This window comes from Vigna angularis, chromosome 2 (assembly GCF_016808095.1).
Source record: "Vigna angularis cultivar LongXiaoDou No.4 chromosome 2, ASM1680809v1, whole genome shotgun sequence".
NCBI classification, from domain to species: domain Eukaryota; kingdom Viridiplantae; phylum Streptophyta; class Magnoliopsida; order Fabales; family Fabaceae; genus Vigna; species Vigna angularis.
Genome location: NC_068971.1, coordinates 51,135,119 through 51,416,344, shown reverse-complemented (window position 1 = coordinate 51,416,344; position 281,226 = coordinate 51,135,119). Strand labels below are relative to the sequence as shown.

The 281,226-nt window shown below is 31.2% G+C and overlaps 31 protein-coding genes, 1 long non-coding RNA gene and 1 pseudogene across 56 annotated transcripts; 15 read left to right on the top strand and 18 right to left on the bottom strand.

Moving 5' to 3' along the window:
* Positions 1–7,863: 7,863 nt before the first annotated feature.
* Positions 7,864–9,270, bottom strand: LOC108328115 (ethylene-responsive transcription factor ERF060). The gene has a single exon (XM_017561920.2). The coding sequence runs from the start codon at positions 9,063–9,065 to the stop codon at positions 8,226–8,228; it is 840 nt and encodes a 279-aa protein (XP_017417409.1). The 5' UTR covers positions 9,066–9,270; the 3' UTR covers positions 7,864–8,225.
* Positions 9,271–28,175: 18,905 nt separating this feature from the next.
* LOC108328022 (protein ALTERED PHOSPHATE STARVATION RESPONSE 1) lies at positions 28,176–31,714 on the bottom strand. 3 transcript variants are annotated; one of them, XM_017561793.2, is made up of 6 exons: positions 31,554–31,710; positions 30,406–31,363; positions 30,202–30,282; positions 29,819–30,024; positions 29,234–29,457; positions 28,176–29,126 (listed from the first exon to the last, which is right to left on the bottom strand). In XM_017561793.2, the coding sequence occupies exons 2-6, from the start codon at positions 31,208–31,210 to the stop codon at positions 28,454–28,456; spliced, it is 1,989 nt and encodes a 662-aa protein (XP_017417282.1). In that variant the 5' UTR covers positions 31,211–31,363; positions 31,554–31,710; the 3' UTR covers positions 28,176–28,453. The 3 variants fall into 3 exon arrangements, with proteins under 3 accessions (XP_017417282.1, XP_017417285.1, XP_017417281.1); XM_017561796.2 differs by having other exon boundaries at positions 30,202–30,277; positions 30,428–31,714; XM_017561792.2 differs by having other exon boundaries at positions 30,406–31,711.
* A 2,467-nt stretch (positions 31,715–34,181) lies between these two features.
* Positions 34,182–34,794, bottom strand: LOC108327658 (protein DOWNSTREAM OF FLC). The gene is made up of 2 exons (XM_017561343.1): positions 34,680–34,794; positions 34,182–34,513 (listed from the first exon to the last, which is right to left on the bottom strand). Exons 1-2 carry the CDS (start codon positions 34,792–34,794, stop codon positions 34,182–34,184), a joined length of 447 nt encoding a protein of 148 aa, XP_017416832.1.
* A 12,798-nt stretch (positions 34,795–47,592) lies between these two features.
* LOC108329030 (inositol-3-phosphate synthase) lies at positions 47,593–50,560 on the top strand. Its single transcript, XM_017563008.2, has 10 exons — positions 47,593–47,913; positions 48,035–48,103; positions 48,203–48,338; positions 48,510–48,757; positions 48,837–49,063; positions 49,140–49,255; positions 49,418–49,594; positions 49,679–49,867; positions 49,970–50,032; positions 50,232–50,560. Exons 1-10 carry the CDS (start codon positions 47,726–47,728, stop codon positions 50,349–50,351), a joined length of 1,533 nt encoding a protein of 510 aa, XP_017418497.1. The 5' UTR covers positions 47,593–47,725; the 3' UTR covers positions 50,352–50,560.
* Positions 50,561–51,930: 1,370 nt separating this feature from the next.
* On the top strand, positions 51,931–54,610 carry LOC108329031 (uncharacterized). 2 transcript variants are annotated; one of them, XR_008246804.1, is made up of 2 exons: positions 51,931–52,463; positions 53,298–54,610. It is a non-coding gene; the product is annotated as an uncharacterized LOC108329031 (long non-coding RNA). The 2 variants fall into 2 exon arrangements; XR_001832184.2 differs by having other exon boundaries at positions 52,714–54,610.
* Positions 54,611–61,079: 6,469 nt separating this feature from the next.
* LOC108327946 (FCS-Like Zinc finger 6) lies at positions 61,080–62,358 on the bottom strand. Its single transcript, XM_017561684.2, has 2 exons — positions 61,734–62,358; positions 61,080–61,542 (listed from the first exon to the last, which is right to left on the bottom strand). The coding sequence occupies exons 1-2, from the start codon at positions 62,138–62,140 to the stop codon at positions 61,386–61,388; spliced, it is 564 nt and encodes a 187-aa protein (XP_017417173.1). The 5' UTR covers positions 62,141–62,358; the 3' UTR covers positions 61,080–61,385.
* A 5,902-nt stretch (positions 62,359–68,260) lies between these two features.
* On the top strand, positions 68,261–75,037 carry LOC108327657 (early nodulin-70). The gene is made up of 12 exons (XM_017561342.2): positions 68,261–68,713; positions 68,879–68,927; positions 69,041–69,248; positions 70,931–71,105; positions 71,174–71,245; positions 71,349–71,600; positions 71,683–71,809; positions 71,886–72,172; positions 74,144–74,337; positions 74,411–74,499; positions 74,565–74,641; positions 74,765–75,037. Exons 1-12 carry the CDS (start codon positions 68,369–68,371, stop codon positions 74,903–74,905), a joined length of 2,016 nt encoding a protein of 671 aa, XP_017416831.2. The 5' UTR covers positions 68,261–68,368; the 3' UTR covers positions 74,906–75,037.
* A 5,576-nt stretch (positions 75,038–80,613) lies between these two features.
* On the top strand, positions 80,614–85,831 carry LOC108328029 (sulfate transporter 2.1). Its single transcript, XM_017561804.2, has 12 exons — positions 80,614–81,054; positions 81,130–81,178; positions 81,266–81,473; positions 81,585–81,759; positions 82,299–82,364; positions 82,463–82,693; positions 82,793–82,919; positions 83,014–83,300; positions 84,430–84,623; positions 84,695–84,783; positions 85,148–85,224; positions 85,369–85,831. Exons 1-12 carry the CDS (start codon positions 80,722–80,724, stop codon positions 85,492–85,494), a joined length of 1,962 nt encoding a protein of 653 aa, XP_017417293.1. The 5' UTR covers positions 80,614–80,721; the 3' UTR covers positions 85,495–85,831.
* A 3,944-nt stretch (positions 85,832–89,775) lies between these two features.
* On the bottom strand, positions 89,776–93,585 carry LOC108326905 (bifunctional aspartate aminotransferase and glutamate/aspartate-prephenate aminotransferase). The gene is made up of 10 exons (XM_017560508.2): positions 92,922–93,585; positions 92,597–92,840; positions 92,365–92,458; positions 92,161–92,264; positions 91,591–91,839; positions 91,387–91,500; positions 91,095–91,178; positions 90,703–90,873; positions 90,506–90,619; positions 89,776–90,029 (listed from the first exon to the last, which is right to left on the bottom strand). The coding sequence occupies exons 1-10, from the start codon at positions 93,023–93,025 to the stop codon at positions 89,889–89,891; spliced, it is 1,419 nt and encodes a 472-aa protein (XP_017415997.1). The 5' UTR covers positions 93,026–93,585; the 3' UTR covers positions 89,776–89,888.
* A 143-nt stretch (positions 93,586–93,728) lies between these two features.
* On the bottom strand, positions 93,729–98,486 carry LOC108326906 (bifunctional aspartate aminotransferase and glutamate/aspartate-prephenate aminotransferase). The gene is made up of 11 exons (XM_017560509.2): positions 98,362–98,486; positions 96,765–97,067; positions 96,451–96,694; positions 96,231–96,324; positions 96,026–96,129; positions 95,312–95,560; positions 95,117–95,230; positions 94,821–94,904; positions 94,346–94,516; positions 94,149–94,262; positions 93,729–94,031 (listed from the first exon to the last, which is right to left on the bottom strand). Exons 2-11 carry the CDS (start codon positions 96,824–96,826, stop codon positions 93,903–93,905), a joined length of 1,365 nt encoding a protein of 454 aa, XP_017415998.1. The 5' UTR covers positions 96,827–97,067; positions 98,362–98,486; the 3' UTR covers positions 93,729–93,902.
* Positions 97,998–101,786, bottom strand: LOC108329764 (uncharacterized). Its single transcript, XM_017564128.2, has 2 exons — positions 100,534–101,786; positions 97,998–98,524 (listed from the first exon to the last, which is right to left on the bottom strand). Exon 1 carries the CDS (start codon positions 101,618–101,620, stop codon positions 100,535–100,537), a length of 1,086 nt encoding a protein of 361 aa, XP_017419617.2. The 5' UTR covers positions 101,621–101,786; the 3' UTR covers positions 97,998–98,524; position 100,534.
* Positions 101,787–105,353: 3,567 nt separating this feature from the next.
* On the bottom strand, positions 105,354–106,470 carry LOC108328586 (heavy metal-associated isoprenylated plant protein 23). 2 transcript variants are annotated; one of them, XM_017562464.2, is made up of 3 exons: positions 106,337–106,470; positions 105,970–106,189; positions 105,354–105,881 (listed from the first exon to the last, which is right to left on the bottom strand). In XM_017562464.2, exons 2-3 carry the CDS (start codon positions 106,130–106,132, stop codon positions 105,583–105,585), a joined length of 462 nt encoding a protein of 153 aa, XP_017417953.1. In that variant the 5' UTR covers positions 106,133–106,189; positions 106,337–106,470; the 3' UTR covers positions 105,354–105,582. The 2 variants fall into 2 exon arrangements, with proteins under 2 accessions (XP_017417953.1, XP_052728208.1); XM_052872248.1 differs by lacking the exon at positions 106,337–106,470 and having other exon boundaries at positions 105,970–106,288.
* Positions 106,471–111,131: 4,661 nt separating this feature from the next.
* On the bottom strand, positions 111,132–115,639 carry LOC108329763 (aspartic proteinase-like protein 1). The gene is made up of 10 exons (XM_017564127.2): positions 115,099–115,639; positions 114,860–114,998; positions 113,964–114,202; positions 113,610–113,837; positions 113,373–113,511; positions 113,230–113,300; positions 112,990–113,089; positions 111,990–112,050; positions 111,798–111,869; positions 111,132–111,620 (listed from the first exon to the last, which is right to left on the bottom strand). Exons 1-10 carry the CDS (start codon positions 115,380–115,382, stop codon positions 111,388–111,390), a joined length of 1,566 nt encoding a protein of 521 aa, XP_017419616.1. The 5' UTR covers positions 115,383–115,639; the 3' UTR covers positions 111,132–111,387.
* Positions 115,640–117,869: 2,230 nt separating this feature from the next.
* Positions 117,870–128,293, bottom strand: LOC108328922 (protein CELLULOSE SYNTHASE INTERACTIVE 1). The gene is made up of 8 exons (XM_017562828.2): positions 127,980–128,293; positions 127,502–127,661; positions 126,335–126,408; positions 122,917–125,983; positions 120,165–122,709; positions 119,068–119,522; positions 118,359–118,475; positions 117,870–118,253 (listed from the first exon to the last, which is right to left on the bottom strand). Exons 2-8 carry the CDS (start codon positions 127,502–127,504, stop codon positions 118,113–118,115), a joined length of 6,402 nt encoding a protein of 2,133 aa, XP_017418317.2. The 5' UTR covers positions 127,505–127,661; positions 127,980–128,293; the 3' UTR covers positions 117,870–118,112.
* A 4,574-nt stretch (positions 128,294–132,867) lies between these two features.
* On the top strand, positions 132,868–136,703 carry LOC108329179 (uncharacterized). The gene is made up of 5 exons (XM_017563265.2): positions 132,868–133,275; positions 133,555–134,917; positions 135,072–135,266; positions 135,682–135,833; positions 135,953–136,703. The coding sequence occupies exons 2-5, from the start codon at positions 133,585–133,587 to the stop codon at positions 136,409–136,411; spliced, it is 2,139 nt and encodes a 712-aa protein (XP_017418754.2). The 5' UTR covers positions 132,868–133,275; positions 133,555–133,584; the 3' UTR covers positions 136,412–136,703.
* A 4,461-nt stretch (positions 136,704–141,164) lies between these two features.
* LOC108328128 (short-chain dehydrogenase RED1) lies at positions 141,165–143,121 on the bottom strand. Its single transcript, XM_017561937.2, has 3 exons — positions 142,692–143,121; positions 142,019–142,178; positions 141,165–141,737 (listed from the first exon to the last, which is right to left on the bottom strand). Exons 1-3 carry the CDS (start codon positions 143,032–143,034, stop codon positions 141,401–141,403), a joined length of 840 nt encoding a protein of 279 aa, XP_017417426.1. The 5' UTR covers positions 143,035–143,121; the 3' UTR covers positions 141,165–141,400.
* Positions 143,122–153,080: 9,959 nt separating this feature from the next.
* Positions 153,081–153,723, top strand: LOC108328301 (uncharacterized; annotated as a pseudogene).
* Positions 153,724–158,650: 4,927 nt separating this feature from the next.
* Positions 158,651–159,242, top strand: LOC108328814 (E3 ubiquitin-protein ligase RHA2B). The gene has a single exon (XM_017562702.2). The coding sequence runs from the start codon at positions 158,658–158,660 to the stop codon at positions 159,147–159,149; it is 492 nt and encodes a 163-aa protein (XP_017418191.1). The 5' UTR covers positions 158,651–158,657; the 3' UTR covers positions 159,150–159,242.
* A 7,436-nt stretch (positions 159,243–166,678) lies between these two features.
* On the bottom strand, positions 166,679–167,122 carry LOC128195609 (uncharacterized). Its single transcript, XM_052873761.1, has one exon. It carries the CDS (start codon positions 167,043–167,045, stop codon positions 166,818–166,820), a length of 228 nt encoding a protein of 75 aa, XP_052729721.1. The 5' UTR covers positions 167,046–167,122; the 3' UTR covers positions 166,679–166,817.
* A 2,049-nt stretch (positions 167,123–169,171) lies between these two features.
* Positions 169,172–175,454, bottom strand: LOC108329610 (uncharacterized). 6 transcript variants are annotated; one of them, XR_008247289.1, is made up of 9 exons: positions 175,132–175,452; positions 174,532–174,617; positions 173,517–173,663; positions 173,304–173,412; positions 173,021–173,144; positions 172,407–172,680; positions 170,257–170,439; positions 170,056–170,113; positions 169,172–169,387 (listed from the first exon to the last, which is right to left on the bottom strand). XR_008247289.1 is itself a non-coding variant. In XM_052873760.1 (7 exons), exons 1-7 carry the CDS (start codon positions 175,253–175,255, stop codon positions 170,332–170,334), a joined length of 945 nt encoding a protein of 314 aa, XP_052729720.1. In that variant the 5' UTR covers positions 175,256–175,454; the 3' UTR covers positions 169,891–170,331. The 6 variants fall into 6 exon arrangements, 2 of the variants coding, with proteins under 2 accessions (XP_052729720.1, XP_017419400.1); XR_008247290.1 differs by lacking the exon at positions 170,056–170,113; XR_008247291.1 differs by lacking the exon at positions 169,172–169,387 and having other exon boundaries at positions 169,891–170,113; positions 173,048–173,144; positions 175,132–175,454.
* Positions 175,455–186,029: 10,575 nt separating this feature from the next.
* Positions 186,030–190,650, top strand: LOC108326814 (transcription factor TGA4). Of its 7 annotated transcripts, none has more exons than XR_008247287.1 (10): positions 186,030–186,292; positions 187,098–187,273; positions 187,372–187,446; positions 187,830–187,889; positions 187,981–188,058; positions 188,174–188,237; positions 188,748–189,019; positions 189,212–189,439; positions 189,550–189,808; positions 190,208–190,650. XR_008247287.1 is itself a non-coding variant. In XM_052873758.1 (9 exons), exons 1-9 carry the CDS (start codon positions 186,256–186,258, stop codon positions 189,700–189,702), a joined length of 1,143 nt encoding a protein of 380 aa, XP_052729718.1. In that variant the 5' UTR covers positions 186,031–186,255; the 3' UTR covers positions 189,703–190,065. The 7 variants fall into 7 exon arrangements, 5 of the variants coding, with proteins under 5 accessions (XP_052729718.1, XP_017415875.1, XP_052729719.1 ...); XR_008247286.1 differs by having other exon boundaries at positions 186,031–186,292; positions 189,550–189,820; XM_052873758.1 differs by lacking the exon at positions 190,208–190,650 and having other exon boundaries at positions 186,031–186,292; positions 189,550–190,065.
* A 1,242-nt stretch (positions 190,651–191,892) lies between these two features.
* On the bottom strand, positions 191,893–195,996 carry LOC108327078 (glutathione hydrolase 1). The gene is made up of 6 exons (XM_017560785.2): positions 195,460–195,996; positions 194,602–195,114; positions 194,243–194,478; positions 192,907–193,171; positions 192,587–192,724; positions 191,893–192,295 (listed from the first exon to the last, which is right to left on the bottom strand). The coding sequence occupies exons 1-6, from the start codon at positions 195,805–195,807 to the stop codon at positions 192,047–192,049; spliced, it is 1,749 nt and encodes a 582-aa protein (XP_017416274.1). The 5' UTR covers positions 195,808–195,996; the 3' UTR covers positions 191,893–192,046.
* A 13,368-nt stretch (positions 195,997–209,364) lies between these two features.
* On the bottom strand, positions 209,365–210,457 carry LOC108328616 (uncharacterized). Its single transcript, XM_017562498.2, has one exon. The coding sequence runs from the start codon at positions 210,080–210,082 to the stop codon at positions 209,579–209,581; it is 504 nt and encodes a 167-aa protein (XP_017417987.1). The 5' UTR covers positions 210,083–210,457; the 3' UTR covers positions 209,365–209,578.
* Positions 210,458–219,258: 8,801 nt separating this feature from the next.
* On the top strand, positions 219,259–222,703 carry LOC108329740 (WEB family protein At2g40480). Of its 2 annotated transcripts, none has more exons than XM_017564094.2 (2): positions 219,259–219,906; positions 220,852–222,703. In XM_017564094.2, the coding sequence occupies exons 1-2, from the start codon at positions 219,688–219,690 to the stop codon at positions 222,328–222,330; spliced, it is 1,698 nt and encodes a 565-aa protein (XP_017419583.1). In that variant the 5' UTR covers positions 219,259–219,687; the 3' UTR covers positions 222,331–222,703. The 2 variants fall into 2 exon arrangements, with proteins under 2 accessions (XP_017419583.1, XP_017419584.1); XM_017564095.2 differs by having other exon boundaries at positions 219,260–219,906; positions 220,855–222,703.
* Positions 222,704–226,762: 4,059 nt separating this feature from the next.
* LOC108329099 (5-amino-6-(5-phospho-D-ribitylamino)uracil phosphatase, chloroplastic) lies at positions 226,763–233,272 on the top strand. Its single transcript, XM_017563127.2, has 11 exons — positions 226,763–227,034; positions 227,224–227,343; positions 228,165–228,233; positions 228,364–228,468; positions 228,788–228,842; positions 230,627–230,700; positions 230,849–230,932; positions 231,019–231,159; positions 231,785–231,850; positions 232,557–232,666; positions 232,998–233,272. The coding sequence occupies exons 1-11, from the start codon at positions 226,933–226,935 to the stop codon at positions 233,164–233,166; spliced, it is 1,095 nt and encodes a 364-aa protein (XP_017418616.1). The 5' UTR covers positions 226,763–226,932; the 3' UTR covers positions 233,167–233,272.
* Positions 233,273–234,768: 1,496 nt separating this feature from the next.
* LOC108329098 (uroporphyrinogen decarboxylase) lies at positions 234,769–238,004 on the top strand. The gene is made up of 6 exons (XM_017563126.2): positions 234,769–235,014; positions 235,354–235,475; positions 236,042–236,152; positions 236,260–236,448; positions 236,932–237,057; positions 237,447–238,004. Exons 1-6 carry the CDS (start codon positions 234,915–234,917, stop codon positions 237,960–237,962), a joined length of 1,164 nt encoding a protein of 387 aa, XP_017418615.1. The 5' UTR covers positions 234,769–234,914; the 3' UTR covers positions 237,963–238,004.
* Positions 238,005–240,733: 2,729 nt separating this feature from the next.
* LOC108329680 (CBL-interacting protein kinase 2-like) lies at positions 240,734–244,022 on the top strand. Of its 2 annotated transcripts, none has more exons than XM_017564015.2 (2): positions 240,734–240,984; positions 242,119–244,022. In XM_017564015.2, the coding sequence occupies exon 2, from the start codon at positions 242,347–242,349 to the stop codon at positions 243,694–243,696; it is 1,350 nt and encodes a 449-aa protein (XP_017419504.2). In that variant the 5' UTR covers positions 240,734–240,984; positions 242,119–242,346; the 3' UTR covers positions 243,697–244,022. The 2 variants fall into 2 exon arrangements, with proteins under 2 accessions (XP_017419504.2, XP_017419503.2); XM_017564014.2 differs by lacking the exon at positions 240,734–240,984 and adding an exon at positions 241,616–241,730.
* An 887-nt stretch (positions 244,023–244,909) lies between these two features.
* On the bottom strand, positions 244,910–249,690 carry LOC108329679 (protein NRT1/ PTR FAMILY 5.1). Its single transcript, XM_017564012.2, has 4 exons — positions 249,469–249,690; positions 249,027–249,244; positions 247,369–247,925; positions 244,910–246,057 (listed from the first exon to the last, which is right to left on the bottom strand). Exons 1-4 carry the CDS (start codon positions 249,572–249,574, stop codon positions 245,175–245,177), a joined length of 1,764 nt encoding a protein of 587 aa, XP_017419501.1. The 5' UTR covers positions 249,575–249,690; the 3' UTR covers positions 244,910–245,174.
* Positions 249,691–260,312: 10,622 nt separating this feature from the next.
* Positions 260,313–265,737, bottom strand: LOC108329525 (putative pentatricopeptide repeat-containing protein At1g53330). Of its 6 annotated transcripts, XM_052873243.1 has the most exons (8): positions 264,237–265,737; positions 263,527–263,637; positions 263,232–263,418; positions 262,622–262,747; positions 261,334–261,385; positions 261,101–261,184; positions 260,874–261,014; positions 260,313–260,778 (listed from the first exon to the last, which is right to left on the bottom strand). In XM_052873243.1, exon 1 carries the CDS (start codon positions 265,716–265,718, stop codon positions 264,345–264,347), a length of 1,374 nt encoding a protein of 457 aa, XP_052729203.1. In that variant the 5' UTR covers positions 265,719–265,737; the 3' UTR covers positions 260,313–260,778; positions 260,874–261,014; positions 261,101–261,184; positions 261,334–261,385; positions 262,622–262,747; positions 263,232–263,418; positions 263,527–263,637; positions 264,237–264,344. The 6 variants fall into 6 exon arrangements, with proteins under 6 accessions (XP_052729203.1, XP_052729204.1, XP_052729202.1 ...); XM_052873244.1 differs by having other exon boundaries at positions 260,313–261,014; positions 264,233–265,737; XM_052873242.1 differs by having other exon boundaries at positions 260,313–261,014.
* A 633-nt stretch (positions 265,738–266,370) lies between these two features.
* On the top strand, positions 266,371–267,998 carry LOC108328088 (peroxidase P7). Its single transcript, XM_017561881.2, has 4 exons — positions 266,371–266,674; positions 266,752–266,943; positions 267,042–267,207; positions 267,481–267,998. The coding sequence occupies exons 1-4, from the start codon at positions 266,462–266,464 to the stop codon at positions 267,864–267,866; spliced, it is 957 nt and encodes a 318-aa protein (XP_017417370.1). The 5' UTR covers positions 266,371–266,461; the 3' UTR covers positions 267,867–267,998.
* A 357-nt stretch (positions 267,999–268,355) lies between these two features.
* Positions 268,356–269,609, bottom strand: LOC108328826 (uncharacterized). Its single transcript, XM_017562714.2, has 4 exons — positions 269,416–269,609; positions 269,057–269,180; positions 268,841–268,913; positions 268,356–268,666 (listed from the first exon to the last, which is right to left on the bottom strand). Exons 1-4 carry the CDS (start codon positions 269,522–269,524, stop codon positions 268,520–268,522), a joined length of 453 nt encoding a protein of 150 aa, XP_017418203.1. The 5' UTR covers positions 269,525–269,609; the 3' UTR covers positions 268,356–268,519.
* Positions 269,610–273,267: 3,658 nt separating this feature from the next.
* On the top strand, positions 273,268–274,069 carry LOC108328673 (uncharacterized). Of its 2 annotated transcripts, none has more exons than XM_017562566.2 (3): positions 273,268–273,426; positions 273,533–273,626; positions 273,733–274,069. In XM_017562566.2, the coding sequence occupies exons 1-3, from the start codon at positions 273,378–273,380 to the stop codon at positions 273,887–273,889; spliced, it is 300 nt and encodes a 99-aa protein (XP_017418055.1). In that variant the 5' UTR covers positions 273,268–273,377; the 3' UTR covers positions 273,890–274,069. The 2 variants fall into 2 exon arrangements, with proteins under 2 accessions (XP_017418055.1, XP_052728366.1); XM_052872406.1 differs by having other exon boundaries at positions 273,288–273,426; positions 273,518–273,626.
* A 3,788-nt stretch (positions 274,070–277,857) lies between these two features.
* On the top strand, positions 277,858–279,228 carry LOC108328406 (BTB/POZ domain-containing protein At3g56230). Of its 2 annotated transcripts, none has more exons than XM_017562272.2 (3): positions 277,858–278,181; positions 278,274–278,450; positions 278,595–279,228. In XM_017562272.2, exons 1-3 carry the CDS (start codon positions 277,933–277,935, stop codon positions 279,036–279,038), a joined length of 870 nt encoding a protein of 289 aa, XP_017417761.1. In that variant the 5' UTR covers positions 277,858–277,932; the 3' UTR covers positions 279,039–279,228. The 2 variants fall into 2 exon arrangements, with proteins under 2 accessions (XP_017417761.1, XP_017417760.1); XM_017562271.2 differs by having other exon boundaries at positions 277,860–278,176; positions 278,254–278,450.
* Positions 279,229–281,226: the final 1,998 nt, after the last annotated feature.

Below are 281,226 nucleotides of genomic sequence, written 5' to 3'. Positions count from 1 at the left end.
TGCACCCAATGAATGACATATTCTTTTACAGAAAATGCATGCAAAATATTGAAATTGTGAAAAGTAACTGGGATATTTGCAGCCCACTTAAAGAAGTACCAAATGAATGACCTTAATATAATTACAATTAATGTAATAATTGGATTGATTATAATGTGACCAACCATATGATTAAGTAGGCAATCATTAATTGTTAATGACATTATTTAATGCTTTATTAATTGGATTTTTGTTGGGCCTTATAGGGCTTTCAAAATTACGCAGCCCTGTGTAGTTAAGAAATTGCCACAAAAACGAACAGTAGAATGAAGAAAAGCAGCAGCTGCATGTCGATGTTAAACCATAATCGTACTCAGATTTTAAGTTATCTGTATCTAAGAGTTATGTCGATGTTAAACTATAATCGTACTCAAATCGATCCACCACCTCTAAGATATAAATAATTCATTCAGAAGACTTGATAAATATGTTTCCAACACAAAACCTTGAATTATTAAAATACTTTTAATTAATTAATCTAGTAATTTAAAAATCTTGTACTCATTTTTTTTTTATTATTCGCGTAACTTATTTGAAAGGTAATAATTCATTATTTAATCCATTTAACCTCATTGTCATTCTTAATAGTATTTTTTAATGTTTTTAATTAAATAGAAAAACATATTATTTCTTGACAAAATAATGTTTTAATAACTTTTTATAAAGTTGGTTAACTTAATCATTGTGAAAACTTATTTTAATATTCATATTTTTTTTACATTAATTTATCTTGAGATTTTGTCACTAATATTTCTTTTAGTAATATCTATGTATTTAAATTACATTTAAAAAGTAATAACTTTTATATACGTTTATACTATAATTCACTTAAAAAGCAAGGCTCTCACTCATTTTACTATTTTACTATTTTACTTAGATATATTCTTAGTATATGTTTTGAGCAGGCGTATTTCACACCTACCTATGACAAGCAAAAATATTCAATTATTTGAAGGCACACGTTTTCTTTTCTTTTTCTTTTTGTTTTTCAGTGTATCTTTTCAGAATTTAATTTAAATTCTTTTTTTAAAATAGTATCTTTAATGATTAAAAAACTGTGTATTAAAATTTTATTTTTTTATTAAAGTGTAAAATGAAAATTATTTATCACTTTTTTAGTATGAATTTTAATTATAATATAAAATTCATATATAAATATTTATTTAACGGTAAATTTTATTGTGCACAAATATATATTCTACATATAGTGTAAAAATATGAAAGAATAACTTTGATATTCATATAATAATTCATTCAATAATTTATATACATTATCTGATGTGTCTGTATCTCTCAATCAAATTATTATTTATTATATTTCAAACTTTTCTAGTTTACAATTTATTTTACACTCTTAATTTTACAACTTATTTTTCAAATAACATTCTTCATAAAAGAATACGAGGAATCGCTCAATAAATCGAAGCATTAATCACTTTAAGTTTTGTGAAAATAGTTATTTTTCTATCATTAATGCTGAAACCGCACTAATTTTAGAAAAAAAAAATTGTTAATTAATTTTTATTTTTACAGTATTCTTTATCTGTTGATAAAAAATGGCAAAGGTTGGTTTATGGTACAAAGAGGAACAATGTGAAGATAGGTATATGTGTCAGTCGTTCATTGTCTGAATAAAACAATTTGTTACAGTTTATCAGTTACTACATGCATGCATGTCACAACCACCAACTTGTGTCTGTTTTCTTCGTGCTTGAGAACAAAAAAAAACTGGACATGATATCCTCCACTAACAATTTCTTGCTTTCCAAAAACAATTAAAATGGCATTTTTATTATTTATTACTGTCATAAAATGAGGTAATATATAAAGTTTCTTCCCTCATTTATCATATTTATCATTTTTCGTTATATCTCTCTCTGCTTTTCCCAATCCGAGAAAAACATTCCTCCAATCTCTTTATCTTTTTAATGTAACATCTAGTCATCATTTGATGCCTAATCTCCTTTTTGTCTCCATATCTTCCGTTAATTTTTATGGTTTATCCTTCTTAACTCTTTTTCAAGTGCTTTAATAATTTGAAATATGGAGGAAGAGAACCCTGCCATGAATAAAAACAAGTACAGAGCTCTGATACGCTAGCATAGACAAAAGTGGGAAAAGGTGATCACAATTTTCTTATAAGGACACTTTTCAACCTTACTATGCATCTATATACGTATCTGATTATGATATGATCATGATTACGACTAGCAGCAAACTTGTGGATTGAGTTGTTTTAGCGGTTGGTTGTCGATGGCTGAAACAGTTAGTTTGCTTTACATTTGCAGAGGTTCAAAACAACGTTTGACCCAAATGAGAAATAAACATGCATGTAATAAACTAATTAGTTAATAATTGTCATTAATGCATGTTATATAAAGTTTACCATTAATAGTACTGTGTACTTTTTAGGGTAACTTAAATTGAATTCATGCATACGTAGTAATTAACATCTTACGTAAGGATAAGAGAACGTAGCTATAGTTGGACATAATTAAGGGAGAAAAACGACTTGTAATAATAAGGCACAAAAAAGGCAAAGAAAAAGATGACAAAAACGGACACAAATTAGAAATGAAGGAGATTATCCTAACAATGACTCGAAATCGCATGAATGTGTTTTGAAATTGAATCGGAAGATATTACTTGCTAGAAAAAAAGTGGTTGCAACATGGAATATCTTTAATAACTCGATTCTAAAATAATGGTAACATGAAAAGTTCAAAACACTATAATGGATCAATTCAGACAATAGTTTGCACTTTTTCAAGCGATATCCAAAGACGTCATTAATTTAAAATAATGTATTATTAATCATTTAAAGCTGAATTCTTATCCCTCCATGCATTCCATTTCCATGGATATGAGTTGAACATTTTTTTTTTCAGTAATGGCGGAATTAATAATAAGTAGATTTTGATGAGAAGCAGTGAAGTGATATCATGAATGAGCTGCTTTATCTGAAAAAGAGCATTAGAGAAAAAAGAGGTTCCATTTTTGTCTACACTATAAGATAGCCATAATTTACTCGTTCTTAGGGTTGATGGAACGTAACTTCATTTTGTACGTACGTTTGGCACATCCATGAGAGTAATTGGTTTCTTGGTTATGTTTTACTTCTTTTGACATAAGCTACACCGGGTGACGAGGCTTTTCCCATTTTTTATTGCAAAAAGCTTGCATATGGATCATGTTGGATAAGAAATTAAAAAACATCCCTTACTTTATCTTTCCTTTTATTTATCACTCAATATATATCTCAAATTATTTTTAAACCATTTTTGAAACATTTTCCAACTCGACAGTTGCCGATGTGACGGAAAAGAGACACTTCTTACTAAGCTCCAGGTCGGCATGATGGACTCATACAGGGCTAACATTACTATCGCCATTAAAATAGAAAAATATTGCTTGATATATACCCACAATCAACGATACATAGCAAAAGAAAAGGGAGAATTTAAAGATATGTTTCATTACGTAATATAACAAAAAGGAGAGATAAAAAATATATAAGTTGAAAGAAAATAAAATATTATATAACTATACCAACATCCTAACCTTTTTAAACGTAGATTCAATTAAAATGTAACGTTGATTTTTTTTAGAGCGTTATATATCTAGTCATATATGTATGTATTATATTATGTATGTGAGATTCTTGACTTTTGTAATTTATATGTATGATATGTTTTTAAATTAAGTAAGTAACTAGTTATTAGAAATAAATATATCAATCGAGAGGTTGTTGATGATCTTCTTTTTCTCTGATACCATTCTTCTTTACATTAAAGTAATTTAAAACTACTTTTTTTGTTTCTCCTATAACATGACTCTGCAACTAGGATGCTTACCTATATAAGAGGAAAGATACAAAAAAACAATCTCAACTTTTAGGAATTTGAAAGAAAATATTATATTTCTGGGGACTAAAATCGCTATATTTTTATAAACTAAGGTTAAAAAGTTTAAAAATTTAATCAACACTTACGATTTTAAAGATTAATTCGGGACTTTATTTTATTGTACACTGAAAACTCACGTGTTTATCTTTGATTTAATTTATATGTCAATAACATAATGATAGTGCTCATCTCATCTTCTTCTACATCATTACTTCCATGAAACTCATTATTCTATGAATTTTATACATGTTTCTTATATAAGCACGAATAAAAAATGTGATCATTTACGTTTGTGTAAGATTTTTCAGACATGTATACTCCAATTGAATAATGAATTTTCGAAATCATACATATATATATATATATATATATATATATATATATATATATATATATATATATATATATATATATATATATATATATATATATATATATATAAATTCTCTTTTTTCAGTACACTAGTGGTCCATTATTCAATGAATTCTTAGTCTCTTTTTTTCAGAAGTGGTTGGAATATGAGTGATAAGCCAAAAAAGAATTCCGAAACCACAAAAAATATCCTTATGGGCAGCCATGTTGGTTCCGATTGACGTATTGAAGTGCAACGAAATCCAACCATTTTGAAAAAAGTCTGAGTCTATATTTAGCATGGTTTTGAGTTGGTAAAATGGAGGTTGAAGTAAAAAGAATGGTGAAAAATGAGTTGGGAATGAGAATAAGAGAAGTTGGATTTGTCCTAATCAAGAACTTGCATCAATGCCAATTTCAGGTGTAGGTGATAACATCACTGTCTCCCTTTCTTGTTCAATCGTTTTACAGTGGGAATAAAATAGTACAAAACACAGTGCTCTGAAAACCATGTATGAATGCTTTGATTGGTGTTGTTTTCCTTCACCAACGTCATAAATATATCTGTAATTGTATTGAAAATATATGTGTAAGCAGCATTCATGCATGGAATCTATGTAAAGAGAGAACTATATAAGCCTGTATATATGCTCAGAATAACTGCAGTCATGGCGAATCATGCCAAACACATCAAGAATAATGGTATCCCCTATGCCACGCCAAAATAATTCACGGAAAACGGGAATCAACACCAAATATATAATATAAAACAAAATAATACAAGTGAAAACAAAGAGACAAATAATACAAATTGTATGAGAGTCTTTAAATTAAGATTATAAATTCCTAAAGAAAAATAAAACTTTCCAAATATCTTTCAATCAATATTCAAAAGTATATTTAAATTAAATTAAATTAAATTTGTTTATGTTGTGTAATTTTTTTTATAAAAAAATAATTTGGTTCATTTATTTTAATTTGGATCGATTTTATGATAAATTTTGAATAATTTTTCTAGCGATTCAATAAGTGAAACTTACTCTGTTGGGTTCATATACAAGAAAAGCTATAAAACACCATTGATGCTAAAAAGAATCATAAAGATGGTGAACAGGTGAAAGTTGAGTCCTGGGAAGAAAACTGAAAAAATGAATATCAAATTCTTTTTGGTGTTTTCTGGAACTCAATTTTCACATGAATCACATTTATGATCCTTTTCTGTTCGATCATCGGGAGTTAGGTTCCATAGCTTTAATGTATGAAACTCCATAAAACAAGTTTCATGCTTTGAATCAATATAAAAATGTTTCAAAATCCTTTCTTAAAATAAAATATATAGCAATAAATATTTTAAAAGTACAAAATTGACACAATATAAACAAAATGATGAAAATTAAATTTAAAAAACAAAAGATTAATTTGAATTTTATGAATAAATAGAGGATAAAAAATATGATGACCCTAATTTTAGAAAAAATAGTCCATTGAAGAGGTAAATGGTAATATTTTTAATAAAAAATCTTAAATTTTAAATTTTAAAATATAAATTATTTGTTTTCCCCTCTTTTATGAGAGCATTCAGACTCAGGACAGTATATTTACGTTTTTGTTTTTTTTTTCTGGAAGCCCATCGATGTTTATGGGCCGTATCTTTTTTTTTAACTTTTCAATCTCTCTTCAAGAAAACCCAAGTTTTCAGTCTCTGAAATGTACCGTTATTAGCGTCAATTTAGATTTGTGTTCAAACAATTTCAGGCTATGTATTGGGTCAGAATGTAAAATCAAACTGGATTACCCATTATTCTGAATTCGATGACTTGCTCTAACTTGTGATTTATCAAGTTCAATAAACTTTAATTACAAATAAAACCAAAAGAATTGAAATATATAATATGATTTTTTTAATATATATAACATTAAACAGGAGTGGTGAAAACCGAATTAAATGAGTAATTACATAATGTAATTACATATTTAAGCTCTGGATATTTAAGCTCATACAAAATGTAATTACATATTACGAAAATTTATCGTTACATGATGCAAATCTTTCTTTATGACATTATTAAAATAAAAAACATTTAAAAAATTACAAAAATAAGTAAATTATATCTAAAAACACAACTTAAATGAAATTATATTTACAAAATACTACTTCAAAATAAAATCATGTTTTCTAAGTCTGACTTGTTCAATTTTTTTTTTATTTTCTTACAATTTATTCTTTGGAGTATAATTTCTCAATTTTCCTAATTGTTCTTCAAGACACTAGCTTCATTATCAGATTTACGGAGATTTGTCAACGTGTTAAACCAATCAAAAATCATCCCCACCATTGTTGTAAATGGTCGTACCTTCAAATTAAATATTGTATATAATATTTTAGACGTACAAAATAAATACATTTTATGTAAATAAAACTTCTAATAATTAACCATTTGAAATGTAATTATATTTTACATTTTATATTTTTTAAAAAAATCGCAATATAAAGATATTTTTAATTGTTGGTGTCTTCTTTGAAAAAAAAATGCTGGAATTTAAGTAAAGCATAAAGATAAATTATTAGTTGAGCAATTACAAAGAAAAGTATATCAATAAAGATAAAAAGAGTGTTGATATGTTTGAGGGGTAACCCTTTTTTACAAATATCGGGATGACATGTTAAATATAAATTCAAAGTAGAAAAAAAATATAAAAAATGTTCAATTAAAAAATGGGAAGAGTGGGACTTGTGTTTATCTTAATCATAGATACATGGTCAGAGTTATTTTAAATTATAGCGATAAATATTCTAAATTTAATTAAATCTATCATTATTACCATAAATACATTAATATTATCATGTTCAAATTTAAATTAACATTATCAAATTCTATTATCTTTAAAAATTGCTGTATTATCTTCAATTAGATGATATTTTGTGTTGAAGTACTTTTAATTTAGATAACGGTATATAAAGAAACATTTATCCGGCAAATTTATAGGGATTAAAACATAGTTATAAAAATTTCCGGGTTATTATTATTATTATTTTATTTAAATTGATGATTATTTACATTTTGTTTTATGTTGCCGCAAAGCCGCATAATTAAAGGGTGTAAAGTACTAAATGAGGAACGCGGAGGATTAGCTTTATCCCTTCCTCACGAAATCAATCGCTATTATCTTTCAGTTGCAACTTCAGATCTCGTTCACATTCTTTTTCTACCATAATCAAAATGTTTATACAAACAATTACACCTAAAGTGAACAACAACAATCTCAAAAGCCAAAATCAGAGATCACAAAGACAGAAAAGTTATGCGCATCTTCTTCATTTATCCAGAGATTCTTATTAACTATCATTACTGTTAACTCCACAAACCCAAGGTTATATCTTTTCTTGGGGTCTTCTTCACACTTTCTTCCAATTCAACCACATTAACTTTCTCCACGTTGAAACACTACCACAAGAGACATACAAGGTTTTTGAAGATACTTTTAACTGTATATCGTAAGTGAAATTAGCGGCATTCAGCTATAATTTCTGACAGTATATTGAAAATGCAGATAAACTACACTCTGATTTAGTGAATAGAGGGAAAAAAAACTAAGTTATTTAAATCGTTACTTTACAATAACTTCCAAAGCTTGTATTACTACTTAAATTACATTGAAAGAACAAACAAGTACACAATACAAGTAGAAGCTCCCCTGGTCACGCAAGGAATAAAAAAACACCAGCAGACCAAGAAAACCATAACCACTGTGACTCACCTATCTGCACTAAAGTCTGCAACCTGACTCGGTAAAGCAACTGCAACAGTTAAAAGTTTGATTGCAGTGGCTGCCCAAGACGCGCAAAAAAAAAAACAAACCTAAATACAAAAGCACGGAAAGCCTAATCCAATATTCAACAGAGAGAACGGTGGTAACTGATTAATTTGTTCATGATGACTCAGATAAAGCTGCCCAATCAATCTCCACAGAAGGGTACTTCTCAAGGTCCAACCCAAGATTGTCCATTGCTTCATAAGAATCCGAGAAATCCAAGAAAGTGATATCGGATTCGGGTGAAGAGGAGCCAGCAGAAGAAGAGGAGGAAGAATATTCATCCGACAAGGGCGAGGATGTTGTTTGAATCCCCACCTTAACATCCTCAAACTCCGATGTTGTTGCTGTTTCTTCCTTGGGTGTAGTCATGGCCAAGCTTTTACAAATGGCTTCGAGCTTGGCGTCCACTGCAGAGGGGAGAGGCTTGTAGGTCCCGAGCTCACCATAGACGCTTGGTCCATGGTGACGTAGATGAGGGAAGTTGACCCTGGCGTTTTCTCCTCTGAGCTTAAACGCTGCGTTGTCGTATGCCAAAGCAGCTTCTTCAGCGGTTTCGAATGTACCAAGCCAGAGACGAGTGCGATTCTTGGGGAGTCTGATCTCAGCCACCCACTTGCCCCAGTGCCTCTGCCTCACCCCACGGTAAAGCTTTGTGGGCTTGGAAAGAACACGACCACCCACTTGCTTCATGGGAACGGGCTTTGGGCTAAGAAACTGGGCCCGTGTAACCTGGATTTGGGCTTGAATCTGGAACGTTTGAGATGGGGTGAGTTGGTTGAGTTTGATGGAAGGCTTTTGGTCATAGTTTGAGGAGAAGTTTGGAGAAGATAAGGAAGGGTAAGTTATGGAAGAATCAGTTTTCATAAAAGGTTCAAGTGCTTTCATAAGCTCTTGATCATTGCAGGGGTCTAAGAAATCTGACAGCACGATGCTACTGTTATTGTATATATCCATAACTGTTGTCGTGCTCTGTAATAGACAAGATAATATGAAACAAGTGAAAAATGCAAACGAAGAGAAAAACCTGTCTCAATTCCGAAACAAGAGAACAGGAGATGATGCTTTGCTTTCTTAAAGAAAATGAAAATAAAGAAGCTTTGGATCAGTCGGATTTTGGGGTGATCTCACTGGTAGTTCCACTCTTGCGCTTTGATGACTCTTTTGTGGGTTTATATATAGTATCGTTGGCGCCCACAGCTAATATAATCTAATCACGTTCTTTTCTTGTTTAATTAAGGGTTAATTACTTGCATCGTCAACTTCAATGATTCCTTTCTGCGATGATCGTCATCCTATGGAACACTGCCACGTGTCCACGGCATCACATGACCATGGACACATATCACCTCCACCGAATAGCGCTGCTTTACACGTGGCAGTGTATAATTGGGCTCAGGTTAGATGAAACATGTGGTATGTAGCACCCTCGAAATGTCAACTTTTAGTATTTATTTATTAGGGTTTTTGTCCTTTCTACTCTCTAATGGGATTGGCCCTATCCAAAAGGTTTACATTTTCTATCTCTACTCTACTTTTTCTTTTAAATACAAATGAAAATTAAAATTATTATAACATTTTTATCCTTATTATCTTTTTTTTTTACCACCATCATCCTTAAAACCATGATCTTATTATAATAACTAAAACTCCTTAGAACATCATCATACTAGGATTGCTATATCAATCACGACTACTCCTATTATACTTATTTAAAATTTTGTCTTCATTTCACCACATTATCACTTTATTAATATTATCATTTTTGTCATTATCGATTCTAAAATTTTTTACTGTCACAATATTATTACTCTTATTATTACTATTTGTCATCAATCACGATTTTATTCAAAGTATAAGACGTTACACCTTGCTCTCCATCTATGTGAAGAAAAAAAAATCAACAACTACGTGAAATATAATTTATTTAAAATGATATATCGAAATTTAAATTGTATTTTAAAAATACTTATTTTTATTGTTTTATTTTAAAACAGTAGCCAGTTTTAATTTATAATAAAAATCACAATTTCTCTATAAATAATGGATTTCAATACTAGAATACAGTAGTGGTGAAAAGATGGGATAATACGTTGCACTGTATTTATTTATTTATTTATTATGATTGAAGTATTGAAGCTTGATTATGATGTGGCCCATACCACAGGGTGGTGCTGCTGAATAGACAGTGGAGATAAAGGGACAAGGAACCGTCATATGCGGCGCCACACTGAAGACAACCCAACTTTTTTTTTATTATTATTAAATCAATCCGTTCTCACAAACACGGCCAAAGCTATAATTTTTTTTTTTTGGAATTTTGAGACAATGCAAGATTTTAAAAAATTACAAAAATTGACAAGAGTTTGGTATAATTTTAACGTGAAGAAGTGCCGTCAATTTGATATGATTTTTGTACATTATAATATTTTTTTAAAATTTTATTTAAAATCGTGTTAATTTAATATAATTTTAGTATAAATTATGACGGTTTAGTACAATTCTAATATGTTATATTTATTTTTAAATTTTAAATAAAGTTATGTTAACTTAATTCAACTTAATATATTGTAATATAAATTAAAATCAAATCAGTTTTTTATAACTCAAATTGTGTCAAGACACGATTTTTTCATAATGAATTCTTAATTAAATTGATAGGACTTATTTATTTTTATAATTATTTTAAAACTAAACTAAATTACATCATTTTTAGTGTTTTTGTCGAAAAACATCCACTCCAAATTTTAATCATACAAATACATTCATGGTTTATTTCTCTGAATTAAATTATGCACACCCTAAGCTTTATAATTATATGCATCTTATCCTTCATTTTAATTTAATTATTATTATCTGTGAGGAAACATGAAAAGTTCCATTTGAACTGGAAATACGTAGTTCGTAGTGATATATTATGGTGGACCACTATGTCGCCACAACGAAAGTATTCTTACCATTACAAAAAAATATCATTATACTGTCATTGTATTTGATTGAGTGTGATACGACCGTCGCGGTCATACAAATTTGATGTGCAAAAATTAATGCAGTATAACTAGGAAGTGACTCCTAGGTCGTTTCTCGAAGACCAAATTGGGTTCGGTTCAATCTCAGATCTAACATGAAGTGGGGGGGGGGGGGGGGGGGGGGGGGGGGGGGTTTGTAGATGTTTTGTGCGGTAAAATAAATTAAAATTAAAAACAACAGTGCAGAAAACGTAAATGACAGGAATGAAGAAAATACAGAAAAACGGTAAATTTTGACAGAATTAAAATGCAAAGCTAAAATTCAACAGAAAATGAAAGTAATTGCATCCAAAATATAAAATTAAAAACAGAATTGTAAATGAACTGTAATAGGTAGATGAAAATAGAATTCAACAACATCAATTGAGAAATGCAGAATGAAAATTATGATTAACATTCAACTTGAAACTGGAAATTAAAGAAACACAACCTCCCCAAAGGGGAGGAGAAAACCAAAGCCAGAATGTAAATTGCTTCCTAATTCCTACTCCTAAAATCTAATGAATTCCTTCTCTGCTGCCATTGCTCTTTTATAGCCAAAATCTGAACTTCAACTTCCTCCCGTGACTTCTCTTATTTTCATGCATGTTGTCCCTTGCAAATTCCTTGGGTCCGTGTGCTTTTAACAAGTGTGGCCCTCTTCTTTTCCATTGCTCTCCATTCCACATTTCTCTTCTTTCACACGTCCATCTCTTGTCTTCTTTTGTGCACATGCCATGGCCGTGAGCTACTTCTGGATTGGAGGACGCTGCTGGAACGTGGAAGTGGCTGGAGCGTGATGTTCTCCAAGCTTTTCTGCTGTCATCAGTCATTTCCGTCACAGCCTGGATGCTTGCTGAACGTGAAGGCTTCCTCTTGGTGGCTGCTGGACGGGTGATCATAAGGGTGAACGTGTGCTGCCTTGGTTGTGACCGTGAAGAACTCTCCAGGCCGTGAGTGAAGCTCTCCAAATGTACTAGATGTTGGAGCTGGACAATGTTGGACGTTTCTCTCCCACGCTGCACGTAGGACTTTCTTCAAAACTGCTGGTTGCGTCAGCTACTCACGGCCATATGGAAGAGTTGCTGGAATGGAGTTGTTGCTGCTGTGGTTGTGATGGACGTGTATTCCACTGGTGGAGGATGCTGCAGCTGCTGGTGGACCGTGGAGCATCTTCCTGGACGTGCTGGACTGCTCCTTCCAGATTCAACGTCCATCCGCTTGTTGTGTGCTTCTCTTTGCTGCTGTGAGGTGCTGCCAAAATACCATGAATGTTGTTGGACGGTGCGACTGTGTGTTGGACGCTCCCATGGGGCATCTCCGTGTGTACCTCCTCTTCCAAGCTGTGCTTCTCCTTCCAGCCCTGACACACCCAGCTTTGTCCTTCTCATTCATCATCAAGTCATCAACGTGTTGGCATCACTGGACCGTGGACGGGTGCTGGAACTGGAGTTGCTGCTGTCCATCCAACCAACAAAACCGTGCACATGCTGCACCAATTCTCAAATTGAAAAGCTATTTTTCTGGGGCAGCTTTCTTATGTATTCACGGCTGCTTCTCTGCACTTCTTCAATGTGCCATGTGCCATCCTTGCTTACAGAAAAAAAAAGAATGAGAATGTGCTGAAGGGAAAACCGTGAGTTTCAATGTGGTGGCTCCCAGTTGATAATTGCCAAGATGAATTGTTCATGTGGGGGCCGTATGTAACTTTTGTTGTTTTTGTTTTTTTCAAAACAATGGCCAATCCAATTAGAAATCACGTTCCAAAGCTAAAAGTGTGGTGGCTCCCACCAATTTTAATTCAAAAGCATGTTATTTGTTGGATTGCCAAGCATATGGCCGTAACACCACCTCCTTTTAATAATATTAAATCAATATAATTCACATTTTGCATTTTGGAGCTTCTCGTGAACTTTGAACCAAGTGGTGAACTTTTGTCCCATGTATCCTATGCTTCTTAAAAAGAGAAGATTCCAAGCCAATTTTTGCAATGGTCGTGTGGCTTGTTCCAATTTCACTTCTAAAATATGTAAAAAGTGAGATGTTTCCAAGACCGTTCACTTCATTCTATTTTTTTAGTTAATCCATAAATATTCCAAGTTTCCACGGATCATAAGAGAATAAATCAATATAGTGCAGCTTCTTCGTGAATAATTTTTCAAATGTCCCAATTTGTATTTCCAAATTTTTCCTGCAATTATTAATGTAAATAATTAGCTCAGATAATTCAAATTAATCAAAATAAGAATTTCCAATCAAATTACGCACAATTAACAAAAATGGAAAAATACTCGCCAATTAAGCACAATTCCTGGATTAATTCTAGCACAATAAACTAAGTGAAGTGAAGAAAATAATGATTCATCAAAATAGACCACACTTAGTCTTTTGCACTCCTGGGCAAAATTAAGACTCAAATCAGGGAATGGTTTAAAGGACTTTGGGAATAATGACACAAACTCAGCAGACAGAAAAATAAAAACTCGCAAGAAAGCAAACAGAATTTTACACAGTTCTCAAGAATTCTAGACAAATAAAAGAAGTAGAGATTATCCAACACAAATCAAATAAAGCAGATACTTACAGAAATAATCCAAGCAATTCAATACACAGCAAAATGATTAATCAGCTCAAGAGGTGATTCAAAAATAACAAAACCTCACAGATGCACTCACAGTGTTTCTCTCAAGTGTCTAGGGTAAATCAATGTCACTCAATGCACTCAAGAAAGCAAACACAAGCAGACTTGGCAAACTTCTAATATCAACACTTAAAACATATGCATGTTCAGATCTAAAGGTCTTTACTGGGTTGTAATGGGGCCAAGGACAGGGGAGGATAAATTTGGATAAGTAGCTATAGCTCAGAAGAAATAGAGGTGCACTAGGGAAAAAAATGTAAACACAGTGAAATCTCACCCAAACCTCTAATTCAATCCTCTTCTCGACTCCATTATTCACAAAATTATTTTTCAATTTTTCTCTTTTTCTCATCATTTTTTTTTATCCTGTCTTTTTTTTTTCTTTTTTTTTATCACACAACAGGATATAAATTTTCATTTCAAAACATGATGAGGAACCAACTAGCCAATTCATCATAATTCCCAAGGAGACCACACTTATTCACAAAATACTTCTATAGCTCCAGACCTTCCTAAGGTTAAGGTAATCATTTGTTTTTCACTTAGGATCAGTGTATGAGCTTCAACACAAAGAAATATATACAGTATAGGCTCAAAGGGGTTATCAAAGGATAATAACAAGGTAGGCTTATTTGGCTAAAGAGGCTCAAGAACAAAAATGCCTTTATCACGTCTGAACATGCATATCAATCAACTATATCAAAAAGAATCAAGCCAAGGCATATGTGCAAGCATTCAAGATACATATCACACACAAGAAAGAAAATTAAGTGGCTCAAATCTCACACAGGGTATTCGTCACAATCAAATCAACCTCTCAAACGTATAATCATCTTTCCAAGCAAAGAAAAGCAAGGATTACAATCTATAAGTAGTAAGTAAGTGAAGGAAAAATCTACAACTTAGATAATCCAGAAATCAAGAGAAAAATGTAAAATTTATTGCACTCAAGACACACTAAAACAACTTAAAACAGAAAAAATTTAGCACACAAAAACAAAAAATTTAACACACAAAATACATACTAACAGAAACTAACAGAAATAACAGAATAATTAGAATTTCTTCCCAGTAGACCACACTTAAATCACACAATGTCCTCAGTGTGTAACAATCATCAGATTATCAATTTCAGAGCAGTCAAATAATATAGACAAGTGCAATAAAAAGTAGGAAAAAGGGAAGAAATTTTTCAATAACATCCATCAGTAGATGTTGTCAATGACATCCATCAGCAGATGTCTAAATCACCTAGCATCCATCAGTAGATGCTAAATTTTTTTTTTTTTTTTTTTTTAATTTTTAATTTTTTTTTATTTTTTTCTGAAAAAGGAGTTGACCGGCACTGTGACAACAGTTTCGGTGGCAATGACCGGAACTGTTGCTACAGTGGAAACAATCTGGCTATAAATAGGCCATTATCGGCGTCTGAGCAGCATTTCCTGACCTAGCCTCACTCTCTCTCTACTCCTCTCTTATCTCTCTACTCCTCTCTTCTCTCTCCGCTCTCCTCACTCTCTCAACCTGAGCGTCTGGATCTCTGCAGGGAGCCTCTCCCCCCGCGTCCGCTGAAGATCTGAGATCAGCGTAGAGCCCCTGCCACTTCGCCTGCTGAATCTGCAAGCCCTACTACTCCAGGTAAGTCCTCTGCACCTGGATCTCTGTTTCTTTCTGCTTGCTTCTTTCCTGCTCTCCCTCTCCCTTTTCCTGCTTTCCTGCTTTACTGCTTTCCAGTCTTTCATTTCATTTCATTTTTTTTTCATTTCTGCAATACTGGTCCTCTCCCCCTGCCCGATCTATCTTCTTTCTTCTTCTTCAATTTTTTTTTCATTTTTCTGAAACTGAAAACACTTAAACACATAAAACACAACTGTCTTAAAACTTAAGGGGTATATCGGCTGGAAACCAGACGTTAATCTCCCTTCGTTTGAAGGTATGGCAGAGACAATCGGGTAGAACAACGCCACGTACCCCACTTAAAACTAAATAAACACAGAAACATAATATACAAGAACAATATGGACAAGGACAACTGGACAACTGGACGTAGATCCGTTTAGGACCCTTTTGCAAGGACCGTGAAACAGATCTGAGACCAGACACTAAAACTTCAAATACAGACTGGACAAATTAAATCTAAAAGGAAACAAGAACAAATAAAGAAAACACAGAACTAATCTAATTTTTTTTATGCTTCTTGTTTTTCCTTTTATTTTTTATTTATTTATTTTTTTTTATGTTTTGTTTATTTCTTTTTTTTTTTTTAATGTTTTTTTTTATATATTTTTTTATTTAGAAAATATGATGAGTGAGATGGAAATCGAGAGATACACGAGTCAGCGGTGGCGCCCAACAGATGATCAGGTCAAGATGATGACCAACATCTTCAACTATGGGGTCACCCATCCAAGCCGAGCGCAAGTCGTCGAGATCACGTCTCGACTAAGGACCTACGGGGATGCCAGCGAATACAACGTGCACTGCTGGTTCAACAATCACGGCAATCGGGTCAGGCGCTGGCAAGCGGAGATAGACCCCACTGGCACTCAGTTTTCACAACTGCCGCTGTACATGTACGGTAAGAGCTCTCATCAGATCTCACTTTTTATTGAATATTTTTTTTTTATTATTAACAATTTTTTTTTTTTGAAAGAAAATGGCTGGGTCGTAATGAGGGCACCGAGGCTGTTGGACCTCTTCCCCATTCCTATCATAATCGACCCAGAAACAGAGATTCCTCCGCCTCCGCTCGTGACTTTTCGTACCAGAGCTCCCTCAACAGAGCTCTCCCTTAGACCACCACAACCAGTTCGAGAATACTTCCATTTTTAATGCTTTATTTATTTATTTTTTTTTTATGTTTTTATGGTCTGTAATATTAACGATCAGCATTGATCGAACCCCGAACACTTTATTATGCTTATGTTTGTTTGTTTTTTTTTTTTTTTTTTGTTGGACTGTAATCCTAAACGATCACTAATGATCGACTATTGCCCTTACTATTTTATTTAGTTTTTTTTTTATTTTATTTTATATTTAACAGTTTAAGACAGATGTTTCCGGTGTATTTGTTTATCAAAAAATGTGCTCAGATTAGAATCTCAGTTCAAACTACACCTCTCAGCCTTATACTTGTTAATTATGCTCATGTGAAGATTTTTTTTTTTTTTTTTTTAACAAAAACTAAATAAATAAATAAAAACAGAACACATAATAACGAAACAAAAGACCTAATACAGAATTAAAATATAAAAGCGGATAAAACACATATGACAAAAACAGCAAACAAAGAATATATTTACAAAACATACATTAACAAAATAACAAACTTGAAACAAAACACAAAAACTCTTCTTTTTTTTTTTTTTTTTTTAAAGATAATAATTCGTAAACTAAGAAATAAATACACATATCAGAATAAAGATTTGATACGCTTAAAACAAAATATTTTATCACAAAGCTTCTTTTTTTTTTTAAATTTAATTCATGAACACAATTTAAAAAAAAAATTAAAATGAAATAAATGCAACCATGAAAACACACTAGAAAAGCTAAATAATATGTACATAATTAGGAGAAAGAATGCTCCCTGGTCATGGTGGCAGTTGCCAATTCTGGGCCATCAGTGATATATCTTCCACCTCAGGATTCGGCGAAGATGTCTTCAGGAGCAGCTCGCCCAGTACTGCCCTCTTACTCAAATCAAGAGTTTTCTTGCTTCTTCTCCGAGCAAGTTGTTGTATCAATAAAATGAGGAGCCTTCTGTCCACCAGCAGTTGTTGAGTCTGAGACACCGGAGTAATACCTGTATTCTCATTTACTTTTGTAACCTGGTCATCAAACTCATAATCAATAACATCTGTTATGAATTCAGAATCTGTTTGTAACACATAATCAATTTCAATACAAATCGGGCAAGAACCAGATTCACAATCACATTCACAATTCTCAGAAAACTGAGTCAGATCGAAATTTTGTTCTAACTCTATCATGTTATGCGATTGCAAAATTCCTGTCTCAAAATCAATATTGACATATGCATTATCAACAAAATCCATATTCTGTTCAAAGCTATTATCAATGGAAATTTCATCACTGTAATCATGTTCATTCAACACAACATTTATATCAATGGTTTCAGAAACTAATACCGAATCAAAAACTTCAGAATTGTCAATCAAATCTATATCAGTTTCAGAATAAACATGTTTTTGCTCAGTAGAAATTTTCTCATGAATTTCCAATTCATCAACTGCACATTCAAGTTGAGGTACATTTACCTCCACGGTGGAAGATAAAAATGGTCTACCTGGCTCCATAGTACTGCTTATTCTTGCCTGGTCCTCAAAAACTTCAGCATTCTCCTCAGGTGCAAGAGTGACCATCTGCCTGATCTGATTACTCAGATTCTGCATGGCAGCTTGAGTTTCCTGCTGGATCTTCATGCTCTCTTGCTTGAACTTGAGATTCTGCATGGTCATCTGCTCTAATAACTCCTTCAATGTAGGTTCAGAAGTTGAAGGTTGAGGAGTTATTTGAAAGGGAGCATCATAAAATTGCATCTGCTGTTGTTGTTGTTTTTGTAGCCTGTTGTAGATGTTCGTAGAATAAGCTTGAGGCGCATCAGAGGCAACAGGGTGCTGCAAAGAAGGACATGCATCTGTATAGTGGTTATTGGAAAGACAAATAGCACATAGTCGTGCAACAGACGCAGATGGAGATGTAGATCTCCTGTTGGTAGTCAATTGTGTCACCAACTTCTCAAGAGAGTCAATCTTATCGTCCAACTTTCTTTCAAAATCTGATATAGACTGGGCAACATCATCATGTACGCCCCTCACCAGAGGATGCGCAATATTGTTCTCATTACAAAAATCAGCAGAATAATTAAAGTACCATGCAGAAGGAGATTCATAATTAGAGGTATCGGCAGAATAAACATTGTTCACAAAATTAAAATAGGTAGACATCTAAAAAGAAAAATTCAAAATAAAACACAGGAAAGAAAAAAAAAATTTAATTAACAGATAAAATACATGACATGCATACAGAAAATAGAACATCACATCACAACACAAAATAAAATAAAATACAATTAAACATGCTTCACACACAAACAAAACAGAACAAAATTAAAAACTTTTTTTTTTATTTTTTTAATTTTTTTTAATTGACAAACATAATACAAAACACAACACAATAAAAATATAAAAGACAAAACATATATTACAACCACGTAATAAAACAAAAACAATAAAAATCTAAAACAAGAACCTGGACTGAAGTGACAACGCCGTCAAAATTTGCTGAAGGTGTCGTTGTCGCCTACAAAAATATACAAGGCAAAACACACAAAACAAACATATTAACAGAACAAAAATTTACACAACAAAAATCTAAAACCAAACCTTCATTGGTCCCCGGCAACGGCGCCAAAATTTGATACGACTGTCGCGGTCATACAAATTTGATGTGCAAAAATTAATGCAGTATAACTAGGAAGTGACTCCTAGGTCGTCTCTCGAAGACCAAATTGGGTTCGGTTCAATCTCAGATCTAACATGAAGTGGGGGGGGGGGGGGTTTGTAGATGTTTTGTGCGGTAAAATAAATTAAAATTAAAAACAACAGTGCAGAAAACGTAAATGACAGGAATGAAGAAAATACAGAAAAACGGTAAATTTGGGAAAACGGTAAAAATGGAATTTAACTTTATAAATTGGAAATGAAATTTTGACAGAATTAAAATGCAAAGCTAAAATTCAACAGAAAATGAAAGTAATTGCATCCAAAATATAAAATTAAAAACAGAATTGTAAATGAACTGTAATAGGTAGATGAAAATAGAATTCAACAACATCAATTGAGAAATGCAGAATGAAAATTATGATTAACATTCAACTTGAAACTGGAAATTAAAGAAACACAACCTCCCCAAAGGGGAGGAGAAAACCAAAGCCAGAATGTAAATTGCTTCCTAATTCCTACTCCTAAAATCTAATGAATTCCTTCTCTGCTGCCATTGCTCTTTTATAGCCAAAATCTGAACTTCAACTTCCTCCCGTGACTTCTCTTATTTTCATGCATGTTGTCCCTTGCAAATTCCTTGGGTCCGTGTGCTTTTAACAAGTGTGGCCCTCTTCTTTTCCATTGCTCTCCATTCCACATTTCTCTTCTTTCACACGTCCATCTCTTGTCTTCTTTTGTGCACATGCCATGGCCGTGAGCTACTTCTGGATTGGAGGACGCTGCTGGAACGTGGAAGTGGCTGGAGCGTGATGTTCTCCAAGCTTTTCTGCTGTCATCAGTCATTTCCGTCACAGCCTGGATGCTTGCTGAACGTGAAGGCTTCCTCTTGGTGGCTGCTGGACGGGTGATCATAAGGGTGAACGTGTGCTGCCTTGGTTGTGACCGTGAAGAACTCTCCAGGCCGTGAGTGAAGCTCTCCAAATGTACTAGATGTTGGAGCTGGACAATGTTGGACGTTTCTCTCCCACGCTGCACGTAGGACTTTCTTCAAAACTGCTGGTTGCGTCAGCTACTCACGGCCATATGGAAGAGTTGCTGGAATGGAGTTGTTGCTGCTGTGGTTGTGATGGACGTGTATTCCACTGGTGGAGGATGCTGCAGCTGCTGGTGGACCGTGGAGCATCTTCCTGGACGTGCTGGACTGCTCCTTCCAGATTCAACGTCCATCCGCTTGTTGTGTGCTTCTCTTTGCTGCTGTGAGGTGCTGCCAAAATACCATGAATGTTGTTGGACGGTGCGACTGTGTGTTGGACGCTCCCATGGGGCATCTCCGTGTGTACCTCCTCTTCCAAGCTGTGCTTCTCCTTCCAGCCCTGACACACCCAGCTTTGTCCTTCTCATTCATCATCAAGTCATCAACGTGTTGGCATCACTGGACCGTGGACGGGTGCTGGAACTGGAGTTGCTGCTGTCCATCCAACCAACAAAACCGTGCACATGCTGCACCAATTCTCAAATTGAAAAGCTATTTTTCTGGGGCAGCTTTCTTATGTATTCACGGCTGCTTCTCTGCACTTCTTCAATGTGCCATGTGCCATCCTTGCTTACAGAAAAAAAAAGAATGAGAATGTGCTGAAGGGAAAACCGTGAGTTTCAATGTGGTGGCTCCCAGTTGATAATTGCCAAGATGAATTGTTCATGTGGGGGCCGTATGTAACTTTTGTTGTTTTTGTTTTTTTCAAAACAATGGCCAATCCAATTAGAAATCACGTTCCAAAGCTAAAAGTGTGGTGGCTCCCACCAATTTTAATTCAAAAGCATGTTATTTGTTGGATTGCCAAGCATATGGCCGTAACACCACCTCCTTTTAATAATATTAAATCAATATAATTCACATTTTGCATTTTGGAGCTTCTCGTGAACTTTGAACCAAGTGGTGAACTTTTGTCCCATGTATCCTATGCTTCTTAAAAAGAGAAGATTCCAAGCCAATTTTTGCAATGGTCGTGTGGCTTGTTCCAATTTCACTTCTAAAATATGTAAAAAGTGAGATGTTTCCAAGACCGTTCACTTCATTCTATTTTTTTAGTTAATCCATAAATATTCCAAGTTTCCACGGATCATAAGAGAATAAATCAATATAGTGCAGCTTCTTCGTGAATAATTTTTCAAATGTCCCAATTTGTATTTCCAAATTTTTCCTGCAATTATTAATGTAAATAATTAGCTCAGATAATTCAAATTAATCAAAATAAGAATTTCCAATCAAATTACGCACAATTAACAAAAATGGAAAAATACTCGCCAATTAAGCACAATTCCTGGATTAATTCTAGCACAATAAACTAAGTGAAATGAAGAAAATAATGATTCATATTGAGTGTTTCATTGCATCTCCAACAAACATTAAATATTAAATAAATCACATAAATTGAAGTCTACTGGTGAACTTAATCTTAACCACTATTTCTGTTAAGACCTATAATGAGAGTGACTATGTTAGGAAAATTAAAGAACTTACAGGGAAGTTTAGAAAATGAAAACATTTTTGTTCTTAAATATGCGAAGAAAAATGATAAGATAGATATTTCTGTATTTTAATTATTAAGTCTACGTTTTTTTGAACAAACAGAAGTAGTTTTTAAGAATGTGCATTATTAAAAAATATATTTTAAATTAAATTAAATTTCATAAAATCGATTTATAAGATGAAATTTGTACCATACTAATGTCAAATAAGTATTAGATCGATTCTGAAACACTTATTAAATCAATATACACCAGTGTAATATGTCGAATATATATTAGATAGATTTTTTGAACAATTAATCTAATATCAAAAAAGTATTTTCGAAATAACAATTATTATGAATGTTAGTTTATAGATCTTCATTATTCTCGTCTTCCATCTTGGATTCCAAATACAATTTAGTCAAAAGAACGAATGTGCAAAAAATAATAATGGCGTCGTTGGAAATAAGACTCTATAGATTAGACAGGAGAGAAAAACGAAAACAAAAAAAACTCAAATCGAAAGCAAAAGAGATCGAAGGATTTTTGGTTGTAGTTGTGCATAAAGAGTGAAGCTAGATCTATTTATCAATGCAACTTAGTAACCAGTGAATGGAGGAACTTGAACAATGAAAAAAGAAGAAATGAAAACAATGATAGGACGTCCTCCCGATGGTGGTTAAAAACTTAGTTAATATATATTATATATCATGACTTTGATATAATGTTAACAAATTGAATTTTAAGTTTAATTCAATTTACACAACTGGTCTACAAAATAAGATTTTAATTTATTTTGTATATTTTAAATTGATTTTATTTTATCAATAAGATATTATATTTTATAATCATAGTATAAGATGTTTGTTTTTTATTACACGTAATATATTACAGTTTTTTAAGTGAGTGCTTCTCCTTGCACCTCACCGGTCTCGTCCTGCACCTTCCAATTTTTGTATTATTCTAATTGCGCCCCTATCACCCTATCAAAACACATAGAATATTTTGACTGCTTTTATTTGGATGAGGGTTGCACGGTTGTCCGGCTGCAATTTGAAATGGTCTAAGCGCAATTGAAGGTGTAGTAAATCATGCGCGCACGAAATGCGGTTCTCGCACTTGGAAGTGCTGTGAAGTTTTTCATTCTACATTTATTACATTTAATTGTTTTTTAATTTTATTTGCTTTGAACTTGAAAGCTTTTTCATTCTACATTTATTATATTTAATTGTTTTTGAATTTTATTGTCTTTTTATATTTTTTATTAGTTTATTTAAATATTAAACATTTTGTGGTTAATATTTTGTAATTTGTATTTTATTTTTGTATTTCATATTTATTTAAATTTTATTTTTAATATAATTATTTCTTTTGAATTTTGAAAATTTAATTTATTTTTTAAAGTTTTTGAATCTATAATTATTTATTAATATTTTATTTTTTAATATGAACTACTATTTAATTATTTGTTTATAAATTTTTTTATTCATTTATTAATTTAAATTTAATTTTTTGTATTTTGTGGTTTTTTAAACTTTTTATATTGAATTGTTAACATTTTTTTAATTTTTATTATATTTGATATTTATTTAATATTGTTTATAATATAATTACTTTGAAATTTATATTTGTTTGTTAATGTGTAATGTTTTTGAAATTATCTATTTATTTAAAAGATATTTATTATGCGTAAATTTTAATTTTTAAACTAATAAAAAATAAAAAACAAATCAAATTCAAAAAATAGTAAATCAAAACAAAAAGAAAGAGAATAAAACATTCATTCGTCGCATTTCTAGTTACGGCCTAATGAGCCGCACTTCCAAGTGCGGTTACCGCAATTCCAACTACGGTGTTGTATGAACCGTGCTTCCAATTTCAACGTGATGTGAACCACACTTCCAATTGCAGTTACGGTGGACGCTCAATCCAATTTCCAAGTGCGACAACCTCTGCAACTGCTCTTTCGTTGGTGTGCTCTCAACCACTACGTCTCAACTCGATCTTCGTCGCATCCAACCCAGAAATGCATCCAATCCAGACCTTTGTCCCATCCAACCCATAAATGCATCAAACTCAGCATCGGCGTCCTCTCAACCACTACGGTTAAGGTCTCGACCTTCATCCCATCTAACCTAAAAATACATCCAACCCAAAACTGCATCCCATCACATATAAACAACACATACAAATACTACATACAAACAACAGTCAAAAGTTTTTCTGTGATTATGTGGTTCTGACAGGAATACAATTGGAATAATAAAAAAATTGAGAGGTACAAGATGAAACTGATAAGATACAGGAAGAAACACTCTTTTGAAGTATAATTTTACATTCAAAATAACGTAGAAATAAATCTTAGTTGCAGTGATGTCAGTTCGATATGAAGATAAAATAATATTTACCCAATTAATAAGTTGCTTATTATTTAACTATAAAGTGAAGTGGTTATGAGTTAGAAGAGCGTTGAAATTGATGATAAGATGAATATATTTTTGTTTTTGTGATGGATGAGATGAGAGACGAAGAAGAAAATAATGGGCATAGTTTAAATTAATGAAGTCTAATCTTAAGTTGAACAGATCAACGTTGAAACCAGTGTGCGTGTGCCAGAAGTTGCGTACGATGCAAGTCACAGAATCATGCTGAGTGCTTCTCATTTTCTAACTAAACGTGCTACAGAAATGTCTTACATTGGTTACACGATAAAAAACCTAATTGACAACATATGAATTAGGAAACAGTAGCTATTATAGAGAAGACAAATCAAATTATTCTAAAAATAGCTTTAAACTGTCTTTTTTTTTCTTATTTCATTCTTCATTGTCAAAGTTCCATATTATAGATTGTTATTGTCTATTAAAAATATGTTTTATAAATGTGCACTAACTATAGACTTTACGAAGTCTACCAAATTTGGTAGATTTTATAATAAAGGTCAACGATGGAGCAAAACACTAAGATGTATGGAGAATGGTTGAAGGTAGATTATAGAATTTATTTAATTAAAAAGCATTGTTGACGCCAATGATAAGCTTTGCATTTGCTGAAAGCTGATGTTGGACGCAATCACATTGGCCACCATTTAGAGGAGTGTTTCAATGTCAAACCATTTCTTTTCTTTTATATCTATCAACATTACATATTATATATAGAGAGAGAGACAGAGAATGCTATTTATTGAATTCCACACACTTAAATGTGTATTATTAAAAGTATGTTTGGTTTTCATCCACAAAAAAACATTTCAAAATAACCAAATTAAATTCAAATATATCTGAACATAAATATTCATGTAATATATAAAAAAAATTACTATTCTATTATTAAATGCATCCCAAATTAAATAGTATTATTAAAATAATGCGTTGTTAATAATAAGTATATCTCTTTTACAATAATATGGGAGAAAAAGTAATGATTATATATATTAAATCGATAAAGTCAAGATCAATAACGAATTCTTAAAATAATTGAATGATTAAAAAAATGGTGCGGAAACTCAAATGAAATTCACAAAACTACTACTAATATTACTATCTCTCTTTTCTGCATGCTTGGTTTTGGATCAACGAAAAATAAAAAGGCTTCGCCTATTGCAGTCATGTGACGAAACAAATATACGTAGAAATGTGCATAAAAAATTAATTTATCATGTTTTGTTAATTATATAGTATATTATCATAATTTAAAGCGGAAAAAATGTTTTTTTTTATTATTGTGCAACATTAGAAGTACCTAAATAAGATTAAAAACTATAACTGTCAAAACGGGTAACCGGTGAAAAAATTCAAACCCGGTCTGACCCACCACAGGTGGGTGGGTTAAACGGATTAACTTACTAACTCACTTAATTATGTTTTTTTTAAATAAAAAAATTATAATTTTTTTAATTTAAATCTAAATAAATTTCACTCTAAGATGATGTTAAACTCCAAAGACAATTCAAAATAAAAAAATATATCATACATAGTAATCTAAAAACAAGCACAAAAGACAAACAAATAAGTTTTTAATATTGATAATTTTTGTATCACTTGTCCATTACAATATAATAAAAAAATGCTATCTAATAATATTAAAATACAAAATAATAAATAATTAAATTAAATTATGTGGGTTGATGAGTCAACCTAGCTCACCACGTGTTCAACCCGAATGAGCCGGATTCTAAGTGAGCCGGGTTGAAAACTAACTCGTATTCATTTTTTTTAAACTCAACCTGACTCAAACCCGTAGTAGGCCGGATTGACTCGCAGGTTACAATCCATTTTGACAGCACTGAAAACATAGTTTACATTCGTAAATCACATTTATTGAATATAATATTTTATATGCACTTTTCAAAATATCCCATTTAAAAAGGTTTCAATTAATATTATCAATTAAAAATAGTATGATCGTATAACTATAAGTTCATAAGTTTCATACAATAAAATATAAGTTGTCTAACAATCTATATCTTAATTTTATTGATTTATGTTCATATTATATATTTTATTTTTAATATATAGCTAACCAAATTAAACGAGCATTTCCATGAAGTAATAGTGTATGAAGAGAGAGAAACCGGGTCTTGGTAATCATGGCAGAACAACCATACCAGAGCTAATCAAAGATGAGACACCTACACGTAAAATTTTTTAACTCTTATAATTTATATATATATATATATATATATATATATATATATATATTGCTTTTTTCTTTTTCTTTTATTTATTAATTTATTTTTTAAGCATAAATACGTTCACATGTCTATACATTCATTTGATATAGCTAACATGTTTATTTTAATATTAGTTTTACAATATTGAAAGGAAGAAAAATATGTTATTTTTGTAGATAAGGATGGTCGATTTAGAACAATCGGTCAAATGTAGTTGGTTCAGATAGATCGATCTGTAGTGATTGGTTATATTTTTGAATTGCAAAATATGTGAAAATTTTTCTAAATGAAATATTTGATTAGACTGAGATTTATGTTTGAAATATGATGTCTTAATGTTGTGTTCGTTTGGTTTGGTTGAAAATACTATTCACAATGACTTTTCCATGGCTTGCAACTGATTCCTGACACGGTGGAACTAATTCCAGTTGCACTTCACTAACTTCTTGTTTGTTGGTGTTGCTGGAGATTAGTGGTAGAAGGGTGAGCTGGGGCTGTGGATCTTTGGTGGAACGGCTAAGTTGGAGTTGTAGATCCATGGAGAAGGACCAAGCTGAAGGTAGAAATTTATGCTAGAATTGGAGATCAGCGGTGAAAAGACCGAGTTGAAACTACATATCTATGGTGAAAGAGTCAAGCTGGAATTGGAGATTCATGGTGAAAGAGTCGAGTTGATAGTCATGCATGTTATGAAACTTTGTTCGTGTAGTGGTGCTGACCGATCTTGCACACTCACATCTCATTACAATTTTCTTTTTGTAACATTCCTGTATTATCCTTATTATTATTCTCTTACCTTACTATTTGATTGGGATTACACATGCCATATGACGTGTCTTTTGAATGTAAATCCACCTGTAAAAGTAACATTTCTTATTTTTTATTCTTTCTATTTTTTTCCCATTCAATTTTTCTTTTTTATCTTTTCATATCTCTTGCTTTCTTGTGTTACTCATCTCATTCCAAAATATAGTGGAGTCTACATTTGTCCTACATTTGTTCCTTTGAATTATTTTTGTCATTGTGCTGCATCATGCTTGATTTGACAATGGGCTTAATTCGTTTAAGAGTTGCGTGAGGTGTTCAAAATACGAGTACAAGCGGCGTGTACGATTTAAATAATATTCATCAACATCAAGTCACAGTTTTTATCACGTTGTTTTTAATTAATGAACTTTAGCTTCTGTTATGAAGAAATTAGCTTGTGAATCATAATAGTTTTTATTCTCCGAACATACGTAATAATAGTTCAGTACTTCAGTTTTACCTTGATTGTTTTTTATATATGGATGAAGAAATATAGGATCATCGTAAAAATCGAAAATTGATGGACTGAGTCGGACATAATCTCTTGTTAAATTCAATGGATTTGAGGAAGAGTAATTGAATGAATTTGAGAGAATTTAAAGATAATTTTTTTTTTGTTTATTTGGGTGGATTTGGAGGTAAGTGAGAGTGAATTTGGAAGTAAAGTTTGTAAAAATTAGTATAGGATTTGATTGATGTAATAAATTAAAAAAATTTATTTTCAAATTCACTCTCACTTACCTCCAAATCCACTCAAATAAACAACAAAACATTTATCTTCAAATCCTCTCAAATCTATTCAATTACTCTACTCCAAATCTATTCAAATGAAGAAAGTCTTGCACCAAGTCCATGCACTGCAGTCACAGTGTTAGTAACTTCTCATTGCAAATAGAGTCGAGCTAACTTTTTCAAAAAAAGGTTCTTTGATGATTTTCTCTACAGTTGTTATCTATGGACTTTTAGGAAAACCATCTCTAATAAAAGAAATTGAAGTAGGGAGGGTAGGATCTTCATAAACCCATAAGAGTTATAGATATGTTTCCTTTTGGGGAAAGAAATTTAGATAAAAACCCGAAGATATGGTGAAGCTAATACTAGCTGCATGTGAAAGAAGAAAAAATAAATGGCCAAAGAAGAACTGATATAAATACCAAGACCAACACAACAAATAAGTTCCTCATTCTGTCTTTCATATTTCTGTTAATCTTAAGCAAGATGGAAGAGTGGTTTCTATTTTAGGATTGAATTTTGCCAGTCCTGATGGACTTGCAACTGTGATACGCAGTTTGAGCTGCTTCAACTTTCTGTCTGATATCCTCGTACACCTTCAATGATGCCTCAGAAAATTTAGTGAGTTGATGAACAAGCTTGGTTAAACTTTCATGTATGTAACACAAACGTGAAGAGTCATCTTCACCCTCATCATTACTTTTGCTCTTGGTTTCTCCACTAGTGCTTGCAACAACTGAATTATATTTTTCATGGAGCTCTTTATCTTGCTGGTCTATCGTGCGATGAAGATTAGATACAAAGTACTTTACTGCATGACTTAGTTCCTGATAGGGAAAAGCCTTAATCCCAGCACACCAATCTCGAGAGAGAACAAATATTGGTGGGGCCAAAGCACGACGAGGGGAGAATGGCTTTCTGTTCTTGGAACGTTCCCTTGGTTCTAGTATACAGTTTTGTAGCCATCCATTGAGAGATTCAATGTATGAAGTGTGGCTATTGATCCAGTTAGACAAGCTTAAACCAAAGCACTCAAGCTCTTTTAGTAGCTCACCCGTTATCTCTCTTCGTGTATCTCCTTCCAAGCTCCTCATTGAGCTCCTTGAATGATAAGCCAATGACATAGTAATGTATTGTGCATGATGGCATTCAAGCATAGCCTTCCACATCCTCATCAACCTGCACTGCCAACATTTCCATCAGTACACATTAACACTCAATTATCAAGGCTGGTAAAGATTCAGGTTCATCGGCACATACTTAGAAATCAAAAAATTGTGACTTACCCTTGAGTAAGTTCCAAAAGTTGTGGGAACAATTCTTCATCTCTTATCATCTCAATTCGTTTAGATATTAAATCAGCAGAATAGATAGCTACTGTTATCCGAGAATACAGATCCTTCACTATGGATCGTGTTTTGTCAATCACTCTACTGCTTTCATCTTTTGCAAATTGATGCCTTAGCTGATCACATTTTCGATCAAACTTCTTCCTTATGAATTCACCTGCCTACAAACAACGCCATTGCCACTTTAGTCAAAAGTATAAGATAAGGAACATAAACAAAAAAAATTGGATGTGCAATACATTTAACCATATAATGAGCGACTTGACAAAATGTTAATGTTACATCTAGACCTAGCTGCTTATTCTAGGAACAGAACAAGATAAGATTTTCCAGAACATTCTAGAATCATTAACTGTGCTTGCAAATACACTCCTTTCTTTCCACCACTTAATTGTTAATAACGGTTATATCTAATGCTTCTCGAAAACCTTTTCAATAAAAGGGAAACATAGAAGATTGTAGTGTAAAATAACACTTAGGATATCATGTGATGTCAAACGGATTTTGCTGATTGTGTAATACCTTTACTTCATCATAAAGTTTTCTCTCCCAAGCATACAATCTTTCAAGGGTGCAGGAATGGCTTCCAGCAATCATGCAGGGTTCTTCAAAAAAGTCACTTCCACTATCATCCATATATGTCTTTGATGTTTTAACTAAAGGGTTTCTGATTGAGCCTGATTGAGAAGATTCTGTCCGCTTCCAACTAATAATCTTTTGTGCAGGTTCTACACAGAGAGACACATATCAGTCCATCCAACAAATTCTCTTTTTCAAAATGTTATTTCGTACTCAGATTGAAATTTATAGACTGATTTTAAAAATTAAGCAACCGAATGCAGAATAACAAACTCTCAACCCCAATTAAAAGAATCGTGCTGGAACATAATTGAATTTGAACATACCTTGGGAAATAGCAGGTATGGCATTTTCACTGAAGCAAGCCAAGATAAAAGCCGCAAGAAAAATCGTGGTAGATGACTTCCCTAACATAAAAAGGACAGTATTTAGAGTCTAGCAAGCAATATCGTAGACATTAAAAACATGATTCATACTAGTAAGTAAGTTTAGTAGCTATAATGAAGCTTAATGCAAGAAGTAACAAGCACCTTTTTGCTCAGAAAATCCAACCTTTAATTTGTTTGCCTCCAATAGCCTCGAGACCTCCCTACCAGATTCAGAAGCTCGAACAAACCGATGCCCTATAACCTTCACGCTAGAAAGAAAATCTTTAGCCCTGTGACTGATGAACTCAGAAGGATCTTCCATCTCAGTGTTCACAGCTACATTCTTATTGTTCTTTGAGCTCAACCGTCCAACAATACCCACATCAGTTGATGACTCTGATTGCCTCATTTCTCCACAACCCTTTTGTTTACAACATTCCACAGACAAACTGCAATAGTCATTTCCTCTCGACGCATCCAAGAACGAATCAGTTTCTTCTTCATCCTTGTAGTGACTAGCATGCCCCGTAAACTCAGAACTCTTAGCACTATCGGCAGCATCAAAGAAATCCCAAGAGGCATCACTCTCAAAGGCTTCATCGACCAAAAGGTTTTCAGCGTGGGGATTGATCATGACAGTTACAGCTTCACAGCCACCTGTGTTCATGTAACTCACGTGATGGTGACTCTCATTGTTCGATGGCGACTCCGATGGAGAAGGAGAAGGGTAAGTAGATTGAGATGGTGTGTGGTCTGAAACCGAAAGGGAGGACTCTAACAGCATCTCTGCCTCAGCGTATCGTCGAAGAGCAACGCCAATGTTTCGAAGAGATCGAATGTAAGATAAGTGTGCAGCAGCAAGAGCGTGTCTGGAATCAATAGCCACCTTGATCAACCTCTTTCGTTCCTTGCAAAGACGCAAGGCTTCATTTTTATCAGTTTTGGAGTTCACACAACCCATTTTCATTTCAAAGACTCATTTTCCATCGTATAATCAATCAATGGGGGATATCTAGCACGATTCAAGCACTTGAGAAATCCCTTCACCATACACTGTTTTACTTGTGAGTTCTGACCAACAACTTCCCTTGTTTGTAGATCACAGAATGGTAAAATGTCACTGCAGCGAAAACAAAGGCAAATGTTGATGATGTACGTATTATTATAAAATAAAATTTTAGGTTGATTTTTTAGTGGGATGAGACAAAAGCAGAGGAGTAACGTTTTAACTTTGTTTAGAAGTGAAGGAGAAAGAAGGAGTGAGTGGGTTAAGAGATCAAATGCTCCAAAAGTCAAAATTATTTACACACCCAAAAAGAAAAAGCTGAAGGCTACAAAGATTTTGGAGAGACTAAGTGGAGAAAAGTGCAGGTATGATAATGGCGGCGAAGTAACTAACACAAACAAAGAATTAATAGTATTGTGTGAAAGGAATCTATCTAGTTATTAGTGCAATATCTATTGAATAATGATAAAGGCATAATGTCTCGTGTTGTGTGTCATTGTTTACATTACATCTTGGCTAATTCATTCCAGTTCATCTTGATTAAGATAGAAAAAGCATGGGAAGAATCTGGAGAAGTCGAATGCTGTGGCTTTCAATTTACAGAGAGAACGCACAGAGCCATAAAAGTCCAATTAGAGAGAGCGGTGATGTCAGAAGAAAAAACGTCTTATTCTTTAAATCTACATCACAATTGAAGTTTTTCACCCTTTAACTTAAACGGGTTATTTGATTTTCTCCCTCTGTTTTCAGTTTTAACTTATATTGTTAGATAATGCAGAGACATGCATTCTCAATTACAAGAAGTTATTGATCATATTTTAATTCTGTATGTTATCTTTTAAGACAAACAAATCAAAAATAGTAGAATTTAAGATTGTCGGCTCGGCATGAGTGTTTGCCACCTTTCGCAATTTGGAGTTGGCAAAGCAAATTCCAACGAATAAAATAAAATATTTGTTTCGATCAATAACAATAAATATGTCACTTGTCTTTTTCTGGCCAGATTTGGCAAAAATACTACATAAATTAAGTATGCGCCAAACTTTAAGTTTATTTTTAATATAATTTTTTATAATACTTAATAAATAAAAATAATATATTTTTAAAAATAAAATTATTTTTGAATGATTATCAATAATCAGGTTTAAACTTTTGTGTTTCTTATTTCGATACAGCTTAAAAGGATACAAATAGAGAGTGCAATAATAAAAGAAAAAGTATTGATTAATAATATATTAAAGGGTTAATGAAGGATATCAATGTTGTAGATTTATAAGCAAATGAAGTTAAAAAAGTATTTAATAATTTAGACTTTTGTGTAGACCTGAGATTATTTCAATGAGGCCATAGCATCCAATCCAACCCAGAAGTGTTCAATTAGGTCTGACAATTGTTCCCTGCATCCTATCATTTTTTTTCCTACACCCTATCACTTCTGGAATTCATTTTCCGGGACATAATAAATAATTTTGGATATTTTTTTTATCTTTGGAAATCAATCATCCCCTTCTTTTATGGAATACATTTTTAGGAAGTTTTTATGAGGTAGGAGGAGATATTTGATGGGGTGAATGAAGCAATTGCCATCAGGTTTTTGAATCCACAAAAGAATAACGTGGTTGTAATAGAGTGAAATGGGTTAAATAAGTTTTCCTTTATTAATTACGATAATCAAATAATAGATAAAAATATTTTGAAATTTATGTAAAAAATTTCATAAAATTATAAATAAAAAAGTGAAAAATAAATTAAAGTTTAAACTATAAATATGGAGGATAAAGTCTCGTCGTAGGTTTGGAATAAACATGGTAGGGAACCTCTATAAGGAGAGTGATGATAACAGTATTGAAAATATCATTGAGGTGAAATACTTTAATGTTAATAACCATGTTTATACATAATGTCAATAATCTATATTATGCAAAACTCAATCACCCCAAAAAATACATGTAAAAGAACATGGCCCACCCTTTGGAGAGAGGCTTATCTCCCCCTTGGTGGCCCACTGAAGAGGAAGTTTGGTGGGGTGAGCAGGGCCTTCTGGCCCAAGAACATGGCCCACCTCCTTATAGGAAGCCCATGACCTGAAAAGGTCTGGAAAGTAAATGTGTGGCCATATGTCTTTTTTCTTTTCATTTTGTAACAGTATCTTACGAATTTATATACTAAATTAAGTATTTTTCTAGTTTATTAATTTGGCATCAAATTAAATGGGTCTTTTACTTTCTTTCATTATTGAATCAGTACTTAAATTTCTTCAATCAACATAATAAGTAAAATTAGATATTTACAAGTCATTATCAAAATAAAATCTCATTAACTAAACTAGTTCTTAATATTTTAAAATAAAAAATTAAACATTTTTAGCCATTAATTTATTTTTATTCCCAGTAAAACAAACATTACATATTTTTATATTTAACATATATTCATTAACTTTTCCAATTGATAATAATAAACTCACTTATTATAAACAGAAAAAAAAAGGGTGTAAAAATTTGTAATCGCATTAACACATGATAATTATTAGTGATCTCATCATAAGTATTATTCTTATCAATAAGACGAGAGATGCATTACTTGGCATGTGTGTTTTTTCTTTTTAGTGAAAGAACTTTTCAGTGTAAGTTTTCAGCAATCTGAACACACGTGTGAGGAGGTTTAGGGAAGATCCATCTTACCAAAACTAAAAACCCTTGTTGATGCCTTTTAGATATCCAAATTCTTGCACTAAGACACATTAATTGTAATCCTTAAAAACTCAATAAACTTTTACAGATGTGACAAGAAAAAGTGTTAGGAAGTATGCAAGACTAAGCAGCAAGCGCTCGATCGACGTCAACAAATACTAATTAACAACATAAATAGATTTTCTTAATTAATTAACGCACGAAACAAAGAACAAGTTGTTTTTGTAAATGATATATTTTGATCAAAAATCGGAGTCTGCCAAATAGTATTTAAGCAGTTTGTGGCATTGAGGCAAGGACTGGTCACTGAGGTAACCCATGCAATTAGCATAGTGAAGATGGTTGACTATGCCATTTTTGTGGTGGGTTAGTACTATGCTGGATCTGTCACGCCCAGAATCTGGGGTACTACACCATTGAATAGGGCTTTTAACAAGCATGCATTGGCAAATATGGTTGCCATCGTCATTTTCAACATCAATGTGGTATGTTCCCATCGAATCCGTCACACCCTCCGTGTAGAAAACTTCCTTCAAGGTCTTCCTTTCTTTGCACTGAATTCCAACCCTTGCACCTGATTAACAACATGCAATTTTGGAAGTCCCACATCGCCTAAAGATAAGGTCAATTCATAGTTTATAAATAGGTGCAAACCTTACCCTACAAGCTGATTTTGTGGGGTTGAGTTAGGCTTAAAGTCCACTTCTAACATGTGAACGTTCTATCTAAAACAATTGTACCTTCAATGTAAAAGGTGACATTGGTTTCGAATATTGCCAAGACTTGAACTTGTGAGTTTCTTATACTGCCAAGACTTGAACTTTTTCTGAATAGGATTTTCAGGACAGGCGTCATGTGCGCGATTAAGTTTTGCTTAAGTACTATAGTGCAAGTTGAAGTTTTTGCCTTGTATAAAACATTAACCAGCACATGCATTCCCCAAAACAATGAAGGGAAGTTGAGATTTTTTCAACTTTGTCGTGGCATTTTGATCTCTCACTACTTTACTATAACGTTTGGTATTGAATCATGTTATTGTATAAATATAAGGATTAAATATGTTTTTTTTTTTACTAAAATTAAAATTAGTTTTTTTTTTAAATTTTGGTTTAATTTAGTTTTTTAATTTTAGAAATGTGTAAATTTTATACTTTAAACTAAATTTGTTTGGTTTGTTAGACATTTATGATTATAAAATTAAGAATTAAATTTGTGTCAAATTTTGGAAAGAAATTAATTTTTATTTTTATTTAAAATTAAATGATAAAAAACATAAAAAAAAACTTAAGAAGAATTAAGCGTAGTTGTGTCTGTCAAGTTAGCCGTGTGGCATCTAATTTATTACACTAATTACTTTTCTTCCCACTTTTCCTCTCTATGCACATTCTCTCAACTTTCTCTCATGGTACTGTTTTTTTCATAGCTACTATCACAAAACTAAATTCAGTTACACTGATTAAAAAATATTTGTAGAAAAAAGTAATCAATATTACATTAAAAAGTGTAAATAATACTTGTATATTTATACACTTATATAGGTTTAATGTACTCCTTCCATCTCATATAAGTTCCATCGTAATTTTTTTACACACATAAAAAAAAATAGATGTAGATAGCAAGAAATTTATAAAGCTAAACTTGTCATCAATAATCCATTTGTAGTTTATATTATTCATCATTCTAATTCTTAGAAGTACAAATGAAAAAGATAAATGATATTTATATTAACAAATTTGAATGAAATTTATTTCTTGCACCCTACTTATATTATATGAAACAGAGGGTATAGTTTATTTTTGTTTTACGCAAATTATAAAGAAGATAACGATTATTCTTTATTTTTCTAGTCCCTACAATTATTCTCTTAAAAATAATTAAATCCAATTGTGAAACTTATTGCGTGGTTCATAGTTTAGTCAATTACTATCTGCAGTCCAATATTTTCTTCCTACACTCTTTTTATTATTTGGATTGACAAATCTGAAATCTAAACTTCTATTCCAAAAATGGTTGTTTATTCCTGCACCCCATCAAATTTTCCCTCTGCACCCCATCAAATTTCTCTCTGCACCCCATAAGGCATTTAGTCCTTCGTTTTTTATTTTCAAAAAACACAAAGAAATAAGTAATTAAGCTTCTTCGTGTTTAAACTCAAGTCAATCTTATCCGTCTGATTAAGTTATCGATAATTTGTACTAAAATCTTCCCTGATTCTATCTTTATTTCATAGTATAAGTACTCTACTAAAATATTAACTAATTTGAGTATCTAATAATTACGTGTATCTATCTCTTTGATTAAACCACAAAGACATTTCAGCCGAAATGAGTGACTATGAATAAGCCAACAATCACTGCATCAACCAACAACAAATTTTGATGAGTCAGCAATTCAATCCAAATTCATCCTCTCATCAACCTTCAACGTATTAAAGAACTGTAATTAAGCTAAGAAAAATATATTGTAAATAACATCACTACTTTATAACATCATAGTATATAATTATAAGTTCTTAAAAATTGAAGCATGTACCGTTGCTTTATGCGCAATACACAAAGTTTTACTTATAGTCTGAACACTGTGCATATATATACAACTGATCACACTTTCTGGATTCCCAAGCTCAGCCACAAAATGTCAAATAATTGAAGCAGTGGATTCAGAACTTTATGAGTCACGTGTATGAAACCACTAGCATCCATTGTTTATAATTAAGAACCATCTGTATAATATTATTGTCTCTCTGACATAGAAAACATCATCAGTATAATTAAGCAACAAAAGCTTTGCATTATGCTTTGTCAACAAACAAATCTTTCTGATTATAAGTAAGTTTTGTTTCACTGTTTCCTTTGACGAGTAGCCAGTACTCATTTCCACTTCAGTGAATTTATAGGAAAATCAACTTATTACAGTGATTATAGGTGCTTGGGATCCGTTCATAATCATCTTAATCCTCATGTTTCCACTTCTGAGAAAACCAGACTCAGCATCTTCTGGGTAGTTCATACAGCTACTTTATTCGTATTTTTCTTTTAAAAAAAGTACTGATGCAGTCACATGCATAAGAGATAATTTATTGTTCAGTTTTTAGAAGCATTGTATTGGTTAACTTGGTGAGATGTCATTTCTAGTGCTTTAAACAGTCTGTTTCCTTGTTTATTGTCCATGTTTAAAAATATTTGGATCACTGTTGGTACTAAATGTTAAATGTTGGGTTTCTCGTCTTGTCATAATATATATGTTTGTTTGTTTGTTTTATTTGGCAGTGGTTCAGTTACCTACGCAAATCATCCTTTGTTCCCTCAGCTTTTGTGTAAGCTTTCTTCATCATTATCATCTCTCATGAAATTTGAAGAGCTGAAAGCATCCAAATCAATGTTGCCAATTTTGGCCAATGATCGCATTCAGTGCCCACAATCTATGATGTGATTGCTAGTTGTTATCTAAATTAAGTAATTAATTTAAGCTTCTTGTAGTATACACGGCTTCACTTGCAACTCATTGTAAACACTATACCTTTGCCATCTAAATTCAATTTAGTTTTGGAACTTGGAAGCAATTTTCGTCATGAAAATTTATCTGTGATGCAGTATATATGACCTTATTTTCACATTGAATAAGAATTGTTTTTTTCCTGAATACATATCAGGATATTTGATTAAGATGACATTGCTTTAAATATATTATTCAAAATTAGTTACGATAATTTGAGATTAGTAGATATTTAAGTTGTGTGATCTAAACACGTCTAGATAAAAATCTATGAACGAAGTATATTAATTACACTCATTAATAATCATATTTATTATTTGTTATCGTACTTCACTGATTTGAATGTCAGAATTTCTTTTACCTATTCAATTTCTATACACTTAGAATGACAAAAACCTGAATAAAGATGATACGTTTTAGAATCAAAGTACTTTTTGAGTTTTTATAAAATATATTTGTGAAAAGAAATGAGAAAAGTTGTGGTAGGAGAATGATGCTTGCTTTCCATGTCATAAATAAAAAGAATATAGAAATAAAAAAAAAGAAAAAAAAGAGAGTAGTGGATTCTATTTGTGCCCAGAAAACACATTCGTTGTTTATTCCAATTATTTCCACACTCTCTTTTTTTGGTGAAGGAGACAGACTTTTGTCTTTGCGGTTGAGAAGGCACCAACTTTGTTTGTATAAAAAATGGAAAAAAGAAGAACAAAGCATCAAAGGCATGGATCGCAAACCAAATTCGTGGTGCATATCGCACAAACCTTCCCTTTTACTTTTAATAAATATAAACTTTTGCTCTCATTCTAATAAATTCTAGGTTTAATGTTTCAATAGGTCCCTGTTTTCGTCCAGAATTTCAAATAGGACCATTTCTTTCTTGGCGTTTCAATTGGATCCTTATTTTTGTAAAATTGAATTAAATAGGACCTTTCCGTTAAATTGACGAGACGGCGTTAAGTGTTCTATCATCTGGTATGCTGATTGTGTTATTTTTAACACACGTGTCATTAGCAACGTGGTGGAACTGTGGTACCATCAAAACCATATCAGGATGTTGTTCTATCTTCTGACGGACAGTTTGCGCTTTCCGGCTCCTGGGACGGCGAGCTCCGCCTCTGGGACCTTGCAGCCGGCACCTCCGCGCGCCGTTTTGTTGGACACACCAAGGACGTCCTCTTTATGGCGTCCTCACGAACTGCAAGCTGAGAAATACCCTTGCTGGACACAGTGGGTATGTGAACACTGTTGCTGTTTCTCCCGATGGTTCTCTGTGTGCCAGTGGTGGAAAAGATGGAGTTATTTTGCTGTGGCATTTGGTTGAGGGTAAGCATCTCTACTCTCTCGATGCTATGGGATTTCGCTGCCGTTTCTGCTGGGGCTACTTTGGGGAGCGGCGGGAGGCGGAGAAAGGGGGGTGGGATGGTATTGGGGGAAGAATTTGAAAGGTTGAGAGGGTTCGATTTTAGGGACAAGGATTTTTGGAGGCTATGCGGTTTGCGGAATTAGGGTTGGGTCGTCAGTCCGCGAAAAAGGAAGGGTTGAGAGGGGAGTGGCTGTAAACTGGTGCCGGAAAACATGGGGTCCAAGGAAGAGACGTCGCCGGAATTGCAGAGAGAACGGGGTTCTGTAATTGAATTGCCAACTTTGCCCTAATTGAATTTCCCCTATTTTAATTTAATTTTTAATTCAAAATTTAAAATAATAGAATTTATCCATGTAATGACACGTGTGTTAAAAATAACACTGTCAGCATACCGGGTCATACAACACTTAACGTCGTTTCATCAATTTAACGGAAAGGTTCTATTTAATTCAATTTTACAAAATTAAGGACCCAATTGAAACGTCAAAAAAAAAAGGGTCCTATTTAAGATTCCGGACGAAAATAGAGACCTATATAAACATTAAACCTTATAACAAGTGAACATGTTGAGATTAAAGTTTACATCTCTTCTTTAATTGTACTTCTACTAATTTATGTATATTAATGCAAATATATATCTAAGTGTTACTGAAAGTGTTTGACTCGTTGTAAATCAATTCAATCTAATAACTTCAAATTTCTTCGATCATTAATGAATGAATTATTGTTTTAAGTACACGATTTGATTTATCTAAAATATTTAAATCTATTTATAGCATTCAAACATTAGATGATTTAAAAAATTCTAATTCTAATTATATAAATGATAACTTTAATTATTTATTATTTTAGTCATTCATTTAAGACCTATTCATCTTTTTAAACCTCTTTTTTATTTTCTTTCTACATTTTATCTAGTTTCTTAAAGTTATTTTTTATCCTTATTTTGAAATACGTACTCTGTTAGTTGGTTGCTTTAGCTAAATTCAATTATCAAAATTGGAATAAGTTTCTCCTTTATTTAATTTATTTATTGTATTTTTTTAAAATAAATTTAAAAACCTTTTTGTTCAAATTTTAGCTGTTAAAATAAAACCCAGTCATCAGAAAGCTATTCACATAATTTCATTTTTTAATTCCTAAAGTTCAAAGTTTTAGGAACAAAAAGTAATAACTTCAATAAATTATAATTGATTCAAAAATCTCATCTTAAAACTTTTAATTTTGAAGTGTACATTTGTTGAAAACAAGAAGAATGCACCGTTGTACTAGTGTACCATACTTTGTTTTAGAGTTTAATATAACCGATCTTAAGTTATTAATTACGATCGAGATTCTTGTTTAAAGTAATATTTTTATAGGTAATTTATCCACGTGCTATTCCAAACAAATATTAAGTATTATTTATTTCACTTTTTATATATAGAGAGAGAAACACCTGTGTGATTATAGTTTGCATTATTGTACCAGTAAAATTCAAGTTGTGTAGAAGTGTTAATTTTGATTTATCGATATTTTAAATTAAGAGAACTTTCAGGAAACATACCTTATCTTTTATAATTTTGTTAAGAGAGTCAAATAATGAAAAATAAAAAGGACTATATAGCAATTTGCAAAAGGTCCAACTAAAGGGGGACTTTATTATCGAGTAACGTGCATGATTTGCATTTTACATTAAGCAAATGCCAATTTTAATTTGACTTCTATATAAATAAAATTTAGAATTCTTTATGCTAAAAAATAAAGTTATAATATATAATTAAATAAATATTATTTCATGAAGTTAAGCTAGAGTTTTTTATTTTTTTAATGATATGAATCCATAGGTTTTGATCAGAAGGTTGATAATTGGGGTAGAGAAACGCATAAGCATGATGCGGTGACATCATGGGAAAGTCTCGTGACTTTGATGAATCAGATGGATCTGACACTTTTGGGTCCCACACCATGCACACCTAAGCTTGATTCATTATCCTTATTACTACACATCCATGCATCAATATGTGTATTCTTTATTTTTCTTTTGGATTGGGATGGGTACGAGAACACGTCAGATTAAAAACTCTAATGAGACATGTGTCAAAATTTTGTGATACTAAATTATTTTCATAATTAATAATATATGTGTCAGCCTAGAGGGTCACAATACTCATAATTTATTGCAGAGAGCATATAGCAGTCAAATTGCAGACTTAAAAAATATATATTTTAATATACATATTTTTTATATTTATTTAATTTTTTATTTTTTATTTTTTTAATTATAAATTTTTTTATAACTATTTTACTTTTTATAATATATGTCAAAATTATTCTAATATATTTATCAGTATTAGTTAAAAACTATTCACTCTTGACAAACAAAGAAGACCAAAAAGAAAGAAAGATAAGAATCACTTGTGAGAAATAAAATAAGCTCTCCTTTTCTTTCTCCTTTTGTCTCTATTTTTCTTTTTCACTTTTACTAATTTGTCTACCTACCAAACTAAGGATTATATAAATCGGAGTTACAAGTTAAATAAGTTTAACATATTAATTTATTATTTTTAACGGTGTCATGTACTTAAATTTAATTTTAATTAAAATCTAACAGTTTACAAACACTTGTCAAATAGAACATTATATCTCCCCTCATACTAGTGTGCATGGTTAATCCTTTATCAGAGTCAAATATTTTACACGTGTCATTTTGAATTAAAAATTGTTAACTTTTTTTAGTTGTCCTAAGTTTAGTAAATTGGTTATAAGCTCAAGAACAATAAATGTGTGATATTGTCTTATTAACATAATTTGAATATTTCTTTTCACTATTACAACAATTATCATTGTTAAGCTTCATAGTTTTGCACAATCTTTTCAAAATTATTCTTTGTTTTTTATCATATAATTATTATAGTCGAAGTTTATGATTGCATGTTATAATGTGATTTATTGTACGTCATTAATAAGACTTTTTCTTCTTTCTTCTCAAGTTTCGCATAATTAGTCTTTTCTAAATCAGGATATTCATATTGAAAGTTACCTATCTTGTGTCACTTAAAACATTTAGTGAGTTATTTGTTTAGAGTGTGTTCGGGGGAGAAGAATTGGGGGAGAGTGAGTGGATGGATTTGAGGGGATTTGAGGGTGAATTAATCGTTGTTTGTTTGAGTGGATTTGGAGGTAAATGAGAGTGAATTTGAGAGTAAAGTTGATGAGAATTAGTGTAGGATTTGATTGATATGACGATAAAAAAATTGTTTAATTGATAAAAATTAAAGATTAACAAAATACCTCTAGTTATTAAAGTAATATAAAATAATAATAATAATAATAATAATAATAATATATTATTATTTTATTTTTATTTTTATTTTTATTTATTATTAATATTATTATTTTATTTATATTTATTATTATTACTATTATTTATTTATATTTATTATTATTATTATTATTTATTTATATTTATTAATATTTTATTTATATTTATATTTATTATTATTATTATTTATTTATATTTATTATTATTATTATTATTATTATTTATATTTATTATTATTATTATTTTATTTATATTTATATTTATTATTATTATTATTATAAAAAAAGATTAAAATTAATTATGAAGAGATGGAACCTCCTTCTCCAGTTTTGTTTCAAACCATGCAAACATGATAAATAGGAAATTGAAATCTAATAATGGAGATCATGAACTGTGGCAAGGGTATATAGGAGAATAACTCATCAATCCCTGCAAATCATGCCTCTTATGGGATGATTGAAAAAAGTTTAAATCCCGCATTCACTCGCTCTCTTTTCTTCGATAATCAATTCAAATGAACATGAAAACATCGACAATCCGTCTGCGCTATTCCCTTTAAACAGTAAATTATGCACAAGCAAACACAACATTAGGGATCATCTTCCTCTCCCTCTACTATGAATATCACGTCATTTAACTCATCTTTCCCTGATTGGTCTATTATGCATTTTTTTATTATAAACAAGGAGGTTGTCGTGTAGTTCATCAATAGTACCCAAATCATTTGATTCCTCTATTGAACACAAAACATAGTTGAATTTAGGGATCAAAGATCTAAGTATCTTACTAATCACCGTACTTTGCTCCATTGTTTCACCATTTGACTTCATCTTATTTACCATATTAAGGATCCTCCCAAAGTAGTTATCGACCTTCTCACCTTCTTTAATGGTCAAAAGTTCAAACACTTTTATCAATGCTTGAAGTTGTGCTCTTTTCACCTTTGTGGAGCCTCGATAATTTTTCTATATAGAACACCATATTGCCTTTGAAGTTCCCTTATTAAGAATTGTTTCTATAATCTCTCCATCAATGGCATGGAACAAGAAGTTCCTCACCTTCAAATCTTTAAGTTTGGTCTCTTTCGCACTCTTCTTTAGCACTTCAATTGGTGTTGTTCCAAGGTTTGATATTTATTTTTCTATGAGATTCCATATTTTTTTACTTCGTAGAAAGTTCTTCATCGTCATTGATCAGTGTCATAATGGTCATCGACCTTTGAAATAGTCAGCTGTACAAACTTATCAAACTGATTACATATTGATTACTTAGTGTTACTTCTTTCACTCATGTCACACACACTTGGTGTTTATCTCCTCACATATCTCTCGATGTTTCTCTCTACACACTCACTGTATCAACCTCCTTGTCGAGCTTTGACACTAATTGTTGCAACTATAAAGAATTGATTCAAGAAAAGATTGAGAGTGAATGTATTATTCATCATTAAACATAGGCTTATATAAGCCTTTACATAATAGAAAAAAAAAATTAAAGTCAGGTACTACATGATAACAAAAATAAGAATAAAGAAACTACTACTAGAAATAGAATTTTCCTTTGCAAATAAGACTTATTAAATAAGTTAAATAACAAACTTTGATTAACATTGTGAATAATATATACCCATGATACTAAACTTGAGTGATTTCATGTCATATTTGTAATACTATAATTAAATGAACTAACAAGAGAACAAATTAAACAAGTAATTGAAAGTATAGTTGTTTTTTAACTTTATCGTATTGTTTGGAAATATATCTGATACATTGATCTGGTGTAAGTTTTCTATGAAATAATAAAGAGAGAAGAATTTGAGGTCTGAAAAAAAAAACTAGACTCAATTCAAAGAAATCTAAAGTAGATTTAAATATTCGGTAGATTTGATAATAGAGTAATATTAGATAAATAAAATTAAGTAAAATGGATATTTATAATTGGATTCAGATAACATATTAGAATTTTATAGATATAATTAATCCAAATTTATACACGCCAAACAACGCAAAAACAAAGATAAGCTAGAATCCAAATTTATAATTAATGATATATATATATATATATATATATATATATATATATATATATATATATATATATATAAATATTTAAACATATGATACACATATCACACTAACCAACCAAAGACTTTATGCATGACACTAATATGAATGGACTGTCCAGACTTATAATGAATGTCGAACTATGACGAGTTGTGTACTTGTGGTGACTTGTACTACTTTGCAAGGCTATTGCCAATGAGTTTCACTCTATCACACTCACAAGGTTAGTCTGCTCTACGCCTTGAATCATACTGAAAGCACTAAAGACTAAGATCTTCTGCTACTCTTACCACATGTATCAATCTTCTTTACTATGTGAATGTGAAAGTGATCTCAATGGTTTCAAAGATATAAAAGAGAGTTCCAAAGAGGAACTTCTCAGTGATAATTTCAAATATCATTAAGATTAGTATGAATGCAAGAAGCTCAGTTTTAGAGTTATCATTATACTGTAATAATCTTTCATTCTTTATAAATTTGTAAACATGTTTTAAATTTTGTTTTAATAAGATACCATTTTGTTAAAATTTAGTAGCAAGTTAATTATAATGGTGATTATTAAAATTATATATGTTACTTTTTAAGTTGAAAATTTACTATATTTATATAATTTATTTAAAATAAAAACATTTTTTTATTAAAAAGTAAATTTAATATAAATCTGCCATCCAATCAAATTAATCCGAAATCCAAATAATCTGAATTTCACTATAAATTGAATTTTTTTAAAAATTTTAAATTCAAATTATACTGGTTAAGTTGAATTAAATATGATCTAACTCAACCAAGACTCAGAGTAAAGGAAAAAAAAAATTTACACATAAATTCAATTAGTACAATATTTTTATAATTTTTAATTTAAAACTTTAAAATTTAATATTTATGAAATTTTTTCTATATTATTTAATTTTACTATTTATATTTAACATATTAGATTTTTAATTATATTTTTTAAGAATGAAAAATTTATTATTATTTTTATCATATCCTATCTATCTATTTTAACACAATTTTTGTTTAATTTTTATTATAACTAAACATACTTTGTTTTATTTATTTCTGAACAGTGACATATTTTTACAATATATTTTTGGATATCAATTTTTTTTTTTATAAATATAGATAAGTTTTAGATGTCAAATACATAAAATCTCCTAAATTAAAAATATATATATTTATTACAGGTATTCAAAAACAATTTGATGATGCAAGACTCTCCTCAAACTTATCCAAAATCTATGGGTTTGGGTGTTTCTAAAGACGAAGAGAGAGAAAAAAAAATACAAAACAAAGAGAATATTCAAAAAGTAAAAAAATAAAAATAAAAATCAAGATATAAAACTTTCCAGAAAAAGATGTAAAGTAAAATTTTTATATTTTTAATTAAAACAAAATTATATAATTATTTATATTTTTAATTAAAAAAATTATATAAGAGCATCTTTAATAAGAAAAAAGCACAGTAGCTTTTATAAATAGAAATATTATTATTATGGACTCCACAGACACGATCCTTAAAATTAAAAAAGGTCACAGAATAATTTACAATTAAATTTATTTATATAGATTTTTTAATCAATAAATATGACATTTTAATATAAGTGTTTTAAAATTGAAAACTTATTTACATGAAGAGTTATCTTTAATTATAAGAAATCTAATTTTATATAGACTCATATTTAAATATTGTTTTTTAATAAACAATTTATATAAGTGTTTTTTATTAGAGGTTCTAATTGGCTCTTCAATTTTACTAAATTTATATTGATAGGAATTTAGTGGTAGTTCATTATGTATTTCAGGTCATTGTATAACACAATGATATTATATAGTAATCACATCTTAGATAATTTATCTCACATACTTCCTCATATGTGAAATTTTATTTTTTTAATTGTTAGGACCACAATGTTATAAATGTCAGACCTAAGTAACCAATTTGTTCTCTATTGAAACTCTATGCACAGAGAGATTTTTATTAAAATAATCTTAATTATTATTTTAGTTTGATCTTCTAAATTTTACCAAAATTTTGACTTGTCAGGTAATTATATGAAAAAGGTTAACTTTAGTTGATGTTACATAAGATTGAAAAAGTTACCAAATCAACCAAAAGAAATGCTTGATCTTGAGAAACCCATAGAAGAATCAAGAGCAAACATTTATAAATAAAAATAAAAATATTATACATATAATATAATTATGTGTTTCAAACAGAGTTTCTAGGTTGTGTTTGAAATTGTCCCAGTCAGCTTGAATAACTTATTATAACATCGCCACCTGTCAGTATTGAATAATTGTGCAATATAGAAACGCGCCTTGAGTTGGAGCGTGAAAATAGTGGTTAAGTTTCCGGAAGTGTCCGAAAATTTCGAGAATCCAGTTTAGGAACACAACGCGAGGGAGTGGTCCCAACCAATGTTCTCTTCTTTTTTTTTAAACACAAATCAGTTCACTTCCTTCATGTTTCACTAATTTTTTAATAATTTTAATTAATAATATAAAAAAATTATTTTACTGAAACAACCCACTAATTTTTTAATAATTTTAATTAATAATATAAAAAAATTATTTTACTGAAACAACCCATAGTTTCATTTTTTATCTCATAGATTGATCAATGTACAATAATAATTATCCTAAAATTGTCTTTTAATTCATTATCCAATATTAATAATCAATTAAATGGCTGCAAATAGACAAGGGTATAAATAGACTTTCATACCTTGCTGAAGGGGTATGAGTTTTTCATTTTTTTTTTTAGTTTTTACTTTGTTATTTTTAAAACTGAGTAAAAAGGTGTAAAATGACGAAGTTGTCTTTTTTTATTATTGTGACATTTTGGTTTTGTATTGGTTTGATTGTCTTTTTCTTTCTCGGAAACTAGGAAGTGTTCATATTGGCCTTCACATTAGCTGGGTCTTCCTTTTTTTTTTGTATTTTGAAAATGGTTCAAAAGAAACATAAATGAGAAAATAGTTCAAAAGAAACACAACCTATTGTACTTTTATCGTTGTCGAATTTTAAGAATTTAAAATAATTAGCCCACCTTACATTCTTGTGAGTTTACGTACTAGTTCACATGAATAGTACATATTATTATTCTTAATTATATTTATTATTAAAATACATATAAAGAAGTAGAAAAAAATATAATATAACGATATAAAGTTTTTTTTTCTCATAGTAAGATCGAGAACAGGCTATTTGTTGATGATATAATTCAAATTACGATTGAAATTGTATATTAAAAAGTGGAGTAGCAAAATTAAGAGGTGGAAGAAAAAATAATAGAATGAAAAAAATGAAAAAGGATAATAGTGGAAAAGTAACAGTGAAGGAAAAAGGGAGTGTTTGGTCTGAGAGCTACTAAAGACTGTGTCAAGTCTAAGCGAAGTTCATGCTTTTTCTATAAATAGGAATAGCTTCCTTTATATTCATGCCACCCTCTAACCTTTCATACAAATCCTTCTACCTTCTCGGTGTACTGCAATAGGGCTATCTTTTTGTTTAATTATTCTTCATCTTTTCTTCCTTTTCCATTCTTAATCTCTGATAAAAATGTTCATTGAAAATTTTAAGGTTGAGAGTCCTAATGTGAGGTACACCGAGACCGAGATTCAGTCCGTTTATAATTACGAAACCACCGAGCTTGTTCACGAGAACAGGAATGGCACATATCAGTGGATTGTCAAACCCAAATCTGTTAAATATGAATTTAAAACCGACACCCATGTCCCTAAATTGGGGTTAGCTTTCAAATCAATCTCCTTTTCTTATTATTGCTAGATCCAGACCCTCTCTCAGTTTTTATTTATTTATTTTTTATTTTTCATTTTCTGATTCATTTGCATGTTGATCAATTACCAGGGTAATGCTTGTGGGGTGGGGTGGAAACAACGGTTCAACCCTCACCGGTGGTGTTATTGCCAACCGAGAGTTAGTTTCTTTTCTTAGCCTTTGGCTTTTGGTATAGATTTGAGAGAAGCCTTTTGCATGCTAACATTAATGGGTCATTTTGCGTTCTATGATTCTCAGGGGTATTTCATGGGCAACGAAGGACAAGATTCAACAAGCCAATTACTTTGGTTCCCTCACCCAAGCTTCTGCTATTCGAGTTGGGTCCTTCCAGGGAGAGGAGATCTATGCTCCATTCAAGAGCCTTCTTCCAATGGTATTCTGTCATGATCATTGAAATTTTTTCGTTTACTTGATTTATCAGATTTAGTCTTACGAGTTTTTGGTTTAAGTTTTTTATATGTACCCACTTCTTGTAGTTAAGGTGTTTTTGAATTATGCGAGGTAATAAACTTGGCTTATGCGTGCTCTTGGAATGTTTTGGCAGGTTAACCCTGACGACATTGTGTTTGGGGGATGGGATATCAGTAACATGAACCTGGCTGATGCGATGGGTAGGGCCAAGGTTTTTGACATCGATTTGCAGAAGCAGTTGAGGCCTTATATGGAATCCATGGTTCCACTCCCTGGAATCTTTGACCCAGATTTCATTGCTGCCAACCAAGAAGAACGTGCCAACAATGTGATCAAGGGCACCAAGAAAGAACAAGTTTTACAAATCATCAAAGACATTAAGTATGTCCCGCTTCAATCTACATGCATGCTTTGTGGATTGTGTACTTGTAACTTATCTAAATTTTGACATTGAACTCAGGGAGTTTAAAGCAGCCACCAAAGTGGACAGGGTGGTCGTCCTGTGGACTGCCAACACAGAGAGGTACAGTAATTTGGTCGTGGGTCTTAATGACACCACGGAGAACCTTTTGGCTGCCCTGGACAGAAATGAGGCTGAGATTTCTCCTTCCACCTTGTATGCCATCGCTTGTGTTATGGAAAATGTTCCGTTCATCAACGGAAGCCCTCAGAACACTTTTGTCCCAGGTTGGATGCTTACCTTTTTAGTTTCCCACAATTTAATTGTTTTAATTGAGACAATATTAACTTCGCTTGCTATCAGGGCTGATTGATTTTGCCATCGAGAAAAACAGTTTGATTGGAGGAGATGACTTTAAGAGTGGTCAGACCAAAATGAAATCCGTGCTGGTAGATTTCCTGGTGGGGGCTGGTATCAAGGTATATTGTTCTTATACTAATGTCATATCATGGGTGTTTCTGTACTATGACAGTGTATCCTTTCTATGCTTGGTTTAGAATTTTTGTATTGTGCCAATTTTATATGACAAAAAAGTAGGAATAAATTGATTTTTTCAAGTGTTCTATGTTGACGATTGACAGCCAACATCAATAGTTAGTTACAACCATCTGGGAAATAATGATGGTATGAATCTCTCTGCTCCACAAACCTTCCGTTCCAAGGAAATCTCCAAGAGCAATGTTGTTGATGATATGGTCAACAGCAATGCCATCCTCTTTGAGCCCGGTGAACATCCTGACCATGTTGTTGTTATTAAGGTATATATTGTTTCACCTATTTTTCTTTGTTTCTTTCTCTTAGTCAGGTCTTTGATTCTATCTGCTTTGTTGTTGCCATTGCAGTATGTGCCTTACGTTGGGGACAGCAAGAGAGCCATGGATGAGTACACTTCAGAGATATTCATGGGTGGAAAGAACACCATTGTTTTGCACAATACATGCGAGGATTCTCTCTTAGCTGCTCCTATTATCTTGGACTTGGTCCTTCTTGCTGAGCTTAGCACTCGTATCCAGTTCAAAGCTGAAAATGAGGTCTGCATGCATTGCTAAATTTAATTGCTTAATTGTGTTGGTCATTATATTATTTCTAGCTTTCTGACTTCTGAGTTCACTGTGTTGTGGTTGTTGCTGCAGGGAAAATTCCACTCATTCCACCCAGTTGCTACCATTCTCAGTTACCTGACCAAGGCTCCTTTGGTGAGTTTAATCTAATCTTATTAAATGTTGAGTCCACATGTTTATTTTTTAAATAGAAATTAAGTTTAGGGGAACATGTAGGAAGCTTATTATGGAGATACAATCGCTTCGATTTGAAGTTGTTAAATGAATTCCCTTTTATCCCCCATTCTTTCTTTCTCTAAATATGGCAAATTGACTCACGAGATAACTATCACAGGTTCCACCGGGTACACCAGTGGTGAATGCATTGTCCAAGCAGCGTGCAATGCTGGAAAACATTCTGAGAGCTTGTGTTGGACTTGCCCCAGAGAATAACATGATTCTTGAGTACAAGTGAAGCATGGATAAGAAGCAAGACTTTCTCGGGCTAGCCGACTTGAATGTTTTCTGTTGATATGTTTGGTTATGTTTTCAAGTGTAATTCGATTGCTTCTGCTCATGAATGCTTTAGAGCAGGGCATGTTTGTTCTTTCTAGGTGCATGGATGTATAAATTGTGTCCTTCCGAATTTTTTGTTTATTCTTCTACTACCCTTTATTTTGATCATTTTTCAGTGGCAATCCCCAATATAATAACCTTAAAGCCTTTTCTTATAAGGAAAAAGAAATTCCGAGTTTACTAATTACTGTGAATTGTTTTTTCACAAGGCATCTAATATATGAATCCACATGCAATGATTTTTTGTGAAATCTGTTTTTGGGAAGACAGTAGTGGGGGATTACTCTCTGATACTCTGAACAAGTATAAAATGGTCCTAAAATGCTATTAAAATGATGCATGAATCTATTCCTATGTTGGACTAAAAACAGTGGTGTATGCACGCATGATTTTACTGCCTAAAATGAGTTCTAATGAACGGAAATTCTATATGAATGCTGTAAACCAGAACTGAGTAAAACTGGAGTTAGAAAATAAAACCAGAACTGAGAATGTAAATCAGCAAAATTAATCATCAAAATTGTCTATTAATACTGCAACAATAGTGAAGTGTTAGTTTAAATCATCCGAAGAACTCAACAGCAAAAACAACTGTAAAAAGAAACTTTACTACTCGAAACAGCAAAAGAAAAAGAAAAATGTCAGAAAATCAAGTTAGCAATAATCTGTGAACTGATACAAAAACTGGCTAGTCCCCTTATAATCAGCAAAAACAAGTTGGTGGAACTGACCAAGTCGACAAAAAGATTAGTAAATGGTTAAAGGGTTAGTAAACTGAACAAGTTCAGCAAAAACAGTTGGTAAAGTTAGTAACTAACTGAAACAACTCAACAAACCTATGTAAAAAAAATTAGTAATGTTAGCACTGACAGAATCACCCAAAAAGTCAGCAAAAGAAAATTAGTATAGCTAGTTAGTAAAACTGAAAACAAAGCTAGTGACTCAAGCAAAGAAAGGAAGAAACTAGAGCTACAAATCTGCTATTAACGTTAGCATGAGTATACTGGTGCGGAAACTGCAGTGATTAAATCCTGTCAGCACATATCAACAAAAACAACGTTAGAAGCAATTAAAAAAGAATGTTAGTAATGTTAGTAAGCTGAGATAACTCAGTAAAAACTGTCAAACACAACACAGAGTTAGCACAAAAATTAGTAAACTGAATTACTAGCACAAACTTGAGAACCAAATTTGAGAACTTGAAAACAGAACATGTAATTGAACTCAACTTCGCAAAAAGAAATAAAATTTGAACCTACAACTAGCTATGGCTAAACATAGAAGATTAGTTAGAAACATTAGTTAGTAAACTGTATAAGCAAAATAGAAAACAAAGCCCGAACAAGGTTAGAAGAGTTAGTACAAAAGTTAGTAAAAGCAGCAAAAACTGTTAGTTAGAGCCAATTAGTAAAACACGAATCAAAACTAGACTAGACTAATCAAACTACTAATCTAAAATAGTTGATAGAAATCAAAATCAACTGTGAAACAGCAATTGAAGTTTAAACTAATATATCACTAGTCTATACAGCAAAAAAAAAAAAAACTCAAAAACAGAAATCAAAACAACAAGCCAGAGAAAAAAAGCAGCAAACAAAAATTAAAATCAACTATCCTCTATCTAATTAAAAAAAAAACTAAAATAAGCAGAATAATAAATGCTATAACAGCAGCGAACAGAAAATTTTGAATCCCCACACTTGTGAGTTTATTTTGTACATGGTGTGGGCAAGAATTATTCCTGAATGTAAAACTTAAAAGATTATATAACCAGCAAAGAAATAAAATTGTTCACACTAGATGAATATGACGGAGAAAAATTGAAATTTCAACTTTTCCTATATCTATGTTTTGGACTTAGCTCACTAGATGCTTTTATTACAAATGCAGTAACCTATTCAACACGGGCATCTGCCACTGGACCGCCTGATGATCACACGATTTTGATAGTCTCACTCATATGACCACTGTGCCATCAACTCGCCTTCGTCGGAATTCTTACGCTATAAATGTGAGTCTAAATCTTTTCATCGGAATTTTTACGCTCTAAATGTGAGTCTAAATTTTATATTGGTAGAAATGAGAAAGTGAAAAAGTGAAGTAAAATATAAAGCGTTGAAGATTTATTAATCTATTGAGATTTTGGATAAAAAGTTAGTTGAGATAAGATATAATTGGTGTTGTGTCTCTCCAATAAGTCTAACAGTTTTTGGGTTCATCATTGGTTGAGAAGGGATTGCACTTGACTTTTGTTGGATCAGTTCATTTACAGAAGTAGCAAGTTGTCCAATTTGAGTCTTTAAATTTTGGACTGTAGCCTCCATGGTTGGATCAACTTTGGCTTGCTGTTGAGGTGCAAGGTCTGGTGGCCTGTACTGCTGATACTGTCCAGAATTGGATCCTAGATTCAGCTTGAACAGTGGAACAGGAATGGACTGTTGGAAATATTGCACTGGTGGCAACGAAGGAGGTTGTTAGGATACAGGGTGATAGGACATTATGGGTAATGGGTTTAGGATAGAAGGCAGAGGAGTAAAGAAGAGCGGGTTTGTCAGGCTGTCAGAGGGAGAGAGAGTATAAATAAACCTTTTGGATAATTCTGGAAGGGGGGAATCATTTTTACTATTTGTAAACAGGTCTTGGACCTTGTTGAGGGGAATTAGGCCTCCGCTAGGGTTAAGAGGAAGATTAGGCCTCCATTAACGCTACCTGTGTACCTTCTTTCAATATCAATACAGAAACCCATTCCTTTTACAGTGTTAATTCTTGTTTGTGTGTGTGATTGGGTTGTCTTAGTTAGGTCTCTAACTCAGGAACCTAACAGAGGTGGTGGTATATAATGAAGGTTAGGAATCCATCCTGAAGTATATATTGCTGAAGAAGGATTCTGCTGTTGCTCTGTGACCTTGATTCTGGTTCTGCCAGGCTTGTTGGGGCTGTCGAAATGCATTCTGTTGGCCCTGATAAATTACAGCTACCAACTCTGTTCCAATATTAGAGACTTCTTGCAGCTGAGGGCACTGATCAGTGAAATGTTCATTTGAAGCACACAGGCCACAATGCTTTGCAACTCCATTCACCTGCTGATTCAGAGTCACTTCCCTCATTAATGTAATCAACTCCAGAATTTTATTCCCAATCATCAAATTATTTTCAGTGAACAAGTTTGCTCCATTCATAGCATTCACATCAACCTTATCATGCCTCTATCTACTGTTATTGCTTCTCAAACTGAATTGTTGACTATTATCAGCTATATTTGAAATGAGATATCGGGCAGCAGATGGAGTCTTATCCATAAACACTCCTCTACTTGCAGCAGCAGCTGCTCACTGATTTGGTGGTCAGGGCAGGTTGCACACAGTTTATTGAAGTTCTCAATACTCAAATAGACTTTCTCCTTGTGACTGCCTTATTCCACTTATTTCCTCCCTAACTGATACGGTCTTGGATGCTGGCAAAACTTTTCTAGGAACTTTGTCTTCGCTTTGTTGGGAATATAAGTGTGAGTCCAAGTGTCATATTAGATATAAATGAGATAATAGAGCAACTTATAAAGATGAAAGACCCATTAACCCATTGCCTTAAGGTTTTGGGTAAAAAGTGTTGTCGATCCCTTATATAGTTGGCTCAGATGTTATTGGTGTTTGTGTAACCCACAGGAACCTCTTCCTTGATAGACCCAACACTGATATCAGAGCCCGATGGTTTGTCTTGGTGACCGGCTCGGATGAGTATAATGGCAACTCGTGATTGTGGTTGGTTGGGAATGCTTCCGCTGGAGGGAGAGTCTACCTATGTGGAAGATACTCACCCTGGGAGAGATTGTTGGGAAAATAACTAATGCAAAGTCCGCAAAAATAGCTAATACAAAGGAGATACCCGCGTGAAGCAGATCCGAGTACAAGCTCTCAGAAGAGAGTTTGAACATATGGAGATGGAAGGAAGGAAAAATTTAAGTTTACGGGGGAATTTGTTGGGATAAACTTAAATTTTAGGGTTTTATTAATAATTTTTGTTTAAATCTTATTTTATTAGTTTTTGGGTATAGTAATATTTAGTTTGATTTGATAGAGATAAAATAGGGATACATAATTATGATTTTCGATTTATCTATGTACAATATTATTTTATGATATAGTTGATATTTTATTTTTATTCCCGTAATATTGTAAGTGCTATGGCTATTTAAAACCCTTCAATTATCAATGAATAATAAGACTCAATTTCAGAAAAAAATATCAGAGTACTTATGTGAGATTTTCTTATCATTCTTCCTTATTGGAAATTGGATTAGGCTGGGAAAACAGCCAAGTTTTCGCTGCATTACACAACGAAAAGGGAAATGCCTTCATTTTGACAATTTCCCCTGGAACACTGGCTGGTTTCATAGTGGAGCATATAAGAATGAACTCCATCAAGTGTTTATGCGGATCTTCCCCAGCCATCCCTTCAAACTTTGGCAAGGACTGAATTAATCTAAGCCTCAGTTCAAAACTAGTTGCACTTTCACTTTGTGGAATCTGGATGCACAGTGGTTGATATCTGTTAAACCTCTTGTCTCCTAGAGATTGAGTAAAAATCCTAAATTTCCCCTCTAATATAGTAGCGTGGTAACCAAGGTATCAATCCAAAGAAATGGCAAAAATTCGAGTAATTCTAGTTTGTAAATCTGTCCTAATGAGGGAAGAATATGAAAATGATTTGTAAAATAACATAATCAAGTGTAAAGATCACAAGAAAAACTAACAAAAGAACTGGAAACCAATACTGTAAAAATGTGCAGAAACTAGGTAGTCTAATATGAATGTAATGCTCAAATCAAAGCACAAATGAGGTTAGAATGATGTAAGATGAGCAATGAATGTGTAAAACGCCAAGTAGAGATGAATGGAATACGATGATGAGTCCTAATATCCCTAAAACAGTGTATAAACGTGAATTACGAGCCTGTTAGTGAAAAATCCTACATGAAAATCAGAAAATCACAAAGTGTTTGATGAATGTCTATGAGAACTAAAAAATGTGTTTTATGTAGAATGAATTATTAGTACAAGTTTATATTACTAAAAATAGACATGATATGAATGAATAACTGTCTAACAATGCAAAATTCACAAAATCACACTCTGGCAGCAAATACATGTTTATCAGCGTTGTGACAGCAAAGGTTCCCATGTCAGCTATTATTAGAATGTGTTGTATGCTATGCTATGAATGTAAGCATGATATGAACAGGCAAATAGGTTTGAAATAATTCCAATTGAATATTAAAACATAGAATTATCAAAAAGAACAAGTGCAGTATCAAATTCCTAAAACTAGCAAACTAGAAAACCTAACTAAACAGGTAAGAACTGAAAACTGAGAATTAAACCTGTAATTGAGTTCATAATCATGAATATAATGCAGAAACAATAGCAAAATTGTAATCGGAACTAGAATTTAAAAGCAGAAATCGCGAGTCAACATTCAAACCAAAGCTACAACTAGTGATGCGTGAGTTAACAAATTTAACTGTCAAACTGGAAAATGGATAATTCTGAACGAGAAATGGAATCAAATGCTGGGAACAAATTTCAAGTGATTAACATGTACTGTTGAACGTAAAAACAGATTTGAAATTTACTGTTGGAATTGAACTCACTTTCAGAACTGGAATTTAAAAGTAACATAAACTGTAGAATCCATCGAAAACAGAATTCCAAGTTGAATTAATGTTCACTAGGCTTACTCTTGCAAGCCAATGATCAATGGACTAAAATATCTAACTATCAAACACAAATCAAATTATCACACAATGATTAAAACTGGTTATTTCGCTGGCAACAGCGCCATTTGATAAACCTTTAATCGCGTAAGATTTATGCAAACACTCAGTTTTCCCCTTAATGAAGTATAGGGATCAACCAAGGTATCAATCCGCATAAACAACCAAAGTGATGAGTGATTTTTTGTATGTGAAATCTGTTTTATAAAGACAGGGGTGGGGAATTACTCTCTAATACTCTAAGCAACTCTAAAATGGTCCTAAAATGCTCTTAAAATGATGCATGAATTTATTCTTAAGTCAGGACTAAAATACAGATCCAGAATGCATGGTGTATGCACATGAACTCTATGATTATGCTTCTTAAAATGAGTTCTAATGAATGGAAATTATATATAAATGTATAAACTGTGTAAAAAAACATATCTAAACTTATTATGAACTTTAACAATGTAGAACATCCAACACGAAAACTGTTTGATAAAATGCCTAAAAAAGTGTTTGATGAAATGTCACAATGAACTAAAATAGTGAATTATGCATGTATGGATGATGGAACACTTCTAGATACCTAAAAATAAAATATGAATGTGAAACTCACTGAAAACTCAAAATGCTCAAAATCACACTTTAAAACCACTTACAGATTTGGAAGCAAAGTCCAGTTTTGACAGCTTTTGACAGCATATGCACTTCATGGTTTAAGAACCAATTTTAAGTTATATATTCATGGTTTAAGTTGAAATTTTGAGTTATATGTAATATGAATGCATGAAAACTACTAAAATCACTAGTATAATGCAGATGAAATGTGTATGAACACTTAACAACACAAGAATCACATAATCACTATTCAAATCAAAGTTGGCAGCAAAAACCAGTGTTACGTGACAGCACTTTTGACAGCAAAATTGAATCACCTAATCTACTATACAGCACTTGTTAAATTGAACATAAGAAGATGCAAACATGTGTATATTGATCCTAATTGACTACGGGAACAATGAATTAAACTAAAACTACACTAGAATTGAAATCCTCATTCTAACCTAGACTGTAAAACTAAAATAACTATAAAGGTCAGACCGTTGGGACCACTAAACCACACAAGGCTGCTAATGTCTTAAGTTCACAATGCTTAAAGCCTCATTCTGTTTCTGTAAATCCCAAAAGAAAGAGACCGATCAACTTCCTATTCTTCTTGCAATGATACTGCTGATCTCAAGATCAGCTTGGTATATATCATGAATCCATTTTCTTGTAGCTGAAGCTTTTGGAACAATTAATAATGTGATATGATAGACTAGTTTGATTCTCTTTCAATTTTTTATTCAAGTAGCTATTAATCCCTTTGTAATAAATTAATGACTATGTTATCATTATGTCTTTGCTGTGTTTTGTTTTGTTCTGCTGTACTTGTTCTTTTATGCATTCCGGACCTGAGATTGGTTAGGTTCCTAGGCTTGACATGCATTGCCTCCTAGTATGCAAGCTGCAATATCTTCTCTAGAACTACTTGCATCTCAACATTATTTGTTTAAACTTTGATGAAGTTATTGATTGCGGTAATTGCTGCTTATTTCAGTGTCAGACTTCAACCTTAGGATTTTGTGCAGCGATTTTCACAAATAAACACTTTCAAGCGATAAAAGTTTTGGAGTTTGCACCCTTACATAATTCAAAATGGCTATGAAATTCAGCTTGAATGGCAACGTGGCAGATTGTTTGATATAAATGTGAACAATTCTATTCCTTTATATTTGATTTCTTTCTTGAGTTAATGCAAAATAACTTGGGAATAGTGTTCTTTTCAGGCTGCTTCAAATGCTCTAGTATTTGGACCTCAGATAGCTATGCAACTAGCTGAACACTCTAGGTTATGCTGGGAACAGATGCAGCTGACCATCCTCCCATTACCCCCAATGAGATCAGCAGCAGAAGATATGCTGGGCAATGATCCTTGGAAGCTGTACCAATATATATCTAGATTTCTTGAGGTCGTGTACACAATATGGCCGCCATAAATTATGTAATTGTATCTACTGATAGGAGATATGCGTGTATTTTAATCTTGATAATTTAAGATTAAATGTAATGACTGAAATCCTTACCAGTATATTTAATCTTGATAATTTATGATATTTAATGCCAGAAAGTGGGGATAAAATTTTCAAAAATTAACCTAGTTTTATATATAGTGTTATTATCGTAATATGATGATGGGAAACCTTATAGGAGAGGTGGAGGATAAAAAGAAAATCTATTTGGTAAAGGAGTTTTAAAAAGATGTGGAGAGAAAAATAACTGAGTGATTTGATAGAATGGTGCATGGAAGGATATGGAAAGGAGAGAAAACAAAATTTTGGCAAAGATAAATGACATGGGAACAATAACTAAAAAGAACATAGTACATTGTTTTTTTTTTTTTTTTTTTCAGAACAAAAATTAGAAATGGTAACATGAGAGTGTGGGAAGAAAATACATTATGGAGATTCTCTTGGATTGTTTTAGTGTCTCTCAGTGTTGCTATCAGAGTATTTATCTATCCTTTCTAGTTGTAGATCATCATTCAATTTTAACTCAACCATTGTATGTTGTTTTAAAAATCCATACCTCTTTAATTAAAAATGATAAAAAAAATGTATAGTTGTTTGTTAGGATTTTTGAAAGATTGAAATAGAAAGCAATTTGAAGAAATTTGCTTGTAAGCAGTAGTTATATATGTTGAGGAGGTAACTGTGTATTTGGCATTCCCAAGGAAAAAGATGTGAAAAGATTATTGTTAAGAAGGGACAAATGAAAGAACTCAGTTATTTCTTTCGAGTTGAATGAAATCTGAAATGGATTCTGATAAAATCATGTTCGAGGTTGTAATAGGAGGAAAAAGACAGAGCAATGAAGAAAGGGTCCAAAGAGAATCTTAAATTTGAGATTTTGCCATCTACATCTGCCTGAATATAATGAGATTGTGTCTGTGATTAAGTATCAGATGATTGGACCGCAGTTTAAAATCAGATCATGGGGTTTTTGAACTAGGTATCTCCTTCTCCTGTGGGCCTCCTAAAAAGTGAACCCTAATTTATTACCACATCTAGTGCGCTTCACACTCACACCTTTTTGCTTTGCTACCTCCTTTTATTTTTTCACTTTCCAGCCAAAATACAAAGCATCACTCATCATCGTCATCATCATCACTTCAATGCATTATTCCATCATCTCAATCACCAAACAAAATAAACCCTAATGGGGGGACCTCAGCAATGCATGTAGAGTCATAGCAACAATGGCCAATTAATGTGAGAGTGTACTCGGTCCCATTGTGACAAAAAAACCTGTGACTTTATCTGTGTTGGAAAGGACCCCCTTTGTCCCTACACCCTTCCCTTTCACCACAAAACCCCATTTCAGTCCGTTTCAGTTTTAATCATAATTCCAGACATCTTGTCCTATTCTCTTTTTTCAAACTTTCAAATGAATCCCAGCATCGACTAGAATAATTTAACCAAACATATACCTAAGTACACTAATCTCACCAGTTACAACGTTGCCACTATGTTCTGTAATTCTTTAGTATTATTACCACCACGAATCTTCTCCAGAAACAAAAATTAACTCTTGGAAGATGGGTTTCAGGGTAGGGACCACCGAGATTCCATAACATAAAATGTCCATATTGCAGGGCACTAAATAAAACATCATGGAAGAGAAAAAAAAAACATGTGTTTTCATTATTTCATGAGATGATTAAATAAGAGGAGGAGGAGAGTGCTGCTACTTGGCATCACCACCTAACGAAGTTCTCGCATGGATCTACCCAGGTTTATGTTTTGAGTTGATGTACCATCAATCTCCTTCACTCCTTCATTCCTTCATTCGTTGAACTTTTTTAGTTATTCTGGAGAAAAGAAAAACAAGAGAGAATGTGCATGCTTACGTGCCCCTCAGATCTACCATTAGGGAGATCAATCAATAAATAAACACTTCAGATTCTTGTTTTTGTTTGGTACCTGATGTCCATCGCTATTTCGATTTAAATGTTGGTCCAACATTTATGTTATTGTTTCATTTATTTTTGTCAACTCCCTCTCCATTAGGTTTACCACTTCGAAAAAGTAGCGCAATAAGTTTAGACATGGTGTTACCGTACTACGTCACGAACACTCAAAATATGTCACTGATGTATACTGCATCCTTTTTATTTTTCCCACTCATCCATTATTTACTATTATTATATTAACACCGGAACTCATGTTTCCGTCATCACTATCATCTATCAAAATTTCCCTAAAATTATTCACACTATAAAGCATATTAGCAGCGATACCATTATTAATAGTTATAAGATATGTTTAAAAAATTATGTGTATAGGTTGAATAAGTAAACTCGCGTTTAAAGGGATAAAGTATTTTAAGACCTATTAATAATCTGAATACGTCGCCTCTTTATTTAAATAAAATTAAGTTTCTTCTACTTGAACCAACTTGAATTATTGAGACATTATTATGAGAATGAAATAAATAATAAACTTTCTTCAAGAATAATATATGTATATAATAGTTGGATGAAGTCTTTGGTTAACTTATTTCGAGAAAAATATGTAATAACATTTTTCACCATCGTCTTAAAGTGAATAAGAAAAAAATAGTTTTCCCCTAACTATAAATAGCTGTTCCAAACATTCTTATACAGAAACAGAATATTTTTATTATTATTATTATACGTGTACTTGAATCAGCAACACTATAGTAAGAATTAATAGAGTCTTCCCCTTTCCATTTACAGATGATGGAGGAGAAACTACGTATATGTTTGAAATGGTTTGAGTTAAATACAACAACAGCCACAACAAGGAAAAGTCATATAAAGGGGGGAATTTTAGATATTGAAAGATATTAAAATTGACATAGGCAATAATACAGCAACATTTAGCACACCTTTTGTACAATTTGGTATCAGAACTATGGGAATAAGAATTAGTACCGTAGGTGTGAAATTAAGAACCATATATGGAGCACCACGAGAGGTACGGATGAAGAAGAAGAAGATAGATAGATAGATAAGGGATAGCCTTGTCGTGAGTGCACATGATGACACACCAGTTACCTCCCTCTTCAAATATATACTAACCTTAATTGATTATGTTTATTATTTTCTGATGACTTTCAATTACACGCAGCCGTTTCACTTTTGGTGGAAGCCTTCCCAGGTGGTGATGCACGGTGGTGCTCCTTGTTAGACCCTGCCTTCCACTTTTCTTTTCTCTGATCTTGCTTCATCTGTTTCTCCCTACACTCCAAGCTGCAAAATGCAGTATCCCCCCTGAAATTAACCAAACCATTTTCTTAAATTCACTCACAAAATTAATCAATCACCAGAACCTACACAATTAATATTCCTAGGTGTTTTAAGCAGCGTCCTTCTCCCATTAAAATTGAAACTTTGCTTTGATAACTTACGCTATGTATGTAATAAACGTTAAAGAAGTAAAAACCCAATATTCATGCACATACCTATACATATAGATGTCTCGTCGATCAGGTGCCAAGCGACACTTGCAGAGGCCGCAAGTCCGAAGAAAGTGAGAAGTAGTGTTTATGACAGTGTTTGTTGTGTGGTTGTGACTGTGACGAGGGTTATTTGAGGTTGTCGGGGAAAGTGGTACGCCCATGCCCATCAAACGTTGCCCGTATAATTCATAAGATGACCCTTTGGCCTCAGAAACATTTTCAGGCGCAGATTCATTATGTCTTCCCATGGCAACGAGAAGTGGATCGACTTTGATGTTAGGCTCGTGATCATGGTGAGGGTTATCAGACACGAGTTCCTCGTCGGTCGTCGGCGATTCCACGGCCATGCCACCACTCATGCTGGTAGTTCGTTTCATAATCGGTGGGCGAGGGCGCTTTCCAAGCAGCATATCTTCTTCTTCTTGCCCTTCCTCTTTCTCCTCTCCTCCTCTCGTGTTGTTTTGTGTTAGAAAATGTTTCCCATGGAGAGATATGAACACCACTGCTTCGAAGAAACAATGAGAGAGAGAGAGAGAGTGTGTGTGAAAAATGGAGTTGAGTTCAGACTTGACACAACACGCACGAACGCACGAGTGAGTGAGTGTGTGTGTGAGTGAGAAGCAATGGTGGAAGATAAACTTGAGGTGTCAATCCTAACGCTTACTTTAGATGAAATTGTTTTAATTAAATTATAACAAAAACAAAAGTAAAATGAGTGAAAGATCTCATCTCAACCGTTGATTGTGGAGATCAAGTTGTTATCATGATATGATATAAGTTATAGGCAGCACACGATCAATTATGTATGTACACATACATTCTTTCTTTAATAAAGATCTCTAATTTATCATTCTTTTTCATTTCTCTTCTCATATTATATTATACAAAATTTATTCACTTTTCTTTCTATCATATGTATATCTTACTAAAGTGATTGGCTAAACAGAAATTAAGAATGATATATGGCCTCAAGATAAGTAAAAGCTAGTAATATCAAGATATTAGATACTAATATTATTACATATTTACAACCGTATTGTTACTTTATTAATTACTTTAACTCTTTGTCCTTTCTTAGCTATTACAATAACATTGCTAGGAAAAAAAGAAAAAAAAACAAGTCAAGAGAATGAGTTGGCATAGTTTTATAAAGTTCCTCATTTGTAAAAACGTATAATATGTAACTTGCTTTTCATTCTACTAACCAAATTATAAATAATAATAATAATATATAATAATGAAAAAAGAAAAAATATTATATGCTTTGTTTGGCAAATGATGAGGTATATTAGGAATATACTGGTTTGGAATGTTATGGCAAATGGTGTTAATAAAGTAATATTCTAAGATTGGCAACATCAGCGGGAAAAAGAAATAGTGGGAACTCATTAAATGCGTTAACAATCAAGATAGTAAAGATTGTTGACAATGCTGGCAACGAATTGGTTTCATAGTGAAAATTGAGTCTGATTGAAAAAAGATCATATAAAAAAGTAAACTAATTACTTTAGATGGGACAAATCAGTTAAATCAATCTCAAGGAAATGTCAATACAAAACACTAAATTTTTATTTAATTAGTTAATTTTGGTCAATAAAGAACATTTTCTTAATCTTAATTTTCATTTAATTTTTTTCAGTGCATATGGGACGTGTAAATATTGTGGGATTGAAAGAAGTTAGTGTTGTATTGTGGTTTATGATTTGTTGTACTTGGACGCTTAGTTCACTTAGGAGGAAATTCTTGTTCACATGAATCCACACACATGGAAAAGAAGGGTTCCTTGCATTCACTTCCATGGATTAGCGGAGATGGAAAAGAAGAAAATTGCGGGATCCATTTGGTTTTCAATCATGTAGAGATGAGACAATTTGTAAAGATTTAAACCAATTTTCATATTTGTTCTTGTTGTATTTTATAATTTTCATATTTTTCTTCTTCTAATAATAATAATCATTTTATATAATATTTTTACTACTAAAGATATTTTGGTAATATTCAATTTTTACTAATTAAATCATTTTTTTTATCTGTACATCGGTCAAATTTTACACTAATTCTCATAAACTTTACTTCCAAATCCACTTTCACTCACCTCCAAATTCACTCAAATAAACAACAAAAAATTTACCTTCAAATCCCCTCAAATCACTCTCTTCCAAATCATCTCCTCAAAGTAAACACACCCTAAGAGCGAAATCTTGTTTAAGATTTGGCTGTGACACTAATGAATGTAGTTGGACCTCACTTATTTTGCTTGTTTCACTACATAAAGGTTAGTTAAATTTTGATAAACACAACAAGGAAAGTTAAATTAAGTTGATTGGACATATAAGAAGATTCATGTTCTATGAAATCGAGAAATTCGCATTCTAATCAAAGTAAGTCATTCACAGTTCTTTCTTTCTTTCTTACTTTCTCAGCTACTCTTCTCCACCGAATAATATAAATATCATTATTTCTCTATGGAAACCGATGATTTAGAACATGTCCCACTCTAAATCTTATGTTATGATTATTGATAAAAATATTTAATAATTATTTAAATTATAGATTTGTATAAAAATATTAGTTATTGTAATTTTTTTTAAATTTTAATTTTAATTTATAGGAGTAAAATATTATAAAAATCAAAGATAACAAATAAATTAATATGACCAATATTATATAAAAATGTCATGATAGAAAATTTTCATTTATTATAGGTAATACCTAATCTTTTAAATTGTGTATATGCAATTTATCTCGTTCCATATTCATTTCAAAATATATATATATATATATATATATATATTAATTAATTAGAAAGTGATTTTAAAGCCTAACTCAATTCATCTCACCTTACAAATCGATTTTGTGGAGTTAGATTAGGTTTAAAAATCACTTTCTAATAATATACTATCATTAATTTAAATTACTGAAACACCATTTAATAGATTAAAAAATTTAAATTAAATTGTTTTTTCTTAATTTTCTAACTTAATTCAAATATATATTTGATCATTTTTTTTATAATTATTTGATCTTTATATAATTGTTACTTAATATTCTTATTTGACATTTATACGATTTAATTTTTTTTATATTTGACAATGAATATGTTATAATATCATGTGTTTCTTTATTATTATTATTTTTTAAAAAAATTATTTATTTAATATTTGGTAAATAAATAGGCGAGTACAAGCTTAAGACATGGATAAAACTATTTTCTGATAGGTATGAAACAATAGTTTCATATTCTTTTTTCTTTATCAAAATTCTTGGAGATCTTAGTTGAAAAGATGACACAGAAAAATCAATTATAGTGATAGTTAAATTTGAAGATGTATGATGTAAGCATGATCCTAAATGAATAATCTAATTACAAGGTATTGTCACAATTAATAGAGATAAACATAGAAAAATTGTCCTGCACTTGCAGAAAGGTGAAACCTCCATTAGAAGAAGATGTGATATATGTATGCTAAAAACCAAAACGTGAAAAATATGGTTGTTAATGTCTATTAAGCCATAAATCATGAAAAAATTTATTATTATTATTATTATTATTATTATTATTATTATTATTATTATTATTATTATTATTATTATTATTATTATTATTTTATGAAAATGGCTAAAGACCAGTTATGCAATATTTTACGTGTTAGATTTTCTTAATAAGGTTTTTAATTCCCCTTGAAATTTAAAATTAGGTAAATGACAATAGTTTGATTATTGTGTAATATAACAAATTAAATTTTCAGTTCATTTTGTTAAGATAATTTTTAAAATATATTTATATCGTAAAAATAATATAAGACACAATTATTTGCTCTTTATGTTTAAAGAATAAATATATGCCACTTTATTTCACGTGGTAAGCTATTTGGAAATCATTTTCATAACTAAATGGACTTTATTAGTTTATAAACAAAAGGAAGATACAAATATTATAGTAAAATTATATTTATATGTAAGCATTTGAGAAAGATTTTACAACCTTTTAACAAATTACATGCAATTTGTTAACAGCAGAAAACAACTTAATTTTATTTTTAATCGTTTATAGTTCAGTGTCTAGATAATTTAAATTATCATAAATTTAATTGCTCCAAAAAATTTAATTTCTGTAATAATAATTTTAAATACTAATAATAAAACACATTTTCTTTCCTTGCTTAAATTTATTGAAAATCATAAAATTTGATGAATCTTATAATTTCTTTAATAAAAATATTTCCTGAATTTATAATATTGAATCAATTACGGACAATAATTAGAAAGCGTATTCAAAACTATATTCATAGAAACACTTTTCTTGTAAGCCCGTAAGAAATTGGGACACTACTACGTGGAAAGTTGGGCTCGGAGGCCCAAAATCCCAATTCAACTCGAAAGGCTGAATAGTTTGAAAACAGAAAAGACAAAGAACAATTTGACCTCGTTCAGAAAATAAAATAAAATAATTATTAACAACACTGAGAATGTCATTATTTTTAAAAGGGTTACTTAAGTGACTGAAACGACATATTAATATTATAATAAAATAATTTTTACAGAAATATATTTCTTAAAAGTAAAATAATTTTGAATATAATATTAAATAAGTTATATTAATTACAATTATAATACAAACTATTTTTTAAGATATTATTAAATTGTTATTTTAATTTTAATTTCAATTTTACAGAGATGTTTAAAAAAATAGTACATTCTATAATAATATTTAAGTAAAAAATAGTACAAAATTATTTTAATACCAAATGATTACACTATAGTTAAGATATACAGTGTTAAGAATATAAATTATTATTCTTTTAGTTTTAAAATATTGTATTAATATTTAACACTGATATTATACATTTAGTTATGCATAATTTATCCCTAAATTTTACCGTTTTTAGAAATATACACCTTGCAATTTTTTTATAAATTATTTTTTCGAATGTTTCTTAGTTAAATACTATATGTTTAATTTCAATGATTTATTATTAATTTTATTTTTCCTATAAAAATATTTTAAAATTTTAATAAACGTTAAAGATCAATAAGAATAAAATTAATTTTCTAAACGATGCTTATAGAAATAATGAAATTAAACTATTAAATTTGAATAAAATTAAAGTTTAAAATATGTACTGGTAAATGAGATAAAATTTGAAAATTAATTTAGACAAAATTAAAGTTTAGAAGGGTTAAATATACTTTTTTTCTTTCCTTTTACATAATAAGAGTTTTATTTGATTAATTGAAGCCACACATATGAAAATAATTAATTTGATAAATTATGGTGAAAAAATTCAATTAACCTAATATTCATATAGTCAGATTATCAAAATGAAGCTTAAATGATATAAGTTAGCATATTGAGTTTCTAATTAATCAATTATACTTAATTTAATCCACCAGCACAATTGAATTTGAAGAACAAATAAATTAGTGGGAAAAAAGGCTGTTTATAGCACGCAAGTGTCTCCTTAATTGCTTAACTAGGCAGATTCACGCTCCACAAAATAAAATATAGATTAATATTTTTTTATGGACCTTTTTTCTTTCAGCATCAAGAACGGACATGCTTTTTCCTTTTTGTAGCGACAAATATATAGATTCATATTGAAAAATAGTTTATTTTACTATCTTTACATATTCATTTTTTCTCTCTTACAAATAAAAAGTATTAAATGATATTTATTATTCACAAATATTGATTGCCTTTTAATTTCGATTATTTTCATTTTAATATTAATTTAACCTGAAACGGCTGTCAAAGAAGGAAAATAAGTTTTATTTTAATGATGAGTGATATTTTCTTATTGCGAGATTCTTTTTGTACTTGTTGTTAAGTCACACTGAATTATTACGCCAGCCTGTTTTACTAATTATTTACATATGAATAATCATAATTCGTTAATAATTTTTTAATGAATTTAATCGAGTTTACCATATGATTAATCATGGACAATATTAACCCATTTCAATACCTTATTTGAACACTTGTTTACTAAATATAATTGATAACCACAGATGAGTTTTTTTTTGCCCTTTTACCAGGAAAAATAAAAAATACTTATTAATTATATAATTTTGTAAACATTTTTTTTATCGAAACCGTTAAAAATTATTATTTTAATTAGAACGCGTTAAGCACGAGTATGGGATAATATAAATAAACAAATAAATATATTTAATGTGTAATCGCCCTCAACATTAAATTGGGAGACAAATATCAATTCACGAAACTGTTAAAATAATGGCTCCAACAGAATCTATTAATTAACTAGATTCATTTGCGCCGCTTCTGTATATTCTTTTCACTGCTTTTTTTTACTGCCTCATTATCACAGCTAGCATGCATATATATATAATATAAAAAGGAAAACCATGGCAAACTCATTTTGACATTTTTATAATTTACTATAATAATATTATAAAGTTTATTTAACAATAAACGATTTTTTTATAGATATATTCGTTTAATTTTCTTTCAAAATAAATCATATTCTAAATTTAAGTAAACAATAGGAAACAATTGAACTCCCTTGTCCAAACATTTTGCCTTTGATTGTGAATATAATAAGCAGAATATAGGCCTTAAAGAAGTTAGAAAGAGTGAAGAATTGAAGCACCTTCTCTGACAGTACTAGGTTCCTGAAATGTGCAGGAGCTCTAGTAACTCAGAGATGGTAGCTTCGAAGAAAACCACGTTAGAAGAGGTTTTGGACATTGAGACCAGCATGTGTCGGTCTCAGTGGGTGTTAAATCCTCCAGATCCACCCTCCATGCCGCGTCAGGTCCTCGACAACGTCAAGGACATCCTCTTACCGCATCCTCAACCAAACACATTCTCTTCTCTCAGGAACCAGCCCTTTTCCAAACGCGCTTTTGCTTTCTTCCAAAACTTGTTTCCCATTCTTGCTTCATTCCAAAACTACAATGCTCAAAAGTTAAAGTGCGATTTCATGGCCGGCCTAACCCTTGCAATCTTCGCCATTCCTCAGGTTCACAACACATGCAGACACCATACTATAAATGCTCATCTCAAACAATGTCTTCTTAACTATGATTATAACTATGTCACTGTTATTTGTATGTGATTTCTCATAATATCAAGATATATATATACATTGAGTCCACTAAAATTGATGGCTTTGTCGGTGTTGCAGTGTATGGGAAATGCAACATTGGCGCAGCTAAGTCCAGAATATGGCCTCTGTAAGTTGCATAATTTATTTCATTAAAACGTTTGAGACACGAGTCGTAAAATTAATGTTGTTTTAGTATTATATATTATACTAAGAGTGGATGATGACGATGGATTTTCACAGATACAGGAATTGTACCACCTCTTATTTATGCTTTGCTAGCGAGTTCAAGGGAAATAGTGATTGGACCTGGATCTGTAGATTCACTGCTACTTTCTTCAATGATTCAGACATTGAAAGTTCCAATTGATGGTTCTAATGGATACACTCAACTTGTTTTCACTGTGACATTTTTTGCTGGCATCTTTCAAGTTGCATTCGGCCTCTTTAGGTAAAGTGTCCTATATATCCTCATAATTATTATGAAGAATTTAGTGATACATCATTATATTTATTTGACAATTATATTAATTTGACATATTATAAACATAAAATAGTCATAAAAAATAAATTTTATATATTTTAAAAAGAAAGTAAATAAAAATAATTTTAAATGAATATAAATGTCAAAGTATATTTTATCATAATTATTTCTCATTGCATTGTTAATTACAAAGTGATATATATATATATATATATATATATATATATATATATATATATATATATATATATATATATATATATCTATATATATATAAATTATGTGTGTATATTTGTGGTTTGTGTATGGATGTGATCTGATCTAGATGAAATAAAAAGTTTGCTGAAAGATATTTTTATATAAAACAGGTTTTTTAGTGGTTATTAGTAAATAATAGATATATGTATTTTAATTATTTATTTGGTTGTGGATGAGCATCGATATTATGTTTTCAAATTTTCTATTTATTGTTATTAATTTTTGTTTATATATTTTAATAAAATCATAATAAAGTTATGAGTAATATTAACATAGTTAATTTTATATTTTTCTTTCTATACTTAGAAAATTAAATTTGTTCTAAAATATATTAATTTTTCGAAATTATACTTTGATCAATTTATTTGAACTTATTTTTAAAAGAATAAATTTATTTATATTAATATTTCTCTAAATAATTTTATTTTGATAATAATATTTTAAGATTAAATTTTTATTTGGGTTTATATTTAAAAAATTGTTGTTAAATAATTTAAAATAAAACTTAAAAAAAAATTGTAGATGTCCATTGGTAGCTATAAAATCTCGGAAATATTTTTATGTAGATGGCAAAACAGGTAACGAGGTAGATACTAAGATAAACTCTATAGAAGGAACATGTAGGAGAAGGTCCAACCTGTTGTCACCTTAATCACAAACTTTACGAAGTTATAAAATGCATACATAAAAAAAAAAAAAAAGAGTCTAGAAAGTACGATAAAAATATATATTTCGAAACTATTCAAGTGCACCTAAGGTCAATATTTTCTACTAACGTTTTATTATGTTCCTCAACGTGGATTATTATATTGTAACACTATTCATTTTTTAATATTTTTACAATATATAATAATAAAGAACTTGCTAAGTGTAAACCAAATTTATTCTGATAACCACTACATGTATCAATCAGAAGACTGGATTCCGTATATTCTTCTAAGGGTGCCAGTCTGTAGATTCTAAATAAAAATTAATAAAAATCCATGAGTTATTTTCTACGATGTCATGTATATGATTTTTCGCACGTAAAACTAACTTCCGACGAACAAGCTGTAAGGTTTTTATTAATTTTTTTAATAAGTTGTAAATTAAAAAGCAATAGAAGGATGACATATATTTAAATTTATTTGACATATATTTAAATTTAATGTTAAAATATTAGAAATTTCATGGGAATAATTAATTATAAGTGTGAGAAATTAGCCTATAAAACTAAATGATGATATTAAATTATTATATATTAAGAAATGATTTGTAAAGTAAAATTTAGATATATTTATTTAATAAAAAAAATTGAATTTAAATTTATTTATAATTTTATTCTATTTTTAATTGATATGAAATATCTTTAACATTATGCTATGGTGAACCTGTATGACATCTTATTACAGGTTTGGTTTCCTGGTGGAATATATTTCCCAATCGACGATCTTAGGGTTCTTAGCAGCAGCTGCTGTGGGCATTGGACTACAACAATTGAAAGGATTATTTGGGATCGTTAACTTTACCAAAAAAACTGCTTTATTTTCCGTGCTCAAATCTCTTTGGACATCCTTCAGAAACCAAGTAAGATCATACACTTCCATTCAATTAATAACAACTCAAAGTTCATTATTAATTTCTTTCTTTTGCAGTCAGCGTGGCATCCCTACAACTTCGTCATTGGATTCTCATTTCTATGCTTCATCCTATTAGCCAGATTCCTGGTAAGCACTGCTGCTACTTTTATCTTATTTTTCTCGTTTGGACAAGAATGTCACTAGAAGTTGAAAACTACACTAAACTATACTGCTGCATATCCAAACATAGGGTAAAAGGAACAAGAAACTGATCTGGTTGTCACACGTTGCTCCTCTTCTTTCAATTATCGTATCCTCTATCATTGCGTACAAAATAAATGTCGATGAGGCTCATGTGAAGGACTACAGAGTTGAAGTGTTGGGACCAATTAAAGGAGGGGGTAGCTTGAATCCAAGCTCATTCAATCAGTTAATATTTGATACCAAAGTTGTCGGTCATTTGATCAGAATAGGCTTGACCATTGCTATTATTTCAATCACGGTAGGTATCCCATATTCATATTTGTATTAATATTAAGATTAAATATGGTATAAATATACCCTTTTGTTTTGTGCAACCATAGGGATCGATTGCTGTTGGACGATCATTTGCATCTCTAAAAGGACACAGCATTGATCCGAACAGAGAAGTGGTATCATTGGGCATAATGAACATTGTTGGATCCTTAACTTCTTGCTATATTGCATCAGGTAGAGTGTTTTGGTATTGAGAGAAAGGAATGTAGAATAGTGTTTGGTGATGACGAAGTTTAAATTAACGATGCAGGGTCTTTCTCACGTACTGCTGTAAACTACAATGCTGGGTCAGAAACAATGGTGTCGAACATAGTGATGGCACTGACGGTGCTGTTGTCGCTTAAATTTTTGACAGGACTTTTGTATTTCACTCCGAAAGCAATCTTAGCAGCAATAATTCTGTCGGCTGTACCAGGACTGATTGACCTAAACAAAGCGTCTGAAATTTGGAAGGTTGATAAAATGGATTTCCTTGCTTGTGCTGGAGCCTTCTTCGGCGTCTTGTTTGCATCTGCAGAAATAGGCCTTGCAGTTGGGGTATATTTTTCTTTAACTTATATATTAAATCTTCAAATATATATAATTCATATACATACCATCAATACAACAATATTAAATTATACATGAATATATCTCTCCTCATTACCAAATGTTTAATGTTATTAAAATAAATAATATTCATTTTAGGGATTCGATTTTTTCTTTTAAAGATACATTAATATTATACCTTAGGTCTTAACCCTTTTGTTAAGATATACAATATAAAAAGTGTCATTTAAAAGTAAGGATAAAAAATTAAATTTCAAGGTTTTTTAACAAAACACTTTTTATAAAAAATAAAAGTCAAAACTCATTACTTTTACATAGAATAGATACTTTATTTAAAAAGTAGCTTAAAGTTAACGAAGAGGGTCTCTTGTTGTCTTTTGACTATTTTGAAATAAAAAATTAAAATGCTAATTTATTATTGAATATCTTTTTTAAATTAACCATAAAAGAAAGTTGACCCAAAAAAGGTAGTTCATCTTCCTCTTTAACAGTAGAGATTAATGTTTCAGTGCCTAGAGTATTTTAGCCTTTAAAATATAAATCTAGCCCATGGTGATGATGTGTGTCTTAATTTAAGAGCATATTTGAAAAAAATATATTTAGCTGAAAAAGCTTCGTTTAAATAATAATAACAATGTAATTATTGTTATTATATAAACTTGACCTATTTAAAGCTTTCAAAACTATATAATCTTTTCTTTTAGAAAGGTTGAGACTTGAAGGTGAGAGAAATCTATTTATCCATCACTCACCTGGTATCACAAAAATATTAAAAAAATGGTTAAATAAAATATATCCATTATCAATAAAAAAATATAGTGAATATTTTAACCAATACTTTATGAACAAAAATTATTTTCATAACATAGGGTTTGTTAACTTGTGTAATCTCTTAAAGTATACTAAAATTTAATTGACAAAAATACTCTCATTGTAATATGGATTCTAAGTGTTAAGGTTAAGAGTATTTGAATACTTTTTTATTTTATTTTATTTTTTATTTTAAATTAAAAATTAAAATTATTATAATACCCATGTGTTTGAAGTATGTCTTTTTTAATATATGAGGATATTTTTGTCAACTAAATTTTGGTATCCTTTAAAAGGTTACATAAGTTAACAAATCTTTTTTCTTTTCATAATTGTTTTTCTTAAATTAAAATTTTATAAAAATTAAAAAAAAAATTCAATTTTTTAAATTATAGTTTTAAAAATATATTTTAATTTTTTTCATTATATTATTCGTATGATTGGATTAAAATCCATAAAACAGTTAATGGATTGATTAGGCTTTTAATAAATAAATCAAATGTTTAATAGATAAAAATGAATTTTTCAATCCATTGTAAAAATATATATGAAAGTTTTGTATTCATCCAATTTTTCATTCTAATACTCGGTAAATTAGTCAAGTTTTAGATTTGAAAATTTGAAGTCTAAACCTAAACTAATTCACATCTACCTTGAATGAAAACTATTACATTACACGATGACATTTATTATATACTATATATCATAAATTGAATACATAATTTAGAAAATAAATTTTGTATTCTCTCTACTCTTTTAATTAGAAATTCTTTATATATTTTCAAAATGTGTGTTTTACACATTGTCCCTGGAGCTAGCAAAAATTTATTTTTCTCCTAATGATATCAAACTACTTGTTTTATTATCTTTATTTGAATACACGATCTTTATAGTGTTCTCTCTTTTAATTTGCCTAATCTTATCTCTATACTTCAAAATTGAATTTTCATTATTTTTTTAACATTTTTTTGTCAATAATTTAATACAGTTTCATTATAAATATAAAATACTACCTCCCTGTCTCATTCTCTCACACACATAAGAAACAAATGACTAATTCATAAGACAAATGAAATTGTTAAATTCGTTATTTTAATTAACATGCAGTATTATATATTGGTTGATGTGAGTACATAAATTGTAGTGCAGATAACGGTTTCATTCGCGAAGATAATTGTAACCTCAATTCAACCTGCTATAGCGGTTATTGGAAGGATTCCAGGAACCGATTCATTCGGCGATGTTCAACAGTATCCAATGGCACTCAACACTCCCGGAGTTTTCATCGTCTCTCTAAAATCTGCATGGCTTTGTTTTGCAAATGCAAATCTTGTGGAAGAAAGGTACAAAATCTGCTTTTCACTTTCCTTCTTTCATACATTACTCAAAATCTCACTTCTCATTATATATTCAAAGGATTGAGAGATGGATGACCGATGAAAAAGCTTATAAGCATGGCAGACCAGGACAAAACACCTTCCATCACCTCATCATAGATGCCTCAAGTGAGTACTATCTAACATATCATCTTCCACGAAATTTAACGTTGCTCTAACGTAATCATCAATAGGTCTTACCAACATTGACACCACCGGAATTGCTTGTCTGGTAGAGCTCAATAAGAATATGGCTTCACGCGGAATAAAGGTTGGTTTTTTAATTCATGCACCTTGCAATAACAGACTTTTTTACATTTTCATACAGTATTGTACTATAAAAATATCTATTTTCTACCTTATGTATTAACTCCTTGTGTCACTTTTATTTCAGTTAGCTATCGCTAACCCTAGGTGGCATGTAATTCACAAGCTAAGATTAGCTAATTTCGTCAGCAAAATTGGAGGAAGGGTTTTCCTTTCTGTGGTGGAAGCAGTGGATGCTTGTGTTGCGACTAAAATGGTTGCTGTATGACCAACAACAATTGGTTTTCTTTTGTTTTCTTTTTATCTCCAGCAAATGGTCAAACGTTTGTTAGTTATTATTAATTTCATCACAAATATTTCAAAATTTTAATAATGTTAGCTAACAAATCTTTACCATTCATATTTAATATTCATTCATCTTTCATATACGTAAAAGATACTATATTTATAACTATTTTTTAAAACCATAATGTATTTGAAATTAAAAGAAAAATCTAAAGACAAAAAATAATTAAACAACTTTTTACCTATTTATTGATGTTCTAAATCCCACAGCTTCATATACTCGTCAGAATTTTAATAGATCAAGAAAATAATGCATAGTAATATAACTAAAATTAATCGGTGCACAAAAATAAATAATCATTCGAAATTACTTCACCAGCACTCATCTAACTCATTTCATTAATTCAACACAAATCATATAAATATGTTAACTTTCAAAAGATTGCATTGAGTATTAACATCTTATACTAATACTCATATAGTAATCTATTAATGTATTTGGCTATCATGTGACTTCTCGCTTCAATTTAGATTACTAACGAGGTAGTTTATGAAAATCGAGACTTATTTTAATCTCACATGGTCAGTAGAAACTTTAATTGTTCCCATCAGCTAATATATTCATCATCTAGGTGATTAAGATTATCAATTTGAACTTGGAATCTCACTATGCTCAAAGTTATCTAACTTTCTACATTATTACAAAATATAGCTTTACCCCTGATAATTAATGATGAAATTCTATAAATTTACCTCTTTAGGTAACATCAACTGTCATATATCAATTGAGCTAAATCAAAATTGAATAATGACAACTTGATTTGTGATATTTTAAGTTAAGTTAAAAAAGTTATATCTTAATTATCAATTTTTTATTTTTTATCTAATGATAACTGATATCGAAATTAGGTGACATCAATTATACCTTGATTATTTCAATGACACAACTTTTATTTGTAAATAAAATATATCCTTACACACTTAAACTAAAAAATTGATTTATCCGACTAATATGTCTCACAACTCATCCATACATAAAAAAAAAGATTAAGCTATATCGTTACATATATTTTAATAAATGAATGACAAATATCATATCTCTTATTTATTTGGATATCTTTTAAAAACTTCGGCTTAAACTTGAAAAGACTTTTAAATACAAACTAATTCATCATAAAGTATTTTCTCAATTCTCTTATTTATCAATATTTATATTCTATAGCTTTTTTTTCCTGTTCTTATTTATTTAAGAGTTAGAAAATCTTCCATAAATAGATTTCTTATTGACTTTCACTGACAATCAATTCTCAAAGTTATAAAATTTAGCTTCCTAAAAATATCACATTTTTTCACCTAAGAAGAACCATTTGAAAATTTTCAACCCATGTGAAAATAAATTTACACATTTGATATTCAATGCTTTCCACACTTAACAAAACCAAAATCAAGTTTAATTGTAAGTATAAAAAGGAATTGAAAATTTCTCAGAATAAAAAGACATTTACTATTAATTGAAATATGTTTGATGTTGTAAAAAAAAGTAAAATCGAAGTAAAATTTTGAGAGAGATAGAAGAGAATATGTATAGAAAATGAAAAAAAAAAAAAAAACTTGTATGAAAAAGAAGAAGAAAGAAAGAATAAAGAGAAATGGGGTTAGGTGCGGGGTTCTAAATTTAATCCACACATTACCTTATGATTTTAAATTTCTTCTAGCTTAAAAAACAAATAAAAATACTATATTTTTTTGGAAAACTTCTGAAAAGAGTTAATAAAAGTGATTATAGATGATTATGGAGACAGTATCCTAAGAAAACTCACGAATGAGTGTGTAATCTTTAAGCAACAAAAGTATATGTGGTTGGATGTCATTGAGTTGTCTCTTGTTCAAATTTAGAGTTGTCTTGAAAACATGTCTGCATTCAATGTATCAGAAGAAGCTATATTAGTGGAGAAAAACCAAAAGACAAAGTGCTGCTTGCTCAGATGCTTTTAGCTCATTCATTATTAATCATCACTTATACTTAGTTATATTCAAATCAGTGGCGTTGACAGAATAAAGCTCTACGGAGAATATATGTTTTATTTTACCCTTTTCTGATCCTTCATCATGCTTTCTTTTGTTAATTATAGGTACTACCTATGCTGATATCATATCATTCGACACGTTTCAAAAACTTTCTGCTTCTTTAACAATAATAAAAACTCTGATATCGTTTGGATTAGCACTGAAAGTAGTGACGTTTAATTAGATCAGATTCTTTTTTACAGAAGAGTAAGCATATTTAGATTTCACTCATAACTGATATAGGAATCAAATTAATAATGTAATATGTAAGACCCAGTACATAATAAGCACTAAAATAAAGTTCCTCCCGTTTATAAGAATAATATACACAAAACTTAGAGCAGCAAACATTTGTAAAGTGAAAAACTCCTAAAATTATTGAAGGTTCTAAACTTATTCATATATCATAATGTACAGTGAAATAAATTAGATTTTGGTTAAATTATGTATAATAATAATAAGGAGACAAATTTTTTTAAGGAAAGATACCTTAATTAGCAGTAATGATCCTAGTAAATATCTTCTTCAAACAGGGGTTCATCATAAAGGATTAAGAGAAATCGTTTTCATTTTTTATAGCCTATACCAATATTCCAAATAGTATTGATCATTTGGAATTTAGAACTTTATCTTGATTTTATCTTTAAAATATATTTTGGAAAGTTAAAGAAGGAAAAAATATTTAAATTTCTGGTATTGATTGTTAAAATTATAAAAGGGATAAATTGGATTAATATTTTTTATGAAATTGATTTAAGAGAAATGAAATGAAAAGAAATAAATAGAAAAACAATTTTTAAAATAATCCTCTTAAATACAAATTAGTTTGGCTAAAATACATATTTCTTTTCTCAACAATATCTTACTTGAATTTTTTATTTATATAAATTGTAAACCGATCGATTATGTCTTGACTGATTAATCTACGATTAAATGAGAAATCTTTACGTAGATCTTTTTGTTAAAAATAATGACTAGTCTCTAAAGTGAAATTGATTTTCTTGACAACCGCCTTAGCGAAAGCTTTGCTTATGCATGTAATATAAGAATATATTTCATCGGTTGAAAAAAATTAGTTTCACAGAGAAAAAAACTTTTAATAATATAATAATATAATTATGATTTTAAATTAAAAAAGTAATATAATTATAATTAAAATATTATTATTTGAGCGTGAGTGTGTGTTTTGTCGTTTTCTTGTGTCAAAGTATTATTGCTTTCATCGGTTTCTCTAATTTAATTTATTTCATTTATAAGAAAAAGTTTTGTGGGTTAAGAATTTTATACTAAATTTAATTATTAAGATAAAAATAAATAAATTTAAACAATTTCACCAAAATTCTTTTTTATTAATTTTATTATTATAATAATTTAAATTTAAAATGGCAATAGTTGACCCAGGCACAGTTTTCCACTTTTCCTCTTATCTCTCCCACTCTCCTATGTCATTAAGCTTCACTAGCTACTCTTGATTGTTTTTGCTCTCAGAACATTCATGTGTACTTAAATCATCCTTAAAGGAACCGTGCTTGTTGAAAGATTTGCTATGTTGTTATGTGATTTTCTAATCAGAATGTTACACTTTTTTGGATGAAGTTCACGTAATTTTAGAGCTTATAAACCCGCATAATATCAAGAAGAAAAAAAACTAGCTTATTAACTTAAATTCTATCTAATTTGAGTGTCAAAATATCTTGTACATGTATTTTTCTAATGATATAAACTATTAACAGGACAAAGTTTGAAAACCAGTTAGAACCAGCTACGTTCAATGAGTCTTTGAAGAGATCGTCTGACTTTGAAAAAACATTCTATATCAAAATAAATAAATGGTGTATTGTTGTCTTTAGATGTGTACGTTTGAATTAAAGTTATATAATTTTAAAATTTTTTTATTTAAATTTTTTTTTCTTAATTATGCATCGAAGCATATGATTTATTATAAAAATTCATAAAAAGACCTCTATAACTTTAAATGAAACATATATATTTTCTGGAAAAAATAACGTGTTAACAATTTCTTAGCGGTCGTAGGTGCGTTGGCCGACTCTTTATTTGAAAAATGTCTACTTTACAATTGTAATCATGTTGCTTCTGTACTCTTTCACTTTTATTATTATTGTTTAATTAAGCTAGAGTTGAATTTATTTCTCGATATCTCTTCTAGTGTTCAATCCACTACATTTAAGTGTCACTTGTTATATTTTCGTTTTAATTTAGGTCATAATAGGTTTTTTACGGTTTTAACTAATGTTTTCTTCTTAAGCATTGAATCACAAGGCAAGAAATTATCAGGTCTCTTTAAGAGTTAAATATCATTTTTAATCTAAAATATTTAAATAATAAATTTATCAGTTACTTTTATTTGTGTTGTTTATTATTTTCTCTTACATATGATTAAAAAATAAATTTTAAATCTAAGTCAATTTTATAAATCTAAATAAGATTTTAAATCTAAGTTAATTTCACAAACTTACATTATATTTATATTCATCAATATTGTAAATTGATTTTATTCTTAATTAATTGAGACTTTCAACACAAATTAAGAAAAAGTTAAGGTATTTGTATATATACAAAATTTTGGAATATCAAATATATAAAATATACTAAAATTAAGAGAAAAAAATATTTTTATTTATACATTATTTTTTATATATGCAAAAAATGGAGGGTTAAGATCTCCCTCTCATTTAATACTAAGTTTTTTCATGGATAATTTTTTATTTAATGTAAGACTTTCAATTTATTTTTAATTTCTATCAATCTCTTCTTAATTCAAATAGCTCTCTTTGACATTAGAAGGTTTTTCACTCATTTTTTAACATCAGTGAAGACAGATAAAGTTATAAGTTTAAGATTTTCCTATAAAAGATGTTAAATTAGTTGTTTGAGTCATGAGACGACAAAAATCTTGTTAAGTATATCTTTTGGAATAAAATAATAATTTAAAAGATTGTAATGCACATATTTTATATTATTATAGAAATTATAAGTAATTATGCTATGAAAATTGATATATAGTATGTATAATGCTCCAATAAAAAGAAAAAACTCACATCGATATATAGTATGTATAATGCTCCAATACTTTTTAACCTAACTCCATGACAACGACAAGACAAAAACACCTACGCACCAAAATGTATTGGTAAAGCAACCAACACACCAAGTACAAGTACATCCTCCATGTTCCGGAAAAACTGTTTATACGATTGGAGACCAACTAGAAACGAACTAACTTTGCTTTATCTCTGTTCTTGTCTTCTATGCTCTCCCTTTGGATTTAGGTTACGGTTACACCTTAACTAGTCAGAACTTTTTTTCTTTCGTACATTAATTTCCATATAATTCTTTCAAACATATAGTCAATCTATTTGAATTAATTAAAAAGAAAATAGTTAGATATTTTTAAAAATATTTATTATAATTATTTAAACTCGGATTCAAATAAATCAGTTTCATGTTAGAAACGTGAAATTTTTATTCCACACGTTAAAGTAAGAAACTATTATTCTCTGATGTCACTCAGTAAAATGTAAAATCCCTCTGTTCATCTCTTATTACATATTTTATTTGGTGTGAAACCGAAGCAAGGCTTTTTGTTGGTCTATATAAGTTTCTTTGTAGCACCAAGTTCTTCAACTTGACAGCTCTTCAGTTCACAGGTAAGTCTGATGAGAGTGTAATCAATCAGTTTTGACGAGACAAAGTTCTCCCAAACACTTCAACATGGCTTCTTCAGCGATGGAAACCTGCAAATCAGAGGATTTGCACATGCAGGTGGACGTTGAGAAGAACGCAGAGGATGTAAGGTCTCAGTGGGTTCTTAACGCTCCTGAGCCCCCAAGTCCGTGGCGTGTGGTTGCAGATTCTGTGAGGAAAACTATCTCTCACTATAAACAAAAGTTTTCCTCTCTCTCAGATCAACCCTGCACCACACTCCTCATGTCACTTCTGCAGGCCGTTTTTCCTATTCTTGCTTGGGGCAGAAACTACACTGCCACCAAGTTCAGGAAAGATCTTCTTGCAGGCCTCACTATTGCCAGTCTCTGTATTCCCCAGGTATACAAATCTCATCTTATTCTAATTAATTTATAATCTAAGCTTGTTGAATGGTGTTTTCAATTTTCATCATAGAGCATTGGATATGCAACCTTGGCACATCTTGATCCTCAATATGGACTTTGTAAGCCACTTCCTTTTTCCTACGAATCATTAAAAGTTTTTAACATGTTGAGGAGTCCTTACTAATCTGTGTAATAAAACCATTTAGATACAAGTGTTGTACCACCAATTGTATATGCTGTGATGGGAACTTCTAGAGAGATAGCAATTGGTCCTGTGGCAGTGGTTTCATTGCTGTTATCCTCAATGATGGAGAAACTAGTAGACCCTGCTTCTGATCCAGTGGGTTATACAAAGCTAATTCTACTTGCTACTCTCTTGGCTGGCATCTTTCAGACTTCCTTCGGCCTCTTGAGGTGAACATGTTTCATATACATGTTTCTTTCATAATTCTTATAATCAGTATACATAGTAAAAGTCATTTACAAAATGGGTGATTGGTGACTTGTTAACACTTTTTAACACAGGCTGGGGTTCCTTGTGGATTTCCTATCCCATGCTTCAATAGTTGGATTTGTGGCAGGAGCAGCCATCGTTATAGGGCTTCAACAGTTGAAGGGACTCTTAGGAATCAGCCATTTTACCACCAAAACCGACATAGTCTCTGTCATGAAAGCTGTCTGGGAAGCAGTTCATAATCCTGTAAACTACTTCCCCTGTCCCTTTGCTTTTTCTTTCTTTTCCCTATAAATTGGAGCTGCGACACCTCATTCCAATTCAACATTCGCTGCACTTATTATAAAACATAATTTTCATTATTAAAAAATATAGCATATGATTCGTTTTTCGTATTTACATATAATGAATTCGGAATGTATTTAATTTAATTTTTATTTGTGAAAATAATTATTTTGGAAGCCAATCAATAGTTTTTTAAAGTAACCAATTTGTTTTAAATTGTATAATAAACACATGAATTTTTTTTAAAAAAATTGATTTTTATGAAAAAAATGTAACAAACTGTTTATATACACAGGCCTGGGACTCATTTTAAATTTTTAAAAATCACTCTCCAATCCTTCTAATAATATTAAAAAAAGTAATAATAATAAATAATGCTCCTATTATAATTTCATCAGTCCAAGGTTCCAAATTAAAAAGCAGAAAATTTCGATTTGAGAACTAATTAAACAAATTTTGTTAATGCATATTAACGCTAGCATGTACATGTTGAATTACAGTGGAATCCTCGAAATTTTATCCTTGGATGCTCGTTCTTGGTCTTCATCCTAACAACGAGATTTCTGGTGAGCAATAAATGGAATGAGCTTTCAATTCTCTCCCTCTTATTTGCATGATTCTGGTGGGATTCTAGTTTGAACACTCTAATTAATTCTCTTGCCAGAGTAAAAAGAAGAAGAAACTGTTCTGGTTGGCATCAATTTCTCCTCTGGTGTCAGTTATTTTGTCGACTCTACTTGTGTTTTTGACAAAAGCTGATAAAAATGGAGTAAAAATCGTGAAACATGTCAAAGGAGGATTAAACCCAATCTCCATCCATGAGTTAGACTTCAACAGCCCCCACATTGGAGAAGTCGCGAAAATTGCACTAGTGGTTGCTGTCGTTGCCCTTACCGTGAGTAACAAATTATAATTATATATCAAGTTGCCATATTAATTATATTTTTGTTTTCTTATTTTCCATTTCATGTTGATACGATACCACCCATTATAGGAATCTATTGCTGTTGGGCGATCTTTTGCATCCATCAAAGGATACCAACTTGATGGAAACAAGGAGATGATGTCAATAGGTCTCACAAACATCATAGGATCTTTTACCTCTTGCTACGTTGCAACTGGTACATAGGGAAAATGAGTTTTTCTTGTTATGTTCTTCAATAAAAACGATGAAGTTGTTTTGTTTAATTGATTACGCAAGATTAATTGTGGCAGGTTCGTTCTCCCGCACTGCTGTTAATTATGCAGCTGGGTGTGAAACTCTGGTGTCAAACATTGTGATGGCGATGACGGTCTTGGTATCGTTGCAGTTTTTGACAAAGCTCTTGTATTACACTCCTATAGCTATTCTTTCTTCTGTGATCCTATCTGCTCTCCCAGGACTTATTGACGTCAATGAAGCTTATAAAATCTGGAAGGTTGATAAGATAGATTTTCTTGCTTGTGCTGGTGCCTTCTTCGGAGTTCTGTTTGCTTCTGTGGAGATTGGTCTGCTAGTGGCGGTAATCATTGCCACTCATCTCTTTTTCTTCTCATCATCACTTCACTCCCAACCAATTATCACCATCACTATAAAACAGTAAACATAACTACGTAAATATTTATACATATGTGCATGATAATTAACAAACAATTAGTCCAAATGAAACTATTATATGAAGATATTGATTAATTAAGTTCAAGTCTTAACATAGATTAATTAATTATCCATATATAAAACAATGGATATGTCAGTTTTTGCTGATGCTATCTTTATTATAGTGGGGTTACTAGTTTACAGCATGCCGAACTGTTCCTGTTTTAAGAACATCACATTAGGCAGCATATATGCTAATGGAGTCTTTTCACTCAGAGAGCTCTCAATTAAATTTCTTCTATATTCTTGAAGAATCAACATTAGCATCATTTTGCCACCTTACTATGTATGCATTTAAAGTTTCAACTGTTTGTGTATAATAAACTATATATGAATGATAAGAATTATGATAAGAATAAATTCATATATATAGTTGTGTGAAAGCGCACACAAACTCATATTTACTGTTGAACATTATGAAACGCAATAATATTTCAACTGTAGGCAACTCTAGAGTGGATATCTAAAAGCTTTGAAGTTACAAGCTATATTTGTACTTTTTAAGAGTATGATATTCAGCAGAAAAAAGAAATTCTAGTATTCATGAAAATGAGTGACTTGTACATTATATAAGCAATCCCCACCACTTGACTGGACCCACATATTTGGCACTAAGAGTGATGCAGAATGGATGTGCACCGTTGAAAACTGCATATTCTCTTTGGTTGGGACATATTTATACCTTGAAAATTAAAGCCACCTTAAAAATTCTCTATATGGAATGATATTCCTTGCTAGGGTTGCAATCACATGACTGAGATCTCACATATAAATTCTTTTCAACAAATCACTAACGCTTAAGTTATTAAGTCAAATTGTTTCTTTGTCTAAATGGCCTAAACAAGTAGTCCTTTTCTCTTGGAAGTGACAAGACATTCAAAAGAAAATTAATGAAAGGAAAAATATTGCTAAGGCCAAATGGATAAGAGTTTACTTTGTTTCTTTTTAATTGTAAATAATCTTGTATACTGATTACTTTGTTTCTTCATCTGTAGGTGGTTATATCTTTTTCAAAGATCATTCTCATCTCAATTCGACCAGGCACAGAAACTCTAGGAAAACTTCCTGGCACTAACTTTTTCTGCGATGTCTATCAGTATCCGATGGCAGTTAAGATTCCAGGGGTTATGATAATACGAGTCAAGTCTGCGTTGCTTTGCTTTGCAAATGCCAATTTCGTTAGAGAAAGGTATTTGTCATATACAAATGGGAAATGTCAGAAACATGAATAAGATTTTAATCTTCAATCTGTGTTTCAAGGATCATCAAATGGGTCTCTGAGGAAGAATCAGAAGATGACAAAGGAAATTCAAGAACCACCATTCAACTCGTAATTCTTGACACCTCCAGTAAGCCTTTCTGACACTAGTTTTTACTATAATAGGCTATTGATCTTTCTTAAAAAAGGAAAAGAAAATGAAATCAATTACCAGATGAAAAAAAGAAAAAGTAAACATCTCAGCAAATGGAAAAAGAAAACAAGTACAGACATATACATAATAATACAGTATGATGAAAAAGGAAAATAGACAGAGACGTGCTAAAGTGATATTTTTGAAAATTCTACTCCGTTGACTTTTAATTAAATGGAAATAAAAACCTTTAAAAATGCAAATATTATTCAAGCATCTTGGAATATTCATGTTGTGATTAAAACATTTACTGTCTCAGCTGTTGTTTCTTGGATTGAATCATGATGTTTGGTTGCTACAGATTTGGTGAACATTGACACCTCTGGAATTGCTTCTCTGGAGGAACTGCACAAGAGTTTGTCTTCACATGGAAAACAGGTAACTTCATTTTGTTTCAGTCAAAACCGATGATGATCAAGGGAAAATTTTCACGGCCATTTTTAAGCTTGGTTAAATGGATGATAAACAATATGAAAGTGTTGTATAAGAATGATGACGTAGTGGATTTTGTGTTGTTCTCAGTTAGCCATTGCGAACCCTAGGTGGCAAGTGATACACAAGCTAAAGGTTTCAAACTTTGTCTCCAAATTCGGTGGCAGAGTATTTCTCACTGTTGAAGAAGCTGTTGGCTGCAAGAGCCGCTGCTAAGATATACGATCGCAGCTTCAACTGTTAACTGCTCAGTCTGATGTGTGGTAAAATAAAAAAGTTCAAAACAGTATCCAATATCCATTTCTCTCTGGAAAATCGCAACAGTGCTTATGAGTTTGCTTGTATTTCTAGTCCCAAGTATGTACAAATGGGACATTAGAATAAATCATCTTGTAGAAATATCTTGTTGGAGATGCTGCAAGTTTCTGCTAATGTGTGTGCTTAATAAGATTGCTGTTTGAAGTTGTGTGTAAAACTGTTGCAAATACTTTTGGTCAGTGTTGGTGGAAGTTTTTTAGCTCAAAAATTACTAAGTTCATTACGTAATGTTTTATTTTAAAGTGAAAAAGTTTAGCACATTTAAATATATATAGCAGGAGTGAGAATCGATTTTATATAAATGAATGAAATATTTGAAGTGTATACAATAATCTAAAATATGTAAAAAGGAAAATTAAAAACAATTTTTTTTAAAAAAAAAAAATTCATTATGTGTAAAATCAATATAAAAAATTTATACGTATGAAAGCATATTTTTCTATTATGTGACGTTGAACATGTTTCCAACTTACTCCAATTCATTTTCATTTGTCCACTACTAGTACAATAGATTTTGCAAGTCAACTCCTTTGCACTTACTACTTTTCTGCCACATTATATATTTCGTATTGGTCCTTCGATGTTTTTCGTTAAATATGTTTATTATGTCTTAATTCATGCATACAAAAATGATGGTTTATTTTTTTATGAGCAAAAATAAATATAATTAAATAAAATAAAGCTGTCATATTATTTTTAAATTTTTAACCACAATTAATTACAAAAATAGTGTCGGTGTAAAGTTTTCATATTAAATTATACACACATGCTTTAGTGAGTTACATGGGAATGGTGTTATTTATTTTAGTGTAGGGCTTTTGCAGAGTTGAAAAGTAGATAAAATTAAGTTTAGTGGTTGATGTGCTTAGACGGTAAGAGGGATAGATTCATAGAAGTAAGTGTTCTGAGACACTAAGCATGCACTAACTTTAGGCACAACTTCACGTTTTCCAAAGTGTACATTTTGCGAACTTCTTAGTGTACCTTGTCCACATTCAATCTATATACACTGTTCTCTTCTTTTTCTCACTCGTTTTTTTTATGCAGAATTGTACTAAAGATGCTGACACTTTTCTTAGAAATGTTCAATGCAAAGTTTTATAAGCTTTCTGAGTTAACATAAGAACATCTTAAATATAACAACTTTTTAGATAAAATTTAGATTTTGAAAATGACAAGCTTAATTGTACAATTATATTAATTTTCAACTTATAAAAGATTAAATTGTAAATAAAAAATTACAAATATACGTAGAAAAGGTTATCTTTAGAATGAAATTCATCAACGTCAAAATGAGTCGAAACACGTGAGTCAACCCAGTTCACCAAGGGTTTGAACCGGGTTTGGTTGGAAAAAAAATGCAAAATTTTTTATGTGAGTCAATTTTGACCCGGCTCACTAAGAACCCAGCTCACACGAGTTGAACCCATGGTCGGTCGGGTTGGCTCACCAACCCACTTATTTGTTTTAATTAAATCAAATTAATTAAATTAATTATTCAAATCTATTTTTTTATTGAAATCAAATTAATTAAATTAATTATTCAAAACACACATTTACTTAGCAATAAAGCCTTTCGCATTGTTGTCTTTCCAAAAGTTCCCCAAGTTTTCCTCTGCAAATAAAACCCTAAGATTATAGATTGAATAATATTACACATGGAGATGCTACAAGAGAGTATTAAGATGCTTCAAGAGAGCATAATAATACTGTGGATTTATCTATTCAGGACTCCAATTTAATAGATGGATAAAATTAGTTCAGGAATATATCATTTGTTTTATTTTGTTTTAGACCTATCTACAAGCATGACAGTTTTATGTTGTGTTATATATTTTTGTTAACGGCTATATGTAGTTTCTTGGTCAAACGATTGTGTATGTGTCATTAAACTAAATTGTCAAAATTTTATGCTTGATAGCTTAGAATATATATAACAATATATTTCTTTTGTTTCATTTTCTTTTATAACAATTGGTCCAATTATTACTGTTTGAATTTGATGGATCAAAATAACATGTTATAAGAATATAAGAAGAGGGTGAAAAAAAAAGTTAATTGAGTCAATAAGTCAATCCGTTTAACCCACCAACCCGTGGTGGGTCGGGTCGAATTCAAATTTTTTCAACTCGCTAATAAATGAGTCGGGTTGAATTGACTTACTAAGTGGTCCCGTGATGAGTCAGGTCGGTTACCCATTTTGACCGCTCTAAAATTCATAAAAGAATTACCGTAGAATGACAAATAAAGTGATATAATAAAATCCATTTAAAATAAAATAACACCTGCCATAAAGATCTAGTCAGATTTTTATATTAGAGATTCTCTTAAATAGCTTTTGCTAACAACTTATATAATTCTTTTATAATAACAAAATTTTCAAGTTACTTTTTAAAAATGTATAATATAATAAGAAGCACGTTGCTCTTTCACCATTAGTTTATTTTCTTAAAGTGGCAATCGAAATACTTGTTAGCTCGTAAATTTCAAAAGTATTTTGTTTTATTCGGTGACATATAATTTGATTTTGGTTAGTATGAGAGATTCAAATCTCAATTAACGTGAGATGTAATTCAAGAACAATATTCATTCTTTTAGTTTTTTTTTACATAAAAAAAATTTACCTTTTTTCTTTTCAATATCCACCACCTTGTTGTGAAGGTGGTGTAATTCAATAATATCATTTATGAAGGAGACATCATCTTGGTAAATTATCCTTCCTATAAACTTAAGTGATTGAGAGTAAGAGGATGTAACCCATGGGCTTTTCTCTTGGAGTGTTTCTTTTGCACCACATATAATTTCTTCCTGCAACCACCACGCGGAAATATAGGTTTCCGGATATTTTGATCCGGACAAGGTTGGTGGCCGGTACATACTAAAGCCTACAAAGAATTTGTTGCAATTATCTGTTTATTTATTTGCATCAAATTTTAGCTTTTATTTTAGAGTGCTCAAAGTGTATATAAAGTACATTAAGGCAAAATGTTTTTGGTCACGAACGTTTTTTTGTTTTTTTCAAACTACCATTTGATAATTTTTTTACCTTTAAATTGATTAAACTAATCCTCCCCTTTTTAAAAGTATTTAAGTTTATTCATTTTTTTATAGCAAAAATTATTATCTAGTGACAATCTTTAATGCTATGTTCACTTCCACATATTTATTGTTTAAAGAGATTTGAAGAGATGGATGTGCAGGGATTTTGGTTGTTCACTTGCACATATTCAAGAAGAAATGAAAGGAATGATTTGAGGGATGAGCTTAAAATCATCTCCCTCTAATGAGAGAAGATTTGCGGGAGAAAAACATCACTTTCCTTTTTTATCCGTTATATACAATTAATAATAATAATAATAATAATATTATTATTATTATTATTATTATTTCAATTTACTAAATTATTAAAAATATGAAAATTAAAAATAAATTCATTTTACTAAAATAAAATTTTTGTACAATATTAAAATTAATTTTAAAATCAATGTTAATTTTTTACTCTTTATAAACATTTTTAAAAATGTAACATTAACCATTATTATTTTATATTACTTTAATAACTAGGGGTATTTTGGTAATCTTCAATTTCTACCAATTAAACAAATTTTTTTTATCTTTCACATAAATCAAATCCTACACTAATTTTTATAAACTTTACTTCCAAATTCACTCTCGTTTACTTCCAATTTATTTCGAAATTCACTCAAACAAACAACAATTAATTCACCCTCAAATTCATTCACTCACTCTCCCTCAATTCCTCTCCCCCGAGTGAACACACCCTCTAGAAAAATGAATAGAAAAATTAAATTGAGATAACGTGATATTATTTGTAAAATTCATATATAAAATAACTAAATGTACACACTTCTTTAAGTTTGATAACTAATTAATCAATTTTTAAAATATAAGAACCAAAACCAAAATTAATAAAAAAACCAAATGAAAAAAAATATTTAAGCCATGAATCACTACCTTTGATTTACATATTTTATTTTTCTAAAGCAAATAACTTTGACTCGGATCATTATAAGGATGACATGAAAAGCTAGATTTCCAACCCTACTACACAAATTGTAATGTTTAAACATAAACGAGGGTAGTACGTATTTTAGCTCCGGAGTCACTCAAAACCAATTATTTTCATAAAATAATTGAACATATTTTATATTTTCCAAGATATTTATTATATACAATCAGTCTTTCATTTAACAATAACTTACAAAATATCAAAAGAATATGGTAAGAGAATGTAACATTATGCAAATAAAAAATAGATCAAATAATAGTAATTAAAGAAGCGCAGCAGAGCTTAGAGGGATAAGCGCTTTCTTAATTCTCTCTACTGCTGTCTTTAAAACAGTAAGAGATTCTGCATAAGAAATGCGGATGCAAGTATCATCTCCAAATGCACTTCCCGGCACCAGTGCAACCTGTTGTAAATCAAAACAGCAACACACCAAAGTTAAGGATTAGCCTTAGGCTATCAGATATAAAAAAATATGTCATAGTAGTTATGACAGGTGATAAAAAAAGTATTGCTCGCTCTACGGAGAAAGGAGTTCATCGACATAAATACTAATCACTAATTATATCTGAGTCTAATTATATAAAAGATTGATATTTTTCTTTATTCAAAACTTTAAGACAATAGATTTTTCATCTTTATATAATGTTTTAATTTTTAATGAGTATGTGAGAGTGGATTAAGTTTATTATAACTTACTTTTTCGATATGTTGTAAAATATACTTATCTTTTATGACTTCCAAAAGTATGATACGATAACTCTTGTCATAATATATTCATTTTATCCGTCATAATATTTGTTTTGTGTGAGAAAATCACTTTTAATTTTCCAGCTGATGAAATATGTATAGAATCTTAAGAGGTCATTTAAATGAGTATACCAGGCCCTTTTCCAGCAGGTATCGACAGAGGGAGTCAGAATTCTCAATTAAGCCAAACCCTTCGGCTTCTCTTCCATAATAAGAGCTGAAATCAATGAACAGATAAAATGCCCCCTGAAATTGAAAAAGTTTTTAATAAAAGGAAGGAGCTAAAACGCGGAAAAGGAGGGTCAAGCAACATGCTGATAAGTTCACACCTGTGGTTGAGATATTTTCACACCATCCATTTCTGAAAAGCTTTCAACCAAGAAATCCCTTCTTTCCCTGAAGGATTTCACCATGGTGGAAACAGCCTCTCCACCTGCATAGCCTAGTCCTAATGCAGCAACACCAGCTTTCTGAGATATACTGCTTGCCCCTGAAGTGAACTGTATTCAATAAAATGTATTTGATATCCATATCTCAGTAGTTAGTTAAGCGTTGGTCAGAGTATAATAGTTAGAAATATCAGTTATGTATCATTTCAGAAAGCTAAGCAGTATATGTTACGTATAACATAAATAGCAACACAAGCCCAATTTCTTTAGCAAAAGGAAATCAAGAAAGTTTGATTTTGAGTGAAATGAAATGAAATGAAAATGCAGCCTACCTGACTTTGAATCTTTCCGCAGGCAGCAACAAAGTGTTTTGGACCAGCAATATACCCAAGACGCCACCCAGTCATGGCAAATGTCTACAAGAACAGTTGAAAACCATTATAATTCAGACCCGAGGCTTTTACATTTATCATAATTTACAGACATTCTAAGAAATACATCATTTGCATGGAGCAGAAACAAAAAACAATTAAGAACACAAGCATCAACATGCACAACAGAAAATTTATACCAATTAGAAACTGTATACTTTATACGTAAGAGCATATATCATCATAGACCAACCTTGGAAAACCCATTCACTGTTAGGGTTCTGTCCCACATTCCAGTTAAAGATGCAAAGCTTGTGTGAGTTGCAGGTGCATAAATTATGTGTTCATAAATTTCATCAGAGAGAACCTGTGTAAAACAGCCGTAGAGATCTTGAAATGGACTATCATTGAGGAAAAGGAGAAAACACATTCAAGCGTAATGGGTGCTTGTTTGTACCAGAAGCCTGGGGTGCTTTTCTACAATTTGGGCTATCTCTTCAAGTAATTTCTTAGAGTAGACAGATCCTGTTGGATTACACGGTGAACAAAGAATAAGTAGTCTTGATCTCTCTGTAAGGTTGGCTTCAAGCAGTTTCGGATCCAAAAGAAAGTTATTAGATATGTGGGTTGGAATAATCACAGGATTTGCATCTGCTAGTCTTGCCATTTCTGGATAACTCACATAGAATGGACCTGGAATGATAACCTGAAACATTCGCAGCACAAGAAGGTAAAAGAAAACCTCCACAGCTTACAAAAGGATAAATAACATCTGTGTTATTAGTTTTCTAAAACCACAAATATCGTAAGTGCATCTTTGGTTTCATGTTAACTAGAATCACTTTAAAAATTCAGCTAATGTGGTTTTAGATAAACGTTAACTCGTTGTTGCATGTTAACGAATTAATTTTGGCTACCTTACTGACTTTGTGTTTAACCAAAATCAATTCTGTTAATACTCACCAAAACTCAAACTCAGAAATTGTAGATGCTCATGGTGGAGTATATAAGGTGTTTCATTTCATACCTCATCTCCTGGGGAACAAACTGCAAGCACTGCTTGAACAACACTCTGTTTCGCTCCATTACTGACCAAAATCTCATCTGGGGTATATGTAATTCCATTCTCCTCTACAGAAACAGTCATGAAACATACTTCAAACGGCTAATCTCGCATAATGATAACAATAATGAGAAATATACTCGTTAAGCATCTAAATTCTGAAGTAACCTTTTAGCTTGTGACATATTGCTTGGCGTAATTCCAAGGTTCCGGCATTAGGTGTATATCTAGTGTGACCGTCACGAATTGCATTCATCCCAGCCTATATCATCGTTATGCATGTCAGGCCATGATCATGAATTCATGATACAGTACACAAATAAAAGGGACAAAAGAAAGAAGAACAAACACATTTATCGATAACATTTACAAACAAATGGAAATTTACACAAAAACTCGCCTCGGCTATAACAATGGGTGTGTCAAAGTCAGGTTCTCCAGCCGCTAAGCGAATAACGGGAACTCCAGCTTGTAACAGAGCAGTGGCATGATCGCTTATTGCCACAGTTTTGGAAGGCTTCACAGCATTAACTCTGTGGCTCAAAGAAACATCAACTTCTACGTCATCAAAATCACTCTTATTTCTTGCCTTTACCACGACCACCCTTTTGTTCAGCTCCACGTGATTTCTTTTCTGCATGGCTCTACAAAGCCAATAAAACCATTAATTAGCAACGACAATGAAGTGATGCTGAAGTGGAATGGCAGAAGAGAATTGAGGTAACCTGAAAGGAAGTGTGGATAGGGATGGAAAGAAGCAACGAGAAACGGAATAGTGGTCTCCAAACGTGATTGTGGAGATGGCGGCGTTTTGTAGTGCATTGGCCATGGAAAATGATAAGAAGCTCTCTATGCAAATGCAACGTTGAAACTCTAAGAAAAGAAGGAAAGTGCATTATATATAAGTTGAAAGGGGGTAGAGGAAGATGTGAAGATGGAGTTGGTGGAAGTTTTGGCGCGTGCTTAAGAAGCAAAGCTAAGGGTAACTTCTCTTTTCCTTCACATCTTCCTCTACTACTTCTACCAGCTTTTTGTTTGCGTTGGTCAAATATGTACACTTCAACTTCACCAACTAGACCGACAACCTTAAAATTTCCTATTTATAAGTGTTTTGTAATGTAAATGATTGTTTGACATGTTCTAAAAATTACTTTCACTTAACAATTCATTTTAATAATATAGTACTATATATTAAAAGTTTAAGTTAAAAAAAATTAAAATATTACTATTTTAGATTTTCAAGAAAGTGTTTTTTAGTTGGGTATTAAAATATGACCATCCTAACATTTATAATCCTATCTATTAATAAGACTGAAATATTATTCCTATAAAATTAAACTAGAACGTGTAGAAATTGTTGATTTTTATTGTTCTCGTTCTGGGCTTAAGAGAAGAACAAAATTAAGTTGGAAGTGAGTGACGCTGTTTCAAAATAATGTCTGGAAAAAGAATGTTTTATAACTTGAAACAAAAAGTATACTTGAGCGATTAGTTAGAAAATGGCTGGTAGAGATGAGATTCAGATACGATGATTGTGATCAACGATAATAATTTTACATCACCCAGAAAATCAATATTCAAGATTCTTCATTACTTCACTTTGTAATTTCTAGCAGGAATCAACCAGGACCCATTATTCTCCTAAATTAATCTCAAACTTTCTGTAAATCTTTTGTTTAGAAATAAATGAAAAACTGAATGTATTTTTAAGAGCTTAGAGAGATGAGTGCATTCTTAATTCTGTCTACTGCTGTGTTTAAAGTAGAAAGGGATTCTGCAAAAGAGATGCGGATGCAAGAATCATCTCCAAATGCACTCCCTGGAACCAAAGCAACCTGTAATGAGTCATCAAAACATCAAGTTACGACTTAGGCCATTATTATGTTTCTTAAGTTTGAACTTAATACTCTTAGTATATCAGTAAAATCTTGAAGGCCATTGAATGAGAATACCTGGCCCTTTTCCAGCAGATAGCGACAGAGAGAGTCAGAATTTTCGATTAAACCGAACCCTTCAGCTTCTCTTCCATAATAAGAGCTCAAATCAATGAATACATAGAATCCACCCTGAATGTGAAAAGAATAGTACGTTTTTTCAAGAAAAGGAGAAACTAATAATAGGGAGGATGATAATCAAACACCTTTCACACCTGTGGTTCATATATTCTCACTCCATCCATGTCTCTAAAGCTTTCAATCAAGAAATCCCTTCTTTCCCTGAAAGCTTTTACCATGGTAGAAACAGCTTCTCCTCCTGCATAGCCTAATCCTAATGCAGCAACTGCAGCTTTCTGAGATACACTACTTGCTCCTGAAGTAAACTGTGCTCCATAAAATGTGTTAGATATCCCCAACAGTTAGCTATATTAGAGTATCAATACTTAGTTAGAAAAGGAAAAAAGATAAACAGGGGAACAGGGCAGAAGAGTAGGGACTTTGACTTGGATCATTTGAGAGTACTAAACAGCAAATTTCATTGTTCTGTACAATTTCATTAAAACATAATTTTTTTTTTTATTTCCTCATTGAATATCCATTAGATGTCTTGGAGCAAAAAGAAACCAAGAAAAGTTTCATATTTGGTTGTACATAATTCATCAAATGGAAATGAAAAATATAGCATGCCTGGCTTTGAATCTTTCCACATGCTGCAACAAAATGTTTTGGACCAGCAATATACCCAAGCCGCCAACCAGTCATTGCAAATGTCTACAAGAAGAAAGTTGTAAAGCATCATAATTCAGACCTGAAGCTTTCTACGTTTTCATAATCTACGAACTTTACAAGAAATACAGAATTTGCACTGAGTAGAAAATGAAAACAAGGGATGAACAACACAGACAACAACATGCTCAAAAGAAAATCTATAGTAATTAGAATTTACACTCAATCAGTAAGAGCACATATCATCACTGAAAAACCTTGGAAAGTCCATTAACAGTTAGAGTTCTCTCCCGCATTCCAGGTAAAGATGCAAAGCTTGTATGAGTTGCCGGTGCATAAATTATGTGTTCATAATTTTCATCAGAAAGAACCTGAATACAACAGCCATAGAGGTGTGTAAGGAGCTATAGTTGAGGAGAAAACATTCAAGTATCATGGATGTATGTCTGCACCAGTAGCCTGGGGTGCTTTGCTACAATTTGGGCTATCTCTTCCAGTAATTTCTTAGGATACACAGACCCTGTTGGGTTACATGGTGAACAAAGAATAAGCAATCTGGATCTTTCTGTAAGGTTGTCTTCTAGCAGTTTGGGGTCCAAAAGAAAATCATTCAGTATGTGGGTTGGAAGAATCACAGGTGTTGCATGAGCCAGTCGTGCCATTTCTGGGTAACTCACATAGAATGGAGCTGGAATAATAACCTGAAACATTCTTCACAACACAACGTAAATGAAAGCCTCCATAGTTTGCAAAAGGATAACATATATTTAAGTCTTCTAAAACCACAATAGAAGTAATTTTATAAATGGAAACAGGTGCACAATATGGACTAAATTTTAACTTGCATAATGGTGAGAATAAGGTTTGCGGGGCCTCGAATATATGACAATCATATTGAGTTTGAAAAACGGAGAAATACAACTTGGAAGATAAAAATATTCTAGAATAAGAAAATGAATGTCTAGTTGCAGAATAATTTGAACAAAAGAAGCCATGTCAATAAGAATAAAGCCTCAAAAGGAGAGCACTTCTGAAGTTTCATAAGCTGTTTAACTCAATTTTGTTCCCAGATTTTAAATGGATTAGACAATTTTCTTTGACTTTAAAATAACTCGGTAGCATAACCAATTCTAGATGCTTGTAGTAAGTAGAAAGCTGTTTCAAACCTCGTCTCCTGGGGAACAAACTGCAAGCACTGCTTGAACAATACTTTGTTTGGCTCCATTACTGACCACAATCTGATCAGGAGAATGTATAATTCCATTCTCCTCTGCAGAAACAGTCCAGTCACGTTATCAAACTCCAAACCTCACATAATATAATCATAAATAAAAAACACAAACACGCAAATCATCTGAATTCTGAAGTAACCTTTTAGCTTGTGACATATTGCTTGGCGCAATTCTAACGTCCCAGCATTGGGGGTATATCTGGTATAACCGTCACGAATTGCGTTCATTCCAGCCTATCATTCCCATACATCTCATGATCATGAATATACAACACATACAAAAAGAAAAGGGACAAAATGAAAAGAAGAATAAACACTTATATTGTCAACTTAAGAGAGTGAAATTTACAGAGAAATCACCTCGGCTATTACAGCAGGAGTGTCAAAATCAGATTCTCCAAAAAATAAGCGTATAACAGGAACTCCAGATTGTGAAAGAGCAGTGGCGTGATCACATATGGCCAGAGTTTTGGAAGGCTTCACTGCATCAACTCTGTGACTCAAAGAAATATCAACGCCCGAGTCATCAAAATCGCTATTAGACTTTGCCTTAATCGCCACAGCCATTCTTTTCAGCTCAACGTGTTTATCTTTATGCATGGTTCTACAAAGGCAATAAAAGCATTAGCAACAAGCGATGCTGAAGAATAACGACTCAAGGATATTGAAGTAACCTAAGAGTGGATAGGGATGGAAAACCACAAGACATGGCAGCGATATGAAGCGCATTAGCCATGGAAATCGCAAGTGCAGTTGGATAGGCAAATAAGAAGAATCTACGCAAAGTTAAAACACCAAGTAAAGAATGAAAGTATTTAAGTAAAAAGAGGCAGAGAAAGGAAGATGGGGTTGGAGATATAGAGTTGACTTAGTGCAATAAGAAGCAGAGCTCAGATAAGCATGTCTTTTTCTTCAATACTTAAGCAAATACTTTCTTGTTTGTGCTGGTTGACAAGATCTATTTCAACTTCATCAACCTACAGGGAAAACCTCAAAATATAAATAAACTGTAGTAGGTGGCAAGGTTTTTTTTAAGGAAAAAGTCGGTGGACGATGTGGTAGTATAATAATATTTATTTAAAAATTGTTGATTTCTCTTATGTTCTGGTTTCGGGCTTGAGATGAGAAGAACAATAACCATTTGGAAGCGAATGAATGAAGTTGTTTTAATCTATCGATCATTATTAGTTCGAAATCTCTTGGTCAAGAAAAAGAATAATTTTTTTCTAATTCAAGCATACTTCAATTACCCGTAGTTTGATAATAGCGGGTAGAGAGATGAGATTCAGATACAGTGGAAGATCATAATTTTTTATCAACCAGAAATCCAATATTCAGGATTCTTCATCAATTCAACGACAATCAAACCGAGGTCAGCACGTTCTTCGCTTCCATATTTTTTTTTTTGGCCGATCGTGTTGCGAGTGAAAAGGATGTACAGGAATAGTCCACGATTTGGAATATTATAGCATTTCACTTCGATAAGTTTTATCAAGATAAATTTACGTTTTATAGGTTATATATTCGGGAATCATATGACCCATGAAATCCCATGAAATTTAGTAATAACGTAAATTCACTGATTTATCTTGCTTCTATCGATTACCTTTCTGTCGATTCGCACAGGCATCTTTCAAAAAGGCAGTTTTTCTTTATCAGCATCTTTCACAAAAGGCAGTAATACTACTCGGTTCATAATCAGACATTCATGTACTCTTCTAATAGAATTTCAAACTGTTTGAAGATTTTGTGAGGGACAAGTACCTTTCAGTAATATACCATTTTGACTTTAATATAAACCACTCTAATCGACCCATCCCAAATGACCAAATTCATTCTTTAAGTGTTGAGATATATATAATAGTCTTAAAATGTAACATAATCAAATGAGAACACACGTCAATTGCACAAGAATTTGGGATTACATTTTTATCTCATTTTCTACCAATCATATTCAATAAACAGCAGCGAGGTCCGATGAGGAAATAAAAACCATATGCAAATATCAATCTGCAGACTTGAAGTAGAGTCAACAGGGATAAGCAAAACTAAAATACAGAACTCTTCCTTTTGGGGGCAGGATTATGTGATGAAGAAACCAACACTACAACAATACAATGACCTTGATGAATTGAATGAATGTAATGCAAGAGTTTTGTTATAATCATTAGTCTCTCATATGTATAGAATTTTTACGCTGTCAGGTTAGGAATACAGCTGAACAAGATGTGTGAACCAGACAGACCTAATTACTTTAGTCCATATTTGTACCTATTCATTCACCAGGCAACCTACTGGATGTCCCATACATGACCAGCAGGGATGAATTCACTGTCGAATGGTTGAGCAGCAATTACCAGTGATTCTTCCTTCGTCATGCTGGCGAGTGGCATTTCTAGGAATTTTAAACAAACACACCACACCTCCACTATTTCTGCATATAAATAGATCAACCAGAAATAAGAACATTTCCTCCAAATGTATTAAAAATAAATCTTTAAATTGATTTCTCTAGCAATTTCTGTGCATTCTATTACAATTATCTTCTACTCAGAGTAAGAATGAAGAATCTTGCAGCCTTCAAAAAGGCACTAATCCGCTCTTTTCAACAGAAAATAAAGTCAACCACCACCGCTTTTGTCTTGTAAGTGTTTATTTCTAAAGGTTTGATTTTTGAAAGATTTAACTACCATTTATAAAGTTTATAATGACATCAGTAACTGCTCAATCAATCATACTCATACTTTCCAGCTGCCATTTAATTAATTCACATATAAACAGTTGTTCTAATGTAGAAACGAAAAAAAAAAAGGTAAAACAAATTTTTTTATAAATATTTAATTAAGATCAAGAAGATTTATTATATTTATTTATTTCTAAGAACATCTCCATTGCAGGCATACACTAGATCATAAGATTAAGACCTGGGTCTTATAAGATCTCCCCATTGGAGTACGTTGACATGGCATAAAAAATAAAAGTCTAGATCATAAGAATGAAAATTTAAGTTTCTCCTCCGAAATATATATTTCTGTCAACAACCAAATAAAACATTACTGAGAGCGCAGGTTTTATTTGTGTAAAAATTGCAGTAAGATTGTAAAAGTGATGTGACAGTAGAATCCACATTAAAACTTCACATAATGACTCCTACAAAGGAGATGCTCTAAAAAAAACATCTTTAATGACGCATAAAAGATGACAAGGAGGAGCATTTTTTTTTCTGATTTTACAAATAGACCGACCATTGAACCGAGATTGAACAAATATATTAAATTTATAGATAACTAACTATTAAAATACATATAAAAGTTTAAATAAAATGTTAACATAAGTAAATTGAAATTTCAATAGTATTTTTTAATAACAGGTTTTATACCAGTTTGCTGAACTGGTTACCTGATCAATTCATCAATCTGACCAGCCAGTCCGGTCCATTTAGAAAAAAGAAAAGGTATGTTATACTCACAGGTAACTCCTAAAATGCTGATACGACTACCATTGACAAAAACAAGCACCAATGCTGAAAGTAACATCAGAAAACTAAAGATTGTTCATCTTCCAAGTGCATCTCCAAAGCACCAATCGAAAGATGTGACTTCATCTAACACAATCACTCAAGAGAGACGAGGAAATTTGGTATTGGAGCCAACCCATGATGCCGTTCCTTAACCAGAAATCACCTATTTGCCTCATGAAAGTTCCACCACAAGAAAATAACCAAAGATAAAAACTCAAAAGAATCCATGGAGATCTACATCCAAAGGCCCCCTCCCTAACTATGACATTCTAGAAGCCTTTGCTGCATACAGACTGACAGACAAACTCGGGACAACAGGAAGCTCGGAGTTTAATGCACTGACCATGATATTCGGAAACCTAGGTATCATTGAGCTGAGATGGTTATTTTGCATCCCTCACGACAAACCAAAAAGAAAAACCAAGTGGAATCACACTTATACTAGGCTTCGGAAGAAAACGAAGGATGAGAAAGGTGAAGATACTGCAAAATTAACCCGCAGCTCAGTACAGGATACTTCAATTACATCGAGATGCAATTAATTATTATTCATGAAAATCCAAATCCATCAACAAGACACACACAGACAGGCCAAAGAAATTGTTGAAAGTTATGCAAACAAAGAAATGTAGCATCTAGCATTGCATCCTATAAATTAAACGGCACAGAACTTAAATGTCGTTTCGTAGATACTATTGGTACTATTCTCCAATCAGAACTGAAGTTTTGACTCGATAATTGGTATAATAAAAGATTGCATCAAATGTCAACAAAAATTACCGAAACATAACTCCAATTATAATGAAGATTGCACCCAAATACCAATGAAAGTGTATTTAAGTTTTGTCCAATGAAAAGAGAAAACAGATCGGTGATACATTAGAAGAATACAAGTCAAAAGCAAAGCGAAAGTAACTACTTACCTCATGTACGAGTACAAGATGCATCAAAATCATCAGGTGCAACACGAGCAATCCAATTACTAAGCGTTCTCTTAATATCAGAGTGATTAACATACGCTAATTCATACATACTACACAAATTGACAACAAGCGTCTCATTGAGAGCCACCGTGGGAACTCTCTCAAGAGCACTCTCCAACACCTTAATAGAATCCGACAAGTCCCTAAGATACATCAAACACAGAGCCTTGTTATTCACAGCCACGACATCCGCGCTGTCCCTCTCAATGCACTCTTCGTACTCTCTCACCGCCGAGACATAATCCTTACCAACCAAATACACCAACGCCTTGTTCCTATTCACAAGGTTCTTAAACTCAACCTCGCTCAACGACCCATTGTTCTTTCCCTCACTCTCCACCTTCAAAAAAGAAACTTTCGCACCCTCCAAGTCCCCAATCTGCAACTGCATATACCCAAGTTGCGAAACCAACAAAGGGTCCGAACCATCATCGCGAGAGAGAAGCTCCTTCATCAAACTCAAACACACGCCGAACTCTTTCTGACTCAAATGGTGCCCTATGATGCAATTCACGACAAAAACCTCTCGTTTACGCCAAAGTTTAAGGGAGACGCCGAGGTTGTTGTTTTCCCCCTTTTCCCTGATCTTCCCGCGCACGAAGTCAAGGAGTGTGTAGAAGCGATCCATTCCCTGCTGACGTTGCCCTAGTTTGATTGGAATTAGGGCGTGGAGCCACCGGAGGGAGAAAGGGACCATCGATCCCACCCGGTTAGGGTAGATTTTGGGGTAGGTTTCGTAGCGGTAGTGGGAACTATCGAGGTCTTCGAGGGAATCCAGCTCCGCCGAGGCTTCGTTGAAACGACGCAGTTTTGTGAATGCGAGGGCGTTGAAGGCGAGGTATGTGAGGTGGTCGTGGGGCTTGTGGAGGAGAGACAGGGCGCGGGCGCGGGAGACCTTGTCGATGACTGAACGCCACGCGCCGCGGTTCGCGAGGTCTTCAAGGGAATTCATGTCGTGACACGCGTCCACAGTTTGGCTCGAGAGAGGGTGCGGTTGAGAATCAGGGACTTCAGATTCCGAGTCCATGACGGAAAGTGACGCCGGATATGTGAAACGGATCTCGCCGGAGTCAGCGAGAAATAGTTCACAGTAGAGAAGAAGGGGGTTTAGCTGGGTTTGTTTGTTAATGATTTCCTATTGGGCATAGTCCACTTTTTAGCCCCAGTGTTTCATCCTACATTTTCTACATTTTCAACATCTCATCTGTATTTCCAAATATTTTATTTTTAATCTTCTGACATATGTATCTCCAACTTTTTTAAAATTTTATTTTTAACTTTCTTCTCTTTTTTATTAAAGACATTTTAATAAATATCTTTTTATTTTCTTCTCTTTCTTATTAAAAACACTCTACACCATCTTAATAATAATTCTAATTTAATTTAAAATTTAAATATTATTTAATATAATTTTATATTTTAATAATTATTAAAATATGATTTATATTATAATAATAGTTATATTAAAAAAATAATAATAAAATAATAAAAATAAAAATAAAAATAAAATAATAATAATATAACATTTGACTTAATATATTCAAATATATTAAATTATATTAAAATATTAAAATAAATTAAATAATTATTAAATTGTAAATAAAAACAAAAATTTTCAAAAACTTATTATCGAAAATCAGTTTTGTTTTTTATTTAAAATTTAATTAAAAATTATAGCATTATTTATTATATTTTTATACTTTAATAATTATTAAAATATGATTTATATTTTTATAATAGTTTTATTAAAAAATAAAAATAATAATAACTAAAATAAGAATAAAAATAATGAAAATAAAAATAATATTAAAAATCACATTTAATATATTTAAATATATTAAATTATATTAAATTATATTAAAATATTAAATTAAATTAAATAATTATTAAATTTTAAATAAAATCAAAATTTTAGAAAAATTTATTTATCGGATATCCTATCCGATCATAAATTTATCGGATATCCATACCCGATCATAAATTTATTAGATCTCTATATCTGATTAACATATGTTTCTAAAATTTTGCTTTTTATTTAAATTTTAATAATTATTTAATTTAATTTAATATTTTGATATAATTTAATATATTTAAATATAGTAAATGTGATTTTTAATATTATTTTTATTTCATAGATACTCTTAGTTTTATTTTTTAATAAAATTATTATAAAAAAATAAATCATATTTTAATAATTATTAAATAATAAAAATATAAAATAATATTATAATTTTTAATTAAATTAAATATTGATTAAATTTTAAATAAATAACAAAACTGATTTTGATATCTGATAAACAAACTTTTAAAAAATTTTGTTTTTATTTAAAGTTTAATAATTATTTAACTTATTTTAATATTTTAATATAATTTAATATATTTGAATATATTAAATCAAATTTTATACTATTTTTATTTTTATTATTTTTATTTTTATTATTTTTAATATTAATATTATTATAATATAAATCATATTTTAATAATTATTAAAATATAAAATTATATTAAATAATACTTAAATTTTAAATTAAAATATATTATTATTACGGTGTAGAATGCCTTATTAAAGAGAATAAAATAAAATGATATTTATTAAAGTGTTTTTAATTGGAAAGAGATGAAAATAAAAAGATATTTATTAAAATTAAAAATGAAATTTTTAAAAAAGTTGGAAGTACAGGTCAGAAGGTTAAAAATAGAATTTTTGGAGGTACAGATGAGATGTTGAAGGTGTAGGATGAAACACTCCCATTAACTACCAGCCACCATAGAATCTCTTCTAATACTAAAGCTATTACTATAAAAGGGTTACTCCCTACACCACTCCACATTGCTCATTGTACCATCATATACAAAAAATAACCTTCTTTAACTAATTTCGAAATCCCTTAAAATTTTTGAAAATTTTTTAAATGGATTTTGAAATTTTTTTTAATGGATTTCGATATTCGTTGAAGGAAAATTTCTTCAACAAATTTCGACATTCATTAAAGGATTTTTTGAAAATTTCAACGGATTTCAACATTCGTTGAAAGCTTAAAAAATCCTTCAACGAATGTCAAAATTCGTTGAGGAATTTTTTCTTCAACGGATGTCAACATCCGTTAAAAAAAAGAAATGGAAGTGTATGATTTTTTAAAATATAAAAGATAGTTTTCAAATTTTAAAAATGTGATAGTAAAAAGAGAACGTGGGATGGTGTACGGAATATCCCTCTTACTACTACTTATACAACAAACTTTGTCTTATTTTTATTTCTTTCTAAAACCATCTCCAAACTTTTACTTCTTAATATTTTTTATTATCGTTATTTAATTTCGTCCAAAAAAAAAACAAATGGAATAAATTTTTAGTAATGTCTTGTTTATGTTATTTGTTGTTGAGATATAAAAGCACATTTTTATCATTTTATGATATATTTTATCTTTCAGTGTATTTGAACTTGATAGACATCACTGTGATTTTATCATGTAACTCTAAAGGTATATTATATAATTAGACAACTCATGATATAAAATAAATTAAGTTTTCATGACGAGATGAAGTTTTGGACTTAGCTTAAACTCAATTTATTTTATATGTTTTTTATTTTCTTTAAAATTTCCATGTTTTCTAATAAAAGACATTTTTGTTTTTAGTGAGGTTTGACTTGGCAAGTTAATTTACTAATACATAATTTTACTCTTTGTATTATGTTTTATGTACTTTAGTGTATTCTTGTTTTAGTGAGATGTCACATTATTACATGACTACAAAATTTCATTTTTTTTAAATATGTTATTCTAGTGACTGCATTTCTCTACAAATTTGTGATATATTGTCGGGTTAAATATGTTTTTAGTCCCTAAACTATTGGCCGTTTCTGGTTTTCGTTCCTCTTTCAAAGTAAGGTACGATTTGGTCCTTAATCTTTAAAAAACGTTCGTTTTAGTCGAAAAAACGAACGTTTTGAGGACTAAAACGAGGACTAAAAACAAAATTTTGAGGACTAAAACGAACGTTTTTTAAAGATTGAGGACCAAATCGTACCTTACTTTGAAAGAGGGACGAAAATCAGAAACGGCCAATAGTTTAGGGACTAAAAACATATTTAACCCTATATTGTCAAAGAAAACTTGGAAAATAATTATCGTAATTATGAAGATGTTGAATGTTCAAAGAGTTATTCAAAAGGACAATAATAGAAAAATTATTCCTAGATAAAAACTATTCATCACGAAAGAGTGTATTATGCATTAATAAATAATATGGATTTATAAAATAAAATTTATATTCATATTTATATATTATAAACTTCTCTTATTATCAGACGAGACTTCCAATATCATCATCAATTATATTTGAAATCAATTTTGACAATTATAAATAATATTCTTATTTTCATTCAAAATCAGTTTTACTAATTATAGCACAAACTAACTTTACTGGGAAATAAAAAAACAAGTTCATAAGGTTGTATTTCTCAGAAATGCAAATTTGTGATTCCACATGTCAGGAATCTGCTGCATCCAGCTTCAGTTTTCATGTAAAAAATATTATTTTGACATACCTAACTTTTTTACATTTAAATGTCAATATTTTTATTTATTTTTCTTTTTCTTTTTTTTTTAAATACAAAATTACCATTTTATTCTTATACTCTATTGTTAAATAAAGATAAAAATATATCATAATACTATTACTCTTTTCCCGTATGCCTGCAAAAAAAAAGCTAAGGTTGCCTCCTTAAACAAGTAACAACCAACGTCAATCAAAGACAACGCGCTGCAAAACTACCACAAAGTACGGTTCAGTGTATTGACTGAAACAAAATAGTTAACAAAAACAAAGGATCACAAGAACATCTCTTCACATTACTACACACCATATATAAGATTGAAACTAAAGCAAACTATATTTAAAAGTTGAAAATATACAGTGCCGTGTGAAAAACAGTAAAAGAGCACTTGTTTATAACATAATCTCTCTGTCTCTGTCTCTGTCCAGTTTCTAGATGATGGAACATGCATTTGGGTTTTCATCACTGAACATGGTGGTGTATGGATCTCCATAAGTTGTCACTGTTCCAATGGTGGCAGAGTTGTCCACTCTCCTCACGTAACCCGGAGGAGCCTTCCTGTCATAAGCTTGAACAGTATAAGGATTTGCCACCATGCTGTAAGGCACGTAAGGCCATATCTCAGCCTTCTTCCCTATTGACTTCGCCTTCTTTAGCACCTTGTTTGCTTCCACATAACCAGTCACCGTCACTTTCTGCTGTTTCCTGTTTATCTCCACTGATTCTACTCCTGCACTTACACCACTTTTTACCTTCATCATATACGTTAATAGAAGCTAAGTATAAGAACAAAACAGAGGGAAAAAACGTTACTTTACCATCTAACGAAGAGAGAGTTTTCTTAACCTTGAGCACACAGCCATCACAATCCATCGTCACCCTCAGCTCTACGGTCTGCAATTGCTTTCTGCTATTGCTGCTGTGTTGGCGGCTTCCACTACCAGTGCCCATTAGATCAGACAAGTAATCTCCAACTCCCATTGATATGTATTTAGCCTCAAAACCTTGCCAATGGATATGAAAGCAAGGTTTGAAGTTCTTGAGTGGGTAGGAGAAGGGTTGAAGTTTGATGGTGTTGGAGATGAAAGTAGACTATAAGAGTATATATAGGAAAAGCAAAAGGACGAAAAGCAGAAGAAGTTACAAAGAACTTTGTTGAAAAACAGAAAAAGATTCCTTACTTACCTTCTAATGATCCAAAATGAAGAACTTTTTTTTACTTATTATAACCTTAGAGATATTTTTACCACGGGCCATGTAATTATTTGAAAGCCTTTGAGCAGCAGATTGAATTATATGTATGTATGAATGGAAAGGTGAGTGAGCCTACGTACCTACGGCAGTAGTGGAACAAGAACCTTAAAATGGGTTTTAACTTGTGAATGGAGAAAAAAATGACGTGGGGTTGAAGAAAGCAGATAAGAAGAAACAGGTTCATGTATTATGCGTATCTTTCGTTCGCAAATAAATAGTAAAAATTATTGCAGTGCTTGTGGTTCAGTTGACACTTGACAAAGTTATCTGTTACAGATATATTGACACTTCAAATGACAGCTCATGAGAACCCTCTGATTGTGACTTCAATTCAAATGGAACAACAATAATTTATGAAGGACGAAAGTGAAACTCTGAAAGCAGTCACCGACTATGATTCCCGAATCAACAACATATATAATGTAACATTGAATAATGATTCAGATTCAATTTGCATACAAAATGAGGATATCTTTCGAGCTAAAATAAAACAAAAAATATTCATGCATATAAAAAAAACTACATCAATACTTAATATATACCTTAAAAAATAATAGATTTATAAATTATTTGATGTGATGAGAAGAGAAAGATAAAAAAAAAAACAGATATATATAATAAGTGTAGACAAATAAATAAAAAGTCATAAAATCATGCATGGTTAGATTCCTTATATCAAACTCCTTTTTGAGTTTCAGTTTTCTAAAAGTTGTAGAGTAAATATACATACAGTATTTTTTTTTAATAAAATGAAATATTTCAATAAAATATTAATATATACGGTTGTTTGTTGTAGAATGAATGTAGAAAAGGAAACACCATTTGTCTTAATTTTAAATACAATTAGCGATAACCCTATTTTTTTTTTTAAATTCCATTACTTTTAAGCGTTGTGGCAATATGAATAACGCTTTCTAAAAAACCATATTACGTTAAATTCTATAAACAATTTTCTGAAAGTATATATATCTGCTATAATGTCATTGTCTACAAAAGTTTGAATAATCATTTTGTAAGCAATTTCTTAGTCGTAATTAGTCTCCTCTTTCACTTTTTCCCATCTTTGAATTTAGGATATTTGATTCTCAATGTGAAACCAGCATTTTCTCTTTTGTGTTGTTGCTGGGATATCTCTATCAAGGGAACCAAAAGAAGCAATTTGAATCATTTACGTAACTCATCGTATGATGTTGTAATTAGAAAAAAAAAACAACTGAAAGCACGGTCTCGCTTTTGGAAAACAAAACTGCTGAGAAAAGGATAAGAAAATGCAACTAAAAGTGGGAGGAAAAAAAGGGATAAAAAATGTTAACAAGCAGTAACTTGTTGAAGAAATAAAATAAATTAATTTTATCATGAGTTAAAATTAACTTTTGCCTTAATTAAATTTGAAGGACTGATATATGATTATTTTTTAATATTTAGTAATTTATTTTAAAAATTAGGTAACTAATAAATTAAATATCTGAGGTCCTTCTATATTACATACATAAGTTCTAGTGACCATATATACCCACTAACTTAAAACATGTATTAGATTATCTAAAAGGTTAAAGAATAATATTTATTAAATTATTTATAATCTTGATCAAATATTATATTACGGTAAAAGATAATTTGGAGAACCATATATTTCAGAGATTAAATAAAAGAGTCAATACCAATTTACTAAAGATGAAATACAGATAAATGTTATTCCGAGACTTAAATATTGTATTTTTTAATACCCAATTCAAAAAATCATAGCATACTAAAAAAAACAATCCTATTGACAAGTTCAAATTCATTTAAGCTTTTAACTTTTTCAAAAGTTATTTATATTTTTTCTAAAAAAACATAACTTTATTTATTTATTTGTTTGCTTAAAACTAAAGAAATTTATTGAAAAATAGATCAACTCATTGTGGATTTTTAAACACTTTGGAATTAAAACTGAAAACATAAATTTATAGCAAATATATAAGTGAAATCTCCGACTAATAAAAAACATGGACACGAGTTGTACAAATAATATACTGAACTGGAGATCAAAAGAGAGTAAGGAGTTTAATCATACCATACTTACCCGAAAAAAATAAGAAGATAAACCAGGTGTGAAACTGAAATAGAACCATGGTTAGTATATAATAGTTCCTTCTTGCTTTTAGAAACTTGATCATGAAAAAATGAGACTTCCATTTTTATATAACTTATCCATATCTCGTGTTTAGATTTTAATTTGGACGAAGAAGCATATGATTGATATATTCACCTGCTTTCTTCTAGCTTTTGGATTGTAAATAATTCTTAGTTCATCATAAAAGGACTATTTTTAACTAGGAAATGGGAGCTAAATTACCTTAGAAGTCGTTACACGCTATTATCACACACAAAAAATCACACTTCTTCTTTAGTGTGTCTATAATTTATTTATTTTTTGTGTATTTAAGGAAAGATTTACCATTGTCACGAGATAGATAATGAAAAATGTGGAAAATTAAAAAAAAAAAAAACTACTCTCGGAGATTTCTATGAACGAGATACAAATATAGTATACAAGTGAAATTGTATTTAATTCAAAATCTTAAAAATTTAAAATGTTAAGTTTATGGAATTTTATTCATTTTGATATAATATGTAACTCATATTCACGTTTATACTCCAATAAAAATAATCTGAAGGGCAGGAAATTGCTTTGTATAGTTCAATGTTTAAAGTTTAAAGTTATTCACCTGTAAGATTAGCAGCTATATAATGGCTGTCTGTATAGTTTAAATTCTTTGGATGCTCATGAGCGAGCATACCTTTTTAGCTACTTCCCCATGGCTCCAATGCCAACGTATTACTTAGTAATTTATAAGAAAAATTATAAACATACACCTCTCAATTTTGAATTGTCCTATACTTATTTACCACTTAATAAAAAAATTAATATTTTAAATTTTGTACTTTATTCATCTAAATTTATTTTATATTTAAAAAAATATTTTGTTGTGTTGAATAAGTGTAGAAATAAAAGTGTGGTATTTGTATCATCACCCAATAAATAAACTCATGTTTAATTTAATAATATGCTGAGGTTAGAATCCGTGGGCTCTTAACATCTTTAAATCATAAACTTTGGTTTTTAATTTCTCAAATTTTTAAAATTAGTTTTATAATTTACAAGTGGAATTTGCGTTTGTAAGTACTTTATATTTTGTTATATATCAACTTATAACTTTATATTATATATATATATATATATATATATATAATGAAAATAAGATAATTTAATATATTATTTATTATATATTATATTGAAGTTAAGTTGTAATAAAAAAGTGTAGAACTAAACCTTTTAAATACTTACAATTTAATTATATATAAAATGATTTTTTTTAACATATGAAGTATTTTTCTACTATTTTTAGTTTCTTTTCTTCTTTATAATAAAAAGAATTTATTTTTATAATTGGCGGTTCATATTGATTTCTATGTTTTTAATATAAATTGTTGTCATATTTTTTATTTCAATAATTATATAATATCTATTTTTTTTTAATTGTCATGAAAGGTAGATACTAACATGTACAAATTATTTAAAAATAATTATAAAAACTAAAAGTATAATAAAATTAATAAATATATCATTAAAATTCTTTTCTTTTCAGAATTGAAATAGATAAAAAGCAACGGGGAGTAGCTAGGTTAATAATGTATAGAAGTCAAATTTTAGCTGCCATACACTCACAAATGCTAATGTTTCTTAAAAGAAAGCTGCGTAAAAGAAAACAAATAATAACAACGACAACAGGACTGAATAGATGATGGTTCAGTGATTTTTTTTTTCTAGAAAATATAATATAAATTCTCTTAATTTTCATGTGTTGTAAACTTTAATTTTTTTTTAAATATAACTTTTCAAAATAAAATATAAAAAAGAACAGAATTACATAACTTTTCTTAAATAAAAAATAAAAAATCACTGAATCTATTCCTAGAAATAAGTTATCTCTAAAATATTTTAAAAAATCATAAACATGAATTTTATGTATAAATGTAAAATATTTTACAATTTGTTTACTCTGCCCAAGTTTAGGATGTTAATGTTTTTGAATTTGAACTATTATTTTAAGTTTTTACATTACAAACTAATTAAAAAACTTTATATTATTTTTAAGATAATTATTATCAAAATAAAAAAAAACTTAAATTTCATAACAATCAGTAATTAAGTAATTTTGGGCACATCTAATACACATAATCATGTCAGATTTTCAAAATATGTACATATGTTGTTAGTTTAGACAATGCAACTAAAAGTGTTTGACTAACAGAATCATACACTTACCAAATGATAACAAAAAATATTATATTACCTGTACATACACTACTTTCTCAATGTTTATAAATTTTTACTCATTAAGCCAATCGGTCTATTACTTTGATTTTTCACACTTATCATAACTAAGATAATAATTTATCTAAAAATTAGCAGCTTATATTTATATTACACTTTATGGCTCATTATGTCGAAATGCAAAAGACCAGTGCACCACGCTTACCAAACTAAACTAAATATGCTCCTATTAAATTTGCACTGTAACTAGCTTTCTTAGCAAGAACCATTAGCTTTGATTACCAATCTGATTTTCATACACCAAACGACAAAATGATTCCAAGATTTTTGGATAAATAAGTCCAGGTTTCACATTTATTCAGACCGTTTGAATTAACGTAATCAACAGGGTAACATACAAACTAGTTGATTGAAAAAATGAATTGTCTTTAGGATAACACCAAGCGTATTAATTTACATAAGCTCACCCGTCCGAAAACGGGGTTGACAGATAAATAGTCCAGTACGAGTTTTAGGAATCTAACATGCTGGCAAGGTTGAAAAAAACAGCATTAGATGGTGAGATCTAAAATACTTACAAAGCTAGGGGGACAAAATGGATACAGACTTGGTATACATGTAACGCTATCAAGACATATATAAGAATAAGAATGCGATGCTCTCAGTAAGAGGCAGACACGAGTTGAAATAGAAGAAAGAAATAGCAATGCCAATATACCCGGAACGATGAATTCATCCGAGATAAAGCTGCTGAAGATTTGTGGGGAGCTCTTCCAGCAACAGCTGGAGCAACTGCATGCCCGTTCGTTCTTTGTTGCTCATCTGAAGGCAATGGGTTTGGTGAAGTCTCATTTGGAGAAAGGGGCATCCTCTTACCTACACTCAAATCCTGACCTACGCATCCAAGGTGACATAACCAAAGTGAAAACAGGCAGCGTAAGGGTTTTTTATTTGAAAAAAGCCTTTGCATCAGTTAAATGGCAAAGAAACCAAGTCAGCTTCTTTGCCTAAGAAGAATGATAGTACTATAAAATATATTAAGCTCATAAACTCAAAAGTAATAAAACTCACAATTTGAGCGTGACCACGCTAGCTTCTTGTTTTCCCGATCAAATACCAAACGGTATCCAATCATGAAGTTCTCTGTGAAAAGATTCTATTAGTTTTAAGATTAAAGTATCCTTCAATAACTAATACGGTATACTATATACAATATTTCAGAGTACGGGTAATCAGTAGACATTGACTACGAAAATAACTTACGTCCAATTGTTCCCATATCCCCTTCTGTTGGCTGGATGGCTAAACAAAATCCAATGACTCCCTGCACAAAAAGGTACCTAATTTATCTAGAACTGTTACAGGAGAAATCGCCACTTCTTCCCTTCTACAAGTATTATTCGAAAAACTGAGTTTTCTTTTTGCAGAGAACAATGCCTAATAACATATTAAATGGATGCTGCACATTCCTAGAAAAAATATTTACATGAGCAAGTTTTAACATGCTAAATCAATGCAGCAATCCCTACAAACCATAATATTTAATAGAAAATATTTTCACATGACAACAAATGAACAGTTGCCCCACTTATGTATCCGTAGAAAGTTGGTTCGCCACCTAGGAAAATAATATAACCAAAAATTGTTACAATTCAATTGTCCAATAAATTCATGCACTGCATCATTAGAACAATTGGACACAGACGTGAAGATTCAAAGCAGTTGACATCTGTCTGGCCACAGTAATAAGCATGAAAGTGGGATAAAAAAAAGGCGAACCTTGGGAATTGGGACAAAATGGTGGTGAAAAATATTCTGTATAAATAAAACCATATTTTGATACAAAAATTCAATTAGTTGTGACAAAGTGGAGAGAATATATTCATTAGGTGCCCACGTACAAAATATATGTTCAAAAATACACTTGGTACTTTTTTTCTCATGGGCTACAAAAAATACTTCTCAACCGAAACTCGCTGCAAAATAATTAGTTGATACAATAATAAATAAATAAAAAAAGACATGTCCTCTTCTATTATTAATCCTTCTGATAATTTATAAAGAAAGCAATAAGTAAAAAAAAAATGCATTTAATTTCATAAAAGCATTTAATACCTTCTTTGTTAAGTAAGTAAGAGGTTAGCAATAAAATATCAAAGGAATAATTGGAAATATTCTAACACTAATGAATCCTCTTATATCATGATTCATAGTTAATTGTAATTTAAAAACCTTAGTGCAGGATCACTTCACTCACACCCACCTCATTGCCATAGAATACAAACACGGGATTATAGACCACAAAACTGTTATTCTGTTGGAACACGAGAGTTAAGCTGGGAACCTTTGGCAACTCTTGTGAACTGTCCGAAAAATAACAATAATAAATGAATAAAGCTGTCAAAGAGACTAGAAATCTCCAGCAATTAGGAAATCATGGTCCAAAGAGACACAAGTAGAGGAAAGAGAGACAGACAGACATATATCTATCAAGAAAACTCACCTGGGTACATAGCAATACTCCCAAGGAGATCCTTCAAAGCTAGATCTTGAACCATTTACTTGTTGATCAAACTATTACAAATAAAATCATATGAAAACACTGAGGAGAAATTTATAATTATGGAATTCAGAAAACTAAAGTACCTCCTCGGCTATTACTCCATAAGCATGGCCAGGAAGAAATGTAAAAGACGTTCCGCTATCAATCTGTGCTTTAAAACTTGTCATTTTAAGACAAGTATTCCCAACACAAGATGAATCCACTCCAACAATGTATGTTGAACTGACCAGAAGATTTACAATCATTAGCATGTCAGCATTTTCTACGTTTTTTAGTTCAGTGAAACATGGTAAACTAATTTAAAGCACAGAATTCCATACTATAATCCATCCAAAGGCAAGAACGGGGTAGACTGTTGGATGGTTGGTCCTTGGTCCCCAAAAAACATTCTACCAGAATCATCTTCATTAAAGCACAAGGAAAAGGAATTGTGGATTAATCCTGAGTTGGCAAGAAAACTTGGAACAGAACTCTCCCCAGGTCCCAAACCTAATAGACCATCGGGGGCAACCCCATCCAAATAACCACCACTTTGCTTCATACCACACCTGCATTCAACAAAACAGACATCAGAGACAAAACCAGGAGGAAACTTGCTTTTCAGAACAAGGAGGGTAAAAACATCATCAGGCAAAGTGATATTGGAGTGAAAAGGACAGGGCAGTCAGCCACACCCAAGAACAACTGGAGCCTGAATAGAGGAGTTTGATAAACCGCCACCAGACTGAAGATGCAGTATGTCCTCAACTAACAATCCAGAACTCGATGTATTATCTGACAAGTAACTGACCATGTACGGACACTGCTGCTGGGAACTTTTACAATTCGAACCATTATCACACCAGTGATTACTGCAAGATAGATGCTTACTGGATAACGATCGAGACGGACTATATTCATTCAGATCTCTATCCTGCATAATAGATGCCCCATATGTGAAGGAGCACCTGCCAATCAATTATTGGAAATAAGTGCTAAACCTGTTATAGACTCTAAACCTCACTGAACAATTGCACCCAGAAAGGTGTCAGATTGTCATATTCCACTCCAATTGAAACCTTATCCAATCAAGGATTTGCAATTCGCATGTTGACTATTTTCTAAACAATTACTAAAACAAGCTAACAATCAAATAGTGTATTAATAACCTTATCCGATCAAGGATTCACAATCATCATCAACTATTTTTCAAATAATCAATAAAACAAGCTAATAAAACCAAATATTGTATTATTGCATTAAGTTATTAAGGCTATATGTTAGATAGTCGCGTAAACCAACATATTAGTTCCTGAAAGTGTATAGCCTAGTAACATTAGTCCTCAAACAAAATACATGAGAGTTCAAAATCACCAATCACGTTAGTGTAGAGTTAAAAAAAATGCGCGTTAAATGACAATATTAACATATCTTAAGAGACTAACATGTTTAGATCAACCAACAAGAAATTTCATAGACTAATTTTAAACTTCCTTAGTTTCAAGAACTATGGTAACATTACGCTTAATCACAGTAACTTTACATGGTAAGAGAAATCAGAGAAGAGATATATTAGGCACCGTATTCATACCAGATTGGAATAGTAACTAGATGACAATGGAGCACACTGTACGCAGTCACACGGAATCCAAAGAAGATCACTGCCAGCGTCCAACGCCACAAGAAACGAAGTACTCGGTGTTCCTATATCAATCCACGTGTAATGTAACCTAATCACCAGAGATACATACATTATAAGATTAAAAACCACGTCGTTTAGCACGACGAGAAAAAACAGAAGAGAGACGAGTTAGGGATTAGTATTATCACCAGCCGAAGTCGTTGCCGAGCGACAATGTTTTGCTACCGTGAGTAGGAAACAGAAGCTGGTAGCGAGCGCCTCCGAGTTTGATCTTGCGTCTGAGAATGTCGTCGGCGAGAAGCATCTGGTAGTAGCGCAAGCTCTTCCGGTCTGGCCAGTCGCCGGTCGGAATTCGAACCGGTTTGATTTCATCAGCGAAGCGGTGAACGAGGCGCGCGGAAAACATGACCGGAAGCGGCATTGCGCGTGCCGTTAGCTCCAACAACAACAATAGCAGCAACCGCCACCGCATCGAGATCGAGATCTGGCACAAGCACTTGTTCCGATGCCTCGTTGAAACGGATTAAGTATGACGATTAGTGTTAACTAGTGAAGCGAGAGTGCGCAGTGTTCATCATCGTCATCGATCGTTTCGTCCCTGTGTGGCTGTGTGTGGGAGCGAGAGCGAGAACGAGAGTGTGAGTGGATAAAACAAAGAGAAAGAAAGTGGTGCATTTTTGGTTGGCAGTAGGAATTTAACTTAGGAGCGCTTAATTAACGGGGAAAGTTGTTGGATGTGATATGATTAGTGTTTGAAATAGTGATGGTTGAAAATGATGATTAGGATAGAAGGAGTAAGCGCACAACAGTACCGCCACGAAGCGAAACGTCACGCCTGGTGGCCCCACCGTGTCTTTACGTGCTTGAGAATAAAACGGGCTTTTATCGCCAGTCTTGATTTGTCTTTGCAACTGTGGGCTCCCCGCACTTACTTTCATTCCTTTCCTTTTACGAAATAAAAAAACAAAACAAGCATACGAGGCAAAAGCTTCTTATTTAATCTCGTTACATCAAGAATAAACTTAAACTTAAGGATAATGATACTTGGACAATATTTTTTTAACATCATCTATGTATTATTATGCGATTGGTTCAAAATTATTTAATAATCAATAATAATAATTATAAACACCAAAATAGACCAATTATAGAATGACATATAGATGATATTAAAATATTGTCAAAGTATCTTAAACTTAAATAGTTACCTGGACTGTAAGTATATGTCTGGTGTGGGTAGGGGATAAAGTCCCTCTCACTCAAAGAAAAAAATCTTCAAAAGGTAAACACAAATAATTATGGATCCAACTATTTCTTTGACCAATTTAACTCTATAAGGAGTAGTGTTTTAAAACATATGATAATAAATAGGAAGTAGCGATCATAATTTAAAAATTTTCATTTTTATCTAAAGCTTAAGTACGTATAGCCTCAAATTAATTTGTTAACATTTACACTTTTTTCTTCTAAATGTCAGTCACTTATATTTTCCTCTTAAAAATTACTCATATTTTTACTTATTTGAATTAATTCTATATAGTTTTTGTTATATGTAAAAATGTATTTATTTATTTATTCATTTAATGTAATTTTTTCCTCTTCTGCTGCAGTGCTACAATCAATAAAAAAAAGCCCCACAAGAGCAGTGGTGGTATGGTCCAAGGTGTAAAGACAAGTTGGGTCTTGCCTTTTTTTTCAGACTCTTAAATGCTAAGTTCGCTCCACCTTTTAAAAAATGTAAACGTCTTAAACTAACCTAACTTTTGATCGCTTCCTCCTCGCCCCACTTGAAAGATCTCTCTGTCCCTCACACTTCCGCTTTAGACTAGGGGGCGACAATAGTCCAAAGTTCAAAATTGATTTGAACTAGTGTATAAGTAGATTAACGTATATTTTTAGGACGGATTTAAATGGTGTTTTGAGTAGTTTCTGATTTCATGTTATACTTTTTTAAAATATAATTTTTAAATATTTTTTCTATTTAGTAAATAACATTATAATATATATATATATATGATAAATTTATTTACCTTTTTAAAATGTAGCTTAGTTTAAGTTTTATATTTATTTTATCTTTCTATTTAACTATTCAGAATAAGAAAATTTATATGTATCGTAAAATGAATTCATATTTAATAAATGGAGTTCATATAATTTTAATTAAATGATTCGATCGAGAGTTCAGGTCTTAATAAGAATAGTAACAAATTTTAATCATGTTCATATCTAATTCATTACTATTTTCACTTCATTTCTCGGAAGAACATGGCATGAGCACAAAAGAGTTTATTTTCTTTTAATTTCTATTGGAACGAAAACATAATTTTATTGTTTATCATGGATAATGAAAACGTATTTTCTGAAATAGAGTTTGAATTGCTTTTGAAAAAGGATATAGTTTAGTATGGTCTCCCAGTGTATGGAAGTTAATTTGTTCTGTGCACATTTTATGCTTTGTACATAATCTAAGTGTGAAGTGATTTGTATTATAACGGCTTCGTATTTTGGAAGAAGGATTTCTAGAATGTCTATCTTTTGAGAGCTTGGGTAGAGTGGACAAGCATAAAACATAATAGGTTAATTTTGGTTGAAGAAAGAAAGTGATTCAAAGAAAAACGTTCTTGGTTTAGTCAGCACGAGGACTTCTCGGTGGTAATATTCAACTGGATTTACATGAAGCCAATGACTACGGAAGTTTCCTACAAAATGATCACGTTAAAAGGAAACTTAATTGAAAGTAGAAAGAAAATAAAAATACTGTCATTAAGTAATTCAAGTTGGACAAATAATGAAATTCATAAATATTATTCAGACTTCAACAGGATTTCGCAATTTTTTTTAAAATTCTCATTAATTTTATTTATCGTCGAATAATTAATTTGGTTTATTTTTTTATATCAATTTAGTTTTTTACTTTTAGTTCCTAATCTAAGCTTTAACCCGTCAAGAAACACATATGTACATATATAGACAACCCACCTTAATTGACAACGAGCAAAATTCATACAAGATTTGAAGCAGACCTAATCTTTGGTGCCCGAAGCACTTAACCAAGACGAAGGATCAAGATACAAAAGAATATTTGTTTTAAAAGAATTTATGTGCACTAGCAAGATAAATCATACTGTACAAAAATTTGTTTTCAACCATGTATCCTGTGCTCCAATTTAAAAGCTTCACACTAAAGACGGAAACAGGTATATCACATGTTCGACCACTGGAATTCTATTTCTAAATTCCTCGAAGGGCCACTCTTACTTTCTGGCAAAAGAGTGTACTCTCCAGATACTGCTCCGAGCATTACTACCCGATCAATCTGGATTGTCACTTTCCCAAATGAACTCTGTCATCAGATAAAAATAATAGAGGGGTCAAGCCGAAGTGTAAAAGCAAAATAATTGAAGATGGATAGACTGCATTTAGTGCAGTCCAATTTTCCCACAATTACCTTTCCCATTTTGCTCTTGTTTTTGCAAGAAATGTGAAGCTTCTGGCCTTTTGGAGGACTCTCAAAGGACCATGAAAAGCTCTCTTCCCACTCCGGATTGGGGCCAGTTGAGACCACCTAACCAGCACATTCCATTATAATTAGCACATTCACTTTTCGAGGAGAAAATCAAATCAAAGTAGAAATTGTATATATTAAAAAGAAAACATGATGTTCCTCAAACTGTATAACAAAATGACAACCACATGTTTAGGCTGCAAATCCTTGTCCCTTGAGTTCAAAACTGGAAATAGAAAATAAATTGAAGTGGGCGTGGCCCTCCACAAGATGAAAAGTGACAACCAAATACTTCCATATCAATCAAATCACCATTTAAGTCAAAAGTTACTTCAAAAGAAAAGAAAAAATCAATTTGAGTGATTATGGATTCTAAAATCTGGCAATATAACTGCAGTAGAATATGTAAACGAGGTCAACTGATTTTTTTTTTTCTAGGAACTAGGAAGCAACTTTAAAGGTCCATATCCTAACTGAGAATTTTCTAATACTGGCATAATATCCAAAAGGACATAACAGATCACATTAGCTTTTTGGCATTTATGCAAGATTGACATGGAGATACAATCATATATTACTCTAACATAAAACAAGCACTCGCCTGGAGAAGATCACAAAACAAGATAATGATATGAATTATTATTAAAAATACCTTGGTTTGCCTTGGAGGAGTGTTTCCAAGCGTAAGCTTGCAAAAAACACTTGGGTTTCCGACAGATTGCTTCATATTGTTACCACGCTTGATGATCACCACCAAAGTTCCTGGCAAACACTGCAATAAAAACTCTGCCTTCTCCTGAAAGCGAGGAGGGGCAGACTGGATTAAGTACTGCAGCAAAGGAATAGCATCTGCAGCTGCTATTGATTGAGCTCTTGAAACATCTGCTGGACATGCTGACCAAGCTTGCCTAAGCAGGAAAAGTGCATCCAAGGCAGCCTCCTGAGTAGCCTCAGAGCCTGTCTTTAAGGATGTAACCAGATGGGGAATGCTAAGTGTTGCTGGCTCAGTAGCTCTCAGTCTTGGGAAGTTGCTAAAAAGAGAATTTAAGGCTTTAAGATACTCTTCGTTCACAGTTCCAGTAGCCCATAAGTCCTTTTCAATAGCAGCTAAAAAAGATCACAAATTAAAATAGGTCATATTTACATACAGGAGAGAGGTTTGCGCAGTGAAGCAATTTATAGTGACACGCAAGAATCAACATTGCTCCCCAATCATATTAGAAACGATACCTTTATTTAGAAGACAACTTTCAATTTCAACCTATTCATTGTCTGATACATCAATAAATATGTGCAGAAAACTAGGTGCCTATTTTAGCTAGAAGAGGTTATGTAGCACAAATAAGAGTCAAGCTGTTCAGCTCATGAAGAAACTAAGGGTACAAGCCACAAGTTTTGCTATTCATCTGTTCCTTCCCCAAATTTTTGGTTCCAAGACCAATAATCAACAAAAAATTCAGCTTTGCCATTTTTTTTAAGATGCATTAATCCATGTATAACATTTTTGGTTTCTTTACAGAAAAATATTTTGAAAATCAAGCTAAGCTTCTGCTTATAAAGCAAAGAAAAATGCTTTACGAGTAGAATCAAATAACTAATTCAAGGACAAGAAAACACGTGTTGGAGATTGCCATGTGAAAAGCAACAAACACACCATTTTATATGAGAAAAGAAAATGAAGATATATAATAGTGGCTCCACATAAAAATAACAAGAATTTAAACACTGCCCCATAGGAACATAGCTCACCAGTTATTGCTCTGACTGTTTCACTAGAAGCATACTCTTGAATGGTATGATTTGAAAATAGAAGTTTAATAAACATTGCAGCCTGAACAGATGTTTCAGGATCACTTGAACCTATCAGATCCAAAATAACCTGAACCCCACCAGCCTCTGCAACTGCTCTTTTATTTGATCGACTGTTCATCACAAGGTTTTGTAGAGCACATATGGCTACAACTTTCATTTCTTCAGTTGGCTGGTCTTCAAGCACATTCACTAAAGCGCGACAGGCTGAAACTGCATCACTTGACCGAGCAAGACTCTCGTTCTGAAATAGATCACCAAGAGCCAATGTTGCTAATAACCTCGCTTGTTGTGCTTGGGTTTGTGGGTCCAGGAGATAATGGGATAATGGTACGATGGCTGATTTAGTAACTTTTGTTTCTCTGATCTTTACATTGTTCAGCAATACTTCTAAGAGTCTTGCAGCAGTTTCCTCGCACTGATGAGATCTTAGGAGCTCCAAGAGAGCCTCTATGGCGCCACTTTCAGCCATTGCTTCAGCACTTGTTCCATCATCACTTTCCAACACAAGGAGAGCATTTAATGCACCAACAACTGTACTTTCTAAGCCAGATCGAAGCAGCCTAACCAAAACAGCAACTGGAACTTCCAGGTAGTATTCAGAACTAAATTGCAGAATACTAGCCAAAACAGAGGCTGCAGATTCCCATAAAGCATGAGGAATGGAAGGATCTGCTTGCAATATAACTTTTGAAATTTCAATAACACCACCCTCTTTTGCAATTTCATTTGGCCATATCAGTGCAATACTGACTAGGGCCTTCACAGCTCTCTGTTGCAATATATGTATACCAGAACCAAGAACTCGTATAAGAGGGCCAATTACATGCTGTGTTACTGGATCTTTCTGAAGGTGTTCTTCTAAAAGAAGATGTGAGAGAAGCTCAGCAGCCAACTGTTGCACTGCTGATATTGGAGAATCAAGCAAAGGGATAAGAGGTTCAATAGCTTGGTGAGAAGACAATGTGTAATCAGCACGACACTGTGGATGTTCTAAGATATTAACCAAAACCTGCAATGCACTATGTTGTCCATCTGGCCCAAAGTCTTGTCTTATTAGCAACATAAACAGGGGTTCAACAACTTTAGCAGCTGGTGGTCCTTTTGCTATGCTAGCATTATTGGTCAATATACGCAACAATTCTGCAAAAGCTGCACATAGATAATCAGGTGCTTCATGAAGGATGTCGAGTATGCTTTCAATAACTCCAGCTTTCACCATTTCCATTTTGCAAGCTGGCCTGTCTTTTCCCAACTTGACCAGAGCTCTGGAAATGGCCTCGTGAAGTACATAATTCCTACCGTAAAGTAGGCCAACAAGAGGAATAACTGCACCATGTGCAGCAACTAATTCAGCTAGTTGCTCATCATCAACAAGCCTATCCAGTGCCCGAACAACTGAATGGTGAGAAGGACTAAACTCACTTACAAGGAGAGTGACTAGAGGTTCAACACAACGTGCAGCAGCCATTGTGGACCGGATCCTTGTATTTCCAAAAAGAACAGAACATAATTCAGCAGCATCCCCTTTGAGGTCCATTGAACAATCTGATGAAAGAATCCTACAAAGAACATCCACTGCATTCATCTCAACATCGGCAACAGCGAGTGCTTTTGAAGGGTTTTCACTCAATAGCCTAACTAATGCAGCAATTGCAGCATGCTGCTCTCTCTCTAAACCGGTATTAAGAATCTCCACCAAGGGCTGGACAGCTTGTCGAGCAGTCTCTGCATTTCTAATATGGTCAGCGGAGAATAAACTTTCCAAAGCTTTTGCAGCCCTATACCTTGCAGCTCTTCCTCCTAAACGTAGTACAGCTACAAGTTGAGTAACAGCTCCAAATGCTGATTCATGTCTCCGTATTTCTGCACTGCTAAACAGAATCCCTAACAGATCTGTGGCAGCTTCTTCTGTTGCATCTTGTGGACCTAGTGAAAGATACTTAGAAAGTGCCTCTAGGGCACCTGCCTCAACCATTACAATCTTATTTGATGGACAATCTACAGCAAGCTGAGTCAAAAGCCCAAGTGCTAAATATGGTGCGCCCGGGCGTTCTGGAATTGGTTTGAGCAGATCAACTAGAGCAGGTATTGCCTTCCGAGAAGTGGCACCAGCTCTTATGTCATCAACTCTAAACAACCTCTCAAGAGCAACTTGATCAGGATAATGCACCAAAGAAAATTCCTCTGACAATTCTAAAAGATCCTGTATATCAGTATCAGCACAGCCAAGCAAGGAGATAAGTCCACCAGCTGCCCCAGAATTTGCCACAGACAGCAACGTTCCCCTGCTACCATTACAGACTAAGCTAGCTATTGATTGAGCAGCAAAATATCTGTTTGCTGATTCCTCTGACTTCAATAAATTGGCAAGTGCTGGTATTGATTTCATGGTTGCATGTGCTCGTATAATATCCCTATCCTGAAACAATATTGCCAGCAACAAAGCACAAATCCACATGCTGCTATCTTCTTTATAGTCAATCTGCATCACACCATAAGGAGCTAAGATTTGACAAACAGAAATAATAATTGTACACTAGTCTATTGTCTAACTACTATATAAACGACGAGGTGTGTATCTGTGAACAACTTTGACGAATAAGAATCTATTCATGAAAATGAGTAAATAACTATGGAAAGAATCAGATGCCACTGTATACTTCAAATTGATTGAAAACAAATACAATACCTGACTGTACAGCGAGAAACAATTTGCAATCCTGTCACTGAGAAACTCAATTGCACCCGCCTCCATTATTGCAGTTTTACATTTTTCATCGTGGCAAGCAAGAACAGTTAGTAACCATATAGCTAAGTTGGCACCAGAAACAATAGTGGTGCCAGTACTTGATTTACCATCATTGGCTTCTTTTGTATGCCTGCAAATGCTGATAAGGTCCCTGCCGTCATCATGCTGATAATCCAAAGTAGCCTGTGAAGAAATAAGTATATCAACAAGAGACTGAACTAGATTACCAGACAAGTTTGATAAATTGAGATCCTCCACCAGCCTCTGGTGATTTACTTTAGCAGCACAAATAAGAACAGCCACGCCCCCAATTTTGACCTTTATATTTTTAGAAGAGGAATTGATTATCCTCTTAGCTATAGAAGGTATACATCCAGGGGCAGAAACAACAATGTCTCCCAAAACAAAAGGTTGATCTTTACATAATCGAGATAAAATTTCAATAGCTTTATCCTGCAACACTGGCGTTGAACCAGTAATGGACAGAACTATTGGGCTGATGCTTTTAGGAAATTCAGCCAATACTGCCCAAGCAGGCTTGCTGTGTGCACCATTCACTTCTGACCTGGACAGCATGGCAAGTGCTTCTAGAGCTTCTGATGTGGAACTAAGTCCATTGACAGCAAAGTCTAAGAAAGAAACTAATGCAAGAACAGTTCCAGCTCGATTCACACAATCAGTTACAGCATAATCAACTTGCCTCTTAGAATGTAAAAGGCGAGCAATTGCTGCTGCAGCCTGTGATTTTCCATAAATTGTGCCTTCACGTAATACTCTAGTAGCAGCCAAGATGACTTCTTCTGCAACAGCTTTCTCAGCAACTTCACTATCCAAAATAAGATTTGCCACAGCACATGTTGCCAACTCTGCCACTTCCAAAACTGAAGAGTTAGCTAGTGAAACTAGGGAGGGTAATGCATCTCTAGCAATAGCAACCACATCCCTGTTCTCTTTGATGGAAAGAAATATTGCAGCCAAGCAGCGCGAGGACTCCATTAAGATACTTTCTGATTCAACATTAAGCAACTTCATTGCTGACCAAAGAGTTTTAACAGCAATGCTGCTCTCACGCACATCTTTCCTTGTTTCAAAAATACCCGCCAGAGCAGACACAGACTTTGCCTGAGTTTCTTCCTTGGTTGAGCTCAGTAATTTAATCATTGTATCAATTGCATCACTGGCAGCACTACCTTCACGTAGAAGATCAGTAAGAGCAACAACTGAAAGCATACTTCTCAAAGCATCTAAAACATAAACCTTAGATTCAGGTAAATCACTGGTCAATAATGTTGTAAGCTGACTGATAGTTGCTGTATCAGATTTATGAATTAAGTGATTCAAAGTCTTTGCTGCAATCTCCTTTCCATTTGGACTTCCATTTTTCAACAGCCAAAGCAATGCAGGAACAGCATCAGCACTTTCAACACAAGCACGTATATCCTCACTGTGATCACATAGGTTCCTAAGGATTGATGCTGAGTCTTCCCTTGCCTTTGCAGATCCTGACTCCAAAATTTGAACAAGAGGAGGTATACCACCAGCAGCAGTAATAGCCCATTTACTTTCATCATTTTCATGAGATAAAAGGCAAAGGAGGGCAACAGCACATTCTTGTTGTTGTTCGGATGAAAGCCCCAGAAGAGATATCAACAGCTGAATCCCTTCACGGCCTTGAAGTGCACTCCACAAACTGCATTCAGTATTGCACAATGTCAAGAGAGATTTTAGAAGTTCATCTTGCACTTCATTAGCAGCCATCGTAATTAAACCAACAAGCAAACGTTTTGCATCAGAATTTGCAAGTTTGATTGACAGTATAGGATTGCTATACAAACTAGCTAGTGCTTCAATAGTCCGTTCCTGCACAAGGAATGACAAGCCAGTTTTAAATTGTTCAAGTAATGTCTGCTCAACTGCCAAAGGATCTGTGGCCCTGGTAGATTCTGCATTGTCGTCATATATCATAAGAGCTGAAGCTAAAGCCCCCAACGTGTCAGCAGCTTGGGCAGGCGAGGAGCATGATTCAAGGCTTTGACCAAGACTGGAGATGACATATGACAAACCACCAGAGATGTTTGCTAAAGCACACATCGCATTCTCTTGTAATGCTTGAGCATACTCACCCTGCATGAACTCTTTGGAAGGAGCTATGGTAGCATTAATCAAAGCAGGAATGCCATTGGAATTGGCTATCTCTTTTCTTGCATCTTTGCACTGAGCAGAAAGAGATTTAAGAGCACCAGCTGCTTCAGCCCTGACAGCAGCATCATTACCAGGGCTTAAAAGTTTGAGAAGTTGTTTAGTTTCCTCAGCTGTCAACAATTTTGAACAAACAGATGCATCCTCCATCATCATACAGCCAAGTAAAAAGCACACATTTGCTAAAGTGTTAGACTGCCCTGTTTTCAGTATCTTAATTAATATGTCCACCCCTCCAGCTTGTATTGTGGCATTCCAGAATCTATCAGTGTTGCTGGAGAGATTCTTCAATGCCCCAGTCAATAAATTATCAACTACATTTGTCTTCAGGCCCTTTTGCAACTGCTCCCATAGCACTGGAACTACTCCTTCAGTTGAAAAAATTTTTGATCCAACATGATCTTTGGCACCACCTTGAGAAACAGCAAAAATTGTCTTTGCAGCAGCCACTTGACCTTCAGCAGAACTGGACTTGAGCAGACCAAGCAACGGTGGAATGCATCCTCCAAGCAAGACTTTCACCCTCAACTCATTTTCTTTACAAAGTGAACCCAATACAGTTGCTGCCTGTATCTTCACATTTGAAGACCCTGACCGAAGAAGGGAAACAAGTACTGGAACTGCCTGGGAATGAGATCCAACAGCACTGAAAACATTTTCTCGAAGATCAATAAGCTCCAATAACTGCTTCAAAGAATGCTCTTTCTCCTGCATAGAAGATGAGCTCTGACGCAGCTGCTCAATGCATTGGGCAACACTTGCTAATGTACCATCTGGATCCTCCATGCTGCTGCTGTTGCTACGTTCTCTGCAAACAATTAGGAATGTAAGATACAGAATCTGTGCTTAAATTCAAATATCCATAAACCATATATATAACCATCAAATTAGATAGTTCTCATTATCTTCAATGTATGAGACTCAGAAAGGGTGAGAGAGGAACATATTACTTCTATCTTGGAACATTTTTACACGGATGACACAGTATACCACAACAGGTAGGATTCACAAGTCACAGCTTACTTAACTATAAGCAAAGTACCAATGTAAGTGCAAGAATTTCAGTGGAGCAATACAAGCAAATGATTTGATGATTTTAAAGGCCATAAAATAATCTTTTTTAACATAATTTGCAGTCATATCCTATGTTGTAACCAACCTCAATCCCATCTTCAGAACAGAATGGGGAGGTAGAGTCTCTGATTCTTGAGCCTTCCCATCACCATTTCTTTCCTGCAATCAGAAGAATGACAACGAGAATAAACAGAATGTTAGTATTTCTCTAAATGATGGAAGTGACAAAAATTAACACGAATACATTAGACTTAGTACTATATGGATAAGGATCAATCTTGAAGTTGTATGTGAGGAGAAATGGAAAATCAATTTGAGAAGGAACATAGCAAAACCATATATCACTACCACAACTTGTTTTTTTTTCTTTATCAAGAAATTCAAGATTTTCAAAGCATTAAATGTTCATGATGGCTGCTTCTATTACAGTTGACTACTTGTTATTAGCGTAGCATACTAGCATCTTATTGCATAAAAACAGACAGGAGACCTAAAATGGAGTAAAAAATATACAGAATTATACAGTGCAGCAGAAAGCCTCTGTATAATAGACTCCAGTTTAGAATAAAAGCTACAAGTAACCCATTAAAACAGATGGCCATGAATGCTATAGTCTTAAGAGAATATAATAATGCGACCTTTTTTCCATTTCTAGCATTTACCCTTCACCCAGTCACAGAACCAAGGATATGTAGAAGGATATATAGCAAATGATGGTAGAGTGCGTAACTAAAATAACGCTTGCTATCTACAATAGAATATTTACCATCATCTTCATATTTCTGTAAAACCATAGACGTTTCAATCAAAGAACAGTGTCAGATATTTTCCAATGGGAGAGAAGAAACAGATAGTAGAATGAAATAACACACTTCCATGGTTCACAACGACGCTTTCTGGAATAGTTTGGCACACCAAAAAAAGCACAAATCAATTCTAGTTTTAGACAGATGTTCATAACCACAATTGCGACTACCATATTGCAGTTTTAGAAGTCTCCACAACCACAATTGCCGTTGCATCATCCTTCCCTTGTCCAAAATTTCTATAACCACGACTAAAATTTTAAAACATAGCGGACCGCCAAGCAATTTGAAGAAATGGTTTCCAGTATGTGCAAGAGAACTTAAAGTTTTGTAAAGTTACAAGTATTTCCTAATACTCAAACACTTTTCCTCTACCAGTAATGATGATGGTAAAACATAAAATGAATGAAAAAGAAAAAGAATAAACAATGAAAATCACGAAGTACCATGTCATTAGCAGCAAGTGTGCTGCCATTGTGGGCAGCAAACCTCCAAGTCAGTGTGGTCGCCAGCTTCGCTTCTCGCAGACACTCCCAAACAGATCAATCCAGGACACCGCTCCTCTACAATCAGTACTGGAGAGTCTGACAGAACATCAAATCCTCCCTGTCCAAACCGAAATTCAGATTTAAATGAATCACCAGTCTTGAACAACACTAATTACACCAAAATCGCAAATGCTCCAAACAAAAATAACTAATAATATTATTAATAATAGCTACACGGTGACCTAACCAAAAGAATCTATTAAAATTGAATCGTGGAGACTGGTACACAGGCGGCAGATCAAGAGCTACCACCCAGAAATGGAAGTGCAGAAAGCGTGAAGCGTGTGAGTCAACGAAAAAGTCAAAGCGGTTACGACGAATGAATGCGAAAATATTGAAGAATGGATACGCGAAGAGGTGTGAGAAAGGAAAACACCTTCAGAGAGCGAAAAACGAAGCCGGCGTGTTTGTGTGACGGTGACTCATCGATTTGTTTTCTTGGCTTGGCGGTGGTCCGAGACAGATTTGATTTGAACAGAGGTGAGGGTGGCTCGTTAAGAAAACAGTGCGAAATGTGTGTTTTTGGGTTTTAAATGGGCGTGTTCAATGGTTGATTTTGATGGAGAGGGAGTGTCTGACAGTGAAGGAAATACGCTGTGGGTGTTTACAGTTTTCACTGTCATAAACCATTAGGAGCACCGACAACAGCTCCACCCTCTAAGCTTTGTGGCTTAATGGCTTCACATTCGCTTGAGCCAACGGTTTGGAATGGAATCACGTGTGCAAATAATGTACCTTTATGCATTCTTTATTCATCGTATATAGAATATATTGAAATAAATAAATAAATAATAATTGGAATGTTTATTACGCTAACACTGTGACCCCAAATGTTAAAATTCGCATGAATGAAATTGTATTTGCATAAAATAAATAACGTTCGGTAAGAAGTTATTCTTAAATACTCGTGAACTAACAACTTAAATTAAGCTTTTAATGCTACAACAACGGTTGTACATGTTATCCGTACGGATTCTGTAGATTTTTTTTTTCGTCACATATAAATTGTATTTTTAAAAGTGATTTTTGCCATTTATCAAAACAGTTTCTCTTTAAACTTTTTTTAATTTTTTTAATTGGAGTTCATTCTCTAAAACTAAAATGATCCGATCCAAAATTAATATAATCTTTCCGAAGAGAAAAATACAATCGCTAAATTATTTAGATTCCATAATTAACATTAAATATACTCCAATTATTTGTTACATATATGTCCACATGTTTTTATTTTAATTGAGCTGGGGTCTTGGTTGTGGCCTAGCCATTTTATAAGCCATCTGAATTATATAGACTTTTTGTGCTTAGTTGGCAAAAGTATATTTTCTCTGGCACTCTATAGGTTTGATGACAATGGAATCCTTCCAATTTTCAAAGACAATAATAAAGTTGCTGAAGTTTAAGACAAGCCACGTTAATGTTCAAAACTTTAGCATGTTATTTCGGCCAGCTGGAACGGCAACTGGCAAGTCATGAGTTAGATTATGATGCAATAAAATCAGAGTGGGTCTTGCAGTTCGCACTTGCGCCCCGTAAGCATTTGCTGTTATCATGCAATGATTGGGACACTGCACTGTTCCAGCTTGCTAAAACACTCTTTTTCTGTTCTTAATTACATTCCTACATTAAACTAACATCGATATTGTTTTTCTGTGTTTACGTTAATTAATATTAATCTCCTTCCATCTTTGTCCAATTCCTTGCACTGTCTTACCCTTACCCCTTGTTTTATTCATTTGCTACCCATCTTTTTCTATTTTTATTGTAAGGAAATTTCTAACATGGTTATAATTTAATCATATAAACGTTAGTTTTATAAGATATTTTATTCAAGTTCATTGATGTCGTGTATAAAATTTAAAATCCTTATTTATAGAGTTAAATGTCCATTTTTCAGTCTTCCTCTTAATAATTTCAAAGAAATAATTTACCAACCATCAACAGTCGTCACGCAATAACTAACAACAACATTAAAACTAAAAAATCTATCACAGTAAAAAAAATAATAAAAAGAAAGTCATACTATTAACATCTAAATAACGAAAAAATCTACAAAAATTTTAAAAATAAACCCTCGGTGTTTCTTCGACCAAGCATCTGAACAGGAAGACTATATATCAAAGAAGAAACCATTAGCACACCAATAAACAGATTTGACAATTCTTAGGACTACAATAAAGCCATTGTGAACGACCCTCGATCACATGTGTTGAACAATCATATTATTGTTTTATTTAATTAAATATTATTTTTATATGGTCATAATATAGTATTAAAACAATATTTAAATATAATTAAATTAAGTTCATGGATTATGAAAATGTCAAATATAAATAAAAATTATTAAAACATAAGTGTGTGTATATATATATATATATATATATATATATATATATATATATATATATATATATATATATATATATATATATATATATATATATATATATATATATATATATATATATATATATATATATATATATATATATATATATATATATATATATATATATATATATATAGTAAGAGTAAACAAATGACCATTGACGACCTAATAGAGGTCAAAAAGAAAAGGGAAAAAAGTAATAATAAACAAGCTAGACGCGGAAGTGGTGTTTTAATTACTTTATATGTTGAGTGCCATTGAATTTAATAGAATATGAGTGACTTCGGTATTTATGTTAAAAAAATCACTATTAAGCGGTCAAAGATATTTTGAATAAGATTAATTTTAAATCAAACATCTATCATCCCGTCTTAATAACATAATATTAATATAATAAAACATTTCATTATAATATTAAAAAAACATATACTTGATAATGTATATTAATATAAACATTTAAAATATCAAATAATGAATTATATATTAACAAAAACATTTTAAGTTGTTTTACTCCAAAATTATGCCTAACATAATCTAACATCAAATAATGAATTATATATTTAGTTTTTCATCCATAACCGATGTTTTCTACACCTGCATATTCATTTACTTATGTCAATAAAGTGGTCATTAAAAAAAAACAACACCAACAAACATTTGAGGTAAACTAATTTACAAAAAACATTGTATATGTACAAAGTAATCAAAACAATTATAAAGACATAGTCACACAATTAAAAACGATTTTAAAATTAATCTGTGTGGATAAATGTATTAATATCGCAAGTTGTACACTTATGATGACTTTTGTTGTTATGTAAAGTTATTATCAACGGATTTCACGCTACCAGCCACAATGTTAGTCCATCCCCGTCATAAGCCCTACGAAGTCCCTTATATTATGACATCTTTTCTACTTTCATCATATAACTAATTTTACTTTATGAGTCTAAATAGTTATTACAGTATCGTGATATCTTTATATTGAATTCATACGTCAATACATACACAAAATAAATTCAAGACTAATCCACCTTGGATTAGTGTACATCATCCTTAGACAATTCACATGCATAGACCAATCTAATACTAACTTCTAATATCATTAGAATTATATTATAAACATATAATTCTCATGACAATAAATTAACTAAAAAACTCTGCTAGTCTTGCTCACTTATATCACCAGTACTTAAAGGTCAACTCACTCAACAACTGGATGTCTCGCCCAACAACCCTTACATGAAACCATTCTCACAATAATTTTTCCCACCGAGCCTAATGCACACCTAGTATGGTGTTCAAGGTCCGAAAAATATAGGTTGTATGTCTGTCATGATGTTGAACGATACCTTTAGGGTGCCTGAGCGTCAGCTTGCTGTTTTGTGTCGCTGAGTGCTAGCTTGTTGTTTTGTGGTGTTGAGTGCCAGCTCTAGGGTGCTTGGGCGTTAGCTCACTGTTTTTAGCCATTGAGCGCCTGTTTCTAGGCTCTTAAGCGTCACCCCGTGTGTCCATATTCTTGCTTTTTACGTATTTTCTAGTGAGTTGTTGGGTTGTATTTGGTCCTTTGAAGTATGGATAATTATTTCATATAAATGTTATGCAATGTGAATATGAATGAATTTGTATGTGGTTTGAGATGAATATTGTGATGAGTAGTTTGTGAATGAATTGAATGGTTGATGAACGTAATTCCATGATTGGTGGAGGTTACATGGTAGTGCATGTGTTATTGTTGTATGAATGTATGAAGCTTTGAACTGGTGGTCTATTTCAACACTCTAATGATCATTCATTCTCAAGTAGAGAGGGGTGAGAGTAGCGAGAGGGTTTTATCTATAGGCTTTGATCATTGCTATATGCAACTGAAATGGACTAATCTTGTATGGTAACTTGGTTTTAACCAGTTGTATTATCATTACAAGTGCACAAACTACCAATAGTTCAACATGCACACGAAATTTGAATAAGTTTTGTCTAAATCTTGACACGTATAGGATGATTAGATTGTTATAGTTCATTTATGAATTAATGTTTGACTTGGTTAATGTAATATATGAACTGTCTTATATATCTACTTTACCTTTTTACTTGTGCTTTGTAGTATGTTCTTCTATTTCTAAAATAGATATTAAGTGCAGAAGAAACTTATTACTCCAAAAAAAAAATGTCTGACCCTCTTCTTCTACTAATCCGATGATATGTCAAATAATCTCAAATAAAAAAAATCAAAACAATGATATAATTCCCTCGTAATTTTTTATCCAAACACATAATTAGAGTTTGAGACGAAAACACTTTTATCTTTAGTGCAAGCGAGTCATTTATTGGTCTTTTACCAAAATTTCTTCAACTATTAATTCATAAAAGAATAATCATAAGATATTTGCCAATATAATTTTCTGACACATATTTAATTACGGGTTAAAATTATTAAAAATTATAATAAGTGCAAGAAACTAACAATTTATAATGTTAGACAGTAATAACAGTGGATGAAAAAGAATAATATATTATTGTGTGAATTGCGTAGCGGGTGTCAATTATGATAATTTTTTTTCCCTCATGGAATGAAAATCGGAGTGGTTTTCCTATAAGCCATGCTTACCGTGAAGCCATTCCATAGATAGTTGCATCAGCTAAATTCAGGTTCTATCAATCTGATGTCTTCCATTTTTTAGTAGATGCTAAATGTGTGTCTCTCGTGGATAATATGAGTTTGGGCTAAGGCCCTATTGGGATAAAAATAGAATGGCCCAAACAAATTCAGGAGGCCAGCCCAGGGACGTTGAGATGAATTTGTCGATTAAGTTTGAGCCACGTATGAGGGGCATTATCGGAATGGCAATGGGAAAATCTTAATGTTACCAACTGCTGTGGAAATGAAACCCACTCGGTATTACTTCAGGGTTCCCTCACGGAACGGAACAATCGCCACAGAGAAAAGAACCCCGACCAAACAAAAAAAGCCCTAGAAAAGATTTTGGAGAACCAATTTCTCACTTCACAAAATCTCAACCTCTTCTTTTATTCTTTCTTTTGGATAAAACGTTTGCTCATACTGAATTTTCTTTTCTCTTGTTTTGCTTTCTTTTCGACATTTTTTCTGCTTCGGTGTTTTCAGGAAGAAAGGGACAAGAGTAATACAGGAGAGTGCATTCCTTTCGGTTCTTCGCTTCGGGACTCTAATCTTCGATGCCTCTCTGTTTTTTCTTCTCTTTTCTCAAATTAGGGTTTCCGTAAGCGTGCCTCTTTCTCGATTATCACCAAACTATCGTCATTCTGAGTAATTTTCTCTTCTTATTCTTTATATTCGATCTATCGATTTTTTATTTTTCAATATTAGAAGTTATTTTTTGAATTTGTTTGGTTCCCCTGGATCTTGCCGTTATCAATTTGAGGGCAAAATTTCTTTTCGTATGGTTGCAATTCTAACCATTAGTTTGTGCATGTTAGGTTTCTTTTCCACTTTTAAGTTTGCAGTGATTTTAGGGTGAACGCTGTCATTGTTTGAATTGATTGTTGTTTGTTTCTTTGTTGTGGTGTGTTTAATCTCTGTAACCAGGTTGAGGAGGGTGATTTGTGTTTTGGAATAATGTCGCCAAAATATCAGACTCCGCCAAAATATCAGACTCTGGACAATCGTCCAGTTAATCAGTGGAAGGTTACGGAGCTGAGAGAGGAGCTGAGGAGGAGGAGGTTAAACACCAAAGGTCTGAAGGATGATTTGGTAAAGCGGTTGGATGAATGTCTTCGTCTTGAAAGGGAGGGTGAGCAGGATTCTGAGAAGGAGGAGGCCAATGGTTTTGATGATGTTCATGTAGACGGGGAAAAAGGTTCTGCGGCTGTTACTATGGATGCTGAAGTCGTTGACGCAACTGACAAGGAAAGTACCCAAACATTTGAGACTGCTGAAAAGGGGAAGAGTGATGTAGTTGAACCGATCGAAACAGAAAATGAGGAAATGTTTCCGGGGGTTGTGGATGAAGACAGCAATAAGAATGACAAGCAGGATGATATTACTGGCCAAGTTGACATTAATAATAGTGTGTCAACCATGGATGAAGAAGTTGAACACGAGGGCTTTCCCTCCGGTGTATATTCTGGAAATGTGGTAGAGGAGGTGGCTAGTACTCATGCTTCGGCTGTAGAGACGACAATTACAGTTACTGAAAGTGTAGTAACAGGTTTGGTAGTCAGTGGTGAGGATTCATACTGTGCAGAAAAGAACAATGAGTTTTCTGCAGCAAAGCTAGAGAATGAGGAGTCAAAGGCGCAGCTGGATGGTGAGGATACAAAGCCCCAACTGGATTCTGAGACAAAGCCCCTGCACGAGGATATTGTGCCCGACTCTTCTGTTCCCGAAAACCAGGTATCTGAGGTCAACCCTAGTTTAGGGTCTCAAGTAAAATCTGATTCTATTTCTACTGATTCTGTGTCAATTAATCAAAAGAATGAACTAAAGGATACTATAATTACTGATAATGTCAAATTAGAACAAGATATTGTTAAGCCGGAGATGGTGGAAGAACCATCATCCAGAAATGATGTACCTGTTTCTTATGATGTACCTGTTGGAGGGCGGCATGAGAAAAAGACATCTGTTGAAGAAAATATCAATAATGTTTCAAGTCCAGACTTGAATAAGACCAATAGCAGTGATGATGTGGGGTATCCAGAAAAGTTGAATTTAGACAGAAGTTCTGGTGATGATTCCATGGAAGAGGATTTGCCTGAGACTAAGCAAATTGATTCTAAGTTTAATGTTGATGAACTTAGAAAGAAAGTGGAGAGTATTGAAGAGCCTATTGTGAAGGAGGAAAGTAGGACTATAGCTGTGGGAGATGGTGTATCTGGAGGAAAAAATGATACCCACCAAGATATTGACATTAGTCCCGTTGCCCCAACTGAGAAACGAAAATTCCATGGTAAGCAATATACGTCTGAAATGGACATTTTTTTTAAATTGTTATAACACTGAAGGTAAAGCAAGAGTAATATGCACTGTATGTTGCATTGCTGTAATTGGTTTCTTCTTTATGTATTTTTAGTAACCCTCTATTATTTGGAAAATTGTCACAGAACAAACATCGGTTGGGAACAATGAGCCTGCAAAAAGGCAACGCAGGTGGAACACTGAAACAGTTAAAAGTCCAGATTCACAAAGCACTACTCCCAGGCCTGCTACTACACCTAGAGAAGAGCCAATTCCTCAGAAACGCAACCTCTCTAGGTCTGATTCCTCTGCTACTGATGACACACCTAAAGAGCGCATTGGTAAGCAACATTTTTCTGAATAGGGTCTACATTTGTAGTGTAGTTGTTGAGTTTTATTAATGCGGATCACTTTTCAAGTGCCAAACCTCTAGCCTGAATACGTAAATTCGTGGCACCTTCAGATTTCAATCCTGGACACTTTTTGAAGCACAATTTGCTTATATATCTTATAATCTTATATATGTTGTTACCGTTTTTTATTTGAAGGTGGAAAATTATCTGTTGGTTGATTCTAAGTAGACGAATGCATTTAATGAGACAAGGCTCGGTTGTTGTTGACTTGTGCTGTGCTTTTTTATGTGGGTGTATTCTGTCTATGTTGTACAGCACATTGATTTTATTGTCATACTGGCATGTGTTGTGTATTTTATGTCACTGTTTTTTAAGTTGACTAGTTTTTTGCAATCTTTGGCAGTTCCACCATCACCAAGGTCCCCAACTAATTCCCTCAGGATTGATCGATTCCTCCGTCCATTTACTCTGAAAGCTGTACAAGAACTTCTTGGTAAGACTGGGAATGTTAGCAGTTTCTGGATGGACCAGATAAAGACCCATTGCTATGTTACTGTAAGACAATTCTTTTCTCTAATGTCTTCCTGCAACTGTTGATTCCCACATGATGTTATAGTATCTTGTATTCATCTCACGGTTTTAAGTAATCTTTTGTTGATTTCCTCGTGGTATAGTACTCATCTGTTGAAGAAGCCATGGAGACACGGAATGCTGTGTATAATTTGCAATGGCCACCAAATGGTGGGCGTCTCTTAGTTGCTGAGTATGTTGATCCGGAAGAAGTGAAAATGAAGTTAGAATCTCCTGTACAGACTGCCCCCATCAGCACTGCTCCAGTAGTTCCGCCTGTGGTCCCAACATCACAGCCAGAGCCTTCCCCTCGGCTGCACAGGGAGCAGCATTCAGTTCCAACTATGCTCCCACCTCCACCACCATTGTCAAAAAACCCACCAGTAGCAAGAGATCGACTTCCATCACCACCACCTCTTCCAGAGAAAGTTGACCCACCTATTGTCACTCTTGATGATCTCTTCCGCAAAACCATATCAACTCCTCGGATCTACTACTTGCCTTTGTCCGAAGAGCAAGTTGCTGCAAAACTTGCTGCACAGGGTAAAAGTGTGAGGCAGTAGGCCAATTAACCTGCAATTCTTCCCCGGAAGCTTTTACTGATTTTGTTTTATTTTTCGTCGTGCTAGTTAGTGGTATGAATTTATTGTGAATGCGGCAGATCTGGTGCTGTTTTGTCTCGGGAAGAAATTGTAGTTGCCAATGCATATTGAGACTTAAATTTGTTTAGTTTTAGAACGTTGTGAACTAAGAGCTACAGGGGTTTGATAGATTTTTCCCCACTGTTTGAACTAGGCTAAGCGAACCGTTACCTGAAACTACTTCAACTTTTATGGAAAAATTTGACTTAGATTATGCCTCGTCTCCTAGCTGTTAATTTTGTTTAAGGTAGCTGGCTCTTTTTTGTCTGCTGTTAGTCATACAGGAGATCAACTATTTTGACGTGAAAGTTTATTTTGCTCTAGTTCTACAATTGATTGAGTGCTACCAAACAGGGCAGCAAGTATTTTGACTATTAAAGAATTGTTATAGGATCTTGTGTAATCGGAAGATGTATATATGGTGCTAACATGCGCCATCGTAGTTCTGGAATCTAATATAGGACAACTGCAGCATGTCTACTAACTTCCCCGAAATTATTAGAGTCAAATAGAAAATAATAAAATTATATGTGAAGTGAGATTTAAAGCGTGTTTTTTAGTATGGTATTACATCTTCTCAAAAAGTCAAGTTGATACTATTGACATTACGAAAATTGTGCGTTGTGACAACTTCAGTGAAGTTATGTAAAGAAATGAATTGAAGTTATTATAAAATTAAAGTTGTTAATCTCATGATTTTAGTTAATTTCATTATAGAATTGAATACATCTCAAGTGACAACTTTAACTTCAGTTATCTAATGCCATGACTTAGCAGAATTTTAATTCATCCGAGATTGTTTCAGCGTGTTATAACTTTTTCGTTCTGAAGTTATGCCAAGTTGACATGTCTTGTCAAAGTTTAAATTTTTTAAAACTTGCACTATTCTTATAATTTCATAATGAAATTACACAAATGGTGAAAAATATGTCAAAAGTCTATTTAATCAAATTTGTGAGGTGAGATTATATGTTAATGTGCCTTTTTATATGTTAAGCTTGAATTAGAACTAAATTTGTCTTTAGAATTCGCAATTGATAACTTTATTTATAATGTCATACTTTATGTCTTTTGTATAAGGTAAATGCGATTAAGGATATTGTTGTATTGCACATACAAGTTGCATTAGTGATAAAGTTGAAAGAGTTAAAAGAGGTTTGTGTTGCACATGCAAGTTGCATTTGTGACTAGGTTAAAAGAGGTAAAAGAGGTTGTGAGTTTAACTCTCTTACCAACACTTTAAAGTTATAAAGTTGGTTTGATAGATTTAGAAAAGAGGGTAAAAAAATTTATGGATTTAACTATTTCCAATAATAAACGCTAACCTGAAGAGTTAGAAACATGTGCTCCCTGTATAATCTCTTATAAGAAAACTAGTGTCGTATTTGGAAATACTTTTTAACACAAAAGTAGATGTAAGTCATATTTATTTATTTATTTATGAATAAACTAGTTTTAATTGGTCTCATATTCTTTTTCACTTTTTAAACTTTCAAAAAGTAAATGAAGAAAATATTTCTATACATAATAACAAAATTTTGTGCATTGATAATTTTAGTTTACTAGTTGTAAAACGTTTAAGTACTCGAATGTATCAACAGACTCATTTCATTCTTTTTGTTAATGATTCTAAAAAAAATACTTTTGTGAGTTATAACTATCATTTTTATTCTCAGATAATATTAGAAGGTTTTGATATCGTCGTGGTGATTCTATTTTCTCTACAATTATTTAGCTCTTCTTTAAGGGGATTAGAAATCGTAAAATCTTATACAAATTTGCAATCAATTCATTCGGTTTTTCCAATAAACTGATATATTTAAATCATAAGTCAGATATATGAATACCCTATCTTATCCATCTCGAAATCTTGGTTCAAATCTTTCTATATTCGATAAAGAAACATATGATGATAAAATATTATAAATGTATTGCGATTCTCTGAAACTTTCCCATTCTTTGAACACGAATCAACTATTATTTTTTGCATTTGTTAGTTGATCTTAAATTTTTTTTTTCTGGGTTGTTCATCATCTCATAGGTTTAAATTAAATGGCGAGAGTTGCTCCCTCCACCACCACCAACCGCTCCCTGCACCATCCCATACGTAATTTGCCCTTGCCATAAAACGGATGTCAACATCCGTTTCACCTTCAACAGATGTTGACATCCGTGAACGGATGTTGACATCCGTTTACATATTTTATATTTAAGTTTATTGTTTTTATTTAAAAAAAGAAAAAACTTCAACAGATGTGGCCACATCATGTGCCACATCCGTTTAATAGATTTTTAAAAAATATTTTATTTATTACTTAAATAATAATATATAAATTAAATTAATAATAATTATTTTATTAAATAAAATAAAATAAAATTATAAATAATTAAGTAATAATTTTAAAAAAATTAAATAATATTTATATATTAATTTAAAATATAAAAAATTAAAAAACTAAAACAAAAAAAACTAATTCAACGGATGTCGTCACATCCGTTTTAATATATTTATAAAACATATTTTAATTATTATTTAAATAATAATACATAAATTAAATTAATAATATTTATTTTATTAAATAAAATAAAATTAATTTATAAATAATTAAATAATAATTTTAAAAAAATTAAATAATATTTATATATTAATTTAAAATACAATAAATTAAAAAATTAAAAATAAAAAAAATTAAAAAACTTAACGGATGTGATACATCTGTTGAAGAATTTTTTCTTCAACGGATGTTGACATCCGTTGAAAAAAAGAGAAGGGGTGTAAGATATTTTAAAATATAAAGGATAGTTTTGGAATTTTAAAAAAATATGGTGATGTAGGGAGCAAAGTGGGATGGTGTAGGGAGTAACCCTCTTAAATGGCTCATACGATAGGATTGAGTCCATCAAAATGTCTTGGTTTGGGAATTTCTTCCTGCACTCCCTTTTTTCTTCTTGTATCCCATAAAACTTAATTACTCAATTTTATCCCTTATTAAAATTATATACCTAAACCTAATTATTCTCCTCCCTTCCCTCTTTTTTTTCCTGTGCAGCAGCAGGCCTTATCTCCCTTCCTCTATTCTCCCTGACCTATCGGGGTGCAGGAAGAAAAAAGGGGTGAAGAAAGAAAAATCTTAGTTTGATTCCTCATTTGGACTTGAAAAACAACCCTCTGTCCCCTTCAGAAATTATAAGCACAAATATATTTCAGACATTGTTCTAAAACAATAAATGCAGCTCAATGCCATGTGCACTGTTTTTCAAACCCTAAACCACAATGGTGAAGAAGGGTGGGAAAAGAATCCGTAAAATTAGGTTTTCTACATTATTAACTTAATCTAATCGATTATAGATTAATTTTTTTTATTTAAATAATATTAATTAAAAATGTCAAAGTATGAGAATATATCTAACATATGTTTCACTTAATTCAATTTCATAATTAGGTTTTCTACATTATTAACTTAATCTAATCGATTATAGATTAAATGTTATTTGTTTAAATAATATTAATTAAAAATGTCAAAGTATGAGAATATATCTAACATATCTTTCACTTAATTCAATTTCATGTAGTAAGTTTGAGCATATCGTTGGTCCTATTTCTGGTGATATTTATTAAATTGGTCTCTCATTTTTTTTTGTCTTAATTATACTTTTTTTAAAAATTGAAATTGGAGCAATTAGGTTATTTTTATTAATTCTATACTAAAACCGTTAAAGAGAGTATCATGTCCTAGTTCGTGGGTGTTTTTGAATTTTTTAAATATTTTCTTTTATTTTATTTTTTTAAAAAAATTAAAAAATTGTCATGTGTCAAATTGACATTGTATCACATGACAATGATAGTGTGACATGCTACTCACAGTCTTGTGTCATGTCAGACCACATGTCATTGTATTAGTCTTAATTTGGTCACTGTATTTTTATTGTCTCAATTTAATACTATTTTTTTTAAAAAATTAAACAATTTTGTTTCTCCCCAAATTCAAACAAAAATTAATTTTTATAGAAATGTTATACAATTTTTTTTTATTAAAATTGACATTTTTATTAAATATTCTTAACAAGATTAAGTCTATTTATAGGTTTAATCATACAGTCGATCCTTATCTCTCATGACTTTTATGACAACAGAAAATAAATTGATCCCTATCTCTCATGACTTTCATGACAACAGAAAATGTGAGTGAATTCACTAATGCAATTTAACTTTATTAATAATCAATTAATATGAATCACAAAACTACAAAAAAATTACCCAACTCAACTTTTTTGTTGAATTAAACAATAAAGAGGAACATAATTGTTTAATTTTTTTAAAAAAAGACTAAATTTAGACAAAATAAAAATATAATAATCAAATTAAAACTAATATAATAACGTGTGACATTGTCACCACGTCACACTGTCATTACCATGTCACACAATGTCAGTTTGACATGTGACAAAAATTTATTTTTTAAAAGATACATATAAAAGATAAAAATAAAAAGTTTATTTTTTAAGTTTAACAAAATTAAGTTTATTTATAAGTTTAAAGATATTTATTTAATAACTTTGTCTCAAATATCTACAAGTACATATATATTTTGCCTATCCATGCGTAGACCACAGAAAAGGAAATCCTATTGCTCGACCAAAGGCGTTGCAACGCAAAACTTAGAAAGGTAATAGATTCTGCAAATTAGAGTAGTGTATATCAAAAAAGTTGATACAATTGTGTCTAGGAAAGAGTAATACATTTATATCACCCTTCGATTATTACATTAAAAAACTTGGCTCACTAGATCATAAAACGGGATTAAGTACAAGCCCTAACAAGACAGCCTCTTCTGTTGCTAAAAATGGAAAGTATATGCTATGTGCATCAACATACACATGAAAAACATAGATGCACCACCAACCTGTATCTCAGCATTTCATTGCTTTCTTCAAAATAAAATCTCTAACAGAGATTGGTAAATGATACATGATAGCCATGACAGTAGAGTAATGTCCATAGGTAAACCATGCCGGCGGTTTCTCCTTAAGAATAGCAGCTACAGTGTTTCTAGCAAACTCATCTGTGGGAGTTGATTTCGACTTCTGAGAAAAGTAAGCTCTGTCTCGGATTGCTGCTTCAAAAGGCTTGAACAATTTCCATTCAGGCATGCGGTTGTAGCTGGCTATGGCAGAATCTCCAATATTTGATTTGATAGCTCCGGGTAGAACATTCACAACATCAATTCCAAAATGTCCAAGTTCCAATCTGTATCCAACATGCCCATGTTCAAGATTAGAACAATTACATATTCTACGAAATGTAAATAATTGGGACAGGTCAAACCACCATCCCAAATGATGTACTGCTGCATATATAGTGTATTGCTGCATTCCAGTTTCAATCAAGTCACCACATTGATTTGGACCAACCCATATTTTTCATACAACAAGCTGTATTTATGTTTCTAAATACTGTTGTTTCTGATTGATTTGATGCAGACATGAAAACAAGTTTAGGGTAAGGGAAATTTGAAAAAAGAAGAATACCTTAATGTATCTGTCAAAGCATGAAGAGCAGCTTTAGAAGCTGTATAAGTGCCTGACCAAGGTCCAGAAGCCAAGGCAGCAACACTGCCAATATTCACAATCTTCCCCTTTTTCCTAGTTGCCATATGAGGAACAACCGCCTGAACCATTCTCAATGAACCTGCGTATGCCCAATAAAACGCACCATCTACTTAAGCATTCAATTCACCTTCTTGGATACCAATTAAAACTATATTTGGAACTGGGAAATTTCAATGCAGACTCTCAAATTCAAAGACACAAAATGTTACTTAAAGATTAAAAAGTACTTCTAAATTGCTTGAACAGCTACCCAAACATGCACTAAATCTGTTTGTGCAAAAACTGAAGCCACGATTGCCAAATTGAGTGAAAACAGTATTCAAATAGAAACGCACAGGTGCCCAAAAGTTCATGATTGGGAGAATTCAAACCAGTTTTACTTTTAAAACAACTGTTTCGTTTCTTCGTTTTATATACTGAAATTAGAAACTGTACATTGAAATTAACCCTATTCATGATTCTCTGTTCTCTGTCAATTATCGACCAAATAGATCTCAGATCACACATTCAATTACACTGAAGTCCCAAATAGAAGGGATTATGCAAACAAGGAGAAATAATTAGATGAAAAGGGCATGGTGACCGTACTTACCGAATACATTGGTGTCGAAAGAGTTTTGGACGGCAGAGAGAGGAACCTCGGCAAGTGGAGCCACGCACTGAATACCTGCGTTGTTAACGAGCACGTCGATGCGACCGTACGTTTCGACAACTGCGTCAACCACTCTGCGCACGCTCTCATCGGACTGAACATCCAACTCTTCCAACAAAAATCTGTGGTCGTCTTCCAGCTCCGCCATGCTCGACCGCGACCTACTCGTCGCCACCACCCTGCACTTCTTCTCCGCGAACGCGCACGCAAGCGCGTGGCCTATCCCTCCCGTGGAACATCCTGTGATGATAACTACTGGTTTTGGAGTACGATCATCTTCCATTTCTTCCCAAGCCAAGGTGGGAGTATATTAATCTGAAGCAACTCCAACCAATTTTTCTGTCATTCATTTAGTATCTCTAGTACACTTCTAATTCATATTTAAAAACAAGTATTATCAACATTTTTTTTATATTTTTTATTGTATTATATAATATTTTCTTATTTGAGAACAATATTTTAATTTATTACATGTTAATTTACTTAGAAGCCTATAAATAAACAAATGTGTAATTTTCATGAGGCATTGAAATAATCGATTCATTCCTTCAATCCTCCAAGAGACAAGAAATAATTTTAGGAATGAATGAAATCATGATCACAGGGATTTGGTGTATTACGATCCATTCCTTCAATCTCACAATTAAATATTTTAAATAATAAATTCTAATAAAGTCACTCTTTCGGGGTGGTGAGCACATGTACCTCTTTATCTATTTATTTATTTTAATAGAACAATATCTATTTATTTATTTTAATTAATAGAACAGTAGCGTTGCTCTGTATGAGAGTGGTAGGCTTCTTATAATGGTGAAAAACATAGATTTCTTATAGAATGATGCAAGCAACTTTTATGTAAAAACTATTCTAGTAGAAAGAGTATTTCAATATCAAGAATAACAAAGTTTTGCATAAGATAAGAATGTCTAAAAAATTCAACGAATTAAGTTTATTATTGATTTGAATATTATTGAATAAAACTGTGATGAACTAATAAGTATTTTTCTTTTTTTCCAAAATTTATTACAGAAAAAATATAGTAGCAAATTATTAACCGTTTAGTAATAATTAAGAAGTAATTTGCGAGACTCATTTATTAGACTCTAAATATTCCAAATTGCCAATTAAAAATACAATTGTTTACATAAGTTAATGAGAAGTTAACCGGATAATTCAACTTCATTCACCATATAACTTCAAGGTATGCGGTGTTTTATTTTATTTTTTTTATAAACAGATAAGAATATTTTTAATATATAATTTTGAATAAATTTATTTATTTTAAAAAGCGTTTCTAGAACTTTTGCATACGTTAAAAAAGTGATTCAAGGTTGCAGGGTTGAACTCGCATTTAAAATAATTTTCTTATGACTTGTTCCAATGCTATATATCATCTCATTTGTATTTTTTTTAAATGTACTCCAACAATTAGAGTTGGATCAATTAATTAAATAATTAATGTGTAATAAATGTGTCATAAATTTTTATCAACCATACCATCTACATGTATTTATAGTTTTTTCTATAAACTTTTGATTAGAATTGTCTAATCATAACTTAATTTCATTTAAATCTGAATATTAACCTGTTTAGATTAACTAGATGATTAAATGCTTTGATTGTAACCTATCGATTTCTTTCATGTCTGAACAATTGGTTGTGACATCTTGATGAGTATGTACCACACAACACATATAGTACAAATATGTTAGCATATTATTTATATTGTTTTGTTCAATAATGTTAATGCAAAAGTGTCTATAAACAATTTGGAAGGTTAAATAATTACCGTCAAAATATTTGTAAAGATTCTCAACTTATGAGGCCAGAAACAAATAATGAAGCATATATACTTAATATTTTGATTGATTTCCAATTTTTTTTTATTAATAACCTTTTCTATAATATTATTTAGTCAATTTTTATTTTATTGGAGGACTCACCTAACAGTTAAGTAATTATGAAAATATTTAATTACTAAAATTATAATATCTAAACCATATGGGTAACAAAAAATAAAATTTTCTATTTGATAAGGTCAAAGATTTGTCGAGAAAATAGGTTAAAATATTAAGGAAAAGACTACTAAAGTGGAACCACAATTAAGCGATATATTAAAACATACCTTATATTATTGTTCTAAGAAAATATTCACTTTTGCATGATAAACCTTGGATACGACAAACATAATAATTATATTTTAATCCATATTGGTTATTGATCCTCTACGTAAAAAATAATAATTCAAAAGAAGAAAGCTTGACGAAGAAAGTTCGACAAAGAAAAGAGAAAAAATTGTAATTAAATAAACTAAGAAGTTAATTGTCTTTCCAAGATTGGGAGATACAAAATCTTGATTGACAAATGTAACTAAGGTTAAAACAACCAAATGAGTAACATAGAAGATTTAAAGTCAATCATTTCTCTTTTACACATAAATTCATCATCATTATATATGCATCTTTATAAATTTTTATTTATAACGTAAGTTGTTAAAGTAGGTAAGCTTCTTTAAACTAATAGAGTTTTTTTTATGATAACAAAACATTCACACTGTTAGACGAAAAAGTCGTTAAACGAGTGACAAAGAATGTTTAATTGACATAATTAGTTGAAGTGATTGATGAACATGTTTTGTACATCAAAATGCATAACTTGAGCATGCGTTTTCATATGTTTAATGGTTGATATTCTAACTTTAAAAGTATTATTGTAAGCGGAAAATCTGACATATGTAATAGGTCAAATCTTAACATTAGACGAGTTTAAGTAATAAACAAGTTATTGCATTAGACTATAGTACAACTAAAAGAAAACATTAGGTAAAAGCATTAAATGACCTAAGTTATTGGATGACCTAAGACATCAAATTATCAAAGGTGCTAAACGACTTAAAGCGTTAAGACGACCCAAGGCAACTTAAGCTATTAGACGACTAAGGTGTTAGGTCACTCAAAGAGTGAGATTCAATGCATTAATTTTGTATTTAACGAGTCAGAACACATTGTGATATTTTGCTAAGTGCTTTCATTTTCTTCATTAAGATAACTTCATTATAAAGGATTATATATTTATGGATGACTTGGATGATCATATATTTATCATCAAAATATCACTAAAAATTCTTAACTTTAGATAGAATAAACAGTTTATTTAATCATTTTTTGAAAAATATGATTTATGAAATATATTTTTTACAATATTTTTGTCAATTTAAAACTGTGTCTAACTTGATCTTACATAAACCTCTTAATAATGTCTATGTTTTTAGTTTGTGTAATTATTTTGATTAGATGTTAATTTTTCAAAATTTATAAATATATAATTTAACTCTTCTTCCATACACACTTACGTGTGTGTGTGTGTGTATATATATATATATATTGTTCTTGTGAAACAGAAAATATCCTGCAAAGTCTCCTTTCACTTATTAAAGTCTTTATTATCTAGTTCTCGTCTTGCAAGCCTCTTTTGTCCTTTATCGAATGAGGTGTCTGTAGAAGATTTTTCAACACTCAAGTTAGTACTTGATAAGAAATTCTTGTCAAATTTAGATTAATGAAATAAATGAAGTAAAAACACAATTAAAATAATATTTATAGTCATACTTCGCTAACCATGGGCTCCATCTGAATATGCCACAATCATGGCCATTGATGTAGAGGCCCCATGGCCAACTTATCTATGAATAACTACACCTGTTTTTTACTAAGTTATCCAATGCGAGTCAAAAGGATGTATCTGTAGGTAGTATCCTGACTCATTGAGTAGCTTCATTATCACAAAATAGATGCATGCTTTGGTGTGGGAAACATAATACTCAATACCCGGTACTCAGTACTCGCTAATGATAATTGAACTTACTCAATTAGTAGTACAATCCTCGATATCTGATTAGGTGAGCAATCATTTATAAAGTACCTGATGATCATCCTATGAGTTATACATGCTACAGGTTAGATATTCGGTAAACAATATCATGTCATTGCTTTAAGTAACTCAGTTAAAGATTATAGTTAACAGGATGAGAGAATCTCAATCACATACAATATATATATATATAAAATAATTTATAAGAATGAGTATTTTTTTTATGTAAAGTGTATATCAATTATCATCTTATGCAATATATAAAAGCTACTCTTTATTAAATATTTTCTTCGTATATATTTACGACGAGCTTTTGTTATTTGAAATTTAGAAGGTGTTACTATTCTTTAATTAAGAATATGAATATTTTCCAAAAGTTATTTGTTTCGTGTCATTGTAGTTAGTGTTGTCAAAACGGGTCATTCGGTCCAGTCTATCACAGGTTGACGACTTAAATTAGTCAACCAAACCCGACTAATTTATTAGCAAGCTAAAAAAATTTGAACTCGGTCCGGTCCACCATGGGTTGGTGGGTTAAATAGGTTTGTTCACTGACTTTAATTACAATTTTTTTAAATAAAAAAATTACAATTTTTTTATGACTCAAATTTAAATAATTTCACTATAAAATGATATTAAACTCCAAAAGACAATTCAAAATAAAAAAAATTAACGTAAAACTCAAATATAATCCAAAAGCAAACCCGAAAAGTAAATAAATAAGTTTATAATATTGATAATTTTTGTGTCACTTATCCATTTTTAATATTAGAGTCTTGAATGGATAAATTTATAATATTTTACTCTCTTGAAACATGTTTTTTTTATTCTCATTTACAATAGAATAAAAAAAATGTTAACTAATACTATTGAAACACAAAAGAATAAATAATTAAATTAACTAGGTGGGTTGGTGAGTCAACCCAGCTTACCACGGGTTCAACCTGGATAAGCCGAGTTCTAAGTGAACCAGGTTGAAAATTGATCCATATAAAAAAAAATTATTTTCCTAAGACCCAACCTGATTCAAACATGTGGTGAACCAATTTATCCCACATGTTATAGTCCATTTTTACAACACTAATTACATTATTTGAAAAAAAAAACTATGAATACTAAATAACATTACACAAAATTACAAGTCTTTACTATTATTTATTTAATACACAAATTATGCCAACCAAAAATTATGCCAACCAAAATATATATCAGAGTCTGCTAGGAAAAGGTTTAAATTAAACTTTGGAGTTTATACATGGATGAAAGAAAGAAAAAACGGGATTTTTTCTTTTATAAAATATGATAAGTAATTAATATGATGCAAATGAAGAAAAAGATAAAAGAGAAACATATATAGCATTTAATTAAAATAATTCTATTTATAAAAAATATTAATATTAACATATTTTAAACGTCTCACTTTTGTTAAATAATAAAAACTTAATTAAAATCATTTAAAAGAATCTCCTGCAGAAATAAATGTTTTTACACATTTTTAATAATTATAAAAGAAAAGTTTTAATTACTTAATTAATAATGCATTAATTGATACATTTGAAATAAGAAAGTCCTGCACTGTAAAATTTACACAAATGGTAATCAACAAATATTTTTTAATTAAATTGTTCTTCGGATTTCTTCACACAATCATTAATATTATTTGAAATTGTATAGATAATTAATTAATACATTGATAAAATTATCTTTTCCCGTGTGAACTGCCCGAGTCAGACCGAGTCATGCACCTCGGTACTCCTTTAACCCTCCATAAATTCACTCTTCCACACCCTTCAAAATTACAACTTCTCTTCTTTGGTGTGGTACTCTCTTCTTTTTCACTCTTTCCCTATTTTCTCTCCCCTTCGCACTTCTTGCACTCCACATTTCAGTGTGTATATTTCTCTCAATTTCTGTCTCATGGATATACATACATGAGTAGTTAACATGAATTTGGCATGTTGTTTTATGTGAGAGTAGTTATTGATACATTTATGTTGTTACTCAGTAAACATTGCATCAAGATTATGCTATAAAAAAACAATTTATGTTAACCCAGTGAACTGTATTTTTTATTTGTTCTTGATTATGCAATCTTTTTCATAAACTGTAGTTTAATGAATATATATATATATTTTGATGTATTGAAGGAACGGGCAATTGATTGAAGTGATATAGCAGAATCGTGAATAATTGTGTAAGGATGCAATTCGGGTTAATGGGGCCAGAAGTTCCTGATGAGAACTTAATCTCTCGTGGATGCATCACTGTGCAATTTAGCTTCTACATGAGTGAACTGAGTGTAATGGAGTATGAAAACGAGAGGAGAGTGAGAAGAATGAGCGCAGGGGCATTTACCCTGAAAACAATCAGGCAGATCAACTATCCCATTCTTGCTCATATTTGCTGTGTTGATAAGTTCAAGTGGCCTGTCACGAGGGACAGTGTGATCCTCCGAGTCACCACTGGAACTTATATCATTGCCCTCCCTGGCCTCTTATACGGCCTTCAGTTCCCCGGCATCTGTGATCGTGAACGCCTCAGAATCCTTTCATACCACTTTAGGGAAAATGCTCACTACCGGGACATTAGAAGAATGAAGCTAGGTAGCCACATCTCTTTGCGTTTCTTTTCATGTTTGTTCCAAAGATCCCTACAATGTATTAATTTGTCTCAACTTCATACATTGCTTGTTCCATGCAGGTGGATTTTCCACAGAGTACAACACCCCGGGAATGCTGGCAACGTTGCGGCCTCTTGTTGAACCCATAGCACATGAAGCTCTTCAGGAGCTAGGGAACATCCCAGGGATTTCGCGTTTCTGCAAGCAAGAGCACAACCCGAGCGTCCTAAGGGCGTGTCGCATGTCGGTCATCACGAAGAATATAATGGAAAGCATGCGCGTGAAGAATATGATAAAGAGCCTTGTGGACATCAAAGCGCGAAACACTTCCGAAGAGGAACAATCAAGTAGAGCCTATGCAGTGGCGAGTACCTACACTCGCGTTGTTGATGCTGCCGAGTACGCTTGGCTGGTTTCCTGTGGGCTTGGTGGGGAGGTGGAGAAAGTTGAGTCACCTCTTCGCTTTGGTTCGCTTGATAGTGGCTTGAAGGTTTGGAATCTGAGTGAGATAGGGCTTTTAAGTTTTATGTTACGCTTTGAAGCAGATGTTAAAGACGAAATGGAATATGTGATTGCCCAAGAAAAGTGGTGGAATGACATAGAGAGAAGGATTGAAGCTGGACCTTGTGCTAGAGTCGAGGACGAGGAAAACTAGGTTGAGTCTTGGAGTGGCATGAGATTATGTATGAGCTAGGGTTGGATCCTTCTATTCATCTCAGCATCATGGAGTTATTTCTCTCTCATGAGAGAGGGACAAAATAAAACAAATTTCATTTCTAGTTTTTTAAGATCTAGGATCATGTTATGTCTTTATTTTTATTTGTTGTATTTTACTTTTACAGTTGTATGTTAGGAGTATGTCGAGTTATTGAATAAATTGTAATAGATTAATCTCCTGGCTAGTTATATTCATCTTTTGCCATAGTTTTCTTAATCATCTTGAAATATTCTTCTGAGGCCTTCAATTGATTTGTTTACCATCTTGTTGAAGATCAGAGGTTCTTCATACGAGGTTCAAGCTCCCATTCACCATCGCCGCTCACCAAAACTGATAACAATATACGAACACCATACCCACTCTCAGCTAATAAGCCTCAGAGGAAAATAATTCTTAAAATTAAAATATTATCGGCCCACGAATTACAGTGCTTATTTGTAATCATATTTTCTTATTTTAAATATTAATTATAGAATGTACCCTCGCCAAAAAATAGATTTCTCATTTGAATTTTCTTTGTTGAAGGGATCACAAACGAAGTGGTGAGCAATTCGAGATTTGCTACTTTAACCTTAAACATGCTGCGACCAAAGTCGGCAATAACATGATGAAGAGGCTGCGTAAATTTCCATTGGATGAATATAACTTTTATTTAATGGAATTAAAATAGTTAGTAGTGTTGCATATGTCTATAATAATACATTACATTATAACCCGATGTGCTAAATCTTCATAATAAACAAATACTGCAAACAATATATGCTTGATTAGATAAAAATATTGTGAAATATTTAATAAGCTTGAGTACGTCAATAATTTCATTAATTAAGTCTTTTAACTCTATAAAATCTTATATACGAATTAAACGATATTTAGTATTTTATGCTGAATCATATCCTTAAGTATTATTGATCTTTTAGTTCCATTTAATGAATTCATCATAATCTCCTTCTACCACTAGTAATATCACCACCATCCATTTGATCTTATCTTTTAATTGGGATTTTACAAAGATCATGATTATAACTTAAATACATACGAGATTTTAATATTTTTAACTACCTCATATTTTTATAAATTATATGTTTTTTAATCATGCATTATCTTGTATATGCACTATCCCTTTATGTACATGTAGATCTCATAATTGTTTGTGTTAGATATACGATGGTAAAGGCATTTTTGTTTTTGAAGTTATCGACACTCATTTATTATCTATCGTGTTCAAGCCTTATAATCAACACCTATCTTTTTTTTAAACAAAACAAAAGCAAATGCTAACAACACTAGTACAAAAATTGCGTATAATGTCGAATATTTTGAGTTTTTAACGGCGAATTCGCGAACGACATCATATTAAGAGACGTTAAATTTACGTCGAATTTAGAAAATTTGACATTAAATTTAACGTCGAATTTTTTCAATATTCGATGTTAATCAATTGTTTTTGTTTTTTTAAATTAATTGATATTATTTTTTACAACTCAGACTTGAAAAGTAAAAAAATAAAAAATTTTAGTTTTTGACATTTTATAAAGTATGAACTATGTGTAGTGTAGTATCAACAGGAAACAATAATAACCGACAACAAACAAGTTCAATCAAACAACAACAAACAAGTTCAATTAAACAACAACAACAAACAAGTTCAACAAAAAAAAGAACAAACAAGTTCAACAAATAAGTTCTTCAAAACGAATACGAAAACGAAAACTAACATTCAAAAAGTGGGTTCGTCGGAATAAAGTTTCGTCATAGTGAGAGAGAAAGCAGAATGCGCCTATGAAGGACAAAAGCACGAAAATAATCGGTTAAAACAAACAAAAATCATATATAAAGTAATTAATTAATATGCATTTGTATCAAATGAAAGATAGATTACATGTGATGTTCGTCAAACTTCGTTCGAGAAAAGTTTGAGAAGAGAAGAGGGTATCGCACGCTAAAATAAAGTGAACGCTCATTTTTAACGTTGATTATTCAATGATTGGACATTAAATGCGTAACATTATATGCTGTTTTTGTACTAATGCAAAGTACATTAAACTTAACTAATTCGAGAAGCTATATCTTAGAAAGTATATTTTGAGCGCTTTCTTTTGTCAACCCTAAACATATAACTCGGTGACAATTGGGTTTTGATGTGCACTTTTGCATGAGTTATGTATTTTAAGGTGTTGCATAATACTATTTTTTGTTTATTATATTGGCTCTCTATTTGGAAGAAAAAATTGAGATGCATTCTGTTTAGCTTTTGACTTCAATAGGAATTTATATTTGGTGCATGTCATAAATGTTTAATATTTTTATTCACTGATACATCGACATATCTCTATATTTATTTCCCTTCATTAAGGAGTTTCATGAACTATTTTTCACCAAAAAAAAATCATATCATATTTTTTATTCACAATAATTAAGTTCAATAATATTTAAAAAATTTGAGTTTTAGGTCAATATTTTTTCTCTTTAATTTGATCTTATAAATTTAAGGTTTAATTGCTTCCTTTGTCCCCAGTTTGGTTGAATTGTGTCAAATTCATCCTCATTTTTAAAAAAGTTTCATTGTCGTCCTCACGTGGTGTAAAAGTGTCAATTGAATCCAAACATAGAAAAAATTTGTGTCAATGTAGTCATCTCCGTTAAATACACACTAACGGTGTTAAGTGGCTGATTATTTGGCACTAGAGAATTAAAACGTGGCAAATGAGTCACAGTTTCCCCTTTCCTCCCCAAATTCATCTCCTCTTCTCCAACACAAAACAGAAACCCCCACTTTCTCTTATTCTTCTTACTCACTCGACAACCACGCACAAAACTCAAATCTCCCTTTCCCACCCGAGACCGGCCACCGCGTCATCTCCGCGCACACTGCCGCCTCCGCCAGACCGGCCGCTGCGTGTCGCCGTCCAAGTCGTCGCCAACTCATTCCCCCTTCCTCTTCGCGTGCGGGAAGAACTCGCCTTGCACCCTGCAACCGCCACTACCTCCACCGAAGTCGGCCGCCGCGAGCCTCCGAGGCCGCCAAGGGCCACTCTGTCCGATCTCCTCTTCTGCCATAGCCTCCGCGCCCAGTCGCCACCTTTCGAACCACGAACCAGGGTCGTGTCGGCGATGGACGTTTTTTAACATTTCTGATCAAGATCCGAGTTGGCCTTCTCATTTTGGCGTAGATTTTTGGTTAAAGTCTTCCTATGGCATATCCTTTCTCAGATTTCAAGTACTCTGATGGCCTCACTGTAGTTGGTATCTCCTTCTGCACAGCTATTGTTTGTGAGGCTATCTCATGGGTTCTTATCTATCGGACCAATTCATACAAAAATCTTCGGTCCTCCATTGACAAGGCCTCCAAGAAACTTGAGACCATGAAGACAGACAGCAATAAAATCAACATCAAGAAGTCCAAGACCAAAAAGATTGATCGCGTTGAGACAAGCCTCAAAGGATCGAGTCGTGATCTGTCTCTCTTCAAGTTCAAGTCTGGGGGTGTGGTGGCTCTGGTTCTCTTTGTAGTCTTTGGATTGCTGAATTCACTCTTCGAAGGCAAGGTAGTTGCCAAATTGCCCTTCAAACCTTTTGGGCTTATTATGAAGATGAGCCATCGAGGGTTGCAGGGTAATGATCCCACTGATTGTTCCATGGCATTTCTGTACTTCTTGTGTTCCATTAGCATCATAACAAATTTGTAGAAGTTCTTGGGTTTTGCACCGCCCAGAGGTGCAAGTGCTGGCCTCTTTCCCATGCCTGATCCAAAGACCAGTTGATTGGGCTTAACAGTATCCGAACTTGTTGTCTCTGTTGTTTGGGGAGGAAAGGGGAAACTGTGACTTATTTGCCACGTTTTAATTCTCTAGTGTCAAATAATCAGCCACTTAACACTGTTAGTGTGTATTTAACGGAGATTACTACATTGACACAAATTTTTTCTATGTTTGGATTCAATTGACACTTTTACACCACGTGAGGACGACAATGAAACTTTTTTAAAAATGAGGATGAATTTGACACAATTCAACCAAACTGGGGACAAAGGAAGCAATTAAACCTAAATTTAATGTAATTGGTAGGAGTGTTTATTGAGCCAGCTTACCAATAATCCAATTCGATCTAACTCAACTCAATTAAATCGGATTTTATTTCACTTATGATTGGATAACACTCAACCTAATTCAAACTATTCTTCCATGACCTGGATGATGAATATAATATGAATTAATTGATATCCTACTTAATATTCACTTTTATACTTGGGTTATCGACAAATAGTTTTGTGCTTTTTTTACATGTCTTGAGTTAGTTTGAATATCTAGTTAACTTACTTAAATTGTTTTTTTTTCAAATATTATTATTTTTTATTAGTTTTTGATACTTAAAAATTATATCATTCATTTTTTTTTCAAAATTATAATATAACCTAATTCAATCCGTTTAAGAGTGGACTAAATTGAATTGAATTGAACTTAAAAAAATTGTAGAAATTCAACCAATCTGTAAACACCCTAATAATTTATTAGAGTACACATTAAAATTTTACTTATAAAGTGAAGTATTTGTCCCTTAATAAGTGACACTTGTTTCTTTATAATGTTAGTATATATATATATATATATATATATATATATATATATATATATATATATATATATATATATATATATATATATATATATATATATATATATATATATATATATATATATATATATATATATATATATATATATATATATAAATTTTTGGCGGTGGGTAAATCTAATCTCCTGTTCAATTTCATACTGTGAAACAAAAAGACCGTGTTGTATATATGATGGTCGTGACGTCCGTAAGCGGAAAATTTTTTATAAAGAACAGCAGAAGCATCTTTGCCCTCCAATCTAATGAAATATTGTTCTACCGAAAATTTTACATGTATATCTTTTAATTTTCTTATACTTAAAACAAAAATATTCTTACTTTTTTAATTGATTCATTTAAATTATTTTATATTTTAAAATAAAAGTGTTATTTTATTTGTATTTAGTAGAAAATGGAGTGATTGTGTATTCATAACGAAGAAAATACTTGTTAGTGTTTTATAGACAAAAAAATATAGATATCTAAATAGTAAGATTTGTAGTACATACGCACAACAATGAGGCTTTTATTCTGATCATATATAGAAATTTTACATAACACGTTAAACTTTGTGACATGCATGTTACAGACAGCTAAAAGCTCAAGCTATTAACATTAACAGTGTTTCATCACTTATATAGTAACTAAACAGTGTCTTCTTTTTTAGTTGACCTAGTGAAACGAACATTTAAGAGTTTAATCACACATACAAGAGGTAGAGAGAAAGGAAAAAAAAAGTAATGGCGTGCATGTGAGAGAGAAAGACATGGCTTTGAAAACCATTTCATGCCCTAAAGACATTATCGGTTGTTGCTCCTTGTTCACTACCTGGATGTACTTTGTTCTTTCCCACACCAGAACTACTCACCTTTCTCTCTTCAGCACTCACCTCGCCTCTTCGTACTCTTTCCTCTTCCATTCTCTTCATCTTCTCCTTCTGCTTCTTCTCCATAACGTAAATTTCAGCTGAACGTGCTCCAATGGAAGACATGTTAATTATACTGTCTGCAAAAACAAGAAGCTAAACACAAAAGAGTTTGCTAATTAGTACTCAGAAATGTATGCTCTGTGAAAATACGATTGCCAAAGACGGTATTTATAGGAGTTGAAATTGGAAGCGAGAGCATGTGAAGTGAGTAGTCATGTTCATTTCTTGTGGTTGTGGCGTTGCTTTTCAACCAACCAAATAAGCAATAATTATCTTAATCACACACACACTCATTAAAATAATAGAATGCCATGCTGTCATCATACTTTGCATGGAAAGAAGTTTTGGTCCGCGCACCATTTTGATGTGTTCTAAACTTTGTAAATAGAAGATAGACAATCCTAAGGTTCCAACTGCGACAATTTGTATTTATATATTGTTGAAAATGCAGATTGTGGTCTTGGGCACAGAGGAAGTGGATTAAAGTATAAAATTTCAGAAGTGGGCTTCTTAGTAGTTTAATTAGTGTGGCATTCCAACATTAACCACTATTGTCACACAGATGACAAGTCAGCTTGGGATGATAATATATTCTGTTCAGCAGTTGGATACCCATATTGCAATATGCCGCTTACTACACTCAGTATACTTAATTACCTCCAAAATAAATGACCTATAATATGCTGCTTCCATTTCAAATTCATTAACATCGTTATTGTAGATGGTTCCGACAATGTTTTATTATCAATTATAAGATTTCCAAGTTAATTAATTCGTTAAAACTACTGCTTTTAGCAGAAACCAACTGATTTAATAGAGAGGGAATGTAAGAATCTTTTGTATTTAATGTGAAACTTGTGAAGAATTGGATAAGATCCAACGAAAAGGTTTTGTGTATTATAATTACTATAGTAGTAGTTCATACACGGTACACTTTAATTGATAACCACTAGTCGTGGAAACTACTTATGTGCAGCTTTTGTATAGCATATTCAGATATAGGATTTTAATATTATGCACTGCACCAACTAAGCTTTTAGATGTACATTATTAAACGTATATCTTAAAAGCATAAGCCATTAACTGATAGCGAGGTTATCATGAGACCAGAAGCTGCATTATGGAATTAAGCCCAAACTTCTGCTTTTGCCAATCCTTGCAATTGCAAAACCATATATCGGAATAAGTAAGAGTTTAACTTTCAATCCACGAACACTTTGAATATTCATGGAATTCCTGGTTGCTGTAATTTAAGCTCTTCTTTTTCTTATGCGACTATTAAATAAATTCTATCATATAATATAATCCATGCTCTCCATTATTAGATCAACTCATCATCTATAACATTGGACAATAATTAATATATATATATATATATATATATATATATATATATATATATATATATATATATATATATATATATATATATATATATATATATTTATATATATTAGTGGAGTTTACTTAAAACTAAAAATGTAATGTCCTTTTCTGCCAATAGAGATAAGGATATTGTAAACAAAAAGCATATAAGTTTTAAAATTTATTACAAAAATTGTTTAATGCCCAATTGTTTCTGATTTTTTCAATTGGGACTACAGTAAAGATGACAGAAAAAATGTTAGAGTGAGAGAGACAAAAGAGAAAGGGTTGAGAAGAATGAGAGAGGTGAGTAAAAGTTTGAATTTTTTTTAGTTTTGAGAATAAAAATTATTAAAATATATATATCAACGTTATTTATAGCATCTAACCATTTTAAAAATTAAAAAAGTGAAACACAGGATACAGTAATAAAAATTTATGAAATAAGTGTCTTATGTTAGGTATTCCTATTCATATTCACCGGCAAGATCATCAAATTAATATATAGTTTTTTTATACATACTTTAAAAATGTAAACATGAACTACACAAAAAAAAAAAGATAATTTAATTTATCACAAAATATTTTCTACACGTGTCTGAAGGTTTTCAATTGCGACACGGTCTAGCCGGTAAAATCACTTATGTTTCGTAACTGTATTTTTTTTTTCTTGCAGCATTTTGACGGTCAACATGTGGTGGTTTAAATTAAAAAGCGTCAAAATCTAACTGTTGAGCAATTATTTTATGTTAAGGAGACGTACGTATGGACACTTCTTATATAGAAATTAAACATCAAACAATACGAAAAAAATATGAAACATGTAAATTAATTACAAATAATAAATGTATATAGAAAAAACATTCTTTCACTCTCTATACATTAGTTGTTGACTAGTGCCAATTGCCACCAATATATATCGAGTGTTTCTGACTAAGTCCAATTTTCTAAAAAAATACAAGTATAAAATTAATTAGCCTTAATACAGATTGATGTGATTAATTGTTTTTGGCAGCCCAAAGACTGCAACCAAGGATCGAGAATTCATGCATCTTATCTTCCCAAAATGTTCCGTGTAAGCATCCTTCTTCTTTCATTTTTCTTTCTTTTTTATTACGTTTTTGGCTGCTCAAACACCCAAGGCCAGAAAATCCAGATATTTTTTTGGACAAAAATGCCATTCTATATAAGTCTTTTTCTTCCATTATTTATATTATAATGTCCTAGTTCGTACTATGTTGATATAATTTTGTCACTTAATTTGACCATCTACCCATTCCAATTTCCAATTCTTATTTGCCTCAAACAGCGTACCGTTTTAATTAATTCCTAGTCATTCCAATAATTTTATAATTCTATTTGCATTTTAATAACATTTTCTCCTCCGTCATCTTATAAATTTTTTCCTTGTTCACAACTGCAACCAAAGTACCATGTTTTAGTTTTACGGGTATGGTGAGATCAAATCTATATTACTATATTTCTACGTTTTATCACGTTATATTCTTATAATTTCATCTTACACTGACCATGAATATGTTTTGCATGGTTCACGTTTGGCTTTGGACCAACTTGAGGATGATAATGTGTACAAGATATATCGTAATCCGTATAATACATTAAAAATACATATAACTATATGAATTCTTATTTTTAATCAGCAATACAAAAAGACACATTTGTGTAAATATTTATTAAATAATATTAAGACAAAAGCGTTGCGTTACATATAAAAGCAAAAAAAACACGATTAGTGCATTAAAGAAAGCCTGAGTGCATTTAGCAGCAATCATGACACCTCTCTCAAAGCTCTTTCACAAGTTCTGTGCGGAAATTATAATCATATTAGCATCCCTGATAATAGAACTTATCATTCTGATTCAGAAACTAAAATCATCGCCACGCCCAATCAGCACCCAGCAATACCTGAAATTCATCGAGAAGAAGAACCCCACGATTTGCTACACGAAGGGGTTGTCGAAGGCGGAACAGGGTGGTGCTGCAGAGTGTAGGGTATGCCTGTGCGAATTGGAGGAAGGGGAGAAGGTGAGGAAGCTGCAATGCCGTCACGTGTTTCACAGGGATTGTTTGGACAAGTGGTTGCAACAATATTGGGCCACGTGTCCTCTTTGTCGGAAACAAGTGGTGCCGGAAGATGTCGTGTTCAAGCACCGTCAGCATCAGAATCAAACAGAGGGAGGTTTTGATCGGAATCATGATGACAACCTTCCCTACTTTTTATCAGCATTTCGTCGTGGCAACACTCTGCACAGATATTTCTGAATTTTACTCCTCAACTAACTAATTTTTAGAGAAGCGAAATTTTTTATTCTTCCTCTGCTAGGATTAGTTCCTCGGAACAATATTGATTCCGATGTACACCCTGTTTTATGGAACATGAATATTAGAACAGAGATAGTACCTTTCTTCTGTTTTTCTTCACTCTTCTGCTTCATTCATGACAAGAATACGTATACTCGACAAAATCGTAACTTTTAAGGTTTATAATTTACTTATTAGAAATTGATATGAAATGTGTCTGTGAGTGGATGATGTTTGGCACCGAAACATGAGATCCACAGATTATGGTGCACGAAAGGCAAGTTCTTCACCACTTATAATTGGATCATAAAATGAACTAGTGGAGAAGACAGTCATGCTCTATTATGGCTATCTATTCATAGTCTACAAGGACCTTTCTTAGTATACTCATAAATTGGTTATTCAATAAGCTTATGGTTCCACTTCTAGAAGCAATTTTTTTAGGTGAAAAAAAAAGTAGAAACGGAAAATGATAAATTTGGAAAGAAAACCAAGATGAATAAATTTGAAAATATAAACAAATTAAACTTAAAATAGAAAATAAATTTTGGCATAAAGTAATTAAATTGAGAGGGAATATAAAAAAAATCGCTATATTAAAAATTAATTACTAACACAAATACATGCTTTAGAAAAAGATAATAAATTATTGAAAAATAAACTATCTTAAATTATGTCTTTTATCTTTTGACTTTAAGTTAGTGGCTGAAATTGTACTCATAAAGCTGATGTTTGGCCACCAATAGGTTCTGTCATGCCTAACCGCGTATTGATGAATCGTTGTCCTTTTTAGAATAATGAGGAACTAATTAAGTTTAATAAATATCCAATGCAGTTCTACTAAACTAGATCTTTTCACGGGTTAAGTATCAATTGAATTCGATTCCCAACTGAAATATGTTTATATTGTTAAGAATGTACGATTAGAGAAATGACACATAAACTAATTTAATCAAATAAATGCAATAAAAAAAATTAAATGTCTTAAAAAAAACTACTCAGAATAAACCTCACAAGTCAGCGTAAATGGAAATTATAAGTAGTCTTTCTTTTCTCTACCAACTTAATTTAGTGTTGATGTGATAGGATGAACTTGTTAATAAGTACTTACAAAAAGAAAATAAAAGAAATATTTAATTTTTCAAAAGGAAAAACTAATTTTTGAATAAATTAAAAGAATTTTAAAAAATAATATAATTTTATTGATAGATGAGATTGTATATACATATAAGCTAATTTAACTTTTTATAACAATTTTTAAAAAAATGACATCATTCTTTGTTTTGTTAGAAATAAAAGTTGGCATAGGTGTGATGTGTTGTGTAGAAGAATAGACGTGGTATTAATTATTGAATGCAGTTGAGAGGTTGATGAACAATTTCAACATCATAGGACAAACAGTGTTGAAATTGTTCTAACGACAGTCTCTCACTCTCACGTCTAAATAATTTCAACACATTGTTACGATGGTTGGTCAATTAACCAGTACAGTTTTATGTAAAAACCAATTACAACAACTTTAAGTAGCTAGGTTTACTCTTAACAAGTGATAAATATTTTATTATTAATTATCAAATGTTATTATTTATTATAATTACAACAAAATGAGTTACAAGTTATCTATAATTACAATAAATAATTAAATTTTTCTTAGTTTCCTTTTTAAAATAACTATGGAGTTAAACTTATATCTATCTTTAAAAGTTTATACAAAACAAAGAAGAATTAATGAATATAAACCACCAACATGGACATTATCCAATGAATCGGACCAATGTGAAAATTGTGACGTAAAACAAAACTAAATAATATCGGTATATATGTAATTCTAAATTCATGTTGGTCTTATCTATAAATTTATAAGCTAATATATTTTTAAAAATGGTAATTATAATTGAAAAAATTAAATGATATAATGTTTGAAGTCTTATATTAATTAAAAATAAGATTAGTTTAAATAAAATTTATTATGTCACTCACGGTTAGAATATTTATTATGTTAGATATATTATTCTATTTATTATTAAATTATCAATTAATTTCTAATCTTATATTCAAAATATATATATTTTGATATATTAAAAAAAATTCATCAACTAAAAATAAAATTAATTTATAATATATAAATAAATACAAGTCTCACCTTACACATTATATCATACTAAATTAAATTCAAATTCTACTTATTACCCTCAATTTCAATTTAAAAACAATTTTTCTTTTTCTATCCTACTAAACGTAACACAAATTATTATATAAATAAATTAAAGTAAAGTAAGTGGATTTTATTATTATAATATATCGGTAGTAGTTGAAATGGTAGGACAACCAATCGATGTGGACGGGTTTACGACGGTCGGTGAATGATTGATTACAAAACCTGCAGACACTATTCCTACTCCACCAACTAACTCACTGCGTATTTCAAACACAAATTTTTACAATGTTAATTAAAACAAAATTACATAAAACATGTGTTTTAGGTTCTCAACCCTCGTTTAGCCTGTGGTTTTATACACTAATGTACGACAACTTAATATAGGGCAAAAATCAAGATGTCAAAGTGTTTTTCTTTGATTCTATATAGATTCAGTGATTTTGAGTGATAAGGATGGAAACTTTATCTTTTTCCAATCATATTATTTTATTTCTTTCCATTTTTCAACTTGAGTGATTACAAATTTGACCCATTTTTAAATGTTCGTTTAAAATTTCTTCAAATTCATTAAAAATGTTACATAATTAATTATTTTTTAAATATAACTATTTTAAATTACATCTTATTTTTATCAAATTTAGTTAAATTAATAAGAGATTTTTGAATGAATATATAAACAAAAGTGATAGTCATGAGGTTCTTCTACTCCTCTAATAAAAAATAAGATTTATAATTTTTTTAAACTTAACAATAACATGATAATCAGTTATGTTAATATGTAATATGGATATCACACTTGAATTCTATATTTATTAGATATTATACATGGATGGGATATATACTTATTCATGAATTTACATTATAACTCTTAATCAAAAGTATAAAAACGACATATTTTTATTATATGTATTCCACTCACATGATATATATTATGATATTTATTATGACCAAGCATATATTATAAACATAATCAGTGACAGTTAAATTATAATTTATTATGTCTTAAAAAGTACGTTTTTATTTAATTTAATATAATGTAACATATATATTTTAGTTATTTAAAAAAACCACTTATTTTTTCTATTTTATCAAATTAATCATATACATATTCATAACAACGTATTAACATGCATAAAACAAAATAATTACTCATTTATTTTTCTTTTTGTTTAAAAGTGTTAAGATAGTATGTGAGTTTAATTTTTACCCAAATTGCTTCTGAGTTTTTTAAAAATGATTCAATGGTCATTTTCGATAATATTATATTTTGTAAAAATAAAATAATGTTCTCAGCCTTCAACTTGGAATAAAATTTATTTTTTATATTAATCTTATGCTAATATTTTTATTAAAAATTTCTGAAAATCTATATCAAACTGAAACTAAGAAATAACTTTTTAAAGGGAAAATAATTATTAAAAAATAAAATTATATATATTACGATTTTTATTATTTATTTGATTTGTATATTATGAGAATTGTCTTGTACAAATCTATTTGAGGATAACGATTTGTATTAGATAAGAATGGAAGGTTAAGTAATTTTAGAAAATCATTTACGGAAACACTCATAAATAAATATTTTGCTTTTTCTTTAATAATTATATTGTAAAGACTATTTATAATAGATACATAATCAATACATTAGATAAATAATATTTTTAATATATTTATTATGCGGTTAATTTGCATCAGATTTAATTAGATTTGAGATTCATGAATCTGTTACCCATTTTAATTTTAATTGAATGCGCCTAAATAATACTCAAATCTTAATATTAAATAAGTTGCGTATTCCAAGAGCAACACGTGTATCCGTTAGGGCTCAATTAATATAATAAGATTTTTCTTGATCTTCATATTAGAGTGTTTTATCCTACACCTCCAAGATTTTATCTTGCACATTCAAAAATTCTACTTTTAACCTTTATCTCATCATTATCTTATACCTTTAACTTTATAAAAAAATTTATTTTTAATTTTAATAAATATATTTTTATTTTCTTTTCTTTTTTTGTTAAAAAAACTCTACATCACCTTAATAATAATTAAATTTAAAATTCTATTATTATTTAATATAATTTTATATTTTAATAATTATTAAAATATAATTTATATTATAATAATAATTATATTAAAAATATAAAAATAAAATAATTAAAATAAAAATAATAACAAAAAAGTAAAATTATATTAAATAAAATATTTAATATATTCAAATACATTAAATTATATTAATATATTAAATTAAATTAAATAATTATTAAAATTTAAATAATAAACAAAGTTTTAAAATAATTATTTATCAAATAACAAATAAAATTATATTAAATAAAATATTTAAATATACTAAATTATATTAAAATATTTAATTAAATTAAATAATTATTAAAATTTATATAAAATAAAATTTTAAAAACCATTTTTTATCGGATATATGCGATTCATAACTTATCGGATATCCATATCCGATTAACAAATTTTTCAAAATTTTATTTTTTTTAAATTTTAATAATTATTAAATTTAATTTAATATTTTAATATAATTTAATATATTTAAATATATTAAATATAATTTTAAGTATTATTTTTATTTTTATTTTTATTCTTATTTTAGTTATTATTTTTCAATTTTCTTAATAAAACTATTTTAAAAATATAAATTATATTTTATTAATTATTAAAATATAAAAGTATAATAAGTAATATTATAATTTTTATTTAAGTTTAATATTTATTAAATTTTAAATAAAAAACAAAAGTATTAACATATTTTATAAATTTTAATATATAAATAAGATTTTTTTAATTTTCATTTTTATTTAAAATTTAATAATTATTAATTTATTTTAATATTTTATTATAATTTAATATATTTGAATATATTAAATCAAATTTATTATTATTATTATTTATTATTATTATTATTATTATTTTATTTTTATGTTTTTAATATAACTATTATTATAATATAAATTATATTTTAATAATTATTAAAATACAAAATTATTTTAAATAATATTTAAATTTTAATAAAGATTGTTTTTAATAAAAAAGAAAAGAAAATGGAAAAATATTTATTAAAATAAAAATAAAGTTTTGAAAAAGTTAGAGATGTAAAATGAGATGAGAGAAGGTTAAAAATAGATTTAGAGATACAGGATGAGAAAAACACTCTTCGTATTATTATCTAACGGGCCGTAAAGCCCAAAGAAAATATTCATGCGACGGGTGTTTCACCCTACAGCTTTAACCTTTAATTCTGCACTTTTAAAAATTTCAATTTTAACTTTAATTAATATTTTTTTATTTTATTTTCTTTTTTTTGATAAAGTCACTTTATATCCCTTCAATTTTTTCTCTTTTTTATCACCCCTTTAATTTTTTCTCTTTTTTATTAAAGTGCACCCATTTAATAGATTTTGAAATCTGTACGGATTTTAAAATTCGTTTCACAATTTTTTTAAATTTAAAATTTAATAATAATCTAATTTAATTTAAAATTTTAATATTATTTAATACACATTTATATTTTAATAATTATTAAAATATAATTTCTATTATTAAAATAATTATATTAAAAACATAAAAATAAAAAAAATAGTAATAATGAAAGTAAAAAAAATAATAATATAAAATCTGATTTAATATATTTAAATATATTAAACTCTATTAATTATTAAATTAAAAATAAATAATTATTAAATTTTAAATAAAAAGCAAAATTTTAAAAAGATTTATTTATCGAATTTTGATATTCAATAAACTATTTTTTAAAATTTTGTTTTTTAATTAAAATTTCATTTTTATTTAATTTAATTAAATTTCTAATATTATTTAATATATTTTTTATATTTTATTAATTATTAAAATATAATTTATGTTACAATAATAATTATATTAAAAAATAAAATAATTAAAATAAAAATAGTAATAATAAAAAATAAAAATAATTATATAAAATTTGATTCATTAGATTTGAATATATTAAATTATATTAAAATATTAAATTAAATTTAATAATTATTAAATTTTCAATAAAAGAACTAAATTGTAAGAAGCTTTGTTTATTTAATATCAAAAAACTGTTAAAATATGTTAACGGATTTCGATAAACAAATTTTTAAAAATTTTGTTTTTATTTAAAATTTAATAATTATTTAATTTGATTTAAAATTTCAATTTTATTTATAGTATTTTTAAACAATTTTTTTAATATTTATCATTGCTACTTTTATTTTAATTACTTTTGTTTTATTTTTTTAATATAACTATTATAATAGTAGAAATTATATTTAATAATTATTAAGATGTAAACGTATTTTAAATAATATTAAAATTTTAAATTAAATTAGGTTATTATTAAATTTAAAATTTAAAAATGAAATTTAAAAAGTTTATGAAAATGATTTTAAAATCTGTACAAATTTCAAAATTTATTAAAGAGCTGCAGAGTAACTTTAATAAAAAAGAAAAAAGTCAAAGAAATGTAGAGTGACATTATCAAGAAAGAAAAAAAATTAAAAAAATATTAATTAAAGTTAAAATTGAAATTTTTAGAGCTTGTGAAGTGAAACACCCGTTAATCCACAAAACCAGTGGACCTAGCCCAAGAAATTTAGAGAGTTCCTTCCTGCACCTGTATATATTTCTTAATGCACCATAAGTAACGAATTTTCAATTTTACCCTTTTTAAATTGTATAATTTGAAAGTTTTTTTATATACTTTAGATTAAATAATTCAGAAAAAGTAAAATAGAAAACTTATGTGTATGGAGGTGCAAAAAGAAAACATTTTAAAACAGAAGCCCGACTGAGAAACAGAAGATTAAAGTTAAGTTTTAGCTATTTGTACCTTCTATAATGCTAACTTTATATCCTACAAATCTTGTAAATTATTGTTGACTAAAATGTGATTCCTTTGGGATAAAGAGAAAAAAAAAAGTGTTATTTGTACAATGTTATGGAAGTGTGTACGAAGCAATACAAAACTAAAGGAGATTAAAATCCTTCACAATAAGTAGTGGTAGAAAATTTTATGAAGAAGTTCATCCTAAGAAACCTGTCTTATTTTTTGCTTTTACTCATAAGCTAAAGAGTTAATTAAACAATACGAGCAAATCGTTCGGAAAAAAGTTTTCACAAATGTATTTTAAAAAACACGTAAAAAAGAAATAGTTCTTTTGTAAATTCAAATCAGTTTACTGATAAGTTACCTTATAAAAGATTAAAAATATAATTTTTAATCAGAAATGAAGTAGTTGTAGTTTAGAGATTTGTTTCACATTTTGCGGATACACGAAACAGCAAGTAGAAAAAGGATGAGCGGAGATTTCAAAGGGGGAAGAAGAATTCCCTTTAATTCCATACAATATACAATTATGCACAGCAAGTCAAAGAAAAAGAAAGGAAGATTAGAAAAAGCAGAAATGACCAACTTGAGAAGGAAAGAGGCATGGTGGAATCGGAATTCAAGCAGAGAAGAAACTGTTAGAAGCAGCAATGGCGATTTGGGTTTTGGGTTCCCAAATCCGTTTCATAAACTCTTCCTTCTGCACCTGAATTTTGTCCATGGAAGAAGAAGAAGAAGAAAAAGAAACGGTGTGAAATTTGGTGGCTGGAAAAGCTTCTTCTCCTTTCCTGAAACGTTTGGTCCTCCTCTCGTATTCCTCCGCTACCAGCATGGCAATATCAGACATGGTGGGTAATTGGTTCTTTTTCTCTCTCTCTCTCTCCCTATTCTGAGGTTTGTTTTTTGTTGTGAAATCATCTTCAAAGCAAATTTTATTTATAGTCAGAGACTCACTACGCGTGGCCGGTCAACACTTTCAGATAAGGCTCACGCCTTTTTCTTTACTTCTGCTCCCCTTCTCACTATTAATTTTTTTCTTATAAAATGTATAGATATTCTAATAGAATTATATTTGCCTCAATCATTTCAAAGTTATCGTGTATATATTATTATTCTGATAAAATTCATTAAAAAAATAACATTAGCAATATCTATATTTATAGTGGTTTCTCAGTGGGGTTGGATCATATGTGTCCTTTCAGAATTCCCAAGACTTTCAGAGGAAATACAGAGGACTAATAATGGCCCTTCATCCCACCAATTATTCATCGCCAGGACAGGGAGGGAGAAAACAACCACAAGAAAAAATAGAAAGTGTAAAATTAATAAGATGTTTTATGCGATTAAAAGATAATTTTATAAAGATGTTTTTTGAATTAATTGAATAAAAATATAACTAAAATAGTTTCAAAAGTATATTTAACATTTGTTTTTATTACGGCTCTAGTTATTGGTTCTTTAAATTGATTAGTATGCATAATTACTTTTTGAGGTGTATTTTTATTTCGAGAAAGTAAAATAAAGTTGTAATGATAGAAGGAAGAGTTTAACGTAAAATATTTGTGTGGTCGGTTTCGAATCAGAAAATGACAAAATATTGAAACGTGGGACACGTGTAAAATACATAGTATAGAGACAGTATGCATGATGTCCAACATGCACATGCCCAAGCCTGTGTCTGTGTTGTTTTTGAGGTTTTTCACAATGGATCATTGTCTGTGGAATCCTAAACACGGGATACCCGGGTCCATTTGTATACACACCGAGAAAGTAATAATTCAGTAAATCATATTGAGTAATAGAACAAACCGAGAAAAAAATAGACAGCATACCATGTCATGTCATTTTAGAAAAAATAGAGCATAAGATAAAACAACGATAAAAAAATATAACATTAGTGATGCTATACTTGGACTTAAATGTTGGGCTTTTTTGGATTGTGAATGAATAAATAAAAATTATACCTAGCAGTTATAAGTTGAGTTTCAATACTGAAAAACAAAAAATATACAGAAAGTATAATAACAGACAGATAAAAAAATATAAAAATTTAGTAGGTGGCATATAATAAAATGAAACAGAAGAAAGAAACAAAAAATGCGATAAAAGTTATAAAATAACGAAAATTATTTTACTTGTATGATCATCAACTTCCTTTGTTTTAAACGTAAGAAAAACGTGCCCCTTATCATTACAGCTTTAGTTTATAACAATAATAATTTTACGCGGCAACATAAGTCGGTAGCTATCTGTGACACGTGAAAAATTATACACGTGACTATCTTGTAAACTAAATCCGAAAATAATAATGTTATTCTGAATTTATTATACTGTCGGCGTACAGAAGTTATTCAATCACCGAATGAGTCTTCAGCAAATCATTGGTTTGTTACAAGCTTGTATAAAACATCTGAGAACAATGTATTAAAGCAGCTTTAATTTTGAATAATTTAAGCTATAAATTTAACAAATTAACAACACTTCGTAAAGTTTGACTCACGAGAAATTCAAACCAAATATTTCCTTTAAATAACCAATTTTTTTTCATCATTTCAAATATACATTTAGGACACTTTATTTTCAAGGGAAAAAAATGCAATTTAACAGGAGAGCAGTCCACGTTGCTGGTATCTGCGGAAAGTGCAATCACTTATTTCCTACGGAATAAACACAATTTTATTGCCTACGGAATTTCAATAGTAATAACCATTGGAAAGCAGAACTATAAGCTTTACATCTTATCATAAAAGCATTCCGCTTTCACCTTTATATGTCAAAAGAATCTTCACCTTATTTTTCTCTTACATTTGTTTTTTTGTTTAATTTTACTACCTTACATTATTGATGTATTTTAATGAAACGGAAGAATAATTTTATGTTTTTTAGGATGCAGAAGTGAATCAGATGCACTTAATATAACTAATGAAGGAAGTAAATATGAACTTACTACTGAAATCAGTGAAGGAAAAGAAAGAACGATAAACCGATTGAAGCCTTAAATAAACAGATCCACTGATACAAACTCTCATGGCCACCACCAGACATTAATGATTGTTTGCGGTGGCTAAAGCCGCGTGGAAGTAAAACGTAAAACAACAAAATGGGAAAGAATGAACTCTGCTGAAATAGTGAAGTTTTAGGTATTAAAGAAGGATAAAGTATTGTTTCTATTTGTACTGATAATCCCAACTACAAAAGAAAACCATTCGTTAAATATTAAGATATATGGAAACCAAGGAGAGAACTAATCATCAGATATAATCTAAGAAACTCTAAGAATAAAATAACGCCATTCGGTAAGTATTAAGATATATGGAAACCAAGGAGAGAACTAATCATCAGATATAATCTAAGAAACTCTTAGAATAAAATAACGCCATTCGTTAAATATTAAGATATATGGAAACCAAGGAGAGAACTAATCATCAGATATAATCTAAGAAACTCTTAGAATAAAATAACGATCCTGATAAGACAAGATATACAAACAAACTCCAAAATTATCAATTTAATCTCTCTTTGTTGAAATCAACAGCGTTTTCGTATGCTTCATTATCAACTCAAGAATGGATTAATGACGTTATAGCCAGGTAGATGCCTTCCATTACGTGGGACAACAGATTTAACAGAAACAAAAAACGTTGTAGAACTAAGAAATAAAGTTAAAGAAACTACAATACTGAGAAAGAGAGTGAAACCAAACATCTTTCCTTACTCCAGACAGTATGCTTGTATCACGGGGCAGTTGTACGCATGAAATTTTACCGTTAGAGTTATTTACAACAAATGCAACAAGCAACTAATAAAACATGACTAACCAAGCAGCAACGCATCAGGGAAAAGAAATGGCGATGTACCTGTAACCGGTTATCGGGCAATCAAAGAATCCTCTTTCATTTTCTTTACATAAGTAGACTGTAGGCGTGTCGCGTCAGACATTCACAATTTTCCACATATCAATAGTTCAGCATAAGTGTACAACTCTAGCCAAACTGAATTGAGTGGCTATTACACAATTATCAATTAATAGCAGGTCTTCACGAAAATGACCAGCTTACCAAGACATGGAGAAGGCCAATGTATCTCTACTTTCATTATTGTCATCAAGTAGGTGACTGGTTATTCTTACAAACTCACAGTAGACCCAATGTTTTCAACTGCTGAACATGCTCAGGAGGGAGAGCCGGGGGAGACCAATCAGACCCTGTCAGCTCTCCATCGACGTCTTCAACCACATACTCCTACGATGAGAGTGATAACAAATTCAAAATCAACAACTCAATACGATGTCAGCTTGATCCAGGGTAACATGATGTTTTCATAAAACACGACACATGGGATTATTGGTATTATTCGTAAACTATAACTAATCACAAATTGTTTTTGGTCACACATAAGCCATAAGATGCCTCACTACTAACCGCTCCCCAGTCCCAAAACCTCACCCACATAAGAATAGAGACAAACACGATGAAACATATTCTTGAACAAAAAAACAGGACAGCACAGCTTGAACATGACATATAAAATAAAAAATTAATCTTTTACAATCCCATAACAAAATATCTAAAACACAAAAATTCAAATCTTCATAATTAGAATTTTGCTATTTTATATATTATGAATTAATGATAAGTGTTTTTAATAAAATCAAGGTTCATTGGACATTGTTCAGTTAATAACATTTGAGATATTGTCTCCTTTGGAAGACACACAATTTTGTCTTTAAAATATACTTTGATGAGATAAGTGTTACATAAATTACCATTCACTTCGACTTCTAAGAAATAGGAGACTTTTTAGGTATACTGGAACAAACCCTAAATAGGGCTAGAGTGGCCAGGCTACCCCTGCCTAAGGCGTTCAATGTTTTGACTTAAAGGTCTAAAACATACAATACCTCAGATGCAATAATCCTAATGTGTCCAACGAACCTGGAGTGGATGGAACATTGACATGCCAAGTAAAGGGATCCAAACCTTTAGGAGGCCAGCTCCAGTAAACCCAAAATTCTCACTCTGTTTAGGAGTCAAAGCCAATAGTAGTCATACACACCCTCCTCCCTTGATCTACTCAAACCCATTTTAAGGACAAAACTATGACAAAGCCAAGTCTGAACTCCAAAGTATACAATACTAGGATGCAGTGACCCCTAATGAGGTCTAACAAACTTGTAGTATTCAGAACAACTAATTAAATATTTTTTGTTTGAAAAGTAACATTTAAGAGACCCAAAATCCAGCTTTAAGGCATCAAGATACAAGACATAAATCAAGCCAAATTACTATAGCCATTTTAGCAACATACTCAATTACAAAATAGGAGGGTTGCAACACAATGCCACATACCCAAACATGTCGCCACACTATCTAAGAGACATGTCCAACAATGGTACATCAGCCCTTGCTGTCCCACCAGTCATTCATAGTGTCCCAACCCCACCCTAGCTAAATTATACAAGCAATGGAAGAGTAGCAAAGGATTGCATAATGCATGCTCATGTACTGGGGAGGGGTGTGTGAATGAGAATGAACTTGGGGGATTGGTTTGTAACAAATGCACACAGCAGGTGCATTTTGGTTTGAGAGAAGAATTGGGGAAATGGGGAAGTGAAACAAACATCTGAGTAAGAGTTTGGAAAGGAGAAAGTAGACCAATTGAAGAGTCTGTCATATATCTGTATTTTCCTTTTTATACAAAATTTAAAAATGTCATTAACATGATACTATCATATAAGCAGCAACAAGGATGGATAATAAGAGAATTTGGCAGTAATTTCCAAATAATGATTCCAGTTTTCTAACTATCATTTATTAGACAACCAAAAACTCTTTTCAATTCCACAAGTTCACAACAGCTACATAATAATGCATTATAAACGTAAGCTAGTAGCTGAAATACAAATACTTTAGCAAAACCATCAGAAAATTCCTCAGTCAATATGGCTCTAATGCAAGAGAATGTTAAAAGCGAAGTCAATTATAAAACAATAAAAGTTTACAGTTAAGTTTCTTGGCTATTCCATCCCTAGTAAATGTTTCTGTGAAGATATCATATGGGGCTTCAATGCTAAAAATTAAACCAAGCTACAGCTAAAAGGCTAATTCTAGATATTGGTTAGTAATTAGCATGACTTGTCAGCTGAATTGCAAAACAGTATTACAGCTCATATAAATACACCAAAGAAGATAAACTAAACCAGCCACACCTTTGTTAGCATCCTTTTTGCAAGTATGTGATAATGACGTTGCCATATCCGCTGACCTACCATTGTAGCCACCAATACACTGTAGAATATCCCAATTACAGTAAAAAGTCCCAGAACAACCAAAGCCATTATGAATAATAATGGTAGCCCTGCTTCCCCAGCACCCCCCAAACAGCCACCACATTCAGTTGCCATGGTTCCACAACTCTCAAAGCAAGTGGTACAATCAGTCCACATACAAAGAGTGCCCGGCAAATGACAGTCTGCACAAACTCTGCAACAACATCATTCAACACAAAAAGTTAAACTTCCGAATCACAAACTCACTGCTTCATACACAACATTACAAGTTCCTCCTTTTCAGCTTAGCATAAGCAACCACGAATAATTAGAAACTTAATTTTATATATCTTTGAGAAAAAGTTCTTAAAAGAAGGATCTGAAATATAGCCTAAATTAAATCTTATATATTGCACTCCTAGCAAAGCTTTTGGCATCCTAAAATGAAACAAGAAAACAAGCATTATAATGAAGCCTTATGAAGATGCTAAGAGTTCCATTATGTGTTCTAACAATGCCAGAGGCTTTGGAATATGTAAAATCAAGATTACTACCCAGGTTGACAGCAACAAAGACATAACTCTCTACAAGGTTGAGCTAAATCATTGCGAACTCTTCGATCATAACAAGTAATGAAGCACCCAGATAGGCCAAGCAGTGCGAAAAATAATAGAGCTCCTGCATTAGAAATTACCAACAAAAAATTAACCAAAACCAATATCTTTTTGACTTTGGAACAACGAAACATTGAACTCAAGGCAATGGACTCAAAATAATTCACAAAAGAAATATTGCATTAGCATGTTGATGACACAATTAAAGTTAATCGTAATTTACCACATATGTAGTAAAAGCTCATTTCACTATCAAAACCCCAGAGAAGACGAAGCCAATATTGCTGGTAACCATCTATTAGATAAACCAGATATGCCAGTGATGCAATGACCTGCATAGGCATTGAAGGGGTTGAATCAGATTACCTATACGCACTCACAAAGTACAAATGGACAAGTATATACATGGCTAGACAAATCGAAACAAATCACCTACAAGCTGGACAGACAGAAAAATAAACAGAATGTCTCTGGTGACAAAAAAACGAAATTTCAGGGTCCGCCATTTCCTATCAGCAGCAACATGAACACGCAAATGGTAAGGAGCCTTGCATGTTGTACAGTGAGCAAAGGCAAACCCTTCCTGCAAAACCAAAAAAAATAAATTAAGTAATGTATATTTCTTAGGTCAGAACTGTAAAGTACACCATTTTACACATGGAACTGTTGAGGATAGGAAAAAAATATCCTGCCACTTAAAATTGGCCACACTTTAACGACTAATGTTTATGCGGTTGCATATCATAAAAGTACTGATTATTGTCAGATTTCTACGTAATACAAAATATCCAGGTGTTTCTCTATCTGTAGTTAGTACATTGCACCCTCGAATACACCAACCGCACTGGAGGTTTTTTTTTTCAAAGAAAAAGTAGTTCATGGACTACAGGATAAAGACAAAAAGGTTAATTCTAAAGATAATTAACTGGTTACAGGATCAAATTATCATCAGAAAAAGGGAGAATAGAGTGGAAACTAAAGATAACCACTAAACCATGATGTGTCAATGGCAAGAGATTCAAGAGCATGAAAAACATGTTAAAGTCATGGAGAGTAAATCAAAACTGCAAACAGAAACGGGTAAAATAAAATAGGCTAAAAGTACAACCTTCTTATCACCGGAATAAATGGGTAATGGGTAGCCAATAGACACAGAGATAACTGAAGGGAAAGAATTAAAAGAAAACCCCTAAAAGTGACATGAAATGCTGCCAAGTCAACCACAGGCTAATACACACAAATTGGAAAATATAATGAGATCAAATCAACAAATGAGAGCATAACAAAAATCATTGGTTTATTAATTAATCCAACAAAAGGTTTACTAACCACCAAAAAATCCTCCTGTAAGTTTAGCATATACACTTGCTTCTTGCCACGCTTACTAACAGTCACGCAATTATCATCACCTATAAAGTTTTAATGTAATGTTATAAATCATAAAACATTACCTTAACTGCTCGCCAATGATCTAAACATTCTCGGTGTACATATTTTGATGTACCTTTGCACTTACAAGGGGCTATGAAATCTCTACCTGGGTAAAAAAAAAAGGAATTCAGCTGATAAAATATATCATATACTCCAATAGTCGGGGGATCGACATTCAACAATGAATCTTAAATAATTAGCAATCATTCTTGACATATTTGTAATACCCCACACATGGAACAACAATAACGGTCCCAAGAGCAACTACACACATAATTGCTAAAATAACGAAATTCAAATTCCGACGAACAATGATGTAATCCACTGAATTACTCAAATTCAATAACTAGTTACTTTCTCCGTATAATTGAACCAAAATGGGCAGAGTTAGGAGAATAACGTGCCTCTCATCAACTCACACGATTCAAGTTTTTGAAGACTGAATTCATAAATCAATAAATAAAAGCAGTTTTAAGGACAAAAGTAGAAAAATTCGAAATTACAATATATGGAGTCCTTGAATTACGAAGTGATTGATTCTCACTTCTGAGAACATGAAAGTGCAGCTTGCCAAAACCTGAAATCGAATAGAAAAAGAAAAAGTAGGGAAGTGAAATTACCATCGGTTTCGAGACAAATTCGGCATTGGATTTGTTCGGAGGGACCGGCTTCGAGGTCGATCTCGGAAGGGTCAGTGAGAGGAAGGGGAGGGACGAGAGGAGAAGAGTCTGAGTGATCCGCCATTAAAATCCAGAGGGTAGAAAAGTCAAATGACAGATACTGAATCAACTTTTCTTTAGCGAAGCCATAACTCTAATTCATAATCCTTAGCTTAGATTACAATTTAGAACTCAGGAGAAGAACGAAGAACAAGAAGAAGAAGAATCTCCCTGATCCTTCTCTCTCTAAGACTTTGAAGTGCGAATTGATTTTTCAAGTGTTCGTTATCAGCGTAAACAAGGTTATGCGTGAACCGTGGGATCGTGAATTTCCAAAACTAACCATTGGATTGGGGACTGATGACATGTGCATTTTAATTATTTATTATAATTAAAAAAACTTAATTACACGTTTCACGGTTTTGTTAATGTAAAAGTATCAAAATAATTATACTGCAAAACACATAAATTAACTTTAAGATTATTCCTATTGTATCAATATTATTTCAAATTAAAGTTTTTTAATATAATTTTGCTTAAATTGAAAGATAACTTTATAAGAGCAATACTTTAATTAGCGTACTAATAAATATTTTTTATATTCCCATTGTATACTGGATGTTTCGGTAGTAGCAATGTTTAGCCCTTAGCATTGAAGTCAATAATTATTCTTGGGCTTAAACCACGACTTCCATCGTTTGGGCTTCAACCATCACTATTTTGGGCTCATTACGAGTCTGTCTCTGAAAAAAAAAACACCTACATTTGTTTAACGAAATTTTTTTAATTTTTTTTACTCTTTCCTTTCCCTACAGGATTTAAATTTAATAATACTATATATTATTTTCTTTATGATGAATAATTTGTGTCAATATAAGAATAAAAAAATATAATTTAAGTAACCCTACAATATCCTATCACATATAAGACGCTCATGTATAAGTTTATTTTCATAAAAAAAAATATTATTTAATAAATTTTTTTCCACTTTCTTTTTAAATTAAGATACTAATGTCACAATTGTTGTTAATAACAGTCAGTTTTTATTTATTTATAAGTCATGGTAATTTATACAACAATGCTAAACTTATTTCCAGTAACACCTTTTATATATACGAGTGTACACTCACTTAATAACTTTATATAATAATGTTAATAATATTTATTTTATTTTTAAATTTAAAATTAAAACTCAGTATTAATAATATTAACGTATTATTATAATCAATTGTAAAATGAACGTATTTTTCTAAAGATGTCAAATATTATTTTTCAAAACAAAACTACAAATGAAAAAAAAATATATATCAGCATTATTTATTAAAGAAGTTATTATTCAGAATCGCGTTGCTCCCTTACAAAACTTGAAAAGAAAATCCAAAACCATTAGAGAAAGATTATTAAAGAAAGTTTATCTGGGCAATAGTTATTGTTCTAATAATAATAAATTTTTTGAAAATTTGACTTCATCCAAAGTAAATTGATTGAAGTATACTCTATTTTGAATAGGCTTCATCTTTGATTGAAAAAGAAAACGTACGAGACTCAAACTCTTCCTTTTGTGAAGTAACTATAATGTTTTAGTTTTAACAACACAAAATATTAAATAATTTATTGTATCAAATCAAGAGGGAAAAAGGTTCGCAATTGTTAACATAAAAAGAAGGGGACAAGGGATAAGGTGGGGTTACTCGGAACCCTTACGCATGTGAACTATTATTTAAGGAAAGACATAATTGCTGTTTTTATTCACTTATTTTTATTAGATCAAATTATATTTCGGAATGTGTCGTGTATGATGTAGTTTATTGAATTTGTAACAAGTAATAAATTATAACTTTTTCTTAAAAGAATTTGTATCTTATATTTATATCTTTCCTGGCACATGCTATTTAAAAAATAATTTAAAATTTTCAAATTTATGTTATCTTTATGTTTTTAATAAACTGAAATGAAGTTTATTATAGTATTAATTTAGTTTAATTTAAAAATTAAATTAATTTTCCGATAAATTCTATCAATAAAAATATTTCTTATTTTTAAGGATTTTAAAATAGTTAATTTAAAAGTATATTGTTTTTTTTTCTATTTAATATGATAAAATATCCCTTACGATGACTAAAATATATAGTATATATCCTTCTTATACATTATTTTATTTTCCATTTTTTTATAAAATTCTCCAATCTAATCCGAAATGTGGTAACAAAACTGATTGACCGAAAGATCTCCCAATTCTTTAAATAAAGAAATAAAAAAGATGGAGAATCAAATAAAAGTGTTTTTTTTTTGTTATAAGGATCAACCAAAAAATATTTCTGGTATAGGGTCGAGTCACCTAAGTCCTGCACAATTTTTTCCAAGTTTCGTCTGGTTAATATTTTTTTCCAATCTTTTGTCCACCGATCAGAGGTGTACCTGCCAATGGTGTCCGATGCCAAAGTCAGTAATTGTCTGATCGGTAATCTGAATGCTGTAGTAAATGCGCAATTAATGAATCATCTTACTTCTTACCTTTGATTTTATTTATAGTTTTGGTTATGGGTTTTGGATTAACAAGATTTTAAGCAAGGTCCAATCACTCATTAATCAGAGCTTTACCTTAATCAGGTGAAAGCTCGCTTACCTTCTGCAGTCGTCCGACCTCATCACTACTCGTTTGTCGTTTGGTTTTGGCCGTCCTCCAGTACAAGGGCTTTACTTTAATCAGTTGGAAGTTCATTTACCTTCTGCAACCGTCCGGCCTCATCACTATTCGTTTGTTGTCTGATTTTGACCGTCCGAAACTCCTGCGGTATAATTCCCTTAAGTATCGTTTATATATTAAAGATATAGTATTTTTGTCTAAAAAATATATAATAATTCTTAATAAATTTATTTTTCATTAATAGCAAATAAATAATCTCAATAATTGTTATATGTTTTTCATTAACTTGTCTATTGTCAAAATAAACTTAGAGAGTTTTTTTAATGTTTATCTAATAATACGAACAATTGCTTTTACACGTTATACCAGGCGCTTTTGAGGAATTTGCTCATCAATCAATACGATCTGGAATTTATTTATTTTTCCAATTTCTTTATTTTTTTTTCTGTACATACTTTGTTTCTTATTGTGGCATTATTCTTTAAATATTAACTTGATTTATGATTAAGAAAACAAATGTTAACTAATTAAATAATGAAAATACATGTGTGAGAAGAATAATACTAGTTTGCATCATCAAATTGAAAGGGTGTTACCAAACATGGTTGTGTGATATCACTAATAACATTAAAAGAAGATTCAGTGACGCAAGAAGAAAACATGATCCATGGAACATATATAGAAGCAGCCATAAAAACACAATTTTCCTCCATAATTTGCAGCATGCAAAACTTTTTGTTTACGTGTACATATCTGAAATTGCAAGTGTCTTGAACAAATGATGAAAGTAGTTTCATTTTTCTTTTTCTAAACATGTAATGTTCTTGTCTCTTACTTTATTTATTTATTTCTTGTTTGGAAAAATACCCAACTTGAGATGCTGCTGTTTGAGAATCTAAATTCTTGCATAATATAGGTGAGAGGCACCAATAGCCATTCTTAGTGCAACCCACTTTGTTTGGATTGCCATTTCGAATATAAAAAATGCCAATGGGTGTGTTTGGTTGACCTATCATTTGTCATAATTAATTATTCAATAAAAAATTACAGAAAATAGGGAATATGAAAAAGAAAATCACTCACAAATGCACCCACCACTATCATTATAGCTTTATACACATCATTTGACACCGAGACCTAATTGCACACAATTATTTAAATTTATCGAATCTTTTAAAATTATCATTTCTTGTATGTCTTCTTTTTCTTAAGCACGTAATCCAATTCATATCCATTAGGCTTCTTTTCCTTTTACAATTACAACAATTTCGCCTTTTTTTTAATTGGAATTATTCAGTTGACGAGGCCATTGTACCTCACAGATGCACGAGGCCATTGTCCCTCACAACAAGTACAATGGTCGACCCTTGTGCTTCCATGATTGTCTCTTGCCTTTTCCAATGCACGTATGGTTCATTCCTTTCAAACATATTCTCCAATAAATTAGTTTTCTTTTCTTTTTTTATACTAACATCTTTTATTTCGTTTAAAAATATTTTGTATTATTTGGATGTTAATTATGTCCACTTATATTATTATATTTATAATTGAGAAAATGGGTAACTACTAGATCCCAATAATTTAGAAAGAGTAATAGAAGATTCTAGATTGAAGACAAAATGGGTCATTAAAGGGTGTTTCCAATTTGGTATGGGGTAGTGCTGTGGGTGGCTTGGATCTTCATTTACTGTGTTATTTTCCTTTGTGGATTGGGATCTTTAGGTACACTCAAAGTGTTTGACACTAATCAAACTTTTTCATCCATTCTTAAAGTATATTTAGAATTAAAGTATATTTTAAAATAATAATTTTATATATACAATTTTACATTTATTTAATATTTTTTATTTTCTTTTATTTTAAATATAAAAATTTATTTTTTTATGATTATTTTATTTTTATAATGAGTGTGAAATGAATATAAATGTATGATATTTTATCATTATTATAAAATATTTATTTAAATTTATATTGGTGATCTAGTGGATCTCCAAATAAGAAAATTGTATATAAATTGTATTGCATTCATTAACAAGTATTTTAATTGTCAATTATCTATTAAAAACTTGTTACCAAAGTTTAAGGTAACCTTAATTCATTTTATAAAAATCTTCTGGTCAATTTTATAAGCATTATTTTGCAGATATATGTTCAGTATATCAATATATCAACATATATCAATAGTAGTGTTTGAGGATTGAATTTGGCTGAACTCAGAAATTCATTATCCAATTCACTCAAATATTGTTGCGTTGTATATTGGATTAAGTTTATACATTTTTTATGTTAAATTAGTGTAATTCAGGTCATTCTTTTTAATGAGTTAGATTGAATTCTGTCGATTGAATCTAAATTTACTTTTTAAAATAAGTTATAATTTTTTGAATATTAATTTAATTAAAAAATATTTTTTTTACAAAATTAATTAAAAATTTTAATTAAGTCAATCAATCTGTAATAAAGTTGTCTAAACTAATTGTAATGTAAAGAGAAAAACACATCTGATAAGATAATTATAAAAACAAATTCGAGTTATTCAGATTAAACTTATAACCTATTTTGTATAAGAGTTAATTAGTTTGAGTTGGATAATTATAAATGAAAATATCTACAATTTTTTAAAAAGTAATAAAATTTTATAATTATTTCAAAATAATATATTTCTTGTATCTATAAAACATATTCTTTTTAGAAACATTTTTTTTTCTAATTCACTTTAAATATTTTTTCTTGTTTGATTGATTTTTCATATAAGTTTTAAGAATTAAGTAGTTATTTATGTAAAAGGTAATCTATTTTAAAGTACCGAAATTAACATGTAAATTTTTTTTTCATACTTTTAAAATAATTTAAATGAATTTAAACTGTGAAAATATGTCAAATTTTTTTATGGACGAAAAAAATTTCAATCACTAATGGAAAAAGAAGATTTTATTACCGACTATTACGATAGGTGAAATTTATCCATTATAATACATTAATCGGTGACATTTTTGTAATAATATACGGACCTATTATGATGTCTAGAAATATGATGTGAGATTACCTAAGGTCAATTTTACTTATCATATCATGCGATTTTTTCACTTTATTTTAGAACTGTTTTTTCTTTTGAGAAATGGTTTTTCAGTCTGTCAAATTCCTTTTCTTTTCAGAAGGTTTTGTTGAAAGTTATAATATGTAACATCAAGTATGAATTATTACATTGATTTTACACATGTATAAAAAGTCAATTGCCTATCTTTATATAAATCCAGTTAAAATACTGTTTTATGCAAATTGTGTTTTATTATTATATTTGTGAAAATCCTTTTTCTAAAACATACAAAAAACAATGTAATAATAAAACCTTTTTTATTTTTTCATAAATAAGTAATAGCAAATATAATGATTTCCCTTCTTTCTCATCCATTTTTGTCCCTTTTTCTCTCTATCCTTTCTTTCAATGCATTAATTCCTCATTCCTTTTTCTCGATTTCACTTTTTCTGCCCTTTCCTTCATACACATAAACTTCTACCAAAACCATACTCCATCCAAGTAATCTAATCTAATAATGCATTAAACCAACCATGTTTTTAAAATTAAACCTTCAAACTAATAAATATATTCTGTTTTATTTTCATAAAAAAATCTAATGTTATCGAAAACTTTAAACACGTTTAAAATTGCTCTCAAACACAGTTTATTATAGTATTACCAAATGCTTGATTTGAAGTGTGTTCATATAATATGTTAAAACATATTGGTTAAATTTATTGATAAAATTCAAATTTAAAAGCTTATATAAGATTCCAGTAATAACACAAAATAATTTAAAAATACACAATTTCGTATGAAATCACCTCAACATTTTCTTTTCCTTAATTAGGAAGTTATTAATTCCTTTACTTTGCAAGTGAATACGTCTCCCACTGCAATTTCTGACTCGAGCTTCTCCGTATTGACCAAACTCTAATAAACAATCTCCATTGTCATCTAGCCATATTATTTCCATCGATTCTTCACCTTTTTTTTTCTCTGCACTAAATTATTTTCATAATTGTATATAATTAGACGTAAAATTATATGATGCACTTAGATAAGAACAGTCTAGCAATAAAAGTAAAAGTAAAGAATTTATATTTCTATTAATAAATCTTTGGAGGATGGAAAAACAACATGAGACATATATATATATATAAATTAGAAAGTGGATTTTAAGCCTAACTCAACCCCACAAAAAATCGACATCTCTAGTCAATGTGGGACTTTCAACACACCTCTTCCACGCTGCTATGATAGGCTCTAACCATGACTTTGATACCATATTAGAAGTGGACTTTAAGCTTAACTCAACCCCACAAAACTGGCTTGTAGGGTGAGGTTTGCACCCACTTATAAACTATGAATTGGCCTTATCTCTAGTCAATGTGAGACTTTCAACAATACACATATATATATATATATATATATATATATATATATATATATATATATATATATTACTAATAAAATACTGATAAATAATTTTACTAATAAAAAACATCATCATCAATAAACTAATTTAAGAGAATTAATTTTCTGAATTTATTTATTTTTAGTTTATGCTAAACTTTAAATCATTTTTGTTCTTGTAGATATATATTGAGAAAGTGAGTTTAATTGATTTTCTTCATTTTTTATGTTTTAAATGGGTTTTCTTTCGTCTTCCTCTCAATGCCCATCTTCAATGATGAATGATAGTGTGTTTGTAAAAGACACTCTAATGTCAAAGTTAGTATAATGCGCCAGATAATAATTAAGGCTTTAAAATGTGAACATGAATCATTTACCTCTATAATTGTACTATTTATAGGATAATTATGGATTTGTGTAATCTCACCTAAATAGATCAAGGTAGACCGAATGATCCACTTATCTTTGATGCAAATTATGTCAAGTTAAAGAATAATACAATAATATAATATGATAAATAGGCTTATAGTTTAATAAATAGAGACTGATTTATATCCGAACTTGTTAAAGACCGAATTGTGATCGGACTGTATACAATTTTTATTTGTAATAATTATTATATAAATTAAAAAGAATTGTATTTTTCTTATCTAATTACTTGTGGGAAAGATTAAAGTATGATTGATCCTTCCAATCTTGTCACTAATAAAAATCAAGCAACAAAGAGAACAAGTAAAAGAAAATGGGCAAAGAAAAAAAAAGTATGAATTGTTAGTTGAGGAATGTCGGGCCTACTTGTGCTGTTAGGCTTGTAGAGATATTGTTAGAACCAAAAAGTGTGCCAAAGTAGATTTGGATTCCCAAGTTAGGAAAGAATGGTTATTTTAAAGTGATAGGCAAAGGTAAACTTCCAATAAATTAAACAAAAGGGGAAGAACCTTACTAAGGAAATGACTCACTTGTGACTATTTATTAGTGAATTGGATTATTTAAAACATTCTTATACAAATTTTCAATAACTTTTTTGGGGTTACTATCACAGCAGTATAAAATTTACATACATTTAAAATGCAAAAAAGAAAGAATATGTTATTAAAGTGTGAAAGTGATATAATATTATTAACTCGGTATTATTTTCGTTGTGGTAAAACAAACTTGTCAATTTAAAAGTAACGGAAAACTCTAATTAAGAAAATAGCTCATTCTGAAATTAAAAATTAAAACCCATTCTTTTATTAATTATTCCTGTGACGAATTAAGTTTCTGGGTGTCAAGCTGTACTTGTCAGACAAATTATCATGTTCTTTTCGTTTTATTAGTAACAAATTTCTAATGTCGCTTTTCCTTTTCACCTCTTTTTATGATAAAGTTCGTAAAAGTTTGTCCAAGCCAAAATCATAACGAAAACTTCTATGGATATGGGTCAAGAATCCTGCAAATTCACGGAAGCAACAACAACAACATTTTTATCAGTCTCAAACATTATTCTTAATGATTCTGGTTTATGTTTGGCGAATACGATAATCTATAAAAAAAAAAAATAGTCGATCCCATAAGAAGGGAACTGAAAAAATGTGTGATAATCCTCGTCCCAACACTATCTGAAAGGGCAATATGCGACACAAAAAATGGGTCTGTGGTTTTGAGTGATCGTTAATTAAAATATCGAATGAAAAGACAAAAGGGACAAAGAATGACATGTAGATAACAACTTAGGACCGAGTTTTTTTGAACCCTTTTGTCTCAATGCAAAACTTTGTGCGCGCTGCATCGCGTACCATAATCCACATTTTAATTAATAATTATATCCTACACGCAACACCCATCATCACTCGCATTCTAACTGGTTTAGCTATCTTTAAACAGTTTTTCACCATACAAGATCATGTTAAAAAAAATTAAACTATTGCATAACAAAATATTTCTCAGCTTGTGCTCTTTCCATCAAAAAAAAGATGTGGGTCTAATGCTAAATCCTCATGCCCATCTCATCTCTAATATATGCTTACGTCATTTTATGATAATATAAATATCATATCATATTCAACACATATTAAAATCGAAAGATTGGTTGAGAGAGTTTTTATTTTTCTTTTGTTTTTGTTTTTGATGAATTCGTTATACCACTAAAGTGTTCTTTTTTTTAGTGGTGGTCTGTTTCATTTTCATTATTATAATGCCCTTTTCATTTTTTTTATAAGCTCATTACATTGCACGCAACGTAACTTGTAAAAAAATTAAATACTGCATAAAAATAATATTTACTTGACCAATGTGTATTAAATGATACATATGAATTTAATATTAGAATGACAATTGACTTGTGATATTTACCGCATTGCATTATTGGAACTTAATTATGATACAGGAGTTTGAAGATATTAATTTTCTTTTGTAAAAATAGATGTTGTTTTAATATTTATGAAAAAAGGCACACACGATAAGAGAATATAGATTTCAAGAATAAAATACTAGTAATTGGTTTGGACACGTGCCCATTGAGTACGGATTTATTTTTGAAGGCTGAATCATGATTTTAAACATTGCTTTACGCATTGATGTTAAGTTAGAAAAAGAAAATTCTTAAATGCGGATATTCGTATGGATACTTATCTACCATTCCTAATTAATACGAACAGTTAAATATAACAGTTTAATAATAATAATAACAACATATTTTTGTTACAAAATCTCAAGTTTAAGAAATACCACTAATTAAGTTAAAATGAATTAATCCGTTGTTCATTTACTAATAATATTGGAGGATGGGAATAGATTAACATTGTTTAACTAAGAATATTTGTTGATTGAAAATGAAAATTAATCTTGTAAGATACTAGAATCCATTTAAAATATGTATTTTGATGTGAGAGGAAGAATTAGAACATCTAACAGCATTTTTAAAGGAGAAAATGATCCTAAGATGTGGCAAAATGATGGTAGATATGGCTAAAGATTAAAGTTAAAGAAATGAAAACGCATTAAGCATTAGGATGAAAGGAGTAATTGTGGTAAGATAGTTTGTTAGTTGCATTCGATGCTCTGATTTATTAGGCAGAAATGCTTTTGGTATATTTATGGTGGAGTCAATGGTTAAAAAAGTGGAGTGGGATGCATCGAATCAGAAGGGTAGAATAGGGCAAAAACATGAAATCACAATTATTATTATTCCAATTCTATTTTATTTCGACAATAATCTAAATTAACAGTGCTAATATTCGTATTAATAGGTTAATAGTTTATACGTTAGGGGGTGTGTGTATAATGTAAGACACGGAAAAAAAAATATTGAAATGATTAGGTTTTGTCGAATCTGGTGTGAAGGTGTGACGTCGTGTTCTACTCCAAACACTACACACCACCGTTCGTTAATCATATAAAACTCATAATTTCTTGACTTTATAAAATTGTTGGTGCCCGCATTCTACCTTGGTTATCATTTCCCAAAGGGTGATTATTAATTTCGTGGATGGTGACACCAATAATACCTTAATAACCCAGATAATTAAATAAAAAAATACAAAGTACATTAATTAATTATTAAATATTTAGATAGAGTGATGGGTGTTGATAAACATTTTCCGGTGGCCGTGCCGTGGAACAGGAACACGAACAGGAACAGGGTTGAGGTCTACCTGGTGCGCACATTAGCGATAGTGGAAACATGACCATGAGTGTGACACTTGGGTTGTGAAATATATTTGACTCTCTGTAGATCAACACAAGCAAGCAATTGGTAATTAGTAAGAACAACAACAACACACACATAAAAAAAAAGGCACAAAAAGTCTTCTCTAGAATTTTATTTTGTATTTGTACATACATAAATAATGTAAGGGCATTTAAAAATGGGGGGATATGTTTGCGTGTGTTTTTTTAATATATATAATTAAAATCGAAGGAAGAGGTGTATCTGAAAGCGTCGTCTTCCGAACTAGCAACGCAATGATGGAGTGATAGGAAGGGTCTAGCGTTCTGCGGTTCTTCACCACGCCATGCTGGCATGAAGATTTTGAGCGGGAAAGTAATAATAAGACAACGTAAATAACGTTTCTTAAAAAGGTTTGGCTTTTTGGATTTTGTTTTTTCAGTTTTTGTGGATAATTGAGTAACTGTCCAGGGTGGGAATTGGTACAGATCAAAGTTTGTTTGTTGTACTTTTCCAACTCGATGTTATCATGACATCAATGGGTTGAGATACCTGGGGAGATTGATGCCTTTATTTATCTTTGTTTTGAACTTCTATGATTACTGGTACTTTCTTCTCGCGGTTGTTAAAACTTTTGTTGGCTTTGGGAAAAGGGAAAAAGGGGACTACGTAGGATTTGGTTTTGCGTTCCTATATTTGCGAAAAATGATGAAGTGGTTTGTTACCCTGTTAATGGGAAAATCGTACAATAGATTCTTCTGCATAGGCGCTGTCTGTGGCGGTTGTCGTGCAAACGTGGATGAGGTGGATGAAGAAACTAAAACACGGTTTAATTAAATGAATTATGCGACTTTTGTGCTTCTATTTACCTTGTGATGTCTGGTTTTTCTTGAGATTTATGGTTCCGTTTGTTGCCGTGTGTTTTTAGCTAGTAGTTAAGGAATTTTACTCTTCGACTCTCTCATAGTGCTTCTTCTGGTTTAAACAGTGCCAACTGCATAATCTACTCTGCTACCCTTTTGTATCTTTTTCTAATTCCTGCTCGTGCTACGATGTAGGATTAACAGAGTATTAACTGGGTATTAATCTTTGAAGTGACTGTGTTTGGCTTATAATCTTTAATGCATTTTTTTTTTGTCTTGACTGCAGTTTTCTGTATAGGTATATGCTGAATGCTTATTGTTGACTTGTGGCAGTGGTCGATACTAAGAGCATGAATTCAGCATCCCCACAGTTCGTTTCCTCGAGAAGGATGAGTGTGTACGATCCAATCCACCAGATTAGTATGTGGGGAGAAGGCTTCAAAAGTAATGGTAATTTAAGTGCATCCATGCCTTTAATAGACGAGACAGACATGAAGTTAGATAGTCAGGTGCGAGTCTACTACTAAATCTGTGCTTTGTTTCCTTGGCAAATACGAAGGCTTGTTCTGTCAACTAACCAAATTTGTTTGTGCTGTTTGATACCTAGTCAGAGGATGCTTCTCATGGAATACTGGGAGCACCTAATAAGTATGACCAAGAAGCAAACAAACCTACTGATAAGGTAAGAGCGTGCTTTTTTGCCCCTTCTTTCCCCCAAACAAAAGGAAAGAAACAAGGGTTATTTCTTGGTGGTGTTTTGTTACTTTAAACTGTGTCTACTTGGGAACTCTGGAATACTTCCTGCAACAGATTTGTCAGCTCAAATTACCTGCAAATGCAGATGTAGATGATTTTGAGCAATACAATTTCAAATTTCTTTCATTGGGCCATTTGTCTAGGACTAAATGTTTTACATTTTGTGGATGATACGATTAGGGTGGGAGTGAAAAGTTTAATCCTGCCATTTTGAACTTTGAGGAATCTGTATTTGGCTTGGGTCCATACTCTCTTTTATGCACATATACGGTGTAAACAAATAGGAAGCTAATTTGATGAAACATGCAGATACAAAGACGTCTTGCACAAAATCGAGAGGCTGCTCGAAAGAGCCGTTTGAGGAAAAAGGTTTGCATGTTTATGCATTGATGGATTGTGATATTTGGTATTAGAGTTTAAATATACTAATGTTGGTGTGGTTTATGATATTGCCCCACAGGCTTACGTGCAGCAGTTAGAATCAAGTCGTTTGAAGTTGATGCAGTTGGAGCAAGAACTCGAACGTGCAAGACAGCAGGTGTGGGGAAGATGAGTTAATATACTTTTAGTTTCTCTAATGGATCACATTATGTTGATCATCGACTTCCTTCCTTTCCCTTTCTTTTTGATATATTGAGGCAACAAAACTGCAGGGAATGTACATTGGTGGTGGGTTGGACTCTAATCATCTGGGTTTTGCTGGACCGGTAAATTCAGGTTGGTTTGTTATTATGCTACTACAACTATATATTTTCCCTGCAGAATAAATTACGCTGACAAGTTTTTTTATTTTTTAAAAAAATTATACATAAACTTCAAATTAGTCATCATTTTTTATATTACACATATATCTCCTTTTAAAATATTATACTTATTGTATGTTGATATTGTACTGGTAATTTAATGTTTTCATTTTTTAAAATTTTATTCTTTGGTAAAATCAGTCTCTCCAAATGTGCCAAAATCTCTTTCTAAGTGAACATCTAAATACTATAAAATCTTGTTTCAGTGTCCACCATCTCAAATTATGCAGACACAAACTTTGGTAACTTTATGGCATTGCAACTCCTGAATTGTTCAGAAATTTTCGTGTTGCCATGCAAGATTACCATATTTTGTTATGGTTGGTGCGTAATATTGTTCCTAGTTTGCATGAGTATCCTTTCTTCTTGTGTTACAATCTGTTTTCCACTCTGTTCATGTATTCTAAGAATACCATATTTGCAGGAATTACAACATTCGAGATGGAGTACGGACACTGGGTGAACGAGCAAAATAGGCAAATAACAGAACTGAGAACCGCTTTAAATGCTCATATCGGTGACATAGAGCTCAGGATTCTGGTAGATGGTATGATGAACCACTACGCTGAAATCTTTCGCATGAAATCTGCTGCTGCAAAAGCGGATGTGTTCTATGTCATGTCTGGTATGTGGAAAACAACGGCCGAAAGATTTTTCCTTTGGATAGGAGGCTTTCGCCCCTCTGAGCTTCTAAAGGTGACGGTTCATATTTAATAAATGCAAGATGTATAAAGCTTCATTCCTAGAATGTGTAGTTCTAAATTTCAGTGACTGGTTTTGAGGAGTTTCTCGTTATTATTGGGTTTTAATAACTTCTATCTTCTTGAGAGATAGAATGGGGGAATGGTTGTAAGTATGGTTCTTGCTGACATTTAATTTTAATTGCAGGTTCTTGGCCCCCTGATTGAACTTCTCACAGAGCAACAACAGTTGGATATATATAACCTTGGACAATCATGTCAACAAGCAGAAGATGCTCTGTCACAAGGTATGGACAAACTCCGGCAAACTCTTGCTGATAGTGTAGCAGCCGGGCAGTTCATGGAAGGAACGTACATTCCACAGATGACTTGTGCAATGGAGAAGTTGGAAGCTCTGGTGAGCTTTGTGAACCAGGTAATGTTTCCGCAGACATTTGTTCTCAGTTTTTTTAAATTTAAAAAATTTTCCTTTTCATTCTAAAGAAATTCTAGTAAAAACGGAAAACAATGTTGTGTGTGAAACAGGCTGACCATCTTCGGCAGGGAACGTTGCAGCAGATGTCTCGAATACTTACAATCCGTCAGGCTGCTCGATGCTTGCTTGCTTTGGGAGAATATTTCCAACGCCTGAGGGCTTTGAGCTCACTCTGGTCTAACAGACCCCGTGAACCTGCTTAGTCTCACAAACAGGTTACAAGAGCCAAAACTTGTAACATGAACGTGATGCGATGATGAACAACGTTGGTCACTTTCTTTGGCCAAGAGCATCAAAACAGTGCATCATGTGAGGGTCCAGGTTGCTCACATTTTTCCTGCAGTTTTGCGTTATGGAGAAGTTGTAAATACGACTGCTCGCTCATTTTATGCATACCAGTCTGTAAATAAATTAATTTTGGACGCATGGTGTATATTGGATTGTTGCAGAATGAAATATTTAGAATATGCCATGAACCTGTGTGGAAGTTGGTCATGTAAAATTCATATAATGTTACGTTGTTTGCTTTTGAAAATTAATCTACTTTTAGACTCTCTTAGTGGACATACTTTTTATCTGATGACGAGAGTAGTTTGTTAGAAATATCAGTTAGTGTGATTGGTTTTGTTAGAATGATGTTGACTCTAATAAGCTCTATGATAAGAGTATTTATACAGTTTTGTTGTATCTTTGTTCTGTCAACTACAGATGCTACTCCTTTCCTCTGCATCCACAACAAAATCTGCATATGAGGAGGCATGTGGACTTCAACAAAGAATCTGGAGTCTGCAACTTGGTTAAATAGCCAGGAAAGAATTATGTGTACCTGCATCATTTTTGGTGAAATACATTGGTGTCTTAATCCTGAAAACATTTCCATGCATTCCTCCTTTACCAACTAGAACACCGAGCTCCTCAATTTATAGGAGTAAACAGTTTCTATGTTTGGAAGAAATCTTGGAAAAGAAAGCTTCTATGTTACTACTTTTATACAACCAATCTTCATCACCTCTGAATTTTTCATGCATAGCTGCTATTTTGCAGGGGCAACAAATATATTTGTAGACATTTTTAAATCATATTACATGCATTTGCATTCTTTGAGAGAGAATTCTCTTAATTTTTATATTAGAACCCTGATACTTGTCAAATATTAACATTTTTGTGTCAAATATTTGTAGCCATGTATAAACAACATTTAGTAAACACTGCACCTTTGCTGAAAAACTCAAACTCATCTGTTTTGTAAGGATATTCATGGCCAGGCCTTATGATTAATTCACATAGAATCTTCTTTGTGAATTGAGTGATTACTTGGATTAGCTAACTCTTAAAAATATTATGCTAAAATTTGTTTAAGTGATGTAATTAACAATAATCCATGTTAAAATAACTTTGTAGTGGTCTACTGAATATGTAATGTTTTGCATGATTGTGCTGAGGGCTAAAGAGAAAAAGGTAGACTGAATAGTGCGGTTCTACTGCTTTTTCTTCTCCACTTGTTTGCTTCATATAATTACACCATCCATGATCCTTCATCGCATTTTATAATAAAAAGAACTCTAATTTGATACAATAGTATAATCATACATATCATGTAATGAGGATAAGTGCAATTGAAATTGATCGCCCAACTAAAACCATAGTCCTCATCTTTGAATGATTTTCTTAAAATATTAAAGAGGGGTCTCTTTTTATCCAAGAAAACAAGCCTGGCTATTGATATGGATAAAAGGTAATCGAGGTAAACAAGTGAGGTTTATAATTATAGCTTAAAAATCAATCAAATTACTTCCCAACACAAAAGTTCGTTGCAGCTATGTGGCAACTGTTAAGAAATTTTGGATTCTTGTAGAAAAGGATTAACCTTTTCATAACAATATAAGAGCCTTTTAAAGAAAGGACGTCTGTTAAAAAAATTTAAATCCTTGTATGAGCAAGTGAACCTTGTCGTAACAGCAACCTACAGTCCTAAATATCGAAATATAAGTTTGGAGATGTGTTTATGGATTTAAGTTATGGGATCAAACTATCTTAACTACTTTACAATGTGTTAGAACAAGAAACCATGTTATTGAAGAAGTGAGAACCATAGCTATGCTGATGCGATATAGTATTTAATAGTGAACGTTTACATATTATAGTTTCTTGAGATATTGCTTATGTTGAAAATGTAATCTCTTTATGCGTATTATTAGTCACATAATTAAATCCTGTGTTCGTGCGTACTCTGTTCTTCTTTAGAATCCAGTTGCTGTGGTTAACCATTTACAATTTTTTAAAACTTACCTCAGCATGTACTCCAACTTTTTGATAAATCTGGTAGTTGGTATCCATACTCATCACAAAGTGATGGAATTAACTGCAGGAGTAGGAAGGTGCAAACCAACATACGGGAAGTTGTGGAGATCTGATATAACCCGTAGTATAATTATGTAGATCTTTTATTTCCATTATGGAAATACAGAAAGCAATAGAAGAATCATGAAAAGGACAAACTAGGATTGCATAGATGAAACAGAGATATCACAATGTCAATGAATTATCTCAAAAGCCTGCAGGAAGACCACCCTTTCTTGGATCACTCACTGCCACAAGCCTTTCATTTCCATTCACTTTAGTTTTTCTTGATGACACAAAATCGTCTATAACAATAAATTGACAAATAGTCCCACCGGCAAGGCCCTGTAGGACATGACCCTTACTTCTAAGGACATTCCTGATATCAGCGCTAAGTTCAAAGTGGTCACCGCTCACAGTTGTCCAATTCTCATAGTTAACCACATTAGGAATTAGCTGCATAAAGCATGGGGAGTTTCTCAGTCCAATTCACAAGTATGCAGTCAAAATCACAAATGGAAAAATATGAGAGCAACAGTAGAAAAAACATAGACAGTATGAATGTCCTATGAACATGTTATTTCAATATGTTCTCCAGAACAGTTTATTGAAATAGTTTACGATTTGTATATGTAAACAGTTTAAACTAATTTACTGTTGTTTTATAGAAAAGTAGTTTATATCAGTTTGTGCATACCAGAGCTTATCAATCAGAGTAAGGGGAAACAATTCAAAAGTTTAGGATACCTGATGATAGACCCTTGGAGCCGTTACAGAAGAAAAAGGATCCAGTCCTTTACCAAAGTGATTCAAAAGAACCTCTGAAGTTCCACCAATAATGTAAGCACCTCCACTTGCACCTACTACAGCTTTTAGCTTCCCATTCTGTATGCACATGGTAAGAAATCAGTGCAAGAGAACAATGAGTACCTTAACTACTAATAATGAAAGATTTCAAAACCATTCATGAGGCTGAAATTGGGAAGTAGTGGATGACATAGATGATAATAATGCAGAAAAGGATAGCCAAATTTAAGAGAGTCAAATCTGGTTAAAGGATTGGTTACCTTGAGGGCAATAGTTGGTGACATGGATGATAATGGCCGCTTTCCTGGCACGATGAAATTGGCAGGAGCTGGAGGTGGGGTATCCTTGGAAACATTTCTAGGCATGGAAAAATCATCCATCTCATTGTTCAGTACTATTCCAGTACTTGGTGAAAGGATCTTTGAACCAAAATATGAATTTACAGTAGTAGTCATGGAAATGGCATTTCTCTCAAGATCTATTACACATAAATGACTTGTACCATGATCATGAATTTGATTCCACCTGAAAAGACGGTTAAGCAAAACTGAGAAATCCGTATGACACAAATAATTTTAGTTAGAATATTATTTTTTACTTTGTTTATTTGGACTTATGTATATATTCAATCTAGTGACCACACATAATGTCATAACACAGAATGTCATGTGAGGCTTCTACTATATGCTGGTTTGTGAAGATTGAATGCATTACTTCACTTGGCTGTTAAATGGCATTTGCAGTTCTAACTGTGAATAAGCCTTGCCAATTATTCTGTTGTAAACGTTGTAGCACATAGATACATCATGTCTCAGTGTCTGCTATTGTAGCCATATGAACTTGGAAGGTTATAAATACATGCATTGTAGACTCCCTTTTGTATTCTAATTTTAATTCACTTAATCAATCACAGTGACTCTAGTTCTATGGAACACCCTCTTCTCTACTTTAAAGTCTATTATATGGAACCACACCAATTAGCTGTCACATGCAAGAAAGGAGATTGACATGGAGCTACTGTTAAGCAAGAACTAAATTAAAAATAGTTGTCATATGGATGAGTTTCTCCATAAGCTTCTTTTAAGAAAGAAAAATAAAAGAAACCAAGTAAAATTAGCTTTTCTATGAATTAAAATCAATGTATGTAAAGTTAAATATAAAAATTTAGAGAAACAACATAACAGAGCTTCTAAAGAAAATATTTTAACGAAATAAAAAGAAATACAATTCTAGATATGCATGAAGAGATTGGTCAAGTTGGTCAAATGCCTAAAGTCAACCTTTATAAACAATTATAAACACTTGCTCGATCAAGTTGACTACAGGCCTATAGGCTATAACAACTAAAGTCAACCAATTGATCACGAAATTGACATCATTGAATCTTTCAAATCAAGTTTGTGGAGCCGCGCATGTTATGATGCAATATTTGTCAACGGTTGCTGCATTTTTTTCTTTCATTCATACGTAAAGCTGAATGTTCCTAGTGTATGAGGTAGAAGACAAACATAGAATCTGAAGAATCTCGTTAACTATCACAGGCATGAATGAAACCTTGTGAACATTAGAGTAAATTCAAGGAACACAGGAACTTACTTGCCACCGTAATGACTGGGGTCAAAAGTCTTATTATCATTGATGTCATTTTTCAACACTTTAGCAAACCTACGAGAAAGCATATCAGAAACAACCTCTGTAATATTCACAAAATCAGGATCACCAAGATTCATTCTCACGGCAAATACATGTTTCAGAGCTTCAATTTCACGATGGACCCCTAGGGCACCAGAAATGCCAGAAGGGATGTTATATTGATCTAGAATGTTCAGCAGCTGGAACAAAAAGATAAAATTGGCTAAATCCTTTATTTTTCTAATGATGTGATAGATATAAAGAAAAAGAAAAGGAAAAGACTATTAACAAGAACACCAGTGCAGTGAAGCAGTTAGACTTACTAGTATCATTGGAGGTCCACCTGATGGAGGAGGCATGGCAAGGACATTTAGTCCAAGAACATTTGTAGATAAAGGCTTCTTCTGTTTAACAGTGTAATTTTTGAGGTCTTTCGTAGTCAATATCCCTCCAGCATTCTGAACATCCTTAACTAAATTATGACCAATCCATCCATCATAGAAGGCTTTCGGACCAAACACAGATATCGCTCTGAGAGTGTCGGCTAGCTTCTTATTGTAGCATATGTCACCTATGTTCAAGAGTTTTCCATTTGGTGCAAATATGCTACGAAGACCCTTGTCTTGCAATATATCTGACTCTGTTGCCTTCATCTGCATGTGCAGGTATGCCGATATTTTAAACCCACGCGCTAGTTTCTCAGCTGGATTTACAAGCCTTTTCCATGGAAGTTTCCCATATTGTTTCCACGCCACGTGAAGACCAGCAAGTTCTCCAGGAACTGCTACAGAGAGGCCACCTTTGGCCTTCAAAGTAGTATTTCCACCATACATATCCTGAAAAAATGGATATACAAATACATCTCAGTAGTTGTTTTTAATTGCTTAAGCATTGCATAATCATCCACACGGAATTCTAGCCATGTTTGAATGCTTAAAACCAGTCTCAAGAATTAACCCTCAATGTGAAAAGATACATTTGTAAAACTTGCATCTCTCAAAATCATAACAAGGTTATTTATTATGAGATGAAAGGAATTGAAATAAACAAAAACAAAAACCAAAAATTGAGACATTTTCAGTTTTCTCTATTTTTCTTTGTCCTGAGTCTCAGTCGTGCAAAAATTCATGAATTGAAAGTATAATAACGGGAATGGTTGGAGATAGGAAGGTAGGTGGTACCTTAGAAGCAAGAGAAGGAGCAGTTTCTCTCATATCAATGGCCTTGGACACCCCATTAGCCTGCCTGAGAAGCATAAAGGCTCCTCCGCCAAGGCCACTGGAGGCAGGACTGACAACCCCCAAACAAAGGGCAGCAGCCACTGCAGCGTCCGCAGCATGCCCTCCTTCTCTGAGAATATCCTTGCCGATCCTTGAGCAACGACGGTCATCAGTGGCAACAGCTCCATTGCGGGCATAGATAACCTCTGCGTTGAGTTTTTGGGCATCAAGGTTTGAAGCATACCCCAAATTCGCCACAACCAGCAAGGCAATGACATGCCACAACAACACAGCTGCAAAACTTGCCATGTGTAGTGACAGAATTTGAGGTAGGAAATCAAATTGTCGCCGCTGACTTTTTAAGTCTTTTGCAGTTGGATTGTAGTGACTCGCACAGGGTGACGAATATTTGTGTTCTATCTTCTATGAAAGAACAATATATTTATAGTGAAAAAGGGGAAGGGAGCAAGAACTGATCCTTGTTATTGCAGTTTTGCTTACAATTAACTTGTTCCGTGGTTTTCTTTCTCAAAGTTCTAATTTAGGTAAAAAATAAAGGATTATGACATGGTAATAACTAAAAATTAACATCTTTTTAACAAAAACTGCCACTTATACCATTGTCAAAATGTTGTCATTTGTTAACAAAAAGTTTTCCAAAATTAAATAAATGAACAAGGTCGATTTTGCATCCTAGAATTTGACCTGCTTGGTAAGAACTTTTAACAGCAACATTTTTCTAAACTAATCTCAATCAAGATTTGAAAAAATTGGATCAGAAGGGAGGAATGTGATTTATTTTAACATTGTAGCTGAATAGTGAATTAGAAAAATATCACTTCCGTTGAGATATTTTGTAGAAAAAATAACATGCGGTTTTGATTCTTTCAATTTGAAATTCAACAATCCACTCATTATCATGCGTTCTGGAACCCTTTATGCCTTTGGTTTTAACAGTGTCTTTTTGCTTTTTATATCTTTTTATGTGATTTCGTGTTTTGTGACGTTTTTAGTTTTTTTTTTTATCTCGACTACACCGGTTCGAGTTTAATGCTATTTTATATAAAAGTGTGTCAATTATACTAAATCTTAAATTTTACTTTATATAAAAGTATGTTATATGTATATTTTATTTTGATTCAAATTTATTCCGTAAGAAAGACTAAAGCATAAGAGAAAATCCCATTTAGATTTTTAAATTTTAATTCGTCACAATTAGTTTTTTTTTTAAATATGTAATAAATATATTCAAATCTTTAATTTTGTTTAAATGGCTAACAACATTATGTAGTAGTAGACATGTATATGTGAATTTTTTTATCACATGAAATTTTAATTTTATTGTTGCGAGTTGGATTAAAATTAAAACATGTTGATACTAGGTAAAATGCAAAATTAGATATTTGAAACATTTGTAAATATTGATCAAAGAGCAAGAAAGGGGATTTTAAGCCAAAATTGTGAATTCTTTGGCCATTTAAAAAATGATTTTCATTTTGTGGGTAGTAGTCAGGTATTTTATTTTATTGGATATTTGCTATAATTATTTGGTGTTGCATTTTTGTTTTGAGATAAAGATGTTTTATTGTTAGGGTATTAATTGTTATTTATTATGCATTGTTGACTAAGATCAAGTTGTGATTTTCTCTTTCATTTTGAAATTTGTACAAATTGTGAATCTTATTCGGGTGTTTTGATGATATGGACAGTAATTTCTTTATTATTTTGCGAGTATAATTTACAAGTAAGGAAATATATAGGTTAAGATATTCAAGAAACGTCTTAAAGTGATGATTTATTATAATGGACATTTTGTAAGTGATGATAATAAGAAACTACAATCTAATTGGAAAACAACATATTAGTATTATGACTCAAATATACGAAGTTATTTAAAGATTTTAAAAAAATAAAAGAACTTCGAACATATTGAAGTGAAGGAGTTATGATACTTTTTAAAAGGTAATTCAATACTAAAAGATAAATTAAAACATTTGAAAAATAACATAATTAATATAATCAGAATAAATGATGTAGTGCATTTGTATTTAGTACATAAAACCTTAATATATATATATATATATATATATATATATATATATATATATATATATATATATATATATATATATATAATATTCTTGATTTAATTAAAAAAAAGTGAATTTAATTGAATGGTAACGTGGTAATTTTATGATTTTGTTTCATGATCTTAATAATTTTCTCGTAATAAAAAATATTACGTAAAATAATACGACCTTATAATTTTACGAGTTAAATTTTTATTTTGACTACCATTATTACATCTCGTCTCGTTTACTTTTATATGAAAAAAATATATGATTTTTCATCAATAAAAAACCATTACATTGTGTTGTTTTATTTAATATTTTCCCTCAAAATAAAGACAAAATCACTTGTTTGATTTAGTGCTAATAAAGAAATAATATAAGTTCGTTTGAAAATATACTGGGTCTGAATTTTCAATTCAAACTCGTCAAAATTTTGAAATCACGTTAGGACAGTAGACAGAACAGTAGATTGTGGACACTTCTAAATCTAAATATTAAACATCTATCAGAAAATGCCAAAAAAAACAGGTGCTTTCCTTAAAAACATTATTAAAAAACTCTCTCAAAAAGTAAATGCTTGTTTGAACATTTAATTATTAATTTATTTTGTTAATGTTAAATAAGTAAAAAGATGAATGTTAGACAAAATGTAAGGATGTGTGTTATTTAATAAAAAAAGTGAGAGTGGTGAAGGAAAGCGTTGTTTCAATTATTAAATTATAAAAGCAACGATGGTATTCTCTTCCAATATGTTAAAAGTTAAACAAAAAAAGCTTAAATAAGATGCTCCAAACACGTGATCCGATTCTTCCAAAAGTAAAAGATATTTTTGAAGGAAATATCGTTCTTCGAATCTATTCACGCATTAAACTATCCAAATGATAGTGTTGCTGAGTATTCAAAAGGCATTCCAATCATATTTCATTAATATTACATATTTTACCATTATACGATAAGTCTATTAAATTTCGCTAAGATACATTATAATACCGCATCGAAAATTAAATTAAATTTATATTACTTTTATAAAATGAATTAATAAGAAACAAATTATTATTATTTGATTTTATCTATGATTAAAAGTATAATTAAAGTTTGAAAGTAGCTGGGTAGAGAAATGTTGTGATTTATTTATTGAAGGACGGCGAAATGAGAAATAGTAATTAAGTTGGTTTGAAGATAAGTGGTTTTGAAACTAACGGCACGCGTAACTTTAACGAAACAACACAATCACCCAAGCGCATTACACAAAGTGTTCAAGGGGTCCACCACATTCCCGATTACTTTTTCACAAAAACAAAAGCAAATTAAGAGTTTTTTTTTTTAATTTAAGGATTAAATATATTTGTATCCTTAATTTTAAATAAAAATTGAAATAAGTTTATCTTTAGAATTTTTTGATAAATTTATTCTTTCAATTTAAAAAATATTTAATCTTTTTAATCAAATTTTATTAAATTTATTTGATATTTTAAATGTATTTCATAATAATATTTAAGTTATTTATATTATTTGATATATATTTTTTATGTTTATTAAGAAATATGTTAAAAAAAATTTAAAAATTATTAAAATTAAGTTAAAAAATTAATAAAATTAAGTTAAAAAAAATTAAATTCACGTAATTTTAAAGATGAATAATTAAATTATTCTATAATTTTAAAGAAAAACTAATTATGATTTTCAACGAAAGTTAGGAGATAAAAAACAGATATAATCCTTAATTTAATTAAGTAATGGGTATTAAGTAAAATTAGTTTATATGAATTAATTGGATTTAAAGTTGGCTGTGAAAATTTTATTTTCAGCTGTATTGTTGCTGCCATCAACCTTTATTGCGACTCGTAGGATTTCCCTCTATTAATTGAATTGGAAACTTGTCTTCAACTCAAAAGTTTCTTCGTGCATTAATTCTTCATTCAATAAATCATTAAGTATATTGGGGCATTTTTATCAAATCTTCATTTTATTAATTTAATTAATTTTGGCTTAATTAAAAATTAAGACTTAATTAATTCAATTAAGTTTCTATTTCTTATTATTTAATTTTTCTTTTACTAACTATTTGAATGATTATTATCTGATCATCTTGTGTCACCTTATATATTATTTTATAATTTCATAATCTAACTATTATTTATGTGACAACTTTTATCATTAATTTTAATTATTATAACTTATTTATTTTTTATTCATGGATTCAAACATTCAAAAAATAAAGATTAAAACATGATAATAATATTTTAAATTAACATGAGATGAAAATTTTAAGACAATGAGATGAGTTAAACAACACAAGAATTCAAAAGAGAAAATATTACTTATCTACAGACTACTGTAATAACTTATTTATCATTTAATTTAAAATCTTTTTATAATTGACAATACAACTCTCCTTTAATTTATAGTGTTTTTTTTAAAAATAGATAAGCTGATTATTCGTAATTTAAATTAAAAAAATTCTCTATCCTTTGGACAATATCAATGAGATGTTTCCTTTTATTTTTACTCAAAATGTTTGATGGATAATCGGTCTTAATTGAGTTTGTAATTGAAGGTAAATGTCACCACAAATTTCAATTAGAAAATAAATATTAATGGAAAATTTTCAATTACAAATTTCAATCACTTTTTGACATAAAAAATTATGAATCATATTAACTTTTCATGATGTTGACCGAAGAAAAATTTGTGGGTTATTCCTTCAATGTAATTTATTGTTTGTTACGGGAAAAGAAAAAAATTAACACCCTTCAATGAAATTTATACATTTCTTAAATACAGAATTTACCATGATCAAAATTTAAATTAAAAACAAAAATAAAAATCACGTTATAATTTAAGCATAAAAATATTACTATTTGGATAGTAAGATATTTATGGGATAAAATATCTAAGATATTTTAAGCGGTTAAATATAATTTAAGCATAAAAATATTACTATTTGGATAATAAGATATTTATGGGATAAAATATCTAAAATATTTTAAGCGGTTAAAATATTTATGAGTAACTAATCAGATTTCCAGGTAATTAAAGTTATTTTTATTTGACAGAGTCAAAAGAGATACGTTCCACCTACATCAGATGGACTCTAGATAATATTCTACCGTGATAATATAATTACTTTCTTGAGAGCTGAGGCTCCATAACTCACGCGAGCTAAAGGAGCGCGAACGACAATAATTGAAGAGAAGCAAGCGTCCCAGACATTTAGAAGCAACAAAAACATAGAAAAACATCTATTCCGAAACACTATTATTTTTATACACTCTTAATTATTTCTTAGAGGATAGTATGGGAGAAAAAAAATGTGTGAAGAGGGAAATATGTTTTTTATAAAAAGATTATGCAGTAAAATGTTATAACCTGAATGAATCTACCAGCTGTGTGGACCACTTGTGGAGGAACTCCGTCCAAGGATTAGTCATTAGATATTGACATGTAATATTTAAGAAATTTTATTAATACCTAATAGTTACTTGAAAACCTAATTAATTACATTATAAAGCAATCTTCTTGTCAAATTACATTCCTCTATGGAAAAACACCAATTTAAAATCTAGTTCAGGTCTTTTGGGATTAAATTGTACTTAGTGTGTTGATTAATATTACGTATTTGTTTAATGATATATAATATTTGATGGCATCGCTTTCGTCAATATTTTCCCTAAGATATTATTAAGATGTTTTGGGTCATTTTTGCTGAGATTACATGTTTTTTTATTTAATTATGTTTTTTTCTATGATGTTTTTTCCTACTTGTGTCTGAAATATGAGTTGATGACATATATATATATGTTCGTGCTGTTACATATAAAGCATGAATCCACTATTCACTTTATATACACAAAAAAAAATATGAGACAATAAAAAAAAATGTATGCCTGTTTTGGTTTTCTTGTTTTCAAATCTAGACCTTCAGAATAACTTTAAAAATAGATGGTTAGAAAATTAACCAAACAGGTTTTTTTGTTCCTTTATTTATCAAAATAAAAATATTTATTAAAAACAAAAACAGGAAAAAAAGTCTTTTAGACTTAAAAATTCAAAATTAAATAACTTAAATGTATTTTCGATCCATTAAAAAACTTGGGGTAAATTATTTCAATCCATTAAAAACTAGAAGTAAATATACATTTTACCCTTTAAATTAAACAATATTTTTTAGTTCATGTATTTGAGAAAAAAAAAAACTCTATTCAGATAACGTTTCTTCAAACATTGTTATAGTGAATACTTTAAAATACATTACATAAACAATTTATAATCCATCAGATCACTAGTTAAAGCTTAACATGTGAAAATTGTTTTTTATTGTTTTGTTAATTTTTCTATTTTAAAAAAGGCATCTATTAAAAACTAGTGATAATGACTCAAATTATAAATGTTAAATTATTTTAAGAATTTAAACCGTTAAAAAATTAAATATTATATATATATATATATATAACTACATTATGTATACTAAATAATAGATATACCACTAATTAAATTATATTTATAAAAAATATAATTATATTAATTTTAAAATGTTATCTTAATTGTACTAATTAATACTTTATATTTTTATATATTAAATTAACTATAGTTAATTGCAAAGACTGAAAAATATAAATTTAATTTGTTTATTTATAATAACATAAACTGAAAATTATAGCTGTCAAAATGGGTCACAACCCGTGAATCAACCCTGTCCACCATGGGTTTGAGCCGGATTGGGTTAGAAAAAATTGTATTTTTTTTATGTAGGTCAAATTTCAACCCGGTTCGTTTAAACTCGACTCATGCGGGTTGAACCCGTGGTGGGTCGGGTTAGTCCACCAACCCACCTACCTAATTTTATTTTATTAAAATTTAATTTTAATTTTATAAAAAAATATTTATCATTTTGTTTTTGTTTTAAAAAATTATTTAAGTTTCTTATTTTTAAAATTAATTAAACATCCAGAAGTGAAATTTGTTTAAATTTGTATTATAGAAAATTTGTAATTTTTATTTATTTAAAAAATTATAATTAAGTGAGTCAGTGAGCCAACCCGTTTGTTTATTCACCAATCCGCAGTGGATGAAGTCGGGTTCGAATTTTTTTAACTCGTTAATAAATGAGTCAGATTAAGTTGACTCACTAAATGATCAATCCGTAATGGGTCGAATCGGACCGAATGATCCGTTTTAAAAGCTCTACTAAAAATAAATTAAACCTAATTTGTAACCACTTTCTAAATGAAGTCAGAATCCAATCCACTTTTTGTAGTGAGATTTTGTCCCAATAAGCAAACCGTTGACTACTGTATCATATTTATGACAATAATCTTCCTATTTTTAGAAAAAAATAATAATAATAATTGACCTGGGAAGGGTTTTTGTTTCATTGAATTGAACCCACCAGTAAAAAGTAATATTTTTTTTTCAATTTTCTAGAAGGTTGATAAAAGTATAATAATGTTTTTCCCGATAAATGATTATTAAAGTAATATACTTTACACCTAACTACTCTTTCATTGAAACTGGTTCATTCTGAGGTTATTGCTCGTTTTTGAAGTCGCCTAACACGTGAAGTCATCAGTTATAGAAGAACAAAAACATAACATAATTGTATAATTCAACGTCAGCATTAACGAACAGTTTATGGAAATAGCAAACATGAATAAGAAAAGGATATATTCATTGATTGATTTATGTTAGTATAATTATTATTATTAATTATAAAATAATTTTACATCAATCACATAATGACATATGATATTAAAATATTATTAAAAAATGTTATTAAAATATAATTATCCATAAAAAAAAAACGCGGCTAATGTAAAAGGAATGTAGCCTTTTTGCATGCATTTGGAAGGATCTCTTTACACACAAAAAAAAGTCACACTTTCACATTTGCAAAATAATAATAATATTATGTGTGTGTAACCCTATAAAAAGGTTTATCAAACAAAAAGGAAATCTAAACTAACAAAAACAAGGAAAGAGTATTAAATAAAATAAAAACAATATGCTATAAATAAAATGAAAATAATATGCTGTTAATTTCAAAGTCAACAAAACTATTTTATGTTTTTACCAAAAAAATGTAAGGCATTTTAAAAGTTCAAAGCTATGGATATTTAAACTTACAATTTTTTTATTGTTTTTTTTCTTTCCTTCAATTTAATTTTGTAATATAATTACTTATAAGTATTATAATTTTACTCAATCACTTTTGAACATGAAAAGGTGATTCTAGTGTTGCAATGCGAAGAAAATGAAAAAAAAAACAGAAAATAAAAAGTAGAGAGATATTTGATGGGAAGCAAAGCATTTAAGCCTCGTTTTTTAAGTCAACCAAATTGGAAGAGTCAACACGCAAATACAGTCAAAGCACTTTTGTTTTTTCTTAAATTGCGACGGTCACCTGTCTCCATTCATTTATTATTTTTACAAAAACATTTTTTGAAAAAGAAAACAGTTTAATTACAGATAAATAAAAGAAAACAGAGGTAAGTTAAAAAATTCAAAATATTTAACGGATTAAAATAACCTTTGAGGACCAAAATCTATATATATCAAGAACTTTATAAATAAAAAAAATCATATTAACTCTCATTTTATGTGGCATTTGTGTGAAAAAAAAAGTCTTATACACTATGATGAAAAATATAGTCTTTGAAAAATTGCTCCACTCTTATCAATGACAAAAGGGTGTTTCTCCTTTCACCACCACACTTTTCTCCCTTCATCTCCCCTTTACTATTTTGTTTCTCAGTAAAATTTTATTTTTAAGATTATTATTTTTTAATTTTACCCATTCACAACCTATTTCACTAATAACTTATTCTAGTCCAATACATGAGTAAAATACTTTTCTTTCATTTTAACATATTATATTTCTTCCTCTCATTCTTTAGTTGCAAAGGTTGGTGGTAGTGGAAAGAATTATCAAGCAGTCTCCCTCTCGTGGTGCAGTGTCGCTCTCGTGGTGCAATGTCGCTCTCGTGGTGCAATGCGTGAAGTGGTAATAAACCTTGAAATAAAACCCTAAAATAAAAAACGTAACCTTTAAACGGATGTGACATCCGTCAAAGGATGTCACCTCCGTTGATGTATACTTCCTCACGCTGGTTGATGCTCTGGACGCTCCTTGATGTTCCTCCACACCTTAGCGGCGACGCTCCTTCACACCATAGCGGCAATGGAAGCTTTCAAACAAAAAAAACTGGAAAGAAAAAGGAATGGAAGTGTGGGAGGTGAAACGGAAATGGGGAAAGGAGAAGAGAGTTCCGTGGATGGGTGCTGGGAAAGTAAAATTAGGGTTTCAAATTATTAATTATTGAAAATAGAGTAAAAGTAAAAATCTTTTTAACTTAAAGATATAATTATATTTAAAATAATGCAGGGAGGTGGAGGAAATATAGGATGGTGGTGGAAGTAGCAACACCCATGACAAAAATAATCAATATTGAACATGGCCTGAGTTAAACCCAGCCCAAATTTACGGGCAGAACAAAATTAAAATATTTAATATTTTATTATTTTTCAAAAGAAACTATAGTAATAACAGATGATTTCTTAAGTATGTATAAATCATTAATTTAAAGAAAAATTATTTTGTTTTTATAGATATTAACCAAATAGTTTTATGAGATATTTCTGTAGATAAGTACTCAATATCATTAGTGTTTTGAAATAATAAAAAGGTCAACCACTTACTACAAGTTTCGTTGGTCAACAATGCACGAGAATGTAATGATTGGATGACATTGGGATATTTCTTATCATACAAAAAGATTAATAACAATATTTATATTAAAAGGCCCAACCCATGATCACATGTGACCACTACCCAAATATGCAAAACTTATCACTACCCAAATACATAATAACACAATACAAAAAATTAGCACAATTGTAAAAGGTACAATATTTTTTGGTACTATATGTCTATCTCTTTTTAAAAAAATACATTTAATCGAATATCCAGAATTTCTTTATAGATTAATTAACTTTGTGTTTATGAAGTTATGAGGGTTTTACCTTTCTTATTCTCCAAAGACTCTTCTAGAAAAAACATTATTCAAAAGATAAATTATAATCCTTTACAACTATTAAATACATCTGTTTCTGTATAACGGTCAAATAAAGTACAAAATCGACGAAATCAAACAAAGAAAGTGATTTAAACTCAAGTCAAACCATTCGTATGAGTTGTGATTTTTTAAAATAGTATTTGTATTTTTACATCAAAATAATACTATTTTTTAAAGTACATATTTCATAATTTATATATCAAGCTATTATAATTAAAATTATTTTTATTAGCATGATTTAAATTTAAAATTGCATATTTAATTTTGTATTTAAATTTATTTTACTTTTATTTTTTAAAGCAATCAAAATTAAGAATAATAATTTTATTTGTTAATTTTTTTAATATGTATTTTTTCTATCTTTCTAACTATTATTTTTACACTGGATACTTATTTTTAACGAGACACCGAATTTTGTGATTAAAAAAATTATGCATTACGTTGACCATTTTTATTATTTTTTAAAATTTGTATCGTCAACTCGTATTGTCATCCATAATATAATACAAATAGTTTGTAGAAGAATTATTGAAGCATTCTATTTGACATTTCTGGCGTAAACTTTCAACTGTTGACGACTCTTTATTTATTTTTAATAAAAATAAATTGTTTATATTTTGGAAATCAAAGTTGACTTTTCAGATAATTGAACATGGCATGTAAAGAAAAAAGTCAAAAAAAATGGGAAAGAACTTAAGTTTGAGGTAAAAACATGTTAAGAACTTAATTTGGTCTAAATGAGATTCATAAAATATAATTTGTGTTTGAATATTTGTTTATATAGAAGTATGTTGGATGAAATGAAACTTCTTTAAATAATTAAAATTTATTTTAAGTGAGTAACTAATAAGAAGGATGACAAGATTGTAGTTTTTGTATAGAGAGAAAAATTGATTGCATGAGTGGTTAATTGTTACTCAATGAAAATCTAAAGGAAAAAACAAAAAATATAAAAGCAATTTATATTTTGTTTCCAAACAATCTGAAATGTTACATTCAAATATATTTATAAAAAAATTAATTAATTCTACTAGAAGTCCGAACGATTTCATAATATATAATATATAAATAAATGTAAATTAATATTGTGAGATTGAATTAAATTTAGAATCCATTTAATAATACTTAAAATTTATTTAATCTATTTATACTTTTACAAATAAAACAATAAAAATAGAGGGTAATTAATTTATATTAAAGCAACTTTCGTATATAAATGCCGATAAAAATGAAATACTTTGGTATATAATATTTATAAAAACCACCTTTGTTTTTTGTGAAATCTCTTTTTATCCGGTTTTGGCCCTATATTAGAAAATAAAAGTATTTCAATTATCAAGTTTGAAAGTATCAAATTGAAAATCAAGAATGCACTAAGAAGTTATAATGCTTTTAAATCTAATTTCTTTTTAAAGGGCGACAATTGGACTGGTTCAATTTAAAAAATCATAATTTGTCAAATTAGTAGGTAAGGTTTATCTCATGTAAGGTAACCTTCAAACTTAATAAACAAATGATTAGACATACGAGTCCAATTATCCACCCCTTTTAAAAATAGTCAAAAAAAATTAAGAAGTTGTGATTGGTCCATATAACTTTTGAAGAATTTAGTGTTTTTTTAAAAAAATAAAATATGTCTCTTTTTATTGTCAGTTTTTTTATAAATTCAATTCCTTTGTCATTAAATTGAAAATAATATTTAGATGAAATTTAGACTAAATTATGGATATATTTTTTTCATTAAAAATTTTCATTCAAATTAAATTTATAAAATAAATTTTTAAATTTTGAAAAATAATCAATGGACAAGTTTATATTCTCAATCTATTCTTAATATTGTGTTCGTTTGGAATGAATTTACTATTTACATGCATTTGTGCAAACAGATTATGGAATAAATTTGTGTTTGACTCTAATGATTTATGGAATGAATTTGTGTTTGACTCTAATGATTTATAAAAGAGGTAGCGTAAATAATTGCAAGATGGTTGATTTTTTTAATCCTCCCCATGACTGCAAGTGTACACCAGGAGTGAACCTTGTAATTGATCAGCATTGTAACTTATATTCTTGCATTTTTGCTAGACTTCATGTTTATTCTATCGTGTTTGAAACTTTATCACAACATACTGTTTTATTAAATACTATAAGTTTTATTTTTTAAAAAATTGACAAAATTAATAAATAGATTATTATCAAGAAGTGTATTAAACTATATATTATATATTTTACATAATAACATAATAATCAGTATGATATAAAAATATTGATTTAAATATAATAAAATTACAACATATTATTAGACTATCTAATAAAATATATAATTTTATATGTGTACATACATTATATGATTTCTAAAAGTTAATTAAAGTATTGGAAGAAGACCATATCCATTTTAACCTTAATTATAATCCATTTGAAAGAGGACTTTGACGCTAGGTTTTTTTTTTTTGTCTTCACTTAAGGGAGCCTCCTAAAAGGAGTCTTTTTCAAGTGGATTAAGGTTGACTCATGTATGATGAATCAAGTTGACAACTTTAGATGTGATACAATGGCGAAAGGTATTTAAGTATTTTCAGTAAATTGTGGGGGTGTAGAAAGAAATTTGATGGTATGCCGAAAGCAATTGCCTTTTGAGCAATGATTAAAGCCCATGATTGGAAGCCCAATCTGATTAGAAGAACATCTTAGGAAGTATGAAAAGTTTTAAACTTAAAATTCATTTCAATTGTATATGAGCATGTTTATGATACTTCATAATTACATTAAAACGGTAAATTTATGAGATATAGATATTTTTAGGGAAATTTATGGAGGAAATGATAGTGACACTATTGATAATGAAGAATAACAATGGCTAATGAAGAATAATAAAATGTGATTTAAGAATAAGAAACGAAATGAGCTATCTATGCAAGTGATACAATAATATTAACATTGTTTTGGTAATTGGCCTTCTATAGCATTTAATATTTATTTTTTCTATGAATTTGACTTATATTATAAATATAATCGATCAATACGCATTATGAACTATTTTCTATATTTATTTGTTATTTTAATAATATGACATTTCCAAATTATCCAAAATAATTGGGATATGATAAAAAACTTTTCCTTCAACAAAAATTAAAAATAAATATCTTTTGACAATATTATTTTACACAATCAAACTAAATCTATATCATATTTAAAATCATCAAGAAAAGCTAAAATAAAAAAAATAAAAAAAATAAAAAAAATTATAAAGTGTTAAGATATCCGAACCTGACTCAATTCGATGGGTAGTCTCACCAATTTCCCTAAACTAATCATGATTAATTTAATGGTGATGATTCAGAGAGTTCTGGGTGATCACCGTAAATGATGAAGATAAATATTATAATCTCGTTATTCAAACATATTTTTAACGAGAAGAATAAAAATCGTTCATAATTTTATATTAATTTCAATATTATTTTTATATTTAATTATAATATTATAACAAAAATTTAATTAAAAAATATAAAAAAATTGTGAGTACTTAATCACGAATTTATCTTTTAATAAAAACTCAATCAAAAATATTTAAATTTATCGCCAGAAACTTAACTAAACTTTTTTTTATTGTTAAAAGCGAAGTGGTCTGTACTGCTATAAATTTTTAGTATACGATCTTTGTAATGAACAGCTTCTACATAAAACATGTAATTGAATTCTGAGCACAGTTAGAATTTTATCCTAGAGAAAATTCTAAAAAATAACACTCAAGAATTTATAATACAAGCTACCAAGCTTTGCGTGATTTTCAGGCAGCGATCCTAGAAAGAAGAGGGGAAGTACAGAATCAACGAGTGGAAAAGAGAAAGTACTGATTAACGACTACATAAAGTTGGAGAATTTCTACAATATTAAAACAATGCTGAACAACAAATTTCCAACAATCGATTAAACAAACTAGTCGGCACCATGGCTTACATTTACGTTGCCGATCGTGTTCCCAAAAGGATAGCACCATCTAAATCCATTGGAACATTTGTGTTTCAAAGGGTGTGAGAACGAGGGCGATGACGAAGATGAAGATGAAGAGGAAGGTGACCTAGAAGATGTTGGTGGCGACTCATGATGAGACTTTCTTTGCCCTAAAAGCCTTGGCAGAATGGTTGAGAACATGTTGTTGGGCTTGGAGCTTCTTCCCTTGACACTGTGTAAGTTTGAAAAATAGGAAGGTGGGGGTGTGAGAGGTGGTAGAGATATGTCAGACAATGGGTGTTTGGGAGTACCAGGTTGTGCCTCCCAGGTGAAAGGAACAGCAACTGAAGTTTCTCCGTAATAGAAGATCCTTGAAGAGGAGTTTGGGGTGGTGGCTTCCTTGGCCATTAGCCTTGACAAGAACCTATCATCCTTTGTTATTCTGAAGGACATTTTGGACGAGCGATTGTTGCCACTCTCACTCAACATTTTGGTGTGGATACAGTGAATAATAAACTCAAACACAAGTGTGTTTGTGAGATTCAGCCATGTTTTTGGTGGATAGTGAATACACTCAAACACAAGTGTTCGTGTGTGTGTGTGTGTTGTGTTGGCTTAAACTCAGATCTAGATGCCTCAAGATCTGAGAAGAGAGCCAAAAACAAGGTGTGTGATAGCTATTTTCTAGTAATTTGTGTGTAGACAGACTACGGCAATGTTATGTTTGGTTTGCAGGACCCGACAGTTGGGAAATATAAAATTGAAGTGTTCACGTTACTCAACAATGAAAACAACTAGCTTCTTCTCCTACTTTCTGACAGGATCGTTATTTTATTTATAATCATTGTAAGTGGACACCTAGTCAAATTTTGAAGTGATGGTAATATGGTGTATATATAGAAAACTGAGGTATATATACACTTTTATGACTATTATTTTTACCAAAGAGGATAACAACTTAAAAAAGAGTTACGTATAAACTTTTCTATTCATGGTTATTCCCATTACATCTGTATAAACAAGGAGAAGAAAAACAATATAACCTAAAACATAGGAATGAACTAAAAACGCTAAATGAACCAACTTCTAATAGAGTATATCATTGATCAGTAATAAGAAATGAAAAAAAAAATTTAACAACTTTTTTTTTTGACAAATTTTTTATAAAACATAGCATGTGATTAGTACGTTTCAAATATTTTTTTTAAAATTAAATTCAAGCATACCAATGAAGTGACTATATGTGTCCTGTTGTAAAAAAGTTGTTAGATTCAATAAAAAAATACTCCGTTATAACCCTATTAAAAAACTAAATAGCAGTATCAAAGTCATATTTTCTTACTGCTCAGTTCTCTCTTCTTGTTCTTTTTCTATACCATATTGTTTGTACTATTAACTGTAAATTATCAATTGATACAAAGTCATTTTAACTTATCTGATGCTTTCAAGTTTATATTTTAAATATATAGTTACATCAAATTTAAAAGAAAAGTCTATCACAATAACTCCATTTATTTTTATCTGAAAGGATGTGTGCATATAATCTTTAAAAAAAATAGCAAAACAGAATGTATTCTTAACACGCACCCATATCTTCATTTAATGCATATAATTTCTTTTATAGGTATAATAAATGTGAGTATAAAGTATTTGAAAATAAAAATTTTTGAAAGGACGAAATTAATTGCGACTATATTCAATGACTGATATAGAGGGCAGAGACAAACCATAAAACCTAATACGATGGGTAGCTGCACAATTATTTTAGAAAGCATTTGGACCATAGATTTGGAGATGGCGAGGCATGCATTTACAGAGGCATTGATCACCCCGAAATAGTTGATGTGGTTTAAAGGAAGGAGAATCTATGAAAATGGAAACAGCTGAGCGGAAGTGGGGCTGGGACACTCAAGGTACATACCTACAGTACACGTAAATGTATAACATTTATGTTTTGGCAAAACCTAAACCATTATATTCACTTTTCCAACATCATTCGTGATTTGAAGAGTTTACATGTAAAGTTAACGAAGATAGGGTTAGCGTAACGGTGTTTATGTTAAGGTGTTGGAAGTCTCGTATCATATATCGACTAAAGATAAGACTAATTCGTAGTTTATAAATAGATGCAATTCTAGAATCCATTTTATTGATAAATGGAGGAAGACGATGACGAGACGATGGATAAATAGACAAAATGCGAGTGTATTGACGTTGTACATAGTGTACTGCGACGCGACATAGTCATAAAGGAGTTTCACGGTTTCACACCATGCACAACACAGACATCAGTTTAATGTCATACAGCTGAGATTGCTGTATCTATTTTAATGTTATATTCAAACGTGTCAACTTTTCAGCCTACCTATTCACAATATACACAGGTTCAAAATTGATTTTAGAAATCTCTTCCTGTTTTTTTTCCCGGATATTATGTTATTATACATACTTTGGGTGTCAAACATATATATTGTTTGGAATCCCCTGAATCCAAGTGTCATATTGGATAAATTTAAGAATATAGAACATTATATATATATATATATATACACATGAATGCTGTTAATTCATTATCTTAAAATTTTGGATAAAAAATGGTGTAAATTTTTTATATAATTGGATTCGGATTTTGTTAATGTTTCTACATGACATTTTTGCCATGAATATTCATGGAAATTTAATAAGAGAAAAAAATTTCATTTTTCTTTTAGTTCTTTATAACGAAGGAATATGCTCTGATGCTACAATAATAAAAGGTACAGATATATAAATAAATTATATTAAAATAAATTATTATTTTGAATGGGTCTGGATTGATTTAAATGAGTTGTAGAATAAATAAATGGGTGTGGCATTAAAAGAGATGAGTGTGTATAACAGAAAGGAAAGGGGAATTGCATAGTGTGAGCAGAAAACATAATATTGGGAGTGAATGAAGGGACCCTCACAGAAACAAGAATTTGTTTTTCTTCCTCTGCGCGACAAGCATTAATTATGTGCAGCTGGAATATCAAATGTTTACCTCTGAAAATTCCCATGTTACAATTTTGAAGCTGTACTATGCCCAGCATCACCAATTAATGTTAACCTAATCCCATCATATTCAAAATCACAATCAACGAAAGTAGTAGTTTTCTTCATAACTGGATTATTGTTGTTATTCCCTTTAAATATTGTGCATTGTTTAATTGAACTCAAACTAAATCAGTTTTTGTTTAGGATGTTTGGATTGTTTTTAAAGACATGAAAAACAAACAAGTTAAATAGACATTTCTCTTTTAGCTCTTTCAATGTTTTTTTAGGACAGATTATAACTTTTATTTTTTCATAGTTCTAAGTTAGACTAAAAATGAAACGAGAAAAAATATATTAAAAAATAAACTTTAAATTCTAAATCAGAGATTGCTAAATTCATACTCATAGAAACAAATAAATGAATAAATGAAATATTAAATATAAACAATGAAAAGTATCTTCGGCTTAGCTAGTAATATGGAATGACTCACTCGATTTTAGTCCGTAATAAACATGTTGAAATGGATCCACTCGTAAGAGAATTACTAATTGATTCTGTTGGTCCATCTTGCATGATATTCAATTTTTTAATTTGCAAAAGATAATGCGAAAAAAAAAATAAGGAGTAATCTTTCGTCATGGATAGGGTAACGAGAAACTTTAATGTATTTTTTTTTAGTTTTAAATCGTAATTCTTATAAACTCTGATGATATAATAAATTGTTGTAAATTTTTGGGAAATTATAACAATTCTAAAAATTGATTGACCGAACTAATCATTATGAAAATAATTTATTTAACGTGAATATCTCGTATCATTCTACATGTTTGGAAAATTGCAAAAGATTTCGCATTTGGTCCCATTATCAATGAATACAAGAAAATAAATACAAAGATCTTGGTGAAAGATCCTTAAAAAAAATTAAGAATTATCTCTCATGTATCACAGTGTATCAAGTCTCTCATCAAAGACTGTATTAATTATAATGAATAAACCATATTTTTATTGAGTCAAATGAAATTTCTCAAAATAAACAAATATACCAACAATAAAATGAGAAAAAACTGAATAAAAGTTTTATTAAAGTAAAATTAATGATTGTCACAACTAGGGATGACAATGGATCGGGCCGGACACGGATAGTGTCTACCTACAACCTGACCCGCAAAAAAAAATCTGATACGCAACCTGCCCACTACCTACATAGGTATCTGCTTAGAAAATTTATACATTTTTTAAATAAAATTACAAAAAATATATATAATATAAAGTAAATTAAATATAAATTAAAATTTAATTTTAATTAAATTTAACCTAATAAATATAAATTAATTTTTATTTTTAATTAAATTAAATTTTAAAAAATAAAAATTAATATATTTTTTTTATTTTTTGCGGATAGTTTAATACCTGCACCCGACCCGTTTAGAAGCGGGTATTAAAATATCCGTTACCCGCGGGTAATATCCGTGGATTCTTTTGCAATCCATACCACAACAGTGGAACTAGGTTCCATTTGTGCTAAATGATCCTTAAAATTCTTTAATGGCACACCTTTAATAAAGGGATTGACAATCATCAATTCAACGCTATCGTGTTGAGTGACTTCTTAACACATTCTCTTATGACTAGATATTTAATATCAATGTGCTTACTTTGACTTTTACTTCTATTATTCTTACCCATAAATTCTGCAACAAAGTTATCATAATATGAATCCACAACTCTAAGTCCAAATATAAAACTCTTCAACCATACACCAAGCCTCAAAATAAGAAACAAACTCAACCTCCATTGTGGAAGTAGCAATCAAAGTATGCTTTTTGTTGCTCCAAGATATAGTTCCACTAGTTTGCATAACTAGATGTGGATTTTCTGGTGTTAATGCAACCAACAAAGTCTAAATTGAAGTAGGCCATCACCTCTGAACTATCAATTTGTCTGTATATGAGCTTGAAATCTTTTGACCCTTAAGGATACCTCATTACCTTCCTTGCAGCAGCTTTATGGTTGTCAATACCTGAATTACTCTTATATCTTCCAAAAACTCTAATTATAAAATGTGAAATGTGGTGCAAACCTAAACATACATTAGACTTCCAACAACTAAAGCATATGGAACATTCTTCATCTATTCTCGTTCAAAATCATTTTTGATTCCAATCTTATAATTTAATTCTTGTAAATACACTTTATAATAATTAGAAATTGTTGATCTTTTGATCCTTATAAATCTTCTTAAGACATTTGGGTAAGGGTGAGTTCCAACCAAAGAACCTCTCTGATCAGACTAAAGCATTCGGGTAAGGGCAAGTTTCAACCAAAGAACCCCTCCTGAAAACTTCATTGATAAGGGTGAGTTCCCATTAAGGAACCCCTCCCGATCAAACTAAAATGTTCGGCTAAAGGCGAGTTCCAACCAAGAAACCCCTCTCGAAAACTCCATCGACTAAGGACGAGTTCCAACCAAGGAACCCTTCCAGGTTGGACTTAACATTTGACATACACAAACATTGGGTTCCTTTTTATTCTTTTCAAACCTTTTCTTTCCTCAATTACAGTTATTGAGGCTTAGGGAGTCAATTTATTGTACATATCCTTATAGTTAATAAGTCAGCCCGACTGACCAACTAGCAAAATTGACCAATTGCAGAATAAAGGTCAGATTAACACTTAGTCAATAACAATCACGAACCAATCAACTAATGTTGATTAAAGTATGATTGTACCATGATTTGGACAACAAAAAGGTTAAAATTCATAACACTAACTATAAATAAAGGTCAAGGTATGTTGATGAGACATGCATCACTACACTTAACCCTTTTTAGTCTATCACTTAATAACTTTAGTATCATAATACCTTCTATAAATACCATCTAAGCAATATTAGATGAACAGAAACATTAGAGACCAAATAAAAAAAACAAGAACAACACAAGACAAAATTATAAAAAAAAATATATTCAACTACCCATACTAAAACATGTTTTAAATTGTAAAATCTTAAAAAATAGGAATGAACTTTACATTAAACATAAAGCAATAGACCATGATACAGGTAATCATATTTGAATTCAGTGTTAAATTTCTCTTCTATGAACAAGTGATAAAGTTCTTTTTAGTTATCCAAATTAAAAGCACCAAATATTATAGTATTCAATAAATATTATGATATTCCATGTCGTTTCCCAACATCTCAATTTAGTTTTAATAGCCATAAAAGTTGAAAAAGCAAGAAAAAAATATCCTAAAAATGATCACTCACCGTTGCTTATTCGCTTGTTCATACCACATTGCATTGATTTACATCATGAGACAAGCTGAACAAAAACTCAATACAGTTCTAAACATATTTGAAAATATATCGTACCATTAAAGTAAATAATATTTAAATTTGATAAAGGACAAAGGAAGCTTCTTTTTCTACCAATCAACTTCATGCAAATCTAATCAAATTATCAAATATTAATTTTTTTGGCCAGCCAACTTCCAACACTGCATGCATTTTCCTTTTCCCCGCTGAAAGAGCTAATCATGACAATTTATGATGAAGAAGTCATAATAATATCTTTTTTATTTTGGTATGCACGTTACCTACTTAAATTATTTTCTCTGCCTTGGTAAAACGTGTTTGATTGATGTTTCTCTTACTAAATGGGAAAATATGGTAAACTAATTATTAGAGACTTCTTAAGTGATGATTTATCATCATTGGTCATTAAGATGCGATTCTTTTACACAGTCATAATGAAAGTTATTTGGTAGTAAAAGTAACAACTGTATAAGCTGTCACGCATTAATTCATAAAAGTGTAGTTTTATTGACACCATATCAGTGTTAATAAAAGGATTAAATAGTTTAAGATTTTATGAAAATTGGGCTTGGCAATATTAAAAGGACAATAAACAACACATGGAGGTGATAAAAATATCTGTATACGATTATTTTAAGATAAAATTGATTACGAATATATTTTAAATGAATATTTGCAAATAAAGAATAATTTAATATTTATTTATAGATGGATCGAATACAGTATTATTACATATATCGGTATTTATTAATTATAAAAAAATAAAAATAAAATTTAATTTATACTTTATTATATTAAATTTAATTCAAATTAAAATTAAAATTAAATTAAATTTATATTATATTTAATATTATTTTGTAGTTTTATTTTAAAAATTTATAAATTATTATTTTTTAAATATTTATAAATAATTATGAATATTCACAATTTTAAAAATTCATAAATATTTTTAAATAAATATCCAGATAATAAAATAGATAATAAATCAAATTTCCTTTGATAAATAACATAACAGACAATCACTATTCATGACCAAATCTCTTGTCATCCCTAACAAATTATTATTCTAACAACAACAAACACGAAATCTTTAAAAAAATGTGAACATAAAACGATGAATTGTAACTATTTAATTATAGATTTGGTATGGTATGAAGTATAGGCTGAATGGTCAATAGTAATAACCGTTTGATCTATTTCTTTTGTAAATGGTCAAGCATATTCAAATGTTGGGTCACTGCTTAAGTTATTGATGTTGGGTCGTAATTGGACCGATATTCAAGATATTAGACTAATGGCTTGAGCAAATAAACGATTAATAAATTATTAACAGAATAATTAAATATATTGATTAAAGACATTGATTAAAGATATTGATTAAAGATATTGATTAAAGATATTGATTAAAGATATTGATAAAAGATATTGATAACTGATTGTAGGTTATGAGTAACAGACCGAATTCAAAGGTAAGTTCTTGTTGGACCTATGCCACTTTAGGATCCATCAAAAAACTTATAAATAGAAGGTTAAACCACGAAGGTAAGTAAGTCTAACTGAATTATGATATTTGATAGTGAGAAAAAAATCATTCATCAACGCCTCATTTAAGCGTCATAATGCCTTTTGCAGGTAACCTCCACCCAGTCTGGACTTGAAGTGCTTGGAGGAGGAGATTCAGATGTCAGAGGATAAGAAGACTACGGCAAAAAAGGTGTGTCTCTCAATCATGGAGGAGCAACAAAGTAGCAGAAAAAGAAGAATTTTTTTGGTACTTTCACCAATAAAAAAATATTCTTTTTTTGTTGCTCCTTCATTGGGTTTCTTCTGCTACTCTTGGCCCCACGATGGACGCCAAAATGTTTCCTATATAATTATTATGACTGAGAGACACACTTTTTCTGTTGTAGTCTTTCTATCCTCTGACATCTGAATCTCTTGTTCCAAGCACTTCAAGTCCAGACTAGGTGGAGGTTACCTAAAAAGACACTCTAACGCTCAAGTCAAGCGTTGAGCAATAATCTTTTTCTCACTATCAAATATCAGAACCCAGTTAGACTTACTTACCTTTGTGACTTAACCTTCTATTTATAAGTTATTTGATGATCCTAAAGTGGCATAGGTCCAACAAAACGAACTTACCTTTGAATTTGGTATGTTACTCATAATCTGCAATAAGTTAATATTTTTAATTATTCTGTTATTAACGGTTTATTTGCTCAAACCAATTAGTTCAATATCTTGAATGTCGACCCACTTCCAGTTCAACATCAATAACTTAAGCGGTAACCCAATATTTAAATCTCTTTAATCATTTACAAAAGAAATAGATTGAACCGTTATTAATGTTGACGGTCGGCCCATGCTTCATACCATACAACAATTTTTTTTTTCTATTTTAATGTTATTCATATAACGTATGCTTTGAATACTGATGATTATACGAACATTTCTCAATGGATATTTGAACCTCAATTTATTATGTGTGAGTTACCATCCCTTTTTGGAATTTTTGAATAATAAATTTACCATTTTAACGATAACTTTACTGAATAACTACTCTTTATCTATAATATAAGGCAAACCAGAAATTAGAATAAGATTGTTATTTTGAATTTTAGAATGGATTGTGTTAGTTAGATATGATTTAAAATATTAATGACATATTAGTTACATATATTTTTCGAAATCCATATTTATCTATTTGACATATTTAGTAAGTACAGTGAGAACGTTTTGATAAATAAAACAATGCTATTTTTTCAAAACTAACACGTTTAATGATTTTTTAAATTATTAACTGCACATAGTATTGTGTCAAATTTAGCTTATTTAAAAATAATTTTTTTTTTCTTAAAAACATTTTAAAACTGATTAGTTTAGCAAGTGTTTTAAAATGTTTAAGTTTATACGAAATTTTTTTAAAAGATTTTTCGAAAGTGTTTCCGAGTTTTTTTTTTAAATATTATAAAATAAAATTTATGTATGAGAAGTTATTCAGATTAACTTATATACAATATAATTTTAATTTATAAGAAAGTTATTTTAATTTTTTCTGTTAAAAGTATTTGTTGTTAGAGCAATGACTAGATTTAACTTTACCTATGTGCACTGAATCCTGGGTACTATAATTTTAGCATTAAAATCTAAAAACTTTTCTTAAAGCAACAACTTTACTGTAGACATGGCAATTGGGAATGCTTTTACTGCCTGCGCACTACTGAAACTAATCGTAGCAGTAACCAAAGCGAGTTAGTGGTGGTGGGTCGAACTAAACGTCGTCGTTTCGTTTGGTACCACTTTCCCCGCTAAAAAGTTAATTACAACGCTTTTCTGCGTCAATCACGCTCCCAGTCAATCACCAACACAACGACCTCAGTCTCCTTATGACGTGTCACTTCCTCATTGGCTCTCACTCGCACCAACCAACCACCTTAAAGCGCACCACCGTAAACCATGGTTCTCAGCCCCACCCTATCATTCAACGGAAAAAGGAAAAGGTCCCCCGCAAAAGCGTCCTCTGCAACCCTTTCCCTTTTCCTTTTCCCGTTTGGCTCACCGAGTCGCGACTCGGCCACGCGACATAATCATCACGCCCCTCCTTCCAATTCCATCATCCTCGGATTGCATAAATTCCGCAATGGGTTTTTCGCGGAAGTCCAAGCTTCCACAAAGAAACAACCTTTTCACCTCTGGGTTTTTTCCATGCTTCTTCTCTGAAACCCGCGTGTGCGTTCCTACGCTTTTTTTGTTTTCGTCGAAATGGCAGAAACTCGAGACGCCGCCGCCGCCGCCGATGGGGTGCCCGGAACGCCCGCCATAAGGGAAGTCAGACCCGAGGCAGGGAACCATGGCGGAATCGGGTCAGGCGGAATTCGGAGAGTGAATTTCCGAGCGGAGATTGACACGTCACCGCCGTTTGGATCGGTTAAAGAAGCCGTGACCCGTTTTGGAGGTAGCGGGCCTTGGATGCCGTTTTTTGTAAGTTTTCTGGATCTGTTTTTCTGCACCTTGGACTCGTTTTCAATTTTTCTTTTTAGCAAAATTCTTACTGAGAGTAAGTACTGAATAAACCCTTTATCAGCATTTTCTTAAAGAAAAATTAAAATGAATTTTTCTTATTTATAAATTGATATATAAGTACTGAATAAACCCTTTATCAGCATTTTCTTAAAGAAAATGAATTTTTCTTATTTATAAATTGATTTTTTTTTTGTATTTTTTTAAGATAATTTTTTACTTATAATATAATTTGATATTTTCCTGAATTTATTTTATTTTTTCTTCTTAACACTAGGTTGTTGAACATATTTTTCATTTTGACAAAACATAAATGAAGATGCCTAAGTATTTTTCTGATGTTCAATTCAATTGATAAATGCCAAAATTAATTTTTTAGATTGTAATTCATTGCACTTCAATATGAAGAATTAACAAGAGTAAAGGAGTTCCTAAAACTAATATTCATCATTCATTTTAATCCAAAGTTGCATGTGAGACGTGATTTTAGTGATAATATGAATGTATGTCTAAAGATCAAATTAACAATAAATAATTAAATGTAGGACTTTAAATAACGCGAATACACCTTCAGAACTTCTTTTTGAATGTACTCATTAAAGCTACAAGTTCACCTATAGTTACACTACAATGCAGATTCAAATTTTGGAGTAAACACTGGGACATTGTAGTATTTTTTTAACAAGTTTTTATTACGCGAAATACCAAAACTGACATTCTAATTAAAGAATAATGCAAATAAAAAAACTTGTAAGCATTTTGGATCTAAGTTCTGTTTGGTAGAGAAATTTGTTTGCATGGTTAGTGAATTACTAATGTGCTTTAAGTAGGATAGTTCGTTGTACATTCTTGATACCTGCCCCGTGTGTTAGTTTACTTTCTGATGTAGAAGAAGATTATCATTAGCAGAACAGCATTGAAGATTTTGACATAAAGAAAGTGGAGGAACAGGCAGCGGAGTTGGAAAAGGATTTGATTGTCAAAGAACTTGAAACTCTTGATGTGCTTGAAGAACTGGGAGCTACTAAGAGGATTGTGGAGGACTTGAAGCAGCAACTGCAAAAAGAGGCTATGAAATGTTTTGCATCACGAGATGTAAGTTCATATGAACAAGTTGGAACTCCTGTTATCAAGGAGATGGATAAGGAAAATTGTGGAAACAATGTCAATGATCAAGAACAGATGATGCAAATTCCAAGCCCGTGCTCTATTATGTCATCATCACCTGATATGATCTTAATGGAGTTGAAGCAAGCCAAGTTGAATTTATGCAAAACTATAAATGAACTTGGGGTGATACAGTCCTCTGTTGAGTCTTTGAACAAGAAGATGAAGAAGGAGAAATTTTTTTTGGAGAGGACACGAGAAAAGCTAGCATCGAAGTTTGCAGCAGTATCTGCTCTAGAGAGGGTCCAAGAGCAGACAAAATTAAATCCTCCAGCATCTCATGTAGATTGTGCGTCAGGTAACCCTGCTAATACTGTAAGAAATTTCAATTCTGATTCCGGGCAGTGCAATAGAATGGTTGAGACTAGAAGATCTGAACCTTCAAAGCCCTTAAGTGTGTATGAAGAATATGGATTCAGTGTTAAGACTGCTGAGATGAGGTGGCTCGCTGCTAAAAAGATGGAAGAAGCTGCAAGGGCAGCAGAATCCGTTGCTCTTGCTGAAATCAAGGCTCTATCTAATGCTGAAAGATCTTCAGGATTTGTTCTGCCAGAGCCTGAGAAAGTCAGTTTTGCTTTTGGAGATCGCTCTCCCCTAAACTCCAAGGCTCATATACCAGAGGAGTCAACTTTGAAGAAGGTAATAGATGCAAAGTTTCAAATTGATGAAACAAAAATTTCTAAACTGACTATTTTGAAGAAGTTGGAGGAAGCAACGGAGGAAGTTCTACACAGCAAACAAGTCTTGACAGATGCTTTAAACAGAGTTGAAAGTGCAAACCAAAAGCAATATGCTGCTGAGGAGGCTCTAAGGAGATGGATTCCAGAGGATGATCTCAGGAGGTATAACACTATTTATTGTAACAAGCTTAATCAAGGTGGAATCTGTCAAGATTCTCTGAATGATGTAACCAGGTCAACAACAGCAAACAATGGTCCAAAGGCAACATTAAGACCCACAATTTCTATGAGAGATGTACTTAGCAGAAAGCAGGTTCCTGAAGGATATGCTACAAGAAAGGAGATGGAAGAGCACACTGAAAGACAAAAGGTGGCGTTGAGTCAAATGCTTCAAGCATTGAGGGAAGATCTAACTCTTCCAACAAAGACTGAGAAAGATGGGAGCAATCAGAAGCAGTTCATGCCACCAAGGAAGAAATTTGGATTCATTCAAATATCACTGCCCCCATTGACAAAACCAAGCAAGAAAAGGGCATAAATTTCAATCCTTAATCCCCATGCATGATTGAATAGCCACTGCTGGTGTATCTTTATGTTCCCATGTCATTCTTTATTGGTTCATGTGCTTACTTTCATGATATTTTTGTAGAGGTTTTTGTGGGTGTCTGATTGTGTAAAATATGTTGTTTGAGTATTGGTTTGTAATTATGTAGCTAGCTTTGATGGAGCTAGTACATTATATTATGTTGCTTGGTTGGATGCATCAGAGTCATGAGGAATTCAAGGTATGAAAGTTGGATCATTATTACTGGAAGTGTGTTCTATCACTTGGTTTGTACCAGTATATAAGTTTAATAATTGTTGATTCAGAAATGTTGAAAAATGCTTTTATTCGCTTTTCTCTCTCTTAATACGCTAGTTTATATTTGTTTAAAACTAAAGATAAGATTAAATGAGTACAAGATTTGTTAGAATTACATCTAACAAACAAAGATTTGTAGTTTATTAGACATATTTTTTTATTTACTGTCAGATGTTTAAAAATGTATAAATCTTGATGTAAAGAAGATATATTGAAAATCCTTGACTAGAAATAAAATTCAAAACTCATCTTATAAACTAGTTTTAAGAAATTATTTTAGATTTAAAGTTATTTCTTAACAAAAATAATTAAAAAAATATTAAACTAAAACTAAAATTCACAATTTTTTTTATTTTCAATAAATATTAATCAACAATATAGTATTTAATGGTGTGACTGGAATGTTACATGTATCTTTTTGTTAGACCCATCGTGTACATTTCAGGTATTCCATACTTTAATTTTTTTGTTTTTACTTTTTAATTTAAAAATGTCATAAGGTTTTTAATTTAATTTCATACCTCATAGGAACCATCAGAAACAGTTACTTTATTTTATCTTTTCTATTTTATTTTATTGCCGGTGACAGAAATGATATATTTGACAGATTTAAGAAATTAATGAAAAAGTACCTGAAAATGAGAAAAAATAAAAGAAAAATAGTGAAAGTTAAGTGGATAGATTCTTTAGTTGAAGAGATAATAAAGATAAATAAATAGAAAGTAATTGTTTTAGATTGTTTAATTTTTTTAATAATAACAATAATTATTATCAAATCTTTAATATATTTTAGTTGCGGTAAGATTAGTGAATCTTGATTTTTGTGCTTATAGTTTTTTAAATCTCAATAAATTTTTAAAATAACTATTTCTACTCGTGATGAAAATGTATACATTTTTGTTTTAGTTTTTGTAAAATATAGTTTTTATGTTTATCCTTTTAAATTTCAAAATACTATTTTTAGTCCGGAATATTCATTTTAAAATTATTACAACACTGTGGTGTCATTTATCATGATTATTTGACTTTTTTGTCAACCGTGAACACTAAACTTTTTCTTTTTACATAAGCAATTAACTAATGTTATATAACACTAGAAATTAAAAATAGTGATTTTTAATTTAAAAAAGACAAAAAGAATGAAACTTTTTATAAGGATCAAACTTAAAATTTTCTTATATTATAAATATTAAAATTATATTTGAGTTTTATTATGAAAACTCTTCTATTTGCTTTTAATTATTTTTATTATAGAAAAAAAAACCTTCTTAGTCCATAATCAATTATGTTATTCTAAAAAAAATGATGGAATTCACAAATTTTTAAAAACTTTAATTATTGATTTTACTACTTAGTTTTTTTACTTTAAGTTGTCTTAACCCATTTAATCATCAAAATTTTAAATTTTCACCATTTATAATGGAGTGGAGATTCTGATGAAAAATATATAGAAAATAGGGCGAAATCAAAATAACATCCTTGTGAAAAAATAAATTAATAAATCATAGTTTTTTTGTGTGTGTCATTTCTGATTAATGGAATGCGCCAAATATAATAAAGTTAAGCGGTAATCGAGAAATAAAGGGTTAAATGGGGTTTCGGTATTTTCATCCCTTTTCTTAAAAAACTAAAAAAATTTAGTCCAAAAAAAAAACGACGTTAAATTTTAACTGTGCCACGCCACTTTTCTTTTCTTTTTGAAACGTGTGAATCCTTCCTTCTTACATCTTCAGGCCGTGAGACTTCTCTCCCTCTCTTCATCTCCATCATCCTCTTCAATGCCGTCAACCAAGAGTCGCAAATTAGGATTTCTCTGCGGCAGCGTTTTAGGTTTTCTATGCAGGTGCGAATGGGAATCTGAAGATAGAAGCTTGCGCGAGAGGGTTCTGAAGCGCGATTTAGGGTTGCTGCATTAGGTTTTGTCGTAGTTGGCAACAGCTTGCGCGAGAGGGTGCGAAAACAAAGAACAACAATGATAAGAATTTTGCAGGCGGTAAGAGTGACGAGAGGGTGCAAATGCTTGAGGCATCTTAATCTTCAATCCTGCACCTGAACTTATGGTCCGTATGAAATTATTGAGAAGATTGGAGAAGTAGTTTATAGATTGAAATTTCCTTGCTTAAAAAAAAATATCATAGAAGCAAAATCAGAACTAGTGTTTATACAATTTAGCAACCTAGAAATGATTTATTTTTAAAAATAGAGAAAAAAAATTGCATTGTTGTGATGTTATATTCTCCATTATATACCTGCAATTGCCTCCATTTAAGATGTCACACATGTACCAAAAAGAAATTGCATTGTTGTTTCCTATGATACTCCGATCCATATCCAAATGTCCCCAAAAATATATTATACTTCCTCTAAAATTCTCTTGCATTCTTTGTTCCAAAACCTTTTCAGCTTTTATTAACAATGCTACCTTCTTTGACAAAAATATGTATCAATCAACCAATAATTCCAAAAGACCTTCGCTTTCACTGGAAAGTTATATATATATATTAACAAGAACAGAACTGCAATAATCAGATTACACATACCTGTTTTATGGCATCAGCATTTTGCAGTCGAGAAGGAAGTGCATTCTTAATATTATTAGGCAATACATGATATAATGTGTCTCTCATATTTGGAGGAAGAACAGTTGGACGAGATGCTTGATATAAGTTTGAAACAGACATTTTATTTAGATTACATCTACAACACTCTGCTAAGTTACATTAGCTTGTACAAACTTACAATCATGTTTATCTTATTGATAATGTTAGCATAGTGCAAAGAGAGATTAGCTTCACCAAGTCTTCCAAAACCCTTACAAGAGTTTACAAAAGTTGTACCTACAAAAAAATTCAAGATTTCATGACATTTTAGGAGTCTAATATTATTGATGAAACACGTCCACTAATGTAAGTACTTGTCCACTGATGTACAAAACTTTTATATTGAATGGAAGGAATGCATGAAAATGGAAATTATGAATGAATTCAACTGTGTAAATTTCAAATGAGGAATTAACTATTCATAGTTAGAATAATCATAATCTCGTTTCCTTTTCAAGCTCCTCACAAACTTTCTTTGATGCTTTATTTTAATTTGAAAAGCTGAGACAGACAATTATAAAGAAAACGATCTGTAAAAAATAAGAGAAATACTGCAGAAGATTGATTTGCAGATTATTTGTTAGATTGATAATCTAAAATGACAACTCTCAAGAAGACCAACAATTAAGAATGTTCTTAGTAAAAATTAAAGTAAAAATTATTTAGTTTGATGTGAATTAATGTCATCAAATTTGTCCCAATATTAAACCTAGACACAACTTTTGAATTACAATAAATGGTATCGTATGCTCTCATTATTTCATTATTTTTTCTCAAATTTCATTTTGCATTTTCAAACTTCGCAGATTCAAGAGCGACTTTAGGAGGGTATAATCGGTTGATTATTTGAGTGTTTAAATTTAGATATTGGTTTAGGATTTTGATTTGAGTGTTTAAATTTAGGTATTGGTCTAGGATTTTGACTAACGTTGTGATTTTGAATTAAGCATGGAGGCGACATCCAGGAAGAAAGGAAAGGTTATCACTGCCTAAACAACATGGGAAAGGAGGAGTACGAGAAGTGGTGAGGAGGAAGGTCATCGTGGTGTTGGTTGTAGCTTCGTTGACGACATTAAAGAAGATGATGGAGATGAATAAGATAGACGAGAAAAGTCTCACGGCCTGAAGATGTAAAGAATGAATGATTGACACGTTTGAGAAAATAAAAAGAAAAGTGATGTAACACACAATTAGCCACCTCAGCTAAAATTTAACGCCGTTGTTTTTTGAAGACTAAAAATTTGACTTTTCTAACCAAGGATGGAAATAAACAACACTTTAGAAGATGGACGAAATTCAAAATTGTTTGATACTTGATGGACTAAGAACATATTTAACTCAGAAATAAAATATATAAAAAAAAATAATAGAAAAATAAATAATATTAAAGCAATGGGTAATGATAGCAATGAAAATAGTCGCTTCCTTATCCCGTGAATAAGTGGGAGCACGTGAGATGTCACGTGAGTAGAAAAGCAGGAAGCAAAGGAAAATCGAGGAGGGTGGTGCAAAATCGAGAGGCGGAAGGTGGCTTAGGATCAGAATTTAAAACATTAGGATTTGGATTGGGAACAGACACAAATGAAATAAAGACTGAAACAAAACATCATCGTCGTCATCTTCTTCCCCTCTCTTCTGCTTCCGTAACATTAACGTTGCTCTCGTTTATCCCAAAACCATGGACTTCACCACTTTCGCAAATTCCATGACTTCTACTCATGCAATTCCTCCCACACACCCTTATCGCCTTCAACCCTCTGTTTTTCCTCCCCCACTCCCAGTATGCGATTTCCTCTCCCTCTCTCTCTCTCTCTCTCTCTCTCTCTCTCTCTCTCTATATATATATATATATATATATATATATATATATATATATATATATATATATATATATATATCTACGTATATTCACGTACGTGTTTAATTTTATTTCGTTTGTGGATTTTTATTTTTCTTGTGTAATTTTCAGAATTTAAAGCGTTCGGGTTTGGTTAAGAATCGGCTAATTGCTCGTTGCAGTTCTAAGTCTGATAAATTTGGCTCTGTGAATGGGTTGCAATTCACACCCAATAAGCTTTTTGCGGAAGAGGTATCGATTCTACTCATTTTCCTATTAATTCTCAAGTGTTCAAAATTCATCTTATCCATTTTTGTCTCCAAATGTTCTACACCTAATCGAGATTCAGGGTTTTTCTTTTACGTCTGCCTAGCACTTCGGGCACCGGTTAAAAAGTGTTTAAGAGGAGTTTATTTCGGCCTCTGAAAGTGGTTTTCCGTTCTTGTAAACTTAATTTATTAGGTTTCGCACAGAAGTTAAAAAGGAGTTTATTTAGGTTATTTGTAAAGCGTATGAATGAGCTCTTATTTGACAAGAGTATTGTTATAAGGGTTTATGTGAAAGAGCATACGTGCAACTTAATTGGTCTTATATTATGACATAAACACTTGTGCAAGAGTTTGAAAGAGCTTGTTAAAATAGCTTACGATCTGTCTGTAAAATGTTTATCATATTTCAATAAGCGCTCTAATGACTTAGAAAATATCGTACAGCTTATATAAAAACAATTTAACCCAATTTCCTCTGCGACAGTTCTAACAACTTAAGCATAGTTGCTTATATGATAAGCATGTATTCAATATGCCCTTGATGTTTACTTACGTGCCTAAGTACTCACTATCCATAAGCTCTTGTTCTGTATGATTTTATCCAATGAGTACTTAAATTGTTACCAAAACATGTTTGTTATGAAAAAGGTTATTGTTTACTAACTACTTTTTACGTTTGTTTTCATAGGGCAGGTCTTTTATCTTTACACTTTTCATTTCCTGTCTAGTACAGAATTTTGTTGGAACAGTGAGTTTATCAATCTAAAGTGATTGTAACTCTTCTAATTCATTGTTTCCTTCCAGGCTATTGGAGCTGAATATGGGGAAGGCTTTGAGACTTTTAGGGCAGATGGACCATTAAAAGTTGATGTGGTAAGGAATTTTTTGTCATCATAGAAATTTCTAGTTTTTCTTCAGAATTTACTTCATTGCCTCTTTGTTCTTATGTGTGCTAGTATAGTGTAATTTATGACTGAGGGTTGACAATTCTATTTGAAAATAGGACTATTTGAATGAGAAATTGCAAGATGGCTTTCTTCACCGCATACGCTATGCAATGAAGCCTGATGAAGCTTATGGTCTAATTTTCTCTTGGGACAATGTGGTGGTAAGTACTTTTAACTCAAATTTGTATGTTTTATTATAATTTTTTCTTTTCTTCTCCTTTTTGGGTTAGAATAAACGATTCCAGAACGTTGTCTTCTTTTCATGTTTTAAAGTGTTAAATAATGCTAGTTAGTTTATGAAATTTATTGTAATTATGCTGAAGATATATGTATTTACTAATGTTCTGGTTGGTAATTGCATGTGGGAATGACTGCTATGACCAAGTTTTGGGAAAAATAGTGCAGGATTACACTCACTTAATATCATGCAACCAGTTCATTTAAATCGATTCCCTGATAAATGCATGCACTTCATTTCAGGCTGGTACACGAGCTGTAAAAAGGAAGGCATGGGAGCAGCTGGCCTTTGAAGAAGGTATGTTAATTGTTATACCTCATTACTTTGGGGCTTTAGATGGGATAATCTTCAAAGATGCATGGTCTTTTAGATGGAAGGTATAAAATAGAAACAAAAGGACAGGTTCTCCATTAAAGAATGGGGCAACTCATAACAAAACTATGATAAATAATCATTCCTTTCTTTAAGTTTAGATATTCAGTTGATATATGTCTATTTGGGAACACAAATTAGTAGCAAGAAAAGGAATATCTTTTAAATTCGAATTTTACATTATCAACTCATGAATTGTTGTTTATAATAATGTCTCCTCTTCATTATTGGTAGATGGTAATGGTAAGTTTGGCAGATTGTTGCAAAACTTTTTGAAAAACGGTAGTGGCATAACGTTCCCTGGCAGCCATTATTTTTGACACCCTTTTTAAGAATTAAATAAAACCAAAATTAGCTATAGTTTCCATGCTTCTGTTACACCAACAGGGCAACCAACGCCCCTAACCTTGATCTCTTTTGCGAAAGAACTCCCATTCTTCTCCAACAGTGTCTCCGGTGGTGCTCACTATCCATTGTTTTCTCTGTTTGCAGCATTGTACCCTCAACCTTCTCTGTTGTTTTCTTTATGCAAGACCCATGTTCACTTTTTATTAAATATTTAAGATGCCTTGTAGTTGAAATATGACTTAGTCCTCGGCATTCTTGTTTCTTTCCTTGACCTATTTTATTACTCTTCACCAACAGTTCCACTGTTTTGAATCTCATATATCAGCCTGTAGCATCCAACCGCAAAAATGCTATAGCAATATAGTGTATATGATAGTTGTTTTTTTTTTTTTTTTATGGTTTATTTAATATATACTACATACATACACAAAGATAGATATATATATATATATATAGAGAGAGAGAGAAAGAGAGAGGACATAGATAGATTCTAAGAAATGATAAAATTTTCTCAATTTAAACATTGATATTTAATAATAAAAGGTCAGAGGTGTCTTAAACAAAACATGCAGGTAAATCCTAACAAAAGTCAACTACAAGTTTCCTAGATACGAATTAATAATCATATTCTGTGTCCAAGTCTTCTTTATCATTGTCACTATTATTACATCTATACATTTTGGCTTTCAAAATTAAAACCCCAGAAGTAGCTCTATAAAAGGACCCTAATGTCTCTGTTCATAGGGACTTTTTTGGAGGCAACATATAGTACCTTCTCTGCACCAGTTTAGCACACTCAACCTTATCCGTTGTTTTCTTTGTACAACACTTATATTCACTTTTCATTAAATGTTTAATATGTCTTTTAGTTGAAATATGACTGTCTTTTGAATTTTGTTTTACTTATTTTGCTGTTACATGTATGTTTTGCTTTAGAGACCTATGACTTTTTATTTTTAATTATGAATATGTCATGAATTCTGAGTATTTATATACATATAAATATTCACTTCGTCCTTTTACCTACACAATCTTTATGCTTTAGTCCCTATACTTGAAATAACTCATTTAGTCTTTTTGAATTAGTTTTTAATTGGTTTTAGTCCCTGTCGTTTAGAATTACATGGACTAAAATAGATAAAAAGTACATGTGTTGGACTAGAAAGTGCATGTGTAAGGACTAAAATGAGTAGTTTCTAGTTGTATGGCTAAAATGTAAAGATTGTGCTGGTAATGAGTAATTAAACCTAAAAAACTCACAATAATGGTCATCCTGTTATGGACTATCCCACCATACCGTTTTCTGGATTGACTTCTGCATGCTATTGTCTGATATTGATAACTGTGATTATCATATGCAGGAAAGGATATTCCGGAAGAAGGTGATATGCACAAATTACTGTTTTATACAGGTGCTGATTATGTGTTGCATAAGGTTAGTTTGCCTTTTTCTTTTGGTTTGTTGGTTTACACAGGCTTTCAATTATGAAGGTATGCTTTCTTTAGAGATAGCATCATCATTAAAAGTATAAAACTTTGTTCTGAACATTTTTCTTTGCTGATTATCCTCTCTTCATTTGCAGTTTTTTCTATCAGATAATGCAGAAAATGAGCTGAATAGGCTAAAGTTGAGGTTTTCTCAGATATATTATGATAATCTTCTCAGAGTAAGTTGCCTTGATTTACTGTAATGGCTTTTGCCGAGGGTTCTGCGGGCTAAAACCTGGCATTTCTTGCTTGTAACTTTGTTCAGCTTGCAAAACCAATAGATGGCCTCGAAGACTGGTTGGAAGCAGTTTATACAGCTCGTATCCCCTGTGCTGTGGTTTCAAGCCTTGATAGAAGAAATATGTTAGAGGTTTTGGAGCGAATGGGCCTCAGCAAGTATTTCCAGGTTGGTTTTAAGAAAAATTTACAAGAAATCAAATTTTGTCATGTTTCTCTAATTGAAAAAAGGCAGCAGTATGTATAACTGATTTTGCTTGAAATAGGGTTGTATGGGAAGACTGCCAGGTCTTATTTCTCTTAGGATACCATGGACAATTATAAATACTATGTAGCTTGTATAGTTGGGGTGTTGGTTTCGACTGCAGTTTGACTCACCGTCAATAGATTTAGAAAAAAACTGTTCACGTTCTTTGGTTAAGAAAACAAGCATTTTGTTTTTGCTGCAATTCATGCTCTAGATCCATTACAGGGAGGACAAATGCTATTAAGACACTATTATTGGGTAAAATCCATGTTGGTTGCAATCCATATTGTTCCTTCACTTCTACGTAGTGGAGCTTACGTGACTGTTACCCCCGATCATAGTGTTGTGCTAACTTTTCTCTCAAAGGGAATTAGGGATACAAAAGGACTTTCCCCTTCATTTTTGTGGGGAACCCCAATTTGATAACTTGGCCATTTATGGCTATATTTTGACCTATTTTATGTAGTAGATATAGTATGTAATATTATGAATAACTCAGACATGATTAAAACTTTTCCCCTTGCTGATTGCCTCATTTTATTTGCAGGCAATTGTGACAGAGGAGGATGGAATGGAGTCAATAGCTCATAGATTTCTTTCTGCTGCTGTCAAGGTACAGATTATCCATATGATTCAATTTTGATGAAATGATTCTGCCTTGAAACTATTACTATTCTATTACTATATAGACTTTGGTTTTTTAACATTTACTACATGTATAATTACACTCAGGCAAGTTTCCATCTCCATCTCTGCTAATATGTAAATACCAGAAACTTGTGAAATCTACTATGTATGGCAAAACATGGACATGAAACTGGAGTTATATTCCTTCTATGTAAAGTTGAGTTTTTTTTTTCTGTATTTTGAAGTTGAGGGATATTACATTGGGTAAAGATGCAGAGACAGGATAACCAATGATTTGAATCCAAATTCCATTGATTTTCTTCAAAGATGTAGGCTGAGTGGTATTTTAGTTTTAAAAGGTTGAAACGTTTAGTGCCTCTGCTGTAATTTTTGTGGGGTGATATCTTGTCTATTATATTCTTTTTTTTTTTACATTAAGATCCTGAAATCATCTTAGTAGAACATGAAAAATTCTGGAATCATCGTTGCTAATCGTGTGGACCCAGATATTGCTCACAATAAACGCTAAAGGTCCAAAGTGGAAATATATTTGGGAGTGTGTATATGTAGCATTGCGATTATATTTAGGATTGTTTAAGTTCCCCGGCTAATATCCTGTAAGTCTTTCATAAAATTCTCATTCTTATTGCAATATTATGCTAGCTTTTGACCTGTTTGCCTATGCCCTGCAGTTGGATCGTAAACCTTCCAAGTGTGTGGTTTTTGAAGATGATCCTAGAGGAGTAACTGCGGCGCACAACTGTACAATGATGGCTGTAGCATTAATTGGAGCTCATCCTGCGTGAGTAATTCACATTTATGCATATAATAACATAAGATGTGGGTACGAAAATAAGATTTGATGAAACGTTTAAGAAATGCACATTTCCAATTTAGTGGTTTTCATGTGCAAACACCACTTCTCATGTACACAAGTACATGGAAGTCAGTAGAACTTCAACTTGGTATTTGATTTTGTGTCATCCTGCGAGGGATGATGACATTAATGCATCATACTTCGCTTCATTGAACTGAGAGTAATTTCCAATCAGTTATAGTCTTCAGTAATTTAAATTTTCTGATGAAATTATTCATGTAAAATTTAGAAACTGATTGATGTTGAAAACCTGCAGGTATGATTTGGGTCAGGCTGATCTTACCGTTGCTAACTTCAGTGAACTTTCTGTGATCAACTTGCGAAGACTATTTGCCAACAAGGGTTCTTCATTTATGGACCTGCAGAAGCAGATCATAGAGAAAACTCCTCCCAAAAGGAAACTTACAATAGACACCATTTTTTAATACATTTTCCTCCATTTGCTAAATTTCCTTGTAATTAAATAGTTATGAGCTCGTAATTTTTTTTATATCCAATAAAATTGCAATCAGTTCGATCTGATTTCATCCCTATGTTTTATTTCAATTTCTTTTTTGTTTTCACTTATTGGCCTTATCTTTTGGTGTGAAAATCATAGGAAGTGGACAATCATAGGAATCAAGAACAATTGGTCACAATTTCCTCAGCCTAAGAATAAGAGGGGATTCAGCTAACAAGAAATTAGACACTTTGACACTTAAATAATTTGGATTAGCCGCATCAAATCCTAGTTAAAAAACATTGTTAGAAAGATAATGATGAAGACAACTTCCATTTTGTTGTTTCTTGATATAAACCAAAGTTCCAAATTTATCCTAAGTAAATCTTCCAAACTTGAACTTCCATGTTACAGAATCTTTCAGATTTTGCTCTGTTTTCAATAACCTATTTGCTTCTAAATTTGTATACTGAATTATTGTTGTCCCTCAATACTTTATAAAAATAACGATTTGATGGTTTTTCGTATTAACAACAGGCGAAACTAAATTTAGTTAATTTTAAAAAATAGAACTGAAAGCAATTCAAAATATAATGAACAATATGAAGTTAAAAACTATCACTTGTATATTTCTTTTACTTCAAAAACAGGGAGAAAAGACGACATTAAGTTAATTTCATGTAAAGAACGTACGAGTTGTAGTAATCTTCCTGAGATGTATCTAATTTCCATGAATAAAAAGAAGCTAATTTCATATTTAATAATGGTTCAATTTTTTCCATGAATTTTTAACTCATTTTTTATGCACCATTATTATCTTTGTACCAATCTTTGTTTCAAGTATTTAATGCAAATAGATAAGAATAACTCAAACTCGAAACCACTAATAGAATACTTCTATATTATATGATCCATGTGTCTTTTTCCTTGTATATTTTAATATAGACATCCTTAATCAATGTAAAATTATATATTTTACTTATACTTAGGTCTAAAAATTACTTAGATATTTATTAAGAAAATTAAAGATATTTTATTTATAAAAGTGCTCTCATGTGATTTTCAATTAACCTCCAACTCAAAAGTCCTAAACTTTAATAAAAAAAATTATATTTATTGATTCATTGAACACCAATTAGCATACTCTAATTTTATATTTGCCCCTTTAATATACGATGTATACTTTTTATTTCTCCATTATTTTGCAATTGAAGTTTTCAGATTTTACAAAATCTTTGATTTCAGTGTAATATTTAATTTTATATACATTTACTTTTAATTATTATCCAACTTAAGGATTAAAGTGATTAATTAAAGTATACAACAAATAAAAATTTGCAAATTAAAAATTAAACTAAAAGTTACATTTTTTTTTCTAATACAAAAACGCCTATTATAAATTAAAGGAAAACAAAATTAGTATTTATCCTCTTTTTTCTTTTTGCTTTTTATTTTGTTAGGTAATTGTATGTGTTTATTTACATTTTATTGCAAAGAAGTTGATAGCATAGGTGGAAGCAGAGGGTGTGTACTGTCAGAAAATTCCATGGTGAATTTGGTGACATGGCAAAAGCGCAACAAATTGGGGATTGCAATTGGTGAATCAACTCTCCATTGCTCATCTCATTCATTTTCTTATCTTACCATTCTTCCCAAACCATATCACATCCTTCAAACTTCAATTTCTCTGACACAACTTTTCAGCTCCACTTCGCTCTGCAATTCAATTCAAAAATGTTGTGTGTCAACACCGCCTTCACTTCTTTCATACCCAGAAAACCAACTTGTGTTTTTCCCTCCAAATCAACCACCCCAATTTCCTGCACCCTCCAAGGTATTATTTTTATTAGCATCCACTTATTAGGGTTTTCATTTTCTGGGCATTATTGTGCAATTTAAGTGTTCTTCTCGACATTTTCAGCTCTCCACCAAGACCCAGATAACACATCGTTGTCCTTTGACTTTTGCCCCCAAATTGAATACTGCCGATTTCTTTTTAGTTAGAATTTAATAGCCCTGAACTCGTAGTTGACAATTTTCATTCCTTCTATTTTGCTATGAACTTACTTTTTCAATTCCTTGTGAAAATGTAGTCGTCATTTCTGGTCAAAGCTCCAAACTCATTCTTTCTGATTAATGAATTTTGTTTATGAGTTCTGGAAATCTTGTGCAGGAACCGTTGCTGAACCAAAATCTACAGCTGCTGCTGAACCGCTTTTGCTTAATGCAGTTCGTGGGGTAGAGGTTGAAAGACCACCGGTTTGGCTCATGAGGCAAGCAGGGAGGTACATGAAGGCAGGTTCATGCAGCTATTTGTGATTTATGGCTTACGTAAAACTTAATCTAAGGTTTAGGGCATCCTAGTTTGGTATTTGGTGTCATAAATTTCTGTATATTGTGAAATTGCATGTGCAGTGGTGTTATGTTGACTTAGAGAAAATTTGTACAAACTAACTTTTGTTTAAACTAATTTAAGGTTACCAGGAGCTGATTCATTTTTTCTTCTCATATCCAAACAAGCAGGTGTAGAAGGGTGTGTTTTAGTTAACTCTTCATTTTTTAAGTTACACACCACCTCTGAAACTAAACATAGCTAGCGGAGTTTTTACATTTTCCAAAGTTTATCTCTATTTCAGAAAATTTCTGGACTTTTTTTATGATGGCCTTAGCCCAAGAATTTGTTTGAATTGTTTATTATCCATGGTTATATGCTTCAATTGTAAATTTAAGTCCAACAACTATCGTGATTTAAATGCCACTAAATCTAAAACGAGTTGGGTTCTTGTTCTTCATGAATTGAGTTTGGTGAGCATGTCTTCTTTACAAAAAATGAATCTAATTTACCAATTTTTATCAAGCAGAGTTACCAAACCATCTGTGAGAAATATCCTTCATTCCGTGAAAGATCTGAAAATGTCGATCTTGTGGTGGAAATTTCCCTGCAACCATGGCATGTTTTCAAGCCTGATGGAGTAAGATAAACTCTGGCACTCATTAATATATCTGTTATCACATTTTTTATGTATTGATTATGATTTTGTTGCCATTAATAATTTGCGGGGCACTGATTCTGTGACAGGTGATTTTATTCTCAGACATTCTTACCCCACTTTCTGGAATGAATATACCCTTTGATATTGTGAAGGGTAAGGGTCCTGTTATATTTGATCCTATTCACACAGATGCCCAGGTCAATCAAGTGAGAGAGTTTGTTCCTGAAGAATCAGTTCCATACGTTGGTGAAGCACTGACAATATTGAGGAAAGAGGTCTGACTGGTGCTATGTTCCGTTGCATTTCTGCTTTTGTTCATTTTACACCCCCACTTCCTTTTTATACCTGAAGTATGCATGTTTTGTCCAATACCATAAGACAGGAAATTCTGTATATTTTGTGATTAAAAGGGATTTCTCTGTATTTTAAGGATGTTAATTGGTTGGGGGCTGTAATAACATGAAATGATGGAGAAAGGTGATTAGGCATACGTCATGTGGTACTAGGGGGAACATATAATATTGAAACTCAAAATTATATATTTTATTGAACTGTCTACCATGCTAGTGGTATTAATATACTGGGTTAATCTTCATTTTCCGTTTGCATTATAAAGTTGTTTTATGTATTAGTAAATAATGGAGCTTCATGGAGACCCAAATATCTTGTTATTGTTTCTTTATCATTATTGTGTGTCCTATTGGTGTATTATGCTCCAACGTTTCCTATATCATTGAATGCAGAACTGTTGATTGCAGGTGAATGATACAGCTGCAGTTCTTGGTTTTGTTGGGGCACCGTTCACTCTGGCATCATATGTGGTTGAAGGTGGTTCATCTAAAAACTTCTCAAAAATAAAAAGATTGGCTTTCTCTGAGTCCAAGGTAATCTTCAGCCATCTTCCATTATCATTCAAGCTCACTTTAGTTGTTGCCCATGGAAACTCACTCACATTCTTATGTTTTAAATCCGTTTTTTTCAGCATTTTGTATCCTGAAATATACTGATCAATCCAGATAATTAACAAATCCTTAAGTTGGTGATTAGTTAGAAAATTAGTTCTGGTTGAAATGGAAGAAATAAGTACGGTTCATGTTACCTTATTTGTTTAGGTTTTTCTTCAACTCTATTTTGTGTGTAGATTTCCAAAATGAATTTTGTTCGTTACGATTAAAAATCAATTCTTAATACTAGCTAAGAGGGTAATTAGTAGATAATGAAATTTGCACTATTTCGTTATCTCGTTCACTATAAAACAGTGATTTCTCCACAGATCCTGCACTCTTTACTGCAAAAGTTTACAACATCAATGGCAAGATACATTCAATACCAAGCTGATAATGGAGCTCAAGCTGTTCAGATCTTTGATTCATGGGCAACAGAACTTAGTCCAGTGGATTTTGAAGAATTCAGTTTGCCTTACTTGAAGCAGATTATCGATGCTGTGAAGAAAAGCCATCCAAATCTCCCTTTGATCCTGTATGCTAGTGGATCTGGGGGCTTGCTTGAAAGACTAGCCTTGACAGGAGTGGATGTAATTAGCTTGGATTGGACAGTTGATATGGCTGATGGTAGGAGGCGACTGGGACCAAATATAGCTGTCCAAGGAAATGTGGACCCTGGTGTTCTTTTTGGTTCCAAAGAGTTCATCACTGATAGGATAAATGATACTGTGAAAAAAGCAGGTAGAGGGAAACATATCTTGAATCTTGGTCATGGAATTAAAGTAGGTACGCCTGAGGAGAATGTTGCACATTTTTTTGAGGTTGCTAAATCACTCCGATACTAACCAGCCAACTATGATTAATTATTATTTTTTTGTTTCTCTTCAGCATGTCTGTTTGATTTTGATTCTCTAGTGAACCTTTTCAGAATAATTACATATCCCGTATTTTCTAATTGAAAGAAAGTCCCTTGGTTAATCTGTCATCTAATTATGAGTAGAAGCCAGGGACATGAACAATAATGTATGTACATTGCATAATACTTTACAGAGTTAGATCAACACGAACTGTTGGAAGTTTCAAATCGACTAGAGATAAGGTTAAAATATAATATATAAGTGAGATGCAAACTCATCTCCACAAAACCGGCTTGTAAGGTGAGGTTTGCACCTCACTTATATATTATATTTTGGTCTCATCTCTAGTCGACGTGGGACTTCCAACACGAACCAAATGACATTTAAATAAATAAAAGTTATGAGTTAATCCATTAAATTGTTTTACTTTAAAAGCACTGGATCTTCTTAAAGCATTTGATCAAAAGTTTTGCTTTCAGAACACACTAGATCGGAAATTGTTTTCCCTTCTACATTCATCCCACTCCTATTTCAGATCAAAATTTTAGGAAGTCTGATACAGTGTAGGAAGAAAAATCCGTGGTGCAAACTAAGTCACGTATTAAGCCTCACATTGGTGTATGGGGCCCTGAGGGAATTTGGGCTTGGTTTTCTTTAATTGAATTTAACAGTGTAAATCTTGAACACCACAAATAATGAGAAGATTAGATCTTGGCTATTACTTCCTGCACCCCATCATATTTCTTTCCACATCCTATCACTTCTGAAAATTATTTTCCGAAATATAATAAACAATTTTGGATTTTTTTTGGGAAGCAATCTTCCCCTTCTATTGCCGAAAAGAATTTCGGGAAAGCTTCTGGGTGGGGTGGATGAAAATTTTGATGGATGTAGAAAGCAATAGTCTTTCATCTTTGGTAATGTTGATGTCTTGCTGATGCAATTATCTCTGGTATTTGATAAGTTAATAGAATATAAGTGAGCTATAAAATGCTTGAAAAACCCAGAGTACGTCAAGTACATGAACGTGATCTTGGGTAGGAATACGTTGTGTTGTATCAGACTCGGTTGTTCCATTATGAGATTGAGGTAAAGATGCTCACATTTTAATTTTAGTGGTTCATTTTTAAGGTAAAAGTCTCTGGATTAAATTGCTGATGCTGACTAATTTAATTCATACCAAACATTCAAAAGCACCTTTAATACATTGCAAGATTCCATTAACTATCTAAAAGATGAACTTCATTAATAAATATATTGAAAAACCCTGATAACCAGCTGAAAATAAACCTCATGTGGGAGTGCTAAAGTGCTGATATTAGCACCTTCTTGGGAGATTGTTTGAAATATATCGTTTTTTTTTAAAATTTGTTTTCCAACCTTCAGTATAGATTTTGAAAATGAAGCAAATTTGCCATTAAGAAAAGTTTTATTTTTATAAGTTAAATTATACATGAAATATCAACACAAATCAATTGCACCAAAATAATTCCATTATATGGTTTCTTAGGTTTAGCATTTCAATGCTAGAAATAATTTTCAAAATTTATGTAAAGAAAAAATGATCTAATAATGTTTTTTATATATATATTTTTTTAGTTTTAAAAACTTAAAATACCTTTTGGAAACTAAATTCAAACAAGGCCCTGATCTCTATCATGAGCGTAAAAAGCTAGGATTGCATTTGAGAGCTTTAAAGGCTTCTCTATTAAAAATAAAAAAAATAATAAAAAAAAACCTAGGTTTGTAATCGAAAAGCTTTCGAAAACACAATTTTATTATGAGAAAATTGATATATTTCCAAACATGATGGACATATGAGCTAACTTAAAGGTTTCCCATGAGTGAAACTTGTAAATACTTTATCTAAACCAATGCATATGATATGTATACAATGAGACTTAGTTTATTACATGTACACATGAAATGTCTTATATATAGATTGGACAAAAAACACCTACATAGATATCATGGATCTTAGATAATGTAATTATGGTTCGAGAACACCTTTTTAATGAAATGATAATAATGTCTAATTTGACAATATTGATCACATTTTTTAAAAGTTTTTCTTTAAAGTGAAATATATTAATTGAAAAATACCTCAACATTGACAAGATTTTTTTATTGGTAAATTCATTATTTATTATATATGTTCATTAGTAATTGATTTGCACTAATAAAAAATTATTTCTCAGAAGAGATAATCGTGCGTGGCATTTGCATTAAGTGTGTTAGATACATGATAGTAAGATATATCTGTTTTGCAAGTCACAATTCGAAACAATTTAGAAAAATGTTAAAAAAAATGTAATAACTCATGTTGTCTATCAAGAGATATCTTATATTAATGAAGATTGGGTAGGTTGATGCACTTTTTTCACGAGTGCAAACTTGTTGGATTGGCGTTTTTGTTAATTGAAAAGGGTGCTAAAAGCAAACAAGTGAAAGAATTAAGCTACCAACATTGAAGAGAAATACACACATACGTGGACTTTAAGTTATGTAATAACTTATACAACGTAATATGATACCATAAATCAAATAAAGTGATAACTGATAAGGCACCAAATCCAGATCAGATACATGTAAGCACTGGTCCCATTTTACCTTCAACTGCACCGAAAATTCAAAACCAAAGAAAACAACTCAACCATATTAATGACACCTTAGATCAGACACTGAAATTTTGCATTCATAATAAAGTCTCAAGTGTACGTTTTTATATATAAATATCGTATCATAGCAGAAACAAATACAGATATAATCCTAAAAACTGTTTGGGGTAGTTTGTATTTGTTACTCTTCCCCTCTGTTGCCAAACAGAGGCTTACAATTGAAAAGATTATGTTTTTCCTGACATAGTTGTTGTGTATGTTTTTGCTTATGTTATCTAGGCTGTGCTTGAAAACACAACACATTAGTAAAAGTTAAGAAATTGGTGGACTTTTTCTGGATTTTCTGAAGGCTGTGAGGAAGCAGAAAGAGTTTTGATTGGACAACAATTCAGGTTTTGATTACTTTTGCCTTTTTTTTTCAAATGATTTATTTGTATAGATTAGTAAGAAACAACAAGTTATTTGTACTGAAAGAATATTTTTACATTAATCAATTATTTTCTTTTGACTTAATTAATAGCTATAACGGATGATGATTTACTTTAATTCTTAGATTAAAAAAATTAAAGATAAAGAAATTTCTCTTTCGTTAGTAATCATGTTATCTGTTATTGTTTACTTTATTTTTCTGAAGATGTGGTTTGGTTTATTTATGTAGGTAGAGTTATTCTATGAAGTTACTGTTATGGAATGACTTGATTGATATAGAAAAATAATAAAACCGATACAGAATTAAACTTGAAGAAAGTGAAATCAAATAATAAAATAACAGAATTAATACATAGTGATATTAAGAATTTAGGTGATATAGAAAGTGATTAGGTAATAGAGTTGGAAAATTATTAATAGTAGGAACTAACTGATACAAAGATATTTGAATGTGATTAATAATTTTGATCTAAATATGTAGTTGGTCTAAATACTGAATAAAAAATATAATAAAAAATATGAAAAGGGAAATAACGTAGGCATATTTGAATGAGAAAGAGGAAAAGACAGTGAAATATGACGAGGAATGTGGATTGTATTTGACAACTTAGGGAAAGTGAAGAAAGTGGTTTATATATACTAAGCTAATTTGTTCATTCCAATACCATTATGCTTTTTCCCTCTCTAACGTCCCATCTTCCTTCAAACGGTAACATCTTCTTCTTATTACGATTATGCTTCTTCTGCTTCTTCTTCTCTTACTCTATTTTTCACAACCTTTCTGCTATCTTCTTAGGTTTGACAATGTCGTAATTCAGCTCAATTCTCCTAAACTTTTTTTTTTTTATCTTATTCTTTATTTGGTTGATCGATCGAGGGAAAGTGCAAGGTTCGTTTGGTTATGTTTTTTTTTTTGTTGGTTGAAGACGATTAAGTGGTTGAGTCCACGGCTTGTGAATGATGATGTTTTGACTTTTGTGATGTCTTATATTGTTTCATGGAATTGCATTCTATTTTAATTCTACTTCGTATATATTTGCGTTGGAACTTTTGTATATGTGTTTTTTTTAATGGTTTTTTTTGTTTCTCATTCTCAGGGAGAGCATTTGAATTGAGCATCTTCTCTGAAGCCATTTTTTGGTTGCGTTTCGCACGTTTTTTGGTGGCTTCTCGAGGAGGTTGAAGGAGTCCCGTGAAACCTAGAATTGGTGATGGTGGTTTTTTTTTCAAGGTTAGAGAAATTGGAGAGAGATAGATAGAAATAAAGGTTCCTCACTTAGAAAACCGGGGTGCTTATTTTTGTGTCTGAGGGTTTGTGCTTGAGAATGGGGAAAAGAGGGAATGTGTTGATGCAGAAGTATGAATTTGGGAAACTATTAGGGCAAGGAAACTTTGCAAAGGTTTACCATGCAAGGGACCTCAAGACCGGGGAGAGTGTTGCCGTTAAGGTGATTGAAAAGGAGAAAATTTTAAAAATTGGGTTGGTTGATCAAACAAAGCGAGAGATATCTATCATGAGACGGATTAAACACTCCAATGTTTTGCAACTGTTTGAGGTCTTGGCCACCAAGACCAAGATTTACTTCATCATGGAATATGCCAAAGGGGGCGAACTTTTTAACAAGGTGGCTAAAGGTAGATTAAGTGAGGCTAGGGCAAGGAAGTACTTTCAACAATTGGTCAGTGCAGTTGATTTTTGCCATAGCAAGGGCGTTTATCACAGGGATTTGAAGCCAGAGAACTTGCTTTTGGATGAGAATGGTATTTTGAAGGTAGCAGATTTTGGGTTGAGTGCATTTGTTGAATCGCATCGTCAAGACGACATGTTGCATACAGTTTGTGGAACTCCTGCATATGTGGCGCCTGAGGTTATAAGTAGAAAGGGCTATAATGGAGCAAAATCTGATGTATGGTCTTGTGGAGTGATCTTATTTGTTCTTTTGGCTGGTCATTTGCCATTCTATGATTTGAATCTCATGTCACTGTATAGGAAAATAGGCAGGGCGGAATACAAATGTCCAAACTGGTTTTCAATTGAAGTGCGCAGATTGTTAGGGAAAATCCTTGACCCCAACCCAGATACCAGGATATCCATGGCAAAAGTTATGGAAAATTCGTGGTTCAGAAAAGGATTCAAACCCAATTCCGGTGAAGTGAAAAGAGAGTCTGCAAATGTGGATTTAGTTAATTCTGATCAAGTTTTTGGTTTGTGCGAGAATACAATCACTGCTTCTGTTGAGGCAGTTCAAGAATTGGTTGCGCCTGGACATTTAAATGCTTTTGACATAATTTCTCTGTCTGCAGGGCTAGACTTGTCTGGCCTATTTGCTAACATTGGTGAACAGGAAGATGTCAAATTTACATTCATGAGCTCTGCCTCATCTATCATGGCTACAGTGGAAGATATTGCTCGCATTTTGAGGATGGTGATCATTAAGAAGGATGGAGGGCTGCTGAAATTGGAGAGATCCAAGGCAGGTAGAAAAGAACCGCTTTCCATTGATGTTGAAATATTTGAAGTTGCTCCATCTTTCCATTTGGTTGAGATGAAATCCGGCGGTGATACATTAGAATTCCAGAAGATAGTCAAGGAAGATTTAAGACCAGCTCTCAAAGATATTGTTTTTGTTTGGCAAGATGAGCATTACTTGCAGCAACAGGACTGTACTCCTTAAAAGATTCATTGACTTTTCAAGTTTTGAATGAGTTACGGTTATGACAAAGTTATCATGGTAATTGAAATGTTCATATTCATACTCTAATAAATATGGTTTTGGTTGAGAATGTCTGCTAAATTGTGAGATGTCATTACATCATACTTTAGCTAGAAATAGGTTTTTGTTTTCACGCCAACATGTGAATTCAAACTTAATTTGTAATGGTTTCCAAAGGTTATGGTTATTCATCATGCCCATGCCTACAATGTATATTTCAGTCACAGTACTAATACAAAGAAGAAAATAAATGAAGCTCGGCTGAAGCTTATTTGGTTGTTTTGTAATCAAGGTTGTTTGTTGCTGTCATAAAGATGCGTGGTGTAGTGTAATTTTTCACAACCCCTTTTTTCAAGTTAGACTATAGCTTTTTAAGGTTGAGGTTTTATCACATTTACCTGAAACTCAAGCTTTAATTATGAATTATTATGAATTCTATTTACTCATCAGTAGTTTTCTAGGAAGAACCTAACTCTTATGGAGTAAAGTTTACCCCACAGCTTCAGCTATGTTTAAGCAATGGATCTAAGTGGTTATTTCTAACCTTTTAGTAAAAATGTTATGCTGTTCATTGTTGTGTTATGGGTCCTGACTATTTTGGTTACGAAACAGTTAGTGTGGACATTTCACCCGTAGTTTTTTTCCCACATAAAGAAGAGCATAAAATAATATTTATATTGTCCCCAGTTTAGCTTTGTATAGTTTTGAATTGATAAATTTTCAGGGATCTTAAGGTTAGAATTATAAGGCTGAAAAGAAAGTATAGTTCTGTCAAAATATTTTTCTAGCTACAAAGTTTTTCAACTTAATTTCATGGAAACCTCTGTGAAGTTATGATACCATCCAAGTTCAAGTTACAGATGTCTGGTTTTTGAGATGGTTCTAGGCAGAATCGATTTTCTTTTTCCACGTTAATAATAGCAAAGCAACCCTTTGATTGCTCACACTATACTCGTGTTAGCTGATTCCAACGCTAAACTACACACAGGCTTCATTGTTGTGTCTCTGTATTATGTTTAGATCGTATCATTGCGAAGGACATGAATATTTTCATCACCAAATTAACAGAATTTGTAAAAAATGTAATCCAACGCGTTCTTCGTAATGGATACATTTCGTTGGTATATAAAGTGATAAGCATTGCATTTTCACTTGAAATTCCATCACCAAAAGCTGAAAAAAGAGAATACTAACATCACAAACATTTTACAATATAGCACACATGGTGTGATGAATACTAAGATATTAGTTTATACGTTCATAAATTCTACACAAACTTGTGTATCTGAATTTATTTGGTTCCAACTTCACTTAAAGGTGGAGCCAATTAAATTCAATATAGAATCATTGATCAGTTTGTCGTAGAATCTGAAGTAAATTTAAGCTTCATATCACACTACCGGTTATTTGTGGTGGCCTAGAATCCTAATAGCTAGTTTTCACACTTGTAAACTAAGAGAAGCGTCTAAAGTTGGGTTCCCCTCCATTTGAACACAAAGGCTCTCTTTGACCCTTATTGATTCCCTCTTATAAATGTACCTACTTGAAACCCAAAAAAAAACCACCAAATTGATACTTGACATGACCAACAAAAACCCATAATAGTAGTCCAAGTGAGAATCATTCAAGTTGTCCCCTATCCAGCTCTTTTTGTCACCCCTTCCTGATATTTTATCAACCATTGTCACCAAAAAGCTGTTCAAGAAGTTCCCAACACCGATCCCACTAGTGAAGAATGTCGTTCCTAGGCTCTGCATGTCTTCAGGGGATTGATCATAGAAGAATTCTAGTAATCCAATGGCATTAAACACGTCTGCTATCCCTATTAATACATACTGAGGCATCAACCAAAATATACTCATGGGGACAATATCTTTAGGTCCAGCTATATGGTTTGCACTGATAACATGCATTCTTCTAACTTCTACTGCATAAGCAATTGCAATGGCTATGATCTGGATTGAAAATCCAATCCCAAGCCTTTGAAGCAATGTGATTCCTCTGGGATGACCAGTTTTCTGACGCATAAACGGTACAAAAAACCGATCGTACATTGGCACTGAGAGAAGCATGGAAAGTGTCACAAAGCTTCCAAGAGAGGCTGAGGGTATTCTAAAATGAGGTCCAAGGTTTCTGTCCAAAGTGGTTCCTTGTTTCACAAAAAGAGTGTTGATTTGTGCCCAAATGGTGCTTGGAATCAGTGTCACCAGCCATATAAGGGCCATACCAAAGATAAGTTTAGAGCCTTCTACTTGGGTTACTGTCAGCGGTATCCTTTTGGAACTAGCACTGTCTTCTTTAATAGCAGCCTTGTCCAAAAACCTGCACACAAGTTTTCAGTTTCTAACATAATTAGTATAAGTAAAAAAATACTGTCTTTATTTTATGTGGCAGTGGAATGTTCCAACATGATCCAATCTTTTGCCGATGAATGTGCCCTATGTGTCTCTCTATGCACCAAGAATTCAAATGGGAATTATATCGTGTTTTTCATGCAATATGTGATAGTTATTGTTTGTAGTAACCTGCAACAGTGGTCACAATTTAGTTGAAAGATAGAGACTATGAAAGAAGACTTCAAAGAATATTTAAATAATCATATGAGAGCATTTTTATAAAATATAAATAATCATATACAACAAAACTTCATATTTGAATATTTAAATTATTAAAACATTTCCCCACTTATTCTGCACCTTCCTGATTTCTTTTGATCATTAATTTTCTCATAAATATTTTTTGTAGTCTCTTTGTTTATTTTCTCATCACACGTTCCATCCTCTGATTGTATATAACCTCTTGATATCTTGATGTCAATTTGTTTTTTTATACTCTATCCCTACATCCATTCCTTATATTTAATTTTATACTATAAAAACTGAGAAATGTTTTGTTAACATTCAATTCAACTTTTTCGAATCCTATAATTTCACTTTACTTATTTTTACTATTATGTTATAAATTTTTTTATGTCTCTCTCATTGGGTGTTGACTTTCTCGAAACTTATCTCATTCAAATTTACGTAAATATATAGTATATAACCTTTTTGTAAATGGAAATGTTGTTTTTCAATCTTATTATTATATTTTATGAAGTGTTATAAGTAAGAGAGATTTACAGTCTCAAGTCTTTTATATATACATTGACTCGTAAATCAGATCTATCAGATCCAAATTTTCTCAATTATGTATCCAACTCTTTTCGATATTTTCACACAAAGAACTTGAAAAAACATTGAAGTACTTTGGAAGTTCTCTTAATTAAGAAGGTGTTTATTAGGAAAAACAAAAAACAAATCTTTAAACGTGTCATCTAATCTTCCATCTATCATTCTATATACTAATATATCTGAGATTAAATAAAAGTTACTTTCAGATGCACCATTACTTCCACATCACTCATATGTCCTTACACATTCCAAAACTATAAAAACTGATGACACCTTTTAACCTATCATGTCACTTATTATATTGTCATGTTTCTGTTTTATTAATTTATTTCTGTTTCAAGATATGGACTAACCTTGAGTGTCTACCAAGAAATATGCATTTTAGAGGTTGTAATGAGTGAATTGAAAAATGAGAAATATAGTATGTCTGGTTTCTTTAACCGAAAGTTGATGATGTGCAGACCTGAGTGCTGGAGTGTGATAGAACTGGCGTTTTCCAGTGCTAAGATAATGTTGGAGGTTGTGCTCATAGAGATGAGAGGGGTCAGTAGGAAGTTGGAGTTTTCTATTCCTGAATGCTGCAATGGGGACACGAACGAGGTCTCTAGCAGGAGTACTGGTTGACCTTACTTTGTGGCGATAAATTGGTGTGCCTATGTAGAATATAAGCAATGAAAGGATGAGACCAGCAGTGGGAATACCATAACCAAGTCCCCATCCCAAGTTCTCTTGAATGTATACCAATCCTAAACTGGCAATGAAAGCACCCAAGAATGAGGTGAACATCCACCAGTTGAAGAAGGAGGCCTTTAGCTCTTTCTCATTCGGGTTGAAGTCATCAAACTGGTCAGCACCTAACGTTGAGATGTTGGGTTTTGTTCCCCCTGCCCCTATTGCCATTGTGTAAAGGGCTGTGTAGAAAAATGCAATCTGTGAGTTTGAAGCCTTCTTGCATATGCCATTGCTGCATGTTGGTCTCAAGCTCTTCAGTGACACTGCTACTGTCAGAAGTGTCATACCCTGTCATCAAATAATGCAACTTGTAAGTGCATCAAGTGCTTTGCTAGATACACACATCTATATCACAGTTGTTAATTTTTAACCTGCAGTACATGCAAATCTGCATGAAATGATACAACATACTCAGGTAAAAAAACAAAGTGATCACCATTTAGAATAATTTCTCAAGGGGCATATTCTTTCATTACCAATCACTTGGTAATTCAGCCTTCCAATATAATTTCTCATCCCATTTTTATAAACTGACAGTGCACATTAATTCTTTGAAATGAATTTTGGAAATCCTAATATCATTGTCACACTTAGTATTATATAAATTTACTAAAAATAGAAAAATGTAGCATATTCAATGAGTTTTATATGATTTTACTATTTTTAATAAATCTTAATTAACAATAAAGAATATATTATTTACTGGTCTCGTAAATATTGATTTGAAATACAGAAAACCCATGCTATATATATTGAAAAAGTTACTTCTGTGGGTAACATTTTACATAAAGCCTCTCTTATTTTTTCCTCTTTTAAAAATTAAACTTTAAAAGAATAAAAATAAGAGAATATTGCCCAAAATATAGGTAATGCTTCATTATATACATCTCACACTGAACACTGAACACGAAAAACATAAATAAAATAAAATAAAATTTTGAATTGGAAATTGTTTTTTCTTGAAAAATCAACCACAGAAACGAGGCCACATATGGCTTCATAGGTGGGGCTATTTTTGAATCACAAATAATTATCTTGTCCTATCTATGACAGTTAACAATCATATATATTGCCCCCACAAGTGCAAATAATAGAATTGGAAGTATTTGGTGGATGAGGTAAACTCACAAAAAAGGTGCTAAAAGTAAATAAAAGAGAGAAGAGTTAATTAATTTAGATTGATTAACTTTCAAAATTTATTATAAAATTCAACAAACTTATTATATACAGTAAAGTATAACAATTTCACTGTTGGTATTGTTTGTAACCTTTTCACAGTATTTGGTTTGTATGGAATATAAAATATGGTGAATGTTGACGCAAGTGGATGATGATGGAGAAAATACAGAGAAGTGTTTGGTATTTTGAAAGAAAGAGAAAAGAAGTTACCAAGACATAAATGAGAGATGAGAGAGTGAAAGTCCAGAAGCGACCCAAGTAAGAATCTGCTATGCAAGCTCCAAGAATTGGCGTTATCCACACAGATCCTGACCAGTTATTCACATTCCTCACTGATGAAACTGTGTCTTCATGAAGTTGGCTTGTAAGGTAATTCACCAAGTTCGAAGCCACTCCATAAAAGGCCATCCTTTCAAATGCTTCATACCCTGAATCAAACACCATTAAATCAGACTAATCATACCATATCATCATTCATTCATGCTATACGTAACTATATATATATATATATATATATATATATATATATATATATATATATATATATATATACAGAAACAGTTTAGATGTATGCTGCCTGCATAATGCAACCAATATGAATAAGAATTAAGAAAAGTTCAGTGGAGATCTGAGAAAAGGAATTGATTCTGACCAACAAGAAAAGCACAAGCCTTCCATTTGCCGGTTTTGGATGAAAGTGCAGGGTGGCCACGGAAATCAACGGTGGCATCTTTGGTATAATCTGCATTGGCTTCCATTGATGACAGATATTACATAAACAATAATATAAAAAGGAATAACCAAAATAAGAGATGTATATAGCAAGGTTGTGATATATCAAAGAGAGCAATAAATGGAGAAAGAGATCGATGCTAGAGAAAACGGAGGTGCTGCTATCTCTATATATACTATCCATCACGGCATCTTTATATTTATTTTTTATTTTCTCTCATCGTTACATGCACTTCTACTAGAATTATTTTTCCTATACTACATATAATCATAATAATCAATAAAGACACATGTAAAGGTTAGTTAATTTTATTTAAAAATCAAATATATAATTCACATACCATTTATTACATCTCATTAATATGTTCAAACTACACCTACCATTATTAACAAAATGATATCTATCTAATATATAAATCGCAAAAGACTTATGATATTATGATATATATGTGACTTCAAATTCAAAAATAACATAAATTAATTAATAATTTTCTACACAATTATTCAAATTTAAGGTCAATTAAATTAAATATTACATCATTAAACACTTATATATACATATACACACACATATTTTTTTAATTGGAAAATAATTTTCACTTGAGAAAAAACATCTCACTTAAAAACTGGATGTTTTCATGTTCTTTTTTGCTTGAGTGTTATTCACCTTTGAGAAGAGATAATTGTCTCTTCATAGCCTTTGCTTGAGAAAAATGAAATTTTGGCAAAATTCACAATATTATCTACAACCCAAAAATTATCAATTATAAATCTTTATTTAAGTTTTGAACATTAAAATAAGTTTGTTCTTCAATCAAATTAATATGCATACGCATGAAAACAAAGGGTAACTATTCAACCCTTAAAAACAAACCAAAATCAATTTTGTACATTTTCCATTGTTTCTACTGTATTTGTCAACTTTGAATATAAAATTTGTTTATTATAATTAATACAAATCAACTTTATGTTAAGCTCAAATTTAAAATTTGTGAAAATTCAAGTGTGAAACTACGAGTCTAGAAAAACCATCTAATATCTCAAGATTTTAAATTGAAGATAATATATATGAATTATTTTGAATTGAAGATGATATATATGAATTGACTCAATTATTCAATTCAAAATTTCCAATTATGTACTAATTATTCTTAGTATGCCCATGAAGAATGCAACAATTGATGTTGAATGTGAAAAGTATTATATGACTAATTAAACTTGTGGGTAAAAGTACTTTTGAAGAAAAATTGCAATGTGGAAAAGACTTACGATTAAAGAAATTCTAATCTAAAGTTGAAAGTCTCACGTGAAATGAAGATGAAAGAATGAGATCAACAATATATAAGAAATATGAATAACAAACTAAGTATCTTAATGTTGAGTTAAATATTTTATTTCCATAAAAAAGGTATTTTCACAACAAAAAAATATATCAATATGAAATGAAGAAAAAAGCACAGAGAGATTGACTAACAAATAGAAGAGAAAAAAAGTTAAGAATAAATAATTTATTTTTTAATTTATGGGTAAATAATTTAAGTTTGTAAAAAATGTTTTTTTCTTTTTATTTTATTTTGTCCTTACATAAATATATGTAAATAAGTTTCTATACAAAATCAAACTTATGGCACCTTGTTTTTAAATTTACGAAATGATTCTCATCCCATTTTTCTCATGTCTCGTCTATATATATACGGTGTAAGAATATATGATTTAATTAGAAATGTATATGAAAATATTTAATGCAATTTAAATAGATAATAATAAATATTTTTAACATATAAACATATTATAATAAAAATTATAGTATTAAATATCTTCAAATATACAAATTGCATTTCAAATTTGTAATGGATAATTTAAATTATAATGTAAGGTTAAACAAAAATATTAAATTTTAATTGAGAAATTGATAGTGAAAAAAGAGAGCAAATTGAAAGAAATGGATGATTAATAAAATCAAGTAAAAGGATGGGTAATTTGAGATGGTTAATTCTTTTGCTAATTGTAAAAGTAATGTGTAAAATACACTCAATAAAGAGAGAAATTATATAATATTAATAGTGTTTATAACATATAATAGTGATGATAAAGTTAGAATCTACAATCTCTTACTATAATGTTTTAAACTTCTCATTTTCAAAAGAACCCTAGAAAGTTAGGTATAATTATACTCTTAATCATAAGTAACTATAGAAAGTTTATTTATTTCAATAACTATATCATAAATATAAAACACCTCTAATATCTCTGTGCATGATTAAAATTTTATCAAAAGATGAAGATGGTTGATGATCTTTACAATGGAGTTCTTATATGAGGTTACAGTTGAGCAGCCATATTCAAGTATTGAACTGAAATAATATAAATGAAAGTAGAAAAATCTGTGGCCATACTTGATCGATTGAATTAAGCATTGACTAAAATTGGAAAATCTGGAACCACAGAAGAGTGAAAATGCCCTAAGTTTTGCAGTGCATCACATAATTCAAGTTTTTTCAAACAGATGGTGGGCACAGGAGGCACGGAGGGTACAAATTTGCACCGACCCATTATCTCTGCCAAATCAAAATCAAAATGACATTATCTTATAATTATATCATCTTAACTTGTGCACATTTTTAATACAAACTTCACACATAAAACGTTTGGTTCACACCTATGTACCCGTCAACATCTTCCCACACGAAATGTTAGAGTGATAATTGAATACGTACACAAAAATGACTAGTTTTTTTTTATAGTAAGTATTGTTTATATATTATTGCTAGTTTCAAATTCTTAGAGCAAAATCTAGTAATCTAGTAAGTAGTTTTCATAAAATTTTAAATTCAAACTCTGTTGTAATATATTATAAAAAAATCTGTAAAAAACTAGTTTATATACATGCTTCTCGAATTTTACATTTTTATTTTTCAATTTAAATTATTATTGTATTGAATTTGAATTTTCATAATTTTCATATGGAATTTTCATATAACTATCATGTAGTGAAACATTAATTACTTTAATCTATAATGTTGAATTTTTTAATTTGACTTACATAAAAATTAAGTTAAATTATGATTAAAAAGGTGCAATAATTATTTGTCTCTAAAATGGAAATAGATACTAACATATCAACAGGATAATAAAAATATATAGGATAGTAATAAATGAAAAAGATAGGTTGTATAAGCTAGTAGATATAAAGAAGCTATTTGTAATGGAAAGAGATTCTTTCATATAAATAACTACCATTTGAGAATCCATTATAAATAAAATAAAATAGACAAATAAATATAAATAAAAAATACGCTTAACAACACTTTACTAAATACAATAAATATAAATAATAAAGATAAATAAACAAAAAAAATTGAGTTAAAGGCACCTCATTAAATGAAATAAAAAGGAAAATAATGTAAATAAAAATAAAATTATAAACACATCATTAAATAAAAATAAATATATATAATAAAAATAAGTAAATAAAAAATGAGACTAAAAACATTTAACTAAATAAAATAAATAAACAAATAAATATAAATAAAATGAGATAATTAACACTTCATTAAATAAAATAAACATAAATAATAAAGACAACTAAATAAAAGTAAAAAAAAAGAATAAAAAAGTCTCACTAAATAAATTAAATAGATAAATAAATATAAATTAAAATAAATTTATAAACACTTCAATAAATATACATAACAAAAACAAGTAAATAAAAATAAAAGAAAAATTAAAACATCTCACTAAATAAAATAAACAAACAAATACATGTAAATAAAAATGAGATTGTAAACATCTCATTAAATAAAATAAATATAAACAATAAAGACAAGTAAATTAAAAAAATAATATTAAAAATACTTCACTAAATAAAATAAATATAACTAAAAATGAGAATGTAAATATCTCACTAAATAAAATAAATATAAATAACAAAAAGAAGTAAATAAAAAATAAGGTTAAAAATACCTCATTAAAAGAAATAAATAGGCAAAATAAGTGTAAATAAAAGGGAAGTTATAAATATCTCACTAAATAAAAAGAAATAGAAATAATAAAAATAAAAAAAATGACGTTAAAAATACTTTACGAAATTAAATAAATATAAATAATAAAAACAAATAAATAAATAAATAAAAGTTAAAAACACTTCACTCAATAAAATAAATGGACAAATAAATGTAAATAAAAATGAAGTTATAATAATTTCACTAAACAAAATAAATATAAATAATAATAAAGTTTAATCATCTTCGATGTCCCTCTTTATGTAGATTTATCTCAAATTGGTCCTTCAATTAAATTTTATCTCAATTAGGTACCTGTTTGTGCAAAATTGAATCAATTGAACCCTTTCCGTAAATTTAAATTAACGACGTTATGTTTTGAGTTACATGGCATGCTGATATAACAAATGTTAATAACGTGCAATGACTTGGTGAAATACTCTTTCATCCTCAGCTCTTTCATCCTCAGCATGTTACAATTCCGCTTTGGCATCGAGTTTCCAAAGGAGCACCAATATCAGCCAGGCGATTCATTCTGTTATCCCCGACGAGCGATTCACTCCCTCGCGATCGCAACTGCGGTAGTAAGACTCCGGCAACGGATTTTGCGGCCAATCGACAACTATCTCGGCGAGTGCGTCCTTGTAATCGGCGAGGAACGCGATGTAGTTCATGATGTAGCGCGTGACCGGGTGGATTCCACCTACATGCACTAGAATCTTTGAAGATTCCTTGTGAATCGCGGATTCAAAGTTGATTAACATCGTCTGGATGGCCTCACCAAGCCTCGCCTTTGAAGCGCACACCTGTAATATGATGAAGGAGGTTGATTCAGAAGAGAAGATGGAAGTTTTCACTGATCGCGTTGTACAAGTCCAGCATCCTGAACATTTTCTTTGTCGTTTTCTTGCACTTAGACACATTTTCCGGAAAGTCGAACAGCGTCGTCGCGCCATCTTTGCAAATCGCGGCAAAACACGAGTCCGCGATTTTCCTCTCCGTCGAATCGAAAACGCCGCGAAAACCTAGATGGAGTTGAACGAGGCTCTCAGAGGAGGAATCGAGTGCGACAAGGTGATGCATAGTGGACTGCAGACTCGTAACGGCCTTAAGGTACTATTTGGCTTCATGACGTGTGTTGCTGAAAAGAGGAACGGTTGCTATCGGACTTCTACACCGTTGGCAAACACCGAGAGGCACACCGGACACGATGCTGGCGATGTTGGAGTGCTCCTCTTTCTAGTACTTCACGTCTGCGTCGATGCTGGCGAGTTCGATCTCACGGTGGGAAGCCTTCGACGCGATGGAGGGCTCGCTAGTGGAGGGATCCCGACGACGGCGATGCGAGGGGCAATCGAAGGCGAAGATGAAGATGTAAATTAGCACCGGGATGGTCATGAGGACGAGGAGTGTGAGGATGAACTCGTGCGAGAAGAGATCGACGGAGCTAGAGGGTTGGCGAACGGCGGCGGCAGGGGAAAAGGAAGGACATTAATATGGAATATGGAGCTGGGGTGCTATCGAAGGGATGCAGGGGCGAGAAGGGTATTTTTATTTTAATTCCACGTCACTAACACCTTAACTCTGTCACATGTTTTCCATTTGCATATTCAGCATGTCACGTCATTGGAATGTTAACGTCGTCCTCTCCAATTGACGGAAAGGGTCCAATTAATTTAATTTTGTAGAAACAGGTACCTAAGTGAGTTAAAATTTTAACTCTAAGTACCAATTTGAAATAAATCTACCTAAACAGTAACATGAAAGATGATTAAACCTAATATAACAAATAAATAAGAAGTGAAGATTATCTCACTAATTAAAATAAATAACAAAAAAATAAATATGAATGAATAATCTAAAATTAGTACTTATAAATTCATTAATATCATCATTAGAATTATTACATTAAAATAAATCAACTCATTCATTAATAATTTATATAATAATAACACAATCATATGACAAAAATAGAAAGATGATTAGATCTCATTACCTCAAAATAATTTATCCAAACTAAATTCTATTACTAAATATATTAGGTTACTTCCAACTATTTTTAAATTTGATTGATATTTTTTTTAAATGGAAAACAACATACTAAGACATAAAAGAAGCAAAAAGATTTTCATTCCCTCTTCTGTCAATTATCACTATATAGAAGTTTATATTACTACTACATTAATATTTTAATATATTTTTTTCATACATTCACAAGTCATTCTACAATATTATAAAATATGCATTAATCATTCATGGACCTTACAGAAAATATTTTAATTGATAAAATTATTATTAGATTACAATTTTATTCTTATAGTTAAAACTAAATAAAATATAATAATAATAATAATTATTATTATTAACATAGTTAAAAACATTTATTACACGACTAAAATTTTATAAAATAATGATTTTATAATTCTCAAGTGCTGGTGAAATAAGTTGAAATCACAACCATTCTCACTAATTTTTTTTCAATTTTACCACTAAATCATCTTATCAATACACTTGATCTTTACAAAAGCATATCAATTTAATAATTAAAGTGATAAATATTCCATCTTTTTGGAAACAACGTCCAATAATTTAAGTATTTCCTTGAAAAAAATACGTAAGAAAAAGAGAATAAAGTAGTAAAGGATATGTATATATAGGCGATTTATTCTTTTTCTTTTGAGAATTTAATGAAAAATCTATTCCGATGATTTTTATAATGAAGGTACAGGAATCTAGTGTAGCCACATGGAGGAATCTATAATGTTGTTGCCAACAACTATGATAACTATAACCAACGGTACCGGAGACAAAAGTTGCATATGATAACTATACCCAACAGCATATTCTAAATAATGACGTTTTTCTCATTATCATTCAGTTTTCTCATTAGAAAATGTTTTTTAATAATTTTTTTATAACATTTATAATTTATATCGGTTTGTTTCAAATATTTTTTTAAAATAAATTTTAAAAAATTAATAAAATAATAATACTTAATTTATTGTCAAAAAATTATCATGAAAAATTGTTAACATATATCTGTCTCATAAATAAAGATTATAATTTTTCTTCACAAAATATTTTTTTTAAAAAGCATTTTATTTTTTTCTGAGACGTTAGTATTAATAAATATTCAGAACTTAATTTACTATATAAGTTGAAAAATTAGCCTGTTTAATTTAGATCCTACCTCAATACACTATTACTTCCAACTTAAACATAGGTTTGACTTGAGGAATGCCGTTGTCTAATAATGGACCACATTTTGTTGGCTCCACAAATGAAAATGAGATATTTTCACATACTAAATGCTGAGAATCTCATTCTCATAGCTTAGGTCAATGCTATCTATTAGACTGTCATCTTGATATTCTGCATCATTAATCTTCCATTCTTACCACGTGTTAAACTATAATCGGTTCATGGCTCACTCTTCTAACATTATAACTTCATTCAATTACAACATACATATTAAATTAAAGGGCTAAAAATGAAAATGGTGTTGCATAGCATGGAGGGCAAATAGCTGAATGACATAAACCCTACCCAAGCCAAGACCTGCTGAACAATGTTTGCCCTGCTGGCAATGCTGAAGAAGATAGAGACTGAAAAAGACTACTTCTGTGGTTCACATAACAAGAGTACAAGATAATGCTTTGGACAGACACCTCCCTCCAAATTCAACACTTTCATTCCTCAAAAAACCATACACATCACTGATTTCTTCGTACTTTCCAAACCTTGACAATGAACTCACACCACGGACTTACATGCAACTTCGATTCTTCTTAGCCTCACATCTTTCAACTTTCATTACAACTTAATCAATACCCATCTTGTTAGAAGAAAATCCAAAAGAGAAAAAGGATGATGCCTATGCCTATCTAAGATTTTTATCACATCAGTTCGACTCAATTACAAGAAACTTGAGAGTTAACTCCACTGCTGTCTTTGAAAATTTCTTGTATGATTGAGTACTACTGTCAACTTTCACACCATACATATATAATCAAAAGAATGAATACAAAACGTGATTATGCCTTCATGATGAATACCATGATACTTTTGTTGTCCCCCTTAGTGGTGATAATATGATTCTACGTCCATTAATAATAGAGGTAGTAATCCAAAGTCAAAATCAGAAAAAAGTATACGTAATTGTTATACCAATCATTTAGGATGCGTAGAAATGGTGGCTCCTTTGCAATTGGCAAGAAATGAAGGAGTAAAAGAGAAATGGCATAAGATTCATTGGCATACAACAAGTCACTCCGAGTGATGACTGCTACTAATCATGGGAGACATCAAAGACAGCGTATGCATGCAGCATCTTTAACATGGACCGTTGGATGTCAAGTCAGAAAAGAATAGAAATTACAAAAGTGAAGTAGACAGCAGAATAGCATAATCAGTGTCTGTCAGTGATAACCTTCGAGCCTTTCACATTCAGATTCCAATTCTGTAACTGTGAGATACCAATCTCATAAATCGGGGACACAGTTGGAAATTTGACTGTGTTAACTTTTGAAAGAAGCCACATATTTTAAAGGAAAAATAGTTCATACATATAAAAAAGTTTATCAAACGCTTAATATATGCATAAAAAAGAGAGTGATTATTTTTTCCTCAACAAGTTGGAATTTCTATCCATCGTATATAAAATAAATTTATAACATATAAGTAATTACAATTCCTATTTTACAAACTATTTTTAAAAGTTAGATTTAAAATTAACTTTTCAACATATATATATATATATATATATATATATATATATAAAAGAATGTAAACTTTGTTAAATATAGTAAAAAACTATATTTGAGATTAATATATATATATATATATATATAAAAGAATGTAAACTTTGTTAAATATAATAAAAAATTATATTTGAGATTAATCTCCTTTGTGTTAAATATATACATAGGGTTCTCTATTTATAATAGAAAAAATATCGACTAAGCCCAAAATATAAATAAGAAATAATAAAAAATTAATTAAAAGATAAAAGATAAATATAAAATAAAGATAATATATTTAACAAACTTTATATTAGAAACTGATTTTGTGATATTAAGTTAGGTTTAAAATGAATATAAGTTTGTAATAAAATAATATAGGTTGCATATTAGGCTGATGATGAAAAAAAGGTTGAGATAGAGTTAGAACTATATGAAACATCATATGTGTCAGCCTAAACTTATTGTTTTAATGACAAGTCATGGAAAAAATATATACAAGTGTATCATCCTATTATTGTTCACAGTCGACGGTTTTTAGAGAACGATGAAGATGTTTGTATCCATTTAAAATTATTGATTTTTATAATTTCTTTTTTATAGATTAGAGATGTTTTACATTGAGATATTTTATATATTTCTTTTACATTTTCTTTTAAATTAGACTATATTCACCTTTTTATTTTTTAACAATATAAAATGTATAGTATGAACAGTCCTATCAAGAAATGGACCGCACAGGCAATTGATCAGTCAAACTCAAACCATTTTAATCAAAATGGATTGTCTAATTAAGGAGTGGGTAGGATAATCAAGACTAAACGGCTTAAGGCAAGAAAAACATCCTAATTAAGTCTATAATCAAGTTTAAATGAATTCGGGTCATAATTAGGCCGGCTCCAAAAGCCCATTATGAACTACAAATAAAGGTACAAGAAAGGTAGTAGATGATGTATTAATTATGTATTCATTATCCTAGTAACAAACAACAAAGAGAGTCGTCTCATTGTCAAAATAAGGATTGTCTTCTGAAAGGCGTGATTAACACCATCTTATAAGGGTTCACCGATAGAGGCACATTAGCGTTTTTGTCCAATAAAGAAACATGGAAGCACTCAAAACAGTGCATCTCATAAAAAATAGGTCAGAAGAACGTCCCTCATCACCTTCACAAACAAAGATTTTTGAAAGAGTCTAACCCAAATCGTGATTATCCAATGGTTATATCGATTGAATTGGCCAACTATGAAATAGGTAAAGTTCTAGTTAATCAAAGTAACTCAGTCAACATCTTGTATTGTATTGAAAAACTTTTCAAAAGATGGACATCTCAAAAGATCTTATTGTTTCACATAACAAACAAATCCGTGGACTTCTCAATTGAGCGAATCATCACTGGGTACTTGGATCTAAACAAATAACAAAGAAATCAGCTCCTACTTAACATTTTAACTACTTTTAGTCTAAACTTTTATTCACTGATAATTTTGTTAAGTAACAGCATCAATTGATCATATAAAAATAGTAATCACGTTATAAGGACATTTCTTATCTCTAGAAATCTCATATGTAACATTAATATATGTAATTTCTTTTAAAACTATGCAAAAATGGAAATAATTTTCCATTTTATAAGTGTCTCCAATAGACAAAAGAAACTTTCCTTTTTTAGGGAACTTTTCGTTACATAAAAAGTAGCAGCAACATCTTGCGGGTTTGAAAAGTAATGAAGGGAGTGGCAATAGCCGGCCCAGTAGTAACTACTCCATATTTGTTGGATTTATAAACCGGTCCCAAAAGCAAAAGTGAGTTCGGGACCCTTCGTGTCGAAAAATAACATGGATTGGGCCCCTATATGAGCAACCAATTTAAAATTGACACAACCACAACACTGGTACCAGCAGAAAAACAAAATGTCAAAATGATTTTTGATCAAGACAATAATTGTGCATATTTCATTTATCATATTTCTTAGAAATAAAACAAAGTTATACACGTGGCAAACTAAAGGTGAGCGCAAAAGCTAAATAAAAATTATCCTTATACTCACAATTTTTTTCTTACATATTCAGAGTCAGGGTAATCATGAAAAAGAAAAAACCAAAAAGTATACAGCAACTTATATTACCAACTATACCAAAAAAAGTTTATTAACATCTACGACGCTTTTGCATGGGGTAACAGTCCCGTAAGTTCCACTACGTAGAAGTGAAGGAACAATACGGATTGCAACCAACATGAATTTTACCCAATAATAGTGTCTTAATAGCATTTGTCCTCCCTGTAATGGATCTAGAGCATGAATTGCAGCAAAAACAAACTGCTTGTTTTCTTAACCAAAGAATGTGAACAATTTTTTTTTTCTAAATCTATTGACCATGAGTCAAACTGCAGTCGAAACCAACACCCCAACTAAACAATCTACATAGTATTTATAATTGTCCATGGTATCCTGAGAGAAACAAGACCTGGCAGTCTTCCCGTATAACCCTATTTCAAGCAAAATTAGTTATACATACCGCTGCCTTTTTTCAATTGGAGAAACAAGGCAAAATTTGATTTATTGTAAAGTCTTCTTAACCAACCTCGAAATACTTGCTGAGCCTCATTCGCTCCAAAACCTCTAACATATTTTTTCTATCAAGGCTTGAAACCACAGCACAGGGGATACGAGCTGTATAAACTGCTTCCAACCAGTCTTCGACGCCATCTATTGGTTTTGCAAGCTGGACAAAGTTACAAGAAAGAAATGTCATGTTTTAGCCCGCAGAACCCTCGGCAAAAGCCATTACAGTAAATGAAGGCAACTTACTCTGAGAAGATTATCATAATATATCTGAGAAAACCTCCACTTTAGCCTATTCAGCTCATTTTCTGCATTATCTGATAGAAAAAACTGCAAATGAAGAGAGGATAATCAACAAAAAAAAAAATTTCAGAACAAAGTTTTAGACTTTTAATGATAATGCTATTTCTAAAGAAAGCATACCTTCATAATTGAAAGCCTGTGTAAATCAACAAACCAAAAGAAAAAGGCAAACTAACCTTATGCAACACATAATCAGCACCTGTGTATCACCTTCTTCCGGAATATCCCCTGCATATGATAATCACAGTTATCAATATCAGACAATAGCATGCAGAAGTCAATCCAGAAAACGCTATGTGGGATAGTCCATAGCAGGATGACTATTATTATGAATTTTTTAGGTTTAATTACTCATTACCAGCACAATAATTACATTTTAGCCATTCACCTAGAAACTACTCATTTTAGTCCTTACACATGCACTTTCTAGTCCAACACATGTACTTTTTAATCTATTTTAGTCCATGTAATTCTAAACGACAGGGACTAAAACCAATTCAAAACTAATTCAAAAAGACCAAATGAGTCATTTTAAGTATAAGGACAAAAGCATAAAGATTCTGTAGGTAAAAAGACCAAGTGAATATTTATATGTATATAAATACTCAGAATTCATGACATATTCACAATTAAATTAAAAAGTCATGGGTCTCTAAAGCAAAACATACATGTAACAGCAAAATAAGTAAAACAAAATTCAAAAGACAGTCATATTTCAACTACAAGATATATTAAACATTCAATGAAAAGTGAATATAGGTGTTGTACAATGAAAACAACGGATAAGGTTGAGCATGCTAAAGTGACACAGAGAAGGTACTATGTGTTGCCTCCAAAAATGTCCCTATGAACAGAGACATTAGGGTCCTTTTAGAGAGCTACTTCTGGGGTTTCAATTTTGAAAGCCAAAATGTATAGATGTAATAATAGTGACAATGATAATCAAGACTTGGACACAATATGATTATTAATTCCTATCTAGGAAACTTGTAGTTGTCTTTTGTTGGGATTTACCTGCATGTTTTGTTTAAGACACCTCTTACCTTTCATTATTAAATATCAATGTTTAAATTGAGAAAATTTTATAATTTCTTAGAATCTATCTATGTCCTCTCTCTTTCCCTCTCTCTCTATATCTATCTTTGTGTGTGTGTGTGTGTAGTATTTATTAAATAAACCATAACAAAAAAAAAACTATCCTGATATACACTATATTGCTATAGCATTTTTGCGGTTGGATGCAAAAATGGTAACATGAACCGTACTAATTTTTTCCATTTCAACCAAAACTAATTTTCTAACTAATGACCAACTTAAGGATTTGTTAATTATCTGGATTCATCAGTATATTTCAGGATACACAATGCTGAAAAAAACGGATTTAAAACATAAGAATGTGAGTGAGTTTCCACGGGCAACAACTTTAGTGAGCTTGAATGATAAGGGAAGATGGCTCAAGATTACCTAGGACTCAGAGAAAGCCAATCTTTTTATTTCTGAGAAGTTTTTAGATGAACCACCTTCAACCACATATGATGCCAGAGTGAACGGTGCCCCAACAAAACCAAGAACTGCAGCTGTATCATTCACCTGCAATCAACAGTTCTGCATTCAATGATATAGGAAACCGTTGGAGCATAATACACCAATAGGACACACAATAATGATAAAGAAACAAGATATTTGGGTCTCCATGAAGCTCCATTATTTACTAATACATAAAAACAACTTTATAATGCAAACGGGAAATGAAGATTAACCCAGTATATTAATACCACCAGCATGGTAAACAGTTCAATAAAATATATAATTCTGAGTTTCAATATTATATGTTCACCCTAGTACCACATGACATGACGTATGCCTAATCACCTTTCTCCATCATTCCAAGTTATTACAGCCCCCAACCAATTAACATCCTTAAAATACAGAGAAATCCCTTTTAATCACAAAATATACAGAATTTCCTGTCTTATCGTATTGGACAAAACATGCATACTTCAGGTATAAAAAGGAAGTGGGGGTGTAAAACGAACAAAAGCAGAAATGCAACGGAACATAGCACCAGTCAGACCTCTTTCCTCAATATTGTCAGTGCTTCACCAACGTATGGAACTGATTCTTCAGGAACAAACTCTCACTTGATTGACCTGGGCATCTGTGTGAATAGGATCAAATATAACAAGACCCTTACCCTTCACAATATCAAAGGGTATATTCATTCTAGAAAGTGGGGTAAGAATGTCTGAGAATAAAATCACCTGTCACAGAATCAGCGCTCGGCAAATTATTAATGGCAACAAAATCACAATCAATACATAAAAAATGTGATAACAGATATATTAATGAGTGCCAGAGTGTTATCTTACTTCATCAGGCTTGAAAACATGCCATGGTTGCAGGGAAATTTCCACCACAAGATCGACATTTTCAGATCTTTCATGGAATGAAGGATATTTCTCACAGATGGTTTGGTAACTCTGCTTGATGAAAATTGGTAAATTAGATTCATTTTTTGTAAAGAATACATACTCACCAAACTCAATTCATGAAGAACAAGAACCCAACTGGTTTTAGATTTAGTGGCATTTAAATCACGATAGTTGTTGGACTTAAATTTACAATTGAAGCAGATAACCATGGATCATAAACAATTCAAAAAAATTCTTGGGCTAAGGTCATCATAAAAAAGTCCAGAAAATTTCTGAAATACAAATAAACTTTGGAAAATGTAAAAAATCTGCTAGCTATGTTTAGTTTCAGAGGAGGCGTGTAACTAAAAAATGAAAGAGTTAACAAAAACACACCCTTTTACACCTGCTTGTTTGGATAAACTTATCCATAAGGACTTATTACAAGAAAAAAATACGAAGAAAAAATGAATCAGCTACTGGTAACCTTAAATTAGTTTAAACAAAAGTTAATTTGTACAAATTTTCTCTAAGTGAACATAACACCACTGCACATGCAATTTCACAATATACAGAAATTTATTACACCAAATACCAAACTAGGATGCCCTAAACCTTCGATTAAGTTTTACGTAAGCCATAAATCAAAAATAGCTGCATGAACCTGCCTTCATGTACCTCCCTGTTTGCCTCATGAGCCAAACCGGTGGTCTTTCAACTTCTACCCACGAACTGCATTAAGCAAAAGTTTTCCACAACAACGTAAGCCATAGAATTCATGCCAACACCAATTCATCAAAATGTTCAAAAGCTCCCAACAACTTTTTCGATTGGCAAACCAATAAGACCAAAGTGTTCCACACATCCTCACAATAAAATCCCCCACCTACCAAACCACTCAAAACCTTCTCTAGTAACTCAAAATTCCCTTCCTTGCACACCATACCAACAAACTCATTCAAACTGGAAGAACGAGGAACATAGCCTTTAAAAATCATCTCCTCTAAAACCAACCCAGCTTCCTCAAACTGCATACACCGGCAAAGCCCATCAAATAAGGTGCGGTAAGTCACAACATCAGGAACACATTGTCGCCTTGGCATGTCCCCAAATAAATCATCAGCCTCCCTCCATTTCCCCTCTTCACACAGAGAACCTATAACCACATTGTAGCCAAAAACATCAGGCTTCACACCCTCTAACCCATCATTCAAAATCCTATAAGCCTCTTCAAACTTCCTCTCCCTACAAAACTCCCCAATTAACACATTACACGTCACGGAATTCGGCTTCACACCACCAATCTTCATTTCCTCCAAAACCCTAAATCCTGTATCCTTTTTCCCTCCTTTTAAAAACCCTGAAACCAAAGTGTTGTACATTACAGCATCAAGCTTCAAATTGTTCCTCACCATCTCATCTTTCAACCTAACCGCGGAATCAAAATCACCCACCTCGCAAACAGCTTTAATCAAACTAGTGTAATCAAAAGCATTAGGCTTAATTTTAAAAACCCTATCCATCTCTTCCTTCACCTTAAACGCCTGGGGAAGGTGCAATTGAGGGCTTTTGCACAGCAAGTTAATCAGAGTTCCGAACGTAATTTGATTCGGACGAATGCCTCGCCTACGCATTTCGTTAAAGAGCTTCCACGCCCGACCGCGGTCGTTGGTTAGAGAACACGCGTGGATGAGGATGTTGTAGGAGCATGCGTCGGGACCATGAAAGCGGGGGAGGTGCGGCAGGAGGCGCGTGAATGAGGCGAAGTCACGGCAGGCGAGCAGCGCGTGGAGGAGGGAGTTGAAGGATCGGAGTGAAGGGGCGGGGATGGAGAGGAAGGTGCGGAGGGCACGCGATGGGAGGCCGGCACGCGCGTAGGCAGCGATGACGTGGCGGAGGAGGGGTTCGGGGGTAGGGAAGCGCGTTTGGGTGTGGAGTTGATTGAGGAGCTGTTCCATTTGGGGGAACATTTTGGCTTGGGCAAGTTTAGTGATAATGAGGTCATAGGAGCGGAGAGAATGGCGGAAGGGATGGACGGAGGGGTGGTTAGGGTTTGGGTTGAGAAAGATTTGAAGGACCGATGAGGGGTCTTTCTGAGAGCGGAGGAGAGAAGTGAGTCGGAAGGAGGAGATGATTTTCGAAGTAGACATTGTATTTTGGTTCTTGAACTTCATTAATTTTCTAATGTCAAAAATAATAGAAATTATCTATTTATTTTAATGTTTTAATGTGGACACTATATGTATCTCTACTAGAATTACAAAATTATTTTAATATTTAAAAATATATTTAAAGTTAAAATTTAAAATAAATTTATAAGTTTTTAATGTTTCACATAACGTAAATAATATATATGTATATCATATTTAAATTAAAGTTGGTTCTATATATATTTTTCTAACGTTATCATTTCTAAACTTTTTGGTCAAAAAATAAACTTATGGTCAAAAAATAAATTTACTGTTTCTAAACTTAATGGTGGGTGTATACCGGGGCTTTTGACTATGGTTAAAATACACGTTACTGTTTCTTATCATTTCAGAAAAAACAATGGAAACCAAACCTTCGAAATTAATCTAGTTAACCATTGTCTGAAGCCACAGATCCTACATTCAAAATCTAATCCATTTTTTTTCACATTATATTTACTTGAGTAATATATGAAAAAAATAAGGATAAGGATTGTGTACATGAGTCTTTTAATGCAAGGAACCCATTCCTTTAATCATGGCCGAAAAGAAAAAGGAAATTACGTACATAACATACATCAGCTTTAACATGAAAGGAAAAGCTAGAAGTAATTTTACTTTCATGTGACCAATTTTATCCTACATGGTTGCTATTAGAAGCGAAGACACAAATTATTGGGTTTATGTGTACTCCGAAAGTTTAGATGGCTTCTTACTATTTTCTTTTGTTTGTTCTTGTAGCTGTTACAGCAGTGTCTGAAGCAGATGCCGAAAAGAAGTTATCCCCGGACTTCTACACTAGCAGCTGCCCAAAGCTGTTGCCTATAGTGAAAAAAGGAGTCATAAAAGGCATTAAAGATGAAACTCGCATAGGAGCTTCCTTACTCAGATTGCATTTCCATGACTGCTTTGTAAACGTGAGTATATACATTAATTTCCGGTCACTGTAGTCTTCTCCTTTGCTTAATTTGGCGTTACTTAACGCAATGATCAGGGTTGTGATGCGACGATACTGTTGGATGATACAAGCAATTTCATAGGAGAGAAAACGGCAGCACCTAACAATAATTCAGCAAGAGGGTTCGACGTGATCGATGACATTAAAGCCAAGGTGGAGAAATCATGCCCCCGGGTTGTTTCCTGCGCTGATATTCTCGCTCTGGCTGCTCGAGACTCTGTTGTTTATGTAATAACCGATCCTAGTAGTATTAATACTAAGACCCTTAAAATATAAAAACCGAAAACATTTGCTATTGATGGGGTAATATGTGTTGAAATTTACAGTTAGGGGGACCATCGTGGAAAGTAGGCTTGGGGAGAAGGGATTCAATCACAGCTAGCAGAGCTGATGCCAATAACTCCATTCCTGCGCCCTTTCTCAATTTAACCGATCTCAAAACGAATTTCGCCAACCACGGGCTCTCTGTGAAGAACTTGGTGGCTCTTTCAGGTACCATATGCTAAACACGTTAAATTATACATGTATCAAGTCTGATCAAGACCAGGTTGGGTACTAAATAAATGCTTTGTCAAGAAAATTTCTAGGCTATTTTAGATTGAAATAGAATGAGAGAAGTTGTGAGTGTTAAGAGGCTTGCTTGCTCTACCTACTTATTGCCAGAAAATGACCGCTCTTTTTGTTCAGAAGTTTTTTCTTGGAAGAAGATTTTGACATGCTATGCCTAAGAAATGCTTCAATTCACTTGACTACCTTAAATAACAGGTGCGCATACTCTTGGTCTTGCCAGATGTTTAACATTCCGAGCCCATATCTTCAATGATTCCAACATTGATGCCTCCTTTGCCAAGTCCCTACAAAGCAAGTGCCCCATAAGTGGAAATGACGATTTACTTGCACCCCTTGACCTTCGAACTCCTACCCATTTCGATAATCTATACTTCAAAAACATACTGGCTAAAAGGGGCCTTCTTCATTCTGACCAGGAGCTGCTCAACGGCGGTTCCACCGGTAAACTGGTGAAGAAATACGCTACTGACACAGTTGCCTTCTTTAAAGCCTTCGCCAAGGGCATGGTCAAAATGAGCAATATCAAGCCTCTAACAGGAAGCGAGGGGCAGATCAGAATCAATTGCCGAAAAGTCTCTTAACATTAGTCAACAATGCGTACCCATACATACATGTATAATGATTTCCTTCCAAAGTTATGTATTCTCTGGCTGTCAAGCTACCTGGTTTATCATCAATAAACTACCTCATTTTATATGACTTTTTTAAGCTTCCTACTTTCCCTGACAACATATTCGACCAGTAGAACCTGCAATCTCCACGATCATGAAGAAGTGACGTAAAAATAATGTCATCGATGCCAATCCATAAATTTGTTTGTACTCAAATACGGTATTTCGATCCTATAACTGATCCAGGAATGCAACTAGATGAGATTAAACAGTTGTCAAGTTAAAATTCCAGAAGATCTATATGTATATATTATAGCTCAGAAGAATCATCTATGTAAAAAAAGGCAAGTCATATCCAATCACAAATTCTTGAATTGTTAGAATACTGAAAAATCTTCCAGGAGAAATTATCAAAAGTGAAAAGAAAAATTCCAAGGCTAATTAACATGTTAATTATAATTGGTTTGGGTCAAACACCGTTTCTTTGATTTGAAAATTGGGAAGACTGTCATGAACTTACTGTATCACATCTATACATTAACCTGGTTACATCACATTTTCATTATAACCAAAACAAGGATTAAGAGTCTCAAGCTGAGTCCTACTGCTGCTCTACGTTCCTCTTAATCCAGTTCATGAACAGATTCAACCTCCTCTTCTGGTAGTTCAAATTGATCAACCTCTTTAAAGTAAGCATTCTGTTTTTCAATATAATCTTGAAGTTGGGCATCTTTGGACACATCTTCTTCATACGACACAGCGCGCTTCTTCTGGAAACTCAGCAGATATCATCAAACACTTGTTGAGCAAATTATCCATTAAGAACCATATAAAATTCACCATTCATGTAAACTAATCCAAGGACGATTAATTACACCACACTCAACTATACCCTACAAATCTGTAATACCATCATAGACAGAGTGTATTTTAAAAATCTATACCTTGCAAGAAACTGTTAAAATCCTAGCTTTAGGTAGACCCAAACCTTCAAGTTCTACTCCATCACTTTTGTCCCTGTTTGGTAGGAAAAAAACTCGGATGACAAACGAGTAATTATAGAAAAAAAGACGAGAGAGTAATAATTGCACTCGGTTCCCTTACGTATTGTAAAATTGAACCTAACATGACTTAAAACAGATAATAGTATTACTAGTTACCGAATCTTGGAGATTTTTGAATTGGCTATTGCCTTTTTTGCATTCCTTTTCTTTTCATTCAAAGTATGTATTCGGGTGCAGAATGCTGAAATTGGCTCAGAAACATCAAGGCCAACAACAGTACCTGAAATCAAAGCACGAAATCACCGTGTCGTCTAAAAGTAAGGAACAGATATGGTTAACACTGGTATTAAGCTATAATTATTGGGTTGACGTGACCAAAATCGATGCAAAATTGGAACACGGGTTACGAGAGCATAAACGATTGATTATACAGAGTAAGAAAAGTTCAACGTGAAATTTAGACGCAAAGGAAAAATGCAAAGGTAATGTATGAGATTGCATAAAAATGAAAGTACCGCGTCTGGCGTCGATTGAGAAGGAGGAAGAAGATGATGGAAGGAGGTTGGAAATGGTGAGATCGGAAAGAGGCTTTCGTTTTCTTTCCCTACCATCAGCGTTTTTCATTTCGACGATTGAGTTTCTGAGAGCGTGAAAATCACTCACTCCCACTTCTCGTGCTTTTTGCTGTTATATTCTTCTCTCTCATGGCGGGAAATGACAGTTGGAAAACAACCATTTGCTAATGCCGTTTCCATGAATTATCTTTCAATACCGTTTTAAATGTGTCTATAGGAGTTATTTGAGTTCAAATTGATTTTCATGTAAAGTTTAATCCAAAGAAGGGTCTGGAAATTTTTCAATTCAATGTAAAAGCTGTGTTGTATTCTTTTTTGTTATATATATATATATATATATATATATATATATATATATATATATATATATATATATATATATATATATATATATATATATATATATATATATATATATATATATATATATATATATATGTATATATCGCACACATACAATGTATCCTTTTGATTCTAAAAATATTAGATATCAATTATTTATTTTTATGCACATTTAAGAGAAAAAACAAACCACAATATAATAAATTTTGCAATTAAATATTTTTTATAATTTCAAAATAAAAAGATAATTTTTTTAATTTAAAAGATTAAATTTCAGTTACTTTAATTTTATAAACTAATTTTATGTTACTCATCAGATCTCATAACGATAATAAATTCCTAAAATGGTTATATTAATTAATGGACCATATATACGCTTTTAGCTTGTTTTATCTCAATTTTAATATGCATCACATGATAGAAAAGGAAATTTGAATAAAGCAGTATTTGTTTTTTTAAAACTAAGAAATAAAAAGTAACCACATTTAAAAGACAAAAAGCATATAAAAATAAAAATAAACCTTCAAAATGTTGGTGCAAATATTCCAATTTCCACTTATAAAGATTTGTTTTCCTAATCAAGGGTCAATGCTGACAAAGTTTGATTTAAAAAAAAGTGCTTTTCCGAAGCAGCTTTTAGAGATAAATTTTATTTATAGATTTGGAACAGTGTAATTGGACCCTGTAAAGCTAGTAATAGCACATGAAGTGCAATAGTAAGATATTTGTTTAGTCTTCCTGATCCAATGCTTCTTTTAGCCTTATAAAATATTTTAGTAAAGAATAATTTAATTAAATGATTTTCTAATGATAAAAATATTAAAGGATTAATTTAGTATTTAAATTGATGTTAAAGAGTGTTTAAAGTTACATACTTTTAGAAACTAATGATACTTTATACTTTTAACCGATGTGTATTTAAATCACATCGCGGTGACATTACACTATGAATATTCAATAACTATTTTGTAACAGAAATTAAAGTTCTATTGTACATTATACATAAATTTATTACAAATGTAACGAAACTATTTAGCATTTATAGATTTCTTCTTTGGTTGCTTTCATTGGTAGAAATTTTACTCATCAAATAAGTTTAAATTTAAATATTCGCAGACACAAAGGAAATAATACATATCATATGAGTGTAAATATTAATCTTCTTACCATTGATAATGATTATCTATGCATAAAATCTAAATATAATTGTTTGATATTTTTGAACTTTAAGTGTATTAATTTTAATTTTATTTTAAATATGTTGTCCTTTTTTAGTTTAATAATTTACTTTTTAATTGTCCTGTATTTGTGAACGCATTGATTGAAAAACAAAATTGTATATAGATTTAAGGAAGTTGAATTTAAAATTAGGTAAAATTAAGTTTGTTATTTGAGTTTAAGATTAGACGACTTAAATATATTTTGATAATAAGAATTTCGTGTGAAGTTTTAAGTTACATATTTAGTATAATTCAATACAACTCTTTAATTTATATATAGAGATGGAATAAGAAGATTCATCGTGCTAAAATTTTTTTATTGTTGTTAAGGATCTGGTCACAAATGGGTTGATATTAAAGTTAAAAGAAGTAAGCTATTTTATTTTTTAAAAATTAAATAATTTTGTAAGATGATGATAACATGATTTTAAAATTAAACAGAAACTAGTCATGATTCTATTAGAATTTCTAGCTAAAATTCCAACTATCTAATTCATCCATTTACACCAAATTTATTATTTAGGTATTTTAGTACCAAACTATTTGTTATATTTTTTTTTATCCAATTAACATAAATTCAATTATTTAATTTGAGAAATAAACACAATAAATTATTCTAGTTCAAAATATGATTGGATTTCGAATAAATTTAATATTTTTTTATTCACTTCTTAATATTTCATTTTTTAGTAGTATGATACACAAATCTCTATCATGATTTTTTTATTGTTATCTTGGATTTTTTTTTCGGCATTTACTAACATTCACATAATATATGCAGGTTAATATAGTTTTCAATCATCTTAAATGTTCCAATACATGAATCATCATTATGACATGTCTTTCAATCTTTATAGTAATTTTTTTTCCATTATTAATATTTCTCTATTTCTATTAAATATTTTTTCAACCATATAAAATATGTTCGCAAACTTCTATGATAAATATCTTTTAATAAAATAAGTACACAAGCAGCCATCAACCGTGCGTAGGCACGATTAAAACTAGTTTAAAAATCAAATGCGTAAGTCAATTTTATATAAATAAAACATTAAATATTTTTTAAATTAATAAAAAAAACAAAAAAAATGTTAAGATAAAATTAAAGATATGAAAAGAAGTAACAAGGGATTCAAAAATTAAAAAGTACTTGAAAACATGATTTAAAAAAATAAAAAACACGAAAAAACACTGGAACGCCACTAAGAAAATGTACTTACGATTTTTAAAAAATTAAAGAAAATATCAAAGAAGTGCTAAAAGGTATCACTTTAAAAAATTATTGATAAAAAAATAAAGTATGGCTTAAAGAACCATTGATCTCTAAAAAATATGTTATCAAGATTTTTAATTTGTAGAAAAAAATTAACAAGCATTTAATTAACATGGAATAAAAAACAGTCTCAAATGCAGCGGAAACATGTGGTATGACATAAAATATTACTTAAAACTAGTGAAATAAATTCATATAACATCACACAACGTAATATCAGTTACTTCTCTCCCAATAAAAAGTAATAAACTTTAAATTGTTAAACGATTAGAGCTATCTTAAATATTTTACATACGACAATCAATTTACCTCTTACTAAAAAACACAACTGATCTCTCTGTCCTTTTGCCAATTACGATAAAGCTTTTTGATTCTCGCAATATATCTTTCAAAGTATATGTTTCTAAATAAACATATTTTATACTAAACGGTCAAGTGATTTTCGTAGGCTTTTTAATAAATTTAGAACTCGTTATCAATAGGCCTTCGATCCTCATTAGGAGCTAAAAAAACACAATTACTTAAAAAATCTCTTGGTATAAGTAACATTAAAGAGTATTTAAAAAATATTAATAAAAAATATTAATTCCTTTCAGCTTAGAAAAGTGATAGTTCATGTTTTTGTCAATAATCTCTACTTAAGTAATGTTTGTCGTGAATTGTTGCAGTGCGATGATGATACAAGCGGTTTCATGGAGCCTCTGTATCAGCACCACTGATCCGAGTAAAACAAAACCCGTTGGCTCCCTCTGCATGCCACATGATTGTAATAAAGCAAATCAATAGAATGAGGCAAAAGTGGATGCACAGAACAAAACCACCATAAATAAGCCTCCAGTTTAACTCAATTCCACGTTCCAATCTCCAATAAAACAGCCAAAACCCCACAAAACCCATGGGCCAACCCAAGCACCAAAACCAAAGTCACAGATTTCAACGTCACCCTCACCCACCCTTCTATAAATATTCTCCCTTCCCCTCACACCATTCATCACCTTCACTGCTATACTTCCTCAGACACACTTCCCAGATCAAGAACAGAGCACCACCATCATATCAAACACAGCATGGAGGCAGTTCAGTCATGGGTTTCAGAGCACAAGCTCACCACCATTGGTAAGTACTTACACAAATGCCAAAAAATTCACCTTTAAAACTAGTTTACTGCATGATCTCATCTCATATAAAAGATTATCAAACTTTAAAGAAATTGGTCTTACAGGAGCACTCTGGGCATCTGGAATTGGAGCATCACTTGTGACTTATTCATGCAAAAAGACACCTTTGAAGCCTAGTCTCAGGCTTATCCATGCCAGGTACATATATACCTTTCTCAGAAAAGTTTAACTTAATGATAACAAACATGTGAATAATGTTGTAATAATATTGTAAGTGTAATTAATGAATGATATGGTTTCGCAGGATGCATGCTCAGGCGCTAACTTTGGCAGTGTTGTCTGGTGCAGCTGCTTACCATTATTATGAGAAAGGTTCTCTTCAGCCAAAACCAGTGGCAGATAATATTCCTGCCACCAATTTCAACCATCTTGTCGAATATGAAATTCACTGTCCTTTCTAAACTAAAAACAATAGGGATCATGCCATTGAGATGTCTTTTATCAAGTTATTGCTATTTCCTATAATGAATGTTCTCCAGAACAATTTGTATGTGTTTGTTCGGAGAAGTTTTATGAGAAGTGTAATGTATATAAACAAGTTTTATGAGAAGTTTCAGCTTGATTTGCATTATTCATATAAAGTCTATTATTATTAGAAAAGAAAAAGAAAGTGAAGTTATGCAAAATGCTGAACCTTATCTGTTCTGCATTGAAATCTTACACGTGACTCGCACTTAATGGTTTCTTTTTCTAGTATAACGTGTTTCTGGTTATGCGGGTAAAACAAGGCTAATTAATAATTAATAAGTATAAGACCATTTTAACATTTGTTTTAAACTAATTTCAGTATAAATTTGTAGCGTTTATTGATATACTTTAATTTACTATAGTACTAATGAAAATTCTCCTCAGACCACATAAATGTGGATAATTAATGGAGTTTCCTTTTATATCCACATCACAATTTAAACTTCAGGCTGGATCAAACGGTTTTGGTTTTCTTTAAAAGAAAAAAAAACAAGCATTTATATTCAAAAAATGAAATCCAGAAAACAGGATCTACAATTTTACCTTAAGAGAACACTATCCCTCCCACAGGTTTGAAAGAAAGAGTTTTAGCAATACATAATTTAACACGTTTATTAAAAATATAAAAAAATGAGAAGGAATATGTTGAAAAGTCAAGAATGGTCTTTTTCTTTCGTCTTCTCCCTCTCCACTCTAGTAAATTTTTAATAAAAATACCCTCAACAAAAAATTAAATCTTACCTTATCTTGTTTTAGTTACGTAGTTTACCACTTACCGTTATTTTTTTTAATTAATATTCATTTATTATATCTTCTTAATTTATTAAATGTGCATGTGTGTTAACATGAAAAAAAAAATGAAAAGTGAAACATGTTATCATTCTAAAAAATATAACAAAAATACGTCATTCCAAACATGTTTCAAATTATTTTAGAGTAATATGAAAAAGTGCATTTAAATTAGGTTTAATTAAATTTTGAGTTGAATTGAGTCTTTATTAAATTTTGATGATTTATTGAGTCATTAAATTTTTAAACTTCTCAATCGAATTCTTAAGAGTTAGATTTTTTTTTGGTCTTGCTTATTTGCTGCATAATATTTTTTTCACAAGATGATAATGACGATATTTTTATAAAACATTCATAATATTTAACAAATTCTTTTAAAATTTATTAAAGTTATAAAATTATAACATATAAAAAAAATTATAAAATATAAAATCACAAATTCTTTATTTTTTACTTACTAAGTTTAGGGATTATTCTCTTCTAATCCATTACAAATGTTATCGTGAATTCCTTATTATTAATTACAGTTAGAAAATTCTATTTATATGTAATTTAGTTGTTTAAATTTCTTATTAATCTTTTAATCTATTTCTAAATTTTGTGTCAATGTTGTCTTGTTGTTATAATTATCCCTAGTAACAAAGGGTGACAATATGAGTCTATGTAATCATTTAGACTTGGTCTTCAAAATACAGGTCAGATTCGTTTGTCTCTCTTAAAAACATGAATTTAATTGTTTAGCTTGTTTTATATAGTTCTTGGCTCTTGGCTTGCAGGTTGTAGGTCGATATTTTTTTATTATTATTTTTTATGATAGAATCTTTAATGTCATATAAATTGAAAATTTTTAATACATTCACAAAATTAAGAAGGTACTTTGAAAAAATAATAATAAATTGATAATCCTACATTTTCATCATCCGCAAGAATTCTTGAAATTTTAACAAATTTATTTTAATAAAAATTTAATTAAGATTATTAAAACTTATGAAATATTTAAAATTTAATCAAGTTATTTTGTCAGAAAAATTGTATTTTACACTACGAGTAGTTGAGCAAAAGTAAGAGAATTATATGCGTAACCCGCAAGTTTACATTTTTACATTTCACTGCAAGTTTTTCATGCATGACTCTCACAACTCATTATCTAAACAAAAGTGGCTGTCTTCTTCCATCTGATAAATTTATTTCTTCACTTTTTCATTTCATATTTTATTTTCTGAAATGTACTAAATCAATTATAGAAATACTTTTCCCAAAAATACTCTCTCACTTTTTGAAAGACACTCACCCACTCTTATTCTGGAAATCTAGAAGTTTTGATGGGGTGAAGGAAAACAAATTGAAAGAGAGCAAGAAAAAACAGCCAACAAAATTTTACCCACAAATTGAACTAAACTGCGTCAATAGCCCAACCCAACTCAAAATATCACTTACTTATATATTATTTAATAGATTAAATAATTTATTATGTATGTAAATAAATTTCTAATAGTATCATGTTTATATATATATATATATATATATATATATTTAATTATTAAACAATTGTTTTTATTTTTCCACTTAGATGATCACATGTTAGAACGAATTGACTCATTATTCGTTTCACTGTTTATCTGAATATTTGTTTAAAAAATATACGTGAGTTTTTTAAAAATAGATAATTTATAAATTTTAAAATAAAATTACAAAAAATTATAAATATAATGTAAATTACATTAAATATAAATTAAATTTTAATTTTAATTAAATTTAACATAATAAAATATAAAATAAATTTTAATTTTTTTACACATAATAAATACATGTAGAAACTAGTCATATGATGTCAGCACTTACCTTTTTACAAGTGAATATTAAATTATTTGTTATCTATTACTTACAAATATCCACTTAAAATATCTATCTACTATTATAAATGATTTTATCCATAAATATCCATACATATTTGATATCTTTATCATTATTAACATGTCTATATATTCCTTTCATCCTAACACTCAACATAAGAAAGGTAAGTTTGTTAATTATTAAGCACATTACAAGCTGTATTTTATCATAATTTTTTTAGTTTAAGTTTTAGGTGACAAAAAGAGAGTTTTATGATAGACTAATCCAATATAAATAAAATAGTTTTTCTAAAAAATACCAGTATTTTATTTTTTTTAAAATGTTAACTAAGAAGGAGTTTAAAGGAGAAAAAATATTATTTGGGAAGATAAATTAATTTGTGAAATTATTATACATAAATGAGACGAGGAAAAAATAGAAAATTTTAAAATAAAATTTAGACAAAAATAAATAATTCTTTTACCATTATCATAAAATTTAATAATGACAATATATTCTAGAACTTAGCAATATACTCTTAATACAGGTTGTTTAATGTTCGAAAAAAACATATTTACTTGTCATTATTTGACTTAAAATTTGGATGACAATTAATGATATGAAAATTTGATTTATAAGTTTCTACAAAAATCAACATCATAATAAAAACAAAGGACCCAAAAACATATAAAACTACAAAAACATAAGAAGTAGTTAGTGGTGAGTTATTGCTCTAATTTATAGCTGATGCTGAATTCATTAATCCTTCATGCTGTTGTTGTACCAAATACATAACCAATGACCATGATGCATCGACCAATTAATCATGTCATCTAATAATGTTCCTTCCAGCTTTGGGTATTACCTAAATATCCAGGCTGGCCTTAAACTATATGGTTGACATTAAACTATCTTAATATCAATAATTAACCATGGTTACATACAAAGGTAGTTAAAGGAATGGACTTTGCTTTGCTCATTTCTGCTGTTGTGTGGTTGGAAAGTCTTCTCCTCGCTAACTGCATAATTCTTTTTGCTAAGTACTTTACTTAACACTACTCTAAAGAGATAGCCTACCAAACATCCATCTTCCCAGTTTTACACCTTCCTCTACTAATCCACAAGAAGAAAATGATGGGACATCTACACATACTTTTGAGGTTACATCCAACCTAATATATATACTTTTTTAATTATTCAAAAGCTTAATAAATGTATACCACAGACTTATCATATGCAGATTGAATTTGATTATATAATAATGGAAGTGATGTATATCTTCTAAATGAATTGGACATGAGGCTTCCATCATTCATTATGATGGGTCCAATCCAAGCAACGCATTATATAAAGAATGGAAGAAGAGAATATCTTCTTCATCTTTCTGCTGCGATTTAAGAAGGCAGAGGACATGGATTGTTGTGTGTGTACAACTATGCCACTCATACTAAGGCCTCCGAGGAATACAATATGTGGAGCATGTTACGAAGGAGTGAGGAGCATAATCAACATGATGAGCAATTTCGAAACTGAGAAAGTAAAACCAGTAGTGGCCAATCCAAATCCAAACCCTTCTCCAGTTTCACGAAGAAATTCGAGTAAGGCAAGCTCTGATTCATTGCTTCTTCAAACGTTTGATTAAAAAAACAACAACTGTATTAGTTAACACATGTAGATTATTCTTTCTCTCTGCAGACACTCGATGATTGTATAAGATGGTGTTCAGAGCATTTAGAACAGTTTAATCAGCAGAAGGAAGACTTGGTTTTTCTGAGAGGCTTTGTTGCAGCCTTCAAAGAACAGATTCACACAGATATATTGGTCATTCCAGGCAGACACGGTCCACCTATACCTGCACATAAGTCCGTTTTGGTAAGCTCTTTTTTAAGTAATTTAAGATTATTGATGCAATTTCTTCGTTGTACCAAACATCTAAAACCTATTTGTTTCATTTAGAAAACACAAAACTGTATGATTGTAATTAGCAGGTGATAAGAACATGTTATAATGTTACAGGCTGCAAGATCAGAGATATTTAAGAACATGCTAGAGTGCGATGAATGCAAAGAAGCACCGAGTAAGAGCATAACTATACCCGATGTGAAGCACGAAGAATTAGAGTGTCTTCTTGAGTTTCTGTACAGTGGAAGCTTGGGTGAGGAAAAATTGGAGAAACATGTGTACGCGCTGTCACAAGCAGCGGATAAGTACGTGATCCCACATTTGCTGAAACACTGCGAACGGTACCTGCTGAGTTCGCTAAGCACTTGTAATGCCCTTGAGACACTGGAGATTGCGGACACTTGTTCCAACCAGAAGTTGAAGGAGACAACCTTGGATTTCTTGGTTAAGAACATTGACCGTGTTGTGTCATCACCTAAATTTGAAGCTTTTGTTCACAGGAGCCCACATCTCACCGTGCAACTAGTTACAATGGCCTTTGCCAATGCTGCTAAATAATCAATTTCTCTCCTAGTTTAAGAGCTACCAATGCTTTATTTTTTCAATTTAGTAATTTATTTATTGCTCAACCCTATAAACCATATCTGTTAGCAGATTACTATAATTCATGAGTTTCTTCTCGTCAATTTAAAGCAGCTCTCGCATTTACTTTTTTAAGTGAATAATATATAATTTTTTTTTTATATTATATTATCTTTTTCTTCCAAAAAAATATATCATAACAAATTATCGTTATCATATATGGTGAATTATTAAATTTTATGATAATTTTTTTAAAATTTATATAAATGATAATTTCTTATTGATTGACAGCGTAACTTTTTTAACAATAAGTATTTTTTTTAGTTTGCCTTTCATGTTTCCGTAATTGAGAAAATCACACGCCAATAAAAGAAGGCAATCAAACACAGAAAAAGAATATCGATATATTATTTTTAATTTTAAAAACAATAAACAAGGCAGGTTACTTGAATTGAATTCCTCTCGCTAATAATGCATGCCTAACTTCTTTTGAGAGTTTCTCCCTACACCACCCCCAACTTCTTCCTCCACCACCCCATTTCCCAATTGTCCTTAAGTAAAAATGTATTTATTATGGTTAAAAAAATAGTTAAAGACCTTAACGGAAATTTGAGATCCGTTCTGTCTTCAATGGATGTCAATGTCCGTGAAGGTCAAACATATTTTTCATATTCGTTTTGGTCTTTTCTTTTCCTTCCATCATTTCATACAACAACATATCATTTCACAGCACATATAACATATCAGCATCAAATAAAATGGAAGGAACGACACAATGAAAGCAACGATGCAACACAATAGAAGCAATGAAATAATGGAGGTAGAAAATAGAAGTGAGAAGAATAAATGAGAAATAAAAGAGAAAGAGAAGAGTAAGAAGAAGAGAGTGAAAAGAGAAGTTCTGGGTGGGGTTGTAGGGTATGCCAGCGGCGACAATGGATAAAGGGAAGAGAATAGGATTAGGGTTTTATATTAAATAAGATAAAAATAAAAAAAAGTTACTTAAGGTTAGTTTTGAAATAAAAAAAACGTTGGGGAGGTGCAGACTAAAAGGGAGTAACTCCCACTTCTTTTTTATTCCATTTTTGTAAGTTATAAATCTTATTCTGTTTGGTGTGTCCAGTGGCCTCATTTAAGACGGACAGCTTCTTTCTGCACCTCCCTTTTTTCTTCCTGCATCCCATAGACTTGAGGAAATCCCAATTGTACCCTCTTCTTTCCATGTGACTAGCCGGCTGCACCTCTTTCGGTCTCTGGACCTCCAACCACGGCGCATCTCCAACCGTGACGCACCTCCAGAATTTTTTTATAATTTTAATGAAGAGTGACTTCGGATTTTAGATTTTAGGGCTGAAGAAAGAAAAACGGGAGGCGCAGAAAGAAACACCCTTTAACAATATCTGACTCAACCAGTATTAAGTTCTCCAAAGCAATCTGGACTTTGGTTTTTGTCGTATTTGAATATATTCTACTTTTTGTAAAATTAGTACATTTTTATTTTATTTTCTGTAATTCTTTTTATAAAACTTCGATTAAAATTTTATACGTAAATTTTATTTTAATTATTTTAAAATATATATTTTGTTTATTTTTATTCTTTCAAAATTTTATATCACTATTTTTAATTTTTAATATTAATTTTAAGATAAAGGGGTAATATTTAAACTTTATAAGTTTAAATTTTTTAAATGATTCATGCTGATATTATATTATTATTTATCAGATAAATTGATCATTTAATCTTTTATTTAACACGTACATATAATACAAGAAGTAAAAATAACATTCCTCAATTTAGAGAAAATAAGAACAATTTTATTCAATAAAAACCAAAATAAAAACTATCTAATTCTGTAAAAATTAAAGATGTACACTATGATTTCTCAGCACCACTAGACTGAGCGGTTGACAACTAGGCCAACCATCAGACTGAGCGGTCGACCACCAAACTGACCATCCAAGTCGACCACTCAGGCCAACCATATAGTTTGATTATAAACAATAATAACTCATTAAGCCCCTAAGGCAGATTAAGGTGTGATTGACCCGTCATTAGACCAACAAAAGATAAAGGTTCATCATGACTAGTATAAATAAGGTCTCAGGTATAACTTTGAGATCACAATGCACAATATACATGCATTACTTGTTTTTCCAACTGCTC

Bases quoted from the DNA above. Each gene is read 5' to 3' on its own strand.
- LOC108328115 (XM_017561920.2), bottom strand. From the start codon at position 9,065: ATGGATATATACAATAACAGTAGCATCGTGCTGTCAGATTTCTTAGAC.
- LOC108328022 (XM_017561792.2), bottom strand. From the start codon at position 31,210: ATGAAAATGGGTTGTGTGAACTCCAAAACTGATAAAAATGAAGCCTTG. The intron at 29,458-29,818 runs GTATTACACAAT...CGTTGTTTGTAG, and splicing joins AACTTTATGATGAAGTAAAG to GCAGGTGAATTCATAAGGAA. The intron at 29,127-29,233 runs GTAAGTCACAAT...TTGGCAGTGCAG, and splicing joins CTTTTGGAACTTACTCAAGG to GTTGATGAGGATGTGGAAGG.
- LOC108327658 (XM_017561343.1), bottom strand. From the start codon at position 34,794: ATGACGCCTGTCCTGAAAATCCTATTCAGAAAAAGTTCAAGTCTTGGC. The intron at 34,514-34,679 runs GTACAATTGTTT...GTTGTTAATCAG, and splicing joins TGTCACCTTTTACATTGAAG to GTGCAAGGGTTGGAATTCAG.
- LOC108329030 (XM_017563008.2), top strand. From the start codon at position 47,726: ATGTTCATTGAAAATTTTAAGGTTGAGAGTCCTAATGTGAGGTACACC. The intron at 49,256-49,417 runs GTATATTGTTCT...GACGATTGACAG, and splicing joins TGGTGGGGGCTGGTATCAAG to CCAACATCAATAGTTAGTTA. The intron at 50,033-50,231 runs GTGAGTTTAATC...TAACTATCACAG, and splicing joins ACCTGACCAAGGCTCCTTTG to GTTCCACCGGGTACACCAGT.
- LOC108327946 (XM_017561684.2), bottom strand. From the start codon at position 62,140: ATGCTGCTTGGAAAGCGCCCTCGCCCACCGATTATGAAACGAACTACC. The intron at 61,543-61,733 runs GTATGTGCATGA...GGTTAATTTCAG, and splicing joins CGAGACATCTATATGTATAG to GGGGGATACTGCATTTTGCA.
- LOC108327657 (XM_017561342.2), top strand. From the start codon at position 68,369: ATGTGCAGGAGCTCTAGTAACTCAGAGATGGTAGCTTCGAAGAAAACC. The intron at 71,106-71,173 runs GTAAGATCATAC...TTTCTTTTGCAG, and splicing joins GGACATCCTTCAGAAACCAA to TCAGCGTGGCATCCCTACAA. The intron at 74,500-74,564 runs GTGAGTACTATC...AATCATCAATAG, and splicing joins CCTCATCATAGATGCCTCAA to GTCTTACCAACATTGACACC.
- LOC108328029 (XM_017561804.2), top strand. From the start codon at position 80,722: ATGGCTTCTTCAGCGATGGAAACCTGCAAATCAGAGGATTTGCACATG. The intron at 81,179-81,265 runs GTAAGCCACTTC...AAAACCATTTAG, and splicing joins TGATCCTCAATATGGACTTT to ATACAAGTGTTGTACCACCA. The intron at 82,694-82,792 runs GTGAGTAACAAA...CACCCATTATAG, and splicing joins TTGCTGTCGTTGCCCTTACC to GAATCTATTGCTGTTGGGCG.
- LOC108326905 (XM_017560508.2), bottom strand. From the start codon at position 93,025: ATGGCCAATGCACTACAAAACGCCGCCATCTCCACAATCACGTTTGGA. The intron at 92,841-92,921 runs GTTACCTCAATT...TTGGCTTTGTAG, and splicing joins CTATCCACACTTCCTTTCAG to AGCCATGCAGAAAAGAAATC. The intron at 90,620-90,702 runs GTGTGAACTTAT...TTTCAATTTCAG, and splicing joins TGAAAATATCTCAACCACAG to GGGGCATTTTATCTGTTCAT.
- LOC108326906 (XM_017560509.2), bottom strand. From the start codon at position 96,826: ATGGCTAATGCGCTTCATATCGCTGCCATGTCTTGTGGTTTTCCATCC. The intron at 95,561-96,025 runs GTTTGAAACAGC...AGAATGTTTCAG, and splicing joins TTTGTTCCCCAGGAGACGAG to GTTATTATTCCAGCTCCATT. The intron at 94,263-94,345 runs GTGTGAAAGGTG...TTTCACATTCAG, and splicing joins TGAGAATATATGAACCACAG to GGTGGATTCTATGTATTCAT.
- LOC108329764 (XM_017564128.2), bottom strand. From the start codon at position 101,620: ATGGACTCGGAATCTGAAGTCCCTGATTCTCAACCGCACCCTCTCTCG.
- LOC108328586 (XM_017562464.2), bottom strand. From the start codon at position 106,132: ATGGGAGTTGGAGATTACTTGTCTGATCTAATGGGCACTGGTAGTGGA. The intron at 105,882-105,969 runs GTAAAGTAACGT...GTGTAAGTGCAG, and splicing joins AACTCTCTCTTCGTTAGATG to GAGTAGAATCAGTGGAGATA.
- LOC108329763 (XM_017564127.2), bottom strand. From the start codon at position 115,382: ATGCGGTGGCGGTTGCTGCTATTGTTGTTGTTGGAGCTAACGGCACGC. The intron at 114,203-114,859 runs GTATGAATACGG...TCTATTATGCAG, and splicing joins CTAGTTACTATTCCAATCTG to GATAGAGATCTGAATGAATA. The intron at 113,512-113,609 runs GTATGGAATTCT...TCTTCTGGTCAG, and splicing joins TTGCCTTTGGATGGATTATA to TTCAACATACATTGTTGGAG.
- LOC108328922 (XM_017562828.2), bottom strand. The intron at 125,984-126,334 runs GTTGGTTACAAC...AATTGTTTGCAG, and splicing joins GTTCTGAAGATGGGATTGAG to AGAACGTAGCAACAGCAGCA. The intron at 118,476-119,067 runs GTATTTTTAATA...TGTGCTGGTTAG, and splicing joins CTCCTCCAAGGCAAACCAAG to GTGGTCTCAACTGGCCCCAA.
- LOC108329179 (XM_017563265.2), top strand. From the start codon at position 133,585: ATGTCGCCAAAATATCAGACTCCGCCAAAATATCAGACTCTGGACAAT. The intron at 135,267-135,681 runs GTAAGCAACATT...AATCTTTGGCAG, and splicing joins CACACCTAAAGAGCGCATTG to TTCCACCATCACCAAGGTCC. The intron at 135,834-135,952 runs GTAAGACAATTC...CTCGTGGTATAG, and splicing joins AGACCCATTGCTATGTTACT to TACTCATCTGTTGAAGAAGC.
- LOC108328128 (XM_017561937.2), bottom strand. From the start codon at position 143,034: ATGGAAGATGATCGTACTCCAAAACCAGTAGTTATCATCACAGGATGT. The intron at 142,179-142,691 runs GTAAGTACGGTC...GGGCATACGCAG, and splicing joins TTTCGACACCAATGTATTCG to GTTCATTGAGAATGGTTCAG. The intron at 141,738-142,018 runs GTATTCTTCTTT...TGTTGGATACAG, and splicing joins GCTTTGACAGATACATTAAG to ATTGGAACTTGGACATTTTG.
- LOC108328814 (XM_017562702.2), top strand. From the start codon at position 158,658: ATGACACCTCTCTCAAAGCTCTTTCACAAGTTCTGTGCGGAAATTATA.
- LOC128195609 (XM_052873761.1), bottom strand. From the start codon at position 167,045: ATGTCTGATATTGCCATGCTGGTAGCGGAGGAATACGAGAGGAGGACC.
- LOC108329610 (XM_017563911.2), bottom strand. From the start codon at position 175,255: ATGGCGGATCACTCAGACTCTTCTCCTCTCGTCCCTCCCCTTCCTCTC. The intron at 173,664-174,531 runs GTAATGTTTTAT...TTGGTTTTGCAG, and splicing joins ATCATTGGCGAGCAGTTAAG to GAAGGGTTTGCCTTTGCTCA. The intron at 170,440-172,406 runs GTGTGGCTGGTT...CTCTCATCGTAG, and splicing joins CAAAAAGGATGCTAACAAAG to GAGTATGTGGTTGAAGACGT.
- LOC108326814 (XM_052873758.1), top strand. From the start codon at position 186,256: ATGAAGATTTTGAGCGGGAAAGTAATAATAAGACAAC. The intron at 187,890-187,980 runs GTTTGCATGTTT...ATTGCCCCACAG, and splicing joins AGAGCCGTTTGAGGAAAAAG to GCTTACGTGCAGCAGTTAGA. The intron at 189,020-189,211 runs GTGACGGTTCAT...TTTTAATTGCAG, and splicing joins GCCCCTCTGAGCTTCTAAAG to GTTCTTGGCCCCCTGATTGA.
- LOC108327078 (XM_017560785.2), bottom strand. From the start codon at position 195,807: ATGGCAAGTTTTGCAGCTGTGTTGTTGTGGCATGTCATTGCCTTGCTG. The intron at 195,115-195,459 runs GTACCACCTACC...CCATTTTTTCAG, and splicing joins CTCCTTCTCTTGCTTCTAAG to GATATGTATGGTGGAAATAC. The intron at 192,296-192,586 runs GTATCCTAAACT...TGCTTTATGCAG, and splicing joins CTCCAAGGGTCTATCATCAG to CTAATTCCTAATGTGGTTAA.
- LOC108328616 (XM_017562498.2), bottom strand. From the start codon at position 210,082: ATGTTGAGTGAGAGTGGCAACAATCGCTCGTCCAAAATGTCCTTCAGA.
- LOC108329740 (XM_017564094.2), top strand. From the start codon at position 219,688: ATGGCAGAAACTCGAGACGCCGCCGCCGCCGCCGATGGGGTGCCCGGA. The intron at 219,907-220,851 runs GTAAGTTTTCTG...GATTATCATTAG, and splicing joins GGCCTTGGATGCCGTTTTTT to CAGAACAGCATTGAAGATTT.
- LOC108329099 (XM_017563127.2), top strand. From the start codon at position 226,933: ATGGACTTCACCACTTTCGCAAATTCCATGACTTCTACTCATGCAATT. The intron at 228,469-228,787 runs GTAAGTACTTTT...ACTTCATTTCAG, and splicing joins TCTCTTGGGACAATGTGGTG to GCTGGTACACGAGCTGTAAA. The intron at 228,843-230,626 runs GTATGTTAATTG...TATCATATGCAG, and splicing joins GCAGCTGGCCTTTGAAGAAG to GAAAGGATATTCCGGAAGAA.
- LOC108329098 (XM_017563126.2), top strand. From the start codon at position 234,915: ATGTTGTGTGTCAACACCGCCTTCACTTCTTTCATACCCAGAAAACCA. The intron at 235,476-236,041 runs GCAGGTTCATGC...TTTATCAAGCAG, and splicing joins AAGCAGGGAGGTACATGAAG to AGTTACCAAACCATCTGTGA. The intron at 236,153-236,259 runs GTAAGATAAACT...ATTCTGTGACAG, and splicing joins ATGTTTTCAAGCCTGATGGA to GTGATTTTATTCTCAGACAT.
- LOC108329680 (XM_017564015.2), top strand. From the start codon at position 242,347: ATGGGGAAAAGAGGGAATGTGTTGATGCAGAAGTATGAATTTGGGAAA.
- LOC108329679 (XM_017564012.2), bottom strand. From the start codon at position 249,574: ATGGAAGCCAATGCAGATTATACCAAAGATGCCACCGTTGATTTCCGT. The intron at 247,926-249,026 runs GTAACTTCTTTT...ATTTGATGACAG, and splicing joins CATCTCTCATTTATGTCTTG to GGTATGACACTTCTGACAGT. The intron at 246,058-247,368 runs GTCTGCACATCA...ACTTGTGTGCAG, and splicing joins TATCACACTCCAGCACTCAG to GTTTTTGGACAAGGCTGCTA.
- LOC108329525 (XM_052873244.1), bottom strand. From the start codon at position 265,718: ATGTCTACTTCGAAAATCATCTCCTCCTTCCGACTCACTTCTCTCCTC.
- LOC108328088 (XM_017561881.2), top strand. From the start codon at position 266,462: ATGGCTTCTTACTATTTTCTTTTGTTTGTTCTTGTAGCTGTTACAGCA. The intron at 266,675-266,751 runs GTGAGTATATAC...CGCAATGATCAG, and splicing joins TCCATGACTGCTTTGTAAAC to GGTTGTGATGCGACGATACT. The intron at 267,208-267,480 runs GTACCATATGCT...CTTAAATAACAG, and splicing joins GAACTTGGTGGCTCTTTCAG to GTGCGCATACTCTTGGTCTT.
- LOC108328826 (XM_017562714.2), bottom strand. From the start codon at position 269,524: ATGAAAAACGCTGATGGTAGGGAAAGAAAACGAAAGCCTCTTTCCGAT. The intron at 269,181-269,415 runs GTACTTTCATTT...CTTTGATTTCAG, and splicing joins CTCAATCGACGCCAGACGCG to GTACTGTTGTTGGCCTTGAT. The intron at 268,667-268,840 runs GTATAGATTTTT...CTGAGTTTCCAG, and splicing joins TTTTAACAGTTTCTTGCAAG to AAGAAGCGCGCTGTGTCGTA.
- LOC108328673 (XM_052872406.1), top strand. From the start codon at position 273,378: ATGGAGGCAGTTCAGTCATGGGTTTCAGAGCACAAGCTCACCACCATT. The intron at 273,427-273,517 runs GTAAGTACTTAC...CAAACTTTAAAG, and splicing joins GCACAAGCTCACCACCATTG to AAATTGGTCTTACAGGAGCA. The intron at 273,627-273,732 runs GTACATATATAC...ATGGTTTCGCAG, and splicing joins CTCAGGCTTATCCATGCCAG to GATGCATGCTCAGGCGCTAA.
- LOC108328406 (XM_017562271.2), top strand. From the start codon at position 277,933: ATGGAAGAAGAGAATATCTTCTTCATCTTTCTGCTGCGATTTAAGAAG. The intron at 278,177-278,253 runs GTAAGGCAAGCT...TAACACATGTAG, and splicing joins AGTTTCACGAAGAAATTCGA to ATTATTCTTTCTCTCTGCAG. The intron at 278,451-278,594 runs GTAAGCTCTTTT...ATAATGTTACAG, and splicing joins CTGCACATAAGTCCGTTTTG to GCTGCAAGATCAGAGATATT.